The sequence below is a fragment of the Anabrus simplex genome, chromosome 2 (genome assembly GCF_040414725.1).
Source record: "Anabrus simplex isolate iqAnaSimp1 chromosome 2, ASM4041472v1, whole genome shotgun sequence".
In the NCBI taxonomy this organism is placed as follows: Eukaryota; Metazoa; Arthropoda; class Insecta; order Orthoptera; family Tettigoniidae; genus Anabrus; species Anabrus simplex.
Window position 1 is genome coordinate 178,866,711 of NC_090266.1, and position 288,358 is coordinate 179,155,068.

General features: G+C 39.2%; 1 protein-coding gene across 1 annotated transcript; it reads right to left on the minus strand.

Moving 5' to 3' along the window:
• Window positions 1–7,722: 7,722 nt before the first annotated feature.
• On the minus strand, window positions 7,723–150,449 carry LOC136863981 (protein Asterix). Its single transcript, XM_067140449.2, has 4 exons — window positions 150,320–150,449; window positions 135,063–135,171; window positions 55,330–55,427; window positions 7,723–10,234 (listed from the first exon to the last, which is right to left on the minus strand). Exons 1-4 carry the CDS (start codon window positions 150,412–150,414, stop codon window positions 10,153–10,155), a joined length of 384 nt encoding a protein of 127 aa, XP_066996550.2. The 5' UTR covers window positions 150,415–150,449; the 3' UTR covers window positions 7,723–10,152.
• Window positions 150,450–288,358: the final 137,909 nt, after the last annotated feature.

A 288,358-nucleotide genomic window follows, 5' to 3' on the forward strand; every position in this document is an offset into this window, starting at 1 on the left:
GTGATTCTCAGATTAATTTAGGAGATCATCTACCCAATTAGAAGACTGTACTGGGTGAGTTGGCCGTGCGGTTAGGGGGGCACAGCTGTGAGCTTGCATCCGGGAGATAGAGGGTTCGAACCCCACTGTCGGCAGGCCTGAAGATGGTTTTCCGTGGTTTCCCATCTTCACGCCAGGCAAATGCTGGGGCTGTACTTTAATTAAGGCCACGGCCGCTTCCTTCCCAGTCCTAGCCCTTTCCCATCCCATCATCGTCATAAGACCTCCTGTGTCTGCGTGACGTAAAACAAACAGCAAAATAAAATAAAAAAATAAAAAAATAATGCATCCACATCTCATCTATATAAATAAAAATGAATCGCTAAATGTGTTGCTAAGCGCAAAACTCAGGAGCGGCTGGTGGACCAATTTGGCTAATTCTGTTTTTCAAATATTCTTCGAAGTCCGAGTAAGGTTTTTATGAAGAGAAAAATTGGATAAAATGCCAGGAAAAACATAAAAGCACCATTTCTCTTTATCCATTCAAACTGTTCATCTCTCTTTCCTTCTCCCACGTTTGCGCTTAGCGCTGTCCTCCTCTAATCCAGCGTGTTTGCCAAATGTCCATAAATCTCAATGTTATCGGTTAAAACGGGTGAATAACGGACTGTGTACAAAATTTCAAGCCGCATTTGATACCGTTAACAAAAAAAAGTTTACAAAATAACAGTGTGAAAATGTCAATATAATGGAATGTTACCTCAAATGCAAAATCTTCATTGCATAGAACTTATCATGTCATAACTCCTATTTTATATTCACTATATTTGTAATTTTTTCACTGCTGGTAAAGGAACATTTCAGCTCGACGTAGATAAGTTTGTTTTTAAATTTAAATGATAAGAACATACACTATTTGTGTTTCTTTTCAGTCATGTTCAGAGATTTTTATGTGCAGGCACGAGAAAGTCAGTCGCTGGCCAACTTCTTTGCTATTGAATTTGCATGGGGGGTCAAAACGAGGCAAGTGGTCTTCAGATATGGAAGTTACTTTAAAAACAAACCCCAAGTTCTTATCTCGCTTAGTTCTCAGTTTGTGACAGGAAGAATGTCTCCTTGGGTTTTGGTTTCGCGCGGGCTGGATGGCTGTCTGGCTGCCATGACTGCCGGTACGGATCTCCCAAACATACGCTTTCCAGTGTTATGTTTTGTTAAAGTTGGAGACCTTTAACTACCCTGATTGTTTTTAAATCTTCACTTCTCAACAAACAAGTTCATTGATTTCTTTGGTTCATTGGTTTATTTTGTATGTGCTTCCATATAGAGTATACTCATTTCAAGACTCATGCCACCTATAAGATGCGGGAGGAGCAACTTCGGTCGAAGAACTCTAAATGCTACAAGCCAAGCTAATTTTCAGTCTAATCGGACTGGACAACAATGTGAAGAGCGAAATGAAACTGAAAAGATTTGAATATCACAAACCCGTGCAGCGTGTCGTTCAGCTAACAATCTTGCAAGTTTGAATCGAGCTGCTTTCAGTTACGATGTTCCAATTGACTACAGTGCCTACCAATGCGTTGCTATTGGATCTATGAACTCAGTTCGCCAAAATTGTAAGGCACTGAAATAGATTGTGTTGTGCAAATGGCAAAGTGAAATTAGTGCCATTGATTCCACCACCAGATCCATTGTATTCATTGGTTTCAGGAACAGGAACAGATTCCATACATATCCTTACAAATATTTTTCATTGTAAAGTTTTAGGTACACGATATTTCTTGTTTGATTACCTGGCGCGTAAACAAAGTTGATGGTTTTCCATTTTCACACCAGGCAAATGCTGGGGCTGTATCTTTATTAAGGCCACGGCTGCTTCCTTCCCATTCCTAGGCCTTTACTATCCCATCGTCGCCATAAGAGCTACCTGTGTCAGTGCGACGTGAAGCAAATAGGTCTTTGATTTGGTTGCGAGTGTTAAGTAGCTCACTGTGTTTGAGTGTGTGAATTACCGGACTGTCTCTGGAATCGAACCAAAGAACAGTCATTGTCTGTTGTGGGGGGGAAGGTCCGCCCTGTGTTCAGACCTCTGCGTGCAGCTCTGTGTGTACGGGGTGGCTGATTTGTGAATGCAAGTGAAAGTAAGGCAAGTCTGTCAGTTAGGATTATAACAGTCTCAGGTAATACCAATGATCTGGACTCCCTGCATGGGAACTATTCTAACGGGGAAGAATAAAGGAGAAGACGTTTTGATACCACGCATCCCTATGATTCCGACTGACATACCATTTGAATTTAAACGACTGCAGTTTCCAGTGCGGCTCACTTTTGCTATGACCATAAATAAATCCCAGGGGCAGTCATTGAGTGTTTTCCCGGCACTAAAAGTCATACACCATTTCCATTTCATTTTGCGGCATTAATCTTGAAAACCCATGTTTCTCGCATGGCCAATTGTATGTTGCCTGTTCCCGTGTTGGGTGAAGGGGATAAAGACTTGAGTGCGCTCATTCATGATTGAATAGAATTGTGTGTGTGCACGCATACGCATGCGCATGCGTGACTGCATGTGCGTGCTCATTTACTGGGTCATCCTGAAATAAATTAGAACGATAAGACAGACTGTGTATTATTCATAAAAATATACTTGACTTCCTGATCTTCACTACTAGATATTGGAGCTCAAGAGTTGGATAATGACTGTCTAATAGTAATATATTGCCATCATCCTGTGATTCATTACCATTACATCCTTCAGACTGGCTGTAGTTCCTTTTGTCCAACAGGACTGCTACACCTCCTTGGACTTTGACACTTCCAGAGTACATCACTCTGTATTCATTACTTTGAAATTCCCCTTGATCAAGTCATCTTGTTTTGCACAATCCTATACACTAATACTGTAATCCTTTGCCTCCATTTTGACGTTTTCTGATTTACCTGGACTCAGTATTGTACAAATATTCCACGTGGCACCTTGCCTCCTCCCCTGCTGGGCCCAACTACTGGTTGTTGTCGGTTTCCAGAGTTGCCAGTTACTATATCTTTCCATGTACATTTCATGGCATTTTCTTCAGAAATAAAGTGAGGTGGTTTCCCCTTGCCTTCCTCACTAGCAATAGCCCATCATGGGATATTTTGCACCAGCCATTGCCCCACACGTATAGGATCTTCTACCTGCCGTGGTGGTGATACCAACCACTGACATGTTCTTCTGCCAAGTATCTCCATCAGGAAATAATGTTGCTGACCCATCTCCTTAGTCTGATTGATTTTAGTGACATTTCCTTCACTAAAGGCCATCACCATCTTACGTGAGCTCATCCACCCAAAGCCGTTGGCTCCCTTAGGGTGTCAGGTTATTTTACACCGCCCAACACTCAGTGTTGAGTCGCTGGCAGTAAGGTCTACTCCATTACCGTAGCATGGTAACCTGGCCAGATAATTAATAAACAATTAATTACAGTCAATGGGGAAAGGAATTGCAAATGCATGAACTTCCTTGCCCTAATTATCACACACTCATGGAGAGCCTTGTCCCACTGCTCTCCTGAACAACCAAACCAATCATAAAATGACAAGTTGGAATATTTAAGCTCTTAAATCTTCCTCTCCTGAATGGTGCAGAGATATGTGATGATGATGCTACTACCTCTATAATGTTGCTTTTCTGCAATAGTGGCTGGTTAGTAGCCACCCTCAAGTTCCTCATAGTAAGATACATAGTGAATCAACTACCAGATTATGTCTGAACTAGCCTGAAAAACACAATCCACTATTCCCAAGGCATCACTGTTCAGTGCACTAGTCTAGAAAGACTCTTCTCTAACGATGAAGCAGTGGCCTTTGTAAAGATCAGGAACAGGACTAGTGTATAATTTGGTTCTTTTTCCGAGTTGAACTATGTTTTTGTTTTCTGTTCATTACGTACAGTTTGCTGACATTTCGAATACATTACACTGCTGCCTGGGAGACTGATTACCTTTGGATCGAGTAGGGGTATTTCAAAAATGTCAAAAACATATCAGATGTAAGGCTATTCAGTCGCCTCGACAAAGAATACTGCAATGTATTCGAAACGTCGGCAAACTACATGTAATGTGCAAAAAACAACAACACGGTTCAACACGGAAAAAGAACTAAATTCTACACACCGTGGAAGTTTCACTTCTAGGACTATTTACATTTCTATTAACGTCCATCCAATGTAGACACACCCTATAGTCTTATCACTAGAGTTTGTGATTTTTAGCATTTGCGATAAATGCGAAATACGTCGAAACTTTGTCAGTGTATGTGCCTTCATCTTATATGACCCGTGCAAGTGGTTTTTAGCGATTTTGAATTGGCGATAAAATGCTAAATTGGTTCAAACTGCGAAATTATGCAATTTATGCAAAATAGATGCAAAACTCTCGATTTTATATGAAATAAACATATATCTTTTTAAAAACGATGCATTTTTCTTAAAAATAAGATATATGTTGTTATTTATTTCAGGAGAAAGAATTATTACGGCGCCCATTGCGATCGTAAGGCGGTAACATACTTTGACGGACACTTCCATCAAATACAGTAGAGACAATACACGACACTTACGGATTTCGCCTTGCTAAAATGGGAGACAATTCGACGGTGGCGCTCCTAGTGACTTGACCTGAACAAATCGCGCTAAATTCAAATATCAATGGAAATGTATAAACGGAAATGGATAAATAAATTACGTCTAGAAAGACAGTGGTATTGAGATATTAACTTCGAAGTTGCTAAAGCAATTCTGGATAAATGAATGAAGAATTATTTAAAAGGTTATTATTCAAAGACTGAAATTAGACATATAAACAAGGTGTGAAATGGACTGCTGTGAAATGGCTTGATCTTTCATTTATGCATTACTTTTTTAGCTATAGCATACCTGCCTGAAATCTTACGGTTTTTGTCTTTTTTCCTCATTTAAAAACAATGTATTATCGCATTAAGACATTTGTCAATAAAAATATCGGCACATTCCTTACACATATGACGCAATAAATTAACATTTAATAGCTGGATAATTTTCCTCTTAACATGAAGCCTACTAACAGAAAGAAAATATATAAAATCCCGACTTTAATCTGAGAAGAGGGATAAAAGAAAGAAAAGTTTGAAAATGTTGTCGATAGTGATGCTTTGAGGAATATTTACGTACAATTAGAGTAAAAATGTAACATACCCTTGGCTGTATAGTCGAGGATTTTTAAAGTCCCTGGCCTGGAAATGATCTGAACAGATCTTATAATTCTTATACAAGCGTAACGTCCCTTCTTTCTTGTACACTTTATCCAAATCGCTTCTGTGACATTTCAAAACCCACAGATCACACCTACAACAACACATCGGTATTGAAGGTTAACTGTTGCACTATACAATAAAATATGCGTATTATATTTTAAGCCCGTTAAAACATGGGTCGAGCAGGTCAGAAGATTATGAAGTACTATAAAAATCTCTGTCACTGGAAGAATATATATGCAAACACATTATTACTTACATGTTCTTGTCACGAGGGAACCTGAAGAACGAGCGCGCATTTTTCTCTACAGTACTTCGTAATTACTGCAGCCAAACACAGCACATACCTTTCCCCTCATGTTGAGAGGAGATATCAAGGAATGACACACGCTACTATTTAATTATGTCAACTCACTGAAAACGCATAAATAACACCAAAAACTTCACACAAAAATACACGTACTCTTATGACAGAATCAGTACCGTTCAGGTCTATCCGCTAGAGTGAGCTCCAATAGCTGTCCCTCGATATCTCGCTCAGTGTCGTGTATTGTCTCTACTGTATTTGCTTCCATCCTGGTGCACGGAACATTTATAAGTTCATTATCGCGGTTAGCTGGTCAGAGAGATTTATTGTCTGTTTTGCAGCCCACCCGATTGATGTCAGATGATACCTGAAGCTATTTTCTCCGTGTACATAGTAACTCTGAGCTGAAGTACGGAAAATAAAAAGCACCTCAGTTTGCCGCTCGTTGTAAACAATCATGGCGGCATCCAAGCGCGGCATGGATGAGGTTATTCGTAACTGGCTTGAAAATAGTGATGTTGAAAGTGGAAATGATTCTCTGGAGAGTGAAAATACTTCTCCTTCAACTGACAGTGATGAAAGTGATTCTGATTTGTTCCGAGATGATAGTGCCAATTGAAACTACGTAACAAAACCAGAATGCAACAAGAGCGGGGGAAAATTCTAGTAAAACGACACTTGCAATTATGATCTTGTTGACAAGTCTATTTCTGTAACATGCAAACCAGTTTCTGAAATTCACTGTATAGTGAGGAGGGGGTTGGGAAATAATCCGAAAGAAATGGACGTAGGGAATGAATTTGTAACCCCACAGCTCTGGAATCACGATACTAAGGAAACCAATGCCTATGCCTCTATATTTCTTGCTAATTTATCTGCTTCCCTTGAAGCTACAAAATGCTAAATCTTTGATTTTTGAATGCTATAAACCACGAACTCTACTTATCACATATAAAATACTCTCAATTTCTTATGTTAACTTCTATTGCAACAATAATCTGACATCAGATACTACCGTACTACAGTAAAAATGTTTTGTTTTACATCCAACGTATGTTTTTTCAGAAACACCAGACATTAATAAGAGTACCAAGGTGCTACAATTTTGTCCTGCAGGAGTTCTTTTATGTGCCAGTAAATTTACCAACATGAGTCTTAGAATATTTGAGCACTTTCAGATACTATCACACTGAGGCAGGATTGAATCCACCAACTTGGGTTCACAATGTCATCCCTCTACCATCTGAGCCACTCAGCCTGCTGATGCTGCTACCACCACGAAATAATTTGATCCTGGGTCTACAAGTATGCCTGGGATAAAAATGATCTGTCAGCCTCTGAATACTTATATAATTGTTGCAAGACACCAAAGCTGAAAATGTATAACTGTTAGGTTCTTCAGTCTGGTGTAACTAACTTTTTAGTAGTAAAAATAATAGAGTTTGACGTCAACCTCGCATTGTATACATGTTAAGCCTCCATAAAAAATAGATTAATCTGATGAATGAATGCATGTTAATTTCATGGCATTATTCCCTCAATTCCTTATTGATCATGATAGGCAACTTGTGTTTGAGTGATGGTACACTTTGCTTCTCATAGATCATATACAAGAATTTTTTATCTTATATAACTAAGGACATTAATTACATTAGATCTTCAAGGACATTATTATCTGTGCACTACTGTTTATAATTACGTTTAATTTTTAACAAGAATCTTACAAGGTTGACACATTTTGAGGATACATAAGAGGTTTTATACTGGAAATTAAAAATGTTAATGTCCCATTTTATCAAATATAGTTAAAGTATGTAATTTTCGGATCCTAATATATTCAGACTTGTTAACCAATATTAATACGGCAGTGATAAATTATTAATTCTGTTCATTTTTAACATGTTTGTTTTACCTATTATCTTCGTCTAAATTATTCAGCTCAAGAAGGCCCGATTAGGGTTGAAACATGTATTGATTGTGAATGTCATATATACTGTACTGACTAGGTGGACAAGTTTCTGCAATTTCCTTATCAGAAATTTTGCATATCTATACTGTGATAGTTGCCGATCCAATAAGATTAGTACTTTTAAAATTTGTACTTGTCAGACAACTTACGTGACATGAAAGGAAATATTCAAAAAGAAAGGTTGGAAACACACATGAAAACTGCATAAATTTAATTAAAAAATATTTCAAACTGCAGTACAATATATTTATACATTTATTACAGTCAATTACAACTTATGGGATCTAGAATAATCAGCTTTAGAAAATTTCTTGTACCAGACACCTGGTGTAAAATATTCTCATTGTATGTTTTCACAGGCATTAATGGAAAACAAATAATAGAATATGTGCAAGCAATATATAAAAATTTCCACAGCAGTGTCCAGACACATGTGGGGAGAACAGAGCAGTTTTGGAAGGAAACTGGAGTATGACAAGGAAGTGTACTGTCACTACTGTTATTCATAATGGTTGAAAACAAAAATTGTGAAAGAGAGGCAAAGGAAAAATATGGGGATATAGAGCTGAAGATAATGCTGTTTGCAGATGAATGTACTACTGTCCAATACTAACATTTGCAGCAGAGACCTGGATACTGACAAAATGACAGAAAAATATAATCCAGGCCAGTGAAATAAAACTTTAAGAAGTATGATAGGAAAGACAAGAAAGGACAAAGTAAGCAATGAGGATGTCTGGAAGGAAATCTGAGTGGAAAAGCTTTGAGACAGAATGGAGAGGGATCAACTTAAATGATTTGGACATGTTAAGAGGATGAAAGGAAGAATATCAAAGCAGAAAATGGAGACCCAGACTAAGGTGGTTGAAAATGATCAAGAACAGTATAATTTGAAGAAACCTGGATTATATCACAGTTACAGAGGAACAATGGTGGTTGGATAGAGGAAGATGGAAAGGTGCCATAAACATTCCAACCTGGCAGGAGCTGGACAAGGAAAATTAATGCTGATGATGATGATGGTGGTGGTGGTGGTGACGACGACTACTTCTTCTGAACATAAGATGAGATCAGACCCCACATTTTTAAAATCATTTTCATAATGAATCTGTGTTTGTGTATTTTTAATTTCATTTTTAATTTTACTTGACTTCACACGATGTCTGCATCCTTTCAGATTTATAATCATATCTCAGAAACGATATGATCTAGAAGGCTGTGGTTTTGCCTGCTACTCTTTGGATTTGTTTATTACTGACTGGCAGCACTGATTGTGATTATTCTTTTCTTATATGCCAGTAAAACATAAACAAAGCAAAATATTTTGATATTTGATAGCTTACTATGTTTATAGCAAAATTATTGTGTGTTATATAGCTCTCACTTTACTATGACCAAACCCAAAGGTATCTTCAAGAGACATCAAAACAAAGGAAATAGGTATTATAGAACTGCACCCGTTGTGGTTAGTAGTGAAATAGTGCAAAATGATAGTTGTGGTGGTGAGAAGACTGTTGACACTTCTCCCAGTGCATCAAAAAAGAAAATTGCTATCTCAGTGCATACGAGATACATTACCTATCCATGAAGGCAGTGGTATAAATATAATTACAGATCTTAATGTTTAAATATCAGTGTTGAAGGAGACTATAGCATGTAGGTTATGTGGTGGAGATATAGTGCTTTCTGAAGATGTAAATGCTAGGAATGAACTAGTCTGTAAAACTAAAAATTATGTGCACAAACTGTGATGTTTATAGGTCATTTCTAACTTCTGCCAAATGCTCTAATAATGAACTGTATGAAACCAATGTGAGGTTATTGCATAGATTTAGGTGTATTGGGAAAGGTAGTAGTAGTAGTAGTAGTAGTAGTAGTAGTAGTAGTAGTGGTGATAAACTACTTTGTGCTCTCCTAAATCTACCAAACCCACCAACACAATATGAGAAGTACACTGAAATTATTAGCAAATGCATAGAATTTGTCACAACAAAACCTATGAAAACTGCAGCTACAGAAGCAGTAAATGAGAATAGTGGTGTAAAAGACATTAGTGTAGCATTTGATGGGCCATAGCAGAAAAGGGGCCACACTTCCAAAAATGGATTTGCTACTGTAACAAGTGTTGACACTGGTAAAGTGTTAGATTTTGAAATTCTTACCAATTACTGCCAGGGATGCACCTTAGTAAGTGATAATGAAGAGAAAAAGAGTCTCCATAGGCCTTTATGTGCAAAGAACTATGGAGGGTCAAGTGGCGGTATGGAGGTTGCAGCTGCTATGGCTATTTTTCATCGCTCACAGTCAGATCAGTGAACTAAATGCATCCAGACCTACAATTGGTAAACATTTGGTAGTGATATCTTCAATAGTTTCAGACATAATGGGTCAAAAAATGTCAGAATTTAGCATTGTTGGTACAGGGGGTCTGATCTCAACTTAAATAATGGGAACAAAGTAAGTATTACAGTTTTGAAAGATCTAAAAATATACATTTCTTGCCAACATGAATAACATTTAGGGGGGACAACTTGCATTCAGTAATTGGTTATCATTGCAATAAATATAAAAGATTAATAATAATAATAATAATAATAATAATAACAACATTATTATTATCTAGCTACTATTGAAGCACTGATGCCCATGGAGGACTCATCGGTTGAGGATTTTGAAGATAAGACATCACAACTGCAGAGATCGACAACCTAAAGAAAAAAAACATGGAATTACTTTCACAATAAAAAACAAAGACTGATCATAATTGTGCTGTTTTCTAGCATGCAGTGTGCAAAATCTTGGAGATCTGATCTACTCAGCATCTCAACCAAATGCAACTCAAAACTGTGGGACTCAAGACTCTTATCAATCGAGTCTATTACTGTTTTAGTTAGCTAACCTTCGATCAGCCAGTTACTTCATTTCGTCCATGTATTCAATGCTTATTTGGTCCTTACATCTTCACTGAGATGCTTTAGTGTTGCTATTACCTCCAATATCATCAACTTAGCTTTCGTCTAATAATAATTACATACATACATACCAGTAGCATGCATTGTGGGTATGCAGGCTAAGCCGGGCTTACCCGTTGGAGTTGAGAAGCAAAAAGTAAACACTAATGTAATTGTAAGTGCAATAATTCATTTTATCTTGTCAGTTGGCAATACTATTTTTTTTTAATTACTCATTTGCTGCAATGTGGTTTTCTGCGGTATGTAGACAAATTTTGCAGTGCGAATTTCTGCAGTAGCGAGGGTACGCGACACACCTACCGCTTCGCTCACCCAGCGTAGAATTCAAGGTGACGCATGCGTAGTACACGCGCCAGTAAGCGAACTTGGTAAGCCGAAAACTCAACGCTGCCCGGCTTGATCGCACGGTGTAGCTGTGTGAAGCAGCTCTGAGTTTATGATACGTTTATTTACTGTGATTTGGCTTATTGCTGAAACAGCTCTTGCGAGTAACAACTGACATCAGTGAAAAACTTTTTAAAAGTACGAGTATCCAGTTCCTTTTAGAACTGAAAATCAGTTTTTTCTTAAATCTAACAGTGTGAGAAAAACTTGCCTACTAGTAGGTACCAGCGTTGTAGTGGACCATGTGACGTGCTTCTATAGGAGCGTACGTTCTAATGATTTCCATAATAATAACATGCAACGTGGGCAGTGCTTATAATTAGCCTGTATCGTACGTGCGTAATTGTGTATTTATGTAGAAGTATTTAGTGAAATGTAATTTCTTCTTAGTTTCATTTATCATAATATTTGCGATGGCTGACTCAATTTGTGTGATTGAAGAACTGTTGGACAAACCATTTCGTTTTAGGAGCTTATATGAGAAACTATAAATTTTCCAATCTGGAAAACCTTCAGATATGCCCAACCTTAAAGGGACACATAAAAACGAAAATCAAGAGTACGTTCGTCATTTCAACCTTCACAGTACAGTAAAACAGAATGGATTTCTGGACGTTCCAAATTTAATAAACTATTTTGCTGGCCATGTTTACTCTTTGCAAAAGAACGAAATGTTTGGTCCGACACTGGTTTTGATAATCTGAGTAACTTGCACAATGCCATTCAAAAGCATGAGAAATCGCAGTCACACATTTCTGCATTGAGAACGTTTCGAAAATCTAGAATTGATATTCAGCTTAATGCTCAATTGCGTGCAAGCACTGTACAATATAATGAGACAGTTCGGAAAAACAGAGAGGTGCTCAAGCGATTGACTGATGTTGTGTGTTTTTTAGCCTCTCATGAATTTACCATTCCTAGACATTCTGAAGGTGAAGATTCTTTGACAGGGGTGCTTATTTGGGTGCATTGAACTTACTCGCCATTTACGATGCGTCGTTATGTACCCACCAAGAAACATCCACCGTGTTTCGCGAAACTTCAAACAGGATACAAAATGAATTATTAAAGGCTGTCAGTGATGTAGTTTTGAAAAATGTGAAGTCAGAAATAAAACACGCTATCTTTGTTGCCTTTTTTCTTGACGAGACTTCAGACATGAATTCGTCTCCACTATCAACTACTCTGAGATACGTTGAATCTGAAAGTGGCAAAGCTCACGAAAGGTTCATTTCTTTCACTGATGTCAACGCAGATCGAACAGCCAGTGGTTTGCTTGAACATGTGAAAAACATTGTTACCGAGTTTGACTTAAACTACACGTTAGCTGCTGAAACGTTTGATGGGGCAGCTGTGATGGCCGGCCACACAAATCGACTAAGAACCAAAGTGCAAGAACTCTTTCCGAAGGACATATTTATCCATTGCTTTAGTCGCAAGCTTAATCTGATTTTGTCACAGTCAGTTTCCTGTATCAAGGAATGATTTTTTTTTTTTTTTTTTTTTTTTTTTGCTATTGGCTTTACGTCGCACCGACACAGATAGGTCTAATGGCGACGATGGGACAGGAAAGGGCTAGGAGTGTCTGGTGTTTTCAGACCTTAACGTGATTAGGACAAGCCCTCTAAACGATCTCATGAACTGAAAGAATTTACAGCTAAGAGGATGCCTAGAAATGCTCCAGCACGGTAGAATTTTTCATCTCGTCTTGTTCACTCAGTGAAAGAACATAGCACTACATTCCTTGAATTCTTTCGGAGTGTTTTAGATGAAAGCTCAAACTGGGACAGTGAACAGTAGTAGCGGCACAAGGTTTCATGAAATTTATAACTAGTTTTGAAACTTCCTTTTCGTTACTGATTTTTAGCAACATCTTTACCTCCACTGATATCATTTTCAATGTCCTTCAATCCAAGCATTCATACGTCCTATATTGCTCCGAGAAAGTTCAGGAAATCAAAAGAGAATAAACCTCAGGAATAAGTGCGGCGTAACTTGGGCCGAGACTCTGGTCATTCATGGTGTCGAAGACTCTCCACCAACTAAATGATAATGTCTGGAAGAAGATCCAATAATTTCAAGGAAATGCCTTTACCGCTCTATTTTGACAACATTATTGTACAATTAGACGAACGTTTTGGATCATTAAACCAATTACAACTTACATCCTTGTTGGATCCTCTGAAGTATGAAGCGCACAGAGCTACTTTTCCTCATTCTGCTTGTGAAAATCTTGAACTGTCTTGTAAATACTTGTTTGATTCTATCCGATTGAAGAATGAACTTACCGTGCTGTATTCGTTTGATGAATTTTATGGTCAACACCCTCATCAGTTAGTGTGTTCTCTGAAAAGCAAACAATTAGATGCAGCTCTGTCTGAAGTGTACAAGTTGGGTGTACTTATAGTAACTGTTCCAAGCACAATAGCGTCAGTTGAAAGATCGTTTTAAGCTCTCAGGAGGATTATGAGGACACCACAGAGTCAAGAGCGACTTTTGGGCTTGGCAGTTCTGTTCATAGAAAAGGAAGGTCTGCACGAACTGAAAAGCATAGACACATTTTATGATGTCATCACAACATTCACATACAGAAGAGAGACGACTAAATTTCACCTTCAAGTAGACTCAAAGCAACAAAAAATGTTGTGGAGGGACTTACTGCATAGTTTTGTTAGTAGTGGAGCATACAGTGGACAATAGAAGAACGTCTGCAAAAATGTAGCAAATAAGTTACTAATAATTTTGAGATAAGCCTATGTGTCAATGTAATATGCACGATGCTGTTGCATCAGTGTCAGAGGTATTTGAAGTCGGCTTCGTGGTTGTAAGAGGACAGAAAATATTCTGATACATAAATAAGAGATCAAGAAGTTTTTTTAACAGAAGTGACAGGTAATTAATTAAATAAACGTGATTTCTACTAATCTATGAATTTTGAAGTAGGAAACTTGAATAAAATAATTTTCAGACAAAAACGCAACAATGGCACGCTTGTCTTCCTTTTTCTTATGGATTATGCACTGTCATTGTGAATAAATAAACTATTTCTATACATCTTAATAAGTTAATTGCAGCTTTAAAAATTATATCGATTTTTTAAATCTAGAGATGTGATGTCACTAATTATTTTGTATTTCTTGAAACGCCAAGAAATTGACATGATACCGTACGTTCTGGTTAGAAGTCCTTCAATTTTCATAAGATTACACTTAACTTTATATGGTTAGAGGTTGGTTACATTCTTTATATAATGATGTACGTTAAATTGTACTTCCTACATCCGGTAATTAGTACGTCCTATTTTGGACAGCATACCCACTTTTCGAAACCACCGCATGCCACTGATACATACATTATAGACTTATGGCTTTTACCATTCAGTATACAAGGCTCTGTGAATAAACTAAGTGCCTCAACAATCTTTTATTTGCAACTATCTCTGAGGCCTCAATTAGTTGCACACCTATGACTATAAACTGAATGACACCATCATCTTATGCCTCTTTTTAGATCTACGAAACATCTCATTTCTCTGGTAGCATTTATCTATCACGCGACATATACAGAAAACTTGGTCTGATGGTCTGAAAGTGAACTGTCTTCCATCTAATTTACTCTCTTCCATTGATTGCACCCCCTTTTCTGGAATGTCTGAATATCTTGGCTGTTATACTGATTAATGCAATATCTTAATAGTTGTTGCAGTCCTTTCTGTTTCATTGCTTATAATTAGATGCAATTACTGCTTTCTTCCAATAAGAAAGTGCCTAACTGAAATTCCATCTGAATCTTATTAACTAAAAAGTCATTTTGTCCCTGCCTTTCCTATTAGATTCCACCATTTCGGAAGTTTCTTCTATTCCTACTCCTTTATGACCCAGTGGTTTTTTATTTACCATCCCTCTTCACTTCCTTGAGCATAAATTCACTGCCATCATTGTTCTCCCTCCCGTGAACTTGACTGTTTGGTACTTCAACAGAACGAGTTCCTTTTACACTGAGAAGATATTCCTTCCATCTGTCCAGTGATTACTTAGAATCTAAAACAAGTTCACCTGATATAACCACAATGTTATTAATTACACTTTTAACATTCCTTTGTAAGGTAAATTTATTATAGTTCAGAAAGATGATGATGCTTGTTGTTTTAAGGGGCCTAAGATCGAAGGTCATCGGCCCCTAATGGAACGAGATGGACAACATGATACATGATATTTAAAATTTTAAAATGTATCCACTGACAAGAGTTTAAAAAAAAAATGATGAGAAAATGAGTATGAGATTAAAACAGCAGTGGATCTAATTCGCAATGCCATATTTTCTAATAAAATAAGAGAAAATACAGGGAAAAAAGGAATAAGGCATTGCCTGTTAGTGCAGATATATATATACATACATAATTTACATTAGACGTTAAAATAACACATTAAAATACACAACACAAACTAAAATGAAGTCAATGGGATAAAAGCGCAATTGACACAAATACACGAGGACAAAGGACATCAATAGACACGACAAAACAGACCATTATCCCTCATAAAGCGGATGACGAGGTCTGCTGACTGCTCGTCATCTCGCAAGATAAGGGAGATGGTACCCGGGAGGTTAAGACTACAGCGAAGATCAACCAGGTCCATACACTCCGTAAGGATGTGTACCACGGTAAGATGGTCGCCGCAGGTACACACCGGAGGGGTTCTCCTTTCAAAAGATGCGAGTGAGTCACGATACTGTGGCCGATCCGAAGACGACATAATACCACGGCTTCCCTCTGCGAAGCCCAAAGGGAAGTCCTCCATACCTTTGTTGTTCCTTTTATCGCTCTCAGCTTATTGGGAAGTGGAATGGCCTGCCACTCCATCTCCCAATGGGACATAACCAGATGTCTCAGCTGAGAGCGAATATCACTTGCTGGAACCTTGAAAGGCAACGGGGGCAGTGTAACTGCCTCCTTGGCAGCCTGATCTGCTAACTCGTTTCCCTCTATGCCCATGTGGTTTGGGAGCCACAGAAACATGATTCTGGTGCCGGCATCCGAACACCCGGCTAGCAGGTCCTGGATCCGCCGCACCAGAGGGTGCCGAGGGAAACAGGTATCAATAGACTGGAGCGAACTCAAGGAGTCAGTACACACAAGAAAGTGTCGGCACTCATTGTACAGTGCGTACCGCAGAGCTCCACAGGCTCTGCTGTGTACACACTACAGGTTTCCGGGAGAGCAAAAAGAAACCTATCATTGTCGACAACGAACGCACAGCCCACCTTCGCATCTGTCCTTGAACCATCCGTGTAGACGACGACTGAACCTGGATAGCGGCCAACAACGGACAGGAAGAGCCTCCGATAAATCGAAGGGTCCGTATTTTCCTTCGGGCCAGTGTGCAGATCCAGGATCATTTCAGGTCGTCGAACGACCCACGGAGGTACCCCACTTGGTTGTCCGACAAGGCAAGGAACCGAAGGTACGTCAAACAATCTGTAACTGCTATCCAAGCGTATTCCAACCGGCCGCGCTGCTCGAGGACAAGCAGCGTACAGCAAACAGTTGCCACTGTTGAACACGCAAGGATAGCTTGGATGAAGTGGCATCTGTCGCAAATTAGCAGCAGAGGAAAGAAGCATTTGCTGGCGCCTCAGATGTAAAGGCGGCACAACAGACTCAGCGAGCAGGCTAGCTATGGGGCTTGTTCGAAAGACTCCCGTCGCCAACCGAACCCCGCTGTGGTGGATGCTGTTCAGCTTTGAAAGGACACTTGGTCTTGCTGAACCATATGCTGCACTGCCGTAGTCTAACCGGGATAAAATATGTGCCCTATAGAATCGTAGGAGCACCGTGCGATCCGCTCCCCAATTAGTGCTGCTAAGAAACTTCAAGAGATTAAGCCTCTTGGTGCATTGCACTTTTTGCTGCCGCACGTGTGGCTCCCACGATAATTTACTGTCAAAAAGGAGCCCAAGAAATCGGTGTCAACAAATGGAAGAACGACATTTTCTAAATAAAGCTCAGGATGGGGGTGAAGAGTAAGTTGACGACAAAAGTGGACAACAGAGGTCTTTGCGGCAGAAAACCGAAAGCCATGTTCTAAGATCCACTGCTCCACCCTCCTAATAGCTTGCTGTAATTGTCGCTCTGCGACTGCCATACTGCATGACCTATAGTGCAGAGCAAAATCGTCCACATATGGCGACGGTATTACTGGACCAGCAGCAGCAACAATACCGTTTATGGCAATCCCGAACAGAGTGACACTAAGGACCGATCCCTGTGGGACTCCATATTCTTGAACGTGGTATTGCGAATATGCCCTCCCTACTCGGACACGGAATAGACGAAGGGACAAAAAATTTGCAATAAATGCCGCCAAGTTACCCCGGAATCTCCATTGATGCAGGACTGAAAGAATACCATATCGCCATGTGGTGTCATAGGCCTTCTCTAAGTCAAAGAAAACAGCTACAAAGTGCTATTTGCGGAGAAACGCATCCTGGATAGAGCTCTCCAGGCGTACCAAGTGGTCAGTGGTGGATGGAGCAGCTTGAAAATCACATTGGTACTCGGACAAGAGTCCTTGTTTCTTCAGACACCACACGAGTCGGCGATTTACCATCCTCTCAAATAGCTTACACAGGCAGTTTGTAAGACAAATCGGTCTGTAACTTCCTGCATACTTAGGATAGGAATGACTATGCCCTCTCGCCACTGAGACGGATAATCACCCTCTATCCAGATTCGGTTGAACACACGAAGGAAATATAGTAGACTATCATCACTAAGGTGTTTCAACATCTGGTTATGGATGTTGTCCGGTCCAGGAGACGTGTCCTTGCAAAGCGCTAAGGCGCAGCGGAGTTCCCACTCCAAAAAGGGCACGTTGTAGTCCTCTGAAGCTTGGGTGGCAAAACTAAGGTAATGACGTTCTGCCTCCTGCTTCAGAGTGAGGAAATCAGGATGGTAATTCCCGGAGCCAGATACATCCGCGAAATGACTAGCTAGATGGTTAGCAATCGTGAGAGGGTCAGTGGCGACACTGCCTGCAATGGAAATTCCCGGTACAGGAGATGATCCTTGGATATCCGAACTCCGTCAAAGCTTAGTCCACAGTTGAGATGATGGAGTATGTGACATCAAAGACGACACGTATCTCTCCCATGAAGCCTTCTTACTTTGGCGAATAAGAACTCGCACCTTAGCGCGGAGTTTCTTAAATGTTGCCAAGTTGGCCGCAGTAGGCTGTCTATGGTAACATTCGTGAGAGCGACGGCATTCTTTGACAGCTGCTGCTATTTCTTCATTCCACCAAGGAACAAGTTTTCGGCGAGTAGTCCCCGAGAAGAATGGAATAGACTCCTCAGCAGCAGCAAGAATAACTTGGGTGATGCAAGTTATTTCCTCGCCGACGGTCCGCCTGATATCATCATTAAGGACAGCTAGTGATGTGTATTTGGCCATTCAGCATGTTTAAAAATCCATCGAGGAGGAGCCTCGACAGATTTTTGTTTCATCAAAGTAAGAATGATGGGAAAATGGTCACTGTCACAAAGATCGTCGTGTGTGTTCCACCGAAATAGCAGAACCAACGTTCAGCTGCATAGACTTACGTCTATGCGAGAATATGTGCCGTAACGTACACTGAAATGTGTTCGTTTCCCTGTGTTCAAAATACATAAATCCAGCTCTGTTACTAATGTTTCCAGCTCTCTTCCCCGGGGGCAAGGCGTCTCAGATCCCCAGATGGGGTGATGGGCGTTTAAGTCGCCCAACAAGAGGAAGGGAGGTGGAAGCTGATCTAGAAGATCAGTGACATTGATGTTAAGACCTTGGCCTAGTGGAAAATAAACATTACACACTGTTGTTATGACAGGCAGCAGAACGCGAACAGCTACGGCCTCCAGCGGGGTTCTTATTGGAACCTCCTCGCTGCAGGTATCAGAACGGACAAAAATGCCAACGCCACCGGAAGCCCGGTAAGCATATGTCGTTCTGTCGAGTATAGTCGAAAATTTCTCAATACCGTATGATGACCTGGTCGGAAATTTGTTTCCTGAATACAGACTATACTCGCCGAATACTCGCTAATGAGCTGGCGCAGCCTATCATAACCGTTACAATTCCATTGTAACAGTGCCATATTGTAAGTGTGGACTTCTGAGGTTTAGGATAGGAGCAGCGTAATGCTACCTAACCTAACCTACACCCACATCCCCATCCAAAGATGGAGATTCATGCTCCATGTGCAGCGCCTCGTCACTAGACGAGGTGATGCAGGCCTTCAATTTCTTCGACGTAGTCCAAGGGAGGGGTTTCTGCCTACGAGGGGAGTGCGCAGATTTCCCAGAAGGAAGATCTGCTGGCGCAGAATCAGGCCCTCCAGGTGGAGGGCATGAGGCCCCATTTGTAGGAGATGTGGAAGAAAGCCTGGTAAGGGCGCTTTTCTTCCCCGCCGTCAATTCTTGTTTAGACAGGCTGGGAGGGGATTTCCCAGCCCTGGTCGATGATGCCGCCTCCGCCGGCTTAGGCGCGGCTTTCGCCGACCTCATAGGGGAAGGAGACATTGTCTTCTTCCCCTTCTGTGCCGGCATAGGTTTCTTAGCCGGCACAGGCTTATTGGTGGTCGAAGGCCGGGATGGATCCGCCTTCAAGCTTGTTCTCTTTGCCTTGGGCACAGCGATCTTCTGGAAAGGTTTCCAGTTGAAAATGAGGAACCTGGCAGGGACTGTGCTATCAAGCTGAAGTCTAGTATCTTGGTCGGTGCATTCAGAGATTTAAACTTACGGCGCGCTTCCTGGTAGGAAAGACCATCCAGGGTCTTGATCTCCTGGATCTTCTTCTCGCTCAGATAGGTCGGACAGTTCCGATCCCGAGGCGAATGAAGACCAGAGCAGTTAGTGCACTTGTACGGAGGTGTGCACTCCTCTGCGCCATGAGCTACTTTCCCACATGTACCACACACTGACTGATTCGAACAATGAGATACCATGTGTCAATCTCTGGCATTGATAGCATCGCATAGGAGGCAGGTTGTACGGCCTCACATCGCAACGATAGGTTGTTACCTTGACTTTCTCGGGCAACACCGACAATCTGAAGACTATGAACGTACCTGTGGCAACGTCTTCACCATTGACTTTGCGTGTGATACGCCGGACGTGGGTCGCGCCACGGAGCTTCATGTCTCCCATCAATTCATCGTTAGTGTTCAGGACGAGATCACGGTGGAAAATAACTCCACGATCCAGATTCAAGGTTTTGTGCTCTTACACTTTGACGGGGATGTCGCCAAAGTGTTTGCACTTAAGCAATTGATCGGCTTGGAGCGCAGTGCTCGTCTTCAGAAGCAAACAACCATTGCACATTTTCTTCAGGGCCTCAAGTTCACCATATACACCTTCGATGTACCGACTGAAAGGGATCGATTTAACCAGCTTGAAATTCTGCCCATCGGTTCTGGTAGCAACCAGACTCATTCACTGTGCTTGTTCCCAAGGGATTGCCCCCCTTAGGGAATCAGAAGTTAAAGACTTGGGTAGCGAACTACTCGAGGTGGCAGGCGGAAGTTGTTTCAACGCCATGCCCAAAATCATCCTCCCCGAATGCCACCCACTCCGATCAGGGGTCTCTGTATCCGAACCAAGCAGCCAAGGTCGTAGCAGGTACTGCCCGCAGTCTGATGTTGGATGATGCCTAATACGGGGTGACTGAGGCAATGAGCACTAGGACTCCCTTCCTCCAGTCACCCGCAATAGCATGTAACACATAGCGTGTACAGAGCACTAAATATAGGAAAAAATAAATAAAAATAATTTACAAGAATATGTCCTTCTGGCATTCGGCTGTGCGGGGACCTGTGTTGTCAGGCGGATACTACTGCCCGGGTACATGACATTCCCACCCGCCGCTTCCTGGGTGGTTGCTGGCACGGGCTTTCGAGCGTAGTCGCACACGTAGGAGCTCCATCGCCGAGCAGCACACACATCAAAAAATTTAGAATGGTCTACATCTAACCCTCAAAAAACAATAAAAAATAAAGACGGGACCATGGCCACATTGACCCTTTAAGTCGCCTTCTATGACAGGCAGGGATTACCTATGAATGTATTCAACCCCTCTCATCCACAGGAGGTCCAACACATTTACCAAACCGGAATCCATGTCCGTGCCTAGGTCGCCCCTTTTTGTCGCCTCATACTACAGGCAGGGGATACTGCGGGTGTATTCTACATGTGCGTCCCCCACCCGCAGGGGGTAGTGTGTTAGGTCCGCGAGAGGTATTTTATTTCCCTCAAGTCCGCCGGCAAGCTGGTTAGGACCCCCCTATCCGCCACCTGGGACGCGCCATGTGGGAGTATCACCTCTCCCCCTGCTACGCCAGCATAGTAGGTTCGTGGAGTTCAGAAAGTTTTCCCTGACGAATGTTCCAACCTTTCCACATTACAGTCGAACCTCAATAAGCCAAACCTCCATTACCCGAATCTTCAATGTCTCAAAGTAACATCAATTTCCTGGCCGTCTGTTCTATTCTCCACATGTTATTTCTCTATTATTTGAATTTGGTTACACAAATTTCTCTATTTCTCAAAGCAACTTCTTTCCCTAGAAGCAAAAAATATTCTGTAACTCAAATTTTGTACAACATTAACTCTGCAATACATCATTTATGGTTTGCGAGTTAATTGTTCCCAAACATACTAACATATATCTTCCTGGCCGACCTCCATAAGTTTACAAAGCGGTCTATCTGTCCACCCCTGGTGTACTGACCTTAGGCAGCTGAGACAGGAAGTGAAAGTACGATAGGACTCAACATATATACAAAATTTCAACTTGTAAACTTGAGAAGTCCCACCTTTCCACCACTTAAAAACCTTGTGATTTTTCTTAGATTAAAATAACATTAATTTATTTCAAAATTGAATGGATGAAAACCATAACAGAATAAGTAGCATTTTGGTCATTCAGAGAAAAAGGCATTTAAACATCTTAACACTCATATAAAACATGCTATTTGTAGTTATACCACCCATCGCTAGACCGCAGAATATTACCGCTATCACTTTTATCTCTTTGCTGGTGAAAAGATACATCCTCCCGGAAATACATACTGCACTTAACTCATTTTTTAAAAATATGTCACTTATAACGTTATGGTTTTCATCCATTCAATTGTTCCATTTATCACAGAAAACATCTTCAGCCGTGATCTTGATTTACAGTTAAAATATGCACAAAAACACACGATACATAAGTAGATAGGCTATCACCACTATTATTTAATTGTGCTCTAGAAATGGTAATGAGCGAATGGTTTAGAAAATGTCCCCCAAAATAAAGATTGGCCGAAAAATCAAAGCAAATTGCCTGGGTTTCGCTGACGATTTAGCATTACTAGCAGTGGACATAAAAGAAGCAAAAACCCAGATATCAGAACTTCAAAACATTGCGAATAAAACTGGCCTCAAAATATCATTTGAAAAAACAAAAATTATGCCCCAAAAACCAACACAACTAAAAGATGTTACCATAAATGGTAATAAAATCAAAATAGTAACTCAATTTAAATATCTTGGAGAAGTAATAACACATAACCTAAATGAAAAAAATCTCAATCCAAACAAGAACAAATAGATTAGCTAAAGCACAAAAATTAACATGGGATATCTATAAAAAGAAATGTCTATCAATAAATGCAAAAATAAAACACTACAACACAGTTATAAAACCGGAAGCTACATATGCAGCAGAACCACTTTATCATCTGAATAAACAATCAAAGACTGACAGACTTCAGAAAATTGAAAGGAGGTTTGGAAGAACCTGCATCAACAAAAAATACCAGAAAGATGGACAGTGGCAGTTAATACCTAACAAAGTCATGTACAAAGAGCTAGAACTCATTACAGATACTATGAGTAAGAAGAGACTGGGATTCTTTGGACATACCATGAGGATGCAGAAGTCGAGACTTCTGAAACAAAGAGTACAACACAATCTCGTCTCAAAAAATACCACAACAGGATGTAAATGGATCAGAGAAGTAAGAGAGGATCGGAAGGAAATAGGCCTTACAACAGAAGACACCACAAATAAGATAAAATTGAACACAAAACTCAAGAATACAAACCTCCGCTTTACCCTTACACAAAACAAACCAACAACATGCATATTTTCAACTGAGGAAAGGGCACGAAGATCGGAGCGTCTGAAGAAGTACTAGGAGGACCGCAAAGCCCGAACAAGTAATGAGGACATAATTACCACAATAGCCAAAGGTTTTTTTCAAAATGGCGCCCGGTAATGACGACGTAGTGTTTTATTCTCCGAGTAAATTAACCGTAAAATGTGACGAAAAGTGCGGAAAATGTCGAAGATTAGTGAAAAATGGAATGTTGTGTGATTCATGTGACCGATGGTGGCATTATAAGTGCGGAAATTGCCCTAGAGACGTAAAAAATAATGAAAATGTAGACTGGATTTGTGAGCAGTGTGTTCGGACTGTTGTTGTTGGGGACGGCGTTGACGAAGCACCGAAAACAGTCGATGAGGAATATAAAAGTGCATTAGAAATTATAAACATTCTAAAAAAGGACAATGAGACTCTTAAAGTTGAAAATCAAGAATTAAAAGAAAGACTGCGATCGCTAGAATTTCTCAAAACAACTTTCCCTAGAAGCAAAAAATATTCTGTAACTCAAATTTTGTACAACATTAACTCTGCAATACATCATTTATGGTTTGCGAGTTAATTGTACTCAGGATAGTAAGGAATTTCAAGTTACCCAATTGCAACAGTCAAGTTTTAGGGAGGAAGGGGGTCTGAGATTGCTCTTGGTAAAGAGTGATATACCGGTACAAGTAACAAACTCGAGCACGTGGTGTCAAGTAGTTCGTGGATGGCCGGCTAAGAAGAAATCTACAACTGAATTTCCGGAAATAAACATCAGAAATAGGTTTTCTGCCCTAAATAATTTAATTCTGGAAGAAAATGATCGCGCGCATCAAACCAAATCATCGCGATCCGCTGTCGTTGCCTTGCCGAGTTTAAAATTTAGGCCTAGAATTCAGATTCAAGACCCAGTTAGGCCTAAATCAGCGAAGGTAGCTGTGTTTGGTGATAGCCAAGGAAGGGGAATTGCGGGAGTGATTAACGACGAGAATATAGCAGCAACCGGAGAAATATATCCAGGAGCTTCTATCAGCAGTGTTCTGGAAAACGTAGAAGCAGCAACTAGGAACTTCGGGAGCGGCGATGCAGTGCTTATCAACGGTGGGACGAACGACGTAGCTCACGACGACGCCAAGAATGTAAGATCACAACTTAAACATACACTAGGGAAGCTGACCCACACTAATGTTTTTGTAGTGAACGTGCCCCACAGGCATGATTTGAGTAGAGACTCGTGTGTGAACATTGAAGTGGACAAGGTCAATACAGATACTGTTAAAATTTGTAAACATTTTCGGAATACTCAGGTTATTGAATGCAGCAGTTTTGAGAGATACTGTTATACAAAACATGGCCTCTATCTAAACAATTCAGGTAAACGAAAGATAGCAAATATTGTTCTAGATTTTATTAATCTTAAGATATGTACTGTAAAACAGGCAACTCCCTTGAGTTATAATACTGACCAGGAAAACTAGTAGAAAGAGCCAGCTGTACTTCAAGCTGGCTCAGTCAACTAGAAAAAGAAACTCAGGATAGTAAGGAATTTCAAGTTACCCAATTGCAACAGTCAAGTTTTAGGGAGGAAGGGGGTCTGAGATTGCTCTTGGTAAACTGTCAAAGTGTAGTAAATAAACAATTAAGATTCGGTACATTGATGGAATCTTATGAGACTGATGTGGTGATAGGAGTGGAATCGTGGTTGAAAGAAGGGGTGGGTAATAGAGAAGTATTTCCAGAAGGGTACACAGTCTATCGTAGAGACCGAGGAGATAAAAAGGGAGGGGGGGGGGTGTTTATTCTGGTGAAGGAAACTTACTGTTCACATGAATGGTTTACCGATGAAAGGGATGAAATATTAGGGATAAAATTAGTTTGTGATAATATGAAAGAGGTGGGAATTATAGGAACATACAGGCCTGGAAGAGAGGAAAGAGACATGGAAATCTTTGAGAAAATAATAGATTATACTCGTAAAAACAATAATAATGATATGGTAATAATTGGGGGAGATCTAAATTTGCCTAAAGTAGAATGGAATGGAGCTGCAAGTGAAGCCCATGAACAGAAACTGGCAAATAGGTTAATTTGGGAGGGAGGATTTACACAAGTAGTACAAGAACCGACTCGTCTCAATAACTTCCTAGATGTATTCTTGGTTAAACCATGGGAAATTGTTGATAAAACTGAGGTAATTGAAGGAATAGGAGACCATAAGGCTGTAATAATGGATGTAGGACTCGTACCAAAAAGGCTTAATAAGAGGGTTACACAAGACAAGAAATTGTACAGAGAAACTAAAGTTGATCAATTTGGGACTTACCTTAAATCACAATTCAGTTGTTGGATAAGTGAAGGGAGTAACGTGGATACACTTTGGGCTAAATTTAAAGGAATCATTTGGGAAGGAGAGAAGAGATTTGTACCTGTTAAGAAGGGTAAAATGACCTCAGACCCTGTTTATTATACAAGGGAAATAAGAAAATTAAAAAGAAAATGTAGAATAGTAAACAGGAAAATCAAAGAGGGTAGGGAGAGTAGAGAAACTAGAAAACAGCTAATGAGGGAACTGAATAGAGTGAAAAAGGAAGCAAAAGAGAATTATATGAATGGCATACTTCAAGAGGGTAATGACCACAAAGGGAAATGGAAAAAGCTGTATTCATATATCAGGAATCAAAAAGGAAAAGGAATCCAAATTCCTACAATGGTGGGAGAAGGGGGTGAACACTATTTAACAGATACTGAGAAAGCAAACCTATTTAGTAGGGAATTTAGAGATTCAGTAGATGATTGTCAAGAGTTGGAAACCGAAACAGAAGATAGAGAGGGAGAGAGACAGCGGGAAACAAGAAGCTTCTCATTCACAAACGAAGATATTTTCAGAGAAATCGAACTGCTTCAGCAAGGAAAAGCAGCAGGAAGTGATCAAATTACTGGGGAGGTATTAAAGACAATGGGGTGGTACATAGTGCCTTATTTAAAATTTCTCTTTGACTATGTCATAAATAATAGTGTAATACCAAAGGAATGGAAGGAATCTATAATAATACCAATTTATAAAGGAAAGGGTGATAAAAGGAAACCTGAGAACTACAGACCAATCAGCCTGACCAGTATAGTTTGTAAAATACTGGAGAGTTTAATATCGAAGTACATCAGAGGGATATGTGATGATAAAAATTGGTTCATGAGGAGCCAGTATGGATTTAGAAAGAAATTTTCTTGTGAGGCACAACTGGTGGGATTTCAGCAGGACATATCAGATCAGTTGGATTCAGGAGGTCAGTTAGATTGCATAGCCATAGATCTTTCCAAAGCCTTTGATAGAGTGGAATATGGAATATTATTAAAGAAATTGGAGGGAATAGGATTGGACGTAAGGGTTACACGTTGGATAAAAACATTTCTAAATTCAAGGGTTCAGAAAGTCAAAGTAGGAAATAATGTATCTCAGGAAGAAAAAGTTTGGAAGGGAATTGCACAGGGTAGTATAATCGGTCCGTTACTTTTCTTAATATAAGCAAATGTTTTAAGGAACAATATAACATAAAAAATAAGATTGTATGCAGATGACATAATTGTTTATAGGGAAATAAACAACATTGAGGATTGTTCAGAATTACAAAGGGACCTTGAAAGTATCCAACAATGGGTTGAAGAAAAGAATATAAAGGTTAATGGAGGCAAATCAACTGTTACAACTTTTACAAACAGGAGCTTTAAAACTGAATTAGTATATACTTTGGATGAGGTAGTTATCCCAAAAGATGGCAAGTGCAAATACTTAAGTGTGAGATTTGAAAGTAATTTGCACTGGAAGGGTCATATTGATAACATTGTTGGGAAAGGATACAGATCGTTACATGTCATAATGAGGCTACTTAAAGGATGCAACAAAGAATTAAAAGAAAAAAGTTACTTGAGTATGGTTCGTCCATTATTGGAATATGCAAACAGTGTTAGGAATATGCAAACAGTGTTTGGGATCCTCACCAAGAGTACCTAATAAAAGAAATAGATAGAGTGCAGAGGAAAGCAGCAAGATTTGTAACAGGGGATTTCAGGAGAAAGAGTAGTGTATCAGAAATGTTAAAGGAACTTGGGTGGGAAACTTTAAGTAAGAGAAGGGAGAAAACTAGACTTATAGGATTATATAGAGCCTATACAGGCGAAGAAGCATGGGGAGATATCCGTGAGAGGCTTCAGCTGGAAAATAATTATATCGGCAGGACTGACCACAAATATAAAATTAGAAGGAATTTTAGCAGAAGCGATTGGGGTAAATTTTCATTCATTGGGAAGGGTGTGAAGGAGTGGAACAGTTTACCAGGGGTAGTGTTTGATTCTTTTCCAAAATCTGTACAGATATTCAAGAAGAGAATAAACAACAACAGAGAAAATAAATGAAGTGTTAGAGGGCATTCGACCAGTGCAGGTTATTGTAAATAAAAAAATGTGTGTGAATAAATTAATTCCATCCCCTGGTCTAAGGAGTTTGGACAGCCCAAGTAGGGGACTGCCTGTAGGGGTGAAGTACGGTGGGGACTTCGAGGGCCCTGGGACCGCTACGGTAGCTGTGAAGGCCCTTCAGGAACTCTGAAAAGTGGTGGCAAAAGGGGCTCTGGTTAAGATGCAGCAGGTCGTTATGCTACTTAGGATCCAGAACGGGTAAAAAAAAAAAGTAAATAAATAAATACAATGTAAATATTAATCTTATACCAGTTGTATAGTATCATTTGAAGTAATTCCACATACTGTATATCAGTTGACTATATTTGTAAGTAGTACAGGAGATATTATAAGTAGAATTTTGTAAACAATATAAATTTATTAAGGATGAGCTGTGTGTTTAATAGAAAACATTGTTAGCGTAAATTGTATAATATTGTATTATAGGAAAATTTTCTTCTCTTGTTAATTTAATATTTAGTGCTTGACAATAATGTATTTTAGTGTACCATTTGCCACCGAGGTAAACACCTCATTTGCAAATAAAGAGATTTTGATTTGATTTGAATCCAACATAAATAAACAAATTCCCTTCGACAGACAAAATGACGTGAGATGAGATAAAAAAGAAATTACCCACCCTTGTAAAAGAAGTTTCCAATATCAATAATTTCACCGTTCTCAAACAAACCCACGAATTAAGAAAAAAGGTAGACTCCAATAATGTTATAGTAACGAAAGCCGACAAAGGCAATACCGTAGTCCTAATGAATAAACACGACTACATCCAAAAAACGGAGGATTTCTTTTCCGATAATTCTTACTCAATAATTTCAAAAGATCCTATCTTAAAAACTCAACGCATTTTAAAAACACTCCTAAAAAATTCACCCTTTTTATTTAATGAACACGAACATCAAAAACTCATCAACATGAATCCCAAATTACCCACCGTCAGAACACTGCCAAAAATACATAAAAATGACGTTCCCATTCGACCCATCATAAATAGCCGAAACAACCCAACGTACAAAACTTCTCAGTTTCTCCAAAAATTCCTTAGGAAACATTTTACGTTTCACAATAAACACCCTATAAAAAACTCAACAGAATTATGCGAAACTTTAAAATTAATTTGCAGCCTAACCACATAATGTGCTCATTTGACATTACAAATATGTTCTCAAACATTCCCGCCAAAAAAACTATCGAAATCATACGAACTAATCTTTCTAAACACAGCACCTTAAGTCAGTTAGAAGAATGCTTAAAATTACTAACCTCCGTCCTTCATAACAATTATTTTACGTTCAATAATAAGATATTTCGGGAATACTCGCCAAAATTTATATGGACAACCTCGAAAATAGTAAAATAACAAACAGCACTAATGGTTTGTGTCTTTGGCTACGCTATGTCAATGACACATTAGCAATAATAGACAAAAGCTGCAACAATAGTGAAGACATACTAACATACTTAAACAGCCTTGATAATTGCATCAAGTTTACTAAAGAAGATGAGGACAATAATTTTATCAATTTTTTAGACATTACAATCACCAGGACTTTAAACAATTTCAATTTCCAGATCCACAGAAAACCTTCATTCACTCCAACAAACATAAAACAAAATTCTCTTCACCCACAATCGCACTAACAAGCCTCGTTTTACAGTTTAGTGTACAGAGCGTTAAAAATTCCCATGTCAACCATCAATTTAAAAAAAGAAATAAATACCATAAAAGAAATAGCTGTTTTCAATGGATACAATCCCTCAATCATACAGAAAATAATCAATAAAGTGAAATTGAAATTGGCCACGAACCTCTCCCCAATAAAAATTAATAAGCCTAAATATGCATCTTTCACCTACATTAACCCCATTATACATCAAATCGCTACCCCTTTAAAAAACATGATATTAAGGTAGCCTATAAGACCCATAATTCTAATCAAAAGCTATTTTTCAACCACAATAAGACAAACTCTGACAATAAATTTTCGGGCTCTGGCATTTATAGACTGAAATGTGCTGAATGTAACAGTTCATATATCGGTCAAACTGGTAGAAGCTTTGCAATTAGATATGCAGAACATTTCAATGCCCAAAAGCACAATAAACACTCAGCCATGAGCATCCATATGAAAGACACCGGACATAGTTTTACCACAATGGAACAGGATCTCCAAATTTTGAAAAGACTAGATAAAGGCAGGCTCATGACCGAGTTCGAAAATTTATACATTTTTTTGGACCAAAAATATAATAAAAATAAAAGTTAAATGATCCAATAGACAACAGAAGCCCTCTTTACGAACAATTAATATTTTTGCTCAATAGTTTAAATCTGAAAGACAAAAGACTTGTTAACGTCCTCAAAACAAGCTCTCCAAGCACCTCCACTAAGCCGCTCAACTCATCGCACCCCTATTCTCCCTCCAATACACACAACTCCTCCTCAAGCGCCAATCACATACCCACAGCTCCGCCTTCTCAAATCCACTCCCCTCCTCTAAGGCTCATTCTCCACGAGCAGGTAAAACGCCGCTGTTCGCCCGCTACAAACCCGCTTGTGGAACAGAACTATGGGGTATTTGTAGAGCTGTCTACACAGGCGGTTTGCATGCCGCGGGTGGACGCGTCAATGAGCGGGCAGGCGGGTCTAACACCAGCAGAGGCGTTATTCCCGCTAGCGGTAGAACAGCAAATCAAACTCCACGTGGCGGCACTGAGCAGTTCACCCACCTCTGTCGCACGATAGGAATTGCCTGAAGTGTAGTATATTCTTTACTAGCTGATGTACCTGTGCTTCGCTACGTAATTCTACATTGTATACAGAATTCTAGGTTGGGTAGTATATATGTTGTGAGCAAGATTGTATTAAGTTCCATAGCTCTTAACGTTACCCTAGAAACGCGACGGAAAAGTCACCGAACGTCTTTTCTAATATGAAGACTGTATTAGGGAATATCCATTGTAACAATAGGCCCGCTTGCCTACCGTCAGTCAAAATCAAGTTGGGGAGCATTATAATGGCAGACACTCAATCTCCACCTGCCTTTTTTACATCCTCAGAAAGACTGTCTTAGTCATTTTCCCAACTGAAATTAACATAGGTCATTACAATGATGTCAGTAGGAATGACACGATTAAAAGCAATCTTTTGATATGAAACACTCAATCAAATTAAAAACCACGTATTTTCTCACTTTTAATGAACAGTACTACGCTGGCGATCTAACAATCCAAATTTTCAGAGCTGGAGTGACCAAGCCGCAGAAAATCGTGATCCGTGAACACTCTTAGTCTTTTTTTTCGGGGGGGGGGGGGTTGAATAGTGGAGAGTCCCAGGGCAAAAACTATGCCCTTTTACTGCTCTGTTTCCTAGCAATACACAATGAATCGGAAAATCTCAATTCACTACACTGGCGGGGGAAGAAACTATCTGACTTGGAGGTAAATTCTTCCTCAAAGCCAGAGGAGAAAGCCCCTCTTCATGGCTAATTTGGAATAAAACGAATATAGATTTAATAAAAGTGAAGCGGAAGAAGCTTTTCTTAAGAAACGGCTCTTTTCAGAGTTGAATTTTGAATTATTTAGTGAATTGTGGTGCTACAATTTGGAGTAGACCTAAATTGTAATTCTAGACCAGGTCATACTACTAAGTGAGCCTCTGCCTTAAATGTGCACACTGCTCTTTCAAAACAGCGCGTCAGAGTAGGGATAGAATAGCTGGAATATTATGATGAACCAGTGTGTTACGTACCAGCAGTATCAGGAAATGTATGAACCAGAGGAATGGAATGCTAAAGATGAACATTTTCTAACTCCCCAGCTATTTCCCGCCAATATTCAGTCAGGCTGTTACACACTGTACGCAGCAGTAATTCCATCTATCGGAGCTGAGTGGCAGCATAAGAGACAAAGAACATCACAACAAACAATGGTCAATATAATGTTATTGTTGATGAATGTTATGCGCTTTCGATATAGTAGGCCTTCACATTTAGTTTTCTTCCGACTCTGAAATACCACTCATCATAGTCGGTGTGGTGAAACTGAATAAAACATAAAGGTAAGTGTGTATTCTGCTCGAAGGCAGGTTCGAACCTCCGCAGAGGTGTGCCTGAGCCGGAGTTTACGTGCGGTGGAGTGGCCAGTTCTTTTCCGCTCCTCCATTCCCTTACCCCCACCAACAGCATGTGGCAACCTATCCCAAGCTTGACCACGCCCAATGTTGCTTAACTTCGGAGATCTCACGGGATCCGGTGTGGCAACCCATCCTAATCTTGACCACGCCCAATGTTGCTTAACTTCGGAGATCTCACAGGATCCGGTGTTTCAAGACGGCTACGGTCTTTGGCAATAAAACATAAATGATTGGAAATTGCATTATCTCTACCTTTTGTTATGGAGTACTTTTCGATAGGACCAATAACTTATTGTAGGTATTAAAAATACATTTTAGGTGCCTTTTCCTAAACTGCATTTTCATCCAGGGTGAATAAAATTGTTTATAGCTTAGACTGTAGTTTCTTATTCCCCGACTCTATGTACCGATTTTCATCATATTCTGTTCACTCATTTTCTCCTGGTTCGGTGTTGATATGGACTTAGCAACAAAAATATAAATTCATGAATGTCTCTGTTATCATAGCCGGTACGGTAAACATGTAAGAGACATAAATGATCGGAAATTTAATTCTATATAACTTGATTTATGTAATATTTATTGATAAGACCACTAAAAATATAAATACTTGAGAATTAAATTTCAGGACTTCCCCTAAACTACCACTTCACTAGTTTAGTAATACGCAACTTAATAAGTTCAAAAAGCTCATCGAATGAAGCAACTGACATTATATAATATTGGAAAAACATTTCCGGATAGTTCCTGTGTTCGCACAACTTTAAATGAAATTGTCCAGTGGTGAGTCGACTCGATAACGCAGGGTGAGTCCACCAACGTCTTTTCTTACCAGGTTTACTTTTTAATATTGCTAATAACTGTAGTTTAACAGCTCCGACAACACAACCTATTTGTACGACATCCATCATTACAGTATGGCGGGTTTATCGCTGGTGGAGAATGGCTGCGCGTGTCGCCGGCGTTTTTGGCGCTGTTTACAGGCGTCAATTCAACCGCTCGTGTAGAATAGGCAAAAAGTTTGAGCGTTCAGGCGGGCGAACAGCGGCGTTTTACCTGCTCGTGGAGAATCAGCCTAAGACGTCACACGTACAACACGAGGAGCAGGACATTAGCGACAGCCAGTGCTCCACAAACCTCCTAGCAATTAGGTAACAGCTCAACAGCTTCCAAGGTAAGCTTTAACTTTCACATTTTTCATTTCTCAATGATTCCCCCCCCCCCCCCCTTTTTTTTTCTCTTTTTCCGTCATGAAATGACGTTAGCACTTAACTAATTAAGACAAATCCTCCATTTTCAGATTCCCTCACATGTAGGACAGCTCAAATACCGATTGCACTGCACAACATTTTCGACCGTTGCCCATTCAACCAACAACTGACTTTCCCACACTTCAACAACAAAATATACGCAAACCTCTAGTCAACTAGGAAGAATCTAATGATGTTTTAACTATCTTCATTTGAAGCCGGTGTTGTTTTAACTCTGTCTTAGCACAGCCTCATTTTATAATTAACAAAAGCTGTTCACTTGCACTGTGCACTCCATTCATATAGAGAGTGACCAACGGAGTTGACTACCTCATGAATCCTAGGGCGAATTATTTTGGTTGGAGCCAAATCACAAATAGACAAATTGGAATGTTTTACCTCATCAATTTTAACAATTATAAATAAGTGTACAGTAATTGTAAATTGTATTTTATTTTGCCAACATTTGTATATACTACGTAGAACTACCTTTGAACTCAATATCATATAGACTTTGATTAATTTCATTGTTATACTGTACATAGGATGGCCTCATTTTAATATTAAGAAACCACTAGCGTATTTTACTATGTGTAACTAGTCTATTGTTATTTCATTTAAGATAGGACCTTGTATGTGTTTTTTAATGTATTCTTTCTTACATATTATGTTCATAATTTCCAACCAGACGTCTGGTTTAATTTTGAGGTGCTTTGATATGACTGATGATGCCCCACATGGGGGGCGAAACATGTCTCCATTTTAACGATGTTTAACTAAAAATGTTAACATCCTTTAATGTACTGAATAGGTTGGAGTCCAATAAATTCTCTTATATTATTATTAAGCCCGAACAATCCCTTCAAAGAGACCTGAAAGACAGACAGTGATCCTATGTGGTCATAAAAGAAGAAAACATCATTAACCACTCATATTAAAAATAGCAGTTGAACTAACAGCAGACATGATTAAGGCATCTCGAATCCCTGCAATACAGTGGCTACATTGTTAACACTGGGAGTTATATGGAAAGAGAACAAGTTGCCAGACGACTGGAAAAAAGAATTACAATACCATTGTTTAAAAAAGGAAGTAGAAAGAAGTACACCAGTTATAGAGGCATCACCCTTTTGTCACATTGCCTTAAGATAATGGAAGATCAATTTGAAGAGGAACAACATGGATTTAGAAGAAATAGAGGAACCACAGACCTAATTTTTTTCACTCAGGCAGCTAATGGAAAAAAATTGGGAAAAAGGGAAAGGACTTGATAATAGTGGTTTTGGATTTGGAAAAAGCATATGACAGGGTGGAGAGAGGAAAAAGATGTCCGTAGTAGACAATGTTGTCAATTTATTCTCAAGATGTAATGTATGTCCGAATGTATCTGCAGCGTTAGTCTGTTTGAAGTTCCTACATCTTGAGAATAAATTGACAACATTGTCTATTACGGACATCCACGTCTTCTGTTACACGAATTTGTCATCAAAATATTCGATATTTTAGCAGCGTTTTACGGCAAACACTTCGATGTTTTTCAGCACTTCACGACATATCACTATTTTAATCCAATTTTCCAAGACGTCATAAACTACACTGCCTTCAATGCAACTACATCTTTTCATCCTTATTTTAAAAAATTGGCCTCAAATATGAACTTTTACTGCATCTTTTAACCGTTTTGTTCTTATCCTGTTGACGCCTTATTTTTTATATTCTGTTTTCCTAGTGTAATATATATTGCTTAAACTTCTCATCAAGAAGATCCATTTCAGTGTCGTCAGACATGGACTATTTTTTAAAAACAATATATGACTATTACTTTTAGATGAACACATCATTTTTTCAAAGTGATGTTAGTATAAGTTCTGTTTTAATACTTTTTTTTTTACTGTAAACATTTTGCATCCACAGTATTAACACTTGTAAATATTCATCAATTTTTTACATAAGTTATTATGACTCCTTAGACCATGTGTGTTTTAAGATTGATTGAAGCTGATGATGCCCAATAAATAGTGGGCGAAACATGTACTTCAAATTTCTGATAATTTCCATGTGTATTTAACCACACTATAGTGGAATAAATTTGTATTGAATAGGTGGTATTAAAATTACTCCTTGTATAAACTTTGTGATCAGCTATTTTTCAATACGGAATAATGACGAGAATAATGGTTTGTAAGTGGTATGTTCCGAGCTGTCAGCGGAGAGATGGCGCGGAATGACATTAGTAGACGAATAAGTTTGAGTGGCGTTTATAAAAGTAGGAAAGATCACAATATGAAGATAAAGTTGGAATTCAAGAGGACAAACTGGGGCAAATATTCATTTATAGGAAGGGGAGTTAGGGATTGGAATAACTTACCAAGGGAGATGTTCAATAAATTTCCAATTTCTTTGAAATCATTTAGGAAAAGGCTAGGAAAACAACAGATAGGGAATCTGCCACCTGGGCGACTGCCCTAAATGCAGATCAGTGTTGATTGATTGATTGATTCATTCATTCATTCATTTCACTCATGGAAACATAAAGGAACTGAAAGAAATCGATAAGGAAGATCTTGATGCATTTGTTTTTGCTGATGATGATGCCATTTGGGGAGAAAATGAGACAGATGTTCAGAAGAGACTGGATCATTAGGACACCAAGTTTAAAGAAGTTAACTGTGAGCAAAAGCAAAACAGTGGTAATGAAATTTAGCAGGACAAATACACCTTGTAACCTCACCCTCAAGGGGGAGAAGAATGAATGTGTGAATACCTTTAAATATCTTGAGAGTACAATATCAAATGATGGAAGTGCCAAGAACGAAGTGTTGAACAGGGTGCAAAAATGATCCAACTTCTTCCATCAAGTATGGAACATAGTATTGAACAAGGGAGTTTCTCAGATGGCTAAACAGACCCTGTTTAAGACTTATCTCCTGCCCATCATGACATGTAGTCTGAGAATTGCATCATACAGAAAAGAGAAATAAGTCAAATGCAAGCTGTTGAAAGTTCCATAGATCAAACCAAACCAAACCCAACCCAACCCAGTGGCTTAACAGCCCCGAAGGGCCATGGCCTACCAAGCGACCGCTGCTCAGCCCGAAGGCCCGTAGATTACGAGGTGTCATGAGGTCAGCATGACGGATTCTCTCGGCCATTATTCTTGGCTTTCTGTACCGTGGCCACCATCTCACCATCAGATAGCTCCTCAATTCTAATCACGTAGGCCGAGTGGACCTCAAACCAGCCCTCAGATGCAGGTAAAAATCTCTGACCTGGCCAGGAATCGAACCTGGAGCCTCCGGGTTATAAGCAGACACGCTACCCCTACACCGCGGAGCCGGCGTTCCTTAGATCAGCTGTATAGAAAACAAGGAAGGACAGAATTAGGAATGAACAGATACGAAGAGACATGCAGGTCAACCTGACCATGAAAGAAAGGCTGAGTGTTGCAGTCACAGGATATAAACTTCATGATTTTGATCCGTATTGAATTGTAATCACAATAATAATTATTAAATTAATGTCGTAATGGTCCACCTTTTCAATACTATAATATGCAATATTTTTTGAATTACATTACTAAACTAGGGACTAGTTTCGGCCTTGGCTAGCCATCTTCAGCCTTAATATAATACATCTAATAACTAAACAAATGTACAAACACACAATTGACATAAAAATCTGGGATGAAGTATGTGTAAAATTTTTAAAATAAATTAGGCTCTAAATTCTTAGCATCTGGAGTATGCTCATCATCCAGACTCACTCTTGTATTAATATTCATAGAACTGTTATTTCCATCAGTGCTAATCATTACAATTTCAATTGCAAAACGAGAACTGGTAAGGTTGATTCTGTAGTCAGATCATCAATCACCCAATCCACTCTAGTGCTGTTAGCAGTATGCAAGCCACTGGACGCCACTGTAAATAACCACCAGCTGACGCAGAACTGCTAGATGGTGTTTCCACATCAACCAACGTAAATAAAATAAAATAAAGTAAAATAAAATGTTCCCGTAGTGCTTGTTATAATCATGCTGAAATGATGTTGGACATTGTCAGGACGGCACATGAAGATATGGTTAAAACTGACACATTCTTAATTTGTGGCTGGTATAAATTCACAATTCATTGCGGTGTTCATGAAGTTAACCTGAATAAATGATAGATAAAATCAATGAATTGAAGGAGAGTGTGTGTTAGTCAAATGGCATAGGTTATATGAGACTTGCCTCTCGTTGTGGCATGTGGTGCGTGGCCTATTATCGTGTGCCTGATAAAAACGGTTGAGAGATTCAAAGGAAAAGGAAGGGGCGGGGCAAGGAGAGAGGAGTGGGGCAAGGGGAGAGGTCATGGAAATGCTTGGGGGGGGGGGGGGGGCGGAGGGGTATGGGGGTGAATTAAGGCGGTGCTGAAGGATGTGGGAAAAGAGATGGATGCTAAGGAAAGGTTCTGTGAATATTATGACATGTTGGTCTGACGTTTCTAAAAATGGGAATTAGAAGGTCAAATAGGATATTTGGTTTTTCTGAAATGTCATTAAGATTATGATTCGGGTTAAGATATTGATTTGTATGTATGAAGCAGCTTTCAGTAATGTTAAGCAGGGGTCCTTTGTTGATGACTTTGAGAATTTCCATATCTTGTTTTATGTCTGTGAATTTGTTATTTGTTATTATATTATATAACTTACCAAGGGAGATGTTCAATAAATTTCCAATTTCTTTGCAATCATTTAAGAAAAGGCTAGGAAAACAACAGATAGGGAATCTGCCACCTAGGCAACTGCTCTAAAAGCAGATCAGTAGTGATTGATTGATTGGATTGACTGATTGAATGTCCAACAGCATTTCAGCATGATTTTAACAAGCACTACGGGAACATTTTATTTTATTTTATTTACATTGGTTGATGTGGAAACACCATCTAGCAGTTCTGCGTCAGCTGGTGTTTATTTGCATTGGCGTCCAGTGGCTTGCATACTGCTAAAACCACTGGAGTAGATTTGGTGATTGATGATCTGACTACAGAATTAACATTTACCAGTTCCCGTTTTGCAATTGAAATTGTAATAATTAGCAGTTCTATGAATATTAATGCAAGAAAGAGTCTGGATGAATGAGCATACTCCAGATGCTAAGAATTTAGAGCCTAATTTATTTTTTAAAATTTTACACATAGTTCATCCCAGATTTTAATGTCAATTATGTGTTTGTACATTTGTCTTTATGCCAATTGTGTGTTTGTACATTTGTTTAGTTATTAGATGTATTACATTAAGGCTGAAGATGGCCAGCCAAGGCCGAAACTAGTCCCTAGTTTAGTAATGTAATTCAAAAATATTGCATATTATAGTATTGAAAAGGTGGAACATTACGACATTAATTTAATAATTATTATTGTGAGTGTTGCAAGGCTGAAATGGCCAGGACACATTAAGCAGATGCAGGTGACTCAAACACCAAGGATGTATTTTGAAGAGATCATTCCGGGACAAAGACCAATTGGATGCCCTAGAAAAAGGTGATTAGATCAAATAAGAGAAGACCTGGAGAAGAGAGGAGAAACATGGGATGCCCAGGAGAGAAAAGAAGCACACCAGGACCGTAATAAATGGAGGCACATCGTTCTTAAACAACCTACCCAGCTCGCTGGAAGGAATTCATGATGATTAAAAACAACTTGTCCTTGACAAGATCTTCATTGGGGTAATCACATTTGGGCTGGGAAGACTCGGGAGAAAGGAGGCGAGCTGCTCGATTAAGTGGTTTTGTTCCTAGTTGTCAGTGAAGAGATGGTGTGGAATGGCTATTAGTTGACAAATAAGTTTGAGTGGTGTCTTTAAAAGTTGTAACATGCTCCCCTACGTCAAGATTTCTACCTTACCTTCAGCTCAACTTCTCCGCCCTGCTCTCACTACAGCGTATGCTTCGTCCGCTTACCCAGCCCACTATGCACTCAACTACTGCTCGACCTCCGTCCCCTCCCCTCTGCCGCTGCTTGTGTACGTCGCGTCTGGTTCTCGTACTTTCTGGACTCTGCTCTTACGCTATAAATGCTCGCCCTGGCCTCGAACTAGCAGTCAGACATTCAGTGACGATCTGTGTGGAGGGAGGCGTTCATACTTGCATTACGGCTGGTCCGCATGCGATATCTTATCTTATGTACAACTTAACATCTGAACCTTCGACGGCTGGCTGGGTGTCAGATCAAAAATTAGATGGATGGCTTTTCCGGCGTTTGCTCTATTAACCAGCGTTTCGTCTTAGGTGAGCGAAAATTAATCTTATTGTGTTTTCAATTTCTAATTCAGGAAACTATTATTCTCTTCTAATATGCCCTTCTGGCTGAATATGCAGTGTTGCATTTGGTGTGGCTACTAAAAGTTTATCAACTAGTATGTTCATTTTGAATTTCTCATGAATATTTCCAAAACATTATTAAAAAAAAAAAGAAAAAAGAAAACTAACTGTGAACACACGCTAGAAGTGACAATCATACCTGTGATTTTCTGTATTTTGGAACTGTGTTTATGACTGCATGTGTGCGTGACCCTACTACTTTCTCAAAACTTATTTGCAGGCTGAACGTTTTTCCTTTTCCTTCGCCAGCCCTTGGATTTCATTTTCTCCCTTATTGTTCCTTTATTCTCCTTTTTAGCTGACCTTGGTGGTTTTCGCATTGTACATAAGAGGTAAGCGATCTTAGAATCTCATTTTGAACACCCTATTTTCAAGGCCCGAGTACATCTTTTTCTTTTTCCATTTTTCAGACTTCAGTTCCAGCAATTTGCATCTTATTCCATTTTGGTCTTGAACTCCCAGTAAAAATGAAAAGACACCCGACTCACGTATCCATTCAAGATTGGGATTTAATTAATTTCTTCATTCAAAAGAATATAATCATCACTTTTTGTTATGTATGAACATTCTTATTAACTGACTGGTAGCAATGAGTTTGATTATTACACAGCCAGCTCTGTGTTATACCTTATGTTTTTAACCTCTGGCAACACGATTACGTGTTTTGTTTTTTTTTTTCACTTAGCCATGATGAACACTGTTGCATATTTTTCACTCTTTTATGTTTGAACATTCTGATTGACTGACTGGTAGCAATGTTATCCTAATGATTTTAATTATTTCACTACCAGCTCTGTATTGTACTTTCTGTGTTTAACCTCTGTTTCAACATGACAGTGTTGTTTTTTCTCTTAGCCATGTTGTAACATTCTAAGCCTATTTGATTTTCTAAATGTAAATCCTTAGGGTGCTATATATTTTAAGGACACTAGGTTCGGGGCCATGACCTAACTTTCGGCTAAGATTTATTTCGGCTGATGATGCTTACAACAGTTAAGCAAAATGTGTCCCAAACGCCTGTTGTAATGTTCATATCCTAAATATAAGGAAAGATAAGTATTGGAAAGGTGGTGTTAACTATTATTTTAATGTACATACCACTTAATCGAGCAGCTCGTCTCCTTTCTCCCAAGTCTTCCCAACCCAAACTTTGCAACATTTCTGTAACGCTACTCTTTTGTCGGAAATCACGCAGAACAAATCGACCTGCTTTTCTTTGGATTTTTTCCAGTTCTTGAATCAAGTAATCCCGGTGAGGGTCCCATACACTGGAACCATACTCTAGTTGGGGTCTTACCAGAGACTTATATGCTCTCTCATTTACATCCTTACTACAACCTGTAAATACCCTCATAACCATGTGCAGAGATCTGTACTCTTTATTAACAATCATATTTATGTGATTACCCCAATGAAGGTCTTTTCTTATATTAATACCTAGGTACTTACAATGATCCCCAAAGAGAACATTCACCCCATCAACACAGTAATTAAAACTGAGAGGACTTTTCCTATTTGTGAAACTCACAACCTGACTTTTAACCCCATTTATCATCATACCATTGCCCATCGTCCATCTTGCAACACTATCGAGGTCACCCTGCAGCCGCTCACAATCTTGTGACTTATTTATTACTCTGTACAAAATAACATCATCTGCAAACAGCCTTGTCTCTGATTCCACTTCTTTACACGTATCATTGATATATATAAGAAAACAAAGGTCCAATAATACTGCCTTGAGGAATTCCCCTCTTAATTATTACAGGGTCAGATAAAGCTTCGCCTACTTTAATTCTCTGATTTCTATTTTCTAGAAATATAGCCACCCATTCAGTCACCCTTTTTTCTGGTCCAATAGCACTTCATCTTTGCCAGTAGTCTTCCATGATTTACCCTATCAAATGCCTTAGATAGGTCAATCACAATACAGTCCATTTGGCCTGCTGAATCCAGGATATCTGCTCTATCTTGCTGAAATCCTACAAGCTGAGCTTCAGTGGAATAACATTTCCTAAACCCAAACTGCCTTCTATCAAACCAGTTATTAATTTTGCCAACATGTCTAATATAATCAGAAAGAATGCTTTCTCAAAGCTTACATGCAATGTATATCAAACTGACTGGTCTGTAATTTTCAGCTTTATGTCTATCACCCTTTCCTTTATACACAGGGGCTACTACAGCAACTCTGCATTCATTTGGTATAGCTCCTTCAACCAAACAATAATCAAATAAGTATTTCAGATATGGTACTATATCCCAACCCATTGCCTTTAGTATATCCCCAGAAATCTTATCAATTCCAGCTGCTTTCCTAGTTTTCAACTTTTGTATCTTACTGAAAATGTCATTGTTATCATAGGTAAATTTTAATACTTCTTTAGTATTACTCACTTCCCCTATCTTGACATTATCCTTGTAACCAACAATCTTTACATACTGCTGACTGAATACTTCCGCCTTTTGAAGATCCTCGCATACACACTCCCCTTGTTCACTAATGATTCCTGGAATGTCCTTCTTTGAACCTGTTTCTACCTTAAAGTACCTATACATACCCTTCCATTTTTCACTAAAATTTGTATGACCACCAATTATGCTTGCCATCATGTTATCCTTAGCTGACTTCTTTCCTAGATTCAATTTCCTGTAAGTTCCTTCAATTTCTCCTTACTTCCATAACCATTTCTAACTCTATTTCATTCCAACCTGCACCTCCTTCTTAGTCTCTTTACTTCTCTGTTATAATATAGTGGATCTTTACCATTCCTTACCACCTTCAAAGGTACAAACCTATTTTCACATTCCCCAACAACTGCTTTAAACCCATCCCAGAGTCTGTTTACATTTTTATTTACCATTTTCTAGCGATCATAGTTACTTTTTAAAAATTCCCTCATACCTGTTTTATCAGTCATATGGTACTGCGTAAGAGTCCTAATTTTAATACCTTCCTTTCTTTCACATTTATTTTTAACTATGACAAAAACAGCTCCGTGATCACTAATACCATCTATTACTTTGGTTTCTCTGTAGAGCTCATCTGGTTTTACCAGCAGCATATCCAGAATATTCTTCCCTCTAGTTGGTTCCATCACTTTCTGAATCAGCTACCCTTCTCATATTAACTTATTTGCCATTTGCTGTTCATGCTTCCTGTCGTTTGCATTACCTTCCCAATTGGCATTTGGTAAATTGAGATCACCCGCTACAATCACGTTCCTTTTCTTATCGTTTCCCACATAGCTGATTATCTTATCAAATAATTCTGAATCAGCGTCAGCACTACCCTTTCCTGGTCTGTACACTCCAGACACATCAAGTTGCCTATTATCTTTAGAGATGAGCCTTACACCCAGAATTTCATGTTTTTCATCCTGAACTTTTCGTAGCTTACAAATTCTTCTTTCACCAGAATTAATACTCACCCTCCCACCATTCCTATCCTATCTCGACAATACACACTTCAGTTTCATGAGAATATTTCTGCATCCATTATATAATTTCTCAGCCATGATTCAACTCCTATTACAATATATGGTAAGTATATATCTATTAAATTACTTAATTCGATTCCTTTGTTTACAATGCTTCTACAATTGGGCACTAACATTTTTATGTCATCCCTACTTGATTTCCAGTTCCCTGTTTGCTTAACACCGCTCCCTAGGCCACCCCGTTTCCCTGAATGTACCTGCCTATAACCCTTCTAAACAAGTTTCCTAACTTATGTGTACCACTGCGGTTTAAGTGAAGGCCATCTGAGTGCAGATCCCTGTCTCCTACCCACCCATTAGGATCTAGAAATCTCACTCCCAGTTTCCCACATACCCACTCCATAGTCTCACTTAAATCCCCAATCACCTTCCAGTCAGTATCCCTCCTACACAGTATTCCACCGATAACAATCTCCGCTTCCTTAAACTTCATCCATGCTGCATTTACCAGATCCCATACATGCCCAACTATGTTGGTACTTATACCTGCTTGCCTTACGTTGTTAGTACCAAAGTGAAACACTACCACCTTCTCCTTTCCCTTGACGCCGAGTAGGCTTAATAAGGTAGGCATTGAATCAAATAAAGTATTCCTATTTTCTATGTTATCATTCAGATTATGTTTACAGTAATATTAGGCCTACAGAACCTGTCAGGGAAAATATATAGGTTCTCCGTTGTATTCATGAGGCACCCTTTCTTCACTCTTTTTATTGTTGGTTCAACCATGCATGCAAACCTTGCTGGCACACACAGATACAACACTAGGAGGAAAGCAGCTTTTAGCGCAGTAGGAAGCTTGGTGTGAGTCAGCCGTGAGAGGTGTCAGGTGGTGAGTAAACTCAGTCTTATTACACAAGACAGCCAGATTACTTTTGTTATTGAGCTTCAAAATTTCAGTGTCCTTTCCAGATTTGGATGCAACAACATCATAGGTAGTTGCTTCCAATCTTGAACACAATCAGTCCATTTCATCTGACAAGAAAATTCCATACCTGCCAACTTTCACAAAGAGAAATCCAGAAGATCCTAAAGCAGACAAATTTTAACAACACCATACACTAAGTTACATCTTGATGAGTGCTCATCTGTTTTCACTTAACAACAGTACACAAACAGTGTTTTTCTACACTTTAAACTCGCGGGTCACAATACGAATGTCTGATGTAAAACAAGCACTGCCTTGCTGGAGGAAGCAGGCAGGCCATGTAACAAAGGAGTGGGTAGGGGAACACGCACAAGTATCATACCATGACAAGAAGACCATAAACATTATTTTGTTAATGTAATTTAACGTTATAATTATTCTTCGTCTCTCATACCTATGTTTTAGTTATCACATAATATGTTTAATTTTTATTTGGCTGAAGATGGCCACTAAGTGGCTGAAACTAGTCCCAAGACTGATGTAATATCACTTACTTGATATATTGTATTGAAAAGGTGGATCCTCTTGTCAATTTATTTCTTATAACAATCACGTTCCAATTAATTGAAGGAACAAGAATCCACCTGATCGATACTTTCACTTTTATTTAGCCTTAGGCTATTTCAATAGACATTAAATTAAAAGTTCAGAACATGTTTCGAATGCATTGCATTCATCATCAGCTGCTTACATTTGGCAAAAGTAAAATTAGCTAAGAACAGTCTCACAATTTTCTGAAAACCTTAAAAACAAGTGTTAGTAGTGTATGTGTGAATGAATGTGTGTGGGGGGGGGGGGGGGTAGAGGGGGGGGGGGGGGGGATGCATTGAAGGCGATTGTTAGTTAAACTATGACTTGTTATTAAAAATCTTAATGTTAAAAACACTGATGGACTAAAATATAGTTCACTATAAGTCTTGTGAATTTTCCATAAGTTTGTTGATTACTGAAGAACTTGTATGCACTATGTGAAGTATTTCTGTTGAGCTATTGGTAAAAAGTTTCCTTAAGAAGGCATCCGGTGTTTTCACGTCTCTTATCTCCTGTTGGGTGGAGAGGTGTGGGTTGTTTCGAATATGAAGTTTGCTATTTGTAGTTTGAATTGAAAAAAGTTGGATTGTCTTTATCACGACCCTTGTCTTGCGTGTTTGTTTAACTTCCCGTACTACGGGAGTGGGTTTAATCCGGCTGAACAAACACGCAAGACAAGGGTCGTGATACAGACGATCCAACTTTTTTCAATTCAAACTACAAATAGCAAACTTTATCGAAACAAGCCACACCTCTCCACTCAACAGGAGATAAGAGACGTGAAAACACCGGATGCCTTCTTAAGGAAACTTTTTACCAATAGCTCAACAGAAATACTTCACATAGTGCATACAAGTTCTTCAGTAATCAACAAACTTATGGAAAATTCACAAGACTTATAGTGAACTATATTTTAGTCCATCAGTGTTTTTAACATTAAGATTTTTAATAATAAGTCATAGTTTAACTAACAATCGCCTTCAATGCAACCCCCCCCCCCCCCCCTCTACCCCCCCCACAACCATTCACACATACTCTACTAACACTTGTTTTTAAGGTTTTAAGAAAACTGTGAGACTGATCTTAGCTAATTTTACTTTTGCCAAATGTAAGCAGCTGATGATGAATGCAATGCATTCGAAACATGTTCTGAACTTTTAATTTAATGTCTATTGAAATAGCCTAAGGCTAAATAAAAGTGAAAGTATCGATCAGGTGGATTCTTGTTCCTTCAATTAATTGGATCATATAGTCGATACGGATATGAAGTGGATAGCATGTAACAACAATCACGTTGTCGATGTGAGCCCAGTTTTCGTCAATGCCAGGAGCATTCTTCCGTTTGGAAGTTTTCCTCCATGTGCGACTTCTTATGTTACGGAAATTATACCAACATTTATGCTCAGTGTGTAAATATTTCATTAGTGTAGTGCTTTCCGACATTCTGCATTGACATGGAAGAAGAAAACGCAAGATTTGGAGACTGTTGGTCAGTGTAGAATGTGAGGAGCAGCAAGAACTGCTAAATGCAAATAAGGAAGGTCCATTTGGAAGACAGTTCTTCACTAAAGTGGCAGAAGAGACGCCAATTGATGATGATGCCAATGTGTTGGAAGACTACTCACATTCCAAAATTTACAAATTTATATTGCTGAATTACAGGAACTAGGTAAACTAGATGAAGTAAATGCAATAAACCAACCTGTGTGATACCGGAAGAGGTGGAGCAACACACTGGAACGTTCACACACTGTCTAAAAATGATAGGACTCTTGCTCGCAATAAAATACAAACCCATTTACCTCAAGTATGGAGACAAGTCGTTGAAAGGTGCTCTCCACTAGATGTGTGGAAACTTCCTCACTGGCGATGTGATGAGTGACATAACCAAATTTACAAACATATGGATAGAGAAAAATGAAAGTACCGTAATTACTCGCGGGAAAGAGACGTGAACATGACTGCAGAAATTTATGTCGTCTTTGGTCTTTTGTGTATGTCAGAAATTCTGCAAGCTGCTCACCTGAATTTGGAAGATCTTTGGGCATCAGATAGCACTGGTGCAGAATTCTTTCAAAAGTTGTATGACTCCCAAGCGTTTCAGGTTCTTACTACGAGTTCTTAAATACGAGGATATAAATAGCAGAGAGGAACGTAAATCGCTTGATACACTTGCGCCAATCCGAGAAATGTTCAAGAAATTTGTGGAAAACTGCCAATGTAATTATGTAATTAGTTATGTCACGCATTGTTAAAGCAGGCAATTATTGTGTTTTCTTGGTGTTTTAATGACTCCTTATACTTCTGTAAAATATAACGTAGCTTTATAAAAATTATGTTACTGTTAGAATAAACTTGATTAATTCTAGATTTAATTTTTGAACAAAAGGTATGAAAAAATATTTTAACACAGATGTATGACGCCTATCAGTATTTATTTATGTTATTGTAATATTCCACGAATAAAGAAATATCTTTTGTGACACAAATATATCATAAGTGAAGCTATCTTAGTCTTTATCATAATCACGGAGGAAAACTCCGTGAGCGACTACTGATGTTCGAACATTCTATGCGGCCTCTCACGGGTTAAATGCAATCATCATATAGGGTCGATGCATAAGTTTGTGCAGTATTCTTTTGGGATTGCTTATCGTTATTCTGTTATTTTAACTGAGTTTGGAGTTTGTGCATTGTAAAACACAGGTTTTCTTGATTGTGAAGTATTATTTGTGTATATTTCGGATATGGAATGTCAAGTTGAGTAAAGTGAGCATTTCTGACACATTTTACTCTTTGAGTTTAACCGAGGATCCAGTACAGCAGGAGCTGCGAGAACAATTTCTGAAGTGTACGGGAATGAAGCAATTGCTGAAAGAACAGCACAAAAATGGTTTTCCCACTTTCGAGCAGGACGGTTTGACTTGTCTGATGATCCACGTTCTGGAAGACAATCAGATTTTGACGAAAATCGCTCAAATGAGTTGCTTCATGAAAATCCTCATCAAACAACGCGGGAAATTGCGCAAGTTTTTTAATGTGATCAGTCAACTATTGTACGCCATTTGCATTCAATGGGTAAGGTACAGAAATTGGGTATATGGGTATCACATGTGCTAAGTGACAGTAACAAAAATCAACGAGTAAACATGTTTGTCATTGCTTGCCCGGCACCGGTTGGCTTGTGATAGGCACGAAGCATTCCTTTCGAACATTGTCACTGGTGACAAGAAATTATGCCTGTATGTCAACATGAAGAAAAGGAAAGAGTGGCTCAGCCCATCAAAAAAAGCAACTCCCCGTGACAAGGATAGTGTCCATCCACAGAAAATCATGTGTGTTTGGTGGAACAAAGATGGCAATCTTTACCATGAACTTCTTCCAAAAAACATAACAATTACCTCTGCTGTGTGTAGTGACCAGCGAAGACGGCTTGCTGTTGCTATTGACAACAAAAGACAAAGACAACAACCAGTCTTATTGCTCCATAATAACACTCGTCCACATACAGCACAACTGACGAAACGTGCGATTGCTGAACTTGGCTGGGAACCTCTTCCTCAACCTCCATATTTCCCTGACCTTGCCCTCTCAGATTTCCATCTTTTCCGCTCTCTTTCTAACCACATTCAGGGGCAAGTGTTTCCTGACGAAGCTTCTCTTGACCAATGGCTAACAGATTTCTTCCAGTCAAAATCAAAACAGTTCTACAGGCGAGGCATTCAACTGCTACCTGAACGTTGGCAGAAGGTCATAGAAAGTGAAGGTGAATACATCACTGAGTGATTGTGATTTACAGTGCGTGACAGTGACAGTAAAATAAAATAAAATATAAGAACTTATGCATCGACCCACAAGCATATGGATCTATCCCAGTTTGAAATTCCCCACCTGAAATTCATCTGTGAATCGACTTCCTCCTTGCCTAGTATTCTGGATGCTTCCATTGTCATTTTCCCCATAACTGCCAGAATGCACTCTAAATATGTGAAATTAAATTAGAGGATGCTGGTTATTCCATAATCCTGTGCAACTTCCCAAGTGGAACTCATAACTTTCCACATCCCTTAAATTTATGAACTGTTCTACATATCATTCTGGGCAAATTAGCTAAATTATTAACAACCTATCAATATATTACTGACATTATCTGCCAGCAAAGGGTAAACCAATAAGTTACTTTAAACTCAGTAAACCACCAATGTTCGTATCTCTGAGTTTTAGTTATTTTTAGTAACACAATTATATCACAGAACAATTCATACAAACAAAATTATGCTTAAAGCTAAGTTCTCATTCCTAAAATGAAACATGAACAATGACATAGTTTACATGACTTTTTTCAATGTACAGTACACTGCAGTGAACACACCCAAATTGTCCACTAATACCTTTCAATATAGGATCAATACAGAAACTATGAGAATGAACTTCGGAAGTGGGAGCCAGGAACAAGAATTTCTTATGAACATCTCTGGAAATGCACAGTAAACTTAAAATAGGTCCATCACAGTCAATACATGAAATGATCACCCTGAGTCAAGTCCAAGGCACATAGTGGCAAACACTCTACAAGATTCTAGGGGTTAATTTCAAACAGAATTACAGGTGGCATGCACATACCACTCCACAATCTCTTATGTCCAGAACCAGCTCAGCATACACTACATTCTTAAGACGTCCTTGAAGTAAAAATAGAGAGAATTTAAATCTAGAGACAATGTAAGCTATGCTGGAGGTTTTTCTCAAACAATCCATCATCCGAGGAACGTGCACTATCGACAGTGGTATACAAGATGATCAAAGAGGACCTGAGCACATCATGCACAAAACACATGCACTGTCCTACCATCAATGCCAGCTCCTCGAGTAACTTACACAGCATGTGCCTTCGGAACTGATACTACTGCACTCCAGTAAGCAATCGTGAAATAATATAAGAAACCAAGAATCCCAATACAAAATTTCTTTCCAAATTGCTTTTGACGCCTGGATACAACCCTGCTAAAGGGACTCTCGTCTGCTCAAATGTGGAAATGCTGACAGTTGACGACACCATCCTTCCATCCACATCATTGTTAATAAACTATGCATTCATTACATTGGTAGCCATGCAACACCATCGGTCTTCAGCGCACTGAGCGCAGAACAGCGGAATGTGAAGAAAGTGCGAGGGAAGATGGCATGACGTCAGTGTTGTTAAGATGGTTCTCAGAAAAACCTGCTTATTATAACATGATTAGCAGAGTATTTAGCATACCAATCAAAAGTTATAATGAACAGAGAGAAATTAAAAATAACTCATCAAAGTGTATTCAAGGAAAGTTTTTACTCAAATTTCATCATTGTGTGTCCAACCCTTACCCCCATTTCTCTAAAACGCTGGGTGTGAAGTAAGGTGAATCTTCGGGGCAAGTTTTTACGACCTCATCAGGGGATGATAAAGATGTTGATTCCCATAGGGAACCTGAAATACTTGTTCCGAATGAGTAAATTTATAATACCAATATAGTTGGTCCGTTATTGGACAGTATAAATTTTCCAGCTGGTTGCCAGCGTTTCGCCCCAGCGTGCCAAGTTGGGTTCCTCAGTTGGTAAATGGCATACCCACCAAGATGCATGGCTAGTGCTAGTGCATAAGTTCCGAATGAGTAAATTTATAATACCAATTATACTCCTCAGAGGAGTGACTGAGATGAAATGAATGACGCGATATATGATAACAGGAAGGGAAAGGGTGAAACCCAGTGCTGGCACATAGCCTACCCCTGAAATGAAATGTCGTATGGCTTTTAGTGCCGGGATATCCCAGGACGGGTTCGGCTCACCAGTTGCAGGTCTTTCTATTCAACGCCAGTAGGCGACCTGCGCGTCATGAGGAGGATGAAATGATGAAGACAACACACACACCCAGCCCCCGTGCCGTAGGAATTAACCAATTAAGGTTAAAATCCCCGACCCGGCCGGGAATCGAACCCGGGACCCTCTGAACCGAAGGCCAGTACGCTGACTGTTCAGCCAACGAGTCGGACAGCCTACCCCTGTTGAGTAGCTTCAAGGGGTCTACTCAAGGCTGAACGTCTCCATCCGACAGATGAACCCGGGACCCCTGTGACCAAAGGCCAGCACGCTAACCATTTAGCTATGGAGCCGGACGTCATAGACAGAGTCAGGCCATGATACATCTACACCATCTTTTGAAAGGGAAAAGAAGGGAGGAAGGTGCGACTCGTATGCATGGTGTTCGGTTTGCTGTAAAGACACGACTGGTAAACGCCCCCCTCCCCAACCAATCAGCGAATGGCTTATGACTCTCCATATACTACTCACAGAGGAATTTTCATCACTCTCATCTCCTCGTGTGCCCCCAATCTAGATGCTGATGAAGATGTTAAAACAAGTTTTATCACTAGCTGAGCGCACTCATTTGCAAAGTACCACCTAAGGACAAACTGTTATTGCTTGGTGATTTCAATGTCAGAATTGGGAGCGAATCAGCTATGAAAAAAAAATATGATCGTATAGGTGGTAGTCAAAAATTCAACACCATGTATTACTGCCTCTCGGCCTATGTCCTGAGCATGAACTGTTACCAATACTCAGTTCCAGTTACCTAACTGTTTCAAGACCTTGTGGATGCACCCACGCTCTAAGCACCAGCATATTCTTGACTATGTCATTACCCGGCAATGTGAAAAGAATGACAAATACCGTATTTACGCGAATAATCCCCGCACCCTAATTTTAGGAAGAACCATTTTGAAAAAATAAAATGAACTAAAATTCCTTCCATTGAAAGAGTAACATAGGCATAACCAAACAAAGAGTTGTGATCTTACGTTTTGTGTTTATCATTCGTGTTTTAGGCCTACTCTGCTTTTCTGTAATTTCTTAAATGTTACATTTGTAATAAGTGTATTATAAATGATCCATAAACAATAACAGTATCTACTTAGTGCAAGCAGCTTAGTTTTTGAGGTTGGAATTTGTGAGGTTGTGTTATTATCAGTGTACATAATGGGCAGAAGAATTGAGACTTGTAGTCGCCGGAAGAAACGACCTAGTAAAGTGTTGGATAAAGTGAAACAATGACATTTCTAACAGGAATAAGAATGTAAGTACTATTTTACAAGATCAAGTAGGGGAAGTTAAAATCCCCACACCAAATATTGTGCCCGGGGAATGCATAATGTAATTTGGGCTAAGTATCCGAAGGTGGGCAGAAGAATTGAGACTTGTAGTCGCCGGAAGAAACGACCTAGTAAAGTGTTGGATAGAGTGAAACAATGACATTTCTAATGGGAATAAGAATGTAAGTACTATTTTACAAGATCACGTAGGGGACGTTAAAATCCCCACACCAAATATTGTTCCCGGGGAATGCATAATGTAATTTGGGCTAAGTATCCGAAGGAAGTGTTTATGTCAAATGAAGAACTGGAGATTGCTGTACCATCTGTAAGACCTGTTTCTGCAAGCAATTAACACCGATTCACAGTTTAAACCTTTCAAATACCATGGAAAAAGACTATTTCCAAAATGTATCCAACAAGGTCAATTTACGTTATTCAAATAAAGCACTTGGATAAATCACTGGCAAACATAACCTCATGCAACGAAAGAAAAAAAACTCTATTCAAAGACGAGGGCAAATTATGCTGGCTTCCCTGTGCAAGTGCCTTATTTTTTGGATTACGATAATGTTTGAATTTTTAGAGGCCATGTACTTGCACCGAAACATCGTAGCTTATTGAATTTTCCTATGACGAGGGGAGGATGTCTTTCGCTTCCGTCTGCATTGCAATACAGTACACTGTCCCCATCTCCAGAGTTCAATGTCTTTGTCTCATATGTCATTCTAGAACAGATAGATCACTTCTCGTATCTTGGAAGAATCTAGTCTAAATGATGCACCCCAAAAAATGATGTGGAAAACACACTCCGCTCATTTGGCATTTGGTTGGTTATCCGAGCAGGTCTTTAGCAATAAAGACCTAAACGTTCATATCAAACTTATGGTGTAAAAAGCAGTCATCATCACATCGGTACTCTATGGATGTGAAACATGGACACTGTACTGCTGTGACATCAAGGAACTTGAATGTTTTCATCAGCAGAAAGTTTGTTTAACCCTATCACTCCGGTCGACTACTCTACCAGTCAGGAGGGAGTTGTGCTGCACAGCTGGTGGACTGCTGCAGCAGTCGTGCTTGAGCTGTGCCTCATAGCCAGTCGACTGCTGTAGAAGTCTTGTGTCTTTCGGCTGTTTTCCGGTTCACTACGATAGACTGCTGGGGAAGTTCGTCCTTGGAGGTCTATCTTGGCTGTGTTGGGAGTCCATAGTTATGGCTAAGATCACCAGATGAAAGGAGCAACGAGCTCAAAGACGAAAGCAATTTGTCCGGTATGCTACTCACTTCGCACCTAGTTGCTCCCCTGTGCTGATGTGCTTGTGCTTCTTGACTTAGCTCTCAATCGCTTTTAAATTGTGAAAGGCCTGATGACGGAGGAAAGATACACTGCAAAGGAAGCTCTTGCCATCATATTGGGTAGTGACTTTGAAGAAGATGACGATAGTAGTTTATCACCTGAATCTGGTGACAGAACAACTTCAATCACACCTACTTCAGGCACGTTTTCTACTTCAGTTACCGCTTCATCGTCTAAAAGGTTGGCCTACTTTGATGTTTCGACTGAAGATGAAGATAGTGAGGATGAAGACCAGGTGCCTGAATCATAGAGCAGAAAACTAAATTGAAAAAAGAAGTACCTGAATCCGAAGAAACATAATTTTGACACAGCTAATTCCGGACTGAAAAGTTTATTGGACAATGCTAGGATGTTAAGATTCCTTCAGCTGTTGATTAACACGAGTATTGTAACTGTTCTGTGCGAAGAGACTAATAGACACTTTTCTCAGAAGGTGGCTGCAGGTGGAGTTCTGCATTAAAAATAAAATACATTTAACCTCTTTCTGTTCTCTCCTCACGTCGCAAGCTGTATGCGAACGGGAGAGCGGAGAGAGACAAGTATCCTGTACAGCGGACTCGGTAAGCCACTCGCTGCTCATGTCCAGAGGGCCACGCCACCATACTCGTTACACCGGAGTGAAAGGGTTAATCTTAAATATCAAATAGAAGAATCATGTCTCCAATCCTGCCGTTCTTGAGAAAGCATGCACGAACAGTGAAGAAACGTCTATCAATGGGCAACTGCTTCGGTGGACTGGGCATGTGTGCCATGTGAGCAACATCAGGCTTCCTCGCCAATTCCTTTATGGTGAAATTCTCTCAGGCACAAGACCCCGTGCTGCCCGTTTGAAGTATTATAAAGACAAGCTTAAACAAACCATGAAGATTACAAACATCAACCGGATATACTTGCCAATGATCACTTGCTTTGGCACCAAACCACTTCTAATGCTGTTGAACTATTTGAGCAAGAGCCTCACAGGCATAAAGAGGTCAAATGACAGTTACACATACCCTGTCAGGTGCAGCCTCGTCCTCCTCAATCCATCAAGTGCAATCTGTGTGGATGCACGTTTCACACTAGAATTAGCTTGCTCAGTCATCAGAAGTGTAAGCCCAAATAACATTGAGTCTAGTGGATTGTACACAGGAGAATTTGTATACTCTGAAACGAGTAGTAGACAACAATGATTATGACAAGCTATACACTGATTAAAAGAACCTTCTATGACAGCAGAGCATTAGTAATACATTAAATTAACATAATGTGGACTGGTCGCGAGAAAACTCGTGTTTGCTTGGCCGAGCGTTGCGGACCGGTCCCGAGTTATCTCGTGTTAGCAGCGGACCCAGCAGACTGAAGTTTAGTGCTATCTTTTGAGATATACCAGAACTATTTGGAGGTCAAGGGTGATAGAACCCTGTTATGTATGCTTCTACACAATCGATAGTCGTATTTCTTTTTGATTATTCCTCATATCATAGATTTTCTTTGCATTTCCTGACAACATGTTTACAAAGTTCGAAGAGCTATGTAAGATGGCAGCGCTCAGGGATTGCACGTGTTTAGACAAGGATGAAGTTATTCGCCAATTATGTGCTGAATATCCAAGTGATACTGAATATTTAGAGTTCAATGATGAAATATCTTCTAACAGAAATGTTTCAAGTGATGACAAGGATATAGCCTTATCTTCAAGGTGTGGAACTCACGTAGCGCAGAACGAGTCTGATAATTGTGTTACGGGTGTAAATATTCTAAATATTGTAAATAATGTAGTGTTTACTGACAACTGGGTTATGGACAACAGTGAACCTAGGCTAGAGGATTTTGAAGGTGCTCCTGGTATAAAGGCCTAAGGAATCTGGAAACATAGGACAAGCAGCAGGACTTATGTTTTGTGAGGAATTCTTTCCGTATGAAGCTGAAAAGGCAAACTTATACTATGAGCAGAATTCACATTCTCACAGTGTATCCCCTATAACATTGAAGTGGATTAATGTTACTAGCAGGGAAATTTTTAAAAAAAAACATTGCTCTGTGTATAAAGATAGGGCAGGTGAAGAAATCATGTCTGAAAGATGACTGGCCAACTGACCCCCCCAGAAAAGCCCATATTTCCGAAAACTATGAGCCGAAATAGATTTCAACAAATGCTTACCTACCTACATTTCAACAACTATTCAGGAAGGCCACCAGGAAAAAACACAGTAATCCTTCAAAAGCTAGTGAAGTTCTGACAGTATACTTGAATGCTTACACTCCAGCTTGGAGGTAGTTAGAAAGTGGCCAGGAACGGGGCTGTGCATGGGGTGAAGGGCACCCAATCTGCAATGTGTTAACATGAGAAGTATTGGCTGGCTAAATAATTTTAGTACCTTTTGAAATGTGCCTAGTGCGAAAATGAGAAGGCAAAGAAATCCAACTTCAGGACTGCCAAAGATAGAGTTTGAACCCACAATCTCCCAAATGCAAGCTTACTGCTTTGAGACAAGTGTAGGCAACTCAGTGTTCTATCAATGTGAAAGTTAACTCGTCCTTTCAAGTTGTCTGCATGAAGAAAGTATTTAGAAAATTCTGAAGAGATAATATATCAATTAACAAGTCTTAATCATAATAAAATGATATATACATACATGAAACTACTCAGGATTTGCTTGGTATCATCATTAACTCTTGAGTTGGCAAAGCTGATGCAAGAACAATACAGTGCAACCCAAGCACACCACTTCAGCTGGAAAAAAAAAAAGTACATAATTATGAAGTGACAACACAATAAGTTTGAAAATATATTTAAATACTAGCCAAATGCACAAGCTAATGTTGATTGCACTCGAGTAATCAAGGTAAGGACCATATCAGGTAAACTTATTTTCATTCATCCTAGTATTCCTAGTTTAGAAATCTGAATTGGATAACATGAAAGATGAGCCAAGTTATCAATCTGGTGTCAACAAACAAAACATATACGTAACACATCAGCCTACATCCAGCTAAGATTGATGAAATTTCCCTTTTTTTTTTGTCTTAGTTACAAAAACACCAAAATAAAACATATGGATTAAATAACATTACAGGTGAAACTCTAAACAGAGTTTTACAACTAGTATATCTGAAGTACAGATTTTATTAAAGTTCATACCCACACTTAAATAGAGCATTAGCATATATTTAGAGGCATGATTTTTTTGCATTAACGATAAACGCGACAAAAAATATTTTGAAGCAATTTTGCAATATCTTTACAAATCATATATTTCTGGTTAAGAAAATATGGATATTATGTTTGCAAATTAAAGCAATAAGGCCATTTTAAAGTGAAATTCAATTATTTTGCGATAAAATTAACAAAGTGATCACAGACAGTAGCGAAGATGGGTCGCTCGACAAGTGTTACGGTGCACAGCAGAGCTAAACAGTTTGCGAGTGAAGGTTTATACGTTTCGGAAAGCAATATTTTAATGTGTAAATTTTGTAATGTTCGTATCGCGAAAAGATACTGTCTCAAAACATTGTTTTAAAAATAAGGAATATTTAGCACTCGAACAGTGAAACAGCAGGCAGCAATAGAACTCTCATTAGATATGCAAAAGAAAGCCAAGAGTGAAAAAAAAAATTTATTCATGAAAAAACAGCGATGCTACTCAAAGCCAACATCCTGCTGGAGAAGGTAGAAGACCCTGCAGTCCAGAAATGGCTTCAAAAGTATGTACCAGGTATGTACAGTCTATCAATTAAACGTCCACAATCAACGATCAGTGATAGTAACGAAACCTTTAATGATTAATTTTAGAATTTCATTAAAGTGAAATTAAAGCGATACGGCAATATCTATTTCGCAAAATAACGCGAAAATTAGTATCCTTCTCGCAAAATCGTTCAAAAATTAATGCGAAAAAATCATGCCTCTACATATATTCAATGTGTAGTAATATATTTTTAATGGCGTATGTCCTCCGGAGAAGCCTGGTGCAGGTCTTTTAGAGTTTATGCTCGATGGGCAACCTACGCATCTGTGAGAATGGGGCCATAACCATGGTGAATTCTAATGAATACGATCCACACACCCAGCCCCAAAAACAATTGGAATTAACCAATGAAGGTAAAAAATCTCCGACTTGGCCGGTAATCAAACCCGTGAGCCCTAGGGCCACAGGCCAGCACCCCAACCATTTAGCCACAGAGCAGGATAATATATTTTATTGATATGATCTGATGAATCTGAGGATGTCCAAATGATCAGGAAGAAAAAAAATAATTCTGTACTTAATGACGTCTTTTTTCTATTTGTCATACGTCGCTCTGATATTGCCAAGTCTTACAGTGAAGATGGGAGAGGGAAGGGCAAGGATTCAGAAGGAAGCAACCATGTCCTTACTCAAGGTACAGCCCCTGCATTTGCCTAGTGTGAAAATGGGAAACCACAGGAAGGCATCATAAGAGTTGCTGACAGTGAGGTTCGAACGCACCATCTGCCAAAAATGCAGCCTCACAACTACGTGACCCAAACCACACAGCCAACCTGCTTGGTAATAACTTCCTATGTTGGAGTTATTTTTTAATGTATCGTTACTGACCAAATGCAAAATTTTAAAACAACACTAGCAAGTTGATACCGAAGAAACACGGCTTCTAGCCAATCAATAATATTGGATGGGAGAAGTATAATTGGGCAATGTAAAACCAGAAACAGAGTATGCTGCCAGAGTAAAAACCAGTAATCAGGCAAGGGATAACACAATGGGTTAATGAAACAGAATGTAAGCTTACAACATAGTTTTCAGTAGTATGTTCATGACCATAACACTGAAAGCAAGCGTGCCAAATGAGCTGACAGCTGATATAATTTGTTAGTTTCATCTACGGGTTAATGATTTACAATGACAATGGAAACTAAAAAGATTGTTTCTCCTAATCAACACTGTAATAATTTTGTGATGATAATAATAAATAAAATCATGAATAAAAATATATATAAATAAAATTACTCAAAAACTTAATAAACTTAATAAGCATAATTAACCGAAATGTCCGTAATATGGGCGCCAGAGTTCACCAGAATGGATCCCTCGAATTTAGATAAGAACATGATAAACTTTATATCCCAGGGCGTGTACATAATGCTGCGTACTGGTACATCTGCTGCAGGCCTTACCTAACCTCCTGAAAACGACTAATTAGGTAGGAACTGCACCTAGGTTCATCAATAACACTGATTCTAAAATAGCTAACTATATTCTTAACAAATTCCGTGCATGTGCACCTCATCAACATACAACATTATACATATAATACACACATAAAATATTGCTGGAAGACTCCATATTTGCAACAACAACAACAATAATAATGACAATCGTGGGAAAACGAAAGCGAGAACTAAGCTACCATTTGTAGATGGTCCGATGAACAATGTACATGTATGAAGATAAATACCCTTCACTGTCTCTATATCAATTCGACTTACCGATTCTCATAATCGGCAGTTATCACATCACACAGATACTGTACCTTGTACTACTGTGTTCACATATTTTAACACTTGTTGTAAAGATATACACACACGTCTGTCGATCCTCAACATAAATTTATGGAAAGTCTGAAGCTTTCACCAACATATAATGCTAGGCCGCCACAAGTGCTACCATACTTAATGCGCAAGCACTCTCCACAATCAGCCACTTTTCACGAACATAACAAGATTACGCTCCACGAACGTTTGAAGTCCAATCCATTGCTGCCGTGTCACTCCAGTACCGTGTATCAGCACCACTTCCTTCCCGTACCGTGCGTCAGTTGTAGTTGTAGTTATCTTCCTTCTCGTTCCTTTACAATCACCTCTACAATCACCCTTACAATGTTACTGGTTGCCGCCGTATGATCAACCTTTATAGACATCAACATCCCCCTCCTCTCAGATGATACGTCTGGATTGGTGCTAGCTAGCCAATCATGAGTAAACCTCTTCTTTCTCCCAAGTTATAAACAAACACTCGGGAGTTTTACATGAATCATCAAATTTCCCTGGTACAACAACAAGCTCATCTCATCAGGCTGGGATATATACATGACTAATGGAATTTCCTGACACAAGTACATCACAACACACACTGGGGTAGCCAGATGACTCATTCAAATTACCAGAGTTATTAAAGCAATGTTTTCCCACTCATGCAAAACAAATTACTCATACCTACATATGTGGATATCTTCCAGCTTACCAATATGAATGGCAAAATATACAAATGAAATACTGATAATAATAATAATACTAATAATAATAATAATAATAATAAATCGAATACTGACAATAATATCTCTACCTTCTACATATAATTCGGGGGTGTGATATTGCACCCGTCCACCTCCCGAGTCCCAGACTAGCATTTATCTCAGGGGTGTCGGTTCATTTATTTCTCACAGAATTATCAACTGACTTATTTATTCATTTCTGACATCGTACGACCTTTTATTATCTGACTGCAGATTCTTTCACATTTTTCTATCTCATTTGGATCTACGCCTTAGTTCATTCTCCACAAATAATCGTAACATCTTGAAATTATATTTACCAAAATTTGACAATCATGGTCTCGTAATATTAGCCCTACGTTTTCCGGCTAATAAATCGCAACTTCAAAACGCGACATTTATACGTAAAAAACAATTATTGGACCGTAATTTAAACCACACGTTCATAACATGTACGGATTATTAGCACCGATCTACATTTCAATATTATTAATTGATCAAATTAAATTACCACGCACTTTAATTCCGAATTAAAAAAACGACCTCCCGTCATTAGATGATTCCCAATAAACTCAACACTTGATCACATGAAGTATTATTATCTCCAAATCATATTAAAAAAAACAATATCTTCTTAAAAGAAAATAGTTATATTATTTATTTATTATTATTATTAATATTTAAAAAAAATATTAATTTCGCCTGTTATACGGTAGTCCACCCGTAATGTTTAACGCATAACCCCTTTTACAAAGTCGATTTATTCTGGCACTAAACACTCCAGACATGATTTACTTGGAAATATTATATTAATCGCATCTCACAAATTTAACAACTTCACTTTGAAAATATGACCATATTAATTACAACAAAACACACTTGGTATGGCGAAGCTGGATTTTCCTTCCATGTCATTAAATGGCTCGTTAAAATTGACAAAACATAAAAGCACATATCGGGTCTTATTTAACTAGCATAATCAAAATCAAAATGTAAAGAAAATTATTGACTACAAAGAAAATATGAATGCATGCATGACTTAACGTACTACACTATATATACAAATTTACATCTCCAACAAACTGAATACATAAAAGACCCGATTATTTACATTATTATGATTTACTACTGTCCGTGCTACAAATTTAGGATGGGGTCGTTAAGCGACCCATCTTGTTACAGAAGGTAACCAAGTATAATCAAATTATCCCCATTTTTCCCATCACGATAACATTTCCCAAATATTATTTACAGTTTAGTACTCATCTTAGTTATCGGTATTCCATTGCAGCTTTGCAGACGAGAGGCTCCATTCGGCCCCTCTCTGCGTTTTACTCCTCCATTCTTGATGGCGTAGTTTCACAAAAGATTTCCTGGCACATTACCATTTTACACTCCTATCTTGATTACCACAAACCTTCACCATCTACAACTTTAACACTGTATACTTTAAATTGGATACAACAAATTACTATCCTAGACCCAAGAATTTAATATATTTACACTATTTAATCTTCGTCCACCTACCGCACAATGGACCTGGACACGTACGACGAGGTGTCAACTATTACGCCCGTCGCGATACGCCCGATTTATACGGCATTCTTGACGTGTTCATGACATCGGTTCGGTATAGCTAAGTACAGGCTACTACTTCCTTAAAGTACTGTTCGTCACACAGTCTATTATGTACGTACTTATGGTGATATATTTTATACTACTCTCTTGCAGGGTAATTACTTTACGTCACTGATATTCATAAATAACAAACACTATCCTACGTTAACTATTTCCAGATTTAACATGTTGCTTGAGCGCGATCACACTTTACAAACACTGGCGGATGCTCGCGCCATTAAATGACTGTACGTCCGTAGAATTCTAAGTTACCGGCGACCAACAGTTCAGCTCCCGATATTCAATTCACGTGTGCTGGCGACCGTCAATTCAGCTCCAACGATTCAAGACAAGTGTGCTGCGAGGATCCCTTGCCCCGTATATATGGATGAAGCCTTTTTCCCGCGGATTCATTGACGTCATACCCCTGAGGGAGGGGGTGGATTTTTAATATCGGTACTTGCACTCCGAATTGGAAGTTAAAATTTACATCAAATTAATCCACTCCGCTAGCATATCTGCTGGATAAAATATGAACTCCTGGTGATCATAGATTTAGGAGATATGGACGGATTTAGCTCCTCACATTTCGCGCCTTTGTAAGCGTCCCTGACAACGTGGTCTTCTTTCAGCCAATGAGATTCAAGCTGTCCGGTTTCCAAGAAATCCAGCCTTCAATTTAATTAATTTGCCAATAAGTGTTGATTATTTTTCCATGCGTGACATCTAATAAATTCAGTACATTCATCCGCGTACTCATAATAATTTATTACTGAATACTTTTGTAGTTACGAAAATATCTCATCCATCATTCCTTAAGATGGTATCCCTGAGTCTCCCATCAAATTTTTACTATTGGCCGGCAAGCGGTCACGTGATTTAAATCTCCACCTGCTCGAACTTAGGCTAGCGAACGTACACTCAGCCGCTGTAATTTTCCATGAGGTCACGGACTTTCCGTCCTGCCAAAAATATCCCAAGGTATTACTCATGTGGTGAGTTTCCTTTGTATGACTCTCCCCCTTCCTCTTACTGACCAAGACTTATTTGTGGACTCTGTATTTCCTTGTACGCCAACTAATGATATTCCCTGCTGTGAAGTAGCTAAAAGTTGTCGTGTTGAGCTAATCCGTCAGGCTCCAGTCTGTCGTCCTTCCTTCGCTCTGATTTCGACATTACCTAAACGAAATATTTTCAACGTCCCTTCTGCATTTCAATAAATGTACCATATATTATTTTACCGATCAAATCATGACTGACTATGGGCCTAAGTCACTCGGGTTCAATATATGTACTATCACAACACAATATTTTTTAAAGAATTATCTTTTAATAAGAAATAGTTTACTATACAGCTGAAGATGGCCCAATGATAAGGCCCAAAACTAATTCTGATTAAAATATAATTCTCTTAAAAATATTATGAGCTGTCAGCTGTCAGGCAGGTCATTTATTTCATAGCAACCTAAGTTAGTGCAGTGCCAAACCACTAGTAAAAAATCGTCTATGCTAGCACGATAGGTAGCTGTGAAAGAGCTGTTTATAGTGGAAACAAATATTACAGCTGTACGTACGATGGAATTGTGAATGAACATCCGATTTCTCTACCCACAGTACAATGATTAATGAATGATTAATAAAGCAAGTGCTCAAAATTGCTACCTGCTTCATTAATGCACATTTCAGCAGTTTGTGCAATGTTCTAGGCTACATCAGCTTCCTCATTATCATCAGCCCTTCCAATGGACATTTTGTGCAAGCATTTTTCAACCCCTCGAAACATAATCCACATTTGATAGTCTTCGATCAGGATACGGTTTTTGGTACGAGTGTCGTGCTTCTAACAAATCATATCTTGCTTCTCCATACAGGAATATCATATTCACCTACTCTCACCTGTATATATAGCAATTGCCTGTAAAAGAATTACGACTTGCCTTACTGCAAAGACCACCGTGTGTTGAACCATACCCCTCTTTATCCCAATGAGTTGCTTTGATGAATGAGTTCAGCACAACGCTGACAATGGTATGCACAATGTGTTTGTACTTAGTGAATGTCTATGTCCCTTTTTTATTTATTTTATCTTTGTCATTAGGATATCCGAGACTTTAGGAACATCACACCTTCATAAAGGAAGCCTTCCTGACTACAAAATGAAAAAGGAAAAAAAAGAGGCACACATCCATCTAGTAGAAGTGCAATAGTTTATGCATTATTAACTAGAGATTGGAAATTCATTCCCTAAACACTGTATACGTATGTATGCACTTACGCTCTAAAAAGTAACTAAATATGCAACGAAATAAGCATCATCAATTTGAGCTCATTTCCATAGAATAAAATTATCTGTAACTTACGTCATTATTCCATGGATTTTGAAGTGCCAGCCTCATCACCGGTGAATTTTTCACTAATGCAGTTAACAACTAGTCAGTGACGGATGCTTTCCATGTTCAATCTTTGTTTTCCCTCAGCAAAGCTTCGTAGCACAAAAAACTACAATCTACATCACACGAAGTGACCGGGGCGTTCACAAATGCAGATAACTGTTCTGTGGATAATGATTGTTCTATTGGTGTTGTCGGTACTTTGCCTTCTAGAACATCTACAATTTCACGCAATACATTATACTCCAGATTTTTTGAGAGAACGCTCGTTACCTTCTGTTTCACTGTTTTTCTTACAACCCCTGGAACTGTTTTGAAAGTGGACACTGTTCTGTCAAATTTTGCAAATGACTGTTGTAAAGGAATCCTAACTGATTCCAATGATGTAATAGCTTTAGGAATACAATGAAAATGAGCTGCTACAATCATGACATTACTTTCTAATTCTTTGCTTGACAATGTTGGCTGAGCCAGTTCAATGGATGCTGCTTCATTAGAACCTAATGCTTTTACAACTTCTCTAATTTTTGGTAAATGTTCAGAATTATAGAGCACGGACTCAAGCCATGAACCACAATATGTTAAAATAGGCTGTGGTGGTAAGGGAGTATCAGGTGCTGTTGTTCTGAATATCTGAATCCGTGATGGAACTTCTACAAATATTTTCTTAACAGACGACACTAACTTGTCCATTTCTTCTTCTTCTTCTTCTTCTTATTATTATTTTATGACCCCATAGAATCACTTTAGTCAGTCCGTCGTTCAGGTCTCGTTGAAGGGATTGTTCGGGCTTTGCGGTCCTCCCAGTACTTCTTCAGATGCTCCGATCTTCGTGCCCTTTCCTCAGTTGAAAATATGTGTGTTGTTGGTTTGGTTTGTGTAAGGGTAAAGCAGAGGTTTGTATTCAATTTTATCTTATTTGTGGTGTCTTCTGTTGTAAGGCCTATTTCCTTCAGATCCTCTCTTATTTCTCTGATCCATTTACATCCTGTTGTGGTATTTTTTGAGACGAGATCGTATTGTACTAGTTGTTTCAGAAGTCTTGAATCCTGCACCCTCATGACATGTCCAAAGAATCCCAGTCTCCTCTTAGGCATAGTATCTGTAATGGGTTCTAGCTTTTTGTACACGACTTTGTTAGGTATTAACTGCCACTGTCCATCTTTCTGGTATTATTTGTTGATGTAGGTTCTTCCAATCCTCCTTTCAATTTTCTGAAGTCTGTCAGTCTTTGATTGTTTATTCAGATGAAAAACTGTTTCTGCTGCATACGTACCTTCCAGTTTTATAACTGTGTTGAATTATTGCAATTACTGATAGACATTTCTTTTTGTAGATATCCCATGTTAATTTTTGTGCGTTACCTAATCTATTTGTTCTTGTTTGGATTGAGATTTTTTCATTTAGATTATGTGTTATTACTTCTGCAAGATATTTAAATTTAGTTACTATTTTGATTTTATTACCTTTTATGGTAACTTCTTTTAGTTGTGTTGGTTTTTGGGGCATAATTTCTGTTTTTTCAAATGATATTTTAAGGCCAATTTTATTTGCAATGTTTTGAAGTTCTGATATCTGGATTTTTGCTTCTTTTATGTCCACTGCTAGTAATGCTAAATCATCAGCGAAACCCAGGCAATTTGTTTAGATCTTTCAGCCAATCTTTATTTTGGGGGGACATTTCCTAACCATTCACTCATTACCATTTCTAGAGCACAATTAAATAATAGTGGTGAGAGCCCATCTCCCTGTCGTGTTCCAGTTTTAATTTCAAATGTCTCTGATGTTTCACCCCTAAACTTCACTTTTGATTTGGTGTTGGTGGGAGTCAATTTTATCATGTATATTAATTTGGGGTGTAGTCCAAGGTGTCTTAAAATTTTAAACGAAGATTCTCTATGGATGCAATCATAAGCTTTCTTTAAATCTACAAATGTTATCAGCATATCTCTTTCTTCTCTGGTTATAGTCCACAAAAGCAAAACTTATTTTTTTCAGTTGCTTTCTGGTAATTTTTGTTGTTGATTAGCTGGGTAGGATCTATTTTTCTTTTAGTTTTAAGGGCTTGCTTTGCTTGGGGAGTGAGTTTAATTTTAACTACGTAGTGATCTGAACCTGTGTCTATTCTTCAGAGGACTTTGACATTATAGATCTCTTTGTGGTGGTATTTTGTGTACGCCGGACCGTGCGATTAACAGCAGGCCGGGTGGTGAAATCGGGCGCAGTGTTGCCGCGTTCAGTAGTAGTCACGCGCGCAACGAACACAGCTTTTTGTTTACTTTCATTCGTTTACTTTCAACCTTTAATTTCATTTCCTCTTATAAATTCCACTTCCCATCACCTTTTCTCACAAGGGCTTTGGACCTTCAACGACAGGTATAAAAATGGTTAACTTCCTAATTTAGAAATATCACACTGTACAATTTTGCAAGAGTTATTTGTATTATTTACATATATTTACGGTATTTAATTCTATAAATTTTCTTCGTCTGAAAAATCACTGTGTTCCGAAGAATCGGTGCTGCTGTCATTCATGTTGATTATGACTGACTCGAAATAAGGGATATTTGCAGACAGTCCATCTTTTTCCCAGTAGTGGTGTTCAATTTTCTCCGCGTGTTTAATACATTGTTTCCAGAGTTCAGGGGTGACAGTACGTAAGGCTTCTTGGCATAAAGCGTAAATTGCTTCCATACTTCTACCATTTTCTAATGTGTTAGCCATATTTGTTTTTGCTATTTTCCCTTTTACGTAAGCCCAAATGAGCTCGATTGGATTAAGCTCGCAATGGGCCACTGGTAACCAAATAATCTGTACATCTGGTCGAAGTCGTTTAGTCAGTTGTTCCAGCTTCTTTACCGGCGTTTGCAACTAAGGCCTGGCAAGGACAATCAGCTCTGATTTAGTTAATTTGTTATAATCGTCAACTCCAAGTGGTAGTGAAATATTCTTTGACGTTATCCAATGTATAATTTCACGTTTCAGCCATGACATGTTCGGCTTTTTAGATGAAGGATCGACCCTTGTATGATATGGAGCTTGATCTTTAACGACAGCCGAACTTTGAGGCAATAAACTCAGGACTTTCATGAACCATTCTTCATAATGAGTCGAGTTCATCTCATTCTGGTAATCACCACTACTTTTCTTGCCATTAAAACAAAGTTCTGCACCGTCAAGAAATCGTTCTTCACTTCCGATGTGTAAAATTATGACCTGGATGACGTATTTCCATCATTCTCCTTTGAAGCGGCTCCTACTCTCTTCACTGACGACAGCGATAATCCAAGACAATTTGCCACCTTCTGGTACACAGGGAACCTCTTGTCCCCTACTTTTTTCCCCTCACATTGAAAGGAAAAATAGCACTCAAAATCATTGCAAGCCGGGCGAGTTGGCCATGCGGTTACGAACGCGCAGCTGTGAGCTCGCATCCGGGAGATAGTGGGTTCGAACCCCACTGAGGGCAGCCCTGAAGATGGTTTTCCGTGGTTTCCCATTTTCACACCAGGCAAATGCTGGGGCTGTACCTTAATTAAGGCCACGGCTGCTTCCTTCCCATTCCTCGGCGTTTCCTCTCCCATCGTCGCCATAAGACCTATCTATGTCGGTGCGACGTAAAGCAAATAACAAAAACAAAAAACAAAAAAACAAAAAAAAATCATTGCAAGTTCACCCTCTGATAACGGCGGTCTCAGAGGCATCTTGAAGTGACGTGTTCAAACTGCAGAACATAGGAAAACTGAAAATAGCTTCCGGGCAAACCAAGGTCACAGGCATTCCGTTTCACAACTGCCCGGGGCGAGTGTACTGTGTTCGTTGTGCGCGTGATTACTACTGAACGCGGCAACACTGCGCCCGATTTCACCACCCGGCCTGCTGTTAATCGCACGGTCCGGCATACACAAAACCTCCCTTCAATATTACTCTTCATAAATTCGGTACCACACTGTACGGTTACAGTTGTTTAGTTTCTGATAACCATGACTGAGTGCTTCAAAACAAGCCCAAGTTTGCTGGTGTACGTTTATCCTGGGCTGAGAAAGAGTTGCTTTAGAAAAATGATAAGAACGTTTTTCGGGGTGGTTGAAAAAAATTGTAACTTGAGTATTAAACTACAAATACATGTGGTTATTATTTATAAAAATTGCATTACCATCAGACAAGTCGTTTTCCTTGTATATATTCCTAAGTGAGCGCTTCCTAGAGAAGAAGCCAAAAACCCGGGCAATATTTATTAAACCACAAATAAAAAATATTTAATGAACGTCGAAAACAATGCGTCTTATATACGCTAATGTAGAATTAAACAAGGAAAATATTGGTATAACTCGAATTTCAATAGGCCTATTGGTTCGTTTGTAATTAAAGCCTAAACTCGAGTGTCCATAATAAAAAATCCGACAGTAGTTTTTGGCATGATGTACACTATGTGAATATTAACCAAAAATGTGTACACCCACTTAACACTTAGTCACATTTCTCAACTCATACGTAACGCACTCAGCACTGTCAAGACGACTGCACTAAACAAAATATCCAAGCTGCCAAAGCCACGCCACTACAACTGTGAAAGACTTATTTGCCACATAGAGCCCTCACACTGTGAATTCCAACAGTGTTGCCAACTTCCATAAAGAGGAAGTCGCTGCTCAGCCATGGAAAAATGACTAAATCCCTATACAAGCAGTAATGAATTTACAATTTCATGTTGCTAAACAATAACTCAGCACCGCTTGGTTTAATGTAAAATAGCAAGACTGGCAACACTGATTCCCAAGCATGTGTGGGGAAACACCCAGATTGTATCATAGACGCGACATCCAACTTCGAGTATCGTTGGTGATTTGTAATAACAAAGTTTTATTATAATCCACCTGTTCAATACATTATAATGTTGTCACATTTAAAATATCTTCATTAATTAAAAAGTTATTTGTGGGACATGTTTTGCTCCTTTATAGAGCATCATCAGCCAATTCTGAATCTCTAAGAATGGTTATGTTCGTAAAGAATGACTTAAGAACTATTAAAACATTTTTTCACAAACTTTAACTTACTCTACTAGAATATCATAAAATACATAATCTTTGGTGATGTGCCCTAACTCATTGCGGACCGTGGACGGCGTAAGACGTTTAATGTTCCGCGCGAAGCAATGCTGTTTATATTCGTCGTCATATGCATTCCAACACCTTAGTCAGCGTTACTGGTTGTAGCAGGAAGTTGGTTGACCTTGTTGAGATAACCCTCGCGTTGAGTGGGCTCATGTTTATCTCAGCAGTTTTAGCTGGAAAATCTCAGAACTTCCTCGCGCGTCAAGTCGGTACTTGAGATTCCAATGCAGTGCGTGTCGTTCTTACCGAGTGTAGTATAATGGCTTATAATACAAAGTTTTATACGGAAGATTAATTATTAGATATTGCTCACAATGATTATTCTGGTGATGAACTTATTCCTGAAATAGACTCAGATAGTGAAAGTGAGAGTGATGAAGAAATACCGATTCCCGAATCCGATATGCTTATAGAGAAAAGTGAAGTGCATGATACATATCATCCTAGTTATTGTTCACCCGTTCCACCATTTACAGAGAATTCAGGTATAAAAGTTCAAATAGAAAATAAGCAGGATATTTTGAGGTACGTGAGTATTTTCATGAATGACGTATTTTATCAGTATGTGTGTGTACAGACCAATCTATACGCGAGTCAAGTGATAAGTGCGGCGCCCCGGTCTTTCCGAAAGAATTCGATCATCCAATCGTGGATACCGATTAGTCCAAAATCCTGATATAAAAATGTACTGGACCGAAGACCCTGTTATTCATACTCCGATATTTTTTGTAAAACAATGCTCCGAATACGCTTCCTTCATATTCTTTCATTTCTTCACTTCGGTGACTGTAATCATTATGCCGAAAATACAGATAGGCTGTATAAAATTAGACGTATTTTGAAACCTGTCACACCAGATATCACACCTTAAATATTCACAAGAAGTAAGCACAAAGTATCTTTTTTCTAACATTTATAGTTTAGGAGTAATTGTAAATTGTATGAAATTGCGTGAAAATGGCCGGTCCAGGCATTCAAGTGTCCCGCTCAGAAGTAGGTACTGAACGTGTTAATAACTTGGGCTTGGTAGGAGAGATACATTAAAATTGTGGTAGAAGGAGTTGTTCTAAAATAATTAAAACAAGTAGCATGTCTAACATCTTTGAAAGAGGTGAAATTCAATCTTAAGAACTAAATTTGAAAATTTCATTGCAATGAGATCTGTTAAAATTTTTTTACATCCTTTAAGGATAAGAGTCTATAAAGATTCAAAATCTCGTTGATTTGACAATTGAACTTGTGACAGGATAATATTGGTCCTCATGAAATTTAAAAGGTTGTTGTCATTTGTCCTCGACGAATGCTGTTGAATAAATATGCTCCTTGTTGACGTCAGTGACCATATGTTGAACTAACAGATTTAATAAGGTACGCTTGAAAGGGACGTAATCGAAGATCATGGTTGAAAGTCGTTAAGTAATTTGTCTTGTTGTATGTCTGTAACAAGAAAAGGAATACTGTAAGTAATCAGAAGATGTGTTGATAGTTAATTGCGTGCTTCTCAAACTTTACTTACCCCTCCAACCGCCGTTTGTCTGTCTGGTGTTAACTAAGATTGTGTGGCGACTGCTTGCTGTTCCACGACTACTCCTTGTGTTGTATGAGTGTGGTGGGAGGAAGAGTGGGGGTAGGAGGAATTTTTTTTTTTTTACAATTTGCTTTACGTCGCACCAACACAGATAGGTCTTACGGCGATGATGGGACAAGAATGGGCTAGGAGCCGGAAGGAAGCAGCCGTGGGCTTAATTAAGGTAACTCAAGAATAGAGCTAAAATTTATAAAAGATTTGGCCTCAATTAACAGATACAAAATAAATATGATCAACCAGATCATCAATGAAGTAAAACAAAACTTAGCAACTAATCTTACCCCCGAAAAAACTAAGAAGTCTAAAATCACAATATTTACATTCACTAATCCAGCCATTTTTCAAATAACCAATCCTATTAAAAAACGAGAAGTTAATATAGCATTCAAGGCACAAAATACAAACAAACATTTTTTTCAACCACAATAGTATAAATTCTAACAATAACCCCTATCTAAATCTGGCATCTATAGATCAATCAATACCGATCTGCATTTAGGGCAGTCGCCCACGTGGTAGATTCCCTATCTGTTGTTTTCCTAGCCTTTTCTTAAATGATTTCAAAGAAATTGGAAATTTATTGAACATCTCCCTTGTTAAGTTATTCCAATCCCTAACTCCCCTTCCTATGAATGAATATTTGCCCCAATTTGCCCTCTTGAATTCCAACTTTATCTTCATATTGTGATCTTTCCTACTTTTATAAACGCCATTCAAACTTATTCGTCTACTAATGTCATTCCACGCTATCTCCCCGCTGACAGCTCGGAACATACTACTTATGTCTCAAGTATTTTTACAATATTATAAGTCCACCTGTTCAATACAATATGATCCACTATTTCATATGGTCAAATATTTTTTTTTATACATAATACATAAAAGTCAAAGGTACATGTTTCACCCTCCTTACGGGCATCATCAGCCTATATCAATCTTAAAAATAATACATATACTTATAAATTATAGGTTAAAATGTTGAAAAATGATTTCGTAAAACATTATACAATAACATCTAAAACGATAATGCACCAAAGTATGTTAAAAGAGAGTGAATTAACAGTTTGAAGATAAAAACGTGATTAAACATGAAATTTTGAGAGTTTAAAACTAAAATGGATCCATATTTTTATAATATCATTAAGACTGTGATGGCCTTGAGTGTAAACACAATCATCAAAGGGGGATGTTTCTTCAATTCCCAAGTTGAATCCAAGGTGGTAAAATCACTGTCAGTTATTTAAAATGGAAGTGTGAATGTAATAAACAAGTTAAAATGTATATGTTTGGGATATCTGAAAGTCGAGAAGAAAATGGAACTTCTGTAGAGGCGTTGCTTATGATAAAACGTATGTCAAAGCTAGCGGAGTTCGGAAATTATGTGGTAGTCGAATGGATCTAAAAGATAGTCAAGTTGATGTTATAATTCCGTTAGCTGTAACAACCTGACGTACTTAATACGCTCCGTACGAAAAATCCTGAACATTTCTTCCAACAAATGTTTCAACGGAATTATAACATCAACTTGACTATCTTTTAGATCCATTCGACTACCACATAATTTCCGAACTCCGCTAGCTTTGACATACGTTTTATCATAAGCAACGCCTCTACAGAAGTTCCATTTTCTTCTCGACTTTCAGATATCCCAAACATACACATTTTAACTTGTTTATTACATTCATACTTCCATTTTAAATAACTGACAGTGATTTTACCACCTTGGATTCAACTTGGGAATTGAAGAAACATCCCCCTTTGATGATCGTGTTTACACTGAAGGCCATCACAGTCTTAATGATATTATAAAAATATGGATCCATTTTAGTTTTAAACTCTCAAAATTTCATGTTTAATCACGTTTTAATCTTCAAACTGTTAATTCACTCTCTTTTAACATACTTTGGTGCATTATCGTTTTAGATGTTATTGTATAATGTTTTACGAAATCATTTTTCAACGTTTTAACCTATAATTTATATGTATTATTTTTAAGATTGATATAGGCTGATGATGCCCGTAAGGAGGGTGAAACATGTACCTTTGACTTTTATGTATTATGTATTAAAAAAATATTTGACCATATGAAATAGTGGATCATATTGTATTGTTTTGAACAGGTGGACTTATAATATTGTAATAATACTTGAGACATACGTCAACTTCAATACGGAACCAAAATGAGAATAGTTACTTGTAACATACTACTTAGTCGAGCAGCTCGTCTTCTTTCTCCCAGTTCCTCCCAGCCCAAACTTTGCAAAATTTTTGTAACGCTACTCTTTTGTTGGAAATCACCCAGAACAAATCTAACTGCTTTTCATTGGATTTTTTCCAGTTCTTGAATCAGGTAATCCTGGTGAGGGTCCCATGCACTGGAACCATACTCTAGTTGGGGTCTTACCAGAGACTTATATGCCCTCTCCTTTACATCCTTGTTTTTTTTTGTTAGTTGTTTTACGTCGCACCGACGCAGATAGGTCTTACGGCGACGATGGGACAGGAAAGGGCTAGGAGTGGGAAGGAAGCGGCCGTGGCCTTAATTAAGGTACAGCCCAAGCATTTGCCTGGTGTGAAAATGGGAAACCACGGAGAAAAACATTTTCAGGGCTGCCGACAGTGGGGTTCGAACCTACTATCTCCCGAATACTGGATACTGACCGCACTTAAGCGACTGCAGCTATCGAGCTCGGTCCTTTACATCCTTACTACAACCCATAAACACCCTCATAACCATGTGCACATCTGTACCCTTTATTTACAATCCCATTTATGTTATTACCCCAATGAAGTCTTTCCTTATATTAACACCTAGATACTTACAATGATCCCCAAAAGGAACTTTCACACCATCAACGCAGTAATTAAAACTGAGAGGACTTTTCCTATTTGTGAAACTCATAATCTGACTTTAAACCCCGTTTATCAACATACCATTGACTGCTGTCCATCTCACAACATTATCGAGGCCACGATGCAGTTGCTCACAATCTTCTAACTTATTTATTACTCTATACAGAATAACATCATCCGCAAAAAGCCCTACGTCTGATTCCACTTGTTTACTCATATCATTTACATATATAAGAAAACAAAGGTCCAATACTACTGCCTTGAGGAACTCCCCTATTAATTATTACAGGGTCAGATAAAGCTTCGCCTACTCTGATTCTCTGAGATCTATTTTCTAGAAATATAGCCACCCATTCAGTCACTCTTTTGTCTAGCCCAATTGCACTCATTTTTGCCAGTAGTCTCCCACGATCCACCCTATCAAATGCTTTAGACAGGTCAATCGTGATACAGTCCATTTGACCTCCTGAATCCAAGATATCTGCTATAACTTGCTGGAATCCTACAAGTTGAGCTTCAGTGGAATAACCTTTCCTAGAACTTCTATCGAACCAGTTATTAATTTCGCAAACATGTCTAATATAATCAGAAAGAATGCCTTCCCAAAGCTTACATGCAATTCATGTCAAACTTACTGGCCTGTAATTTTCAGCTTTATGTCTATCACCCTTTCCTTTATACACAGGGGCTACTATAGCAACTCTCCATTCATCTGGTATAGCTCCTCCGACCAAACAATAATCAAATAAGTACTTCAGATATGGTACTATATCCCAACCCATTGTCTTTAGTATATCCCAAGAAATCTTATAAATTCCAACTGCTTTTCTAGTTTTCAACTTTTGTATCTTAGTGTATATGTCATTGTTATCATATGTAAATGTTAATACTTCTTTAGCATTAGTCTCCTCCTCTATCTGGACATTATTTTTGTAACCAACAATCTTTACATACTGCTGACTGAATACTTCTGTACCCTTGAAAATTGGTTATTGGTCTGTATGGAAAGAATATTTTATTACTGGGGTGGAACAATGCATAAAATTATCATTTAGGAAGGAGAGATCAACTCCGCACTGTCTCTGCTAGCCAGCAGCAGAACAGGTTTTCCCCCGCCCTGCAAGCAAGTATGGGTTTTTTTTGTGCCTTGTTGTAGACCTCAGCTGAGTAGCACGTGGACACGAATTTTACCAGACCAAAAGCGATCAATACTTTGAGATTTTGACGTCATGATATTTAACCAATTGGACCGCAAGGTTAGCCCGATCGCTAAATCTCAGCCAATAAAATTCAACTGACAAACACACCTACGTCTTGAAGAAATAAATACCCATGTATCTGGGGAAATTTGCGCTCTTTTGTCTTCGGCTTTCTACGTGAATAATTGCTTCGTACAAGTACTCGTCGTCGTGTTATAAGAGCACATGTATAATTGGAGACGGCATATACGATATTAAAAATTATAAGCGTTCATTTGATGAAGGATGATATTATTTCTGCTTCTGAGGAAATTTTGAGATACGGAAAATATTGGAAACGCCGCAGTTCAGATTTCCTTAATTTTACAAACCTGAGGAACTTTTAAAGTACGTAAAAACTGTGCCAACTTGGAGAATCAAGTGTGTGTTGGGAACTATTACTAAAACAAACTTTAGTTTCAGCTTTCACCAGAAGACGGAAGATCACTAGCAGTCCTGAATTATTTCGGAAGAATGGAACTTCAACATTACGACGGAGTTTGTAACTGTCCTAAGTCTTCGCCTGCTGCAGCCATGTGTAATTAAAATGTGAGGCATAATTCAGCCCAGGGGAGAATAATATCCGAGATGAAGTCCGGTTAAATATTCACTGATCATCAACCGAGTCCAGAAGCCAAGTCTACTACAGCTAAGATTTTAAATTATATTTTTCTCTATTTTCTGTTGTAATAATTCAAAGTAATTTAATTAAATAATTTGAAGCATAAATTATTCATCAGAATAATATTTAATTAATAGAAATGATTATTTGATCTTTCATGAGAGGTGAAAGTTTGCTTGAATATTTGAGATCATTTCTAATAGTCTTTGTAGTTAGAAATTTCACTCTTCTTTCTATGGTGTTGGTCGGTTTGATGTGTGTGAGAGTGTATTTGGGACCTGTATTTCATTCTATTTGAGTGAGTGCTTCGTGACATGTTCTCACTGTCCCATAATAAGTCGAGGAAAGTGTTAAAAGTATTTGACCCACGCGATAACATTTATTAATTTATTAAATAATTTTGGAATAATTTTTGAATTATTTGGGACAGAATATCAACGTGTTCTGTGAATTTAGGATTTTTCCTTGATGTTTTTGTGGTTTATCATAGATTCGAGATAGGATAGAGTCATCTATGATTTCATTAAACCCTAGCCTACGATGGCGCGACCGCGCGCGTATAATAATAATAATAATAATAATAATAATAATAATAATAATAATAATAATAATAATAATAATAATAATAATAATAATAATAGTAATAATAATAATAATTAACATTATTACGGTCTAATAGAATGTTTAAAGGTCATGAGTGTAATTATTACTGTGCTTATAAGTGATTAATGTGTGCTATATTGAAGTAGATGTAGGCCTGGAATATTGGTCGTGACTTGAATGTTCACAAATTTTGCATTTACTGTCGTGTGGTATTTTTGAGACTTGTAAATGGATCTTGAGATAGGATTTTATTTGTGTGTCCATTACATGAGTCATTTAAGGAAGAGTGTATGTCTTTGAACATAACTTCTTCTTATGCAGCACATATTGATCGGTAATTTGAGAAAATAGGAGATTAAAATAACGAAGGCGTGACTCGTAGACCGTATGCGCGAATGCTTATTTATCTATGACTGTAGGCAATTCTATGGAATTTTAATGATGATTTCTACTGAAAAATTATCCTGGAACATCGTTGTGGAATCTATTTCGTTGAAAAAGTGATAATCCTGTTACAATCACACACCAGACGATCGCAATGGTAGCCCTTATCTGATATCGTCATCGGGAAAACTCTCATATTTCAAATAATTTTTAAAAATAAAAATCAAGAGATAGGTTTCGATAAATCTATCTGATAATACTACCGGGAACCTAAGCTTGAATGTGAGATGGATGAATGATTGATATTTTGTAAATGTGATTTTTCATGGTGATATTTCGTCATGATATGTGTACGCAGTGCGCGTAATGTTTTTCGATTTCTTGTTGTTTTGTGGCGAGCATATTTGGCTCAGTTATAAATCTTTAAGCGATTTTATGATAAAATAAGACAGATTAGGATCTTTGCTTCGAAGAAAATACTTAAGCAAGGATCACGTCAATGAACCAAGCTCACGAAATGTAAAACGTTTAACCTTACACAGTGAGAATTTTTAGTCTTTATTGTGAGTTGTGCACAACACTAGGTCAAATAACAACAGATTGAAAATATAAGGAGTTGAATATAGGACTTCAAAGTAATTTAATTAAATAATTTGAAGCATAAATAATTCATCAGAATAATATTTAATTAATAGAAATGATTATTTGATTTTTCATGAGAGGTGAAAGTTTGATTCATTTAAGAGTAAATACCAGAATATTGTTCATTTAAATAATGATATGAAAAATCAGATTTTTGATATTTTGAGATAGGATTTTCTCAGATAATAAGTTAATTAATTTTCTAATACGATTTAATAAAACTCAGTTTCGTGTCTTTGCAGAATGCAATTTAATGAAGAATTGTGGGTGAATTCCAACAGGGAAGAATTAAATATTTTTATTCAAGATTTTGGAAATATTAATTGAATTTTGGAAAGTGCTAATAATTTTTAATAAATGTTAAAACCCATTTTTAGTGTTTTCATTTGTCGTCAGTCCTTAGGTTGTCCCTGTCCTCAATAATTTTTGCGTTGCCTGTAAGTGAACGTTCCGCCTCTGGGACTCTTGCTTACTGGCTGAGCTGCCCGGTAAAACGGGGGCACTTACTGGCCTGTAATTTTCAGCTTTATGTCTATCACCCTTTCCTTTACACACAGGGGCTACTATAGCAACTCTCCATTCATCTGGTATAGCTCCTCCGACCAAACAATAATCAAATAAGTACTTCAGATATGGTACTATATCCCAACCCATTGTCTTTAGTATATCCCAAGAAATCTGATCAATCCCAGCCGCTTTTCTAGTTTTCAACTTGTGTATCTTATTGTATATTGAACCCATGACCTTTGTGCCCTAAGAACATTATGTATAAATCGACAATCATTTAAAAGTTGGATTCTTGATAGCATGGATTTGACACGTGACGAGGAGGTGATTACCTTCGGTCCCACGCTCTGGGGTACGTGACGTCAGCCACACGTGTCAACGGCGGAAGAATCTCAAGTCATTTTTGTGAACTATTTCAAAGCGCGTGTACATGGCGATCCAAGTCAAAAAAATATAGTGCCTATCAAAGGGGGTCAATCATCTCACAGATCGAACCCGTAAAAGTTTTAAATGTCCATGAACACTACCGCCAGAAATGTAGCAAGCATGTAGTCACTTTCAAAACTCTTGAAATTACAGTTTAGGTAAGTCAGAAAATTTACAGAAATTTTCTTGGCGGCAAAGGGAGAGATCCGAAGAGAGGGGGTAACTGCTATAAATATGAAGGGACGCCATGACGAAGTCCCTTCTCCGGGATTTGTGATACAAAGCGGACGAAAAATTGTTGAGCTGCTCTGCGAAATCAAACGAAAGTAGACTGAGTTCAACTGCAGATTTCAGCCAGTGTGGCTAAGTCTTGACTCCGTGAGGAGTGAACTAATTGTACCAGATAGGACGGTCAAAGTACTGAATAAATTCTAATGTGATTAAGAATTCGTGTGCGGAAATAATTATAGTCCATCGTGTGCACTCAGCAAACAAGTGAAGGGTATTTTCTTTTTTTTAATGCTTTATTCCAGGAAACCTGAAGATATTAAAAAATGGTTTGTAAAGCCTTGAATGTAAAAATGGCTAAATAAAATGCCAGGGTCGCAGGTGAGCCCTATGACGAACACTGGCGTGACGACATCAGGTAGGTGACTTTCCATCTTACTACCTCTTATATCTTGTCTCGTGATCTCTAAAGGTGTATTTGAATGGGGATATACGACGCAGTGGTCACCCCTACTAAGTTTTGTAAATGTGAGAGTACGACTAAAAGTCATTTGTTTTATTTTCCACTTGGAAAAAATTTTGAAGTCTTGCGAGTGCCGTATAATGTTGTAAAAAGTTATTGAATAGGGTTCCGAAGTGATATCACGTCCAATGTAGATCGTCATTCGTGTGAGTGTACTGCCTATATTTTGTGATGTCAAATTAAGATGTTCATTCGACGTAAATTTTTCCTGTCTGCAATTTGACGTTAATAATAATAATCCATGGTCACTCATTTTCAATCGAGTGGAAGCGCGCTGTCGGGTGAGAACCTAGGGTGATGAATTTGGTCACGGAGAGAAACGTTTTTCTATGCCCGTTTTAAACTGTGTCTGACTGACAATAAAAAGATCTAGTAGAATGTTTCAGTCATTTCTCGTAAAAATCAAGTTATTAAATACGATATCATTTATGCGAAGTTATTCATGAGTAATGCATTGTGCCATATTAGACGTCGAGATTTCTAGTAAGGATTTTATTCCAGTTCTTTGTCGATATTGTGGAGCTGGGAAACAGGGATTAGTTTTGTTGTTATGAGATTTGTGAATCAGGTTGGACCTGTCATTGAAGCCGGGACATGGAAGCCCGAGGAATGTTTTATATGAGTTGAGATGAGATGTGCGAATCAGGTTAGAGTCCTGTCATTGAAGCCGGGACATGATAGCCCGAGGAATATTTTATAATGTTGAGAATGGAAAGAAATTCATAGAAATCCATAGCGGTATCAATTGGCGACGCGTATAATTAGTGTGGGCATCTTGAAGCATAATCTGTGCATTTTGTTGGTTAGAATATCGTATTTGTTTAATTATGTCGGCAGAGTTTAAAGGGAGCATTTTGAGAAGTCAGTCAGGTAGAACGAACCGGGTGTTTCATGTAACTGCCAAGCGAACTTGGGGGATGAGAGGCCTCAGCTATGATAACGGGACAGGCGTGGAATTGAGATTGTACTGTATTCTCGGCCAGGGAAACGTTAAAATGCTGGATTTAATTGAAATTCATAGCCGGTAATGATCTGAGTATTGTGAAATACTGTAATTGGGGACGTATTGAACATCTGAAACCATGAACTTCGAGTATAAGGAACAGAGTAACCAAATTCAGGGTTGTCCAAAATATAGAGCGATGGTCGTGATGATCGGTTTGTCTGTGAGGGGTGTGCAAAATTTCATAAATGGTAATGACGAGATATGACATCGTAATTATATGGCGAGTTCTTTGGTTTGTACGTAGATTATTAGGATATCTAAGTGTTAATAACGGTTAGGACTAGATTAGATTTTAAAAGTGCGAGATCAGGAGACAAGATATATAACCGGACATGAATTATGTAACAATTCTTTTCCAGCCAGATAAACATCGCAATATTGAATTTACATCACAGCTGCGTAGGAATTTGTGAAGAAACCAGAGTCCGCGGAGATAAATTTTACTGATCTTTAACATTTCGTTAAATCATTTAAATTTATTTAATTATTAAATTCAGTGAAACCGCACTTTGAAATAACTTTAATCAAGCGAATAACTTGGAGATGTACTCTGGAAATTTTAGTTTGTTTTTCTGGGGAATATTAAAATATAAAGTAACGATTAAAGGGATATATCCTAAGGAAATGGATTTTACTGCCACAAAGTTTGTGAGCATTGCTATTGTTGTAATTATTGAACTTTGATTGATTGAGCAGTGAATGTGCTGGGGATAGTAAAGTGGAACTTTGGTCATCAACCGATGTAACTTAATTGTGTTTAGCCTTCAGCCTAGAAACTTGGATGGTCAGGGGGTCATCAACCTCAGTGACTTAGATTAGGGCCATATGCCATTGCAGCATCATTTCCTTGCGGTCATCATCCACAATGACTTTAAAGTAACTTAGAAGATTAGATGTCGGTCCATGACATAGACGCAGGTCACATCGATTCAATTAAGGGTCCATGCCGTAGAACCACTGTGTGGCACACACCGATTGGACGGCCTTAATTATACCCAGAGTCCAGAGTTCGTATTACGAGGGCTGGACCATAACGAATCACTATGATGGTACTTGTGGTCTCACGTGGAAGCCGAATTTAAGGATTTCCAGACTTTCCTTTCTTAAATGATTAATAATTGAGACAATGGTTTCTAGTAAGAATGCCCGTCAGGCAGTTACGTTAAAGTCTCACACCAGTGTTCTGACGTTTATGTAAAAATGATTGTGGTGTCCAGTGATCACAATTGACTTCTATGATACCATTGACATAAAAGATGGCTTCAGAATTTTCCTGAATAAATAGGAATCTTTTAAACAGACCTTTCATTACAGTAGATAGATTACAATTACTGAACCCTACCATTACCTCAGCAAGTGACGAAGAACCCGACACGACCCAAGAGACAGATCTCATGAACTTTGCTGATAGGTAAGAAAGGTAGGTATCCCTCAATATGGACCTAAAGGGTTCAATATGTCATTGTTATCATATGTAAATTTTAATACTTCTTTAGCATTAGTCTCCTCCTCTATCTGGACATTATTCTTGTAACCAACAATCTTTACATACTGCTGACTGAATACTTCTGCCTTTTGAAGATCCTCGCATACACACTCCCCTTTTTAATTAATTATTCCTGGAATGTTCTTCTTGGAACCTGTTTCTGCCTTAAAATACCTATACATACCCTTCCATTTTTCACTCAAATTTGTATGACTGCCAATTATGCTTGCCATCATGTTATCCTTAGCTGACTTCTTTGCTAGATTCAATTTCCTAGTAAGTTCCTTCAATTTCTCCTTACTTCCACAGCCATTTCCAACTATTTCTTTCCAATCTGCACCTCCTTCTTAATCTCTTTATTTCTCTATTATAATAAGGTAGGTCCTTACCATTCCTTACTAACTTTAAAGGTACAAACCTGTTTTCACATACCTCAACAATTGCTTTAAACCCATCCCAGAGTCTGTTTACATTTTCATTTACCGTTATCCACCGGTCAGTTACTTTTCAGAAACTGCCTCATGCCTGCTTTATCACCATATGGTATTGCCTAATACTCCTACTTTTAAGACTTTCCTTTCTATCACTTTTTTTTTTTTTTACTATGACAAAAACAGCTTCATGATCACTGACACCATCTATTACTTCTGTTTCTCTATACAGCTCATCTGGTTTTACCAGCACAACATCCAGAATATTCTTCCCTCTAGGTGGTTCCATCACTTTCTGAATTAGCTGTCCCTCCCATATTAACTTATTTGCCACTTGTTGGTCATGCTTCCTGTTGTTCGCATTTCCTTCCCAATTGACACCTGGTAAATTGAGATCTCCCGCTACAATCACATTCCTCTCCATGTCGTTTCCCACACAGCTGATTATCTTATCAAATAATTCTGAATCCGTGTCAGCGCTACCCTTTCCCCGTCTGTACAATCCAAAGTTGCCTATTATCTTTAGAAATGGCCCTAGCACCTTAAATTTCATGTTTTACATCTTTAACTTTTTTGTAGCTTACAAATTCTTTATTCACCAGAATGAATACCCCACCCACCATTTCTATCCTATCCCTACGATACACACTCCAGTTCCGTGAGAAAATTTCTGCATCCATTATACCATTTCTCAGCCATGATTCAACTCCTATTACAATATCTGGTAAATATATATCTATTAAATTACTTAATTCTATTCCTTTCTTTACAATACTTCTACAATTCAACACTAACATTTTTATGTAATCCCTACTTGATTTCCAGTTTCATGTTCCCTTATAACCGCTCCCTAGGCCACCCCATTTCCCTGAATGTACCTCCCTATAACGCTTCCAAACAAATTTCCTAACTTATATGTGCCACTGCGGTTTAAGTGAAGGCCATCTGAGCGCAGATCCCTATCTCCTATCCACCCATTAGGATCTAGAAATTTCACTCCCAATTTCCCACAGACCCACTCCATAGTCTCATTTAAATCCCCAATCACCCCCCAGTCAGTATCCCTCCTACACAGTATTCCACTGATAACAATCGCCGCTTCCTTAAACTTCATCTGTGCTGCATTTACCAGATTCCACACATCCCCAACTATGTTGGTACTTATATCAGCTTGCCTTACATTGTTGGTACCAATGTGGAACACTACCACCTTCTCCTTCCCCTCCTCTCTCTCTTCTACTTTCCTCAACATCTGCCTCAACCTAATTCCTGGATAACACTCTACCCTGGTGCCCTTTCCTCCACACACTTTCCCCACGTGTCTAACGATGGAATCCCCCATGACCAGAGCCTCAACCCTACCCACCTCATGTGATCCCCTCCCCTCCTGGTCACCCCTATCTTTCCTGATAGCTACAGAAGCTACTTCCTCCTCCCTTTTCTCCTTCTCATGACCCTGTTCCACCTGTCTTTTCCTATCCTCTACTCTACATTTCCCTTTCCTACCTTTTCCCTTCCTCCTACTTCCACACATCTCAGCAACAGTTCCCTGTTCCTCATCTTCCCTCTGTTGTTCTACCTGGCGTGACTCGTACCGATTTCCGACAAAAGAGTAGCGTTACAAAAATGTTGCAAAGTTTGGGTTGGGAAGAACTGAGAGAAAGAAGGAGAGCTGCTCGACTAAGTGGTATGTAATTTAAAGATAAAAATTTCATTGTTCCGTATTGAAAGTATTAACGTTAAAAATTAAATAATTAAATATTGAATAGGTTGAACCTCTTTTTCAATTATTTAATTTTTAACGTTAAGTGGTATGTTCTGAGCTGTCAGCGGAGAGATGGCGTGGAATGACGTTAGTAGACGAATAAGTTTGAGTGGCGTTTATGAAAGTAGGAAAGATCACAATATGAAGATAAAGTTGGAATTCAAGAGAACAAACTGGGGCAAATATTCATTTATAGGAAGAGGAGTTAGGGATTGGAATAACTTACCAAGGGAGACGTTCAATAAATTTCCAATTTCTTTGAAATCATTTAGGAAAAGGCTAGGAAAACAACAGATAGGGAATCTGCCACCTGGGCGACTGCCCTAAATGCAGATCAGTATTGATTGTTCGATTGATTGATTTTCGCACAGACACCTGTCCTGAATTCTGATCCTGAATAGAGCCCTTAGCCTGCAATCTCCTTCCCCTTAGAACATTAGACCACCTGTCTTCTACAACTCCCCTTTTTCCTTCCCCTCCCTCTTGTACATCTACTGTAACCTGTACTTTGTTTCAGGGAGGCCTATCTTCCTTCCCGTCTACTGTGAGAATCCTAATTATCTCCCTCAAACTCTCCAACTCCTCCCTCATACCCCTCAATGCCTCGCCACACCCACAGTTCCTGCACTTGCCTCCTTAGCCATTTTTTACGGAAAAAATGAAAATAAAAATAAATTAACTTATGTGCAAAAAAAAATGAACGGAGAGATATACTGTCTGGGATAGTACTCAAAGATCACACAATAATAAGGTAATTAATATACCACTACAATACAATATTACTTAGTCTTACTCTATTTTTATCCTACAACACCCTAACAGGATAAAAACTGCTGTTAATTACTGAATACCATAAGCAATACACAAGAATTACCCAATTCTAAACTGCAATTAAGCCTATCCTAATTACAACAGAAATTTTTTAAAGAGAGTTTCTACGGATACCTCTACTTTCTCACTTAGTTTACAAAAGGAGTATATTTATTACCCCACCTATTCAATGCAATTAGTACCACGTTATGTGGTTAATTAAACAGAGAAAATCTACATATTATGGCGACATGTTTCGCCCTTCTTTTTATCTTAAAACAAACATTGTTTAGAGGACAATGACATTTATAATTTGCAAAAATTGAACTGTGATTTCTTATGATATGATTTACAAATTATATATGTCATTGTCCTCTAAATAATGTTCGTTTTAAGATCAAATTAATATGGCTGATGATGCCCACTAAAAGAAGGCTAAACATGTCCCCATAATATTTAGATTTTCTATGTTTAATTAACCACATAACATGGTACTAATTGTATTGAATAGGTGGGGTAATAAATATACTCCTTTTGTAAACTACGTGAGATCGCTGTTTCCAATACGGAACAAAAATGAGAATGATGGTTTGTAATGTAGTAGCCAACCAGGCAAGATTGATTGATTTATTTATTTATTTACTTTATTGTGAACATAACAGGTCACGAGTCCCAATTACAATGTTCACGACAATTGTTACTTACACGTTAAAAATACAAATTAATAACAAAAACAATACATAGCCAGAGTAATCTTAAAACTTAATTCCTCTGACACAAGTCGCATTACAAAAAAAAAAGAAATTACGGTTACTATAACTAATATTACATTACAGTACTAATACATTCTATTTAAAATTAGTATAATATTTAAAACAATTATTTTAACAGGATTTCCACTTGGAATGTAATACATTTAAAAACATGGTTTACAACACTTATAATAGTTTATACTAGTTTTCCTTTTTTTTTTTTAATCTTCATAATCTATTAAATTATGTTCAGAAGTACAGTGTTATATGTCAATATGAATGTAGCTTCGGTCATACTAAATATATCAACAGAGGGATCATTATTATTGTAGAGTCTCATTGCTCTGTTAATTGGGGAGTTCTTATGCATTTCAGTCTTAGCCTTTGATAGAAAGAATATATTTCTAGGACGACTTAGTTTGTGTGGCACATAAAATGTTATTGACTTCAATATGTTTGAGTCATCAATTATATAATTATTTTATACAGGAAAGTCAAATCTTTGCAACTTTGTCTGTGGCGCAAGCTATTCACACCATGTTCCTTCAGTATACCTGAATAATTTATGAAGGTTGGATAATTTCCTGTGATTTTATAAGTCATGAATTTTAAAAACCTGTTTTGAGTACTCTCGATAAAATTGATATTTTTGTGCTCATTGGGTTCCAAACAATTGAGCCATACTCAAGTCTGGACCTTACAAGTGAGTTAAACAAGGTTAATAGTGTCTTTGGATGAAATGATAATGAATTCCGTATAATGAAGACTAACATTTTAAGAGCATTATTTGTAATTTTTTTAATATGGTCGTTGAATCTTAAATCTTCACTGAATGTTATTCCTAAATACATTTTCATCTTGACACGAGTTAATATGTCAGTATCCATTGCATAGTTAATATTTAATCTTCTGTTTCTTGCGAATAAATGTCATGGCTACACATTTACCTATATTAAAAATTAACTTATTCTGTTTGCTCCGGTACTACACAAATATTTTACAATAATAAAATAAGCACGCTAAATTCTGATAAGATATTACTTGTATACTACTGTTCAGTCCACTAGAATAATTTTAAACTACATTCAGACGTATCCTAATTACAATACCGGTAGCCTACTGTATGTCACTACTAAACACAAACAGAAATGAAAATTGCAAGTTTGAAATTTGCAAGACCTACTGTACCACGGCCAACTCAAAGTTCCGGCCTGCTACACATGACAGTTCCATAGTGATGACGTCAGTTTTTTAGTGCAGCGATATATAGGCACGAGTCTTGTTTACATGGTGGTTTCGTAGCCCATTGTTGTTATTTCAACGTTATTAGAAGTGTTTGTTCGTGTTTAAAAGTCATAACTGTATGAAAATGCATCAGTAAAGGATGTATTTTCAGCAATAGTATATGTTAAATACTATAGCATTCTAATTTGAGCAGCCTGATGTTAGGAAGTATTGCTAGGTTATGTGATAGGTTAAGTGTACCCACTGAGCTATTATGAATTGTCTAAAGTACTCTAAAGTTTATCATTTAATTATGATTATTACTATAATGTGTTAGTGTAGTGTATGCTCCTCTTTGTAAAATGGGACGAACGTGTAGAGTGCCTGGATGTAGGCCTAAATCCAATTACCGTTCAAATAAGGAGGTGGCTATCTCAACATTTGCGTTTCCTAGCTGTGCCAACTATATTTCCTGGGCAGCCATCATATATGTCTCAACCAACACCTGCCAAACGAAAATCACCAGAAGAAGGAGACAAGATATCAAATTATGAGGACTTGTTGGGTAAGTTAACAACCCTAAATGTACTTGAATTTTCTACCAAAATTGATTCATTTTAGAGACAACAGCTCGCCTATTGAGCATTAAATGATTTGTTATGGAGGGCTACATGTTAATTCCGGCCTTGATATCTGATTCAAAGATGTATGTTTAAACAGTGGACATCGTAGGGATCTTTCTTTCAATGATTTGATAATGGAAGTTGAAAAACCTGGTAATTTCTGTGACAAGTGTGGGTGTGAGCTGAAGAGTTAATGAGTGTTGTGTCGAAGATCTATCATATCATGGCCAATATTTTTCCTAACTGTCATTCATAAATAATTAATAGCATTATGTGCTCAAATAAGTGTAATACAAGGGCATTTCTGAGACAGCAACAGTTTGCTGAGTGACCATCATACTACTTTTTCTCCGTCCCGTGGAGTAGGGAAAATAATAGTAATCCACCAGCTGTAATAATCACATAACCACATTTCAGTAGAATTATAGTGAAGATAAGGTATAATATATTAGATAGTATCTTGCCAGTTATATTCGTGTTTTTCTTCGTGTACGGCAATCCTTTTGATACTTAAGCATTTAACCAAACGCAGTATAGTGTAGTGTAGATACATTGTAGTATAGATACAGTACGGTACATTTAGATAGTGCCGTATCTTGCCTGCTATATTCGTGTGTTATCTTTCGTGTGTACCTAATAGACCCTAATACTAATAATAATTTGTCTAAGCATTTAGCTTCGTTGGTAATCTTTGAGTACAGTAGTTCTTGCAAATTTCATTTCTGTTGTGCTTAGTAGTGACATACGGTACGGTACCGGTATCGTAATTAGGATACGTCTGAAAGTAGTTTAAAAATTACTGTAGTGTACTGTACAGTAGTATACGAGTAATATCCTATTAGAATTTAGTGTGCTTATTTTATTATTGTAAAATATTTGTGTAGTACTGGTGTAGTAGAGGTATCCGTAGAAACTCTTACTAAAATATTGTTGAAATTAGGATAGGCTTAATTGCAGTTTGGAATTGTGTAGTTCTTGTGTATTACTTTCGATATTCAGTAATTAACAGCAGTTTTATCCTGTTAGGGGTTGTAGGATTAAAAAAAAAAATAGAGCACGACTAAGTAGTATTGTAGTGTAGTCGTATATTAATTACCTTATTGTTGTGTACTATCCCAGACAATATATCCCTCCGTTCATTTATTTTTGTGCAAATAAGTTACTTTATTTTTTTAATTTATAATTTTCCCCCCGTAAAGAATGGCTATGGAGCGCGAGTGTACTTATTGTGGGTGTGGTGAGGCGTTGAGGGGTATGAGGGAGGAGTTGGAAAGTTTGAGGGAGATAATTAGGATTCTCACAGAAGACAGGAAGGAAGATAGGACTCCCTCAAACAATGTACAGGTTACAGTAGGTGTACAAGAGGGAGGGGAAGGAAAGGGAGGAGTTGTAGAAGACAGGTGGTCTAATGTTCTAAGGGGAAGGAGATTGCAGGCCAAGGGCTCTATTCAGGATCAGAATTCAGGACAGGTGTCTGTGCGAAATCGGTACGAGTCACTCCAGGTAGAACAACAGAGGGAAGATGAGCGACAGGGAACTGTTGCTGAGATGCATGGAAGTAGGAGGAAGGGAAAAGGTAGGAAAGGGAAATGTAGAGTAGAGGATAGGAAAAGACAGGTGGAACAGGGTTATGGGAAGGAGAAAAGGGAGGAGGAAGTAGCTTCTGCAGCTATCAGGAAAGATAGGGCTGACCAGGAGGGGAGGGGATCAAATGAGGTGGGTAGGGTTGAGGCTCTGGTCATGGGGGATTCCATCGTTAGACACGTGGGGAAAGTGTGTGGAGGAAAGGGAACCAGGGTAGAATGTTATCCAGGAATTAGGTTGAGGCAGATGTTGAGAAAAGTAGAAGAGAGGGAGGAGGGGAAGGAGAAGGTGGTAGTGTTTCACGTTGGTACCAACAACGTAAGGCAAGCTGATATAAGTACCAACATAGTTGGAGATGTGTGGGATCTGGTAAATGCAGCACGGGTGAAGTTTAAGAAAGCGGAGATTGTTATTAGTGGAATACTGTGTAGGAGGGATACTGACTGGAGGGTGATTGGGGATTTAAATGAGACTATGGAGTGGGTATGTGGGAAACTGGGAGTGAAATTTCTAGATCCTAATGGGTGGGTAGGAGATAGGGATCTGCGCTCGGATGGCCTTCATTTAAACCGCAGTGGTACGTATAAGTTAGGAAATTTGTTTGGAAGGGTAATAGGGAGGTACATTCAGGGAAACGGGATGGCCTAGGGAGCGGTGATGAGAGAACAAGGAACTGGAAATCAAGTAGGGATGACATAAAATTGTTAGTGCTGAACTGTACAAGTATTGTAAAGAAAGGAATAGAATTAAGTAATTTAATAGATATATATTTACCAGATATTGTAATAGGAGTTGAATCATGGCTGAGAAATGATATAATGGATGCAGAAATTTTCTCACGGCACTGGAGTGTGTATCGTAGAGATAGGATAGGAAAGGTGGGAGGGGGAGTTTTCATTCTGGTGAAAGAAGAATTTGTAAGCTACGAAAGAGTTAAAGATGAGACACATGAAATTCTAGGTGTAAGGCTCATTTCTAAAGATAATAGGCAACTTGATATATTTGGAGTGTACAGATCGGGAAAGGGTAGCACTGATGCGGATTCGGAATTATTTGATAGGATAGTAAGCTATGTGGGAAACGACATGGAAAGAAATGTGATTGTAGCGGGAGATCTGAATTTGCCAGATGTAAATTGGGAAGGAAATGCGAACGACAGGAAGCATGATCAACAAATGGCAAATAAGTTAATATGGGAAGGACAGCTGATTCAGAAAGTGATGGAACCAACCAGAGGGAAAAATATCCTGGATGTGGTGCTGATAAAACCAGATGAGCTCTATAGGGAAACTGAAGTAATAGATGGTATTAGTGATCATGAAGCTGTTTTTGTGGTAGTTAAAAATAAATGCGATAGAAAGGAAGGTCTTAAAAGTAGGACTGTTAGGCAGTACCATATGGCTGATAAAGCAGGTATGAGGCAGTTTCTAAAAAGTAACTATGATCGGTGGAAAACGGTAAATAAAAATGTAAACAGACTCTGGGATGGGTTTAAAGAAATTGTTGAGGAATGCGAAAACAGGTTTGTACCTTTAAGGGTGGTAAGGAATGGTAAAGACCCACCTTATTATAATAGAGAAATAAAGAGACTAAGAAGGAGGTGCAGACTGGAAAGAAATAGAGTTAGAAATGGCTGTGGAAGTAAGGAGAAATTGAAGGAACTTACTAGAAAATTGAATCTAGCAAAGAAGGCAGCTAAGGATAACATGATGGCAAGCATAATTGGCAGTCATACAAATTTTAGTGAAAAATGGAAGGGTATGTATAGGTATTTTAAGGCAGAAACAGGTTCCAAGAAGGACATTCCAGGAATAATTAATGAACAAGGGGAGTGTGTATGTGAGGATCTTCAAAAGGCAGAAGTATTCAGTCAGCAGTATGTAAAGATTGTTGGTTACAAGGATAATGTCGAGATAGAGGAAGAGACTAAGGCCAAAGAAGTAATAAAATTTACATATGATAACAATGACATTTACAATAAGATACAAAAGTTGAAAACTAGAAAAGCGGCCGGAATTGATCAGATTTCTGGGGATATACTAAAGACAATGGGTTGGGATATAGTATCATATCTGAAGTACTTATTTGATTATTGTTTGGTCGAAGGAGCTATACCAGATGAATGGAGAGTTGCTATAGTAGCCCCTGTGTATAAAGGAAAGGGTGATAGACATAAAGCTGAAAATTACAGGCCAGTAAGTTTGACATGCATTGTATGTAAGCTTTGGGAAGGCATTCTTTCTGATTATATTAGACATGTTTGTGAAATTAATAACTGGTTCGATAGAAGGCAATTCGGTTTTAGGAAAGGTTATTCCACTGAAGCTCAACTTGTAGGATTCCAGCAAGATATAGCAGATATCTTGGATTCTGGAGGTCAAATGGACTGTATCGCGATTGACATGTCTAAAGCATTTGATAGGGTGGATCATGGGAGACTACTGGCAAAAATGAGTGCAATTGGACTAGACAAAAGAGTGACTGTATGGGTTGCTATATTTCTAGAAAATAGGTCTCAGAGAGTTAGAGTAGGTGAAGCTTTGTCTGACCCTGTAATAGTTGAGAGGGGAGTTCCTCAGGGCAGTGTTATCGGACCTTTATGTTTTCTTATATATATAAATGATATGAGTAAAGGAGTGGAATCGGAGGTAAGGCTTTTTGCGGATGATGTTATTCTCTATAGAGTGATAAATAAGTTACAAGATTGTGAGCAACTGCAACGTGACCTCGAAAATGTTGTGAGATGGACAGCAGGCAATGGTATGTTGATAAACGGGGCTAAAAGTCAGGTTGTGAGTTTCACAAATAGGAAAAGTCCTCTGAGTTTTAATTACTGTGTTGATGGGGTGAAAGTTCCTTTTGGGGATCATTGTAAGTATCTAGGTGTTAATATAAGGAAAGATCTTCACTGGGGTAATCACATAAATGGGATTGTAAATAAAGGGTACCGATCTCTACACATGGTTATGAGGGTGTTTAGGGGTTGTAGTAAGGATGTAAAGGAGAGTGCATATAAGTCTCTGGTAAGACCCCAACTAGAGTATGGTTCCAGTGTATGGGACCCTCACCAGGATTACCTGATTCAAGAACTGGAAAAAATCCAAAGAAAAGCAGCTCGATTTGTTCTGGGTGATTTCCGACAAAAGAGTAGCGTTACAAAAATGTTGCAATGTTTGGGTTGGGAAGAATTGAGAGAAAGAAGAAGAGCTGCTAGACTAAGTGGTATGTTCCGAGCTGTCAGCGGAGAGATGGCGTGGAATGACATTAGTAGACGAATAGGTTTGAATGGCGTTTATGAAAGTAGGAAAGATCACGATATGAAGATAAAGTTGGAATTCAAGAGGACAAACTGGGGCAAATATTCATTTATAGGAAGGGGAGTTAGGGATTGGAGTAACTTACCAAGGGAGATGTTCAATAAATTTCCAATTTCTTTGAAATCATTTAGGAAAAGGCTAGGAAAGCAACAGATAGGGAATCTGCCACCTGGGCGACTGCCCTAAATGCAGATCAGTATTGATTGATTGATTGATACTTTTCAAATTGTGAAAAACTACACATTAACTCAGACCTTGATATCTCATTCAGTGGTAATTGTAGGGATGTTTCTTTCAATGTTTTGATTATGAAAGTTGAAATATCTGGTAATTTCTGTGACAAGTGTGGGTGTGTGCTGCAGAGTTAATGAGTGTCCAAGATCTATCATACCCTGGCACATATTTTTGCTAACTGTCATTCATAAATAATTAATAATACTATATGCTCAAATAAGTGTAATGTGTAATATAAGGGCATTTTAGAGAGAGCAACAGCTTGCCGAGTGACCATCATACTACTTTTCAAATTGTGGAAAGGTACACGTTAACTCAGACCTTGATACCTCATTCAGTAGTAATTGTAGGGATGTTTCTTTCAATGTTTTTATAATGAAAGTTGAAAAACCTGGTAATTTCTGTGACAAGTGTGGGTGTGAGCTGCAGCTGCAGAGTTAATGAGCGTTGTGTCCAAGATCTATCATATCAAATATTTTCCTGTCATTCATAAATAATTAATTAATAACACTATGTGCTCAAGTAAGTGTAATATAATGGCATTTTAGAAACAGCAACAGTTTGCCTAGTGACCATCATACTACTTTTTAAATTGTGGAAAGCTACACATTAAATCATACCTTGATATCTGATTCAAAGGTATATTTTTAGACAGTGGAAATTCTAGGGATGTTTCTTTCAATGTTTTCAATGTTTTGATAATGAAAGTTGAAAAACCCGTGACAAGTGTGGGTGTGCGCTGCTGAGTTAATGAGTATTGTGACCAAGATCTGTCATATTTTGGAAAATACGTTTCTTAATTTATTCATGTGCCCAGACAAGCATAAAAGAATTGCATTGTTTTGAGAGAAAACCATTCACATATTCACCTCATCGTACAGTCCAGGTGAGTAGCCTTCAGTCGAACATTTTACAATATGTAATATATTACCTTGAGTGCATATATTTGTGTATTCGTATGTATACTTTTGATAGTGTTTCTTCGGTGTTTTGTGTTTATAAGCTTATTATTGCATTTTCTTTGTCAAATTATGATAAAAAGTATCGTATCAGCAATATAGGAATTAAACGCGACGATGGAGAGTGAACACTATACGCGTGACGTCACAACTGTTGGTAGCAGGCCTCTATATATCAAGATGGCCGTGACTGTACTCAAAGATTACCAACAAAGCTAAATGATTAGACAGATTATTATTAGTACTATGCTCTAATAGATACACACGAATATAGCAGGCAAGATACGGTACGTATCTACACTACAATTCTCAGCTGAAATGTGGTTATATGAATGTTTACCGCTGGTGGATTGCTATTACTTTCCCTACTACGTGGGACAGAGAAAAAAAAGTGTCCTTAAATACTGAAAAATAAGAGGTTGTCTACAATAATTTCTGTCAAAACTACGCCCGGGGCTTGAACTGCAATATTATTGGGATAGAGTAATTTGATTATTTGATTATGAGCTCGATGAATAAACAAAGGTGGAAAGTACAAAGTATGCAGGGAACTAAGACCACTACTGATTAACATGCATAGAGTGTAAATGTTCATATGTTGGCCAAACTGGCCATAGCTTTCTCACAAGATACTCAGAAGACGTTAACACTGCAAACACAACAAACATTCTGCAATGAGTGCTCACATGAGAGAATCAGGCCACCATTTTACAACTATAGAAAAAGACCTAAAAATTATCAAAAAGATAGAAAAGGGAAAATTAATGACAGAATTAGAAAATATCTATATCCATTTAGACCAGTATTTCAATAAGGAAACAAATTTAAATGACGAAACTGAAATAAGAAATCCTTTACACGAACAATTACCTAAACTTTTACAAACGGTTAATCTAGAAAAAAGCAGTTTTGCCGAAGTTTTCATCCCCAAAACAAATAATAATCATGGAACATTAAAGAACACAACCCCTCCCTGCGTCCCTACTAGACATACCCCATCCAAAACCACATGTACTAACAGTTTTCCTCCTACCCCTACTTCCTCCCCTCAACTCCTACCACCTCACTCATACAACACAAGAAGTAGACGCGGAACAGCAAGCAGTTGCCATACAACCTTAGTTAACACCAAACAGACAAACGGTGGTTGGAGGGGTAAGTAAAGTTCGAGAAGCACGCAATTAACTAGATAGACTCTTAACTTTAAGGGATATAAAACGTTTTTTTACCAGATCTCACTGCAAAGAAATTTTCAATTTAGTTCTTAAGACTGAATTTCACGTCTTTCTAAGATATTAGATATGCTACTTGTTTTAAATACAGTATTTTAGAACAACTCATTCTACCACAATTTTAATGTATCTCTCCTACTAAGCCCAAGTTATTAAGGCATGTCACCAAAGATTATGTATTTTATGATATTCTAGTAGAGTAAATTTAAGTTTGTGTAAGGCCCTCTACACACGGAGCTACTCATTAGAAACGTGACTGGTTTGTGACTGGTGTCACAAACTGGTTAGTAACTGAATATTAACTCGGCTCCACACACGAAGCTACTGTACGGTAACGGACACAGCGCTCGTCCGTCCTGTTGACACGTATTACCACTACAGTCTAAAATGGTCATAACTTCTGAACCATTCATGCAAATAATGTCCTGATAAGGTTATTGTAATCCTTATAAAATACTGGAGGAGGTCAAACAAGTTATTTTGATGAGGAACTCGAGGATAATATCGAAATATTTATTTAATTTTAAGGAGTTATATTTTTTACCGCGGACTATAGCATAAAATCGCTTCTAGAGGGCAGCCGGTCGGAAATAGATATGTGCCATCGCGGACTTTTTTGTAGAAGTTTCTATGCTCTACATTTCGTCCACTTACACTTGGGGTCTATCGTTGATGGTTCACGCAGCGTAAGCCAAGAAAGCAAGTGACTTACCGACCGACCGACATTTTTGTCTCTTTCTACGTATTAACTGTATATCGGATCACGGATACATAATATTTTTATAGTGGTTCACTACGTGAACAGTGTTCGTGTTGTCAGTATCTGAAGTAGAACCACTGTACTGATTAAAATGCAGTCAACATATGGAAACGTGTGTGGCACTATAAATTGTTGGCACATGAAAGAACTCCCGTGGGACAAAATTACGGCACCTCGAGTGTGAAAATGGTAAACCAAGGAAAACCATCTTCAGGATTACAGACAGTGGGATTCAAACCCACTATCTCCCGGATGCAAGCTCACAGCTGCGCGACTCTAACCGCATGGCCAACTCGCCCGGTGGTGCCATTCGACAGCGAAATACAAATGTGAGAGAATGTGTGAGTGCTGAGGAAAGTGTGCTAATAACTCTCAGGTAAGAAAAGTGAACTTCATTTTTACAAACAAAGAAAAATTTAAAAGCTTAGAAAATAATTCTATGCTTTCTCCATAATGTCCTTCCTTGCGTAATCCTTCAGCGTACAATTGTACAGTACGGGGTGTTTTTCATACTCCCACTAACTTTACATTGAAAACTTGTTCGCTCGCCATCGTAAAAAGGCACTTGATCACTGGGAACTGAGAAACTATACTCGCTGGTGACTGGCTCCGCGAGTCACCTGGAACTGATTACAAACTAGTTACTAACTGGTGGCTTTCCAGGAAATACACAGGAAGTGTCACTCAAGTACGCGGCCGGAAACTTCAGTTACCAATCAGTTACTAATGAGTAGCTCCGAGTGTAGATGGCCTAAAACGGTTTAATAGTTCTTAAGTCATTATTTACAATCGTAACCATTCTTTCGAGATTCAGATTTGGCTGATGATGCTCTGTAAGGGAGCGGAACATGTCCCACAAATAACTTTTTAATTAATGAAGATATTTTAAATGTGACAACATTATAATGTATTGAACAGGTGGATTATAATAAAATTTGTTATTGCAAATAACAGATTTCAATACGGATTAAAACATGAGATTAGTCACTTGCAATATCGTTGGTGAGTCATGCTTCCCTGCTTGCTATCCCGTGGTTCCGGCTGAAGCATATTTCCCACACCTTCATACTGCGCAGCTAAAGGCTCATTTCTTACCTGACTGAGCGCTCTCTTATCTATGAGTCATCATTGTCATCAATCACATAACTTGCACTCATGGAACATATTACACATTAGTAGAAAATGCCAGGGAATGCATTTATAAACATAATAGGAAAGGTAATATCCTTTAAATATGCCATTTTAGGGCATAAACCCCAAAATATTGATGCAACTATTAAACAAGGTGACATATACATTTTTATGCACAATATAAGTGGTCGAATTCTGTTCAGATATTAGTGATTTGCATAAATAATTTACCAGCATGTTCATACAATGGTGGAAAAAATCTACACAAATGCATGAACATCTGATCTCTAATTATAACTCTGCATTCACAGGAGAAGTTTTCACTTTGAAAAACTGCTGATGTGTTATAGCTAGAGGCACCTGTTTGTGTTGAAATTTTTTGCCTAATTTTGTCATTTTTTAACAGTTATTTTGGAATATTTTTAGCTATTTTTATTTTTTTCATCAATAATTTTGCTAAATTTTATTTCCACTTTTCAGCTATAAAAGGTAAACCAATAACGTAGTTGATAGCATATTTGCAGTATAACAACGTATTTTTGCATAAGTATATAAATACATGAGTTACGTTTATGCTTAAAACACATACATTATCACACATATCAAGGCATGGAATTTTGAAAACATTGTATCAGCTGTCACTCTAACAAGTATTGCCTAGCCTAAGTATATAATTTACATATCAGTCTGAAAAAGAGATACCATGAGTTCCATATCACTGGGAGTCAAGAGCTGTTCTCCTGTCAGACATTACATTACAATACGTTGAGAATGCCCTCTCACTATCAACATTACTGACTGGGATCCATAAAGCCTTCACTGCAGCTTCCACAAAATGCTCATATTCTGCTTTCAGGAAAAGAAGAATGGCAATCACATCAATATCTCTACCTGCTTTACATGAACTAGTAACTAGATCCCTAAACACAGTGTATGGTTCAAGGTATTCTGACATTGAAATTTCTCGTAAGATGGGAATTTGCTTTATTAGACGAGAGTTCATCATTTTCTAAATCCCCTTCCATTATCCTTCTTGCATCAAACAGTCTACCAAGAGAAGAAATGATAAACTTTCCTGTGTCAAACTCTATTAATTGGTTCAGCTTTTTCAGGATTGCTCTACCTACAGATTGAAACAAAGATGTTAATTGCATCTGCATTTGTTTTGGTAGTTTGGAAAGTTTATCGGAAGTTGTCTCAAAAAATTAGTAATTTAAAGACCTTTGAAAGGTCACTAAGCTCAGACTTAAGTACATGAATTAACAGCATGGTGGAACTCTCTAATGTGAGTAGCAAGTTACAACATTTTGAGCGATGTTCAACAAGAAAAATAGCTAGGTAATAAATTTTTGCTACTTCATTTGGGCTCAAGGCTTTGAAATAGTTCACAGTAACACTCTCGTCTTCAATAGTTTCAACAAAGTCTACTAGATCATGAAGATATTCTTCAAGGTACTCAACACTTTTAAACCATGAGTTCCACCTGCTGATCACAGGAATAGAGAAGAGTTTAGCTTTAGTAGGTTCGCCTTCATATTTCTGCTTCAGGAATTGAATGTATACATGCTTTCTCTTTCGTGTATTAAAGATGATTTGTTTTTCCTGTACAACACATTGGTTCCAAGCACTAAGTTCCACGGCCCATACACTGCCCACCAAATTCAGTTTATGAACCCAGCACTGTGTGTGTACCAACCCTTCTGAAACTAGAACCCTAATTGTGTTTATACACTTGCCCATGTAATGTGCTGAATCTGAAGTTATAGACACTACATTCTGGTACCGAATTTCAAGTTTGTGAATTACACTCATAATTGCTTGTGAATGGTATGCCTTGTGAACTTTCTGTAGCATTAGCATTTGCAATAACTTTCACTCCCCCTACAAATGACTTCTGAACTGTACTATCGCCACAACAGAACCTCACATCTCTTCCTCAGAAAAAATTTGTAATATTGCACAAACCTGGTATATATTTCTCCATCCACTCTCTCAGCTTCGGATGATCAACTTTTTCCAGTGGAATATTTGCCTCCATTAAAGCTTGAGTTGTAGATAAAATGAATGCGTCTTTATCGTATTTCGCTCATTTTGCCGCTTAACTAGTGTCTGTGAGACTAGCTTGTCTTCTGATGCCTGTCATCATTAGCGCCTTTTCCTTGTTCTTCTTATGTGAAACTCTGTTATTAATATGTTTCAGGCATGTGTCCTTTCTCTGCCACTCAATTCGTGCATTGCAGTATTTGCACATCAGTATCTTTCTAGTTTTGTCAAACACGTAAAATCCTTCCGATGCAAATTCTTTTTCTCGATCAAAAACTGTCACAACCATTTTAATAAACTGAGCACAAAAAGGAAATTAAAAGCTCCCGTCAGCAGCAATTTTCAACAGGCAAGAGGAAATACACCGGCACGTTATACGTAATTATGAACACTATAAATTTTCCGCTTCACAGGAAGATAATTTAGCGATAATCGATATACTATACCTTAGCTTTCGATTGTATATTTAAAGGGTATAAAGTCGATTGTGGCATCAATTATTGGATTTTATTACCACAACTCACCTCGAATCTCCGTCGTAAACTTCAAATGATGCAATTCCAAATAATTTAGTAAATTATTTTGCATGTTTGCTTAAACGTAAATAGTTTTGTGTTTTTGAGCCAAATTTGTAAAATTTTGCCAAAATTTTGCGATCTCTGTAATTGGTTGTTACCTATCAAGTCTTCTGCAATACTGCTCCACCCTCTTGTCTCAAACAAGTAAGTTGTGGCCACTTGGGCAGCCTGAGGGTAGGATATAGTATATACATTAGAGAACAGTTCAGTAACATTTCGTAAAAATTATTAAAAAAGAGAACTCCGCACTACATAATAAAATATAAAGTTTTAAGATGGGACTCATCATTGTCTCCTGTGTGGTTTTTGCACAGTACAGGGAAGGCTGCATCAGACTAGACTGTACATAGAATTGCTGTAAGATACAACTTAGAGATATTTCATTCCTAGCAGGCTGGATTTTTTCAAGAAAAAATTAGGTGCAGCTGATTTATACAGTATAGCTGATAATGTTTTTTGTTTATAGGGGCCTAAAATCCAGGTCATCGGCCCTTTAGCCAGTATATTTATGATGTAAACAGCAGGGTATTTGCTTGTGCATACAATAAGGAACATGTTATTGGGCCAGATGCCTTTCTGGGTTTTAGATAATTGAGAGCTGCACTGAATTCTTGGAGGAACTGCCATCCATGGTTGTTCTGGTTGTTAAACCACATCACGAAGAAAGTCTTCATCAGCAGTGGAAGGACAACTTGAAAGGGTGTAGAAATGCTACTTCCAACACTCCAGGATTTTATGGCTGTCAGAAAGAGTGGTAGAATTGTCAGCAGTTTTCAGTCTACCCGTTGAAGAGCGAAATGGAACATACAACTCTTTTATTCCTATATAAAAGTTCCTCAGGTCCCAAGCATCAGATAGTCACTTAAGTTCCTGAGCTTTTTGTTGCCACCAAGTATATACTCCTGAGCACCTAAGCCCATACACTAAGGGTGCAACCTTACTCTTTCTCCTCTGTTAATGCTGAAGGTAGTGAGTTATAGTTATATTTATAACTGTTGGGTTCGATTCAGTGTCGCTAACCATACAGTTCAGGGACCGTACTTGCCGATACGACGTCTTACATTTACTGTTAATCTGGCACACTGGCAACGGAGTCATGGTTTTTGCCAGAATTACGTATTGCCACTGCAATACTGTTAAAGTCAGTAGTGATACATTTGTGGGTATATTTAAAGCATATTTTCTTTTTCTGTGAGATTGTAAATCTGTTTGGCTAATTCCAGGTAAGCAGAATTGTGGCATGTTTGAATAATGCATTTAATAACATAGTTTGTGTTAAATGATGAACACAGCATTTTATCAATTACGGCCCTATTTCGTCCAATACTTACGTACAGAAATCAATCGGGATCTCTAGAAGCAAGAAAAATCTGCAAGAACTCCTCCAAAAAGGAAAGCAACGTTACGTCCTTTACAAAAATCAGGTCAAGAGATGATTATACATTGCTACGAGCAACTGAAACACGAAGAGGATGAAGAAGGTATCAGTCGTAGTGATATGGACTTAATGACAAGAGTTTCAAAATTAACTGAGGTACCGTAAGTGTTTATTTTGATCGTGTTTCTATGATAAGTTTCTGATATATCTGACAATCAGTTCAAATGGAAGAATATTTCATTATGAACCTAACTTAACCTAACATAATCATGTCTTCTCTAGACTTTGTAACGGTTTACAGACTTAACTTTTGTGTATTCATATTGACTTACGGCATATGTGTATGTAACATATTTGCTTGTGTGTATTATTACAGTGTGGTTTCAATTCAGTCCAAGAAGTAACAGGAAATTTCAAGAAGGGAGTTGAATTTCCTACCCCAGGTAAACACAGGAAGCGTGAACATCCAGTGACCGGCTTTTAAGGAAGCAATAGCAAGGTTTATTTATGATACATTACATAAAGGTAGGGTAACTTCACAAGGAATCTATTGCACCATTATTCACAGAAAATGGCACGCAGGTGAGATAACCTCCCAGAAATGTTTTTTGCATGTATCGACATACAGCACTTTTGAACCTCTTGTAACACTCTTTTCTCCCCCACCCCCACGGGAACTCGTAACTGTAAGAAAGGTTTTCGACCACATGAAAGCAAATTATGACACTTATTTGTACAAGAGATCAGAAACATTATGAAGAATTTTAAAGACTATGGGATTTGTATGGAGTAAAGGGGATCCCTATGCATTGTGTTAGAGAAAATGAAGACGTTTGTTTTAAGAGATCCTGTTTTCTGAGGGAATATATGCGAAATAGGGACAGCGAGAAGCCAAAACTTGTTTTTTCTTGGGTGAGACTTGGATTTTTATGAATGGTGAATATACAGGATTATTCACCTAACATGTTACACGGAAATAACTTCTAAACCATTAAAGATATCAGCATTCTGTTTTCATATTCGTAAATGGTATGCAGGGTCTTGTAAAATAACGTGCTACTTAGTCTCATGGGGTGATTAACAACCGAGATATTGATACTAACTCTATATTTTTAAATGGAACAGCACAAATTCATACAGCTGATTTAAAAGTTAATCTGCGTACAAGTTCAAATATGTAAGTATTTTCAAAATCGGACAATTACTTTTTGAAATATAAATAAGAACAGCATGTGCCGTTTTGCATGCCGCATTAGACGGCGTGAAGTCGGGCAAGGACATATTGAGGCGCAAGCAGTTTCCTGGGAGTGAGTTCAGCCAGAGAATGGATACCAGGCATGTAAGCGCCTCGTATACATGTGATGGGTTTGCAAAGTGTGTATGAAAGACTAACACATGACAGGACAGAAAGGGTGGATGTGTTTAAAAGGAATATAATATGTACTTTGCCTTGAAAGGAAAATAACGAAAGCTGTAATTGTCACTGGTTTTAGTGTACAGTTCATACTACTCTATGAGTTGAGAAATAAACATAACACAAAACACCGGAAGACCTCCTTCTAGAAAATTAAATGGTCAGAGCTGATCGTGGTGAGATGGCAGCAACACTTTTATTCATATTTTATTTTACACGCATTAATCTCCGCAGAGCTCCAGTGTGACTGAAGTAGCATGCATTCGGGAGAGCGTAGGTTCGAGTCCTGTCTCGCCCAACCTGAAAGTGATTATCATGGTGTCCCATGTTCAACACCAGGCAAATACCGGATAGGTACCTTTGTGATAGGCCACGGCCGACTTCCTTTCCAAATCCTTCCCACTCCCATCCGTGAGAAAAAACGCTAAACTGAGCGCAACCTATTACATGTCAAAACAAAACAATACAACTTTAATCTCCCTTCCCCGTTGTGTGTTCACCATTCATACAATAACGTTGCACACCCAGGGTATGTTACGGTACATCACATTATGTTTACTGTACATGTCTGGTATCCGTTCTGTGGCTGTAATCAATGCCAGGAAGCAGCTTGCGCCTCAATATATCCTTGCCCGACTTCAAGCCGTCTAATGCGGCAGCAAAACCGCGCATGCTGTTCTTATTTATATCTCAAAAAGTAATTGTCCGATTTTGAAAATACTTACATATCTGAACTTGTACGCAGTTGATCTTTTAGGCCAGCTGTATGAATTTGTGCCTTTCCATTTAAAAATATGGAGTTAGTATCAATATCTCGGTTATTAATCGCCCCACGAGACTAAGTAGCACGTTATTGTACAAGGCCCTGGGTACCATTTATGAATATGAAAACAGAATGCCGGTATCTTTAATGGTTTAGAAGTTATTTCTGTGTAACATGTTAGGTGAATAACCCTGTATGTAAGTTATATATTATGATATTTTATATAAAAATCATAGAAATATTTATCTCCATCAGGTATGTCTGGTTTCAAATGTGCATTTCTCTTTCAGGGTCACCCACATACTCCTGGAATAAACCACACAAATATGGCCATGATATTCAATGAGTAATTTGTCAACCTATATCTGAGGGAGGAAGACGTTATTGTTCATGCTGGAACGAAAGATGTCTTTGTACCTGGTATGTTCTTACTTTATTTTACTTCATTTTCTTATTATAGTGAGCTGATCTCTCTTCATATGGTTATGAGGGTATTTAGGGGTTGTAGTAAGGATGTAAAAGGGAGGGCACATCTGGAAAGACCCCAACTAGAGTATACTGTATTTCCAGTGTATGGGACCCTCACCTGGATTACGTGATTCAAGAACTGGAAAAAAATTCAAAGGAAACCAGCATGATTAGTTCTGGGTGGTTTCTGACAAAAGAGTAGTGTTACAAAAATGTTGCAGAGTTTGGGCTGGGAAGACTTGGGAGAAAGGAGGCGAGCTGCTTGACTAAGTGGTATGTTCCAAGCTGTCGGTGGAGAGGTGGAGTGGAATGACACTGGTAGATGAATAAGTTTGAGGGGTGTTTTAAAAGTAGGTAAGATCATAGTACAATGATAAAGTTGGAATTTAAGTGTACAAATTGGGGCAAATACTTGTTTTTTAAGAACAGGAGTTGGGGACTGGAATAATTCACCAAAGGAGATGTTCAATAAATTTCCAAATTCTTTGCAATTATTGAAGAACAGACTAGGTAAACAACATCTGCCACCTGGACGACTGTTCTAAGTGCAGATCAGTGGTGATTGATTGATTGACTGATTGAAATTGACGGGCACGATATAGGAAGTGGCATTATAACATACCACTTCAATGGCTTCTATCTGTGGTTCTTGATTTTGACTTCTCCACTGTTAAGGGATCTCTTAGTTATTAAAAAGACCTGCAGGTATTCACTTTAGGCCAATGATTAACTTTAGAGAGGTACTTCAATTAAAACCTCTCCAGTGTATTTTCATATATTACTAGATATTGGTATCAGTAAATTACTTGTACTGTAGGCCTATTTATTAGGTTTGTTCTGTATTCAACAATCTCCACGTGAATCAGCGCATGATAGCTGACTGTTTGACACTTTCTATGCTTCTTATTTCTTAGTTCCTGATATAGGTTCAGTGTTTATAGCAATTACATTTGTTCTAAGTTATTAAAATCAGTGTTTATAGTTACATCATTAATACAAGTGATCATGGACTTATCTAGATATACTAATGGAAAAACATTCATGACAGATATTAGAATTAAGTAGTGTAAATACGAGGATAATGCCAAAAATAAGGTCTCCTATTTGTTTATAAATACTGAACTCTGTTCGTGTGGCTGTTGGTCACAATATTGTGAAGAGTGTTTCCCGCCCTCGTATATAAACATAAGCACATCCAATCCATAGAACCTATCATTTCTCACCATATTGCTGTCATTGAGGAAACCCACAATAACCACCTAATCATTACCCCCTTGTACAACAAATCCACTCAAACCATTCTCAATAAACTCAAACACGCCAATATCCCTCCACCTATCATCATCAACCCAACCGACAACTCTTCATCTCAACCTGACTCTACAGTTCAGCCTACCTGTGAAACCTGCTCTCACTCCGAAACTTTCACCCAGCCTTCTACTCCCCCATCTACCCAGTCCACTGAAGCCCAAACCAACCCTCCACCTACACTAACAGACAAAAACACGCAGACTGGAAGGAGGCGTAAAAAACCTGCTCCCAGGCTCACTACACACACCAACACACCTACTCTACCCAGTACACTCAGGACACCTTCTCCTTCTCTGGTCATACAATGCTTTAACTGCCTAAAGCTACACCACACCGCTGCATCATGCACGGAAGGCACTCGCTGCAATAGGTGTGGTGGTCCTCACCGCCATACCAGTTGCACAATACCGAGGGACCAGGCGAGGTGCGCGAACTGTGAAGGCAGCCACGCAGCCTCATATCCTGGTTGCCCCTACATCAAGCAGGCAGTTAAAGAACACTACAAGCGCTCCCGACACTTACACACTACCAAACCCCCACCTCACTCAAACATCCCTCCCTCCTACCATAGTACCATCCCTGCTTCCTACCATGGTACCATCCCCCAGCCCAGCCAAGAAACTAACCATCTCCTCCGTCTCTTGATCAATTTACTCTCCCCCCAAGCTCCTCCAGTACTACCCTCCATGCCAAGCAGACAACCTAATAGTATATTAGTCCAGTTCAACCATCTCCCATCAAGTTCCGTGGTTATCCCCTACCAAGTAGCCCTCACCAGCGAAACCCTCCCCCAAGACCCAGATATAGACTTCCTTCCTCTCCTTCTTCTTCTAATATTATTGTCACTATGTGTTAAGCAACATTGGGCGTGGCGTCCACCTGGATGGGTGACCCACGTCATATCAGCTTATTCTGAGCAAATTACCATCAACATCGAATTCAGAACCCCCGGGTCAAACCCAGGGCCCCCAAGTGCATCGCCCTTTCCTCTAAAAGGGGCGCAGGTCATATTCTGACCAGCTCAGATCTCTCCACACAGGATCCCCTCCACCCAATTCCGTTCTGTTCTTCACAACCGTTCATCTGAGGAAATAGCACTCAAGACCTAATCATCGGTCGGCGGGCTAAAATCCTCATCGGAACCGGTCTCCGGTTACTCCGTTGAGATTGGGGCATGGCACTCAGTCTTGGCTTGGCAGCCGTTGAGAATGGAGCTCCCGTTGGATGCTACCGCCAAGTGTGAAGTGCACGCAGTTATTCGGTTTTTGAATGCAAAAGGTACTGAACTGATTGAAATCCTTCGCCAATTGATGGAAGTGTATGGTGAATCGGGCATGGATGTCAAAAATGTTCATAAGTGTTTGCAGCCGATCGGACTTAAGTTCACGACGAACACAGGAGCGCCAATTTTCGTCGTGAAGGTTGAGCAAATCATGCGTGAAGATCGACGGATTACCCTGGATGATCTCCGCATTTTTGTTCCTGAGGTTTCCCGAAGCACCGCTCACAGAATTTTAACGGAAAAGTTGAAATACTGGAAGGTGTGCGCAAGATGGGTGCCACGTATGCTGATTGAAGACCACATGCGGCAACGAGTTGATTCTTCCCACACATTACTTCAATGCTTTGCAGCCGAACAGGACAACTTTTTGGACTAAATTGTCACGGGTGACGAAGCCTGGGCGTTCCACTTTACACCTACCTTTACTACCAGAATGTTAGAGGGCTAAATACAAAAACCACCAAAATATATACTGGTACTCATGCAACAGATTTTAACATAATAGTATTAACTGAAACTTGGCTCCACCCAGGGGTGTATGATAATGAAGTGATTAGTGAAAAATATAACATAGTTCAATGCGATGAGAAAGATAGAAAAGGGGGCGGTGCTTTAGTAGCAGTTTGCAAGGATATTTCAGCAGTCAGCATTGACATTGGAATAGACCATCTTGAAACACTTTGTATAGAAATCAGGTTAATCCAAATGCAAAAGAAGTATTATATATTAGTAACCTATTTTCCACCTAGTTCCAATATTGAACTTTACAATGATTTTTGTGAAATATTCTATAAAAATGACTTTCTGCAGAGAGGTAACACAATAATATTAGGAGACTTTAAAATTTCCTTAATTACAGGAAAGAACTTCAGAGTCCTTTCACATTTCTTACAGTTATACAGAATGACATCAATAAATAACATTAAAAATTCTCACAATGTAACATTAGATTTAATTCTGACAAGTTTAAAAGATAGTGTTAAACCGATAAGAGAATCAGAACATCTTGTACTTGAAGATCCTTACCAGCCTTCTTTGTCTGTTGAATTAGATGTGAAACAAAATGCAAAACCAATTAAAACTCAGAGAGTTAATAGTTTTTTTTGCTATTTGCTTTACGTCGCACCGACACAGATAGGTCTTATGGCGACGTTGGGATAGGAAAGGCCTACGAATGGGAAGGAAGCGACCGTGGCCTTCAGGTACAGCCCCAGCATTTGCCTGGTATGAAAATGTGAAACCACGGAAAACCATCTTCAGGGCTGCCGACAGTGGGGCGCGAACCCACTATCACCCAGATGCAAGCTCACGGCTGCGCGACTCTATTACCAACCATCACTCTCATTTTTGTTCCGTATTGAAAACAGTGATCTTACTTAGTTTACAAAAGGAGTATATTTATTACCCCACTTATTCAATACAATTAGTACCCAATAAAAGAAGGGTGAAACATGTCCCCATAATATTCAGATTTTCTATGTTTAATTAACCACATAACATGGTACTAATTGTATTGAATAGGTGGGGTAATAAATATACTCCTTTTGTAAACTAAGGAAGTGCGCGACTCTAACCGCATGGCCAATCAATCAATCAATCAATCAATACTGATCGGCATTTAGGGCAGTCGCCCAGGTGGCAGATTTCCTATCTGTTGTTTTCCTAGCCTTTTCCTAAATGATTTCAAAGAAATTGGAAATTTATTGAACATCTCCCTTGGTAAGTTATTCCAATCACTAACTCCCCTTCCTATAAATAAATATTTGCCCCAGCTTGTCCTCTTGAATACCAACTTTATCTTCATATTGTGATCTTTCCTACTTTTATAAACGCCACCCAAATTTATTCATTTACTAATGTCATTCCACGCCACCTCTCCGCTGACAGCTCGGAACATACCACTTAGTCGAGCAGCCCTCCTTCTTTCTCTCAATTCTACCCAGCCCAAACTTTGCAACATTTTTGTAACGCTACTCTTTTGTCGGAAATAACCCAGAATAAATCGAGCTGCTTTTCTTTGGATTTTTTCCAGTTCTTGAATCAGGTAATCCTGGTGAGGGTCCCATACACTGGAACCATAATCTAGTTGGGGTCTTACCAGAGACTTATATGCCATCTCCTTTACATCCTTACTACAACCCCTAAACACCCTCATAACCGTGTGCAGAGATCTGTACCCTTTATTTACAATCCCATTTATGTGATTACCCCAATGAGATCTTTTCTTATACTAACACCTAGATACTTACAATGATCCACGAAAGGAACTTTCACCCCATCAACGCAGTAATTAAAAGTGAGAGGACTTTCCCTATTTGTGAAACTCACAACCTGCTTTTTAACCCCGTTTATCAACATACCATTGCCTGCTGTCCATCTCACAACATTTTCGAGGTCACATTGCAGTTGCTCACAATCTTGTAACTTATTTATTACTCTATAGAGAATAACATCATCCGCAAAAACCCTTACCTCTGATTCCACTCCTTTACCGGTACTCATATCATTTATATATATAAGAAAACATAAAGGTCCGATAGTACTGCCTTGATGAATTCCCCACTTAATTATTACAGGGTCAGATAAAGCTTCACCTACTGTAATTCTCTGAGATCTATTTTCTAGAAATATAGCAACCCATTCAGTCACTCATTTGTCTAGTCCAATTGCACTTATTTTTGCCAGTAGTCTCCCATGATCCACCCTATCAAATGCTTTAGACAGGTCAATCGCGATACAGTCCATTTGACCACCTGAATCCAAGATATCTGCTATATCTTGCTGGAATCCTACAAGTTGAGCTTCAGTGGAATAACCTTTCCTAAAACCGAACTGCTTTCTATCGAACCAGTTATTAATTTCACAAACATGCCTAATATAATCAGAAAGAATGCCTTCCCAAAGCTTACATCCAATGTATATCAAACTTACTGGCCTGTAATTTTCAGCTTTATGTCTATCACCCTTTCCTTTATACATAGGGGCTACTATAGCAACTCTCCATTCATCTGGTATAGCTCCTCCGACCAAACAATAATCAAATAAGTACTTCAGATATGGTACTATATCCCAACCCATTGTCTTTAGTATATCCCCAGGAATCTTATCAATTCCAGCCGCTTTTCTAGTTTTCAACTTTTGTATCTTATTGTATATGTTTTATTATCATATGTAAATGTTAATACTTCTTTAGCCTTAGCCTCCACCTCTATCTGGACATTATCCTTGTAACCAACAATCTTTACATACTGCTGACTGAATACTTCTGCCTTTTGAAGATCCTCACATACACACTCCCCTTGTTCACTAATTATTCCTGGAATGTCCTCCTTGGAACCTGTTTCTGCCTTAAAATACCTATACATACCCTTCCATTTTTCACTAAAATTTGTCTGACTGCCAATTATACTTGCCATCATGTTATCCTTAGCTGCCTTCTTTGCTAGATTCAGTTTTCTAGTAAGTTCCTTCAATTTCTCCTTACTTCCACAGCCATTTCTAACTCTATTTCTTTCCAGTCTGCACCTCCTTCTTAGTCTCTTTATTTCTCTATTATAATAAGGTGGGTCTTTACCATTCCTTACCACCCTTAAAGGTACAAACCTGTTTTCGCATTCCCCAACAATTTCTTTAAACCCATCCCAGAGTCTGTTTACATTTTTATTTACCGTTTTCCACCGATCATAGTTACTATTTAGAAACTGCCTCATGCCTGCTTTATCAGCCATATGGTACTGCCTAATAGTCCGACTTTTAAGACCTTCCTTTCTATCACATTTATTTTTAACAACGACAAAAACAGCTTCATGATCACTAATACCATCTATTACTTCAGTTTATCTATAGAGCTCATCTGGTTTTATCAGCACTAGTACGATGAGTTAATAGTTATAATTTTCATAAGGCTAACTTTCATGAACTTTACAGTCAGTTATGTGATGAAGACTGGCGTGAATTGGAAAGTTTCAAAGATCCTAATGAGGCACTGGTTTGTTTTTATAGGATATTTGATTCAATAATACAGAGAACTGTTCCTAAACGAAAATATTTGAAGAAAACTATGCATCCATGTTGGTTAACTAAAGAAATTATTTCCTTAATTAAAAATAAAGTCTAAGTATCATAGGAAATGCTCAAAATTTTCTGAATTTTATCTAAATACAAAATATATTAGAAGAGAAACTAAAGCATTAATTAGTAAGGCTTATAAATCCTATGTGTTAGAATCAAAATCAAGTATTTGCAGTAATCCTAAAACCTTTTGGAACTTTATTAAATGTAGAAAGAAAACCAATGAACTTTCAAATCCAATGATGTTCAATGGAGCTATTTTGAATAATAGTAAAGAGACTGCGGACAGCTTTGCTTCATGTTTTAAAGGAGTGTATTCTCAACAGGAACCTTCTTACCTTATTACAGAATCGGATATATTACAGACACCTCATGTTTTGCCAGTTTTTAACATTGATGAAAATGAATATATTTGTCACCAATAAATAAAATAAAATAAGCAGTAAAGAAACTGAAGCCTAGTAAATCAAGTGGCCCTGATGGTATACCACCATATGTACGGAAGGGTTGTGCTGAAGTACTAATGAAACCTTTATGTATCATCTATAATTATAAAATCTCAAATTTTTCCGGACATTTGGAAACTACGCAGGGTTTGTCTGGTCCTCAAGTCAGGAGATAACATCAAAGTGGAGAATTATAGACCAATTTCTATAATTAACACTCCAGCTAAGGTTTTTGAGCAAATAATATTCTGTAGGTTTTTCAGACAGGTTAAAAACTACATTTTCCCTCATCATCATGGATTTTATCCAGGATGGTCCACTGTAACTAACCTTACAAACTTTACCCAAGATATTTGTAATGCACTGGACAGTCAAAGGCAGGTAGATGCGATCTATACAGATTTTTCAAAAGACTTTGTCAGATTGGATCATAATACATTGTTATACAAGCTGTCAAATTATGGGTCATCATATTCCTTTTTGACTCTAGATTCTTCTTACCTGTCTGGCAGACATCAGTTTGTAACGTACTTTCAAACCAAATCCTTTGTGTATGCGGTTAATTCCGGTGTACCACAGGGTTCTTTAGGACCTTTTGTTTTATGATCTTCATTTAATGACCCCCCCACGGGTTATTAAACATTCAAATTGTCTCTTATATGCTGATGATTTAAAATTATACAAAACTATTACTACTTACGAAGATTCATTTGAACTGCAAAAAGACATTAACAATATGTATGTTTGGAGCATCAACAATAAAATGAAGCTTAATATTAATAAAGGCTTAAGTATAACATTTTCAAGGAAAAGCACTGAAATTTTATTTAATTATAAAATGAATAATCTAACCCTCAGAAGACAAATTCAGTAAGGGATCTAGGACTCGTAATGCTCAGTACAAAGTCTTTCAAATCGCACATTGAAGAGGTTGTTAATGAAGGATACAAGTCCTAAGGTTTCGTAATTAGAAACTCTAGAGAGCTGAAAAACATATGTACTTTGCCCAAACTTTATAATACTTTTGTTCGAAGAAAACTTGAATATGGATGCATCGTGTCGATTCCAAGTTACGAATCCTACAAAAATGATATTGAAAAGGTTCAGAAGAAATTTCTTAGAATTGTCTACAATAAAAGTCATAAAATTTTGGCTCTAAAGGAAAGTGTATCTTATAAAGACTTACTCCAGGAATATAAATTCTCCACTCTTATTGAACGAAGAGAAGTTAGTCAGTAAGTATTTTTGTATAAAATAATAAATGGTATAATAGATGATAGTGATTTACTTGCTAGGGTGAACTTAAGTGTAAAGTTAACTAATATGAGGGCACAGCAACCATTCTACTGTGGACGTTCCAAGTCAGTTAGTCGAAGAAATTTGCCATTGGTTAGAATATGTGAACAGTTTAGTCAAATAGCCTTGAATGTTAATAATATTGATTTTGCAATGGCAATTAACTAATTTCTGCTTCACATTGGTTTACACATATCTGATTCATGAAGTTTCTATATGGTTAGTATTAAGCTACCGTTACTAAATATTACCAATATATTTCCAATATTGTACATCACTTCATTGTAAATTTTGTGTTATGAACAGAATATCTCCTAATACTGTAGTTCTTTTCACTGATAATATTAACTAATGTACTTATTATAACTTAAAAACTATATACTGTACATCATCTCATTGTAAATTTTGTATTATTGGAGGAGTATCTCCTATTAATGTAGTTCTTTTTCACTGACAATGTTAATCAATTATGTCTTACGAGCAGAATATTTCCAATTACTGTAGTTTTTTTCACGTATAATATTAATTAATGCACTTGCTATAATTTAAAAAAAATTATGATTGTACATGAAGCTGCTCTGTTTGTCAGCGAGACAGAATCATTTTGTTTACTTTGTTTTGTTCTGTTCTCTTTTATTTTATTTTTCTTCAATAATTGTGAACTTTTTATGTTTTTAAATGTTCTGTGTATGTACTATGTACTGCCTTTTGCAATTGGAGGCAACCTATAAATAAATAAATAAATAAATAAATAAATAAATAAATAAATAAATAAATAAATAAATAAATAAATAAATAAATAAATAAATAAATAAATAAATAAATAAATAAATAAATAAATAAATAATCATTATAGACTCTTATGCCTTTCAGCGTTCAGTCTGCAAGCCTCTGAGAATTTACTAAATATCGCCACAATCCTCGATTTGTAACTAGTGTTGTGGCCTAATTTAGTTCTATACCTCTTATCTTTAAATCGTTAGAAACCGAGTCTAACCATCGTCGCCTTGGTCTCCCTCTACTTCTCTTACCCTCCATAGCAGAATCCATTATTCTTCTAGGTAACCTTTCCTCCTCCATTCGCCTCACATGACCCCACCACCGAAGCCGGTTTATGCGTACAGCTTCATCCATCGAGTTCATTCCTAAATGAGGGAACCATCAACCTACGTACAGGGGCTCATCCGCCCAAAGCCGTTGACCCCTTTAGGGAGTCGAGTTATTTACCGCCGCCTGGCACTCGGCGTTGAGTCGCTGGCTGTACGGACTTAGTCCATTACTGTAGCAGAATATCCGGCCATACAATATCGTGGCCCTATTAAACATACTGTAAAACGCTCCTTTCTTTCTGTTGTCCTGGATGATTTGAACTGTTACTAATTATTGTATCTGTTTGTGTGGACGTCCTATATATTTGATACTGAAAACGATTCTTATGTCTAGTGATTGTTAAGCCTAGGTAATTCAAACTTTTGTTGCCTTCTGATCCTAATGAGAAATGAATATGCTTATCCAAAGCGTTTAAATATTTCAAGACTTCGTCAGGTTTTATCTCCTGTTCATTGATGATCACAAAAAATATCATCTACAAATCTAAACCATTTATCTAGACCCTTTATTTTATTTATTATTTTGTTGTGTTATAAATAGTCCATATAGATATTTGCTAAAATTACATATGTCGGTAAACCCATTGCCAGTCCCTTACACTATTTATAGATATTATTAATCTAACATAATAATTGTATTCATTCATATAAACATAATACACTAATTGTTTTTGAACAAAAAGTCATTATAGTAATAAATTCTTCATTTTCTACCTTATTTAATCTACTGTAATGTGTTTCATTAATTGGTATGTTCATATACACTGCTTTAATATCGAAACTATGAATTGTATTTGTATCCAGTAAATTAATATTTTTCATTTTATTACCAAAAAGTACAGTTTTATCCAAACCTGATGAGCTATTAAACTTAAAGTGTTATTTTAAAAAGGTTTGTACAAATTTAGCCAGTTTGTAAATTAGACTTTCCTGAAATTTACTGTGGGTCTGATCAGAATATCCTGTTTATGGATCTTAGGTAGTGCTCTTAATTTAGGTAACCCTAAATTCATACTAATTAAATGATTTTTTTGCCCTTAGAACTTAATAAAAAGCTTGTATTATCAAGAACTCATTTAAATTTATTTTGTATTGATGTGGTAGGATTTTTAACTGTTTTTAATTATTATTGGACAAGAATTATATCGTTTTGTTGATATACTCATTTTTTTTTCTGTTAATACTATAGTATTACCTTACCTGCATTTGTAACTGTAATATCATTATCTTTTATTTTCTTCGTAAGCTGCTTAACATTACCGTTCATCTTAATCGGGTTTTCAATATAATATTCTATTATTTTACATACTGTTCTACTCATTTCATGTCTTAAAGTGTTTTTCTCATCATATTTTGCTTTGGATAAGCATAATATTCATTTCACATTAGAATCAAAAGACAACAAAAGTTTTAATTACCTAGATTTAATAGTCACTAGACATTAAAATCTTCAGTATCAAATATATAGGAAGCCCACTCAAACAGATACAATAATTACTAATAGTTTGAATCATCCAAGACAACAGAAAAAAGAGGCAGCACTTTACAGTATGATGAGAATTCCTCTATCTTAAAGAAAACTTTAATAAAGATGTGAATATAATTATCAAATTGCACATAATATTAGTTACTCCAACAGATTCGTTAACAAAATCAAGAATAAAATTTGTAGTAAACCAAGAACAACTTTAATGGTAGACCAAAAATAAGATTAAAAGAAGTACATGGTTTTGGTGTTTAGAAATAAGCAATCAATAATGTTTATTTCACATTATAATCAAAAGACAACAAAAGTTTTTAATTACCTAGATTTAATAGTCACTAGACATTAAATTCTTCAGTATCAAATATATAGGAAGCCCGCTCAAACAGATACAATAATTACTAATACTAATTTGTTTTGACGTTTAGAAATAAGCAATCATATCAATTAGCAAGTATATTTAAAAGACGGAATACTGATATCGCATACACGACTAAAAAAACATTAAATTCTAATAGCAAAGAGACCAACAATAAATACAATAAATTCGGAATGTGTAAATTTACATGTCATACTGTGAATAACAAGACATTGGGCAGCCAGGGAGGAGTTTGGCAGTCCTGTATAAAGAACACCTCAATGTGGTTAAACATAAAAGATATTCAGCAATGGGGGAACATATGAAGGATAACGATCATGATTTCACAGACATAGAACATGATATGAGACTCATTCGGCCCAGAAAGGTAACATTTATGGATGTCCTGGAAGGTATTGAAATTTATTTGGCACAAAGGAATAGCAGTGAACGCAGTATGAATGAAAACGGGATATCGGTGTCAGGTTATTATCCCCTCCCCGCTCCTTGTTTCCCACTTTGCTTCACTCAGCTGTTCTAACCATGCTGGTAAACAAGGCTGTATGTTACTCAGTGCCTATCCAGTCCGCTTGACACTCAGTCATTACGCATAGCTACTCTTCTGACACTAATTTTTTTTTTAAATTTTCTTCTTTTAAAGCTATCCTTTCTCTATTATATTATATTTTATGGGATTTTTAATGTTAGGTTTTTCATTGTAGGATAAGAAGACTCTTTGGGCCTGGAAAAACATAGCATTCAACTTCACCGTATCGGTTTAATAATATTAAGAAATGTGCCTATCCAGTCCGCTTGACACTCAGTCATTACGCATAGCTACTCTTCTGACACTAATTTTTTTTTTAATTTTCTTCTTTTAAAGCTATCCTTTCTCTATTATATTATATTTTATGGGATTTTTAATGTTAGGTTTTTCATTGTAGGATAAGAAGACTCTTTGGGCCTGGAAAAACATAGCATTCAACTTCACCGTATCGGTTTAATAATATTAAGAAATGTTCCGTGTGTCAAGCAAAATACAGGCACTTCTTATTTGCTTTTTCTCAGCCAATACTTTAAGAATAACAAATTCATTACATTTCAAGAATTAGAACATTATCCTCAAGAGATTGCATTCTGTTTCCACAATGTAACAAGACTTTAATATTTTTCATCCAGAGAGAATATAAGATAGGTTTTAGATAGTGACATGAAATAGAATTGTTGTAGATTTTAATGTGTTTTTTAGTTTGGATATTTTACAGTGAGGTCTTATGTATAGTAATTTTAAACATCTCCTTGGAGATTTTGAGAGATTTTTACTATTAACGCTGAAGAAGAGAAATGATTATTTTCTTGAAACATGTACGATGACGAATGATGAATTAAATTAGTAATCACCATATACTAATTGCGTAAATCAATTTGTATTGACAAGCAGACCCTTATTAGCCCTGTTTTCTCACAGGTGGTTAAATTATTAGTAGTCAATACAGATCTTAGCAGAAACCTAAAATGGTCAAGTTCATTAATAAGGGTTCATTATCGGTGTAACCAGAGAGAGAAATTATTGGGAGGTATCAATTCTTTCCGCACTATGAAGAAAGGAAACTATCAAAATGAAGACATAAAAAATTCTGTTGTAGGTAAGAAGAGCAAGAGACAACAACAATCATGATTTGATGCAGTCAAAAGCACATGAAATTACAAGAAGTTTTTGTATTGCAGGTAAGGATCTTAAAGCAAATAAAGGATGATCAGAACACTTATGCACCGAGATGTACTAAGTTTGTGAAGATCATCACTGTGCCAGTGACTTCCATCAGCTTATAGTAACAATGTGATAGAATTCCACCGCTTTGTCGCAAGACTTTGGACACTGCAATGCTGCACATCCTTGAACTCTGCTTTAATGGTAGACCAAAAAGAAGATTAAAAGAAGTACATGGTTTTGGTGTTCAGAAATAAGCAATCAATAATATTCATTTCACATTATAATCAAAAGACAACAGAAGTTTTAATTACCTAGATTTAATAGTCACTAGACATTCAGGACATGAAAGTAGCCAGAATGATTGTTGATACAAGCAGGTGATAACAGTGGCAGGAGGGTCTTGGCGTTTAGTCAAGTGACCAGTCAGCTGTGGTAATGAAGGAGGAGGCTGATATGAATCTGTTTAAATGTGCCCATATAACTTTCAGCACAAACAGATTTACATACATACACACACACATATATATGTATTATTGACTATTATGTCTTTCAGCATTCAGTCTGCAAGCCCCTATGAATTTATTAAATGCCACCACAATTCTCTGTTTGTAACTAGGTCTGTGGCCTTGTTTATTTCTATAAGTCTTATCTTTAGATCATTAGAAAACAAGTCTAGCCATCATTGTCTTGGTCTCCCAGTACTTCTCTTACCATCCATAACTGAGTCTATTATTCTCCTAGGTAACCTTTCCTCCTCCATCCACATCACATGACTCCACCACAGAAGCTAGTTTAGGTGTACAGCTTCATCCATCAAGTCCACTCCTAACTTAGTCCTTATCTCCACATTCAAAGACCCTCCTGCCACTATTATCACCTGCTTGTATCAACAATCATTCTGGCTACTTTCATGTCCTGAATCCACCCAGTTTTCACTCCCCTAAAGCAAAGTTGGGTTGAAAGCAGATTGATGTAAAGATAGTTCCATCTGGGAGCTGACTTTCTTCTTACAAAATACTGTTGATCGCCACCATGACCTCTCTGCATTAGGTTTGTTGCACCTGAATTCAATTTCACTTACTGGGCGAATACACATACTAAACACTTGAAATTAACTACCTATTCCAGCTTTGTACTCCCAATCTGAAATGCAGTTCTCTTAGGTTTGTTACCTATCAACATCACTTTAGTCTTGGAAAGACTAATTTTCAATTCCTGCTCATTGCAAGTTCAAAGATATTAGACTGGAGGTATTTAGCATAATCTGCCATTATGACCAAGTCATTGCAATAGGCCAAAGTGCCTACTAAATTTTCACCTAACTAAATCTCTCACTGCCACTTTATACCTTCCAGTAAATGATCCATGTACACTCTGAACAACAAAGGTGAAAGATTGTTCTGCCGTCACCGAGAGAACCGAACCTGATGTAAACAAAGAACATTGTGTATCCGTATGTATTCATCCGCGGTCTGAACGCTGATTGGAGGATCACTGGGCTTCTTCCAAGCACATGGCAAGAATCACGTGGGCTGTCTTTGAACTGTCGTTACTTCGCCTGGTTGCGGCGATTACATCAGAGTTAAAATAAACTGTATATAGGATAATATTTTTTGTTTATTTCCAACTATTCAATACATTACAAGATGTTGGCATTTACTTTAAAACATTATTCAGATGAGACATGTTTCGCCTCCTACTGTGAGGCATCCTCAGTCATTATCAAAAACCTTATTATTTTACCAGGCATCTAGTTAAAGATATTCAAAAATGTGTTTGATGATTATAAGAGAGGTAAGATTTACGTTTGTTATAAACATGTTCATGAAGTAACTAAAAATCTAATATATTGATAAAAACATATGTAGTTCTTTGTTGAATAGGACTTGTTTGATTGTACTATAGTAAAAGAAGGTGGCTTGAAGCTGTAGTCATTAATAGATGTCTAATACATAGTGGAAGGCATAAAATATCAGTTCTATGAGAATATACATTACATTCAATTGATACTAAAAACTAGTGGATTCATAGGTAGTACATATAAAATGTTCAATGAAATAACTAAAGATCTAATAAAATGATAAACACATATGTAGTTCTTTGTTGATTAGGACGTCGTATGATTGTACGGCTTAAAGCCGTAGTCATTAATAGATGTCTAATACATAGTGGAAGGCATATGAAATCAGTTCAATGAGAATATATAATACAATCAATTGATACATAAAAACTGGTAGATTCATAAGCAGTACATTTAAAAATGAAGGCGTCATGTGACTATAAATGACAGTTGATGGCTTAAAGCCGTAGTCAAAGTTTAAAGTATAGGTCAATAACTGCTAATATATGGTAAAAAGATATAAGTCAAAATATAAAGCTTAGTATAAAAAATATGAAGGGAAAACATTCCAATTGTTTGACAAAAGTTACTTGACGTTGGCATGCATTTGTCCGTGATATTTATTGGTCAACAGTTCGTAGGTTATTTTAGATTTATTCGGCAAGATTGCGTTGACAAGAAGTTCACCAGATGTTTATAGTTGGCCTAATTTGTATTAGGTCATCAAGAAAGTTGCAGAGATGATGATGGGTGGAAATTCTCAACGTTGATTTGGTTTTTTGACGTGAAGGTTGGAGAGCTGTTGTGTTCTTCTTCGATGACAATATATTTTATAAAACGTTGATTTTAATAATTTATACTATTGAAGAGTATTATGGAAGTTTGAAGAGGCTGTTGAATTATTGTTGTTATAGATTGGTTCTGAAATGAAGAAAAAACTGTAGTTAATTTTGACGAGAATGAAAGAAAACACGGGAAGGTTTTGTTTAAGTGTTGTTAGTGAGAAAATGTTGGTGCTTACCTATGGCGTTGTAGGCCCGTTTGACAAGCTGTGTGAGGCGCTATTAGGATAATAAAACAGAGGAGTTCTTCTCTAATGAGACCTACACAATAATCTCAAAGGATCCCACTACAAAAACTCAACGTAATCTAAAAACACTTTTAAAAAACTCTTCATTTTTATTTAATGAACATGAATACCAAAGTCTCATTAATATGAACCCCAAACTACCCACCGTCAGATCACTACCGAAGGTACATAAAAAGGACGTTCCCATTCGACCAATCATAAACAGCCAAAATAGCCCGACATATAAAACCTCACAATTCCTCCAGAAATTTCTCAAAAAACATTTCAAATTCCATAACAAACACCCCAAAAATTCAATAGAACTATGTGAAACTCTCAAAAAATTTAACTTAAAACCTAATCACACACTGTGCTCTTTCGACGTCATTAACATGTATTCAAACATTCCCGCTAAAAAAAACTATAGAAATAATAAAAAACAATCTTTCCAAACATAGCAATTTAAGCAAAATAGAAATAGAAGAATTCTTAAAAGTACTAAACTTCGTCTTACAAAACAACTTTTTCACTTTCAACAATAAAATAGACAAACAGGAAGGCCTAGCCATGGGAGACCCTTTATCCGGAATACTTGCTGAAATTTATATGGAAAACCTCGAAAACAGCAAAATAATAAATAACATCAATGGATTAAATCTCTGGCTACGTTATGTTGATGACACGCTAGTGATAATTGACAAAAATCTCAACAATAGTGAAAACATATTAACTTATTTAAATAATCTGGATAACAATATTAAATTCACTAAAGAGGACGAGAACCACAAATCAATTAATTTTCTTGACATCACAATAACAAGAACTTCCAATAAGTTTGATTTCCAAATTTACAGAAAACCCTCATTCACACCTTTAACTATTAAACAAAGTTCCCTTCATCCACAATCACACACAGTCCTCATTTTATAGTATGGTGTAAAGAGCTCTAAAAATTCCCCTTTCAGCAACCAATTTTAAAAAAGAAATGAATACAATAAAAGAAATAGCCACTTTTAATGTATATAATCCCTCTATCATAGACAAACTAATTAATAAAGTTAAATTGAAACTATCCACAAACCTCTCCCCAATAAAAAATGAAAAATAAAAGTTCGCAACCTTTACATACACCAACCCAATCATAGACAAAGTAACCAACACCTTAAAAAATCAAGAGATCAAAATAGCTTTCAAAACTCAAAATTCAAACCAAAAAATGTTCTTCAACCATAATACAATAAATTCAGAAAATAATAAATACTCAGGCTCCGGTATCTATAGATTAAAATGTAATGAGTGCCTCAGCTCATACATCAGACAAACAGGAAGAAGCTTCATAACTAGGTACACAGAACATTTCAATGCTCAGAAACATAATAAACACTCAGCAATGAGCAATCACATGAAAGAAACGGGGCACAACTTTACCACAATTGAACAGGACCTTCAAATTTTAAAAACAATAAAAAAAGGTAGACTTATGACCGAATTCGAAAATTTATACATATTTTTGGACCAAAAATTCAATGCTAATAAGAATTTAAATGATCCAATAGACAATAGAAGCCCTTTATATGACCAAATAGTAACATTATTCAATAATGTAAACCTTCAGGAGAAAAAGTTTTTTAATATTTTCAAAACAATATCAACAAACACCCCTCCGTCAACAAATACATCATACCCCCCTCCCCCTCCCATCTTACGTAATTCCCCTCCACGCGCCATTCATAAACCAATAAATGATACACGCCCCTCCGCTTCCCCTACTATTCACAACTCCCTCCCGTTCGCGAATCACAAGCCTACAACTCCGCCCCCTCCTACCCATCCCCCTCTGGCCAGACGACATACGTACAACACAAGGAGTAAAAACCGTTAGTGACCATTATTATCCTAATAGCGCCTCACACAGCTTGTCAAACGGGCCTACAACGCCATAGGTAAGCACCAACATTTTCTCACTAACAACACTTAAACAAAACCTTCCCGTGTTTTCTTTCATTCTCGCCAAAATTAACTACAGTTTTTTCTTCATTTCAGAACCAATCTATAACAACAATAATTCAACAGCCTCTTCAAACTTCCATAATACTCTTCAATAGTATAAATTATTAAAATCAACGTTTTATAAAATATATTGTCATAGAAGAAGAACACAACAGCTCTCCAACCTTCACGTCAAAAAACCAAATCAACGTTGAGAATTTCCACCCATCATCATCTCTGCAACTTTCTTGATGACCTAATACAAATTAGGCCAACTATAAACATCTGGTGAACTTCTTGTCAACGCAATCTTGCCGAATAAATCTAAAATAACCTACGAACTGTTGACCAATAAATATCACGGACAAATGCATGCCAATGTCAAGTAACTTTTGTCAAACAATTGGAATGTTTTCCCTTCATATTTTTTATACTAAGCTTTATATTTTGACTTATATCTTTTTACCATATATTAGCAGTTATTGACCTATACTTTAAACTTTGACTACGGCTTTAAGCCATCAACTGTCATTTATAGTCACATGACGCCTTCATTTTTAAATGTACTGCTTATGAATCTACCAGTTTTTATGTATCAATTGACTGTATTATATATTCTCATTGAACTGATTTCATATGCCTTCCACTATGTATTAGACATCTATTAATGACTACGGCTTTAAGCCGTACAATCATACGACGTCCTAATCAACAAAGAACTACATATGTGTTTATCATTTTATTAGATCTTTAGTTATTTCATTGAACATTTTATATGTACTACCTATGAATCCACTAGTTTTTAGTATCAATTGAATGTAATGTATATTCTCATAGAACTGATATTTTGTGCCTTCCACTATGTATTAGACATCTATTAATGACTACGGCTTCAAGCCACCTTCTTTTACTATAGTACAATCAAACAAGTCCTATTCAACAAAGAACTACATATGTTTTTATCAATATATTAGATTTTTAGTTACTTCATGAACATGTTTATAACAAACGTAAATCTTACCTCTCTTATAATCATCAAACACATTTTTGAATATCTTTAACCAGATGCCTGGTAAAATAATAAGGTTTTTGATAATGACTGAGGATGCCTCACAGTAGGAGGCGAAACATGTCTCATCTGAATAATGTTTTAAAGTAAATGCCAACATCTTGTAATGTATTGAATAGGTGGAAATAAACAAAAAATATTATCCTATATACAGTTTATGAAACTTTCAATACGGACGAAAAATGATTTTCATCACTTGTAATACATCAGAGTTAGTTCTACATAGACTTGCCGGATACCACTGATTGACACGCAATTGTGATGCGGATTACAAGACAAATTATACTCACTGTACGCGAGAAATAAACAAAAATCGAATGGCAAATGACATCTGGATATTTAACATATCAGAAAAGAAAGGTAGATCTGAATTTATGGCCGAAACGTAAATACACAATCAATCAATCAATCAATCAATCAATCAATCAATCAATCAATCACAACAGCGCATATAAGTAAAACTTCACACATTTAATACTTCAATAAAATAAAATTCTACAGAAGAACATACAGCATAGACAAGGCAATATTAAAACAATAAAAAAAGTGCAGTACTTTACCTAATCAGAATCTGATAAAGGACGAACTCCTTCCAAGTCGGATTCCTCTCTCGCCTTTCGCTCAGATTGCTTAAATGCACGAATTTTCCTCAAATAATACCTCCGCCAAAGCAGTATGTCTTTGCGATCAAAAACAAGGGTTTTCCTATTTCTTTTAACAAATTCGAAACCTATTTCCCGAAGAAGCATGTAAAATGTTCTTCTTTTAAAATTGGGTAGTTCGGGATCATCATTCACAAAATCCATTATTTTTTCCATTGGCTGCTCATTTCTCTCGAAGAACTGATGTACTTTACGCCGCACAGCACTTCTAACAAATTCATCGCACTGAATCTCTAACACAGGTTTCTGGCGCTTCTTCAATTTCTCAGGGGTTTTTACCAATCCTTGGTGCAGTCGTTCGCTGCGCGCGGAATTAATGCTCCACTCTGAAACACCAGTGAACTCGGATGACAACTTCACAATATCCTTTAAAGCTAAAGTGTGATATTTTTCAAAACATTTCTGAAACACATTCAATACAAATTGTCTTCTCGCCACTTTTCAAAGGCTTCCCTTTGCGATGCTTAACGGACTCAACTCGGTGATCCATATTGCAAAAGAACAAGTAATGTTACACTCACTCACTGTATCTACTTGCTTCCATGCTCACAGCTTAACAAAATGGCGGGTCAAGCACGAGAGCATGCGTTCCTGGCGCTCTCCAATTTGAAATGCTTGTTTATATTAAATAACAATGAATATAGATCGTTTTTTCTATATTTTTCTGATTTAAATGATTTGAGGAATTATATTTCGGACATTTTGCATGAATGCACACATTCGCCGTGATGTAGCTAACGAACTATTTTCATGTCTCCGCGCAGGTGCCCCCTGGAAGCACTAACGAATAAACGTTAACCCAACCACGTGCAAACCTATCTCCGAGGGCACGTGCTCATGTTTACATGACGACTGGTTCTCTGGGTGATATCTGTATACAACCTTGTCTAACTGCTAAGTACCTTTAACCAAAAACTAATTTAATCACCAATTTTCATTGAAGCTCAATTGCCAACATAAATGCCACTTATTGATTTGAATAATCTAGAGTGCGTTCACTTCCGGGTGGGGCCGGGAGAAACCTTGCTTGCCTGGCACTAGCCACGTGCAGGCTTGAGACATGACAGTCAACGTCGAAGCATCGCTTGCCGGGCACTAGCTACACTGTCGGGCGGAATCAGCTATCTGTATGCTTCCACTGTCTATATTACAGTGGTACCAAGACACATTAATTAATTAGTCTATGCAGTACTTATCTTGTTATAGGCGATGTTGGAAGTGATGTCCGTCTACTGCCACACAGTTCTGACATTGTTTAATAAAAATACGGTTCACACGGGTAAGTTCTTGTTCGGTAATTCTCCCAATTAATGTTGTATATTCTCCTTCAATTCGTATACGTTGTGCAGATTATTTCTATAAACATTATTTTTTAATGTTCCCCGCATATAAATCACACACTGTGAGGTCAGGGAAACGTGGCGGCCATAAACCCTGAGAAATGATCCTTTCCCCAAACATGTCAATTAATTCGTTCGTGGATTCATGAGCTGTACGGGCTGTTGCTGAATCTTGTAGGAAATACACATAAAATTTCTCATAATCTGATAACATTTGGAAAAATGGCGTTAGTATAAGAGGGCAATATCTTTGTGCATTTATTGTGTCCTGAAAAAATGGGCCCAATATTTCGCTTCACTATAACGCCGCACCAAACACTAATTTCCTCGTGCAATGGAACCTCATGAATTAAATGGGGATTATGTGTACTCCAATACCGATTGTTCTGCGAGGCAACATGTCCTTGTAGATAAAACCATGCCTCATCAGAAAAAATTATTTAATGAGGATCCACACTACTGTCCACAATACTTTGGAACATCCAATTCCAAAACCAAACTCGCTTTTCATTGTCTCTACGCCGTAATTCATGCACAGTATACACTCTATATGGTTTTAATTTTAGAAGTCTAATGGCAGCAGAATGGGATGTTTTTGAAACACTAACTTCCTGTGAAACACGTCTTAGAGATTTGTAGAGCGTGTGAATGATGCACTGATATCACCAATTTTGTTCTCCGTCAATATTCTTCTTTTTTGCTTAGGAATTGAAGCATTTAGCGATCCTCTTGTCCTTAGCTTACTAACAGGTTGTCTAACAGTTTCTCTACCCGGAATTGGAACACATGGACATTTCAATGAAAATTTTCTAAACACCTCTCTACATGACTCTGTTTTTACATATGTATCGTACATAAAAACTCTCTGTTCAAGCGGGTATTTAGCCTATTGCATTTCTAACCACTGCGTTACACACGCACTGCACATCTGGCTGGCTTACAACTGTCGCCTTCTCGACCTTGACTGGCGCTTCTCAAGCCTGCCGATGGCTAGGGAGGTTTCTCCCGGCCCCACCCGTAAACAAACACACTGCACCTTAATAATCAATCCCATAGTCCCCCAGTACAGTGAACATCTTTTCCCTCGGTACTCTGTCATATGCCTTCTCTAGATCTGCAAAACATAACTGTCAATTCTTCTGATAGCATTATTCAATTACCTGGTACATACTGAATATCTGAACCTGACAGCCCCACTGTAGTCTGAAACCACACTGGTTTTCACCCAACTTACTCTCAACCAATGATTGCACCCTCCCTTCCAAGATGCCAGTGAACACCTTGTCTGGTATACTGATCAATGAAATACATCCTGTTCCCTGTGCAATTACTGCTTTTGTCCAATCAGAAGGCACCTTGCCTAACATTCCATGCTAATCTTATTACACCATGAAGCCATTTCATCCCTGCATTCCCATTACATTTCAGATCTAATTTCATCTATTCCTGCTGCTTTATAATAATGGAGTTCGTTTACCATTCTTTCCATTTCCTCAGGTGTAATTTCACCACCATCACGTCCTCTCAATGAATGCAGTTCTTCATGCCATCAGCAGAAGTATTTCAATCTACACTGAGAAGTTTTTCAAAATATTCCTTCCACCTGTCCATTCATTCCCTGGGATCTATTATGAATTCACCTGATTTAACCAAAACACTATTCATTTCCTTTTTCCCTCCCTCCCTCCCTAAGATTCTTTATTACGGTTCAGAAAGGTTTCCCTGATGCTTGACCTTGCCTTTCCAGGTTATTACCAGATCTTCCATGGCACCTTTTTGGATTCAGCAACTATTTGGTTTGCTCTGTTTCTTTCATGTACGTAAAATTCTCTGTCTGCATCCGTCCTTGTTTGGAGCCATTTCTGGTAGCTTTTTTTACGTTTACAAGCTGCTCTCACTTCATTATTCCACCTAGACAATCGCTTTTTCCCATTTTTACCCACAGTTGTTCCTAGGCATTCCCTTGCTGTTTCTACTACAGAATCCCTGTATGCCACCCATTCACTTTCTATATCCTGAACCTGCTTACTGTCTACTGTTCGAAACTTCTCACTAATCATATCCATGTACTTCTGTCTAATTTCCTCGTCCTGGAGATTTTCTACCCTTATTCGTTTGCAGACAGATTTCACTTTCTCTTCCCTAGGCCTAGAGATACTTAGTTCACTACAGATGAGATAGTGGTCTGTATTATCGAAAAACTATATGATTTCTCATTTGTTTAGACCATGTCTTGTTACCGTCGTGGTGAGTGAACATTCTTCAAGGTTAACTCTGGAATTCTTCACAAGACGAGCTTCGAATGAACGAAATTTTATAAAGACGAGAAGAAAATCTATAATTGGGTTTTAACTGATCCCACCTTCTGGACTGTAATGTAATAAAAGCTGTGAGTAATTGACACCTGTTCTCTTAATCTTATCAAGTTCTTACTCTTAATCTGAGCTGACTCTACTCTAAGAGATATTCTCTGCACAACTTATAGCATATTTCTCCACAAGGTGGCAAGCGAGCTTCTAACTGTAATTTGCAATGTGGACTAGACACTTTCAACGCCCGGAAATTGAACGTGAAAATCTTTTCCCTCGGTACTCTGTCATATGCCTTCGCTTGATCTTTAAAATATAACTGCCTATTCTTCTCATAGCATTTTTCAGTTACCTGGCACATATTGAAAATCTGAACTATTATATTCGTCTTCTGCCAGATGCATTTATTAAACTGCTCATTTTAAATATGTGTGATGGAAACAGTGAAAATTTAGCTCCAAGTATTATTGATGACGACTGATATTAAAGTAACTTTGCTTGGAACACATTTTAATGTGGAATTTTAGTTTCAGAGTGAGAAGAAATCTCCAATTTTGTGTGTATCTACACAAGGATAGCAGAATCGACATGCTGCTTAGAACAGTAACCTCTAGAATCTTCTTGGTACACCCAACATGGAAATTCTCCACAATGATGTGCCAGCATCATGCTGCCAGATTCTAAGGGGAATACATCATGAGCTGTTTCCAGGTCGACTGCAATCAACTTCCATCACTATAAATATAAGTACTGTCTGTACATATTATTTCCAATTTCAGTAGAACTTAATATGATCTTCTTCCTTGCATTAGTATTTTCTGTTAATTTAGTGTAGAGTGAGAATCTTTTCGCTTATAATCTTATTATGGTGTTGATAGATTTTGTGTATGACTGAAGTAGTTCTATCCATTGAAATTGTGTGGATATTGTGCATCTTCTATTATTTAATAATATTTCAGCATTGTGCAGTAATAATAATAATAATAATAATAATAATAATAATAATAATAATAATAATAATAATAATAACAATAATAATAATCGCATATGAAAAATCACAGACCAATTCATTAAAACTTGGATAATTAGAGTTGAATTGGGATGTGTAAGATTTATTTCTTATTTGGATTTATGTGGATTATGACCCCTCATCTTACTTTATTTCATTGTAGGACAGATTGTCATCTTTATATTATTCTCATGAATTAGGGCTAAAGTATAACATAAAAATAAATGATAAAAATAATAACCATAATGTGTTAAATATAAAAATAAAGGGATTGTGAGTTTAATAATTTGCTGCTGTTAAGCTAAGATACTTTTAGGAAGTGAAAAGTGCGCAAGGCAAAGGACCTAGTTTTAGATAGCATGATAAACGGGTGTTCACCCGGTGGTGGTGGTTCAAGTTACAGAATTCGAGTCATAATATAGGCTTTTGGAGAGGATATTAATGAGCACGAGTGAGTTGCGATGAAGTGACCTGTGCAATTTTACATAATAATCATTCCCAAAGAACACTCAATTAAAAATTTAATAACCCAAGCAAGATTTATGCAATGTAATTATTTATGAATTATGTGTAATTTAAGTCGTTGATAATCTTCGATAACACTGGTCGACAATGAATTTGTTACAGAACAACTTCCGGTGTTTCTAATGTATTTTCATTTGCTGATTCTGAAAATGAAGTCAGAAATTTTCCATCACCCACCATTTTTTTGTAATTTTGAAAATAATGCTGATTAGAAGGAGTATTTTATATTCAAATTTAATTTCATTTTGTCAACAGTGGACAATAAAGTTTGGTGACTGTCGCCTTGAATTCACGAGTTACAACAATTATATTCTCCTGCAAAACAATGATTTTAAGGTAAAGTTTGCAGATGAGTCAGTGTGCCCAACTGTAGTGGAATGTGTTGTTGCAATGTAACTTTAAATTGCTAACTAGCATATTCTAAATGGGTCTAGTATGCCAAGGGATAGGTTAATTCTATCTAACCTCATTAACTTCAGACAACTTATAGTGAACGATCGGAAACATGGAGCACAATAAGAACTTGAAAAGGTTTTCATGTTGTCCACAAATTGAAAACAAGACCACTTCGAAGAAGTTAGAAAATAGTAAAATAGTAAAATTTGCAATTGTATTTCCAACATTTTTGCAAATTGGAAGAAAGCTTGTTAGAATTTATCTTCCGACACTGAGTGGTGGAGTGTAGCGGAATTTCAGAGAACCCATAGTGACTTTTGCTATGGACACACTACGAGTTGGAGCTTTCTTAAAAGGAAGAAGCTAATTCTGTGCTCTTTTCCATTGTCAATTGGATTGTGATAGAAATGTGTAATACGATCCATTGTAGTGCATTAAGTTATAAGGTGTAGTGTAAAGTGTATTGAGTGTGTAGTGTGTATAAGAAATAAGTCTCAAAAGTGCATAAATGATAAAAACAACTTCTGTTACGTGTGCGGTGGGCTGACTTTCAAAGCACAGAGACGGAAGTTTACTCCTCTTATAAGAACGGCTTATCACTTTTATTTGAACAACAAAATAGACCAGAATAAGACATGGGCCCCAGAAATATGTTGTACGAAATGCGGAACACTATTAACTGGCTGGTTAAAAGAATCCCGCCATATGCCTTTTGCAATACCTATGATATGGCGCGAACCTAAGGATCATTTGACAGACTGCTACTTCTGCTTGACAAATGCATCTGGAATAAGTTCGAAGTCCAGACATACTGTTAAATATCCATCTTTGGATTCAGCAATTCGACCAGTGCCTCATGGGCCAGGACTTCCCATACCAACTCCACAACCAGATGACAAGACCGAAGAATTTTTCGAACAGCAGGATAATTTACAGAAGAATACAGATTTTGCGGAAGATGATACTATAAATGAACCTCACTTTGTAACACAGGAGGATTTAAATGATTTGGTTCATGATCTTGGTTTAAGTAAAAGCAAGGCAGAATTACTCGCCTCAAGATTGAAAGGATGGAAGCTACTACAGGGCGATGCCAAAGTAAGTTTTTCCGCAAAGACCAAAAGGAATTGGAGCATTTGTTTTCTAAAGAAGAGGACCTAGTTTTCTGCAATGATGTTAGGAATTTATTCTAGTCACTCTGTGTTGAGCATAAAGTTGAGGATTGGCGTTTGTTCATAGACTCTTCGAAAACAAGTTTGAAATGAATATTACTACATAATGGAAACATATATCCATCCATTCCTTTAGCCCATGCAGTTGGTTTGAAGGAAAATTACGATAATATGAAGCTCTTACTTTCTGTTATCATGTATGACCAATATTCTTGGCAGACATGTGGGGATTTCAAAGTTATAGCCATATTACTAGGGTTACAGCTTGGCTATACCAAATTATGCTGCTTCTTGTGCAAGTGGAATAGCAGAGATAAAGTAAATCATTATATTCAAAGTAACTGGCCAAAAAGAGTCACTTAATCCAGGACATGGAAATGTTCTTCACTTGCCACTTCTACAACCTGAAAAAATCTTATTGTCTCCACTGCATATCTAACTAGGCTTGTTTAAGAATTCTGTTACCTTCCTAAAAAATAAGTTCCCAATGATCAGCGATGCTAAAATTAAAGAGGGAATATTTGCTGGCCCTCAAATAAGAGAACTGATGAATGATATGCAATTTGAAAACCACTTACATATGCAAGGAGCAGCTGCATGGCAATCTTTCAAAAAATTTGTAAAAAACTTTCTAGGATACTTCAAGATTCATAACTACAGAGAACTTGTCAGTGAGATGACTGACAACTACAAGATAATGGGATGTAATATGTCTCTAAAAATACACTTCCTGCACTCCCATCTCGATTTCTTCCCTGAAAACCTAGGGGCTGTGAGCGACGAACATGGGGAGCGTTTCCACAAGGACATCGCGGAAATGGAAAGGCGCTACCAGGGTAAATGGTCCCCAAACGTGTTGGCAGATTACTGTTAAACACTGATAAGAGATGTTCCTCAAGCGAAATACAGTAGAAACTCAAACTGACATATGTTTTAGGTGAGTAAATGTAATTTCAGCTAAAATATCATAATACTGTAATGTATACACACCAAAAATGGTTTTTATGTTCATCATCATCATCATCACCATAATCATCATCAATGTCCCACTCCAATCGCCCGGGTGTGGTTAACAAGCATCCTCCACTCCTTGCTGTCCTTCCACTTTTCCTGCTCCATTACTTCTACCACATCCAATCCAGCTTCTCTAATGTCCTTCCAAATCTGATCCATCCACCTTCTTCTCGGTCTTCCAACTGGTCTCTTTCCAATTCGCTTCTTGCTACCCGTTCCTTTCCCATTCTGTTTACATGTCCAAACCATCTCAGCCTTGCATTCTGTATGTTCTGTACTAACGGTTCTATATTTAGCTCTCCTCTGATTTTAATATTTTGAATTCTATCTCTTCTTATCTTTATAACCGATGTTCTGAAAAATTTCATTTCTACTGCTTGTCTCTTATTAGTTACCAGTGTTTCTATTCTGTATGTTACAATTGGTATGAAATACTGTTTATATAATGTTAATTTTGTTCTCTTGAGTATTTTGTCATCCCATAAAAGCTTTCCGACTTGATAAAATGTTGTACCTTTACTTAGTCTGTTATTCATTTCAGGATTGATTTCATTACTTTCATTAATAATGCTACCCAGATATGTAAACTGTTCTACATTCTCTAACCATTCTCCTTCTATGTTCATTTGGCTTCTCTTTTTCTCTTTTCCACAGTGCATGACTACAGTTTTCTTTTTACCAATTACCATTCCAAACTCCTTCAGATTTTCATTCCAAATATCCAGACTCCTTTGTACTTCCTTTTCTCCCTTTCCCCAAATCACCACATCATCTGCAAATACCAAAGCATTCACGTCATCACTACTGATACTCTGTTTTACACGTGATTTCATCCATCAATATAATAAACAATAATGATGACAGTGCACTTCCTTGCTTGAGACCTTCTTTTCTATAAAATGTTTCAGAGTCACCACTCCCACTTGCACACTGCTGTTACTCCCATGATACAACATTTTTATCTTGTTAATTAATGATTTTGGTACATTCCTTTTCAGTAGGCATTCCCATACATTTTTTCTCTTAACTGTATCATAAGGTTTTTCCAAATCCAAAAACACGAATATGATTTCCTTGTTCCTTTCCAGATGTTTTTCCATTATCGTTCGCACTGTAAATATCAAGTCTACTGTTGATCTATTTGGTCTAAAGCCATATTGTTCTTCCTCTAACTGTTTTTCTATTATATCCCTCATTCTTTTGTCTATGACTTTCTCCATTATTTTTAGCTCATATGATAATAGGGTTATACCTCTATAATTTTCACATTTCTTCCTATTTCCTTTTTTGAACAGTGGTACAATGCTTCCTTGTTGCCAATCTTCAGGTATCCTTTCATCCTTCCATATGGCATTGAGGCCTCTGTATAGCCACTGTAGTCTATTGCTTCCTGTTCCCTTAATCATATCATTGAATTTGTCTTTTCCACTTGCTTTACCTTTGGTCATTGCTTTCACTGCCCTCTCAAGTTCCAACCATGTTATCGGGTTCCCTTCTTTTTCTCCATCTATTATTTCCATTTTCTTATCTCCTTCTTCCTCCGAGCAGTCATCCACATTATGAAGTTTTTCAAAATACTTTGCCATCACCTTCCGAAGACCTTTTTCGTCATGTACTATGGAACTATCTTCCCTCTCATGCCTTGAGTTTTCTTGATTTATTCTTTTCAATTTTATTACTCTGTATAATAGTTTCTGATTTCCTCGACTATCTTGCTCAATTTTGTTGGTAAGCTCTCCCCAACATTTCCCCTTTTCTTCCTTGATACTCCTCTTTACTTGTAGTTTCAATCTTTTGTATTTCACATGTAACCTTTCTATCTTATTCTCATTCCTCTGATATGTTTTTTGCTTTTCCTTATCCATTTCTTTCTTGACTCTGTTCCTTTCTTTCATTTCTTTTTTAATTTTGTCTGTCCACCCCCGTGTCTTCTTTCCCTTAACCTTTACTTTTGTTGTCCCGCATACCTCAAATGCTGCTTCCACAAATGTCTATCTTAAATTGTCCCACTCTTCTTCTCCACTTCGTATTTCCGTGTTAGGCAACTTCCTTTTCATACAATTTGGGTGCCATTCTTTTATCCTCCTCCTCCAATTCCCAAATCCTGATCTTTGGTTTCTTCTTTAATACAATTTTTGGGATTTTTACTTGTTTTAATTCCACAATCAATAATCTATGATCACCTTCCATACTTTCACTGGGGATTATTAATTATTTAAATCAGACAGTTTTCATACTTTTGAAGAAAGTGAGACATATAACTTAATATAATCAAGAATAGGGTCTTGACTTTAACAAGTGAGAATAGATGAATTAATCAATGATGGACTTGAGATAATTCTTTAATTCACTCAGAATTAACGATGATGTATAAAAGCACCTGTTTGTGGTGAAAATGTTTACCTGATTTTGTAATTCAAAAAACATAATTTCGGTATCCTTTTTGCTATATTTATTTCATTTCATCAATAACTTTGCTAAATATTATTTCCACTTTTCAGCAATAAAGTTAAACCAAACAGTAGTTGACAGCATATTTGCAGCAAAACAACATGTTTTGTTTTTACATATCTACAAGAAACATGAGAGTTATGTTGCTGAAAATATATATTACATATATCAAAAGCAAGAATGTTTGGAAAAAATCCTGCCACTTGAGCAAGTAGGACCTAGCCTACGTACTTTACACATTAGTCTTAAAAATACAGAGATACCATGAGTTCCATATTACTGGAGGTCAGAGCTATTCTCTAATCAGATTTTAATACAGTACATTGAAAAATTACCTCTTACTGTCAACATTATTGACTCAGATCCATAAAACCTTCACTGCAGCTTCCACAAAATGTCCGTATGCTCATTTCAAGGAAAGAAGAATGGCAGTCACATCAATACATTAACCTGCTCTACATACACTACCAATTATATACCTAGACACACATATTCTGATGCTGAAAGTTCTCGTAGGATGGATGAGAGACTTCATCATTTTTTAAATCACATTTAATTATGCTTCTTGAATCCAAAAGTGATTCCACATAATTTTGTCAATTATTTTGTGACTTTGCTAGTCCGACCCCTTGGCTGAATGGTCAGCGTTGAGACCTTCGATTCAGAGTTTGCTGGGTTTGATTGCCGGCTGGGTCGGCGATTTTAATCGCATCTGATTAACCCTACAGTACTAACATTATTCGTTAGCTGCCCAGTACTAACATATGTAAAATTTACGTGCATGTCCATATGCACACTAAAAAAATAAGCGAACTCCACATAATATATTATTTAAGAATTACGAAGTACAGTTTGCATTATGTTGTTAGAAAAGAATAATTCAAAACTCCTAAGTGGATAAGCTTCTACGTTCGACATAGGTCCTGATCGGATATGAACTATGTTCATTCTTGGGTATTTTCCTGTGTTTGAATCAGTTGCTTTCCATATACGCCCATCCTTACTGAAGAGTTCATCCATTTCACAGTCAACAAAAAGCTGTTCCAGAGGTTTTGAGAGGTTGAAGCTGAGCTGTTTGAAGTAGTCGCTTCTGTTATTCTCTTCCTAGTTCCTTTTTGAGATTTCCCTTTCGATGGCCACTCAATTTACTGAATTTCAACGGAAGCTCGTGAATCTGGATCACAGTTGAGATTATCTTCATAACCATTGTCACTGGGCGAATAGTTTGGATCATCATTGGAGGGACTTTGTGCACAGATTCAGTTTCTAAACCGCTCTCATCTTCATCCAGCTCATCAAGAATACGGCAAATGAGTTCCTCCTATTTCACTCCTCGTTTACCCATTGTATCCTACCGTTCTATGTTGTGATTTTATTTTACGTAAATAAATATAACACAAGAACACGCTCACTTCCTTATATAATTTACTTTATTTACACTGTACGTCACAACACACAATTATACATAGTCACAAATGACACTATATATAAAACTCAATAGCGGAGTACCCTGAAGTCGATTCTAACCAGTACAGATATCAACAACACTGACTCGTGCACTCTCTTGCATTTCCCGCCTCACTCACTCACTCACTCGAGTCCAATGATCTGACTCCACCTCGGAGCCCAACAGTCAGTCCCAGTTCATCACTTGCCTGAGTCCCAAAAACTAAGAACTGCGAACTTAGAACTAAGAACTGACTTCACTGACTGACAGCTCGACATATATACTATTCGATCAACCATCTAGAATGATCATCTTCTGGAAGAGTTCTTACAACACTCTAATGAAACACATTCGAAATATCGATCGACCAGCTAGTCGAATGGGTACTCGAACCTTCCTTCAATATTTAAAAATGTACATGGAAATATCTACAACATTCGTATGTCTCTACATGTATCTGGATAATAAAACCTTACAGTAAGTTTCCAGAACCCTTCATACATACCAAATATAGTACAATAAGTCTAACATACGAACATTATGGAATTTTCTACCGCTTTCGACTCTATAGATTTTGAGGTTAAACAATACGTATTTGAGGTTATACAATTTTATACTACATATTTACAGAGAAACCATATACTAGTTATGCTTAACACTTAATAAAAGACAATTTAGCATTAAACAACTATGATTAAAATATATTAAACATAATAATTGAAGGTTTAACACCAATTACGATGTCGTACCTACGACAATCCTAGAAAGCCACATGCCCAATAACTATAAAGCAACCATCCGGAATTAGCAACCTACCTGCGTATGACAACATCCAAGTACCTGTTACATACTATTAATACATAAGTTTTACGTACCAATCATGATGCGTCAATACAAACAATATGCAAAAAAAAAGTGCAGTGACTTACAGAAAATGAACTCTCCCGGCATTCGTTCCACACTCGTGTATCTAAATACTATGGTGACATCATCCACATTGATCAGTGAAAGCACTACATGGAGGTGGTCTGTTGGGAGAAATGCAGGAAGGAGCAGTGCGCACTTATATCACGCATACATGTTAATTTTACGTATGTTAGTATTCTAGGGTTAATTCTTCTGGCTCGGGGGATGGCTGCGTTTGTCCCAACAACGTCCTCTTCACATTCACACAACATACTACCAAGCACCACAGAAACAGGCAATAATGATTACATCCCTCCACAAAGGGTTGGCATCAGGAAGGGCATCCAGCCATAAAACGGAGCCAAATCTACATGTGATACACATTTCGCACCCGCAACCCCAAAAGGTGTGGGAAAAACGATAGAAGAAGAAGAATTTGGTGATTTTACTTAAAGGTAATCAGTTTTGCATTTTGAGCCAAATTTTGCAAAGAAATTCATGATTTAGTGAAAAACACGTGCTAATGATGAAGTGATAAAATTTTCTAGGTGGAGAAATTGAGGAGAAATGTTAATGATTACCTAGAATTATACATAATCTCGACATTGACTCAGAAATTACAGAATTCTGTGAATGAGACTAGAAAATATTTGATCAGTGCAGATGCTGTAAATAATTTATTTAATGTATATAGGTTAACATCTGAAGCTTCAGTAAGCTCATTTAGGAGAGCTTTACAACTCGGTGGAACACCCATTAGCCTATCCTTGTTATTCATCACATAGAAGAATTAATGCGAGGTATATATATTACAGTTTATGCTAATTATTCCAAATCTGCAAGGAAAAAGATCACTTGTATGTTATATTTCTCCATGCATATTGAAGTGAGTGGATTTCAATTCCAAGGATTTTGAAAGTTTACCAACATCAAGAAAGACAACTTTTGTTAATTTGTGAATTATTTTTGAGATGCATGTTCTATAATAAATTTCAATTTTCTATGTATTTTGTGTCATTCTTCTTCAAGATCCCACCACATTCCTCGTGTTCACTGACTGGGTACTGGGTAGTTTTAATTTAATTAGTTCCATGACCAAATAAAATAGGATAATTAAAAGGTACAGTGAATAAATGACAATTATACAACTCACCCGCATCATTAATCCACACATACTGAATATCATACCCAAGATATTCATGAAGTCTGGAGTCAGGTCTTCACCCGGGCCGGCTTGGCTGGTAGGGGTTGGAACTTTGAACCTACAAACATAAGACAAGACAAAATTTAGAACAAAATGTTCACGTTATTACAGTACTAAAACTGGTTCATGGTTTTTTATTTTTTATAATCACCCCATCAACGCAGTAATTAAAATTGAGAGGACTTTTCCTATTTGTCCAATTACACTAATTTTTGCCAGTAGTCTCCCATGATCCACCCTATCAAATGCTTTAGACAAGTCAATAGCACTACAGTCCATTTGACCTCCTGAATCCAAGATGTCTGCTATATCTTGCTGGAATCCTACAAGTAGAGCTCCAGTGGAATAACCTTTCCTAAAACCGAACTGCCTTCTATCGAACTAGTTATTAATTTCGCAAACATTTCTAATATAATCAGAAAGAATGCTTTCCCAAAGCTTACATACAACGCTCATTTACAGGACAAGAAGTACGGGATTGGAATAAGAAATCAAGGAAAATGTTTGATAAATTTCCAATTTCTTTGAAAACACTGGGGGGAGGAGACCCAGCTTAACAAAGGGAAAAAATAGGCTAATATTCACTCGATTGTTAAATATGCTACAATTGTTGTTGACAATTGCTGCACATATCCCAGTATTGGCATGCTTCCTGGCAACCAGAAGGAACTTCAATAATGTCAGAATTTTAAAAATTTTAATAATTTAAAATAAAATGTTCAAAATCTCCCGCCTTTTTAACAATACATGACTGTTTCCCTTATAGTTTTCAAGTTTATAAGAATTTTCACACTTTTCCTTTTTTTAAAGTGTGTATCAAACTTCCAGCTAAAAAATGAACCTCAATCATTAACATAGACTGTGATTTGGATTTTTTGTCGGGTTTTTATTCCGAGCACCAAACAATATTAATATTTTAGTAAATAAATAGGTTATATAAAATCTAATTTAAATCCTATTGATCTGAATGAGGTACAGATTGTAGTACAACCCTATGGGAGGAAATTCCGAAAAAGTCATAATCATCCGTGAAACAGTAAGAGTTATGAACGAAACCGTGATATATTGTTTAAAAAAGCGGGAAATTTTGAACATTTTATTTTAAAATGTTATAATTAGAATTTTGGCATTATTGAAGTTGCTTCTGATTGCTCTGAAGCATGCCAATCCTGGGATATGTGCAGCATTTGTCAACAACGTTTGTAGCATATATAACAATCGAATGAATATTGGCCTATTTTCCCCGTGTTAAGCTAAGGCTCTCCCCCTTAAGAAAAGACTAGGTAAACTGTTGATTGGGAATCTGCCACCTGGGCAACAGTCCTAAATCCAGATCACTGATGAATGATTTGATTAGTTTTTATGCAGACTAATAATTTTTTAATATACCAAAACATGTTTTCAACAATTCACTTCATAACCTAACCTTACGAATGCTACTTTTTCAGATCAATAACAAACCACATTTATCCTTAAATATGAAGTTTCATTATTATCTTTTTTTTTTTTTTTTTTTTTTTACAAGTTGCTTTACTTTGCACCAACACAAATAGGTCTTATGGCAACAATGGGACAGGAAAGGGCTAGGAGTGGGAGTGGGAAGGAAGCGGCCATGGGTTTAATTAAGGAACAGCCCCAGCATTTGCCCGGTGTGGAAATAGGAAACCTCGGAAAACAATCTTCAGGGCTGCCGACAGTGGGGTTCGCACCCACTACCTCCCGAATACCGGATACTGGCCGCACTTCAGCAACTGCAGCTATCGAGCTTGGTATATTATTACTCTGTAGGGTTAACTTACATCATTACAGGTGCAAAAAGAAAGGCTGTTCTCAGGGTGCCAAGGACCCTAAAACAGCATGTGTGTGTTCATGTATGGAGGAGGGAGGGGGAGAGGGTGTTTGAGGTGGAAACTTATTTTTGTTGGCCAAGCAAAACAAACACCACCTAATTGACAAGCCTTTCTATTACAATAGCTTATCCAGCCCCACCCATTTACACATAACATCAAGACTCGCCGAGTGGAAAGGTTGTGGCTGAGGTTACTTTGCCATTTTGGCCAGAAAGACCGGTTCAAGCAGTAACTATTTGTTTTTTAGCTATACAAGTAGCGAGTGTGTCTGTCCATATCAAACAACACACCAATATTGCTACTAGCCATGAGGGTTGACTCTGATCATACGAGACAATGGTTAAGACTTTACATTTATTTCATTCTTTCAAGGTAGAAAGCAGAAAAAGTGGAAGTGGGCAAATGCTAACTGCAAATAAACAGACCACACACAGACCGGACAGCCCATGAATGCCCCTGAACGAGTGAAAGATGAAGACTTCCACTACCAATAACCTTGGCGCTAAGTGGGATAGAGTGGTTAGCACTATGCCTGGCACTCGTTTTTGGTGTAGGCAGTGTGTGCTTCATGGCCATGCATCCATCCAGGAGTGGAAATCTTGTTTTTAAATTGTTAAACTTCCTGATAGGGAATCAAACCCACAGTCTTCCAGATGAAAAGAGCGCTCCTTTACTGTCTCGACTAGGCAGCCCCTTTAATTCACTGGAACGAGTTTAATTATTTAATACTAAGACATAAAAATGAATATAATATTGTGCCAATAATTATGCAATCAACAAGAAATTCAGTTATTACCACAGTGTGTCTCAAAAATACCACTAAATTTAACTTCAACTTCCTCATTTTTCTTTCACAATTTTCAAATCCTCCATGTAGACACAGACATCAAACTTCCCAAACACAGTCACATTCCTCTTGCTATGTAACAAATAACCCACCCTGAGTTTCAAATGGGGTATTACTTTTATTTCACCTTGGAGATAATTACCACTACATCAAACAACCATATAGAGAGGGCAGCTCCATGTTCTGGGGAAAACAATGGCTGCAACTTTAGCCTGCTTTCAGTCTTACATGAACTACAGATCTATGTCATTCTGAATAACATGACATTTCTCTTTTCCAGACCATTGCCTTTGCAGCTACTCGAACTGATGCTGGCCGTTTCATTAACATATCCATAGATGGCCATTCAACATGGTTGGCTATCAGCTTTAATCACACATGCTGGTCTTCATTGTAGAGCTAAATCTCAGTCCTCACAAAGAAATAATACACACACACATTCAAGAGGACTATTTAATCCAGACAAGTAATTACACTGAAATGAACCATCCCACTTCTAACAAATTACAGCTCTGTCTGTTTTTATTCCTTATTCCAATCAATCAATATTGATCTGCATTTAGGGCAGTCGCCCAGGTGGCAGATTCCCTATCTGTTGCTTTCCTAGCCTTTTCCTAAATGATTTCAAAGAAATTGGAAATTTATTGAACGTCTCCCTTGGTAAGTTATTCCAATCCCTAACTCCCCTTCCTATAAATGAATATTTGCCCCAGTTTGTCCTCTTGAATTCCAACTTTATCTTCATATTGTGATCTTTCCTACTTTTATAAACGCCACTCGAACTTATTCGTCTACTGTCATTCCACGCCATCTCTCCGCTGACAGCTCGGAACATACCACTTACATGTTATAATTACATGTTATAAATCTCATATTATGTTCCGTATTGAAATGTACTTAAAATCAAATAATAATATTAGATTAAAAATTCCACCTGTTCAATAGATAAGTGTTTTTTATTTAAATTTAAGAATATAGTTCTTAAGATATTACATACAGGGACATGTTTCACCCATGTTGAGGGCATCATCAGCCTAAAAATCTCAAACCTAAAAGAAAGACAGATCAGGATCCTGATTGTTTTTATACTTAAGTAAGAGGTACAATTTGTATAGATTTTTGCAAATGTCTTGTTTTTTTTAAATGTGGTAACAAGTGGTTAGTTAGAAGTTTAAAAATAATACGTAAAATTGCTGCGCTGAATTAAAATTTGGTAAAATATGGTGCCTTATTCTGGAGATGGCATAAGTAACTTATAATAGCTTAATAAATTAGGAATAAAAAACATTCTTAGTGGTAGTAAGTTGTTCAAGTGCTTAGGAGCGAAGACAGGTTAGCTGGTAGATAAAATTGCTGCGCTGAAATAAAATTTGGTAAAATATGGTGCCTTATTCTGGAGATGGCAAAAGTAGCTTATAATAGCTTAATAAATTAGGGATAAAAGTCACTCTTAGTGGTAGTAAGCTTAGGAGCGATGACAGGTATTCGTCGGAAAACGTAGCTATATTTATAATAAAATTAGCTGGTAGATGTGGTTGTAGCTTCTTGCATTAAAAGTCAAAAGGAAACTATATGAGGTTGTGTAGAGCTTGAGGTGTTATGTCTGAAATAAGAGGAGAATGAAATGTTAAGGAATAATATTAAAGGAGGAGAGAAAAAAGAAAAAGATATGTGTGAAAATTACTTACCCCTTTGACAGTTGTGATGTTAATTTTGTGATGTGAGTTGAAGAAAATATGTAGTGTGTGAATTTCATTTATCTTTTAACTGTTGTAATGTTAAATAGTTGCCATGGTAGCATTTCAACTTCTATTTTATCTTGTTAACTATTGTAATGCTAATTAGTTGCCATGGTAGCATTTGAATGAGAAATATTTGTGCTTCTAGTGTTATACCGATGCGAGATTGGTGGGGGAGGGTGCGGAAGTGGGGGTGGGTTGGGAGTAGCGTCGAGTTTAAGTGCCATTGGATGTGGTTGACCCGTGGGGGCGGAAGGGGAGGGAACTGTGCCTCCTAAAGTGGTATGGGTCATGGAAGAAGATAATTTTAGATTGTTTATTAAGTTATTATGTTTAAAGTTTATAGATTGCAACAATTTTGGTAAAATTTCGTATAATGGGTATTTAACTTCAATAATATCGTTAAGGTTTGAATTTTTGTTGCAATATTGGTCTAAAAATATATAGATGTTTTCTAATTCGTTCATTAATTTTCCTTTACCTACTTTTTTAATGATAGTGAGGTCTTGATCTATAGTAGTGAAATGATGACCTGCTTCTTCCATATGAGAGCTCATAGCTGAAAATTTGTTGTGTTTGGAGGCACTTAGTCGAGCAGCTTTTCTTCTTTCTCTCAATTCTTCCCAACCCAAACTTTGCAACATTTTTGTAACGCTACTCTTTTGTCGGAAATCACCCAGGACAAATCGAGCTGCTTTTCTTTGGATTTTTTCCAGTTCTTGAATCAGGTAATCCTGGTGAGGGTCCCATACACTGGAACCATACTCTAGTTGGGGTCTTACCAGAGACTTATATGCCCTCTCCTTTATATCCTTACTACAACCCCTAAATACCCTCATAACCATGTGCAGAGATCTGTACCCTTTATTTACAATCCCATTTATGTGATTACCCCAATGAAGATCTTTCCTTATATTAACACCTAAATACTTACAATGATCCCCAAAAGGAACTTTCACCCGCTCAACGCAGTAATTAAAACTGAGAGGACGTTTCCTATTTGTGAAACTCACAACCTGACTTTTAACCCCGTTTATCAACATACTATTGCCTGCTGTCCATCTCACAACATTTTCGAGGTCACGTTGCAGTTGCTCACAGTCTTTTAACTTATTTATCACTCTATAGAGAATAACATCATCCGCAAAAAGCCTTCCCTCCGATTCCACTCCTTTACTCATATCATTTATATATATAAGAAAACACAAAGGTCCAATAATACTGCCTTGAGGAATTCCCCTCTTAATTATTACAGGGTCAGATAAATCTTCACCTACTCTAATTCTCTGAGATCTATTTTCTAGAAATATAGCAACCCATTCAGTCACTCTTTTGTCTAGTCCAATTGCACTCATCTTTGCCAGTAGTCTCCCATGATCCACCCTATCAAATGCTTTACACAGGTCTATCGCGATACAGTCCATTTGACCTCCAGAATCCAAGATATCTGCTATATCTTGCTGAAATCCTACAAGTTGAGCTACAGTGGAATAACCTTTCCTAAAACCGAATTGCCTTCTATCGAACCAGTTATTAATTTCACAAACATGTCTAATATAATCAGAAAGAATGCCTTCCCAAAGCTTACATACAAAGCATGTCAAACTTACTGGCCTGTAATTTTCAGCTTTATGTCTATCACCCTTTCCTTTATACACAGGGGCTACAATAGCAACTCTCCATTCATCTGGTATAGCTCCTCCGACCAAACAATAATCAAATAAGTACTTCAGATATGGTACTATATCCCAACCCATTCTCTTTAGTATATCTCCAGAAATCTGATCAATTCCAGCCGCTTTTCTAGTTTTCAACTTTTGTATCTTATTGAAAATGTTTTTTTTATCATATGTAAATAATATTACTTCTTTGGCCTTAGTCTCCTCCTCTATCTTGACATTATCCTTGTAACCAACAATCTTTACATACTGCTGACTGAATACTTCTGCCTTTTGAAGATCCACAAACACACTCCCCTTGTTCATTAATTATTCCTGGAATGTCCTTCTTGGAACCTGTTTCTGCCTTAAAATACCTATGCATACCCTTCCATTTTTCACTAAAATTTGTATGACTGCCAATTATGCTTGCCACCATGTTATCCTTAGCTGCCTTCTTTGCTAGATTCAATTTTCTAGTAAGTTCCTTCAATTTCTCCTTACTTCCACAGCCATTTCTAACTCTATTTATTTCCAGTCTGCATGTCCTTCTAAGTCTCTTTATTTCTCTATTATAATAAGGTGGGTCTTTACCATTCCTTACCACCCTTAAAGGTACTTTTTTTTTTTTTTGCTAGTTGCTTAACATCGCACCGACACAGATAGGTCTTATGGCGATGATGGGACAGGGAAGGGCTAGGAGTGGGAAGGAAGCGGCCGTGGCCTTAATTAAGGTACAGCCCCAGCATTTTCCTGGTGTGAAAATGGGAAACCACGGAAAACCATTTTCAGGGCTGCCGACAGTGGGGTTCGAACCTACTATCTCCCGAATACTGGCCGCACTTAAGCGACTGCAGCTATCGAGCTCGGTCTTAAAGGTACAAACTTGTTTTTGCACTCCTCAACAATTTCTTTATACCCATCCCAGAGTCTGTTTACATTTTTATTTACCGTTTTCCACCGATCATAGTTACTATTTAGAAACTGCCTCATGCCTGCTTTATCAGCCATATGGTACTGGCTAATAGTCCTACTTTTAAGACCTTCCTTTCTATCACATTTATTTTTAACTACCACAAAAACAGCTTCATGATCACTAATACACTAAAATTTACAGCATTAGAACTATAGGAATACAACATATATCCCAGTGTTAAGCAATACACAATGCAGTAGTAAGAGAACTATTTTAAAGTCAAATGGCCTTTGATTCCAATAAAAACTAGGCCTACAGCCAACAAGAAGAAACGTCATTCAGTAGCATGGTAGGAATTAGCATCGCATAAAACTCTCCGTAAGATTATTATTTTTTAAGTCAGGGTCCTCTGCGAACCATGTGACCTTGCCGCGGTGGGGAGGCTTGCGTGACCCAATGATGCAGATAGCCGAGCCGCAGGTGCAACCATATCGGATGGGTATCTGTTGAGAGACCAGACTAACGAATGGTTCATCGAAAGGGGGGTAGCAGCCTTTCGGTTGTTGCAAGGGCGGCAGTCTAGATGATTGACTGATACGGCCTTGTAATAATACTCAACATGGCTTAGCTGTGTTGATACTGCTACACGGCTGAAAGCAACGGGAAACTACAGCCGTAACCACCTCCCGAGGACATGCAGCTCTCTCTGTATGAAAGATGTACTGATGATGGCTTCCTCCCGGGTAAAATATTCCGGAGGTAAACTAGTCCCCCATTCGGATCTCCGGGTGGGGACTACACGAGAGGGGGCGATCATCAGGAAGATGGATACTGACATTCTGCGAGTCGGAGCGTGGAATGTTAGGAGTTTGAATCGTAGTGGTAGGTTAGAGAATCTGAAAAGGGAGATGGATAGGCTAAAGTTAGATGTAGTTGGTATAAGTGAAGTACGTTGGCAGGAAGAACAGGATTTTTGGTCAGGCGACTACCGAATTATCAACACGAAATCAAACAGGGGTAATGCAGGAGTTGGTTTAATAATGAATAAGAAAATAGGGCAGCGGATAAGGTACTACGACCAGCATAGTGAAAGAATTATTGTTGCCAAGATAGACACCAAACCAATGCCCACCACAATAGTGCAGGTCTATATGCCTACTAGTTCAGCGGATGATGAAGAAATTGAAAGAATATATGAGGAGATAGAAGATTTAATACAATATGTCAAAGGTGACGAGAATCTAATTGTGATGGGAGACTGGAACGCAGTGGTAGGCCAAGGAAGAGAAGGTAGCACAGTAGGAGAATTTGGATTGGGACAAAGGAACGAAAGAGGAAGTCGGCTGGTTGAATTCTGCACTGACCATAATTTAGTCCTCGCCAATACTTGGTTCAAACACCACAAACGACGGCTGTATACGTGGACGAGACCTGGAGACACTGGAAGGTATCAAATAGACTTCATTATGATTAGGCAGAGATTCAGAAACCAGGTGTTGGATTGCAAAACTTTCCCAGGAGCAGACGTGGACTCTGACCACAACTTGTTGGTCATGAAATGCCATCTGAAGTTGAAGAAATTGAAGAAAGGAAAGAATGCAAAAAGATGGGATCTAGACAAGTTGAAAGAAAAGAGTGTGATGGATCGTTTCAAGGAACATGTTGCACAAGGACTAAATGAAAAGGCCGAAAGAAACACAGTAGAGGAAGAGTGGAGAGTCATGAAAAATGAAGTCAGTAGGGCTGCTGAAGAAATGTTAGGAAGGAAGAAAAGATCAACTAAGAATCAGTGGATAACTCAGGAGATACTAGACCTGATTGATGAACGACGGAAATACAAGAATGCTAGAAATGAAGAGGGCAGAAAAGAATACAGGCGATTAAAGAATCAAGTGGATAGAAAGTGCAAGGTAGCTAAGGAAGAATGGCTGAAGGAGAAGTGCAAGGATGTCGAAGGCTGTATGGTCCTGGGAAAGGTAGATGCGGCATACAGGAAAATCAAGGAAACCCTTGGAGAAAGGAAATCTAGGTGCATGAATATTAAGAGCTCAGATGGAAAGCCACTTCTAGGGAAAGAAGACAAAGCAGAAAGATGGCAGGAGCATATCCAACAGTTGTATCAAGGTAACGATGTAGATAATTTCGTTCTGGAACATGAAGAGGCTGTTGATGCTGATGAAATGGGAGACCCAATTTTGAGGTCAGAGTTTCACAGAGCTGTGAGTGACCTAAATAGGAACAAGGCACCTGGAATTGATGATATTCCCTCTGAATTACTGACTGCCTTAGGAGAAACCAGCATGGTAAGGTTATTTCATTTAGTGTGCAAGATGTATGAGACAGGAGAAGTCCCATCCGATTTTCGGCAGAATGTTGTTATACCTATTCCCAAGAAAGCCGGTGCTGACAGGTGTGAAAACTACCGCACTATTAGTTTAGTATCTCATGCCTGCAAAATTTTAACACGTATTATTTACAGAAGAATGGAAAAACAAGTTGAAGCTGAGTTGGGGGAAGATCAATTTGGCTTCAGAAGAAATGTAGGAACACGTGAAGCAATCCTGACTTTACGTCTGATCTTAGAGGATTGAATCAAGAAGGACAAGCCCACGTACATGGCATTCGTAGATCTAGAAAAGGCATTCGATAATGTTGATTGGACCAGGCTATTTATGATTCTGAAGATGATAGGGATCAGATACCGAGAACGAAGAATTATCTACAACCTGTATAAAAATCAGTCTGCAGTGATAAGAATCGAGGGCTTTGAAAAATCAGCAGCAATCCAGAAAGGAGTGAGGCAAGGCTGCAGTTTGTCCCCTCTCCTTTTCAATGTTTACATAGAACAGGCAGTAAAGGAAATCAAAGAGAAATTTGGAAAGGGAATCACAGTCCAAGGAGAGGAAATCAAAACCTTGAGATTTGCCGATGATATTGTTATTTTATCTGAGACTGCAGAAGATCTCGAGAAGTTGCTGAATGGTATGGATGAAGTCTTAGGTAAGGAGTACAAGATGAAAATAAATAAGTCCAAAACAAAAGTAATGAAGTGCAGTCGAACGAAGGCAGGTGATATAGGAAATATTAGATTAGGAAACAAAGTCTTAAAGGAAGTAGATGAATATTGTTACTTGGGTAGTAAAATAACCAACGATGGCAGAAGTAAGGAGGACATAAAATGCAGACTAGCACAAGCAAGGAAGAGCTTTCTTAAGAAAAGAAATTTGCTCACTTCAAACATTGATATCGGAATTAGAAAGATGTTTTTGAAGACTTTTGTGTGGAGCGTGGCATTGCATGGAAGTGAAACATGGACGATAACTAGCTCAGAAAGAAAGAGAATAGAAGCTTTTGAAATGTGGTGTTATAGAAGAATGCTGAAGGTGAGATGGATAGATCGAATCACGAATGAAGAGATACTGAATCGAATTGGTGAGAGGAGATCGATTTGGCTAAATTTGACGAGAAGAAGAGATAGAATGATAGGACACATCTTAAGACACGCAGGACTTGTTCAGTTGGTTTTTGAAGGAAGTGTAGGTGGCAAGAACGGTAGGGGTAGACCAAGGTATGAATATGACAAACAGATTAGAGCAGATGTAGGATGCAATAGTTACGTAGAAATGAAAAGGTTAGCACAGGATAGGGTGGCATGGAGAGCTGCATCAAACCAGTCTATGGACTGATGACTCAAACAACAAGTCAGGGTCAAAAACGAGGATAGGATAGTGCTAATGGTTGATTTCAATGCGAGAGTTGGAAATAGAGCTGAAGGATACGAAAGGGCGATTGGTAAATGTGGGGAAGATGGGAATGGGAAGTGTTTGCTGGGCTTCTGTGCTAGTATGGGTTTAGCAGTTAGGAATACATTCTTCAAGCATAAGGCTATTCACCGCTACACATGGGAGGCTAGGGGCACCAGATCCATAATAGACTACATCTTAACAGACTTTGAAATCAGAAAGTCTGTCAGGAAAGTACGAGTTTTCCAGGGATTTTTCGATGATACAGACCACTATCTGATCTGTAGTGAACTAAGTATCTATAGGCCTAGTGAAATATGTCTGCAAACAAATAAGGGTAGAAAATCTACAGGACGAGGAAATTAGAAGTACATGGATATGATTAGTGAGAAGTTTCAAACAGTAGGCAGTAAGCATGTTCAGGATATAGAAAGAGAATGGGGGGACATACAGGGATGCTGTAGTAGAAATAGCAAGGGAATGCCTAGGAACAACTGTGTGTAAAGATGAGAAAATCGAACATCTTGGTGGAATGATGAAGTGAGAGCAGCTTGTAAATGTAAAAAGAAGACTTATCAGAAATGGTTCCAAACAGGGGCTGATCAGACAGGGAAATGAACGTAGATGAAAGAAACAGAGCGAAACAAATAGTTGTTGAATCCAAAAAGAAGTCATGGGAAGATTTTGGTAATAATCTGGAAAGGCTAGGTCAAGCAGCAGAGAAACCTTTCTGGACAGTAATAAAAAATCTCAGGAAGAGAGGGAAAACAGAAATTAACAGTGTTTTGGGTAATTCAGGTGAACTCATAACAGATCCCAGCAAATTACTGGAGAGGTGGAGGGAATATTTTGAACATCTTCTCAACGTAAAAGGAAATCTTCCTGGTGGTGTTGCAAACAGCCAGGCTCATGGTGAGGAGGAAAATTATGTTGGTGAAATTACGCTTAAGGAAGTGGAAAGAATGGTAAATAAACTCCACTGTCATAAAGCAGCAGGAATAGATGAAATTAGACCTGAAATGGTGAAGTATAGTGGGATGACAGGGATGAAATGGCTTCATAGAGTAGTAAGATTAGCATGGAGTGTTGGTAAGGTACCTTCAGATTGGACACCTATCTATAAGCAAGGGAACAGGTGATGATGATTGATTGATGTTTGTTGTTTAAAGGGGCCTAACATCGAGGTCATCGGCCCCTACTGGTACGAAACGAGAAAACACATTAAAAGTCCAAAATCCTCCACTGACGAGAATTCAAAGCGTGAGAATGAAGAATGAATGGATGGATATGAAGTGAAAACGATCAGTGGATCCGACCCACATTGCCTAACATGCACAGAAGCTGGCACAAAACAATAGTAGTACGGACCAAGGGACTGCTTCTAAAGCATGATGCTGAATCGATTAGAATATGCTCGTTGTCGAAACGGGTCCAAAATCCAGGTCATCAGCCCTCATAATGGTATTTATCGCTAAAAAGTAGAACCATGGTATTAGCCAGGTTGCGGTACTAATCAAGAGTAGTGTAGACTCGCGGTATTCCATACAGTATGGTACGACTCACAGGTAATGAAATTCGCACATGTATTACAGACCTAATGTGTTTCACACATTATGGCGCCCTTGACAGGCAATGCAAACCCTATGGTACGACTCACAGGTAATGAAATTCGCACATGTATTACAGACCTAATGTGTTTCGCACATTGCAGCGCCCTTGACAGGCAACGCAAACCCTATGGTGTTCATCACCTAGGCTACTGTAAGTGTTACTAACCACAGGGACTCTTACTATCCCATGGTGTTCCTCATATAGTGGGTACTAATCACAGGCAAGCCACAACCATGGGTTCCTTCATCCCATGGTGTCGCTCATATAGTGCTACTAATCACAGGTGCTGTAAAAGCTGCCGTGCCCTCGTCTGCTACTAATCACAAACCTATTTGGTACCCAACATAGTGGTACTACGTGCAAGTGATGGCGACCCATGGTGTTCCCCGCGTGGTGGTACTAATCACAAGAAGTTTCATGGTTCTAATATGATCATCCCTTGGTCGCCCCTTTTAGTCACCTCCTAGGACAGGCAGAGGATACTGTGGGTGTATTCTTCGTCTGCATCCCCCACCCACAGGGGGTAGATAAAGAGAAAAAAGAAGAAAAAGGTAGTGATCCGTCATTTCGAAAAATGAAGTAACGGACAAAGAAAGGCAAGGGCCACGAAGGGCGTGAAAACGAAAGACTCCCTAGGCCTCGAATGCTATAATACCGTCGAGGTCGGAAAAGAACAAGAGTTGACCAAGGGAGGTTGGACAGAAGACTAAAGTGAGGAGCCTGGCACAAGTAAGTGGAAGCAATGCCAGGACACAGCTAAGGGCCCCGTGATCGCCAATCCACACTCCCAAGTTGAGAGCCCCTTGGGCCCCTTTAAATTGCCTCTTACGACAGGCAGGGGATACCGTGGGTGTATTCTACATGTGCATTCTCCACCCGCAGTGCGTCAAGGGAACAGGAAGGATTGCAACAACTATCGAGGAATCTCGTTGATTAGTATACCAGGCAAAGTATTCACTGGCATCTTCGAAGGGTGGGTGAGATCAGTGGTTGAGAAGAAGTTGGATGGAAACCAGTGTGGTTTCAGACCACAGAGGGGCTGTCAGGGTCAGATTTTCAGTATGCGTCGGGTAACTGAAAAATGTTACAAAAGGAATAGACAGCTTGTTTATGTTTCGTAGACCTAGAGAAAGCATATGACAGGGTACCGAGGGAAAAGACGTTTGCCATACTGGGGTACTATGGAATCAAAAGGTAGATTATTAAAATCAATCAAAGGCATTTATATTGACAATTGACAATGAGTTCTTGGTTCAGGGTACTTACAGGAGTTAGAAAAGGCTGTAATCTTTCACCTTTGCTGTTCGTAGTTTACATGGATCACCTGCTGAAAGGTATAAAGTGGCAGGGAGGGATTCAGTTAGGTTGAAATATAGTAAGCAGTCTGGCCTATGCTGACGACTTGGTCATAATGGCAAATTGTGCCGAAGGCCTGCAGTCTAATATCCTGGAACCTGAAAATAGGGGCAATGAGTATGGTATGAAAATTAGCCTTTCGAAGACTAAACTGATGTCAGTAGGTAAAAAATTCAACAGAACTGAATGTCAGATTGGTGATACAAAGCTGGTACAGGTAGATAATTTCAAGCATTTGGGTTGTGTGTTCTCCCAAGGTGGTAATGTAATAAGTGAGATTGAATCAAGGTGTAGTAAAGCTAATGCAGTGAGCTCGCAATTGCTATCAACAGTATTCTGTAGGAAGGAAGTCAGCTCTCGGACGAAACTATCCTTATATCGGTCTGTTTTCAGACCAAATTTACTTTACGGGAACGAAAGCTGGGTGGACTCAGGATATCTTGTTCATATGTTAGAAGTAACAGACATGAAAGAATGATTGCTGGTACAAACAGGTGGGAACAACGGCAGGACGGTACTCGGAATGAGGAGATAAAGGCTAAGTTAGGAATGAACTTGATGGATGAAGCTGTACACATAAACCAGCTTTGGTGGTGGGGTCATGTGGGACGAATGGAGGATAGGTTACCTAAGAGAATAATGGACTCCGTTATGGAGGGTAAGAGAAGCAGAGGGAGGCCAAGACAACAATGGTTAGACTCAGTTTCTAATGATTTAAAGATAAGAGGTATAGAACTAAATGAGGCCACAGCAGTAGTTGCAAGTAGAGGATTGTGGTAACATTTAGTAAATTCACAGAGGTTTGCAGACTGAACGCTGAAAGGCATAACGGTCTATAATTATAATGTATGTTTGTACGTATGTATGGGTTTAACGTCGCACCAACACATCGAAGTTTTTTGTCCGACTCGTTTGCTGAACGGTCAGCGTACTGGCCTTCGGTTCCGAGGGTCCCCGGTTCGATTCCCGGCGGGGTCAGGGATTTTAACCTTAATTGGTTAATTCCAATGGCACGGTGGCTGGGTGTATGTGTTGTCATCATCATCTCATCCTCATCACGCCGCGCAGGTCGCCTACGGGGTCAAATAGAAAGACATGCACCTGGCGAGCCGAACCCGTCCTGGAATATCCCGGCACTAAAAGCCATACGACATTTCATCGCCCACTATTTGCCTGGTGTGAAAATGGGGAAACCACGGAAAGACATTTTAGGCCTGCTGGCTGTGGGATTCGAACCCACGTTGTTGAAGCGCTTCTGAAAATACTTTGGCAAATCGATGCCAAATTGCAAATACCCATATCGATACTGGCATCATCTTTGTAACGTTTTCAAAAGAAATTATTTCCGAAAATCACAAGTACACCAAACAGCCTTATGGACTGCATTCCAATATTCCAGCAACAAAACAAACCTGTAAATATTAAAAAATAGTAAACCTGTACAAACTTACATCGCGTAACCCCTTTTAATAATTTGCTGCCTCACCTATGCTCCTTATCGGGCCTTCGAGGATCAGACGAACTTCCACCACTTCCATGCATGTTTACAGAAAAACTACTCAAAATTCCATCCCAGTGCATTTCTTTTTCTTCTTTCTCAACTTGGCCAAGCCGTCTCGAGCTTCCAGGAAGGTCTGGTCACGCTTCCAGGGCGGTCTGGTCACGCTACCACAATGCTTTGCGGTGGCGGCCATATTGGGTCTGAAATATCGGGACCGTTGCCTACGTTATCTTTCTTTCTTTCTTTCTTGATATTTGGTTGGGCTCTGTATGTAACTAACACCCAGTTCCAATACTTTGTAAATGAAACACCGTCGAACACTCAGAAACATTTAGTTATGGTGACTAAGAAATACTTCATCTCACAGTACAAGGATCACTGGTATGGGTGAACATCGACATCTTGTGGGTGTAAGTGTAATAGACATAGGAGTAAGCACGGGGACACAAGGTACTATATCTTCACGCCGAAGTGGCTCATCTTGGCGTCTTCTACTTTGACATACGGAACGAGCCGACAATTGGGAAGTACAAAGGATAGCACACAACAACTAAAGGATCTAGTATTAAGGATGGAATAACACAAATGGAGGGGTAGAATGTATATATCGCGCAAAGTGTAATGAAAGCTTACCAAGGACATGTGATATGACTAACGTCGTGTTACCCTAAACCGTTTCTACCAAAGAGTATCTGACCTACCAAAGAGAATTTACCTACTGAATCTGGATCTTTCTACGTTATAATACAACGCCTGGAAATAGAGCCCGTAAAACGCTATGGAAGAGGCACCGCCGTCTCAATCTCTATATACTGCCTGCTCTGTGCCGCGAGGATTGCGTTTACAGCGGCATTGCAGATGGCAGCACTTACCGCACCCAGAGCACATGTTGGTTAAATGAGAGTTGGTCCGTAACACCAATATAAAATGAAAAATAATCCTTAATATGTTACTAATTGAGAAGATAATGCACATACAGAAACTAACATTTCACATTTGAGCTTGGCTTAAGATATAGAAACGTATAATATATACAATATTACCAGTTACAGTAGATATATTAGGATCATCCCATGCTACATGGTACATACAAAATTTCAGAATTTTCTCGTCACGAATAACGGAGCACCTTTTCAGTCCTTTCCTTACTTTTATTTCCCAGAAGTGGACGCGAAAATAATTCTACCACTATTTCGCTGACCCTTTGTTCATGACCAGATTTCAGGATACGTTTTATAGCACGTAATGCAGTGCGTGCGTTCGTCGTGTCATTACATCCACCACCCAATCTCACTTAACTAAATAGAGCTTCTATTGCTTCTCCAGAAAATCATCTAATGGGAAAATAAAATAACCGATTTTGTAACAGACAAGACACACATTCCACTATAGATTTCACAGTTAGCGAGACAGCATCTGCCGTCTCATCAGTCAGATACTTCATTTTTTCACGTTTTGATTCCAACTGAATTATTTTAACGTACTCAATCAAATCATCATTCAACCATTGTAAGTATTTTATCTGCTGTTGAATAGAAATGCACACAATTTAGATTGTTTTGCCGAAAGGCATTACAGTAATCATTTCTGAACCAAAAGGGATAGGTCGGAGACTTCTAAGCCTTTAACGAGGAAGTAGGCAGCAGGACTAGAGAACTTCTTTGAAAGTCGGATTACAAGAAAACACAACCGTTTATTCGCGAGAGCAGGAGATTTTACAATATCTGTGCTGCATACACCTTGAACATTGACCACGCAAACGAACTTGTCACTGGTTCGGTCGTAGAGGAGCCGTACCTAATCAGCCATTTAATCGGCGATTACTGTTACACTCCTCTCTGTTGGTCTGAGAGTTTTACATTCAACTCTAAGTCTTTCCTCCACTAATTGGGAAATCCCGACAAACACTATCAACATTTTCCATTTAGGCTACCTGTCCAGAGTACTTTGTGACGGAGCTGACACTAGACCAGTCCTCCTTCCATATTCGTAACCGTTTGGGATACTATTCCCCACGCCACATGGTACCGCGTGAGTGGTCTGACTGCCCGGAGTTTGTCTTGCGAAAATTATGGATTTGATTTTTAAAAACCGGCCTTTTCCTTTAAATTTGGCTGCTTCCTTTACTTTATTCAGACGATCAATTTCTGGGTTGTCTTCGAATTGTCTCTGTAGTATTTTAACATTATGGTTAGTCATTAGCTGTTATCGCAGCCTCAGAATTCTTGATCGGAGCCCGTAATGTCTGATTCCTCGCTGGAATATTGACTTGGATTGATGCATCGTTGTTCAAATGAATTTCGTACTCGTCATCCAATGCATTTCCTGGGGGTTGAAGAGCTTGTTTCATCATATATTTCTTCCGAAGAAATATTGTCGCTGTCTGGTCTTTCGTGGAGCAATTTTTCTGGTTTGAAGATAATGGGGATAATTTTAAGACCGTCTAGACACGCTCTCTGGCTTCAATATATTTTTCTTTTAGTTTTATCTTTTATTTCCACCTCTAAAGTTCAGGCTACAAACACGAGAATAATCGGATGGAATCCATTCATTACCCTTGGTTGATCCTTACCTTGATATAGCGTTAAGCCAATTTTCCCAAAGTTCTTTACTTGGGGGATAACAGGAATCCTCACACCTGAAGAATTTGGATTTCTTGCTTTGATATACAGAGAGGAACACAACAATTAATTATTTTACAACCAGAGACACACATAAATGCTCGATGAAAACGCACTGGAACACAATAACGTGGGTACGGAGATAAGTTGGGTGCGTTAGCTGGCGCCCCTAGCGGAGGTTCGTGACACTAAGAGCTCACGCTGAGAAGCATGTTAACCGCATGGTATAGAGCAGGCAGTATATAGGATTGAGACGGCGGTGGGAAGAGGTTACACTGAAGTTCAATGCCGGGCCGCTAGGATCGCTTTCTTGCCCCCTGTCGACCAGGCTCGCGCCTTTAAACGTGTTCATTAACTGAGTTGGTTGTGAATGTATTATGTATTTGTCAGATGTTAAGCATTCGCAGTTCCAGTCATGGTTTATTCACGAGAAATTAAAGGTAGCGGAATTTCGTTTCACAAGTTCCCAGTGAATGTTCCTAAGTTTTGATCCGAGTTACGTCATAAGAATCGGGCGATCCCAAAATTTGTCACTGGACGTTTTTAAAACTATGCTACCGTGACCGGCAATCATTTGAGAGGCATCTTCAAACTCAGAAATCATAAATTAGGAAACCAACGAGGAAAATAATTTTCCCAGCAAATTTCACGAAAATGAATGTAACAAGAGCTAAAAATATTGTATTTTCCCCTGAAACAATATCTGGTTTGTAAAGGATGGAGGTGGTTTTGTCCCGAGAGCATAAAATACAGTTTAAAATAAGCCATTTGTTTTATGGAGCATTTTATTAAATTGTTCAATACGCATAATGTATGCAGCACCTCACATGGGACATATTCAGGAACGAGAACAAACGAGCATCTTTCAACCGGGCGAGTTAGTCGTACGGTTAGGGGCGCGCGGCTGTGAGCTTGCATCCGGGAGATAGTGGGTTCGAATCCCACTGTCGGTAGCCCTGAAGATGGTTTTCTGTGGTTTCCCATTTTGACACCAGGCAAATGCTGGGGCTGTACCTTAATTAAGGCCACGGCCGCTTCCTTCCAACTCCTAGGCCTTTCCTATCCCATCGTCGCCATAATACCTTTCTGTGTCGGTGCGATGTAAATTCACTAGAAAAAAAAATGCAACTTTTAGTACCGTACTGAAGATAACTCCTCAGTTGGTTAGTTAATGATTTCCTGTCATGTATTAAGAAACTTAAAATGCATTCAGAGAAAGTAAAGAAGAATCATGTGAGAAATGTGTCGGGCATAGATCTTGACTACCCAGTCCACTGTGGCCTGCGTAAAATACCTCATAAGTATACATTTGCATTATGCATTGATGAGGGACCTAACAGCTATGACATCGAGCTCTTTTTCAGCTACCTAAGACGCCAAGAGGAATACAATGACATTATGGTTCGTATGGCAAAAGAAAAAACAGACTGTAAAGGCTGTTTAGAACATATATGTTCTCCAGCTACTCAAAGTCCAACATTGTGTCTTATTCGTTTTCAAGATCGAGGAGTCCTCAGATACCGAAAATCGTCTGTGGCACTTCTGCAGTGAACGACGGAATTTGTCACTTCCGCTACGCAGTACTTGTCCCGAAGAGAGTTACTAAAAGGTGTACATTTATTTTTTCGAAAGACATGTTCAACAGTGAAATTAAGTGTGGAAAATGTAAAGGCGACAAACCACCTCTTTTTCTACTATGAAAATTTCTGAGACCTCTGTTAGACAACATTGCTTTGAGCCACTCAAGTAGAAGAGAGAAAGTTTTGAAACTTGATAAGAAGCCCCTCAGAAGGAAAGTTTTGAAACTTCAAGGACATATCCAAGCCAATGCAGCACCGCTCTATAAATAAAGTACTGTCAATACTCGCAAAAACATTCAGTTCTTTTTATTTAGGATATACTTTACTTATTGACATATACGGCCATGCGAATACAAGGGGGCAAGTCCGCGATCCTAGCGGTTGAATGGTGAACTAGGAAGCGACCCGTTTCCACGAGTGCATTTCAAGGCCTTGTATTATAGCGTAGGCAACGATCGGGACAGACAAAAGAAGAGAGCGGACATCTTGCCCGAATTCTACGCAACAGATGCAGTGCTACACTGAAGAAAATGGAAATTGCAACACCCAGAAGGAGTGGTGCTACATTGCTGCAATTGAACATGCAGGACGAGTGTTCGGTTGTGCTTCGATGATTACATTTTCGGTCCCTCTGACCGCAAGTTTGGACTACAATCAATACAGGATGAGCCCACCACGAGCTGCAATCCATTGATGAATTCGTCGAGGCATGGAGTCAATAAGGCCCTGGATCGCTTCCTGAGGAATTGTGGCCCATGCTTGCTGCACTGCACGGGTCAGGTGTTCCAGAATTGTGGGTGGCTGAGGACGGTTGGCCAGTTGTCGACCCTTCATGTCCCACACATGCTCAATAGGACTGAGGTCCGGGGTTCTGGAGGGCCATTCTAAGGTTGTGATGTCGTGGAGAGCTTCTCTGGAGATGCGTGCAGTGTGAACCCGGGCATTGTCCTGCTGAAACATCCCATTAGTAATGTTCGCCATCATAGGGACAACCACTGGATTGAGTACCCTATCAACGTACTGTCGAGCAGTCATAGTGCCCTCAACCAGCACTAATTGTGATTTCACATTAAAGCCAAACGCTCCCCAGACCATAATACTTGGTGCTGGCCCTGTGTGCCTCTCGACAATAAGATCTGGGCGGGCCCTCTCCCCGGTACGTCGGTGCACACGATTCCGGCGATCACTGCGGGCAAGACAGAAGCGCGATTCATCACTAAAGACGACCCTATGCCAATCGTCGATCCACGTCGATCTTTCTCGACACCAGGCCAGCCTTACACATCGCTGTTGTGGGGTCAATGGAACACCTTCTGCAGGGACATGGGATCGTAAGCCAGCTGCACGCAAGCGATTACAAACTGTTTGTTATATAACGTGCGGTGCCACAGCTGCTCGAATTTGCGCTGCTGTTGCATGGGGTTCCATCCGGGCCACCCGAATGATGCGGCGATCCTCTCTCACAGTTGTCTGTCGCGCTGCGCCTGTGATAGGTCTACGAGTGTGGGTACCTTCATTTGACCACTGCTGCCACACACGTTGTACCGTAGATGCCTGTCGGCCAACACGTTCAGCGACAGTCCTTAGCGATAATCCAGCTTTACACAGCCCAATAATCCGAGCCTTCTCATACGGCAACAGTTGTTGATAGCGTGCTCTACTATGTTGTCGAGGCATGTTCGACGGGGAACACTTCACTGCACAGACTGCAAGTCAACTACGCTACACCAGAGTCCGTATACTGGAGTTGATTCCTCCGCGACCAATCACGTGGGGAGACCTTTAGCAACAATCCAATTGGTCTGAAACTTTGATCGTTTACATACCGTTATGACAGCGTTCCATATCTTTAAAATCAACACAAACGACCAATGCCTTCATGGTGTTGCAATTTACATTTTCTTAAGTGTAGATCGGAACTGCACGGGACCAAACAAGAACTTACGAAGCGCCATAAATAGGCTCGGGGTGCACGGTTTCCACCACAAGCTATGCACAGGAAAATATTTCCACGAACCCTCACCAGAGCAAAGAGAGTGTGTATGCAGCCTCTGCGGAAAGGCCAGTAAGCCCTACCATTTCAGCGAGTGCCACAAGCGCACTAAATCACTAATGGAATATAGCAAAGAACAATGAACCTTTACTGTCTGCACGTTTGTGGGATTTTCTTATTATTAACAATGTATGTATGTTTAGTCCTCATCCCGAAGGCTGGTTGGATCCTCACCAGCTCCGCCATCAGCTGTCACAGATGACCTAGGCATCACTGAAGAGGTGTACTAGGGAAATGAGGAGTGAGGTAGTTTCCCGTTGCTTTCCTCACTGAGCCAGAAGTTGCTACTACATATCAGTCTGCCAAGTCCACTGAAATGCATGCACCAACCGACCCTATAAGCAATATTTTCACACCATTTATAGCAGGGACTGGCTGCAGAAGGATTATATAGTGCCTATAGAGGAGAAGTTGCATGGGGAGATATCCGTGAGAAACTTCAGTTGGAAAATAATTATATCGGCAGGACTGACCACAAATATAAAATTAGAAGGAATTTTAGCAGAAGCGATTGGGGTAAATTCAACCAGTGCAGGTTAATGTAAATAAAAAATGTGTGTGAATAAATCAATTCAATCCCCTGGTCTAAGGAGTTCGGACAGCCATACTAGAGGACTGCTGTAGGGTTGAAGTACAGTGGGGAATTCGAGGGCCCTGGGACCGCTACGGTAGCTGTGAAGGCTCTTCAGGAACTCTGAAAAGTGGTGGCAAAAGGGGCTCTGGTTAAGACGCAGCAGGACGTTATGCTACTTAGGTTCCAGAATCGGTAAAAAAAAAGTAAGTAAATAAATGCAATGCAAATTTTAATCTTATACCAGTTGTATAGTATCATTTGAAGTAATTCCACATATTGTATATCAGTTGACTATATTTGTAAGTAGTACAGGAGATATTATAAATAGAATTTTGTAAACAATATAAATTTATTAAGGATGAGCTGTGTGTTTAATAGAAAAAATGTTAGCGTAAATTGTATAATATTGTATTATAAGAAAATTTCCTTCTCTTGTTAATTTAATATTTAGTGCTTGACAATAATGTATTTTAGTGTACCATTTTTGCCACCGAGGTTGACACCTCATTTGCAAATAAAGAGATTTTGATTTGATTTGATTTTGAATGGCATTACTAACATCACTCATACCTCAGTCACTTTCACTTTGTCAAAGCCAAGGATAAAGCTGAGACAGATCAATGAAAGTAACCAAAATTGCTCTAGCCCATATCAGAAGACACAGTGCACTGTAAACACTAGGTCTGCCAGCAAAGGCACAATAATAATAATAATAATAATAATAATAATAATAATAATAATAATAATAATAATAATAATAATAATAATAATAATAATAATAATAATAATAATAATAATAATAATAATAATAATAATAATAATAATACACATCTTTGTTATGTGGGCGCGCGCGATGTAATGATGTAATTATTACTTGTGTTTTGAAGGAAAATGGGATACTGTGCGGCACCAAATTGCCAAAATATGACAACTGACGAAATTAGAGGGTTTTGCTTCCCGTGAGATAAGCTAAGGAGAGCTCAGTGGATACAAAACTGTAGGCGTGACAAATGGCAACCTACAGATAATTCCGTCTTGTGCGAGGTTAGTGAAGTTATACACTGACTGACAGAGCAAATGCAACACCAAGAAGGAGTGGTTCGAAAGGGATGAAAGTTGGGGAAAAAACAGAGACGGCACGGACGAATAATTGATGTTTATTTCAAACCGATATGCAGGTTACACAATGCACACGGCATCGACTCAGTAGGATGTAGGACCACCGCGAGCGGCGATGCACGCAGAAACACGTCGAGGTACAGAGGCAATAAGAGTGCGGATGGTGTCCTGAGGGACGGTTCTCCATTCTCTGTCAACCATTTGCCACAGTTGGTCGTCCGTACGAGGCTGGGGCAGAGTTTGCAAACGGCGTCCAATGAGATCCCACACGTGTTCGATTGGTGAGAGATCCGGAGAGTACGCTGGCCACGGAAGCATCTGTACACCTCGTAGAGCCTGTTGGGAGATGCGAGCAGTGTGTGGGCGGGCATTATCCTGCTGAAACAGAGCATTGGGCAGCCCCTGAAGGTACGGGAGTGCCACCGGCCGCAGCACATGCTGCACGTAGCGGTGGACATTTAACGTGCCTTGAATACGCACTAGAGGTGACGTGGAATCATACGCAATAGCGCCCCAAACCATGATGCCGCGTTGTCTAGCGGTAGGGCGCTCCACAGTTACTGCCGGATTTGACCTTTCTCCACGCCGACGCCACACTCGTCTGGGGTGTCTATCACTGACAGAACAGAAGCGTGACTCATCGGAGAACACGACGTTCCGCCATTCCCTCATCCAAGTCGCTCTAGCCCGGCACCATGCCAGGCGTGCACGTCTATGCTGTGGAGTCAATGGTAGTCTTCTGAGCGGACGTCGGGAGTGCAGGCCTCCTTCAACCAATCGACGGGAAATTGTTCTGGTCGATATTGGAACAGCCAGGGTGTCTTGCACATGCTGAAGAATGGCGGTTAACGTGGCGTACGGGGCTGCCACCGCTTGGCGGCGGATGCGCCGATCCTCGCGTGCTGACGTCACTCGGGCTGCGCCTGGACCCCTCGCACGTGCCACATGTCCCTGCGCCAACCATCTTCGCCACAGGCGCTGCACCGTGGATACATCCCTATGGGTATCGGCTGCGATTTGACGAAGCGACCAACCTGCCCTTCTCAGCCCGATCACCACACCCCTCGTAAAGTCGTCTGTCTGCTGGAAATGCCTCCGTTGACGGCGGCCTGGCATTCTTAGCTATACACGTGTCCTGTGGCACACGACAACACGTTCTACAATGACTGTCGGCTGAGAAATCACGGTACGAAGTGGGCCATTCGCCAACGCCGTGTCCCATTTATCGTTCGCTACGTGCGCAGCACAGCGGCGCATTTCACATCATGAGCATACCTCAGTGACGTCAGTCTACCCTGCAATTGGCATAAAGTTCTGACCACTCCTTCTTGGTGTTGCATTTGCTCTGTCAGTCAGTGTACATTCGTATTATTCCTTAATAATAATATGCCTATATGAACGATGTTTTATATGTATGTATCTTATTATGTATTTTCTTCTAGCATCATTTTGAAGAATCGCAATTTGAGCTAAAGGGGGCAGATGGACGGAAACTACTTAAGTGGAATTCCATCCCAACAATTTTCAACGTACCTAATCCACCCAAGTCTTTGTCATATAATAGGAAACCTCCCAAAGAAAGAGAATTGTCTTTCAAAAGAAGCAAGAAATGTAAGAGGAAATGTGTAGTAGTAGTAGTATTGATGTTTATGAAAGTTTCCTTATCGTGTAAACTACAAACAGTGTCTTTCTAACTCTACATTCAGTTGTGCTCGTAGAAATGTTTCACAGATATTTGAAATGCATGTTCCTATTCATTTAACAATTACAACCATAACAAACAATACGCCTATAACTTCAACCATTACAACAATTGTTAATAGCAGTCTTATACAGTACTGTAAGATTATTATTTACAGCTATATTTATTTCATCTTAAATGCTCTCTAGAGTGCATTATACGGATGGACAAATACTCAATTGATCACAATACTCACTTCAATCGCACTAACCAACTACTGTATTTTAACGTACCGTAGCCTAACATAATGTCCTAAGGTAATCCCTAAAATAACCTAACCTAGGTTAACTCAACTTAATAGTGACTGAATTTCTATTTCTTTTGGAATCGTGTCTTCCAATGGCTTTAATTGTCTTAACTATTGTTATTATTATATGAATGAATAGCTATTATGATATTGTATTTGCTTTCAGAGGAGACTTCAGGAACACAGTTAAACCTAACTGAAGAATCTAGGCCTGACAGTATTGGGGAACCTCATAATGACTCTTCAGATAAAATGGCATTGCTAGAAGCAGAGAACATAAAACTTCAATGTTGAGTAGATATAAAGTAATAAATGCAAATCTTGACCCCTTTTTATTATGCTGGTGCAGAAGACATAATTTTGTTTCAACTTTTATATGAATTTACATTAGTTAGCACATGAAAATGAGGTTTAAATGCATATTTTCCTTTTAGATCAAATAACTCACAGAGCAACAAAATGCCATGGAGAGGAATGTCAACAACTTCCTAAACCCAGACGAGATTCAGTATCTACAGAGAGTCTCTGGAACAAACCCTTACAAACGGTCAAACCAGACAATAATGCATGCTTAGCAAGTTAAGTGTTCAGTTGGTAATAAGGGTTATGAGTTTTTGAGGAGTGTTTCATATCCTTTACCTTCCCTGAGGATACTAAGCAGAAGGATTGAACCTTGAAAGTTTACGCAAGGGAGTCAATATGATATAATTCAATGGTTGGGTATTAAATTGCAGTCTGTTGGTGGTGATGGTAAAATTTGTGTTTTGTCATTTGATGAAATGCAATTAAGCCCACATATTGAATACGATAAAGGTCTGAAAAGGTACGCTGGCTTTGTATGCAGTGAGTTTAGTTCTTCTGACGAGCCTAAAATTCCTAGGTATACCCTTGTTTTCATTGTCAGAGGTTTAACATTACACTGGAAACAAGTTGTAGTCTACCGGTATGTTTTCACAGGAAACTCTACAAATCCTGTCAAGTTGTGGGAATTTGTTAAAAATCTCATAATTAATTTATATTCACATGGTCTACTTGTAAAGTGTGTGTCTAGTGATATGGATTCGAATAACAGTGGTATGTGGGGGGTGGTTGAGGTCCATTCTATTAGGAAACAAATTAACTGCAAAATTTCACATCCGTGTAAGCCAGAGGAAAGCATTTATTTTGTAGCTGATGTCCCCATTTACTGAAAAACATCAGAAACTGTTTGTTAAAAAAAGACACCAACCTGCCTGAAAATATTGTAAGCAACTTAAAACTAAAATCTGGCACAGTGTCGCTTAAATATGTCACTAGTTTGGTTGAACACCAAGGTGGCCCTGTGTTGGTTCCAAACCTTACACTGAAGACTATAGATCCAAGTGCTTTGAAAAAATGAGGGTACCTTTAGCACGGACATTATTTTCCCATAATATTTCTTCTGCTTCTTTATTTTGTATATCTGTAGGATCATACCTGATGATACAGTAGCAACAAGTTGGTTCATACAACAAGTAGATAGGTGGTATGATATAATGTCAAGTATGCATAAAAGTGACGGTCTTAGCAGCAGCAATGCTGACAAATTAGATTTCTGAAAGATGTCTTAGGGTGGTTCCCATCTTTGCTTTTCAATAATAACAGATTATGGAAGCCTATACAGACTTGTTTGCAGTTATCTATTGCCAGTGTTATACAATTATTTGAGGAACTCACTTCATGAGGACTAATCGAGTATCTGTTAACTAGTAGATTATCAACAGGTTGTATTGAGAATTTTTTCACAAGTTTGTGGGACTGGTGACAGTCATCCCACTCCTGTAAAAATGAGACATCTCATTCAAATGATAAGTGTGACCCAATATTCACATATACCTAAGTCGTCTTCTTATGATGTTCATGATGATTTTCACACCAGGCAAATGCTGGGAATGTACCTTAATTAATGCCACGGCCGCTTCCTTCCCACTCCTAGCCCCTTCCTCCCTCATCGTCGCCATAAAACCTATCCGTGTCGGTGCGACGTAAAAGCAAAGGATCATACCTGATGATACAGTAGCAACAAGTTGGTTCATACAACAAGTAGAAAGGTGGTATGATATAATGTCAAGTAGGCATAAAAGTGACGGTCTTAGCAGCAGCAATGCTGACAAATTAGATTTCTGAAAGATGTCTTAGGGTGGTTCCCATCTTTCTTGCCAAAAGAAAGTTGAAGATTGTAACCCTGCATTTTATGATCCCCAATTTACATAATACAGATGTCCGGTTTGTACTATTTAGCTGGATAGGTTATCCATAAATTAGTTAGAGTAGCTAAGACCATCACTTGCGATATATATATATATTAAGAGTATTTGTGCCTCAGAATGGTCAGAGAATTTACCACATGAATGGGTACAACAGTTAATAAAGGGAATTTAATACACGTTACTGAGAAGGCATTCTATGTTTGTCATCCCGCCTAAGTAACCTTTCAGAAACACAGTAACTACTTTCTTAATAAAGGAAATGTTGGGGGTAATTTGCTACAACTGTCTTTAAGTATCTATACCAGCAAATTCAATATTTCATGTAATCACAATATAGCAGAGGCACTGATTTCGATGTTTCTGACAGTGAGGTTACATATTTTGGCAGATGATGTCAATAAAAAGCCTAGTAAGACAAAGTTGTATGGAAGCAAAAGTACATAATTCAGTTTCTGTTCATTAAATTTATTGTTATTCAAATAGCTGTAATATTTTAATGTAATTTAAGTGTTGTACATATATACACAAGAAAAAAATAGATCATCATCATGGAACTCCCTGCAGCGTGCTGGGTAGAGTGCTATTGAAGGGGTCTTTGCCATCGTTGTCTGTTCAGAAATGCCTTCTCTCTCACCACCGATTCCCAATTCCCTCCTGTTCTCTCCATATCCTCTCTCCTCTTCCTAGGTCGTCCAACTGGCGTTCTTCTTTCAACCCTTTTCTAGGCATGCATGTGGTGTTCTTGTTCCAGGCATTCAATTTACACGCCCATACCATGTTAGTCTCGAAGTCCTTAGCTTCTCTTCTATCGAGTCCACATCCTTTTCCATTCTGATGTCATCATTCCTTACAGGGTCCTTTGCTATTTTTGGAGGGTAGTTCGTAGAAACTTCATTTCACATGTTTGTAAGTTACTAACTGGCCCGACCCCGCCGTGTAGGGATCAACGCGTCCGCCTGTCAACCGGCGGCCCCGGGTTCGACTCCCGGTCGGGTCAGTGGTTTTTAATTGTAAATGATTAATGTCTCTGGCCTGGGGACTGGGTGTTTGTGTCGTCCTTAACGTTCTTTACCTCACATTCAACACTTTACAATTCCGCAATTACAATGACTTATACAGAGTCGGAATCCAATCTTCATTGTCAATGTTAATAATATGTGGATGCATTTTATGATATTTTCAGAATTCGCTATAACAATTCCTATAATGTAAAAAAAAGAAAGAACATTGGTAGGCAGGTTAGAATCATCGGAACTGAGCTACATTCAAGATAAGATGAAAGCAGTATATGAGATTTTTAAGTCAACCAATCCAGAATATCATTACAATGAGTACAAATTCCCTAGAGCTCACTATCGGGAGAGACTCTTACTAAATTAAAAGCTGATGTGTTACTAGAAAGCTAACAAATCCAGCAATGTGCATGGAAAGTTTTAAATAAAATAAGAAATGGAGATGAACTTTGCAATAACATCCCTAAAATATATCTATAAAAACGAATGATTCTACAATTACCCACCCACAAGAAGTATGCACTACTTTCAGTAAATTCTTTGGTAATATCACTTCTTCTTCTTCCACTGTTTTTCCCACACGTAGGGTCGTGGGTGCGAACTGTGTCACACATATGTGGCTTTGGCCCTGTTTTACGGTCGGATGCCCTTCTTGACGCAACCATATGTGGAGGGATATAATTCGTACTGTGTGTTTCTGTGGTGGTTGCTAGTGTAGTGTGTTGTCTGAATTTGAAGAGAAGAGTCTTGGGAAAACTGAAACATCCAGTCGCTGAACCAGGAGAATTAATCAGACGCGATCAAGATCCCCGACTCGGTCAAGAATCGAACCCTGGGACCTGTGAACCGAAGTCTTCAAAGCTGACCATTCAGCCAAGGAGTCGGACTCTTTGTTAATATCACTAATGGAATAATTACAGGAAATTGTCTTCATGAGGTTAATACCCTACCTAGATTAGGTAAATCAGTTGACTTACTCCCTGTGTCTACCCAAGAATTAGAATCAGTCATCGACAGCCTACGAAATCCTCCTTCAAATGGTTGGGATGGATTCTCTTCAAAATTATTGAAACGGTGCACGAATGAGCTTATTATTCTATTAATGTACCTTATAAATGAAACGCTAATGAATGGAATCTTCCCAGAATGTCTGAAAACTGCTATCATTAAACCTGTTCATAGGAAAGGAGCACCCAATAATATAAAGAATTACGCGCCAATAACTACCGTATAATTTCTGCTTTAGGTAAACTCTTCGAGAAAATTGTTTTCAATCACCATCTTGCATTTTTTGGAAAGCATTCTCTTCTTAGAAATTTTCAGCATGGATTCGGGAAAGGTTGGCCAGCTGTTACTGCTCTATCAACTTTAACTCATAATGTTTTAAATTGTTACCGTAGTTCAGTAGTTCAGTAGTTTTAGACTTATCTAAAGCCTTCGATAGTGAAACCCATGATTGCTAAAGAAACTAGAACACTGTGGTGACACTCTACACCTGATAACTTCCTACTTACAACAGCACAAGCAGTGCGTTTAAGTGAATTATGAAATAGATAACGAGGTAAAAAACATAGATCTCCCTTTGAAATTACAAATAGCAGTATTCTGCAAAATACTATTTTTTGGACCTTTTCTCTATCTCCTGTATGTTAATGAAATGCCAGAACTTGTAAACTCCACCATTGTATCTTATGCAGAGGATACATCTCCTACTACTTGGAGAAAAGATAGGAAATCAGTGGTACAAAATCTTAATCCATTTTTAAAACATGCTTCAGTGTCCTCTTTGCCCGATACCTTGCACAAAGGATAAAATCTGCTACATGCCACTCCGAGTGCATTGGAAATTGCAAAATACTGAGCATGTGAAATATGATCTCACATGTTATATTTTGTGTACTTCAAACTGCCTTGTACATTAACTGTACTTGAGTATAAGAATACAGTGGAACCTCGATTCTTCGTTTTTGGAGGGACCTCGGAAAAAACGTACAACACGGGAAAATGGAAAACGAATCAACAATTTGGCTAAACATTACAAAAATTGAAATATCATGTATAATTATAATCTTACAAACACCCCTAAACTAAACCAAACCAAACTACAGCCCCAATGGGCCGTCCGCCAACCAAGCGACCGCTGCTCGATCCGAAGGCCTGCAAGTTACGGGATGACTCATGGTCAGTGTAACGAATCCTCTCGGCCGTTATTCCTGGCTTTCTAGACCGGGGTTGCCATCTCACCATTCGATAGCTCCTCAATTAAGGGTAATCGTAAAATGAGTGAACCTGGAACCAGCCCTCATATCCAGGTAAAAATGTCTGGTCTGGCCGGGAATCGAACCCGGGCCCTACGAGTGAGAAGCAGGCAAGTTAGACCTCGGGGCCGGATTCAAACATTAATTACCGGTAAGCGAATTAAAAATCTCGAAATTTTACATTCAATGTTACCGGGGAAACTTCGTCGGTATCCTCTGAAAACTTATTTCAGTTCAGCAACTTTCATCAGCCAAAGTCTTCGATAAATGTAATACTCGCAACGCCAAGCCAAACTACATTCGACCACAAGTAGTTCTGAATTCTCTAATCTAATAAAATAAAGCACCTTAGACACAAAAGCGCCCAACATGATGGCGAAATCTCATTTTTATTTTATTTTTATCTTCCATTGTAATTTGGTCACCGGTGTACTGTTCGTAGTCAGTTTATGGAAATCTTATACCGCATAAATTAGGCCTACATCGACTTTTAAAGGTTCTGTTGAACTCGAGAATATGGTTTCCTATGTAAGTATCGATCCTCAAGTTCTCGAGTGCGTTATATTCAATTCTGCCCGTCACTAATCACAATCAAGTTGGAAAGTGAAGAAATAAAATCAAAACTTCAGAGATTAAGGTTATTCGTGTCCTTGAGCTAAGCTGGAAAGCGCGCTCGCTGTACAAGTCGGTACCAGTGCGAAATTATACAAACGTGTAAAATGTAAGGTTTGCAAATAAAACGACCGCAGTTTTTATAACATTTTAACACAAAAACGTAAAATTCCCAGTCTTATATTAAGACCAAGACAGTAATAGGCAATCCCACAACCTCCGATGGCTTTATGTATGTAACGTGCAACATCTGTTGTGGTTTCGATAACATAATCGTATACGACAATATTAAAATACTAAATTTGTGTTAGTTAAGAAGGAGTAGTTTCAATTCCTGCTTAAAAGCCCTGTTATACAGTGCCCTAAGGGAAATGCCGAAAACCTGTTCGGCGATACACTTGAAAAAAAAAATAAACATCTAACTGCGGACGGAATGTAGACTTTAGCGAGTACGGACATTTGACGAAACTCGTTCCGACTTCAAGTAGAACTGTCGAAATGTGCTCTGTCTCCTTCCAATTGTTGTGGATACTCTCTGCTTTATGATTTCCGAGGATTCTCTAAACAATAGCACCCGAATGCGATGCTAAGATGGTCCTTTGTGCAAGTTCATATCCAATCACTTTTCCAGTACCGTATCGTACTTCCTCTAATTACCGTAATGACGGAACGTTAACACCAAGGACCGTAAGTATGCCGTAGCCGTCCTTTCATGAGATACAGTTTCTTGAAAAACATGTGATCGAGTATTTAGCGTTGATTGGACTGACATTTCCGGACGGTTGATCCAGGAAATCGTTTCTTCGAGGAACAGGCAATGCGGGATTTTTACAACGTGGTTTGATTAGGATGTTCGCGAGACCACGTAATTTGAACGAATAATACAGGAAAGCGTAGTTTCCGGGAACGTATAACCGAAATTCTACTGTAATAATATATTTTCCACTTCCAATTTCCTTATGGTGAATCCTGTCAAATCTAATGTCGTGAACTTTTATTTTAAAAGGGGTTGCAATGATATAAGTATTCATCAGAATGGCACATGTCTTCAAGCAAAAAAAATACTAAATTTTTAAGCATTGTTCTAGATAGTCATGTTTTGGAATACTCATGTTAACTACATCTGTAAAAAGTTAACATCTAAAATATTTTATTTACGTAGGCTATTGTAGATACAAATGTATTACTAAATGTTTACTATGGACTAATGTACCCTCACTTGATCTATGGGATAGTTGCCTGCGCTTGTGCAGCAAGCGAATATTTTGAAAAACTTTTTATTCTACAACACAATGCTCTAGGGATCATCTTTCACATCTTGCACTCATTCTCCTCACCTCAGGTAATCTACTACCGACTTATACCTACCATCCCAGCTGAACCGTTTTATTTTATGACATTATTTCTTCTGAAACCATGTATTTATCAGCAAGTTATTCTTCAAGTACAAATCAAGTAGAAGTTCCCCTTCCGTGTTCCTTGTCTCATATCTGAAAGGCTCCCAAATCCCTTCATATCCAGTTGTATTTACTCCTACCTGGGCATTACAGTAACCCATTAGTATTTATTAGGTTCTCCTCATTTATACTGACTTCTAGTTGTTGGAGGAAGTCAGCTTTTTTTCTTCACCGCAACCTTGCTGAGGGGCGTAGACTTTCACAATCCATTCTGGTGGTTGTGGTGGTGGTGTTGGTGGTGGTGGTGGTGGGGGTGGTGTTGGTGGTGATTTTTGTTTTAGGAGGAAGTACAACTGGGCAACCATCCTCTATTAACACTATTCAGAGAAAAAGTACTAATTTTGTATTGTACTGATTAAGTGGATTACCTCATTCGTCTACAAGAATTAAAAGAGTAGCATTAGATATTTTTTCCAAATTTTGGGCTGGAAAAACTTGAGAGAACGGAGACGAGCTGCTCAAGTATGTGGTGACCGGGCGAGTTGGCCGTGCGCGTAGAGGCGCGCGGCTGTGAGCTTGCATCCGGGAGATAGTAGGTTCGAATCCCACTATCGGCAGCCCTGAAAATGGTTTTCCGTGGTTTCCCATTTACACACCAGGCAAATGCTGGGGCTGTACCTTAATTAAGGCCACGGCCGCTTCCTTCCAACTCCTAGGCCTTTCCTCTCCCATCGTCGCCATAAGACCTATCTGTGTCGGTGCGACGTAAAGCCCCTAGCAAAAAAAAAAAAAAAAAAAAAAAAAAGTATGTGGTGCGTTCTGAGCTGTCAGTGGAGAGATGGCTTGGAATGACATTATTTTCTTGCTATTGGCTTTAATTTGCACCGACACAGATAGGTTTTCGGTGACGATGGGACAGGAAAGGGCTAGGACTGGGAAGGAAGCGGCCGTGGCCTTAATTAAGATACAGTACCAGCATTTTCCTGGCGTGAAAATGGGAAACCACGGAAAACCATCTCCAGCGCTGTCGACAGTGGGGTTCGAACCCACTATCTTCCGAATGTTGAATACTGGCCGCACTTAAACCACTGCAGCTATCGAGCTCGGTGGAATGACATTAGTAGACGAACAAGTTTGAGTGGTGTTTTTAAAAGTAGGAAAGATCACAATATGGATATAAATTTGAAATTCAAGAGACCAAATTGGGGTGAATATTTGTTTATAGGAAGAGCAGTTATAATTTCCAAATTATTTGCAATTATTTAAGAAAAGAGTAGGTAATAAAAAGATAGGGAATCTGTCACCTGGGCGACTGCCCTAAATGCAGATCAGTGATGATTGATTGATTGATTGATTGATTGATTGATTGATTGATTGATTGATTGATTGATTGATTGATTGATTGATTGATTGATTGATTGATTGATTGATTGATTGATTGATTGATTGATTGCGAACAAAAGTTGACCAAGGGATGTCGGATAGGATACATGAAAGTGGAGCCTGACATAAGTAGGTAGAAACAATTTTAGGACTCAGCTAAGAACTCTGTGGTCGCCAACCCACGCTCCCAACTTAGGAGATCCTTAGGCCCCTTTCAGTGGCCTCTTATGACAGGCAGGGATACCGTGAGTGATATTCTACTGCCCACAGGGGGAAATCAATTCTGGGTTGTGACCACGACGCCCTCAATATCAATCAATCAATACTGATCTGCATTTAGGGCAGTCGCCCAGGTGGCAGATTCCCTATCTGTTGCTTTCCTAGACTTTTCCGAAATGATTTCAAAGAGATTGGAAATTTATTGAACATCTCCCTTGGTAAGTTATTCCAATCCCTAACTCCCCTTCCTATAAATGAATATTTGCCCCAGTTTGTCCTCTTGAATTCCAACTTTATCTTCATATTGTGATCTTTCCTACTTTTATAAACGCCATTCAAACTTATTCGTCTACTAATGTCATTCCACGCCATCTCTCCGCTGACAGCTTAACTGAGTCTTGGCATTGCTTCCACTTACTTGTGTCAGGCTCTCGCTTTTTCTGATCCCAACCGACCTACCCTGGTCAACACTTGTTCTTTTCCGACCGCGACGGCATTAGTGCATTCGAAGCCCAGGAAATTTTTCATTTCCACGAACTTTGTGGCCTTTATCATTCTTTGGCCGATACCTTCAATTTTCGAAGTGTTGGATCCCTTCCATTCGTTTTCTTCTGATTAGTGTTAATGGAGAATGGTTGCCCAGTTGCACTTCCACTTAAATCAATAATCACCGAGGTCCATAGCTGCAGTCGCTTAAGTGCGGCCAGTGTCCAGTATTCGGGAGATAGTAGGTTCGAACCCCACTGTCGACAGCCCTGAAAATGTTTTTCCGTGAATTCCCATATTCACACCAGGCAAATGCTGGGGCTGTACCTTAAATAAGGCCACGGCCGCTTCCTTCCCACTCCTAGCCCTTCTCTGTCCCATCGTCGCCATAAGACCTATCTGTGTCGGTGCGACGTACAACAACTAGCAAAAAAAAATCAATAATCACTACCATCAGTTTGCACTATATAGCTTAATTGGTTATCAATAAACTAGTTAAGAGTAGCTAAGAACATCACTCTTGTTGCATATGTGCAGAGTATTTTTGCCTTAGAACCCAAAGAAATTACCACATGAATGTATAACAATAGTTACCATACATAATTTAATGCACTCAACTCAAGGGGCATTCAGTGTTTTTCAACATACTGGGGTAACCTTTTAGAAACGCAGTATCGGTGATTACTTTCTTAATAAATAAAACGCTGAAGGTAATTTACTACGACTTTCTTTTAGCACATTAAGTACAGTACTTAAAGTTCAGTATTTCATGTACCGGTAGTCATAATATGACAGAGGTACTGTACAGATTTCTAAGTTTCTGTCATATATTATTACCTATTTGACAGATGATATTAATAAGAAACGCATTAAGATCAAGTCGTAAGGAAGTAAAAGAGTAGGACATGAACTTTTCTGTTGATTCTTGTTTCAAAAAAAAAATGAAATTCAGGCTCTTTTAATTATCTTCCTCTTCAAATACCTGTGAATGCATTCATGTCATTTAAGTTTTTACAGTTATATATTCATGAACAGTAGATGCCTATTTAAATTCTGTTTGAAAAATAGGTGGTATTTTGCTTTTATTTCAATGTACGGTACCGAAATCCCCACTAAATTCGAATACACTTACCTTTGGTTACGCTCGCTTAAAGACCCAATACTTCGATGTTAGGCCCCTTTAAACAATAAGCATCATTATCACAAGCAAAGAACCAATATGGCAGCTCCATAAGTAGCATTCGTGACTTGACCTCCCAAGACAGACCTTGATGGAAGAAATGCACTGCCACGCTGCGGGTGACGAACAGTGTAAGTTAATGCGTTTCACCAAATATAGTAGAGACAATACGCAACACTTACGGATCTAACCTTGTTAAAATGGGAGACAATTCGACGGTGGCGCTCCTAGTGACTTGGCCTGAAAAGATACGCTAAATTCAAACATCAATGGAAATGCATATACGAAAATGGATAAATAAATTACGGCTAGAAAGAAAGTATTATTGAGATATCAACTTCGAAGTTGCTAGAGCAATTCTGGATAAATGAATGAAGAATTATTTAAAATGTTATTTTTTAAAGACTGAAATTAGACATATAAATAAGATGTGAAATGGACAGCTGTGAAATGGCTTGATCTTTCATTTATGCATTACTTTCTTGCTTTAGCATTCCTGCCTGAACTTTTACGGATAGATTTGTCTTTTTTTCTCATTTAAAAACATTGTATCATCACATTAAGACACTTGTCAATAAAAATATCGGCACATTGCTTACACACATGATGAAATGAGTTAACATTTAAAAGCTTGCCAATTTTCCTCTTAACATGAAGCCTACTAACAGAAAGAAAATCTATAAAACCCCGGCTTTAATCTGAGAAGAGGGAAAAAAGAAAGAAACGTATGAAAATGTTGTCGATAGTGATGCTTTGAGAAGTATTCACGTACAATTAGAGTAAAAATGTAACATACCCTTAGTTGTATAGTCGAGGATTTCTAAAGTCGCTGGCCTGGAAATGATCTGAACAGATCTTATAATTCTTATATAAGCGTAACGTCCCTTCCTTCTTGTACACCTTATCCAAATCACTTCCGTGACATTTCAAAACCCGCAGATCACACCTACAACAACACATCTGTATTGAAGGTTAACTGCTGCACTATACAATAAAATATGCGTATTACATTTTAAGCCAGTTAAAATGTGGGTCGAGCAGGTCAGAAGATTATGAAGTACTATAAAAATATCTTTGTCACTGGAAGAATATATATGCAAACACAATATTACTTACATTTTCTTGTCAAGAGAGAACCAGAAGAAAGACCGCGCATTCTTCTCTTCTTCATAGTTACTGCAGCCAAACACAGCACATACCTTTCCCCTCATGTTGAGAGGAGATATCAAGGAATGACACACGCTACTATTTAATTATGTCAGCTCACTGAAAACGCATAAATAACACCAAAAACATCACACTCAAATACACGTGCTTTTATGACCGAATCAGTAGTTCTCAGGTCAATCCGCTAGAGAGAGCTCCAATAGCTGACCCTCGATATCTCGCTGAGTGTCGCGTATTGTCTCTACTGTATTTGGTTTTACCGAGGACATATCCACTGTCGTCTCACCCTGTGCTGCCATGGCCGACTAAATAATAACAGTGGGATTTCAGAGTATTTTATGCAAGAACAATTTGCCACATTATTTCAAACTTGCAGAAAGTGCTCATGTAATAAATTTAAAAGCAAAACAGTTCGCAGGAAATGGCAACAGAGTAATAACTGCAAATGTGATCAGAAAGGAACATTGGTTCCCTAGATATCCTATCATTTCACGATAGAGGCAACGTAGTAATTTATGTATTAGTAGTGGCGATAACGAGATTAGTGTTCATATACACGTTAATCAACTCTGCCTTCAGAAAATTGGAAATTGTTACTAACCTTACACCACCAGATAAAGTGGAGATGCATAAGGAAGAAAAAGGAGATCACAACGTTTCTTTTCCATCGGAGCTTTTTCATTCTACTTTATTTTCTAACCCAGCAACATGTTCTGTAGCTGTGCAAACATTTCAAGAAGAGAAGCAAGATGCATCAGTAGAAGAAAAAGAAGAAGATTTAACCGCGTCCTTTCAATTAAACCGTATTAACTTTTTATCTGCTGATAACATTGCAGAAGCACATACCGCATCAAAGCAAGTTCTTCCCTTTTTACACATCAACTGTCTACACGTATTAGCTAAACTCTGTTACCCTATGCACATGTAAGATACTGGAATGACCCAAACTTACTCGTTGAACGATTACCAACTCCTAAGAGCTTATCAACATGCTGGATACACAGTGTATGTACGAGAGATTCAAGAATTGGAGGAGACGAATTACGCCGTAAGCGTATTATTGTGTAACATAATCCCTTCCCGACACAATTTTTTAAAAATTGTATCAGCCGTTGAGATAACAGCCTCTTCCTCCTCCGACCGGACATAGCCGTGTGCCTTCTCCTCCGCCTCACAGGACAGCTACGTTCCTCCTCCTCGTCCACCTCCTCGCAGTTACTGAGGTTAGCTCAATCCCTCCTCCTACGGAATAGTCCTTTATCATCAACATTAGTGTGTGCTTCGACATCGTACACTATGGAGCAGAAAGAGTACAACAAACAAAACTGTCAATGTGCATGCTCATACGCAACATCTTGTTTATGTTACACAAGTAAGTAAGGCTATTAAGATGTTCTATAAACATGGAACCTTATCTCAGATGCCGAAACATCTGATTCAATGTTTACCACCAGGATTTTTATCTACGTACGCTGCTCCTTTCGTAAATAATTTTCGAGACATCCTTCCTCCCCATAGTAAGATGTCAATCTATGTAGCTTTATGCAGAACTTGTCAACGTCATTACAAGCATCGAGGATTAAAAATGGTGATGATGATTGGGATGGACCAAATCCGAAGATTGAACACTGTACACAGTGTATGGATGAACTTTTTCTAGTACATGATAACGATTCAGAAAAGGAACAAACCACATGAATAACAACAAGGTAAGAACTCCATTATCTTCTTCGTAAATCATAACATACTTAGTATACTGTAATATATTTCTAAATGTTTTGTTTAATTTGAATGTTGCAGGAGGCATTACAATTTCAGAAGCATGCTACCTCTTCGCAGAAAGCTGTTAAGAAGCATACTAACCTTGTCAGCAGCAAAACGAAAACAGTTGTAGTACATTATAAATAAATATTTTATTGCATTCAAAATGTTGTACTTATTCCATTCCTTTGCCTCCGTACACCTACTCATTTTGTCTATAAAGGCTTGAGAAAACGAACAAGTCTAAACATGCACAACTATGATGACGTCATCGCTGCAGGTTAAAAAACAGAATAATAGCTCGTACTCACTCTAGCCTTAAGCATAAGATCGAGTTTTTACAGTAATGCATGTTTAAACGTGTTCGATAGAGACATAAAGCTATGCCTTGACAGAAGAGGAGGAAGTCATAACAACCTATGTATAGCCGCCATCTTGTGTTGTAGCCTCTAAGCTAGCTTTCTTCATAACAGCCTATTGTATAGCCGCCATCTTGTGCAGTAGCTTCTAAGCTAGCTTTCTTCGTAAGAGACTGTGTATAGCCGCCATCTTGTGCAGTAGGCCCCCTCAGCCAGCTTTCTCCATCCATCTTGTGCAGTAGGCCCCCTCAGCCAGCTTTCTCCATAAGAGCAGTCGCCATCTTGCGCAGTAGCCTCTAAGCTAGCTTTCTCCATAAGAGCCTGTGTATAGACGCCTCCGTCTCATAAGAGCCCATGTATAGCCGCCATCTTATGCAATCGCCCATGGCCGGCATCTCTCTCCATAAGAGCCTATGTATAGCCGCCGTCTTGCGCAATCGTCCATAGCCGCCATCTCTGTCCATAAGAGTCTATGTATAGCCACCATCTTGCGCAATCGCCCATAGCAGTCTCATAATAGCCCATGTATAGCCGCCATTTTGTGCAATCGCCCATGGCTGTCTCATAAGAGCCTATGTATAGCAGCCATCTTGTGCAAAGAGATAGCCGACATCTTTCTCTATAAGAGCCTATGTATAACCGCCATCTTGCTCAAGCGCCCATAACCGTAATCATTCTCCATAAGAAGCCGTGTATATCCACCATCATGCGCAAGCGTCCCTAGGGAGTCTCTTAAGAGCCTATGTATAGCAACTATCTTGCGCAAGCTCCCCCAGTCCGTCTAAAAAGAAGCTATGCATAGTCGCCTTCTTGTGCAATTAGATAGCTGCCATCTTGCGCAAGCGCCCCTAGGCCGTCTCATAAGAAGCTATGTATAGCAGCCATCTTGTGCAATTAGATAGCAGCCAACTTGCGCAAGCGCCCTTAGGCCGTCTCATAAGAGCAGCCGCCATCGTGTAGAATTAGCTAGCCGCCATCTTGCGCAAACCCGCTTGGCCGTCTCCTAAGAGCAGCATCCATCTTGTGCAAGCACCCTTAAGCCGTCACATAAGGAGCTGTGTATAAACGACATCTTGTGCAATTGGAGACGGGAAGGGCATCCAGCTGTAAAACTAAGGTTAGGCTCCTCCATGTGGTTAGGTGTAGTCTCTTACGCTAATCTCCATTGTCCTACTAAATTAGATAGCAGCTATCTTGCGCAAGCGCCTTTAAGCCGTCTCATAAGAGCAGCCGCCATCTTGTAGAATTAGGTAGCCGCCATCTTGCGCAAGCGCCCTTGGCTGTCTCCTAAGAGCAGCAGCCATCCTGCGCAAGCGCCCTTAAGCCGTCTCATAAGAGCCTATGTTTAGCCGGCATCTTGTGCAATTGGCGTCGGGAAGGGCATCCATCTGTAAAACTGAGATTAGGCTCCTCCATGTGGTTAGGTGAGCTCTCTTATGCTAATCTCCATTGCCCTACTAAATTACATAGCAGCCATCTTGCGTGAGCGCCCTTAAGCCGTATCATAAGAGGAGCCGCCATCTTGTAGAATTAGATAGCCGCCATCTTGCGCAAGCGCCCTTAGCTGTCTCCTAAGAGCAGCAGCCATCTTGCGCAAGCGCCCTTAAACCCACTCATAAGGAGCTACGTATAGCCGCCGTCTTGTGCAATTGGCGTCGGGAAAGGCATCCGGCCGTAAAACGGAAGTTAGGCTCCTCTATGTGGCTAGATGTGCTCTCTTATGCTAATCCCCATTGCCCTGCTATTCAAAATAAAGTCTCGAGAATACCCATTGCCCTACTACTCAAGATAGCGCCGGGAAGGGCATCCGGCCGTAAAACTGAATTTAGGCCCCTCCAAGATAGCGGCTCTGAGGTTAGGCTTGCTGTCTTACGTGTAAAAAGGAAGGTTAAGGCCCTCCAAGATAGCGTCTGTGAGGTTAAGCTCGATCTCTTAGGCGTCAGGAAGGGCATCTAGCCGTAAACTGAGGTTAGGTCCCTCCATGAGGTTAGGCTTGCTCTCTTATGCGTAAAAAGTAAGGTTATGCCTCTCCAAGATGGCGGATGTGAGGTTAAGCATGTAGTCTTAGCCAGCATAGCAATGACCTTGCCAGAGGTCAATGCGGTGGAGGCCTCTGCCGAGAGCCAGCGGTGGCGCTGGCAGCCGAACCCCTGCAAAACAGCTACTTGTATACGTCATCAAAATCCACTTCCGAGAATTTCATTTTCATCTTATTTGTAATTATATCCACCCCTTTCAGCACTCATTCCACTTTCGATTATTTTCTCTCGTCAGGTACTCCGTAAACAAACACATTCTTCCTTGATGATTCCTGCATCACCAACCTTGCTTCTTTTTTCATTACTGCCAGTCCCTCTTCAAATGTCTCTCAAGCTCCCTACTATCTTCTCTAACTCAGCTATCTTATCGTTCACCCCACAAATTTCTTCTTTTATAAAAATGTTTAAGCCCTTCATCTCCCTCATTTGTGTTGATCGTTGTTCCTGCAACATTTCTTTAATTTCTTCTCCCTTGCTTGCTTCCTTTACCACTCTCTTTATTTTTTCCCATTCCTCCCACCCGAATGGTCCCTGATTTGGACCTGTGCTCTTTTCTACTCCTCCTTCCACCAACAGCGTCGCTATCACCATTGCACATAACATCATTTCTAGCAGCCCCTTAGAGCTGCATTTATCTCCCTTTCCTTCTACTACAGCGTCCGGCTCCATGGCTAAATGGTTAGCGTGCTGGCCTTTGGTCACAGGGGACACAGGTTCGATTCCCGGCAAGGTCGGGAATTTTAACCATCATTGGTTAATTTCGCTGGCACTGGGGCTGGGAGTATGTGTTGTCCTCTTCATCATTTCATCCTCATCACTACGCGCAGGTCACCTACGGGAGTCACATCAAAAGACCTGCACCTGGCGAGCCGAACATGTCTTCGGACACTCCCGGCACTAAAAGCCATACGCCATTTCATTTCTACTCCAGCCTTCTTCCAACACCATCTTGCTCCAAACCAACACCATATTCTTACCCTGTGTTGTTGCAGCGTCATTCCTATCACTCGCTCACACTTGTATTAAGGCAGCATAAGGCCCCATAGAAATGTTACAACAAAGACAAATCATCATTGAACACTTACCAAAATTAGAAAATGAATACTTCTGCATCTCCATCTTCGTTTTTGAAATATCTGTTAAAGCTCCTGAAGATGTTGCCTTGTAGGCTTGTACTGACCCAATTTGTTTTAACACATGTTGGGGCAGTGCCAAATCATGGCAACATTTCCTAAGCCGACTTAGTCCAGCTCTAACACTGAAGATTGTCTGCAATAGCTCAGTCCCTACCCTATTTTTAATTTTGGTTTTTACTACGTTAATTTGACCTAAAAAACCGTTTCAACTCTGCATTTTACCAGGGCAAAGATAACACTGATTACGCAAACACTGCTAGTTCCTTAAATGGTTTTATGTTTGATGCATCTCTATAACTAATGACTTCACAACAAAACCTTTTAAAACTGCTGACACTCTGCCATTTTATTAATTTTACTGCACCCCACTGTGTCTCTGTTCTTCCTTTTATTTCTGGTGGGATGCTAAACATCTCCATTAATGAAATCAGAGATTACTTAACTTGTCGAAGAGCATTACTAGGACTTAGTCGAGCAACAGTTGCTAATATTTCTATATTTTCAGGAAATCTTTTCTGTAGTTCCTTGATCAAAGAAACGAAAAAACATTAACTATTCATTTTCTGCCGTGAGGCTTTGTTCCGTCTTCATCTTTCAAATTTTGCTTTCACATAGGTTGCCCAGGTATTGTTTACGGTTAAGATGGTTGTCAAAGTCACTACTGGTACAATAAAATTTAACATAGGCAATGCAGCATTTTTTTCCAATTATCCAATCAACTGTAAGTCAGTTAAGAGTTTAGCTGGGTCATGGTGAAAGGCTCATTTCTAAAGATAACAGGCAACATGATGTCTTTGGAGTGTACAGACCGGGAAAGGGGAGCGCTGACTCTGATTCAGAATTATTTGATAAGATAATCAGCTATGCTGGAAACGATATGGAAAGGAATGTGATTGCAACGGGAGATCTTAATTTACCAAATGTCAATCGGAAATATAATGCGAACGACAAGAAGTGAGACCAACGAATTGCAAATTATTTTTTATGGGAAGGAGAGCTTATTCGGAAAATGATGGAACCAACTAGAGCGAAGAATATTCTGGACTTGGTGCTGGTGAAACCGGATGAGATCTATAGAGAAACCGAAGTAATAGGTGGCCACGAAGCTGCGTTTGTCGTAGTTAAAAATAAATGTGATAGAAAGAAAGTCTTAAAAGTTGGACTATTAGGCAATACCATATGGCTGATAAAACAGACATGAGCGAGAATTTAAAACGTAACCTTGATGGGTGGAAAATGTAAATAAAAATGTAAACAGACTCAGAGATGGATTTAAAGTAGTTGTTGAGAAATGTAAAAACAGGTTTTTACCTTTAAAGTGGTAAGGAATGGTTAAGACTCACAATATTATAACATAGAAGTAAAGAGACTAAGAAGGAGGTGCAGATTGGAAAGAAATGGAGTTAGAAATGACTGTGGAAGTAAGGAGAAATTGAAGGAACGTACTAGGAAATTGAATCTAGCAAATAAGTCAGCTAAGGATAACATTATGACAAGCATAATTAGCAGTCATACAGATTTTAGTGAAAAACGCAGGGGTACGTATTGGTACTTTAAGGCAGAAACAGGTGCCAAGAAGAACATTCAAGGAACAAGGGGAGTGTGTATGTGAGTATCTTCAAAAGGCAGAAGTATTCAGTCAGCAGTATGTAAGAAATGAAATGCATATGGCGTTTTGTGGTGGGAGTGTCCGAGGAGAAGTTCGGCTCGCCAGATGCAGGACTTTTGACTTGACTCCCGTAGGCGACCTGCGCGTCGTGATGAGGGTGAAATGATGATGAAGACGACATATTCACTCAGCCCCCATACCAGCGAAATTAAAAATTATGGTTAAAATTCCCGACCCTTCCGGTAATCGAACCCGGGACCCCAGTGACTAAAGGCCAGCACGTTAATCATTTAGCCACGGAGCCCGACAGTATGTAAGGATTTTTGGTTACAAGGATAATGTCCAGATAGAGGAGATAGAAAAGTATTAATATTTACCTCTGATAACAACGACATTTACAATAAGGTACAAAAGTTGAACACTAGAGAAGTAGCTGTAATTGATAAGATTTCTGGGGATATATTAAAGACAATGGGTTGGGATATAGTGATGATGTCATCCGTTCAGTCGAATCCGACCATCGGCGATCCTATGAATTAGCGTTCTCCAAGTTTTCCTGTTCCACACTGCCTCCTTTAGTTCTTCCAGTGCGTGGGTTGTGTCTGTTTTAAAGGTGTCTAACCAACGAGTCCTCTGGCGACCTGTTCTTCTTGTACCGCTGATCATTCCTATCTTGATAGCTTTTTACAATGCATCTGATCGCATAACGTGGCCGAAGTAAGCTAGACTCAGCTTCATACTCTTACCAAAGAATGACATACGAAGAGTGATGCGCTCTAAAGCTGCCTTATTGGAGATTTTTGCAGTCCATGGTATTCGTAAGATTCTTCGCCAATACTAGAGCTTTCGTCTGCCTGTTTCAGCGTCCAGCTCTCACATCCATACATTAACAGCGGAATATAATCGCATTGACTAATTTGTACTTGTAGCCAAACTGATATCTCAGCTCTTCCAGATCGGGGACATGGTCATCATAGCGATACGTCCAAGTGAAACCTGTCTTTTGATATCAGGACCGCATTCGCCACTTTGACTTATTTAGGCTCCTAAGAAGATAAAATCCTGCACACTCTCTATCTCTTCCCCATTTATCTTTAGACTAACTGTACCACGCTCATCCGTGGTCATAACTTTGCTCTTTTAATATTGAGATAGAGGCCCATCTTTCACTTTCATCTCTGAGGCGGGAAATTAAAAGCTTTAGATCTTCTTCTGTTTCTGCCAGAAAGGTTGTATCATCAGCATATCTCAAGTTGTTTATAGTTCTTCCTTTAATCTTCACACCAATGTCGAGTTCCTCTAAATTTAACTTCCGCATAGTTATATCTGCATACAGATTGAAAAGGAATGGAAAATAATGCAGCCTTGACGGACAACCTTTTAAATTTTAAACCACTCAGTGTCGCCATATGGTGTGCGAACTGCTGCCTCTTGTTCTGTATAAAGCGAACGTATCAAATGAGTCAGATATAAATGTACCTCCAATTCCAGCATGGCTTCACACAGTCTGTCATGCTAGACACAGTCAAAGTCTTTTCTGTAATCAATAAAACACATGTAGACGGGTTTCTGGTATTCACGTGCTTTCTCCATTATCCACCGCAGATTAGCAATATGATCGCGGGTGCCACGACCTCGACGGACCCCAGTTTGAACATCAGGTAACAGCTTCAAGGGTGGATGCGAGACGTTTCTGTATGATTTCAGACGACCTTTGCTAGCGTGTGGAATCAAAGCTATAGTACGATAATTAGAACAGTCACTGATCTGTCCTTTTTTATTCAATGGGATAAAGATTGATCTTTTCCATCTCCTTGGCCAGGTGGTAGCCTGCCATATCTTTTGGCGCAAAGCAGTGATAGGTGCCAAAGGGACAGGCTTCAGGAGTTCAGGTGGGATACAATCGAAACCAGAGGCTTTATTATCTGGTAACTGTTTCAGTGACCATTCCACTTCCTCCTGCAGGATATCTGGTTCTAATTCATATGTTTCAAAGCTACATAGTGGAAGAGATTTACCATTGTGGGAATAAAGCTGTTCAGTATACTCTTGCTATCTGTTCTCAATACTTTGTTGTGCAGTCAAGGTTTTCCCATCCTTGCATCTTATTGCTCCTTTACGGGCACTAAAAGGAGTTCGAACTTTCTTTACCTGCATGAAAAGGTTCCGGGTGTGACCGTTCTTGGAGTCCTCTTCTAATTGGTGATACTGCTGACTCCAGTGTTTTTCCTTGTCTTTCCTTGCTGCTCGTGGAAAATCCACATTCAGCTGTCTAACGAGATCTCTATTACCATTAGCCTTGGCTGATCCCATTTGATCTGCGATCTGTATCGTATGTGCAGAGAGCCAATTGTGACGCTTCTCTGATTTCTTGTACGGTACGTGTTCTTGTGCTGTTGAAGTAATAATGGACTTTATTTCTTGCCATAGCTCATCAGGATGCTTTTCGTCAGTCTCAAGCAATTCAGATCTGTTCTTAAGCTCAATGGAGTATGAAGTTTGGACCTTAGAGACATCATACCTTTTTGGAGGAGAAACTTCTCAATTTTGCAAAATTTCACTCTAATTTTTGCTGCAAGTAGTTGATGATCTGAGACACAGTCTGCACCAGGAAAGGTTTTTGCAGAATGGATGGAACTACTCCAGCGTTGGCTACATAAAATGTAATCAATCTGGTTGCGATATACACCATCAGATGATGTTGTAACCGGTTTCCAGTGGTTACTCGGTACACAGTTAAGAAAAGGGGAAAAAATCAAATTACACGGCACTTTAAAACCTTAGCACACAATAAAACGTCAGATGAACTGCGCCAATACAAAGAAATAAACAGCAGGTTGGACAACGTGACGACTATAATAAGGAATGTAGAGCGGGTCTGGGAAACCTACCAGGGCCATTGGGATACGAAGGTTGCGGGTTTCCAGAAAAATCAACGGTGATACCTTGATTCAATATTATTTTCCAAAATGCACATTACAAAGAAATTCGGAACAAAATCAACCTAAAAACAGAGAGAATATTGTGACACGCCAACATGAGACAAGGGGAAGTTAGCAAGAGATGTAGAGATGTATCATAACGGAAAGCACGTACAAAGCATCTAGAGAAAGGAATTAAAGGAAGGGTGAATACGTTGTATACATTTAGGTTGTCGGATACAACTTGAAGACGTTGATGATGGCAATAGGATAGGAATATATGATTATTGGCGCGATTCATAATGAAATATGTATATATGTTCATTCTATATGGGGTGAACATAATTTAAATGGGTTTTGAGTTGGTTTTAAAAAATCTGGATCTCCTTATGACTTTAAAATGTGTTGATGCGGCTGAGTTACGGTAATCCTGGGTAATCATTCCCAGTTAACACAAAAGAAAGTTTAAGGAAAGAAATTTAAGTATAGGGTTAAGGCCAGTATATAAGTGGTAGTTTAATTTAGAGAGTTGATTTTTGGAGACTGTAAGAAATTGAGTGAAATATAGATTATTTATGGCAATGAACAGAATAGAAATCAACATAAAAATGTCCAACTTAAATCAATTAAGAACACAATTTGAGGAATATCAGAAAGAGATTGAGGAGTAATCGCAGAAGGGAGATGAAGCAATACGAATTAACTAGGAAGAAATAAAGAAAACGTAGGAATAGCAAATAGGAAACTTAGAGGTGTTGAAAAAAAGTAGTGAAGAAACAGGGGGAGAAACTTCAGGGAATGATTAACAGGCATAATGAGGAAATGAAAAGAGAAAGACAGGAAGGAGCAAGAAGGCAAAACGAGAAGCAGCAGGAGATAATTGAAAAAATGAGAAGGGTGGAGGAAAGACAGAGAGTAGCTCTTAAGACGAAAGTTGAGAAGATTGGAATTGAAATAATACAAATCAAGGCCAACATCGTACGTACGGAAATGACGGGAATATGTAAAATAAGAGTGGATAAATTTACGAAGAGATAAATAAGGTCAGAGAGGAACTGTCAGAGAACAGAAACGTCTTCCAGAATTTGTAGGGAGGAAAAAAACAAGGAATTAGCAGAAAACCAAGGGGGATTGCGAGCAAATTCCATGGAGACATGAGGCAATGCCAAAAAAGGATTAGTCAATTAAATGAAGGAATCGAAGTTATAAATAGATCGATTTAAGTAAATTTTATTGTGGTCAGAAGACAAATAGCAGATATACTGGGTATAATAATAGAAGAAGTAGAGCATAAGAAGAAAGAAACTAATGGGAAAATGACAAAGCGGAAGGAGAACTACGAATAATTCGTAAGGAAATACAAGAACTAAGAGCAGAGAATCAGGCAACGAAATCTAGTCTGTTGGAAACGATGTAATTTCAAGTCAATGAGAGAGAAGCAACACCCACAGTAACTACTGAATCAAATCAAATTACCAACGACATCATAGTAGGAAATGGGAGTAATAAAATGGAAACCCTGCATTAATAAATATTATTAAAGATTTTGACGATAGGCCCAAACATTTTAATAATACTGCAAGTATATCCCCCAAGCAATTCTTGAGGGAAATGGAGGATCACATTAGAGAAAACCGAATTCCTGACGAGAAAAGACTACGAGTAATTGAAAAACATCTTGATTCCAATCCTAACGTATGGTATCAATCATTTAAGTATAGCTTCCATTTTTAAGAAGGTATTGGAATTCTGAAGTCCAACAACAATATAGGATGGAGTTATATTCAAGAAAATATGCTTCCACGGGCAGACGCTATTTAGCGATTATTTCACATACCAGTTTCACCGTTTTCAAGATTCGGACGCTGTACGAATCGAATCAGAAGCAGTTAAAACCATCCAAAAGCAATTCCCACCTGACGTACACATATTATTATCAGCCGCAAATGTAAAGCCAGCCATCGATATGGAAAACATTTTGAGGGAGCCTGATATGACGACGATGCATCAGTAGTATAATTGGGTGGTTCTGCCGCCTCCTCCTCCGCCCGCGGCGCGGGAAATTTGAATTCTGGCGGGAAATTTGAATTTTGCCGGGAAATTTGAATTTTGGCGGGAGATTTGAATTTGTAAACAAAGCCACGTGCTTTTTGACAGCTGTCATCGACAACAACGCATCGCTAACCTCACTGCTGCCATCTTGACGGGCCTAAACCTCACTAGTGCCAACTTAACCTAACTAGCATGAGGTAAACAAACCCACGTGTTTCTTGACAGCCACGTGCTTTTTGACAGACAACAACGCATCGCTAACCTCAGTACTGCCATCTTGACGGGCCTAAACCTCAGTAGTGCCAACTTAACCTAACTAGCATGAGGTAAACAAAGCCACGTGTTTTTTTGACAGCCACATGCTTTTTGACAGATTTGTAAACAAAGCCACGTGCTTTTTGACAGACAACAACGCATCGCTAACCTCAGTACTGCCATCTTGACGGGCCTAAACCTTAGTGGTACCAACTTAACTTAACTAGCATGAGGTAAACAAAGCCACGTGCTTTTTGACAGCTGTCATCCGCCATCTTTAATCCAGAGAGAACAGTGCTGCCCTCTTTAGCTACTTACCTTTGACAACTGTCATCCGCCATCTTTAATCTAGAGTGAACAATACTGCCCTCTATGTAGTGGCGGCAAATTCCACGTGCTCTTGTTTGGAAACAAAGCCACGTGCAGCTGTCATCCGCCATCTTTGAGCACCGTGCTGCCCTCTTTAGCTACTTTCCTTTGAAATGTGGTACGTCATCCGCCATCTTGCATCGCAAACCTCAGTGCTGCACTCTATGTAGTGACGACAAATTCCACGTGCTCTTGTTTGGAAACAAACCTATGCGCTTTTTTGTCAGCTATCATCCGCCATCTTTAATCTAGAGAGCACCGTGCTGCCCTGTATGTGGTGGTGGTAAATTCTACACGCTTTACAAACCCATGTGCTTTTCTGACAGCTGTCATCCGCCATCTTTAATCACAGTGCTACCCGGTAGCGGCAAATTCCACGTGCTCTTGTTTGGAAACAAAGCCATGTGCTTTTTTGACAGCAGCCATCTTTAATCACCGTGCTGCCCTCTTTGTGGTGGCGGTAAATTCCACGTGCTTTACAAACCCATGTGATTTTCTGACAGCTGTCATCCGCCATCTTTAATCCAGAGAGAACAGTGCTGCCCTCTTTATGGCTACTACCTTAAGCACGTAGTAGCGGGCAATTTGAAAAGTTCTGTTAGCTATCATCCGCCATCTTTGAGCACCGTGCTGCCATCTTTAGTTGAAATGTGGTGGCGGATAATTTGAAAAATGCTTTTTGACAGCAGCTATCTTTGAGCACCGTGCTACCCTCTTTGTGGTGGCGGTAAATTCCACGTGCTTTACAAACCCATGTGATTTTCTGACAGCTGTCATCCGCCATCTTTAATCCAGAGAGAACAGTGCTGCCCTCTTTATGGCTACTACCTTAAGCATGTAGTAGCGGGCAATTTGAAAAGTTCTGTTAGCTATCATCCGTCATCTTTGAGCGCAGTGCTGCCATCTTTAGTTGAAATGTGGTGGCGGATAATTTGAAAAAATGCTTTTTGACAGCAGCTATCTTTGAGCACCGTGCTACCCTCTATGTGGTGGCGGCAAATTCTACATGCTTTACAAACCCACGCGCTTTTTTGACAGCCATCTTTAAGCAACAGAGTACAGTGCTGCCCTCTTTGTTGTGGCGGCAAATTCCACGTGCTCTACAAAGCTACATGCTCTTTTGACAGCTGTCACCCGCCATCTTTAACCAACAGAGCACTATGCTGCGGGCAATTTCGTTAGCTGTCATCCGACATCTTTAATGAACAGAGCGCCGTGCTGCCCTCATGCGGGGTAATTTCGTTAGCTGTCATCCGCCATCTTTTAATGAACAGAGCACCGTGCTGCTCTCTGTAGTAGCGGGTAATTTGAAAAGTTCTGTTAGCTGTCATCCGCCATTTTTGAGCACCGTGCTGCCCGGTGGCGGCAAATTCCACGTGCTACGCGCAGCTGTCATCCGCCATCTTACATCGCAAACCTCAGTGCTACACTCTATATGGTGGCGGATAATTTTAAAAAGAAAAATTCTACAGCAGCCATCTCTCGACGCTAATTGCGCAAGATGGTGGCTATACATGACTCCTTAAAGGTGCTTATGCAAGATGATCGCTATACATAGACGCCCTTGGGATGCTTGCGCAAGATGGCGGTTATACAAGGCTCCTTGTGAGGGATGCTTGCGCGAGATGGTGGTTGCTCTTATGAGGCGGCTTAAGGATCCATGGCTAGAGACGCCCTAAGGATGCTTGCGCAAGATGGCGGATGCAAGATGACGGCTATACATAGCTCCTTATGAGACAGCCAGTACTCGATACAACATGTGATCAGAACATTGATGTGTTCAGAACACAAAATAAGTAGAATCGAACACTGTACTCGATACAACATGTGATTAAAACATTGTGTGGTGTGTTCAGAACACTACATAAGTAGAATCGAACGCTGTATTAGGGGATACCTTTGTTTAGATTGAAACATAACAAGACTAGAATTGAACACTGCACATTGATTGATGTGTTCAGAACACAAAATAAGTAGAATCGAACACTGTACTCGATGTCGTTAACTTCAACATGTGATTAAAACATTGGCTGGTGTGTTCAGAACACTACATAAGTAGAATCGAACGCTGTACAACATGTTAGGGGATACCTTTGTTTAGATTGAAACATAACAAGACTAGAATTGAACACTGCACTCGATGTCGGAAGATCAGATTGAAACATAACAAGACTAGAATTGAACACTGCACATTGATTGATGTGTTCAGAACACAAAATAAGTAGAATCGAACACTGTACTCGATGTCGTTAACTTCAACATGTGATTAAAACATTGTCTGGTGTGTTCAGAACACTACATAAGTAGAATCGAACGCTGTACAACATGTTAGGGGATACCTTTGTTCTAAGAAGATCAGATTGAAACATAACAAGACTAGAATTGAACACTGCACTCGATGTCGTTACATGCGATCAGAACAATGATTGATGTGTTCAGATCACTAAACAAGTAGAACCGAACACTGTACAACATGTTAGGGGATACCTTTGTTCTAAGAAGATCAGCTTGAAACATAACAAGACTAGAATTGAACACTGCACTCGATACAACATGTAATCAGAACATTGATTGATGTGTTCAGATCACGAAACAAGTAGAACCGAACACTGTACAACATGTTAGGGGATACCTTTGTTTAGATTGAAACTAACAAGACTAGAATCGAACACTGCACTCGATGTCGTTACATGTGATCCGATACAACATGTTAGGGGATACCTTTATCCTAAGAGCCGAACACTGTACAACATGTTAGGGGATACCTTTGTTTAGATTGAAACTAACAAGACTAGAATCGAACACTGCACTCGATGTCTTTACATGTGATCCGATACAACATGTTAGGGGATACCTTTGTTTAGATTGAAACATAGCAAGCCTAGAATCGAACATTGTTTGTTGTGTTCAGTACAACTTCAATGATTAACACACACTGTACACATATTGCATAGCTAAAAACACACTGTGCACATATCGCATACCTAACACTTCAAATGATTTGCTTAGTACGAAAATAAAAAAATCTATACCGCGTAGCTAACTCGTTCATCACACTGCTAAGACGCTTAGTAATTGTGAATACACTCATACGAAAATCAAGAAAGCACACTGCGTAGCCAACTCGCTCGGCTCACTCGCTTAGTAATTGCAACACACACGGATAAGAATGTTCCGAGATACTAAATACTTACATGTTTTTTAAGGGGGAGGTGAAAGATCATAAATTATATGTACACATGTTGTCTCCTCCAAGTTGTAAGATGAAATAGACGCAGTACTGCGAGTTTCCGCTCTAGCTGGCGAACGGAAGTAGCATGATATCTCAGCAAAAAATAATACGCGTGAGCTTGCAAGTCAGACACAATGATGGATACCGCTATTCAAATCCTGGCAACTTATGCCGTCGGGAAGGGTATCCGGCGAGCATCTAGCTGTAAATCCCCGATTCTCGACAGATTCTTAATCCCAGTTCTTTGACGTCAGGAAGGGCAACCGGTCGAAAACAATAGCGTATGATGTAAGAGCTCAGATACTACCAGTTTTGTGTCAGGAAGGACAACTAGTCTTAAAACAAAACAGATTCTTAATCCCAGTTCTTTGACGTCAGGAAGGGCAACCGGTCGAAAACTATAGTGTATGATGTAAGAGGCTAGATACTGCCAGTTTTGCGTCAGGAAGGGCAACTCAACAAATTCTTGCGATTTAAAATCTTAGTCAGGAAGGGCATCCGGCAGTAGTGATACAGCGATTTAAAATCTAGCTGTAAAACCCCCGATTCTCGACAGATTCTTAATCCGAGTTCTTTGACGTCAGGAAGGGCAACCGGTTGAAAACAATTATCGAACACGCATCGTGAAGGCAAGAGTGTGCAGCGATATGCTTGTTTAGACTTGCAGATTACGAAAGAAACATAACAAGACTTGAGTCTTAAAACAAATTCTTGCGATTTAAAATCTTAGTCAGGGAGGGGATCCGGCAGTAAAACAATAGTTCGTGATACAGCGATTTAAAATCTAGCTGTAAAACCCCTGATTCTCGACAGATTCTTAATCCGAGTTCTTTGACGTCAGGAAGGGCAACCGGTTGAAAACCATAGTGTAAGAGGCTAGATATTCCCAGTTTTGCATCAGGAAGGGCAACTCAACAAATTCTTGCGATTTAAAATCTTAGTCAGGAAGGGCATCCGGCAGTAAAACAATAGTTCGTGATAAAGCGATTTAAAATCTAGCTGTAAAACCCCCGATTCTCGACAGATTCTTAATCCGAGTTGTCAGGAAAGGCAACTAGTCGAAAACAATAGCGTATGATGTAAGAGCTTAGATACTGCCAATTTTGCATCAGGAAGGACAACTAGTCTTAAAACAAAACAGATTCTTAATCCTAGTTCTTTGTCGTCAGGAAGGGCAACCGGTTGAAAACTATAGTGTAAGAGGTTAGATACTGCTAATTTTGTGTCAGGAAGGACAACTCAACAAATTCTTGCGATTTAAACACATTTTTATTCCCAAGAGAATCGAACCCGAGACTACCGGGTGAGAGGCATGCATACTGTAGGCTATGGGTTTGTTCTACTGTCCTTGAAGTCGTATCAGCGCAGAGCGAGCAGCGGAATGCATGTGTTGGCTGAAATTGTACACGTATCTTCCGGCTGTAGTAGTAACCTTGGACGAAGACACGGTGTGCTGATAAGCGACTTGTAACTCACGAACGTCTTCTTAGCTGAGTAAAATTCAGCCCATGTAAGCTCTTAAAACACAGTACTAATTAAGGTTGTAAAATATTCTGAAATAGTCCTCCTCTGTGGTGTAGTAGTTAGTGTGATTAGCTGCTACCCCCGGAGGTCCGAGTTCGATTCCCGGCTCTGCCACGGAATGTGTAGCATTTAGCCTATGTAAGTTCCTAACGTAAACTATCATGATTGTACGGAGAGGTTAAAACACACACACAGTGCGAGCATATAGCATACCCCTATCGAAAGAGCCTGCGCAAGGCTTATTGCCTCCATCCGACAAATGAATCACCCTCAACGTCTTGTACTCAAAAAATCATTTTCGAAGGAGTCTGCACAAGGTTTAACGCCCCCATCAACAGCCCTTACTTATTGCTAGCTTTTTTGCACACCCCGCCTCACACCATAGTTTTACGACCGGTTGCCCTTCCTGACTAGGATTTTAAATCGATGTTCCGACATAGCCTACTCCTACTGAAGAAGCCAGCAATGCATACTTGGTTGAGAACATGACAGGAACATATAAAGGGACTCACAACGCTGCGAACCAAAAATTATTTTAAAGAAAATGAAGAGCAGATGTCAAATAATCTATTGGAAGTCTGTGAAGGAGAAGAGTACTCCGACATAGAATACCAGATGGATAGTGGTAGTGAACCTTCTTAAACAAAGGGAAGAAATTAACACGAAATGAATAAGCTAAAAATATTGTTCATTTAAGTTCGAAAAAATTGCAAAACGGAAGTCAGGAGGAAGAAGAAGATTAACTTACAGGTCCATTAAACGAAAGACCGGATGAACATTATAAATATATCGTAAACAATATGTTTAAAAGTAACTGGGAGGTGAAATGTACCATTACGTTACAGTCCTGATGTAAATACGAAGGAAAAAGGGACAGGCAAGATGGCTTCATGCAGAATAAATACATGAAAAATGTCACCGAAACTCAGATCAGCTTAAGTTTAGAAGGAATGGAATTGCAGCGGCCATGTATAAGAACGTTGAAATGGAACACATATTGTTTTAAAAGTAATTGAAACCTAATTCATTCTTTACGGAAAGGAAAAAATTGTTGCTTTACGAGAAGATCATCGAAGAAGAACGAAGACTGAATTTGTCGTCACTGCGGATCGAGAGAGCTATTTAAATATAAAATTGAAGAAGAAGTGTGTGCTATATAGCATATAATAAGAAATATAAATACGAAAAAGAACCGATATCATCAAATTTAAGCACCGGCTGAAGGTGTTATTGAGACCGCTGTAGGGAGGAAGCGAGAGAGCAAAATTCCGTAATTCAGGCAATATAGTACATACAAGAGAAGTTGGATTAGCAATTGAAAATCATATTAGCCTGTGAGAGATATATTTATTAATAGGAACATGTATCCAGATAGTAATAGATACGAAATTTTTAGTAGCATCAATAATAATATATTAAGAGGCTAAATGAGTACGGTATTTTAAATATGTATTCTGCCAATCCAATGTTGATTTCTACTTTCATGAACAAGTGTAATATCATGGAATCCGCTTAAGCTGAGCGAGAAGATTACCTAGGATGCCATAACGAAGCAGGGACCAGGGCCCTGTTTCATAATACTAACTAATAATATCACCTAATAATATTATAACTCATGAAAATAAAATTATTTCATAAAGATTTACACATGACTAATAAAATACCTTCACTCATAATATTAGTTATTAGTCAGCTGATAAAAATGGAGGTTAGAATCGATCTGATGCATATGTTCTTGGTTGTGTTTGTTCCTAGCAGTAGGCTAGTGCTTGACTACAACCGGCTATTAATTCATATGTTCTATAGGCTCACTTGATATTTTCGTTGTTGTGACGTTGATGCATATGAGAATGGAAACAAGAAGTGGAAATAATGTGAGAAGAATGTTTGTTTGCTGTTAAAGTGATCTGATTTAAAGCGTCAATTATTCGTAGCCTTTTGCACACTATAACCCTTCTCGTTCATTTTACTTCTTTTTGTGTGCTCTTAAAAATCTCTATTGAGATGGGCTAGCGAAATCTTGGTTTACTACACCCTGTGGGAGGGGGCGGTGGATAAACACCCACGGTGTTACCTAAGAGGCAACTAGAAAGGCCCCAGGGGCTCTTTATTTGGGAGAGCGTGTTGGCGACCACGGGCCCTGAGCTGATTCCTGCCATTGCTTCCACTTACTGTGCCACGCTCTTCACATTAATGTATCCTATGCGACCTCCCTTGTTCACCTCTTGTTCTTTTCCGTCCCTGACAGTATTAGGTTGTAAAACCTAGAGAGTCCCATGTCCACACCCTTCGTGGCCCATCTCTTTCTTTGGCTGATATCTTCATTTTTCGAAGAGTCGGATACCTGTCCATTCTTCTATCTGATTGCGGGATTAGTGTTATAGGGCCTATAGAGGATGGTTACCTAGTTGTACTTCCTCTTAAAACAATAATCATTACCACGACAATCTTGGTTTACTGGTGGTATAAGTCAAGATTTTAAAGGATAGCTGGTGTCTCCGAATAGAACTGCACTAGGCAAACACAATGATACTGTGTATCACTACCAACCCTTGGAGTACAATGTCAAACTGCTGTTTTGAGGTTATGGTTCATTCCTTACAGTGAAACATTCTATTACAATCCTATCAAGCAAATGTTCAAAAGGTCTGTAATTTAGCCTAAATCTCTCTTGTGTTCATATGTTTGTTACATACTAATAAAGGCTGTTCTTGGCCTAACATTTATTGAACGGTGAATACCTACACTAGTTCCTCATCACTGTTTCTATCCGAGTCGACCATTTCACTAATCTTAACGATTTAATGCCAAAATATTAAAATACCAGTCACTTGTGTTTCACTAATAATATGGATTATGAGTCAAAATACACTCACGGAAATAATCCCAATAATATGTGTAACTGTTATTAGTCATGTTGTCTATGAAACAATTTACTCATATTATTAGAATATCTACTAATAATTTTGACCCGTAAACTAATTCCTAACATTATTAGCTAATAACTGTATGAAACATCACACTAATATTATTAATTAATATTATTGGTTTCTTACTAATAATATTAGTGAAAAATGTTTTATGAAACAGGGCCCAGAGATGACGTCCGGAGAGGCGGTAACCGGCCGCATGGAGCACATGTAACATCCGACAAGAAGGAGGCAGTTCCAGAGGAGTGACTAGATACGAGATTAGTTTCTTGTTTAAAGGTATTTATATCATTAGGTAGAAATATTTTCTTTCAACAAAATTCTCAGTTAGATTTATTCTATGTGCCAAATTCTAACCATCAATAGCAGATCTCGGTCATAAAAACCGCGAATATTATTTATTTTAATTGATGTGTATACTGACATGTGAAGTAATAGGGTTGTGTTGATGCTTTTAATGAGTATATTACGTATCGATACTTCATACCAATCTACTTGAAAAGGTTATTCAGTTATGATTCAGAAAACCATCGAAAGAATGCATGTTAAATAAGACGTAGATGAGCTCTGTTAGGTAATTATATTGACAAATATGACCGCGCATCTAAAAATCAAAAGAAGAGATGGATCCTACCTGAATTATATGGATATTGCTGAAGTAATATCGTCGAGGGTGATTATTATCGTAAGAAATGAGATATTATAAGAAGAAATAATGAAATGAGAAGAATGATGGCCAAGAGGAGATAGGTTTGAATTGTGTATTAGTGTAAATATTGAGATTTAAGTGTTTATATTTCGAGAGGTTATATGTAAGGATAAGATATTACGAAGTTGTATGATATATATCGATAGAGGATCGTATTGGATAACTATTATAGGGTTAGGTTCATGTTGAGAAGAGTGTATTAGCAAGAGACCAGCTGATTTTATGTCAATTTGAAATACATAGTGACATATTATGAGTAGTTGTTAGCCTCCGCATGCATAATGGTGAAGATGTAAGGATATATAATACGAGTAATTGACGTATTTATGGTCTGTCTCTCCCAAACGATCTGTAGATTGAGATATTGAGCTAATTCAAATAAATGGCACGGCGGAATATGAAATGAGGTTAGACTATGATTGATGGTGGAATAATAATATGACTGTTGTCACATACATTATTTACTATACCAGTTAATGATTAATGAAAAGTAGATATAGCTTGTTTATATTTGCTAATATCACTGGTGAATTTTAATGTATAGGAGAAATATAGGAGTATTACATTTCTATTAACATTTTTGATGGTATGGCAAGAAATTTTGGCCAAATGAAGGAAACTTATCAATCAATCAATCAATCAATCAATCAATCAATCAATCAATCAATCAATCAATCAATCAATCAATCAATCAACCAATCAATCAATCAATCAATCAATCAATCAATCAATCAATCAATCAATCAATATTGATCTGCATTTAGGGCAGTCGCCCGGGTGGCAGATTCCCTATCTGTTGTATTCCTTAGCCATTTCTTAAATGATTTCAAAGACATTGGAAATTTATTGAACATCTCGCTTGGTAAGTAATTCCAACCCTAACTCCCCTTCCTATAAAAGAATATTTGCCCCAGTTTGTCCTCTTGAATTCCAACTTTATCTTCATATTGTGATCTATCCTACTTTTAAAGACGCCACTCAAACTCATTCGTCTACTAATGTCATTCCACGCCATCTCCCTGCTGACAGCTCGGAACATACTACTTAGTCGAGCAGCTCGTCTTCTTTCTCCAAATTCTTCCCAGCCCAAACTTTGCAACATTTTTGTAACGCTACTCCTTTGACGGAAATCACCCAGAACAAATTGACCTGCTTTTCTTTGGATTTTTCAGTTCTTGAATCAGGTAATCCCGGTGAGGGTCCCATACACTGGAACCATACTCTAGTTGGGGTCTTACCAGAGACTTGTATGCCCTCTCATTTACATCCTTACTACAGCCCCTAAATACTCTCATAACCATGTGCAGAGATCTGTACCCTTTATTAAAATCCCATTTATGTGATTACCCCAATGAGATCTTCTCTTATATTAACACCCAGATACTTACAATGATCCCCAAAGGAACTTTCACCCCATCAACGCAGTAATTAAAACTGAGAGGACTTTTCCTATTTGTGAAGCTCACAACCTGACTTTTGGCCCTCATTTATCAACATACCGTTGCCCGTTGTCCATCTCACAACATTATCGAGGTCCCGTTGCAGTTGCGCACATTCTTGTAACATTGTCTGCCAAAGCCTTACCTCTGATTCCACTTATTTACTCATATCATTTATAGATATAAGAAAACACAAAGGTCCAATAATACTGCCCTGAGGAATTCCCCTCTTAATTATTACAGGGTCAGATAAAGCTTTGCCTACTCTAATTCTCGGAGATCTATTTTCTAGAAATATCGCAACTCATTCAATCAATCTCGTCAAGTCCAATTGCACTCATTTATGCCAGTAGTCTCCCATGATCCACCCTATCAAATGCTTTAGACAGGTCAATCGCAATACAGTCCATTTGACCTCCTGAATCCAAGATATCTGCTATATCTTGCTGGAACCCTGTAAGTTGAGCAACAGTGGAATAACCTTTCCTAAAATGTACTTTATTAGGAAATTTCTCAGACCCAGATTATTTATCTTGCATAGAGGAATGTCGGTGCAAAAAATGCTCTGCACATATCTAAATAATACTGGGAATATTTAGATGGGCCTGCATTTTAAGTAGCTGGTTCAGCTATTACTAATTTTCGCGAACGCACACGCGAAGCAGCCGCAGTATGCTTCTTTCCAGAAAAGTACTGGATTACTTGAGAACGTTGATCTGCCCTTACTGTTTTACCACACGTTTGGCAAAATTACACTTTTCCATCGGTAGTTAAAATGCTTTTAAAATTCCACTACATACTGTTGAAGACGCGACCTTGTACTCGACTTCTCTTTGGCACCATGTTGCAGCTTACGACATTCGCATTTACGGTGAAGCACTCTTTCAATAAAAGGAACAGCAGCGGAAACTGAAGGAACTATTTCTTAGAAATCCATACAAAATCACACGACCACTGGAATGATATATGGACCCGAACAGCTAACCTTACTCTTAGGAGTGATGAAATCCCACTACCTAATGTTGGGGCAGTATTCTTCCCAGTCTCCCATGTCGTAACGGTTTTACGTCACCTTATATCTTCGTGATTGCCTTCCACTGATATTCTATAAACAAAACCCGAGCGTGCTGACTCATAAAAACGCGTTGGAATGACATCATGCAAGGAAACATCTTGTGCAGCTAATCAATTCGCTGTCTAAATATAACGACGTAGCTAGTGACCAGCAAGTTTTAGAATTTCTGGAGGGAAGTTTATAAATAGCCGAAACATTCAGATACATGATGTTAAATACACTATTAAAAACAATACCGTAATCGTAAAAGGAAATATGAGCATTATTTTATAACATAGAAGCATTTTAAATTTTATTGATTAACAAATATTGCCGTCCGCCCCTGTGTTGTAGTGGTTAGTGTGACTAGCTGCCACCCCCGGAGGCCCGGGTTCGATTCCTGCCTCTGCCACAAAATTTGAAAAGTGGTACGAGGGCTGGAACGGGGTCCACTCAGTCTCTGGAGGTCAACTGAGTAGAGGTGGGTTCCATTCCCACCTCAGCCATCCTGGAAGTGGTTTTCCGTGGTTTCCCATTTCTCCTCAAGGCAAATGCCGGGATGGTACCTAACTTAAGGCCACGGCCGCTTCCTTCCACCTTTCTTGTCTATCTCTTCCAGTCTTCCCATCCTCCCGCAAGGCCCCTGATCAGCATAGCAGGTGAGGCAACCTGGGAGCGTTACTGGCCATCCTCCCCAGTTGTATCCCCCGACCCAGAGTCTGAAGCACCAGGACACTGCCCTTGATGCGGTAGAGGTGGGATCCCTCACTGAGTCCCAGGGAAAAACCAACCCTGGAGGATAAACAGATTAAGAAAGGAGAAGAACAAATATTGCCGATGTATGTGCTTATTATATATTGTCTCAAAATATCAATTTACATTTCAAAAATGTGAAAATATATGTTTTTATGTGAAATAAGATTTTCTTACACTTGGGGTTGCATAATAGGAATAATGTACTTCGTAACTTGCGTCAAAACTTACACAAAAATGTAATTACATAAAAATCCGCTCCTTAATTATAATATAAAAGTCAGGTTGTGATTTTCACTAATAGGAAAAGTCCTCTCAGTTTTAATTACTGCGTTGATGGGGTGAAAGTTCCTTTTGGGTATCATTGTAAGTATCTAGGTGTTAATATAAGGAAAGATCATCATTGGGGTAATCACATAAATGGGATTGTAAATAAAGGGTACAGACCTCTGCACATGGTTATGGGGGTGTTTATGGGTTGTAGCAAGGATGTGAAGGAGAGGGCATATAAGTCTCTGGTAAGACCCCAACTAGAGTATGGTTCCAGTGTGGGACCCTCACCAGGATTACCTGATTCAAGGACTGGAAAAATCCAAAGAAAAGCAGCTCGATTTGTTCTGGGTGTTTTCCGACAAAAGAGAAGCGTTACAAAAATTTTGCAAAGTTTGGGCTGGGTAGAATTGAGAGAAAGAAGGAGAGCTGCTCGACTAAGTGGTATGTTCCGAGCTGTCAGCGGAGAGATGGCGTGGAATGACATTAGTAGACGAATAAGTTTGAGTGGCGTTTATAATAGTAGGAAAGATCACAATATGAAGACAAAGTTGGAATTCAAGAGGACAAACTGGGGCAAATATTCATTTATAGTAAGGGGAGTTAGGAATTGGAATATTTTACCAAGGAAGATGTTCAATAAATTTCCAATTTCTTTGAAATCATTTAGGAAAAGACTAGGAAAACAAGAGATAGGGAATCTGCCCCTGGGCGACTGCTCTAAATGCAGATCAGTATTGATTGATTGATGGAAAAAGCTGTATTCATATATTAGGAATCAAAAAGGAAAAGGAATCAAAATTCCTAGAATGGTGGGAGAAGGGTGTGAACAATATTTAACGGATACTGAGAAAGCAAATCTATTTAGTAGGGAAGTCAGAGATTCAGTAGAAGCTTGTGAGGAGTTGGAAACAGTAACAGAAGATAGAGAGGGAGAGACACATAGTGAAACAAGAAGCTTCTTATGCACAAATGAAGATATTTTCAGAGAAATACAACTGTTTCAGCAAGGAAAAGCAGCAGGAAGTGATCAAATTACTGGGGAGGTATTAGAGACAATGGGGTGGTACATAGTGCCTTATTTAAAATTTCTCTTTGACTATGTCATAAATAATAATGTAATACAAAAAGAATGGAAGGAATCTATAATAATACCAATTTATAAAGGGAAGGATGATAAAAGGAAACCAGAGAACTACAGACCAAACAGCCTGACCAGTTTAGTTTGTAAAATACGGGAGAGTTTAATAGCAAAGTACATCAGAGGGATATGTGATGATAAAAATTGGTTCATGAGGAGCCAGAATGGATTTAGAAAGACATTTTCTTGTGAGGCACAACTGGTGGGTTTTCAGCAGGATATATCAGGTCAGTTGAATTCAGGAGGCCAGTTAGATTGCATAGCCATAGATCTTTCCAAAGCCTTTCATAGAGTGGAACATGGAATATTATTAAAGAAATTGGAGGGAATAGGATTGGACGTAAGGGTTACACGTTGGATAAAACATTTCTAAATTCAAGGGTTCAGAAAGTCAAAGTAGGAAATAATGTATCGTAGGAAGAGAAAGTTTGGAAGGGAATTGCACAGGGTAGTATAATCGGTCCGTTACTTTTCTTAATATACGCAAATGATTTAGGGAACAATATAACATAAAAAAAAGATTGTATGCAGATTACATAATTGTTTATAGGGAAATAAATAACATTGAGGATTGTTCAGAATTACAAAGGGACCTTGAGAGTATCCAACAATGGGTTGAAGAATATAAGGTTAATGGAGGCAAATCAACTGTTACAACATTTACAAACGGGAGCTTTAAAACTGAATTTAAATATACTTTGGATGAGGTAGTTATCCCAAAAGATGGCAAGTGAAGTGCAAATACTTAGGAGTGAGATTTGAAAGTAATTTGCACTGGAAGGGTCATGTGGAATACATTGTTGGGAAAGCACACAGATCATTACATGTCATAGAGGCTACTTAAAGGATGCAACAAAGAATTAAAAGGGAAAAGTTACTTAAGCATGGTTCGTGCATTATTGGAATATGCAAACAGTGTTTGGGATCCTCACCAAGAATACCTAACAAAAGAAATAGGTAGTGTGCAGAGGAAATCAGCAAGATTTGTAACAAGGGATTTCAGGAGAAAAAGTAGTGTATCAGAAATGTTAGAGGAACTTGGGTGGGAACCTTTAAGTAAGAGAAGGGAGAAAACTGGACTTATAGGATTATATAGAGCCTATACATGAGAAGAAGCATGGGGAGAAATCCGTGAGAGGCTTCAGTTTGAAAATAATTATATCGCAGAACTGACCGCAAGTATAAAATTAGAAGGAATTTTAGCAGAAGCGATTGGGGTGAATTTTCCTTCATTGGTAAGGGTGTGAAGGAGTGGAACAGTTTACCAGGGGTAGTGTTTGATCCTTTCCCAAAATCTGTACAGTTATTCAAGAAGAGGATAAACAGCAACAGGGAAAATAAATGAAATATTAGGGGGTATTCGACCAGTGCAGGCTATTGTAAATAAAAAATGTGTGTGAAAAAATTAATTCATCCCCTGGTCCATGGAGTTTGGACAGCCAAACTAGGGGGCTGCATGTAGGGGTGAAGTACAGTGGGGACTTCGAGGGCCCTGGGACCACTACGGTAGCTGTGAAGGCCCTTCAGGAACTCTGAAAAGTGGTGGCAAAAAGGGCTCTGGTTAAGACGCAGCAGGTCGTTACGCTACTTAGTTTCCAAAATGGGTAACAAAAAGTAAATAAATGCAATGTAAAATTTAATCTTATACCAGTTGCAGAGTATTATTTGAAGTATTCCACATATTGTATATGAGTTGCCTATGATTGTAAGTATAGGAGATATTAAAAGTAGAATTTTGTAAACAATATCAATTTATTAAGGATGATCTGTTTGTTTAATAGAAAAGAATTGTTAGCGTAAATTGTATATTGTTGTATTCTTAAAAAACGTCCTTCTTCTTTTGTTAATTTAAAATTTAGTGCTTGACAATAATGTATTTTAGTGTACCATTTGCCACCGAGGTAGACAACTCATTTGCAAATAAAGAGATTTTGATTTGATTTGATTTGATTTTGAATTGTCAATCAAGGGAAACTAGATGTGGTACATGTGCGCTTAATCATAATCCACAAGAATGCTATCAGCAAATCCTTAATTAGTCCATTCTGCGTTTAACCACCACGCGGGAGCCGAACGTTGTGAGGTCCAAAAACAACAAAAGGAAATTAAAATGATTATGAGTATCGAAAAAAATCATACTTAGAAGTCAAAAACTAATTAGCCCCATTAGATTCCGTAACAAATCCACTCGTGATGCCTCATCACTTCCCCCTCTACCTAATAGAAATTCTCAGCTGTCAGATGAATCCTTTCCTTTAAAGCGAAAATTTTCAGTGAGGGTCAGTAGCCCATCCATCAAACTAGGTTAGGACACGGCAATATATTTCAATATTTGAAGTAATCCGAAGGTAGCTAAAAATATTCAAGAAATCCGCTAGTAAGACTGATCAATGCTATTATCAATGAGGCTGCATCTACCTCACAGAAGCCCAGTCTACAAGGACAAACGGTTGGTCAGGGTGTCCAAACTTCTGCACACACTTTCTCTGCGGAGGCGATGAATTTAAGTAAAAATATTAATTCAAGTAACAAATGTCAAATCGTCTCTAAGTAATTTGAGTTACTAATGGCTCAAGTGGGGCAAAACGTTCAATGGAAACACTTAGTAATGTCCCTTGATGAGGAGATTCTTCTTTTATTGGGAAATTCCACCATCTCAAAACTTAAAAATGCGTCTATTGCAATGGAACTGTCGGAGTAATCTGAACAAGAAACATGAATTAGTGAGTCTGTTAAACTCATTCGATCGACAACTACTTTGAATTAGTGAAACTTGATTGAAACACCATTTTCATTTTCATACGAATGGTTTTTCTTCGATACGGCATGATGCAAACACATCCGGAGGAACTTAGATTTTAATCTAATAAGATATCCATTTTCAGGAAATTCCCTCAAATTATATTGTACCGGGAACTCAAGCCATTGCAATTCAAATTAGAGATTTGTATCTTGTGTCTATGGCAGAGCCTCCGTGGCTCAGACGGCAGCGCGTCGGCCTCTCACCGCTGGATACCGTGGTTCAAATCCCGGTCAATCCATGTGAGATTTGTGCTGGGCAATGCGGAGGCGGGACAGGTTTTTCTCAGGGTACTCCAGTTTCCCTGTCATCTTTCATTCCAGCAACACTCTCTACTCTCATTTTATAGCATCTATCAGTCATTAATAAATCATTTTGGGAGTGGCGACCCCATCGTACTAATAGCCTACATATGCTTCATTCATTCCATCTCTGACCCGGTCAATGACTGGAAAACAGGTTGTAGTTTTTTTTTATCTTGTGTCTATATACTGTCCACCGTTGGAAAAGGGAAATTATACACAATGGTACATCATTCTTTTGAAGTTTTCAAAGCAGACCATTATAGCTGAAGATTGGAATGCCCACAAACCTATTTTGGGAAGCATATTCTGTTGCCCAAAATGGAGGAACATAGAAAAATTACCATAAAACGAACTGGTCGCTTTAAATGTTGGCTCTCCTACCCTACTATCAGCTCCAAGCATTAATAAAAGAGCTGTAGATTTAAATATTTGCACTATTGATCTAGCATATAAAAACTGGAGAGCATTACATGACATACAATCAATCAATCAATACTGATCTGCATTTAGGGCAGTCGCCCAGGTGGCAGATTCCCTATCTGTTGCTTTCCTAGCCTTTTCCGAAATAATTTCAAAGAAATTGGAAATTTATTGAACATCTCCCTTGGTAAGTTATTCCAATCCCTAACTCCCCTCCCTATAAATGAATATTTGCCCCAGTTTGTCCTCTTGAATTCCAACTTTATCTTCATATTGTGATCTTTCCTACTTTTATAGACGCCATTCAAACCTATTCGTCTACTAATGTCATTCCACGCCATCTCTCCGCTGACAGCTCGAAACATACCACTTAGTCGAGCAGCTCTTCTTCTTTCTCTCAATTCTTCCCAACCCAAACATTGCAACATTTTTGTAACGCTACTCTTTTGTCGGAAGTCACCCAGAACAAATCGAGCTGCTTTTCTTTGGATTCTTTCCAGTTCTTGAATCAGGTAATCCTGGTTAGGGTCCCATACACTGGAACCATACTCTAGTTGGGGTCTTACCAGAGACTTATATGCACTCTCCTTTACATCCTTACTACAACCCCTAAACACTCTCATAACCATGTGCAGAGATAAACTAAAGCAACCTTATTTTCCGAACTGTCTGTGGGTAGATGGCGTGGAATGACACCAGTAGACGAATAAGTTTGAGTGGTGTCTTTAAAAGTAGAGAAGATCACAATATGAAGATAAAGTTGAAATTCAAGAGGACAAATTGGGGCAACTATCCGTTTGTAGGAAGGGGAGTTAGAAATTGGTATAACTTACAAACCGAGATGTTCAATAAATTTCCGATTTCTTTGCAATCATTAAAAAAGGCCAGGAAAACAACAGGTAAGGAATCTTCCACTTGGGTGACTGCTCTAAATGCAGATCAGTGGTGATTTATTGATTATTTTATTCTTGATTCATTTATATTTAGAAAGCTATAATCGCATCGAAAACAAAAGTGTAGTTAAAAAGCAGATGTCCATCTCACAACATTTTCGACGTCACGTTGCAGTTGCTCACAATCTTGAAACTTATTTATTACTCTGTACAGTACAACATCATCTGCAAACAGCCTTATCTCTAATTCCACTTTTTTACACATATCGTTGATATATATATGAAAATATAAAGGTCCAATAATAATTCATTGAAGAATTCCCCTCTTAATTATGACAGGGTCAGATAATGCTTCACCTACTCACCTATTCTAATTCTATTTTCTAGAAATATAGCAACCCCTTCAGTCACTCTTTTGTCTAGTCCAATTGCACTCATTTTTGCCAGTAGTCTCCCATGATCCACCCTATCAAATGCTTTAGACAGGTCAATCGCGATACAGTCCATTTGACCTCCTGAATCCAAGATATCTGCTATATCTTGCTGGAATCCTACAAGTTGGGTTTCAGTGGAATAACCATTCCTAAACCCAAACTGCCTTCTATCAAACCAGTTATTAATTTTGCAAACACGTCTTATGTCATCAGAAAGAATGCTTTCCCAATGCTTCCATGCAATGCATGTCAAACTGACCGGCCTGTAATTTTTAGCTTTATGTTTATCACCCTTTCATTTATATACAGAGGCTACTACAGCAACTCTCCATTCATTTGGTAAAGTTCCTTCATGCAAACAATAATCAAATATGTACTTCAGATATGGTACTATATCCCAACACATTGTCTTTAGTATATACCCCGAAACCTTATCAATTCCAGCTGCTTTTATACTTTTCAAATTTTGTCTCTTACTGTAAATGTCATTGCTGCCATAGGTAAATTTTAATACTTCTTTAGTATTAGTCACCTCCTCTATCTGGACATTATCCTTGTAACCAAAAATCTTTACATACCGCTGACTGAATACTTCTGCCTTTTGAGGATCCTCGCATACACACTCCCCTTGTTCATTAATGATTCCTGGAATGTCCTTGTTGGAACCTGTTTCTGCCTTAATGTACCTATACATACTCTTCAGTTTTTCACGAAAATTTGTATGACCACCAATTGTGTTTGTCATCATGTTATCCTTAGCTGCCTTCTTTGCTAGATTCAGTTTTCTAGTAAGTTCCTTCAATTTCTCCTTACTTCCACAGCCATTTCTAAGCCTATTTCTTTCCAAGCTGCACCTCCTTCTCACTTCTCTGTTATAATATAATGGATCTTTACCATTCCTTACCACCTTCAAAGGTACAAACCTATTTTCACATCCTTCTACAATTGCATTAAACACCTCCCACAGTCTGCTTACATATTTATTTACCGTTTCCCACCGATCATAGTAACTTTTTAAAAACTCCCTCATGCCTGTTTTATCAGTCATATGGTACTGCCTAATAATCCTAATTTCAATATCCTCCTTTCTTTCACATTTATTCTTAATTACCACAAAAACAGCTTCGTGATCACTAGTATCATCTATTACTTCGGTTTCTCTATAGAGCTCATCTGGTTTTACCAGCAACAGATCCTGAATATTCTTCCCTCTTGTTGGTTCCATCACTTTATGAGTCAGCTGCCCTTCCCATATTAACTTATTTGCCACTAGATGGTCATGCCTCCTGTCGTTCGCATTACCTACCCAATTGACATTTTTTAAATTGAGATCACCCGCTACAATCACGTTAATTCCTTATCGTTTTCCACATAGCTGATTATCTTATCAAATAATTCTGAATCAGTATCTGCGCTACCCTTTCCTGGTCTGTACACTCCAAAGGTATCAAGTTCCCTATTATCTTTAGAGATGAGCCTTACCCCTAGAATTTCGTGTTTGTCATCTTTAGCTTTTTCGTAGCTTACAAATTCTTCTTTCAGCAGAATGAATACTCCCCCTCCTACCATTCCTATCCTATCTCTATGATACACCCTCCAGTTCCGTGAGAAAAATTCTGCATCCATTATATCATTTCTCAGCCATGATTCAACTCCTGTTACAATATCTGGTAAGTACATAACTATTAAATTACTAAATTCGATTCCTTTGTTTACAGTACTTCTACAGTCGAGCACTAACATTTTTATGTCATCCCTATTTGATTTCCAGTTCTCTGTTCCCTTAACTCCGCTCCCAAGGCCACCCCGTTTCCCTGAATGTATCTCCCCATAACCCTTCTAAACAAATTTCCTAACTTATATGTACCACTGCGGTTTATGTGAAGGCCATCTGAGCGCCGATCCCTATCACCTACCCATCCATTAGAATCTAGAATTCTCACTCCCAGTTTCCCACATCCCCACTCCATAGTCTCTTTTAAATCCCCTATCACCTTCCATTCAGTATCCCTCCTACACAGTATTCCACTGATAACAATCTCCGCTTCCTAAAACTGCACCCGTGCTGCATTTACCAGGTCTCACACATTTCTAACTATTTTGGTACTTATACCTGCTTGTCTTACGTTGTTAGTATCAACGTGAAAAACTACCACCTTGTTTTTTCCCTCCCGCTTCTCTTCTACTTTACTCAACATCTGCCTTAACCTAATCCCTGGATAACACTCTAGCCTTGTACACTTTCCTCCACACACTTTCCCGAGATGTCTAACGATGGAATCCCCCATGATCAGAGCCTCAACCCTACCCACCTCATTTGATTCCCTCCCCTCGTGGTCAGTCCTATCTTTCCTGGCAGCTGCAGAAGCTACTTCCTCCTCCCTTTTCTCCATACCATGACCCTGTTCCGCCTGTCTTTTCCTATCCACTGCTCCACATTTCCCCTTCCTACCTCTTCCCTTTCTCCTACTTCCACACTTCTCGGCACCAATTCCTTGTTCTTCATCTTCCCTTGGTTGTTCTACCTGCAGTGACTCGTACCTATTTCTCACCGACACCTGTCCTGAATTCTGATCCTGAATGGAGTTCTTAACCTGCATTCTCCTTTCCCTTGAAACATTAGACCACCTGTCTTCTACAGTGCCCCCTTTCCTCCACATCCTCTGTCACACCCACTCTATCCTTTACATTGTTTGAGGGAGGCCTACTTTCCTTCCTGTCATCTGAGAGAATCCTGATAATATCCCTCAAGCTCTCCAACTCATCCCTCATACTCCTGAATGCCTGGCTACACCCACAGTTCCTACACTCGCACTCCTTAGTCATTCTTGACTAAATAATGAAAAGGAAAGGAAAAATAAGATAATTTATTCTGTGCAAAATACAAATGAAAGGAATGAAATATTGCCTAGGTTAGTTCACAAAGATCACACGACAGTAAGTTAATTAATATAGGCTACTACTACACTACAAAACTACTTAGTTGTACGATTTTTTATTCCTACAACCCGCTAACAGGAAGAAAATTGCTGTTAATTACTGGAAACAGAGAATAATACACAAGAATTACACAATTTATTCTTAAATGCAGTTAAGTCTACCGTAATTACAACAACGGGATTCTAGTAAGAGAGTTACTACAGATACCACAGAAACGGTACTATACTACACAATATTTCACAGTAATAAAATAAACACATTAATACTATGATACACTACAATAATTTTAAACTACGTTCAGACTAAGTACAGATACTAAAATACACTACAATAATTTTAACTACATTCAGACGTATTCTAATTACAACAGGTTATTACCAAGCGCAAACAGGAAATAAAATTACCATTGAATTCGAAATTCTCAAAACTAGTCAGAAATTATAGAATAGACACTCTAATTTCTAATAAGTTACTATACTACACTACAATGATGTTTATACTACGTTCAGACGTATCCTAGGTTATTGATAAGCACAAATAGAAATGAAAATTCCAATTAGGCCTAAATTAGATATTCGCAAGAACTACCGGAAGGTACTCAAAGATTACCGGCAAAGTTAAACACGTAGACAGATTAATATTAGTACTACTTCATCTTACTAAGCTGTAATAGAAATTAAACCTGACGTTTGCACAAAAATACACACGAATATAACAGGCAAGGTACTATATAATATACCGTATCTACACTACAATTCTCAACTGAAATATGGTTATGTGATTATTACAGATGGTGGATTAATATTATTTTCCCTACTCCGCGGGACGGAGAATAAAGTGTCCTCAAATACTGAAAAATATGAGGTTGTTTACAATAATTTCTCAAAAATATCTCCGTCTAAACTACGCCAGGGACTTGAATTGCAATTATTGGAATGTAGGAACTTGATTATTAGCTAACCGCTCATAAATACTGAAATATCGAGGGTGTGAAATATAAATTGCGGATACTTTAACTGCCTACTCAGGACTACAAATGATCCGAATACAAGAATCAGCTGATTTTTATTTATATTTTCTTGATACACTACACCCTTTGTTCACGACTGTAGCCAACAGTGCCAATATTTGAATACGATGAGCGACAATAATCAATAATAGTTACGACTGTTAACTATTTCTATTCTGTTGAAATCCTTTCTCTAAACAAAATTTACCAACAGTATCGCGTTATTTAAAGAAGTTATTACCTTCGTGATAGGTGGGACCGTTGAACTGATATTTGAAATTCCCTGTCAAATGCCTGCACTAATAGACTATTACCGCTGCCGAAGTTACGACTCTTTAATATCCCGTCTTTGTAAGTATTTTATCAACAAACCTATTGCTTTTTAAATAATACTATTAAAAAGAAGAGATTTTTCTTCTTTCGCGCAACCCTAAATTACAGGTTGTAATCTAGCGAACACCTACGGAACTACTCACTGTGAAAACTGTAAATAAATACCACTAATCGCAGATTACTACAAACAAACAAACATTAAACACAATTATGTGTGGAGGTAAATGTAACATTTACGCACAAAATTTTGTAAATTTCTACAATTATTAACTACTTTATCACTGAGATAACACAGAGCTCTTGGAACAGCCAACCACTCGCTAGCGCATCCAAAAAGATATCTGATTCCGAAAGGGTCGTATGGATCTCCCATACTCCCCCTAATCTACGAATATTCGAGTAGGAATGAAAGCTTTCAGGTGTTTTTCCACAAGGACGTGGTGATTAAGAAAGGCTTTTGCAGCCTTACTAGACTGAAAGGTAATCTGAATCCTATTTCTAACCTTCCTGTATATATCCTTTACTTAAGCAAATTATCTTTCATAGAACAACCTGTTCAGAGCCATAGGTTAAAAATGTCGTAGTTTATCGTTAGAAACATTCTATTCCACGTGTAGGATGTATGGATCAAGATAGTAACAGGGTATTTGTGGAATGGAACTTGTTGATTTTGCTCCTTGTTTTGTACCAGATAGCGTGTAATATCTCCTTGAGAATCAACAGTATGATCGTCCATTAAAGAGTCCTCAATATTCAAATAAATTTTTCCGTATACATTATCGTGAGGTCTCCCTAAAGTACCTCCTCCACTATCTAGAGAATTTATTCACGGAAAAGTAAGTACACTATCCGATAGTCTGTACAAGTAGAAAGGGCGGTCTACAAAATCACACACGCAAAACAAAATACACTACTCATTTACAGGCGAAAAGACCAAATGTCGCTGCAGCAGTGACCAGGTAGACACAATACAATACAATGGATTTATTTTGTCTGGTAAGATTAAGGCCATTAGGCCCTCTCTTACATCTAACCAGAAAATAAGGTATCGATATGTGCAAAATTAAAATAAATACACATACAATTGAAAAAACTTGCAAATACTAAACAATACAATATTATGATAAAAATAAAAAATAAAAATAGTAAAAAATAGGAGAATGATGATGATGATTATTATTATTATTATTAACACAATTATGACATGATTAGCTAATTTCTATTAACCTTGGTAATAACAGTGAGATTATATAAAGTCTATAGCTTGAGGAAGGCTAAATCTACAATATAATACAATAATAATTTCGTGTGGCTATTTCTAGGCGAGTGCAGCCCTTGTAAGGCAGACCCTCCGATGAGGGTGGGAGACATATGCCATGTGTAGGTAACTGCGTGTTATTGTGGTAGAGAATAGTGTTATGTGTGGTGTGTTAGTTGCAGGGATGTTGGGAACAGCACAGACACCCAGTCCCCGTGCCATTGGAATTAACCAATGAAGGTTAAAATCCCCGACCAGTCCGGGAATTGAACCCGGGACCCTCTGAACCGAAGGCCAGTACGCTGTCCATTCAGGCAATGAGTCGGACTAAATCTACAATATTTCCATAACATTAGTTAGTAGATAGCGGTGACAAAGTTGCCTAAAACTAACAGGTGAGCCTCCTCCGACAGAGACGGGTAGTGTATTCCATTGTCGTGCCGAAGAAATGAGTTTGTGTATCGTGTGGTGCGGTGAGGTGGATTAGATAAAAGTGTATCAGATTTTGACCGTGTTCCGAAACTGTGATTGGATGAGAGGTGGTGAAATTGACTGTACAAGTAGGAAGGTGAGCATGAGGATAGTATTCGTTGAAGAAGGCATAAAGCATGAAGATTACGGCGCTGTTTGAATTTTAGCCAACCGAGTTCATCGTAGGCAGGTGTAACATTGTCAAAGTAACGTTGGTCACATTCATGGGCGCCCGCAGGATCTTTTTCAGGGGGGTGGGGAGCACATTAACAATTTTCTTGAATAAAACCAATATAACGTCAGCAACATTAAATTGTTTACAGAAATTTCCAGTTATAACAGATGCTAGATGACTGTCAGTAAGTTCAGTTTATGAAATAATCTGGTATGATATTAAACAATTGAACATCAACATTTTTAGAATTCCAGGGGGGGCAAGTGCCCCCCCCCCCCTTGCGGGCGCCCATGGTCATATTTATAGCGAACACAGGCGTTTTGCGCGCGTTGTTGCTTTTCGTTAAGTGTAGCAGTCGGGTCGTTGTAGACGGCGTCACAGTAGTCGAAATGAGGTAATACCAGAGTGCAAATGAGGCGCTCCTTTAATACTCGAGAAAATATGTTGCGGAATCTTCTAAGTGAGTTAAGTGTCGCAAATACTTTCCTGGAGATGCTGGTAACCTGCTGCTTCCGAGAAAGATGTTCGTCTATCACAACACCGAGATCTTTGACAGATTCACTGAAATCAATGGGTGTAAATGGGTGAATTCTGTAGGTAGAGTTTTGGTAAAGTAAAGTTGCTTATGGTTTTGAAACAAAGCCGAGGATGTGAAGTTATTTTAACTTGAGATTTTACGTTATTTAATCTAAGTCCATGCATGTCAGTCCAGTCTTGTAAGTCTCTATTGAAATTTTTAATTTCATCGGTTAGTCTTTCCGGTTCACAGTGCAAGTATAATTGTATATCGTCAGCGTACATATGATGTCTGCAGCTGTTTACCGACGACGTAATATCATTGATATAGACAGAAAATAGAAGCGATCCTAGGACAGACCCCTGTGGAACACCAACCTCTACGGATCGCCAGGATGAATATTCATTATTGTTATTTCTTACACACTGCAGGCGACCGCGGAGGTATGAATTCCTCCACTGAAGACTCTTTGTCGAGAACTGGAGTTTAAAATGATTTGGAAAGTAGTATGTCTATGTCAACTGAGTCAAGAGCTTTAGAGAAGTCAAGAAGAGCTAGGATGGTAACTTGTCTTTTGTCCATTGCATTACGAATGTCGCCTGTAACCTTAATTAGTGCAGTACTAGTGCTGGGGTTACGTCGAAAACCAGACTGGTGTTCGTCAAGAATATTGTGTGTTTGCAAGTAGTTGGAGACGTGCTGGTGTACAATGAATTCTAGGGCTTTTGAAAGGACAGATAATATGCTCATAGGTCTATAGTCAGTTACGTCTTCAGGCGGTGATTTTTAGCGAGCGGGACGACAACGGCAGCTTTCCTTAAGGAAGGATACGCGCCAGTCATTAGTGAATGGTTAAAGATGAGAGTTATAGCAGGTAAAATTATGTCAATTATTGTCTTAGTAAGTTATATTTCTATGTTGTATATCCCTTGGACTTCGATTTTATTCTAAATATGGCTTGTTTAACTTGCGAGGGTGTCACATGTGAGAAGTAGAAATTTTCTCTGTCAGGTGCAGGGGAGTTGTAATTGCTGTATAGTGTTCTATTTCATTTCTCTGTCAATGGTATGTCCGAGAGTGGTAAAATATGTATTGAGGGAGTCCAAGGATATCTCACTAGGATGATCGTCTCTTTGTTTACCTATTCCCATGTGTCTTAGTTCTTTCCAAGCCATAGGAGGTGTAGTATTTTGTTTTAGCAGGGTATGTGCATGTCTAATTCTAGCGTTGCGTACTGCCTGCGACGTTATATTTCGTAGCCGTTTAAATGCGTCAAAATTGTCTTGTGTCGGTTGTCGCTTAAACTTTCTATGTGCACCATCCCGTCTTGCCATGAGCTCCTTTAGCCCCAGGCTTAGCCATGGTGCTGGGGCTCTTGTTACCCGTACTGTTTTCGGCGGGGCATATCTGTCGTAGAGCGCTGTCAGATATTCGTTAAATATGTTTACTTTAATGTCAATGTCGTCAACTATCAGTATATGATGCCATGGAACATTTTGTGCGTCTTCAGTGAACATAATGTTGTCAATTTTAGAGAGATCTCTGAATGTAATAGTCCTTGGGTTTGTCTTTCGGTTCTTTAAGGCGTACGATATGTATATTAGGTCATGAGCTGAAATTCCCGGTACAGATCTCGGTCCGTGTTGTAATACTTTGCCTGTATTCTTGACAATCATTAAGTCGATTGTCGTGTGTGACGTGGCAGTGTGGTGAGTAGGGAGTGTTTGCAAAATGCTCATATGGAAAGACGTAGTCATGCTTATAAGCTGCCGACATTCGGCATTGTTGTTTCCGGTGTCTGTGTTAAAGCCGCCCATGACAATTACATGTTGATATTACGGGAGTACGCGTAACAATGCTTTCTCTACGTCCTCCAAATGTCCATTCGCAGGTGGCTTGTACACCATGCAGACAGCACGTTTCTGATGGGCTACGATTATTTCCAAGAGCAGGAACTCGGGTCGTCTATTGTATTCGCTATCTGAACATGCGATTATCCTAGGCTTTAAACTGGTTTTGACTATCACTGCCACACCTCCTCCCCTCTTTCCTGCTCTGTCGTTCCGAAGTAAACAGTAGCCAGGTATGTTGAAAGTCAGGTTTCAGTGAGAAGGCAAACGTCAAATACGTCCGGGACAAGTTCTTTAAGTTCGTGGAAATGGGCAGACAATGAATGTATATTTAGATGAGCTATATGGAGACCTTTAGGAAAAAAGGAAACTTTAGCTACGAGCAGGTCTCTAGTTGAGAGAGAAGGAAGGGCGTAATTCCAGGAGTGGTCAATGGACAGCTGTCACCAGGTCGTGTTCTGTTTGTGGAGAGAAAGGCCTTGAAAGGGATTTCTCGTAGCCACCTTATGAACTATTAATAATTATGTGAATAAAATAATCTAACTACAGTGAGCTAATCTAATTAAATTACGCTAAGGTGGTATTTAAATAAAATATAGTAAATGGAGATTAGAATAGTCAAGTGATTTGTCCGTTTAGTTGTCATCTCTACCCTCCGGTATGTCACACAGCCGGTTAATGCGCACTTTGCCCCCATCGGGTTTCTTAATGATGGTATCACCGTCTTCAGTCCAACAGTTGATTACATGGAAACGGTGAATGGCGGCCTTCAGTATGGAGAGTCTAGCGGACGTGAGATCTTCGCGGATGGTACCGGTAATATATTAGTGCCCTTTAGTCTCCCTTTGTTACGGAATACCACTTCTCGTGTACGATAGGAAGTAAACTTGACAATGATAGGCTGAGTTTTCCCTACTGATTTAGGCCCAACACTGTCACTTCTTTCAATATCATTGATATTTATATTCACGCCTATATCTCTGAAAACGTTTACGGCAAGTTCGTCAGTATTTTCTTGTGAGCTCTCCTGCACTCCAAAGATTGTAAAGTTATTTCTCTCCTCTCTCGCTTCTAGCTTCGAATTCTGACCTAAGTGCCTCGATTTCCTTGTCCCGACACTAAAGTTTGTTCTTTAAATCCTCTGCAAGTTCAGCGTTGGACTGGAGAAAATTATCTAGTTCCTTTACGACAAGTGTGGTCACTCGCTCCGATATTGCCACTATAATTCTGTCCAGAAACTTACCCGAGCTGAGAGTGTCATTCAGGATCCTCGTGACGGTCTCTTCCACGAAGTTGGCACTACCGTTCGCTTCCTTGGTGTTGCGCTTGTTGCTCCTGGTCATCTTGTTTCTTAATGGAATATTTTAATGAACTGATGAAAATACGGCCACGACAGGGAGACACTTTCACTTTAAACACTTTCAGGCTAGGTTTGCACACTTTAACACAACGTGTGATATATATTACTAGGAAATAACAGCTGGTAATTCACTTTGACTGAGGAGCTGATCTCACGCACGTCCGTCAGCAATGAAAGGCTCTTTGTCATTTCACTTCACAACGGCCGGACACCGAAATGTCCCTGCTCAACTGTTCTAATTCCATGCATTCCTAACCAGTGTAACCGGATAATTCGAGTTGAAATTCCCATCACATTGCTGAAATTTCCATCGTCTACCGAATTCTCCCCACAACTTTACCATTTCATACTCCTAATGGTTCTACATGGTTACGGTACATTGAAATAAGGTATAGTGATACGACAGACCAATACAATTAACATAAAAATAGTTGGTGTTCCTTCAGGATAAAAAATATTTTAGCAATGACATTAATAATAATATTAATATATAAATGGACTCACCACTAATTGTATAAAATATCTGAGCTGTGGAGACAGATGGGCACTGCTGACTTGGAAGGAACTGCTGCTGAGCTCTTTCGCCTGGAAAGCTGTCGTCACCACTGCAAGTGTATTAAGAGCATCGTTGCCAATCTTCATTCCCTTTTTAGTTTTGACATTGAAGTGGGTGGTGGTGATTGTGGTGAAAGCTCACTGCTGTGTACTGGAACCAACACATCACTTTGCCCTACGTAGCCTGAACGAGCCGGGGGTCGGGAACGGGGCGAACCAAACCTAGGGGGAACCCATGGCTGTGAACGGAGTCATGGTAATGCAAAGTGGGAACCACGTGAGTAAGTCTACTGAAGGTGGAACTAACCTGGTCGGGTTCGGGCCAGGGGCGGACTGCTGGATGGACGGCCGAGGGGCGTGGCGCCTGCTACGGAGAGCCTGAGTTGCGGGAGGACAATGTCTGGCGGAATGCCTCATTACGGATGCTGAGAACGCTGCTCAGGACACCAGAAGGGGCAAAAACACTACGTCGTATGGAAATATGGACATTCCAAAAGAACCACCTAAACAAATACCAAAAGAAGCTATGGAAGCTCCAGAAGAGTAGGTTCAGCGGCAGACCCAAGAGAAGAATATGGAGTCAGAAGTCCCAGTAGGGCAGGCTGAATTCAAGAAGCAACAGCAAAGCAGTCTTCTGGACAAAAGGAAACAGGAGATTTAACTAAGAAAGACCTGAAGATATCGGCAACGAAACTACATAGGGTGCACATAGATAGACCACCTCGCACACGTGCCTACTACAAGGAAAATAAGAAGACGAGCAAAGAAGCCAAGATAGTAGGGGAGCAAAGACAGTTGCAAATTCTTAGTCAGCATGTTTTTGCTGAGTCAGGACCCGAGGTCTAGTTGTGTAGCTATGCGGCTTCTGGCCGGAAGTCTTTGACCCCTAGTATAGTAGGTGTACAATGACGATTTTGTGGATTTGCATAAGAGAGTAAGCCTAACTTTACAGTAGCAATCTTGATGGGCCTAACTTTACTTTAACGGCTAGATTCCCTTCCCGACGCGTAAGAGAGCGAGCCTAAATTTAAGGCCGCCATCTTGAAGGGAATATACTTAGTTTTACGACAAGATGCCCTTCCCGACGTCAATTGCTATACAAAGCTCCATTTGAGACAGCCTAGTGGCGCTTGCGCAAGATGGCGGCTGCTCTTATGAGAAGGCCGAAGGGCGCTTGAGCAAGATGGCGGCTATGTAAAGACGACCTAAGGACGCTTGGGCAAAATGGCGGCTATACATAGGCTCTTGTGAGACGTCCTAGGGGCGCTTGCTGCGCAAGTGGCGGCTATACAAAAACGGCATAAGGGCGCTTGCCAAAGATGGCGGCTATACAAAGACAGCATAAGGGCGCTTGCACAAGATAGCGGCTATACTTACGAGCTGCTCTTATGGGGCTGCGTAGGGGTGCTTACGCAAGATGGCGGCTATACATAGGCTGTTATGAGACGGACTAGGGGCACTTGCGCAAGATGGCGTTTATACATATGCTATTTTGAGGCCGACTAGGGGCGCTTGCGCAAGATGGCGGCTATACACAGGCTCATATGAGACGGCCCAGGGGCGCTTGCGTAAGATGGCGGCTATACATACGCTCTCCCCAGGGGCCTACTGCGCAAGATGGAGGCTATACACAGGCTCTTATGGAGAAAGCTGGCCCAGGGGCCTACAGCGCAAGATGGCGCCTATACATAGGCTCTTATGAGACAGCCTGAGGGCACTAGCGCAAGATGGCGGCTATACACAAGCTCTTATGGAGAAAGCTAGCCGAGGGGCCTACTGCGCAAAATGGCGGCTCGGCCTACGGGCGCTTGCGCAAGATGGCAGCTATAGACAGTCTCATATGGAGAAAGATGCCGGCCATGGGCGATTGCACAAAATGTCGGCTATACATTGACTCTTATGGAGAAATATGACGGCGATGGGCGATTGCGCAAGATGATGGCTATACATGGACTCTTATAGAGAAAGGTGACGGTTTTGCGCGATTGCACAAGATGGAAGCTATACACGGGCACTTATGGAGAAAAATGACGGGGATGGGTGATTGCACAAGATGGCTGCTATACACAGAGTCTTATAGGACTAACTCCTAAAACCTGCGTCAGAGTTACTGTGCATGATGGCGCGGCTATACATAAGCTCTTAGGAGACAACCTACGGGCGCTTGCGCAATATGGCGGCTTTACACAAGCTCTTATGAAGAAAGCTGGCCCAGGGGCTACTGCGCAAGATGGCGGCTACACACAGATTCTTATAGAGAACTCTGGTCTAGAGGAGACATAGGATTTAAGAAGACGGCTTAAGGGCGATTGCGCAAGATAGCGGCTATACACAGACTCTTATGGAGAAAGCTAGCCCAGGGACTACTGCGCAATATGGTGGCTATATATAGGCTTTAATGGCCTATTCCTCGTCCGACGACACAGCCGCCCTCCTCCTCATGCGTATAGCAAATGGGAAAAAGGGCTCCTCCTCCTCCTCCTGGCAAATGGGCAAAAAGAACACCTCCTCCTTATCTGTAGTGCAAAAGGTCAAAGGGCTTTTTTTCCTGGCAAAAGGGCAAAGGGCTCCTCCTTATCCGTTTGGCAAAAGGGCACCTCCTACTAGCAAAAGGGCAAAAGGGCTCTTCCTTATCCGTACGGCAAAAGGGCTCTTTCTCCAGGCAAAATGGCAAACATGCTCCTCTTCCTGGCAAAAGGGCTTCTCCTCCTGGCAAAAGGTCTCCTCGTGGCAAGAGGGCAAAATAACTCCTCCTTAAAGATACTGAGGTTAGCTCAATCCCTCCTCCTACGGACAGATGCCTTCCTGAATTGAACGTGACATTACAAACAAATATACTTACGTTATGTTGCGTTGTCCTCGTCGCATAAGTTTTTCGATTGAGGAGGGAGCGGTAGGAGGAGGAGGAGGAGGAGGAGGAGGAGGCGGTTAGGAGAATGTAATACATTTTTCAGCATGCAAAAATATTGTAGGATAAGCAAATATACGACAAGACAAAACAGGTTCAATTTACTTACAGAATGCAATTGCAAAAATATAGAATTGACATGCAGTACCTATGTCTTTATCCGACAAGGCAGACATGTTGACTTTTAAGCAGAAAATATTTTCGGTACTGTGTTGTATGTCTCTATTCGACAAGACAAAACGGTTCAACCTTGTTACAATTAGCACACAGTATAATTGATTGTAGAATAAGCTAATGCTGTATGTCTTTATCCGACAACACAAAACATGTTGATTATTAGTGTTTAGAACAGAAAAGCTTTTAACGATACTTTGCTGTATGTCTCTATTCGTCAAGACAAATTACAATTAGTACACACTAGAATTGATTGTAGAACAAGACAAAACATGTTGGCTAGTAGTGTTGAGAACAGAAAAACTTATAACACAAAACAATATAAAGTAAATCTCTGTTGATACAATCGCAAGGTAAGTTAACAATATATATTTCCGATCCCTCTTACAGCACATTTCATCTGTATAATAGTAGTGATTATTGATTTAAGAGGAAGTGCACTTCTAGTCCTCTCCCTTGTAAACCAAGTTTCAATCATATGATTTTTTATTGTGTTAGAACAGGGTTTGAGTCCATGATTTTTCTCCTTACCACAATATGATGTAGAACAAAGGTATCCCCTGCTAAGTAGTAAAATAATTTTATCTGCACAGCAGTATGATTTTTCATTATGTTACGGTAACTAAACAGATTTTTCTGTTGCATGTGTTCGAATCCCCCAAAATCCATCTCCTTAAGACGAAGGTATCCTCTGGTAAGTAGTAACTAAAAACATTTCATCCGCAGTGATTAGGAAGAAGTATATCGGATAGAGATATACAACATTTGTCATTCTATGTGTCCGCCGTGATTGCATAGAAGTGCGATTGTATCAACAGAGAGATTAATCTTATAATGTTTTGTGTTATAAGTTTGTCAGTTCTCAACACTAATAGCCAACATGCTTTGTCTTGTTCTACGATCAATTCTAGTGGGTGGTAATTGTAACTTGCCTTGACGAATAGAGACATACAGCAAGGTATTGTTAAAAGTTTTTCTGTTCTAAACACTAATAATCAACATGTTTTGTCTTGTCGGATAAAGACATACATGGGCCAGACGCTATGCCTATGGCCGTGCCCAAAATGCTAAGGTCGGATGAAAACACGCCATCAAGCTCGGCTACAAAATCACCCTCCAAGAAACAGAAGGATGAAAAAGTCTTGTCCTTTTCGGAAAGACTATCCACAGTTAAGGTCGCAATAATACCTAAGACCTTTCCTGATGGAAAAGTCAAGGAGGAAGACGTAACTGAATTGTCATCTGCTCTGATAGCACAAATGAAGCCGCTGTCAGACGGATGTCTGCCAGGCTTCCTTGAGTCACCGAGGCTGGAAAGTGGAGCTATTGTAATGATCCAAAAATCCAGAAACGAATAGTTGGCTGGAACAGAGAGTATCAAATTGTAACCCATGGAAATGGGAGACCCTGGACATGGCGGACTTAAAAACGGTATTGAACACGATCAAGGTCATCACCAAGTTCCCACCTCCTTCTGACAAGGTGAAAGTGGATGATGTTCTTGTCAGAATCAATCAGCACGATACCAAACTTCCAACACAAGAGTGGAGAGTACTGAAAGCCACTTCAGTCGACAAGACGGGAAGGTCAGTCGTTTTAGCCCTTGGTGAAAGAGACTTTGAAGAGTTCAAAAAGAGAAGACTTAAGGCTAAGCTCTGACTTGGGCAGATCAAGTTTCAGGTCATCAGGGGAAAAACGAAACCTAATGTTGATAAAGATGGAGCTGAAACTCCTTCGGACCAATCTTCACCATAAAAAACAGGCCAATTTCTCCAGGAAGGTCAAGTCCGTGTCTATTGTCGTGGCCCTTATTCAAGATCCATGGGTAGTCGAGTGCATAGTAGCAGGACTGGCGGAATCTGAACGTGAGCTGATCTACGATACAGCATCAGACATACCCAGAACACGTCTTCTTGTAAACAAGAAATTAAAATATCTTACGTTGCAGGAACACTGTTCACGGGACTTAACCGTGGCCCAGATTAAACTTGGAAATTGGGAGGGAGCCAGAAAAATAAACCATAGGCTCTTCATACCTCCCATATGACTCAACTAATCTGACCCCATCATAAGAAGTTGAGAACCTAATTTGCAACGCAAAGATGAAAGGCGAACACCTAGTCCTTGAAGCAGATATAAATTCACACCACACGGCATGGGGCAGCACGATCTGCAATGCAAGAAGCGAGTCTGTACGAGAGTTTATTATTGGAACTGAGCGGACGACACTAAACCTAGGAAACAAGCCTACATTTATAAATAAAAATCGTAGTGAGGTAATTAGACATTAAACTAAGATTTTCGCATATTGCAAACTTTATTAAAGACTGGAAGGTGCAGGAGGAACAATCATTGGCAGACCACCAGCATATCCACTTTGCAATAGATGCGAATCTATGTGGGAATGAGATGTACAGAGGCCCAAAATAACTAACTGGGACAGATACAGAGAAGTTCTAGGGAAGGCTGTACAAAAAAATTCCAACTAACGTGCGAGGACAGAAAGAATTGGATGAGGCAGTGGATCTATTAGAGGAGGACATTATAGACTAATTCCATAAAACTGTGCCCTCGAAGAAAGGAAAAAACACTAAAAAATTAGGGTGGTGGAATACCAAACTAGCCAAAATGAAAAAGAGGTCAGGACGTTCTATAGAGTATCATCTACAAATGGTACGTGGGACGTATATAATCGGAAATTCACTTAGTATAACCTAGAGATACGGAAAGCAAAAATAAAATCTTGGACACTGTTCTGTGAGAATGTGGAATCACACACTAAAATGCCAAGGCTCCAGAAGGTTCTGAAAGCAAGTGTGGACACTGAAGAAACCAGATGGGTCATTTACTCAGGCAGGGAGGGAGACACTGGAGATACTAGTGGCGTGTTACTTTCCTGAGGCTGAGGGGATGACAGACGAAGAAACGGTTGGAACAGAGACCGCAGCTCGAAGAGCAGACTGGAACTGTTCAACAGAATATTAAAACATACATACCAATGGCGGACAGTGCATAGACGCAGAATTCGAGGCTCGTGGCGAACGTGAATTTAGCAGGTGAATATTCGTAGTGTGAGAGCTCAGAGTTTATCACACTATCTCTACCAGTGCAGTAGTTCCGTGTGAGTGTTAGTGAAGTGATTGGTGAAAGCGTAAGGCAAAAATTCAATAATTAATAATGCCACGCAAGGTGAAACAAGTGCCAATGGAAGCCATAGTTAAGCAGGCAGTACAAGAAGCGCTGAGCAGCAAGGAGACACTTGGCACGCTTGCCAACCTTATCCAGGACCAGGTAACAATGTCAGTTGTTGATCAATTAAAGGAGACTATTAATTTTAATACGTGTGTAATTGAAGAACTTAGGAGGGCTCTGGAGGAGCGGGACAAAACTATCAGTGTTCTAAAAACTGAACTGCAGGATAAAACTGACTGACTGGAACAATATCAAAGAAGGCAGTGCCTTCTGTGTGTTCGGTATACCGGAAACTGCGGACGAGAACAATGACAACTTAGTTCTAGACATTGCGAAGGAAATCGGGGTCAGTCTTTCCGCGGATGACATTGATAGATCTCACAGGGTTGGGAAAATCCAGAACGGGCGTCCGCGACCTATAATTGTCAAGTTTGTATCATACCGTAAGAGAAACGCTATGTTCACGAACAAGAAGAAACTTAAGGGCTCGAATAAAACCATCCGTGAGGACCTAACCCCAGCAAGATACCGGCTTCTTCAGGACGCAGTCGCAAAATTTACCGTCCAAAACGTATGGTCTGGAGATGGGATCATATATGTAAAACATGGGAAGCGAAAAATAGCCATTACTAATCGTTCAAATTTGAACAGGTGGAAGCAGATTTTTAAGACCCTCCTGTATATTTTCTCTTCCTCTCCAATCTTCCTAATAAGTAATATGATGATGTTGTAGAGAAAGAAGAAGAAGAATAAGAAGAGAAAACGGCAAGGAGGAAGGAACGTTTTAAGACCCTCCTGTTTATTTTCTCTTCTTGTTCTCCTATCTTCCTTAAGAAGACGTTAACGGAGAAGAAGAGAAAGACAAGGTGGAAGCAGAATTTTAAGACACTCCTGTATATTTTCTCTTCTTCTTCAAACTTCCTAAAAAGTAGTATGATGATGTTAAGGAAAATGTAGAAGAAGAAGAAGAAGAAGAAGAAGAGAAAATAGCCATGAGCAGACTCCTGCAATATAAGGACCGTCATAGTTATTTTAGTTCACTTACGTTAATTTTCCACATAGTTGTAGTGTTGATTTAGGTGCTAATCTTATAGTTGTAGTAGGTACTTCTTACTATCAGTTGTCATAATATAACTTTCAAGTTGGCAGCATTTAGCAACCAGGAAACAAATGTCTCTAATTTCAGCCTCCTTTCACCACTGTCCCAGGCAGGTGAGTACCCCGTCGTGCCAGCCCCCTCGAAAAATACCGCTAACCGTCTCAAAGACGTTCTTGCGCCCTACCCTACTTCTCTACAAATAGCACATGTCAATGCACAGAACATTGTCCCACATTTCTCAGAATTCTCCGAAATATTTTCAACCTGTAATCTGCATGCTATAATGATTTCAGAATCATGGCTGCGTCAGTCTATCCCTTCGGCACTGGTTAAAATGAGTGGATACACTTTAATTAGGAACGATGGAGAAGGAAAGCCTGGAGGCGGAGTCGGAATGTTCATACGTGACGATTTGAAATACAAGGTAATATACAAATCGCCAAGTGAATATTCTCACAGACCGGAGTTCTTATTCGTGGAAATTGAAATTCGTGGTACGAAGTGTTTACTCTGTGTAGTGTATCGCCCACCGAAGACCGATAACACAACTGATCTAGAGGATGCCCTACAGGATTTAATATCCAGGTATGAACACATGGTTTTAATGGGAGATTTTAACGCTGACCTGACAAATGCAACTACTGAAACTAGGCGACTAACATGCATGTTTGAATCCATTAATATGACAATTCTGCCCTTACAACCCACACACCATGTTGCAACATCGCACACACTCCTTGACCTAATCGTTGTAAACAATAAAGACCGTATATTGTCACATGGACAGATGCCTGTGCCAGGCCTTTCCCGCCATGATATGATTTACGATGCATACTCTTTGAAGTGTCCAAAATACAAGCCTAAGATAATCACATACAGAGATTTCAAAAATTTGAACGAAGAAGCCCTCATTGAGGACGCTCTGAGCACACCATGGCACACACTTCAGTACATAAAGGACATTGACGACAAAGTATCTCATTTTAACGAACTTCTCCTAACTTTATACGACAGACATGCCCCATTACGTACTGCTCGAGTAAAGGGACCATCTAACCCTTGGCTCAATCAAGAAATTCGTGATCAAATGAAAGACAGAGACGTAGCCTATAGCTACTATGTGAAATATCAAACACAGGACAATTTTGAGAAATATAAAAGACTCCGAAATAAAACAACGCAGATGATGAGAAACGCTAAAATACGCTACTCGTACGAAGTTTTAAATACACATAACTCTGCAGCTGTATGGAAAACTCTCCGCGATATGGGTCTAAATAAAACAAAGACAAAGGATAGTAACTGTAATGTACCTTTGGACGATCTGAATAATTATTTTAGCTCAAGAAACGACCAGACGAACAGAAATACCAAGAGAGCCACTATTGACAAAATATCTTCAAAGAGAAAGCATGATGGAGAAACATTCTACTTCTCTCATGTGACTCCAGGTGATGTAAAGAACGCCCTCAATGACATAAAATCAGGGTCTACCGGACACGACGGAATAAACCTGTCCCTTTTAAGAAAAATTCTAGACATCATTCTTCCTACAATAACGCACATTATTAACACCTCTCTTATGACGGGAATCTTTCCTGAGAAATGGAAAAATGCCATCATCAGACCCTTGCCGAAAAATAGTACCCCTATAACCTTTGACGATTACCGGCCTGTTAGTATCCTCCCTGTACTAGGAAAAGTACTGGAAAAACTAGTACACAAACAAATGACAGACTATCTCTTACATCATAACTTACTCGACAGATATCAATCAGGTTTCAGATCGAATTGCAGTACCAACACAGCATTGGTAGAAGTAACTAACGACATTCAGCTAGCAATGGATAACGGACAAATGACAATTCTAATTCTTCTCGACCTTACAAAAGCATTTGACTGCGTAGACAAAGACATTTTACTAGCCAAATTAGAAACGATGAAATTTTCTAATAATGTATTATGCTGGGTACGTTCCTATCTCAGCGGACGTAAACAATGTGTGTCAGTGGGAGACAATATGTCTAGATGGCTAAATACTGAGATGGGGGTAGCACAGGGTGGAGTGTTATCACCGCTTCTGTTCTCCCTATACATGAATGACCTATCAGAACAACTGACGAACTGTAAATATCACTTTTATGCTGACGATATCCAATTGTATATTCATACCAAGCCGAATGACATACAAGAAGCAACCATGAAATTAAACGAAGACCTATTTAACATTAACGAATGGACTAGCAGCCACTGCCTGAAGGTAAACACATTAAAATCGCAAGCCATCATACTAGGATCTAAAAAGGCGCATGCCAAGTTAGAAAGTATCTATATACCGGTTATCAAGATCAATGAAACACCTATAACACTGAGAGACTCCGTTAAGAACCTTGGAATAATTTTTGATAAGTATTTAAGTTGGACAGAGCACGTAACAAAAATTTGTCAACGTGTATTCGGCTCATTACACTCACTGCACAAACTGAGGGACTTTCTTCCTGTCAAAACCAGGAAACTGCTCGTTCAAGGATTAATTCTACCAATATTTGATTATGGTGACGTAGTCTATAATAACATAAGTTATTCACTTGGTTCCAAACTTCAACGGGCGCATAATGCCTGCATTCGATTCATTCTAAATGTTCCGCTCCATTCCCACATCAGCCCATTCCTCCATCAGCTGTCCTGGTTAAGATTATGCGATAGACGCAAGCACCATGCTGTTTCTCTTCTGCACAAAATACTGCGAACAGGTAAACCAGACTACCTGAGAATAGATTTCAGCTACCTCTCTCCCTCAGGCAGAACACCCGCAAGGTCATCAACACGATCCCTGTTGTCCATCCCCATTCACCACAGTAGGATGTATAACAACTCATTTGTACCGGGGACCATACGTTCCTGGAATTCCCTCCCGGCTGAAATTAGAGTCATAAGCAACCCAAAGGTATTCAAAAGAATGTGCTGGAACTTTTATCTACAATCAGAATAATTTATTCCAAGAAGTACCCTCAAATGTTAGATTAAGTCAAATGAATAAAATGTAAATGTATGATTAGTAACATTGACAATTTTCGAGGTATAGTTTTAATAATAGTAAATACTATAAATTCATTTTAAAATGTTAAAAACAAATTATTAAATCACATTTCACGTTAATTTTAAATTATATTAAACTTATTTTTAATTTTAAGTAGTTATAATGCTCTGTTTACACAGGTGTACAATTATATGGTTTGGCATAATAGCAGGCTTCATAGCCTGAGCCCCGCCATGTACAGAAAGACATAAATAAATAAATAAATAAATAAATAAATAAATAAATAAATAAATAAATAAATAAATAAATAAATAAATAAATAAAAATAACCATGGAAAATGGGCAATCGACACGTTTCATACTATAAAGGCTCCGGGGCAAGATGAGATACTTCCCATACTCCTACAGGATGGACAGGAGATACTCGTCAAAGCCTTGACGGGCCTTTTAAGAGCTAGTCTAGCTTTAGGGCATGTACCGAAGTCATGGTCTGAAGCTAAAGCGGTATTCATACCTAAGCCTGGAAGGCCAAATTATGCCCAAGCCAAAGCATACAGACCATTACGTTCAACCTCCTTCATGCTGAAAGCAATGGAGAAAATTCTGGATAAATGTATCAGAAGAACGGTGCTACTGAACTCAATGATATATGAAAACCAGTTTGCATATAGACCTGGCACATCCACTGAAGTAGCATACCACCAGTTTGTCTGTAAACTAGAGGAAAGCCTAGAGTATAAAGAAATAGCACTGGCGGCATTTTTAGATATAGATGGATCCTTCAGCAATACAACCTATGACTCGATGATCAAAGCATTGGAAAAGAGCAAGGCGAGTAAAACCGTCGTCACATGGATTAAAAACATGTTAGACGGAAGGAAGACAAAAGCAACCCTGTTTGCAGAAATGCTGACGGTTAGGGCCACCCGAGGCTGTGCTCAGGAAGGAGTTCTTTCTCCTCTGCCGTGGAACCTCGTGGTGAACAAAATCATAGCTATGCTCAACGAATAGGGTTTTTATACACAAGGATACGCAGATGACCTAGTGATTGCGGTACGAGGTAACGTGATGAGTGTTATACAGAAACTCATGCAAAGATAACTTAAGCTTGTGGAGAACTGGTGGCAGAAAGTAAGCCAAGGAAAAGTCAATAGTAGATTGGATAGCCTACAGCGAATGGTATGCATAGCCATACCTGTGGCTATGACAACTATCAGTCAACCCGAACAAGATAACTGTGGTCCCTTTTACAAGAGGGAGGAAATTAGAGGGAGAGAGATCACCGAAGCCCTTTGGGCAAGATATATATATGGGAGAACAGACACTGCACCTAGTTGTAGTGATAGATAAAAATCTAACCTGGAATCTACATACAGAAAAGAACATAACCCGGGCCAAGAACTTGCTGTATGCATGTAAAAGGGCCGTCGGGAAGTCATGGGGCCTAAGGCCATCATTGGAAACGTGGATATATACAATGATCATTAGACTGTTGATGGCCTATGCTGCAATCATCTGGTGGCAGAAAGTTAGCCAAGGAAAAGTCAGTAGTATATTGGATTGCTCACAGAGAAAGGTATGCATAGCCATAGCTGTGGCTATGATAACTACTCCGACAGAAGCCTTGAATACTTTACAAGACCTCCCATCACTAGGCAATTTCATCAAAATTCCGGGTAGAATGAGTTCATATAGATTGGCACAATTAAAGTGCTGGAATGCAAAAAGACCCAATCTAGGACACTGTAAAATTAACAGAATAATAACAGAGGAAGTTCTACACATGCCTTCTGATCATATGATGCCAATGTACAACTTTGAAAAACCGTTTGAGACCCAGATAATAAAAAAAGAATACTGGGGTATCAACAAATGGAATGCTGAAAAAGAAGACATAGTGTGGTGGACTGATGGCTCAAAGACTGGGGATGGCACAGGAGGAGGGATCAAGAGGGGAAGACCTGAGAGATCAATCCAGATGAGCTTGGGCAGACACACTACAGTCTTTGAAGCTTGAAATGATAGCTATCACAACATGCCTTGAAGAAAATCTGAAAATGAACTATAGGAATATGAACATTTTCATTTTTATGGACAGCCAAGCGGCCATTAAGGCACTAGATGAAATCCAGATAATATCCAGAATTGTCTGGTATTGATACTCACTTCTCCTGAAGCTCTCAAAGTACAACATTGTCAAAATAATATGGGTATCAGAGCATGCAGGTATAGAAGGAAAAGAAAAAGCAGATAAACTGGCCAGGAAAGGGGCAGAAACACATTTTGTAGGCCCAGAACCTGTATATAGGATTGCCTATGGACAAGCCCGACACTACATAGGAAAATGGGTACGTAAGAAACAAATGGAAAACTGGAAAAATACTCCAGGATGCAGGCTTGCAAAGGAACTGATAAAAGGACCAAACAAGAAGCATACAAAAGAACTGTTGAAACTCAGCAGAGAAAATATAAGATGGGTAGTAGGACTGTTGACAAGACACTGCTATCTGAAAAAACACCTACACATAATTGGAGTAATAAGAGACAATAAATGTAGGAAATGCAATGAAGCAGAGGAATCAGCTGAACAAATACTTTTCGAATGTGAGGCGCTGGGTAGAATCAGACTCACCACTCTAGGACTACAAGGTGAAGAGAGAGAAAAAATCCAAGAAGACCCAATAAGAAACAATCTGCAGCTTTGTGAAGGGAGCTGGTATGTATAGGTGGGAATGAATAAAACATGGTAGCTAAAGATCTTAGAAGTCGACGCTAATTAGGAGCTAATATTTAGAGACCCCATCAAGATAAGAAGAAGAATAAGATGAAGAGCTGACTTCTTTCTTGCAGAATACTGTTGATCTCAACTGCGAACTCACTGCTTTAGCTTTAGTACACCTTGATTCAAACTCACTTAATATATTACGTAGTACCATCCTGGGAGATCTGAAAGTACACAAATCCTAAGTACTTGAAATTATCTACTTGTTCCAGCTTTGTATCACCAATCTCACATTCAATTCTGTTGAATTTCTTACCTACTGACATCTTTTTAATCCTTGAAGGCTAATTTTCATATCATAAATGGGGGTAGCTGCCTTTCGGGAGTTGCAAGGGCAGCAGTCTAGATGATTGACGGATGTAGCCTTGTAATAATACTCAACATGGCTTAGCTGTGTTGATACTGCTACACGGCTGAAAGCAACGGGAAACTAGAGGCGTAACTAACTCCCGAGGACATGCAGCTCTCTCTGTATGAATGATGTACTGATGATGGGTTCCTCCCGGTTAAAATATTCCGGAGGTAAACTAGTCCCCCATTCGGATCTCCGGGTGGGGAATACACGAGAGGGGGCGATCATCAGGAAGATAGAAGTTTGAATCGTTGTGGTAGATTCGAGAATCTGAAAAGAGAGATGGATAGACCAAAGTTAGATGTAGTTGGTAAAGTGAAGTACGTTGGCAGGAAGAACAGGATGTTTGGTGAGACGACTACCGAATTATTAACACAAAATCAAACAGGGGAAATGCAGGAGTTGGTTTAATAATGAATAAGAAAATAGGGCAACGGGTAAGCTACTACGACCAGCATAGTGAAAGAATTATTGTCGTCAAGATAGACACCAAACTAATGCCCACAATAATAGTGCAGGTCTATATGCCTACTAGCTCAGCGGATGATGAGGAAATCGAAAGAACATATGAAGAGATAGAAGATCTAATACAATATGTAAATGGTGACGAGAATCTAATTGTGATGGGAGAATGGAATGCAGTGGTAGGCCAAGGAAGAGAAGGTAGTACAGTAGGAGAGTTCGGATTGGTACAAAGGAAAGAAAGAGGAAGTCGGCTGGTTGAATTCTGCACTGATCATAATTTAGTCCTTGCCAATACTTGGTTCAAACTCCACAAACGACGGCTTTATACATGGACGAGACCTGGGGAAACTGGAAGGTATCAAATTGACTTCATTATGATTAGGCAGAGATTCAGAAACCGGTGTTGGATTGCAAAACTTTCCCAGGATCAGGCGTGGAATCGGACCACAACTTGTTGGTCATGAAATGCTATCTGAAGCTGAAGAAATTGAAGAAAGAAAAGAATGCAAAAAGATGGGATCTAGACAAGTTGAAAGAAAAGAGCGGGAGGGATTGTTTCAAGGAACATGCTGCAAAAGGACTAAATGAAAAGGCTGAAGGAAACACAATAGAGGAAGAGTGGATTGTCATGTAAAATGAAGTCAGCAGGGCTGCTGAAGAAATGTTATGAAGGAAGAAAAGATCAACTAAGAATCAGTGGAAAACTCAGGAGATATTAGACCTGATTGATGAACGACGAAAATACAGGAATGCCAGAAATGAAGAGGGCAGAAAAGAATACAGGAGATTAAAGAATGAAGTGGATAGAAAGTGCAAAATAACTAAGGAAGACTGGCTGAAGGAGAAGTGCAAGGATGTCGAAGGTTGTATGGTCCTGGGAAAGGTAGATGCTGCATACAGGAAAATCAAGGAAACCTTTAGAGAAAGTAAATCTAGGTGTATGAATATTAAGAGCTCAGATGGAAAGCCACTTCTAGGGAAAGAAGACAAAGCAGAAAGATGGCAGGAACATATCCAACATTTATATGAAGGTGAAGATATAGATTATTTGGTTCTGGAACAAGAAGAGGCTGTTGATGCTGATGAAATGGGAGTCCCAATTTTGAAGTTCGAGTTTGACAGAGCTGTGAGGGACCCAAATAGGAACAAGGCACCTGAAATTGATGACATTTCCTCTGAATTACTGACTGCCTTAGGAAAAACCAGCATGGCAAAGCTATTCCATTTAGTGTGTAAGATGTATGAGACAGGAGAAGTGCCATCCGATTTTCGGCACAATATTGTTATACCTATTCCCAAGAAAGCCGGTGCTGACAGGTGTGAAAACTAACGCACCCTTGGTTTAGTATCTCATGCCTGCAAAATTTTAACACGTATTAATTACAGGAGAATGGAAAACAAGTTGAAGCTGACTTGGGAGAAGATTAATTTGGCTTCAGAAGAAATGTAGGAACACGTGAAACAATCCTGACTTTACGTGTGATCTTAGAGGATCGAATCAAGAAAGACAAGCACACGTACATGGCATTTGTAGATCTAGAATCTAGAATCTAGTGGCATTCGATTATGTTGATTGGACCAAGCTATTTAAGATTCTGAAGATGATTGGGATCAGATACCGAGAACGAAGAATAACCTATAAATCTGTATAAAAATCAGTCTGCAGTGATAAGAATCGAGGGCTTTGAAAAAGAAGCAGCAATCCAGAAAGGAGTGACGCAAGGCTACAGTTTCCCCCTCCTTTTCAATGTTTACACAGAACAGGCAGTAGAGGAAATCAAAGAGGAATTTGGATAGGGAATCACAATCCAAGGAGAGAAATCAAAACTTTGAGATTTGCCTATGATATTGTTATTTTATCTGAGACTGCAGAAAATCTCGAGAAGCTGCTAAATGGTATGGACGAAGTCTTGGGTAAGGAGTGTAAGATGAAAACAAATAAGTCGAAAACAAAAGTAATGGGGTGCAGTCGAACGAAGGCAGGTGATGAAGGAATTATTAAATGAGGAAATTAACTCTTAAAAGAAGTAGATGAATATTGTTACTTGGGTAGTAAAATAAGTAACGATGGCAGAAGTAAGGAGGACATAAAAGGCGGATTAGCACAAGAAATGAAAAGCTGGCTTAAGAAAAGAAATTTGCTCACTTCAAACATTGATATAGGAATTAGAAAGATGAAGATTTTCGTGTGGAGCGTGGCATTGTATGGAACTAGCTCAGACAGAAAGAGAATAGAAACTTTTGAAATGTGGTGTTACAGAAGAATGCTGAAGGTGAGATTGATAGATCGAATCACAAAAGAAGGGATACTGAATCGAATTAGCGAGAGAAGATCGATTTGGCTAAATTTGGTGAGAAGAAGAGATAAAATGATAGGACAAATCTTGAGACACCCAGGACTTGTTCAGTTGGTTTTTGAAGGAAGTGTAGGTGGTAAGAACGGTAGGGGTAGACCAAGGTATGAATATGGCAAGCAGATTAGAGCAGATATAGGATGCAGTAGTTACTTAGAAATGAAGAGGTTAGCACAGGATAGGGTGGCATGTAGGGCTGCATCAAACCAGTCTATTGACTGAGGACTCAAACAACAACAACTCATTGCACCTATTTTCAAGTTCCATGATATTAGACTGTAGGCATTCGGCACAATCTGCTATTATGACAAAGTCGTCAGCATAAACCAGACTGGTCACCACATTTCCACACAATTGAATCACTCCCTGCCACTTTATACCTTTCAGCAGGTCATCCGTGTAAACTACGAACAGCAAAGGTGAAAGATTACAGCCTTGTCTAATCCCTGTAAGTACCCTGAACCAAGAACTCATTAGGCCTATACCATCAATTCTCACTGAAGCCCATTTGTCAACATAAACGCCTTTGATTGATTTTAATAATCTACCCTTTTCCATAGTCCCCCGGTATGGTGATCATCTTTATCCTAGGGACCCTGTCATATGCTTTCTCTAGATCTACAAATCAGAAACACATCTGTGTATTCCTCTCGTAACATTTTTCAATTACCTGAAGCGTACTGAAAATCTGTTTCTGTGCTCTGAAACCACACTGGTTTTCGTCCAACTTCTTCTCAACCACTGATCGCACCCTCCCTTCCAAGATGCCAGTGAATACTTTGCCTGGTATACTAATCAATGGGATACCACGATAGTTGTTGCAATCCTTCCTGTTCCATTGCTTATAGATAGGTGCATTTAATGCTTTTGTCCAATCTGAAGGCATCTTTCCTACACTCCATGCTAATCTTACTACTCTATGAAGCCATCTCATCCCTGCCTTCCCAATATACTTCACCATTTCAGGTATAGTTTCATCTATTCCTGCTGCTTTATGACAATGGATTTTATGTACCATTCTTTCCACTTCCTCAAGCGTAATTTCTACAACATAATTTTGCTCCTCCCCATGAACGTGGCAGTTCGCAACACCACAAGGAGGATTTCCTTTTACGTTGAAGATGTTCAAAATACCCCCTGCACCTCTCCAGTGACAACCTGTGATCTATTATGTGTTGACTTGAATTTCTCAAAACACTGTTCATTTCCTTTTCCCCTCCCTCCCTTCCTAAGATTCTTTATTACTGTCCAGAAAGGTTTCCCTGCTGCTTGACCAAGCCTTTCCAGATTATTACCAAAATTTTCCCACGACTTTGTTTTGAATTCAACAACTGTTTGTTTCGCTCAATTTCTTTCATCTACGTACAATTCCCTGTCTGCGTGAGCCCTTGTTTTGAGCCATTTCTGATAATCCTTCTTTTTACGTTTACAAGCTGCTCTCACTTCATCATTCCACCAAGATATTCGCTTTTCCTTATCTCTACACACAGTTGTTCCTAGGCATTACCTTGCTGTTTCTATTACAGCATCCCTGTATACCACCCATTCTCTTTCGATATCCTGAACCTGCTTACTGTCTACTGTTCGAAACTTCTCACTAATCATATCCATGTACTTCTTTCTAATTCCCTCGTCCTGGAGAATCTTCCATTATTCGTTTGCAGACAGATTTCGCTTTCTCTATCCTAGCCCAAGGGATACTTAATTCACTACAGATCAGATAGTGGTCTCGATCATCGAAAAATCCCCGGAAAACTCGTACATTCCCAACAGACTTCCTGAATTCAATGTCGATTAAGATATAGTCTATTATGGATATGGTATCCCTAGCCTGCCAGGTGTAGCGGTGGATAGCCTTACGCTTCAACAATGCATTCGTGACTGCTAGACCCATACTAGTAAAGAAGTCCCATTAGCTTCTACATCTTCCATACATTTAGCAATCACCCTTTCGTATCTTTCAGTTCTATTTCCAACTCTCGCATTGAAATCGCCCATTAGCACTATCCTCTGCTTGCTGTTGACTCTGACTACAATGTCACTCAATGCTTCATAAGACTTGTCAACTTCGTCCTCATCTGCACCCTCACATGGTGAATACACTGAGACAGTTCTCGTCCTAATCCCTCCAAATGCCAAATCTACTCACATCATTCGCTCATTTACGGGCCTAACTGAAACTATGTTGCGTGCAATTGTATTCCTGATAAACAGCCCTACCCGATATTCTGCCCTTCCCTTTTTAACATCTATCTAGTACACTTTATGATCAATCTCTTCCTCGTTTTCTCTCCTTATCCGAGTATCACTTACACTTAGCACATCCAGATGCATCCAAATTGCTGACTCAGCCGGTTCTACTTTCATTCATCCATAAGCCCCATTAATATTGATAGCTCCCCATCAAATTCCATTTCGTTCACCAAGTTGTTTCCAAGGAATCCTCACCTGTCAAGTGGGATTGGGACTCCGTTACTGTCATAGGTCCGAGGCTTGCATAAAACTTTCAGAGCTCGGCAAATTAATGAAGCTGGATGCTACCCTATTTTCACATAGTCCAAGTGATGATCTCTCCTCTGACGCGTTAGGGACCACTGGTGGATTATATAGTCCTAGACGTCTGAGCACAAAGTGGGCCATAACTCAGAATATGACCGAGATGCCCACTACCATTCCATAGCAACTGGTATACCGACACTCAGGACCACTTTCTAGGCCACTCAGTCGTTGACCATGGTTCACGAACTAGAACGTGACTACAGTAATGCACACCATGACCATAAATGACATATATATATATATACCATGATATATTTTTAAAATACCTTCATAAGCTTTAATAGGCGCCGTGACGTTAAAATAGACTGCGCGACGTTAAAATATCCCACGTTCTTCAGTTGACAGCTGTCATCTTTAACCACGTGCCCTTGTTTTGAACGCGTGGCTAACCTCACAGCTGTTTTCTTGACAGGTCCTAACCGCATGCATTTGATTTTCAGTTAGAGGATTGTAGGTCAGCTTAATCCCTCTTTCTCCTTACAGCGGAGGTAAGCTTAATCCCTCATCCTCCTTCTCCTCCTTACAGTTACAGAGTATAGCTCAATCACTCCTCCTCCTTACAGTTTTACGAACAGATGCCCTTCCGCTCGGAGGAAGCATAACTACACCAGTAGTATAATTGGATGGTTCTGCGGCCTCCTCCCGCGGGAAATTTGAATTCTGGCGGGAAATTTGAATTTTGGCGGGAAATTTGAATTTTGGCGGGAGATTTGAATTTGTAAACAAAGCCACGTGCTTTTTGACAGCTGTCATCTACAACAACGCATCGCTAACCTCACTGCTGCCATCTTGACGGGCCTAAACATCAGTAGTGCCAACTTAACCTAACTAGCGCGAGGTAAACAAAGCCACGTGTTTTTTGACAGCCACGTGCTTTTTGACAAACAACAACGCATCGCTAACCTCACTGCTGCCATCTTGACGGGTCTAAACCTCAGTGGTACCAACTTAACCTAACTAGCGCGAGGTAAACAAAGCCACGTGCTTTTTGACAGCCACGTGCTTTTTTGACAGCTGTCATCCGCCATCTTTAAACCACAGAGCACTGTGCTGCCCTCTTTATCGTAGTAGATGTAAAATTCGTCACCTGTCATCGGCAGTGCTGCCATCTTGGCGGGCCTAAACCTTAGTGCTACCAACTTAACCTCACTAGCGTGAGATAAGCAAATCCACGTGCAGCTGTCATCCGCCATCTTTAATCCAGAGAGCATCGTGCTGCCCTCTTTAGCTACTTACCTTTGAAATGTGGTACGTCACAGCAGTCATCCGCCATCTTGCATCGCAAACCTCAGTGCTGCACTCTTTAGCTGAAATGTAGTGGCGGCAAATTCCACGTGCTCTTGTTTGGAAACAAAGCCACCTGCAGCTGTCATCCGCCAGAGAGCACCGTGCTGCCCTCTTAACTACTTACCTTTGAAATGTGGTACGTCACAGCTGTCATCCGCCATCTTGCATCGCAAACCTCAGTGCTGCACTCTTTAGCTGAAATGTAGTGACGACAAATTCCACGTGCTCTTGTTTGGAAACAAAGCCACGTGCAGCTGTCAACCACCATTATTAATCCAGAGAGCACCGTGCTGCCCTCTTTAGCTACTTACCTTTGAAATGTGGTACGTCACAGCTGTCATCCGCCATCTTGCATCGCAAACCTCAGTGCTGCACTCTTTAGTTTGAAATGTGGTGGCGGCAAATTCCACGTGCTCTTGTTTGGAAACAAAGCCACGTGCAGCTGTCATCCGCCATCTTTAATCCAGAGAGCACCGTGCTGCCCTCTATGTGGTGGTGGTAAATTCTACACGCTCTTGTTTGGAAACAAACCCATGTGCTTTTCTGACTGCTGTCAATCACTAGGGAGCACCGTGCTGCCCTCTTTATGCCGGTGGCAAATTCCACGTGCTTTTTGACAGCTGTCATCCGCAAGAGAGCACCGTGCTGCCATCTTTAGCTAGATACCTTTGAAATGTGGTGGCGGCAAATTCCACGTGCTCTTGTTTAGTAAACAAAGCCACGTGCTTTTTTGACAGCTATCATCCGCCATATTTAATCAATAGAACACTGTGCTGCTATCATGCGGGTAATTTCGTCAGCTGTCATCCACCATCTTTAATCTACAGAGCGTCGTGCTGCTCTCTGTAGTAGCGGGCAATTTGAAAAGTTTTGTTACTTGTCATCCGTCATCTTTAATCAACAAAGCTTCGTACTGCTATCTTTAGCTACATACATTTAACATGTGGTGGCGGATAATTTGAAACCTTCCGTTAGCTATCATCCGCCATCTTTATTCAACAGAGCATCGTGCTGCTATCTCTAGCTACATACATTTAACATGTGGTGACGGCAATTTGAAATTCTATCTAGATGCCATCTTTAATCAACAGAGCACCGTGCTGCTATCCCTTTGAATTGTGGTGACGGATAATTTGAAATTCCGTTAGCTATCATCATTAAACATTAGTGCATTCGCTAACCTAACCTCTCATCTACTATCTTGAAGGAGATTATACGACACCTCCTCTACCTCCTGCTCTTCCTCCTCCTCTTCCTCCTCCTCCTCTGTCAAGGCATAACTTTATCGAACACGCATCGCGAAGGCAAGAGTGTGCAGCGATATGCATGTTTAGACTTGCGGATTACGAAAGAAACATAACAAGACTTGAATCGAACCCTGCACTCGATGTCGTTAACTTCAACATGTGATTAAAACATTGTCTGGTGTGTTCAGAACACTACATAAGTAGAATCGAACGCTGTACAACATGTTAGGGGATACCTTTGTTCTAAGAAGATCAGATTGAAACATAACAAGACTAGAATCGAACACTGCACTCGATGTCGTTAACCTTAACATGTGATCAGAACATTGATTGATGTGTTCAGATCACTAAACAAGTAGAACCGAACACTGTACAACATGTTAGGCGATACCTTTGATCTAAGAAAATTAGATTGCAAAATAACAAGACTAGAAGCGAACACTACACTCGATGCCGATAACCTTAACATGTGATCAGAACATTGGTCGATGTGTTCAGATCACTAAACAAGTAGAACCGAACACTGTACAACATGTCAGGGGATACCTTTGTTCTAAGAAAATTAGATTGAAATATAACAAGACTAGAACCGAACACTGTACAACATGTTAGGGGATACCTTTGTTCTAAGAAGATCAGATTGAAACATAACAAGACTAGAATTGAACACTGCACTCCATACAACATGTGATCAGAACATTGACTGATGTGTTCAGATCACTAAACAAGTAGAACCGAACACTGTACAACATGTTAGGGGACACCTTTGTTCTAAGAAAATTAGATTGAAACATAACAAGACTAGAATCGAACACTGCACTCGATGTCGTTAACCTTAACATGTGATCCGATACAACATGTTAGGGGATACCTTTGTTCTAAGAAAATTAGATTGAAACATAGCAAGACTAGAATCGAACACTGTAAGAACATTGTTTGATGTGTTCAGAGCAAAAGTACAACTTCAATGATTTACCTAGTGTAAAAATCAAAAACACACACTGTGCGCATATCGCATAGCTATCTCGCCTATCACTTGCCTAGTATGAGAATCAAAAACACACTGTACACATATCGCATAGCTAACTCGACAACACTTCAAATGATTTGCTTAAAAAATCTATACCGCGTAGCTAACTCGTTCATCACACTGCTAAGACGCTTAGTAATTGCAAATACACTGATATATGTCATACGAAAATCAAGAAAGCACACTGCGTAGCCAACTCGCTCGGGTCACTTTAATGATGATAGCTAACGGAATTTGAATTTATCCGTCACCACAATTCAAAGGGATAGCAGCACGGTGCTCTGTTGATTAAAGATGGCATCTAGATAGAATTTCAAATTGCCGTCACCACATGTTAAATGTATGTAGCTAGAGATAGCAGCACGATGCTCCGTTGAATAAAGATGGCGGATGATAGCTAACGGAAGTTTCAAATTACAACACGACTAGAACACTGCTACACGTTACTCTTTTTTTCTCGAAACACATACACACACGGATAAGAATGTATCGAGATACTACATACTTAAATTTTTAAAAAATAGGGGGATGAAAGATCATAAATTATATGTACACATGTTGTCTCCTCCAAGTTGTATGACGAAATAGACGCAGTACTGCGAGTTTCCGCTCTAGCTGGCGAACGGAAGTAGCATGATATCTCAAAAAAAGAAAAATATGCGTGAGCTTGCATACACGCAAGTCAGACACAATGATGGACACCGCGATTCAAATCCTGGCAACTTATGCCGTCAGGAAGGGCATCCGGTGAGCATCTAGCTGTAAATCCCCGATTCTCGTGTTAAAAAGATCATCTAGTTGTAAAACAGATTCTTAATCCTAGTTCTTTGACGTCAGGAAGGGCAACCGGTCGAAAACAATAGTGTATGATGTAAGAGGCTAGATACTGCCAGTTTTGCGTCAGAAAGGGCTACTTAAACAAATTCTTGCCATTTAAAATCTTACTTTTGCGTCAGGAAGGGCATCCGGCTGTAAAACAATAGTTCGTGATACAGCGATTTAAAATCTAAGAAGAGCATCTAGCTGTAAAACCCCGATTCTCGTGTTAGAAGTTGTAAAACAGATTCTTAATCCCAGTTCTTTGACGTCAGGAAAGGCAACCGGTCGAAAACAATAGTGTATGATGTAAGAGGCTAGATACTGCTAGTTTTGCGTCAGGAAGGGCAACTAGTCTTAAAACAAAACAGATTCTCAATCCTAGTTCTTTGACGTCAGGAAGGGCAACCGGTCGAAAACAATAGTGTATGATGTAAGAGGCTAGATACTGCCAGTTTTACGTCAGGAAGGGCAACTAGTCTTAAAACAAATTCTTGCGATTTAAAATCTTAGTTTTGCGTCAGGAAGGGCATCCGGCTGTAAAGCAATAGTTCGTGATACAGCGATTTAAAATCTAAGAAGAGCATCTAGCTGTAAATCCCCGATTCTCGTGTTAGAAGTTGTAAAACAGATTCTTAATCCGAGTTCTTTGACGTCAGGAAGGGCAACCGGTCGAAAACAATAGTGTATGATGTAAGAGGCTAGATACTACCAGTTTTGCGTCAGGAAGGGCAACTAGTCTTAAAACAAAACAGATTCTTAATCCAATTCTTTGACGTCAGGAAGGGCAACCGGTCGAAAACAATAGTGTATGATTTAAGAGGCTAGATACTGCCAGTTTTGCGTCAGAAAGGGCAACTTAAACAAATTCTTGCGATTTAAAATCTTAGTTTTGCGTCAGGAAGGGCATCCGGCTGTAAAACAATAGTTCGTGATACAGCGATTTAAAATCTAAGAAGAGCATCTTGCTGTAAAACCCCGATTCTCGTGTTAGAAGTTGTAAAACAGATTCTTAATCCCAGTTCTTTGACGTCAGGAAAGGCAACCGGTCGAAAACAATAGTGTATGATGTAAGAGGCTAGATACTGCTAGTTTTGCGTCAGGAAGGGCAACTAGTCTTAAAACAAAACAGATTCTCAATCCTAGTTCTTTGACGTCAGGAAGGGCAACCGGTCGAAAACAATAGTGTATGATGTAAGAGGCTAGATACTGCTTTTTAAAATCCTAGAAGGGCATCCTGTTGTAAAACGGATTCTTGTGATTTAAAATCTAGCGTCAGGAAGGGCAACCGGTCGTAAAACGAATTCTTGCGATTTAAACTCATGCGTCAGGAGGAGGCACTCGGCTTTAAAACATATTTTTAATCCCGGCCCTGCTACGTTAGGAACCACATCTAGCTGTAAAAACAGGAGCTTCAAACATTTACAGTTTTAAGCTTTAGGAACGGGTTATGGGTTACATTTCTTGTTCTACTGCATAGAACACTATCTTTGAAGTTGTATCGGCGCAGACATTCAGAGCGAGGTATGGAATGCATGTGTTGGCTGAAATAGTACACTCGGCTTCCGGCTGTAGTAACCTTGAACGAAGACACTGCGTGGTGATAAACTACTTGTAACTCACCGTGTAAGCTCCTAACATAAAATATCATGATTGTACGGAGAGGTTAAAACACACAGTTCCAGCATATAGCCCCCTCCTATCGAAAGAGCCTGCACGCCGCCGGCATGTAGGCTACTCCTGTTGAAGGAGCCTGCACAAGGTTTAACACCTTCCATCAACAGCCCTTACTTAACGCTGGCTTTTTGCACGCCCTCGAAACTACCTAAGAATGTAATATACAATAGTAGGGAGAGGGTAAAACCCGGTGCCGGCACATAGCCTACTCCTACCGAAGAAGCCTGCACACAGCTTAACGCCTCCATCCGACAAATGAATCACTCTCAACACTCTTGTACTTACAATCATTTTCGAAGGAGTCTGCATAAGGTTTAACGCCCCCTATCAACAGCCCTTACTTAATGCTGGCTTTTTTGCACACCCCGCCTCTTAGATAATACACCATAGTTTTACGACCGGTTACCCTTCCTGACTAGGATTTTAAATCGCAGTATACGCGATAAATTTGTTATAGCGGGTTTTATAACTAGATATCCTGGTACCGACACATAGCCTACTCCTACCGAAGAAGCCTGCACAAGGCTTATTGTCTCCATCCGACAGATGAATCACCATCAACGTCTTGTACTCGAAATCATTTTCGAAGGAGTCTACACAAGGTTTAACTCCCCCTATCAACAGCCCTTACTTAATGCTGGCTTTTTTGCACACCCCGCCTCTTAGATCATACACCATAGTTTTACGACCGGTTACCCTTCCTGACTAGGATTTTAAATCACAGTATACGCGATAAATTTGTTGTAGCGGGTTTTATAACTAGATGTACCGGTACCGGCACATAGCCTACTCCTACCGAAGAAGCCTGCACACAGCTTAACGCCTCCATCCGACAAATGAATCACCCTCACCACTCTTCAATCATTCTCGCTACTTCGGGAGATAGCAGGTTCGAACTCCTACTGTCGGAAGCCGAAAAAAATAGCAAATGCTAGGCGAGGGATCTGCGCGATCGTCATAACATGATCTAGCCGGATGCCCTTCCTGACGGCATAAGTGGCCAGGAATTGAATCGCGGTATCCATAATTGTGTCTGACTTGCATGTGTGCAAGCTCACCCGTATTTTTTTGCTGAGATATCATGCTACTTCCGTTCGCCAGCTAGAGCGGAAACTCGCAGTACTGCGTCTACTTCGTCTTACAACTTGGAGGAGACAACATGTGTACGTATAATTTATGATCTTTCATCCCCCTATTTTTTAAACATGTAAGTATGTAGTATCTCGCAACATTCTTATCCGTGTGTGTATGTGTTTCGAGAAAAAAAGAGTAACGTGTAACAGTGTTCTAGTCGTGTTGCAATTACTAAGCGAGTGGCCCGAGCGAGTTGGCTACGCAGTATGCTTTCTTGATTTTCGTATGACATATATCAGTGTATTTGCAATTACTAAGCGTCTTAGCAGTGTGATGAACGAGTTAGCTACGCGGTATAGATTTTTAAGCAAATCACTAAAGTGTTGCCGAGTTAGCTATGCGATATGTGCACAGTGTGTTTTTGATTTTCATACTAGGCAAGTGATAGGCGAGATAGCTATGCTATATGTGCACAGTGTGTGTTTTTGATTTTTACACTAGGTAAATCATTGAAGTTGTACTTTTGCTCTGAACACATCAAACAATGTTCTTACAGTGTTCGATTCTAGTCTTGCTATGTTTCAAACTAATTTTCTTAGAACAAAGTTATCCCCTAACATATTGTATCGGATCACATGTTAAGGTTAACGACATCGAGTGCAGTGTTCGATTCTAGTCTTGTTATGTTTCAATCTGATCTTCTTAGAACAAAGGTATCCCCTAACATGTTGCACAGTGTTCGGTTCTACTTGTTTAGTGATCTGAACACATCAATCAATGTTCTGATCACATGTTGTATCGAGTGCAGTGTTCAATTCTAGTCGTGTTATGTTTCAATCTGATCTTCTTAGAACAAAGGTATCCCCTAACATGTTGTGCAGTGTTCGGTTCTAGTCTTGTTATGTTTCAATCTAATTTTCTTAGAACAAAGGTATCCCCTGACATGTTGTACAGTGTTCGGTTCTACTTGTTTAGTGATCTGAACACATCAATCAATGTTCTGATCACATGTTAAGGTTAACGACATCGAGTGTAGTGTTCGATTCTAGTCTTGTTATTTTGCAATCTAATTTTCTTAGAACAAAGGTATCGCCTAACATGTTGTACAGTGTTCGGTTCTACTTGTTTAGTGATCTGAACACATCAATCAATGTTCTGATCACATGTTAAGGTTAACGACATCGAGTGCAGTGTTCGATTCTAGTCTTGTTATGTTTCAATCTGATCTTCTTAGAACAAAGGTATCCCCTAACATGTTGTACAGCGTTCGATTCTACTTATGTAGTGTTCTGAACACACCAGACAATGTTTTAATCACATGTTGAAGTTAACGACATCGAGTGCAGGGTTCGATTCAAGTCTTGTTATGTTTCTCTCGAAAGATGACGGATGACAAAGTAACAGAACTTTTCAAATTGCCCGCTACTACAGAGAGCAGCACGGCGCTCTGTAGATTAAAGATGGTGGATGACAGCTGACGAAATTACCCGCATGATAGCAGCACAGTGCTCTATTGATTAAAGATGGCGGATGATAGCTGTCAAAAAAGCACGTGGCTTTGTTTACTAAACAAGAGCACTTGGAATTTGCCGCCACCACATTTCAAAGGTATCTAGCTAAAGATGGCAGCACGGTGCTCTCTTGCGGATGACAGCTGTCAAAAAGCACGTGGAATTTGCCACCGGCATAAAGAGGGCAGCACGGTGCTCTCTAGCGATAGACAGCTGTCAGAAAAGCACATGGGTTTGTTTCCAAACAAGAGCGTGTAGAATTTACCACCACCACATAGAGGGCAGCACGATGCTCTCTGGATTAAAGATGGCGGATGACAGCTGCACGTGGCTTTGTTTCCAAACAAGAGCACGTGGAATTTGCCGCCACCACATTTCAAACTAAAGAGTGCAGCACTGAGGTTTGCGATGCAAGATGGCGGATGACAGCTGTGACGTACCACATTTCAAGGGTAAGTAGCTAAAGAGGGCAGCACGGTGCTCTCTGGATTAAAGATGGTGGTTGACAGCTGCACGTGGCTTTGTTTCCAAACAAGAGCACGTGGAATTTGTCGTCACTACATTTCAGCTAAAGAGTGCGGCACTGAGGTTTGCGATGCAAGATGGCGGATGACAGCTGTGACGTACCACATTTCAAAGGTAAGTAGCTAAAGAGGGCAGCACGGTGCTCTCTGGCGGATGACAGCTGCACGTGGCCTTGTTTAGAAACAAGAGCACGTGGAATTTGCCGCCACTACATTTCAGCTAAAGAGTGCAGCACTGAGGTTTGCGATGCAAGATGGCGGATGACAGCTGTGACGTACCACATTTCAAAGGTAAGTAGCTAAAGAGGGCAGCACGGTGCTCTATGGATTAAAGATGGCGGATGACAGCTGCACGTAACTTTGTTTCCAAACAAGAGCATAAAGAATTTGCCACCACTACATTTCAAAGGTATCTAGCTAAAGAGTGCAGCACTGAGGTTTCGGAAGCAAGATGGCGGATGACAGCTGTGACGTACCACATTTCAAAGGTAAGTAGCTAAAGAGGGCAGCACGGTGCTCTCTGGATTAAAGATGGCGGATGACAGCTGTCAAAAAGAACGTGGATTTGTTTATCTCTGTCAAAAAACACGTGGCTTTGTTTACCTCGCACTAGTTAGGTTAAGTTGGCACTACTGAGGTTTAGGCCCGTCAAGATCGCAGTACTGAGGTTAGCGATGCGTTGTTGTCTGTCAAAAAGCACGTGGCTGTCAAAAAACACGTGGCTTTGTTTACCTCGCGCTAGTTAGGTTAAGTTAGCACTACTGAGGTTTAGGCCTGTCAAGATAGCGGCACTGCGGATGACAGGTGACGAATTTGCAGCTACTGCGATAAAGAGGGCAGCATGGTGCTCTCTGGATTAAAGATGGCGGATGACAGCTGTCAAAAAAGCACGTGGCTGTCAAAAAGCACGTGGATTTGTTTACCTCACGCTAGTTATGTTAAGTTGGTACCACTGAGGTTTAGGCCCGTCAAGATGGCAGTACTGAGGTTAGCGATGCGTTGTTGTCTGTCAAAAAGCACGTGGCTGTCAAAAATACGTGGATTTGTTTACCTCACGCTAGTTAGGTTAAGTTGGTACCACTGAGGTTTAGGCCCGTCAAGATGGCAGCAGTGAGGTTAGCGATGCGTTGTTGTCTGTCAAAAAGCGCGTGGCTGTCAAAAAACACGTGGCTTTGTTTACCTCGCGCTAGTTAGGTTAAGTTGGCACTACTGAGGTTTAGGCCCGTCAAGATGGCAGCAGTGATGTTAACGATGCGTTGTTGTCAATGACAGCTGTCAAAAAGCACGTGGCTTTGTTTACAAATTCAAATCTCCCCCAAAATTCAAATTTCCCGCCAAAATTCAAATTTCCCGCCAGAATTCAAATTTCGCGCCGGAGGAGGCCACAGAACCATCCAATTATACTACTTACACCGTTGCTAAGGCTTTACGTATCTGTCCGACGCGTGACTTCCCTTCCTAAACAAGTTAAAACATGTTGTTAATCGGAGGAAACGCAAAAATTCACCATTGCTAAGGCTTTACATCTCCATCTGACGAGTGACCTCCACTCCTGAACAAGAAAAAAACATGTTATTATAGACGACCGGAAGGGATGAGACCACTACTAAGAGCATCAATTTTTGTGTGTGTTTAGAACATATTCCGTTGTTATCTCACAGTAAAGATTGGAATACTCAGCATACATTCCTACCGTGTTCTAAACAAAAAACTTACCTTGATAGGAGGAAGCGAGCGAAGGGAAATTGACACGCAAGCAGATGATGGTGATTTCATGGAATGGAACTAGCTGTCTCTCCTATATAACATCAGCTTTTTATGATGCAAACAGAATAAAATAATGATTCTAACACTGATCTTCCTTTGTTTAGCACTAGAATAATACATGCAACACATGGATTTCGAACCCTGTTCACTCAGTTTATCGTCAGAATAAAAATCTCTTAATACATGGAATCTCACTGAATTAATGCAAGAATAAAAATACCTCACCCCTTATTTTGTATGCTGTCTACACAGTTACCCTAAACAAATTACATACATGGAGTAGAACACTGAAACTCTCTGACGTGTAAGATAACAATAGTCTATAACAAACGCACTACTTTATTAATGATATACGCACACAACACTATCTACCGTAAAACTGAACACACACAAAAAATGAAATTGATGGTAGGACAAGCAAATCCTGTGAAGTAGCCCCTTACACACACATCACTACGCGCAAACACACACATTCTGTTTACGTGAGATAATTCTATCTAATAGCATTGTGAGGTTAGCATAAGGCTTTATACCCCCATCCGACAAACAAATAACTATGATCGGCCTACTCTCGCTGCGGAGAGGACTTTTTACACGCACATAGAATTATATATACTTACGCTGAATGGATTGAACGACGCTGGCCTTCATGATGATGATACTTACTATCTTCTAACGCAAGAGAATAAATAATAATATGATCTCCTGTCGTTATAGTAAGCACCTTTCACCTAAAGCCTCAATTTCTATGAACATGAACTCAGGCCTTGCGCAGTTTTCACTAATTTTTTGTAGATTATTTTATATTTTAAGATGTTCCTAATATACTTAGCTACTCCACCGCCGGCTTTACCTGTGCGAACATTTCCAATCAAAGTATAATTTTCGAGGCGGACGAGAGAGTCTGGCAACCAAGGTTTCATCCAGGTTTCCCCTTTCACGACGATGTGAGGGTTGACATTAGCAATTATATTACGGAGTTCGTGGAAGTGAGGAATTAGACTTTGAACGTTAGTATGTACTACCTGTAAGGTATTTGGGAAGTTGTTAAAAGCATTTGTAAGGGGATTAGTATTAAGGGGCTGGGTAGGTATGGGAGCGGAGATTCCGCTCAGCTGACTACCAGTAACGTGGCCGAAAATAGACGCATGTGCAGCACTCTCACTTTGAGTTCCCAACCTGTACGCAATCTTGCCCAGTTATGATATGTAAATCTAATGAAGATATAATCTAAAAGTAATAGTTGGAATATTAATTATAGTCTAGTAATTAAAGTCTAGTGTCTTAGTTAGTTAAAACTGTAAGATGTATAACGCTATGTTAGTTTCGGTCTGTCGGCTTATTTAATCTCGTCCAATTCCGCTCGGCTCGACACACGATATTTCACACCATTGTGTTTCACAATAATTGTACCGTCTATTGTCCAACAATTGGACACAGAACATATAGTGATCGCTTCTTGCAACAGTTCCATCCTGATTGACGTGAGGTCTTCTCTGATAGTTTTGCCCATTCCTTTCAGCTTCTTTTTTTGATTTGAATAGTTCGTTCCGTTTTCGGTACGACACGAACAACAATATTATCGGACGCGACTTATCTGTACTATTCAACCTTTGCATTAATAGGAAGAGCGTCTTTGCTTTATAAATTCACACTTAGGAATCTACACTGACTGACAGAGCAAATGCAACACCAAGAAGGAGTGGTTCGAAAGGGATGAAAGTTGGGGAAAAAACAGAGACGGCACGGACGAATAATTGATGTTTATTTCAAACCGATATGCAGGTTACACAATGCGCACGGCATCGACTCAGTAGGATGTAGGACCACCGCGAGCGGCGATGCACGCAGAAACACGTCGAGGTACAGAGGCAATAAGAGTGCGGATGGTGTCCTGAGGGATGGTTCTCCATTCTCTGTCAACCATTTGCCACAGTTGGTCGTCCGTACGAGGCTGGGGCAGAGTTTGCAAACGGCGTCCAATGAGATCCCACACGTGTTCGATTGGTGAGAGATCCGGAGAGTACGCTGGCCACGGAAGCATCTGTACACCTCATAGAGCCTGTTGGGAGATGCGAGCAGTGTGTGGGCGGGCATTATCCTGCTGAAACAGAGCATTGGGCAGCCCCTGAAGGTACGGGAGTGCCACCGGCCGCAGCACATGCTGCACGTAGCGGTGGGCATTTAACGTGCCTTGAATACGCACTAGAGGTGACGTGGAATCATACGCAATAGCGCCCCAAACCATGATGCCGCGTTGTCTAGCGGTAGGGCGCTCCACAGTTACTGCCGGATTTGACCTTTCTCCACGCCGACGCCACACTCGTCTGCGGTGACTATCACTGACAGAACAGAAGCGTGACTCATCGGAGAACACGACGTTCCGCCATTCCCTCATCCAAGTCGCTCTAGCCCGGCACCATGCCAGGCGTGCACGTCTATGCTGTGGAGTCAATGGTAGTCTTCTGAGCGGACGTCGGGAGTGCAGGCCTCCTTCAACCAATCGACGGGAAATTGTTCTGGTCGATATTGGAACAGCCAGGGTGTCTTGCACATGCTGAAGAATGGCGGTTGACGTGGCGTGCGGGGCTGCCACCGCTTGGTGGCGGATGCGCCGATCCTCGCGTGCTAACGTCACTCGGGCTGCGCCTGGACCCCTCGCACGTGCCGCATGTCCCTGCGCCAACCATCTTCGCCACAGGCGCTGCACCGTGGACACATCCCTATGGGTATCGACTGCGATTTGACGAAGCGACCAACCTGCCCTTCTCAGCCCGATCACCATACCCCTCGTTAAGTCGTCTGTCTGCTGGAAATGCCTCCGTTGACGGCGGCCTGGCATTCTTAGCTATACACGTGTCCTGTGGCACACGACAACACGTTCTACAATGACTGTCGGCTGAGAAATCACGGTACGAAGTGGGCCATTCGCCAACGCCGTGTCCCATTTATCGTTCGCTACGTGCGCAGCACAGCGGCGAATTTCACATCAAGAGCATACCTCAGTGACGTCAGTCTACCCTGCAATTGGCATAAAGTTCTGACCACCCCTTCTTGGTGTTGCATTTGCTCTGTCAGTCAGTGTATTTTTAAAATTTCACGTCTTCCAGGCCTATCACAGGTACAAACTACAATTATCAAAATCCAACAGTAGTCACTGCCTTAAATGCTCATAACATGCATATAACATGTTTAACATGAGAAGAATTAACTTTACAAGGGTAACAAGTACCCATTCTACAAGGCCTTCGGTAAAAACAAAAGGTTAATGTTACTGGCCCCTAAATCAAAATTTATTTCCTCCTTTACAAACCATTTCTTTTGTTTTCTTGATATTTGTTTTCAAATTCTATGTACTGAAGTATTCGGCCGTTTTCTTAAGACTATTTTGCATACCGACTGTCGTTAGTGAGAGCAGAAGGATGTTGTTTGGGAAGACTAGACCAGGAATTTCTTTGTTGTTTAAGCAAAGGCTAATCCTATCTTCCTTCCCCTTACAGTCGAATACATCATTAATAAAAGGTATAAACGAAACTGGTGATAGTTTACATCCCTGCTTAAGTCCAATATTCGAGTGTATCCTGCCTACCATTAGATTTTCCTTAAATTTAATCGAGCACATCACTTCTGCATATAATTCTTCTACGGCTTTAATCATTTTATTTGACATCCCTATTCCAGACAGTAGGCTACCGCAACGACAGCCCGTCTGCTAACCGAATCAAAAGCTTTTTGTAGGTCTATTTCTGCAATATACAACCTACCTCCTTCCCTCCTTATGTATTTATCTATTCAAGTCTTAATTATAAATATATTATCTGTAGTTCTCATTACTATCCTAAATCCTGACTGGTACACTGAGAACATAGAGTAATGTTCTGCCCATTTCATAATTCTTTTTGCTAAAATACCGGTGTAAATCTTACTGAGTGAATCCAGCGAGGTATTACCCCTATAGTTATTCGTGTTCGATCTTTCGCCCTTTCTTTTATCTTTCGGGCATATTACTCCTTCTTGCCAACATCCCGGAATTTTTCTGCCATCAAATATTTTGTTAAATATTTTAGTTAATATTTCTAGCATCTGGCTGTTGTTCCCTATCTCTTTCCAAAATTCATACGTAATTCCATTGGCAGCACCTGATTTTCTTCCCTTCCCTTTTTTGAATGTATCTAGGACCTCATCTGTGGTTATTATGTCGTCTAGAACAGGGAGAGAAAACTCCACATGTCCAAGTATACAAGTCTCATTTTTCTTCCCTTCCTATGTGTCTCTACCCCCTAATAATCCCTTAAAATACGCTAAACAATCCTCATTGCATATGCTTACTTGATTACCGCTTTTATAATCTTTACATATTGTGCTAATTCTTTTCCGTACTTTGTAGTTTCATTTTCTTTACAGTACTTATGTAAAAATTTGCCTCTTTGGCCTGCCAGTTCCTTTTGTTTCCCTCATTAAATCTTTGTATTCCTTCCTTATTTTACAAAAGTCTGCTCGTAAATCCTGAGATCCCTCATTTCGATACATTTTCAATGCCTTCGTCACTTGATGTTTCTTTTCTTTACACTCATGATTATTCCATTCGTTTTGTTTATATTGCCTTCGCTTACTCACAACCATTTTTTTTTTTACCAGCTACTTCTAATGATCTTTCAAGCATTCATATTGCTTCATCTATGTTATTATCCTCTATCATATACTCAATACGTATCTTCAAATTTCAGAAGTTTTACCCCTTTAGTAGTCCGTAAGCTCGTCTCTCCGGTCCTCAATACACCTGTATCTTACCAATTTTCTCTGTTCGTAGTTAAAATGTTGTTTTACTTCTTGTTTAGCTTCGTCTCTCGGTAATCGAATAGTAACTGAGAAATGATGAGACGCTGTCCAATTTTTTGCCTGAATGTCCTTAACCTAAGTTAAAGCCTCCCTAGATGCCAACACGAAGTCTGTAACACTCCTTCCTGACTCGACTATGTATATTAAGTTACCCGATACGTCCCCCGACCGGCCCCCATTCAAAATGTACAATTCCTCTATTGCACACATTTCCAGTAATTTCTCTCCATTTTTGTTACACTCTTTGTCGTTGCTTCTCCTTCTTTCTATTAATATTTCATCAATTTCTTTATCGTATAATGGATTATTTACGCCAACCCTTGTGTTGAAATCACCCATCATAATTATTCCCACTTTGTCATTTCCTAATTTAATCTCGTTTTCAACATCAGTAAGCTCCTCAAGAAGTTTTTCTTTTCAAACGGAGACCCCAATTGATGGTTGTAACCAAAACCAAGGAAAATCTCTCTCTCACTCTGATTTCCTTTCTTTACATTTACCCAAATCATTTTCTCACATCCCGAATTCCATAGCTCTACCTGCTTGCATATTTCGTCTTTTACGATCACTGACATCCGTCTCGAGTAACGCCCTTTCAGACTCCTTTTATGTTTCGTTCAACTCCAGACCTTATAACCCTGTATTTGTACATTGTGGCCAGACGGCAACCAAGTCTCTACTATCCCAATCATATCACTATCTCGCATTAGATCTATAAATTCATAATTTCCCTGTTTGCTCAATATACCCTCGATATTTATTAATCCCACGACCCAGTCTAGTTATTTGTTCGTGGGTATATCTGATGTCGCCAAGGCCTTATTTCTCGTCATTCGTGCTTTTTCTAACTGTATAATGGATCCACTTTGGGAGCTAACTATTTCCTCTTCCAACCCATTAGCCTCCTCAGACCTTGTCAACCCTTCTTTAGCCCAAATGTCTTTCAAATTTAACGCTGGCTTACGTTCCTTTTCTTCTCTTCTCCCTGGGTTGTCTTGCCTCGTAGGGACCATCTCTCCGTCTTGAGTTTATTTCCTTGGTTGGTGATGCCTGATTTCGAACGCCGCGTCATCCAGTTCTCTGTCCGTGTTTTGTTGATGGCCACACACAGCTGCTGACTCGGATCTACTGTCGTCACTCGCTAGACCACTGGCCTTCCTTATAGCTGACACATCAGGGCATTGCTCCAGCTCGCTGAGCTGACTAACAGTCCATAACCTGCTCCAAGAATCGCCCGCTGTTATAAGCCTGTTTCCACGGATAAATGCTATTAGCCCCGAATGCCGCGCCTTCCTTTGATGAAAACGTAATATTCGCATATTTTCTATTTCTCTCTTATCCAATCCTTTTAATCCATATTTTGTGCCCTTCAAACTATTCGCGCTTTCCAAAATATTTCGAGCGAAGCTTTATCTGACCCTGTAATAATTTAGAGGGGAATTTCTCAAGGCAGTATTATTGGACCTTTATGTTTTCTTATGTATATATATATATATATACCGGGCGAGTTGGCCGTGCGCGTAGAGGCGCGCGGCTGTGAGCTTGCATCCGGGAGATAGTAGGTTCGAATCCCACTATCGGCAGCCCTGAAAATGGTTTTCCGTGGTTTCCCATTTTCACACCAGGCAAATGCTGGGGCTGTACCTTAATTAAGGCCACGTCCGCTTCCTTCCAACTCCTAGGCCTTTCCTACCCCATCGTCGCCATAAGACCTATCTGTGTCGGTGTGACGTAAAGCCCCTAGCAAAAAAAAATTCTTATATAATATATAAATGATGTGAGTAAAGGAGTGGAATCAGAGGTAAGACTTTTTGCGGATGATGTTTTCCTCTATAGAGTAATAAACACGTTACATGATTGTTAGCAACTGCAAAAGGACCTCGATAATGTTGTGACATGGACAGTAGACAATGTTATTATGAGAAACGGGGTTAAAAGTCAGGTTGTGAGTTTCTCAAGTAGGAAAAGCCCTCTGAGTTTTAATTACTGCGTTGATGGGGTGAAAGTTGCTTTTGGGGATCATTGCAAGTGTCTGGGTGTTGTCCATTGTTGGATGCGCTAGCGAGTGGTTGACTGTTCCAAGAGCTCTGTGTTATATCAGTGATAAAGCAGTTAATGATTGTAGAAATTTACCTAATTTTGTGTGTGTGTATGATAACTTTAGCTGACCAAATAATTGTGTTTAGTGTTTGTTTGCTAGTTTGTTTGTTTGTTTGTAGTAACCTGCGATTAGTGGCATTTATTTACAGTTTTCACACTGAGTAGTTCCTTAGGCTTTCTCTAGATTACAAACTATAATTTAGGTCTGGGTGAAAGAAGAAATATATATCTTTCTTTTTAATAGTATTATTAAAATATCAATAGGTTTGTTGATAAATTACTTACAAAGACGGGATATTATAAAGTGTCGTAACTTCGGCAGCGGTTATAGTCTGTTAGTGCAAGCATTTGACAGTGTATTTCAAATAGCAATTCAACGGTCCCACCTATCACAAAGGTAATAACTTCCTCAAATAACGCGATTCTGTTGTAAATTTAGTTTAACGAAGGGATTTCAACAGAATAGACAGTATTTCACAGGCGAAATAGTTAACAGTCGTAATTGTTATTGATTATTGTCGCTCTTCGTATTCGGATATTGGCATTGTTGGCAACAGTCGTGAACAAAGTGTGTAGTGACCCAAGAAAATATAAATAAAAATCAGCTGATCCTTGTATTCGGTTCATTTGTACTTCTGAGTAGGCAGTTAAAGTATCCGTAATTTATATTTCACACCCTCGATATTTCAGTATTTATGAGCGGTTACCTAATAATCAAGTTCCTACATTCCAATAATTGCAATTTAAATCCCATTCGTAGTTTGGACAGAAATACATTTTAGAAATTATTGTAAACAACCTCGTATTTTTCAGCATTTAAGGACACTTTTATTCTCCGTTCGCGGAGTAGTGACATACGGTACGGTACCGGTATCGTAATTAGGATACGTCTGAAAGTAGTTTAAAATTACTGTAGTGTACTGTACAGTAGTATACGAGTAATATCCTATTAGAATTTAGTGTGATTATTTTATTATTGAAAAATATTTGTGTAGTACTTGTGTAGTAGAGGTATCCGTAGAAACTCTAACTAAAATACTGTTGTTGTAATTAGGATAGGCTTAATTGCAGTTTGGAATTGTGTAGTTCTTGTGAATTACTTTCGATATTCAGTAATTAACAGCAGTTTTATCCTGTTAGGGGTTGTACGAGAAAAAAAATAGAGCACGACTAAGTAGTATTGTAGTGTAGTCGTATATTAATTAACTTATTGTTGTGTACTATCCCAGATAATATATCCCTCCGTTCATTTATTTTTTGCAAATAAGGTATTTTATTTTTAATTTCATTTTTTTCCGCAAAGAATGACTAAGGAGCGCGAGTGTGCTTACTGTGGGTGTGGCGAGGCATTGAGGGGTATGAGGGAGGAGTTGGAAAGTTTGAGGGAGATAATTAGGATTCTCACAGAATACAGGAAGGAAGATAGGACTCCCTCAAACAATGTACAGGTTACAGTAGATGTACAAGAGAGAGGGGAATTAAAGGTAGGAGTTGTAGAAGACAGGTGGTCTAATGTTCTAAGGGGAAGGAGATTGCAGGCCAAGGGCTCTATTCAGGATCAGAATTCAGGACAGGTGTCTGAGTGAAATCGGTACGAGTCACTCCAGGTAGAACAACAGAGGGAAGATGAGGGACAGGGAACTGTTGCTGAAATGTGTGGAAGTAGGAGGAACGGAAAAGGTAGGAAAGGGAAATGAAGAGTAGAGGATAGGAAAAGACAGGTGGAACAGGGTCATGGGAAGGAGAAAAGGGAGGATGAAGTAGCTTCTGCAGCTATCAGGAAAGATAGGGCTGACCAGGAGGGGAGGGGATCAAATGAGGTGGATAGGATTGAGGCTCTGGTCATGGGGGATTCCATCGTTAGACACGTGGGGAAAGTGTGTGGAGGAAAGGGAACCAGGGTAGAATGTTATCCAGGAATTAGGTTGAGGCAGATGTTGAGAAAGTAGAAGAGAAGGAGGAGGGGAAGGAGAAGGTGGTAGTTTTTCACGTTGGTACCAACAACGTAAGGCAAGATGATATAAGTACCAACATAGTTGGAGATGTGTGGGATCTGGTAAGTGCAGCACGAGTGAAGTTTAAGAAAGCGGAGATTGTTATTAGTGGAATATTGTGTAGGAGGGATACTGACTGGAGGGTGATTGGGGATTTAAATGAGACTATGGAGTGGGTATGTGGGAAACTGGGAGTGAAATTTCTAGATCCTAATGGGTGGGTAGGAGATAGGGATCTGCGCCCGGATGGCCTTCATTTAAACCGCAGTGGTACGTATAAGTTAGGAAATTTGTTTGGAAGGGTAATAGATAGGTACGTTCAGGGAAACGGGATGGCCTAGAGAGCGGTGATAAGGGAACAGGGAACTGGAAATCAAGTAAGGATGACATAAAATTGTTAGTGTTGAACTTTAGAAGTATTGTAAGGAAAGGAATAGAATTGAGTAATTTAATATATATCTATTTACCAGATATTGTAATAGGAGTTGAATCATGGCTGAGAAATGACATAATGGGTACAGAAATTTTCTCAAGGCACTGGAGTGTGTATCGTAGTGATATGATAGGAATGGTGGGAGGGGGAGTGTTCATTCTGGTGAAAGAAGAATTTGTAAGCTACGAAAAAGTTAAAGATGAGACACATGAAATTCTAGTGTAAGGCTCATTTTTAAGATTTGATATATTTGGAGTGTAGAGATCGGGAAAGGGTAGCACTGACATGGATTCGGAATTATTTGATAGGATAGTCAGCTATGTGGGAAACGACATGGAAAGAAATGTGATTGTAGCGGGAGATCTGAATTTGCCAGATGTCAATTGGGAAGGAAATGCGAACGACATGAAGCATGAACAACAAATGGCAAATAAGTTAATATGGGAAGGACAGCTGATTCAGAAAGTGATGCAACCAACCAGAGGGAAAAATATCCTGGATGTCGTGCTGATAAAACCAGATGAGCTCTATAGGGAAACTTAAGTAATAGATGGTATTAGTGAACATGAAGCTGTTTTGTCGTAGGTCAAAATAAATGTGATAGAAAGGAAGGTCTTCAAAGAAGGACTGTTAGGCAGTACCATATGGCTGATAAAGCAGGCATGAGGCAGTTTCTAAAAAGTAACTATGATCGGTGGAAAACGGTAAATAAAAATGTAAACAGACTCTGGGATGGGTTTAAAGAAATTGTTGAGGAATGCGAAAACAGGTTTGTATCTTTAAGGGTGGTAAGGAATGGTAAATACCCACCTCATTATAATAGAAAAATAAAGAGACTAAGAAGGAGGTGCAGACTGGAAAGAAATAGAGTTAGAAATGGCTGTGGAAGTAAGGAGAAATTGAAGGAAATTACTAGAAAATTGAATCTAGCAAAGAAGGCAGCTAAGGATAACATGATGGCAAGCATAATTGGCAGTCATACAAATTTTAGTGAAAAATGGAAGGGTATGTATAGGTATTTTAAGGCAGAAACAGGTTCCAAGAAGGACGTTCCAGGAATAATTAATGAACAAGGGGAGTGTGTATGTGAGGATCTTCAAAAGGCAGAAGTATTCAGTCAGCAGTATGTAAAGATTGTTGGTTACAAGGATGATGTCGAGATAGAGGAGAAGACTAAGGCCAAAGAAGTAATATTATTTACATATGATAATATTACATTTACAATAAGATACAAAAGTTGAAAACTATAAAAGCGGCTGGAATTGACAAGATTTCTGGGGATATACCAAAGACAATGGGTTGGGATATAGTACCATATCTAAAGTACTTATTTGACTATTGTTTAGTCGGAGGAGCTGTACCAGATGAATGGAGAGTTGCTATAGTAGCCCCTGTGTATAAGGGAAAGGGTGATAGACATAAAGCTAAAAATTGCAGGCCAGTAAGTTTTGACATGCATTGTATGTAAGCTTTGGGAAGGCATTCTATCTGATTATATTAGACATGTTTGTGAAATTAATAACTGGTTCGATAGAAGGCAGTTCGGTTTTAGGAAAGGTTATTCCACTGAAGCTCAACTTGTAGGATTCCAGCAAGATAAGCTGATATCTTGGATTCTGGCGGTCAAATGGACTGTATCGCGATTGAGCTGTCAAAAGCATTTGATAGGGCGGATCATGGGAGTGCAATTGGACTAAACAAAGGAGTGACTGAATGGGTTGCTATATTTCTCGAAAATAGATCTCAGAGAATTAGAGTAGGTGAAGCTTTATCTGACCCTGTAATAGTTAAGAGGGGAATTCCTCAAGGCAGTATTATCGGACCTTTATGTTTTCTTATATATATAAATGATATGAGTAAAGGAGTGGAATCGGAGGGAAGGCTTTTTGCGGATGATGTTATTCTCTATAGAGTGATAAATAAGTTACAAGACTGTGAGCAACTGCAACGTGACCTCGAAAATATTGTGAGATGGACAGCAGGCATTGGTATGTTGATAAACGGGGTTAAAAGTCAGGTTGTGAGTTTCACAAATAGGAAACGTCCTCTCAGTTTTAATTACTGCGTTGAGCGGGTGAAAGTTCCTTTTGGGGATCATTGTAAGTACCTAGGTGTTATTATAAGAAAAGACCTTCATTGGGTTAAATACATAAATATGATTGTTAATAAAGGGTACAGATCTCTGCACATGGTTATGAGGGTATTTAGGGGTTGTAGTAAGGATGTAAAGGAGAGGGCATATAAGTCTCTGGTAAGACCCCAACTAGAGTATGGTTCCAGTGTACGGGACCCTGACCAGCATTACTTGATACAAGAACTGGAAAAATCCAAAAAAACAGCTCGATTTCTTCTGGGTGATTTCCGACAAAAGCGTAGCGTTACAAAAATGTTGCAAAGTTTGGGCTGGGAAGATTTGGGAGAAAAGAGACGAGCTGCTCGATTAAATGTTATATTCCGGGCTGTCAGAGGAGAGATGGCGTGGGACGACATCAGTTGACGAATAAGTTTGAGTGGTGTCTTTAAAAGTAGGATTGATCACAATATTAAGATAAAGTTGGAATTCAAGAGGACAAATTGGGGCAAATATTCGTTTATAGCAAGGGGAGTTAGGGATTGGAATAACTTACCAAGAGAGATGTTCAATAAATTTTCAATTTCTTTGAAATCATTTAGGAAAAGTCTAGGAAAACAACTTATAGGGAATCTGCCACCTGGGCGACTGCCCTAAATGCAGATCAGTAGTGATTGATTGATTGATTGATTGATTGATTGATTGATTGATTGATTTATAATATTTGTCTTGCCTTTTTGTTCGCGGCCGTTGTTTGCCTAGGAGGCCTCCATTTTCTTTTCTTTTTCAAACCATGGGCATGCCTGTGATGCGCCTTGAGTTTATACTTTACTTCCATGGTCCAAAAATGTTTGGCTATTAGTAGATAAAGTCACGGGTTCGGGCGCCTCCCCCTCCTCAGGCCATCGGCAGAGGCCTCCTCCTCGCGCGGGAAATTTGGCCTTTGGCGGGAGATTTGAATTTTGGCGCGTGATTTGAATTTGTAAACAAAGCCTCGTGCTTTTTGACAGCTGTAATCCGATAACAACGCATAGCTAAACTCAGTGCTGCCATCTTGACGGGACTAAACCTCAGTGCTGCCAACTAAACCTCACTAGCGCGAGATTTGAATTGGTAAAGTAAGCCACTTGTTTTTTGACAGCCACGTGCGTTTTGACAGCTGCCATCCGCCATCTTGCATCGCTAACATCAGTGCTGCTATCTTGACGGGTCTAAACCTCAGTGCTAACAACAAAACCTCACTATCGCGAGATTTGAATTTGTAAACAAAGCAGGGTTTTTTCTTGTCAGCTGTCATCCGCCATCTTGCATCGCTAACCTCAGTGCTGCTATCTTAACGGCACAAAACCTCAACAACAACGCATCGCTAACCTCAGTGCTGCCCTCTTTATGGTGCTAAACGTTATCGTCGTGGTGGTTGTGGTGGGAAATTTAAAATCCATGTGAAGAAGCAGACTCTGGGGTACTAGCGTCGATGTGTAAGTCCCTCCCGAGCAAGAAAAATATCGGGGATGTGTTTTACTAAAACGTTGTATTAGAGTGAGCTTAAAAGCAAGCACACAAGCTGCATCAAGTCGGCCAGCGCACGGACACTGCTGGAATGTGGGGCTTCAGCGAGTTTCGCCCAGTACAAAGATCACTACTCGCTTACACGCCGCGTCAAAATTTACAGCAGCGACCTGCTCTCTCTTGCTGGGCTAAGTAGCTTAGAAGCGCCTGCATTATAACATAACAGGTTCGATTCTGGCTTAGTCTAGTAGTGCTAGGCAGAACTCTTGAGGGACTAAAGTCTTACACCTTGGCATTTCTGGGTTCGGTCCTGGCTTATTCTGAAAGTGCTCGGAATAAATTCTAAGGAATTAAATGACTGGCACTTTTCCGTCTCCGGGTTCGATCCTAGCTCAGTCTGACGGTGCTTGGTAGAACTTTTGAGGGACTAAATTCCGGCACCTTGACGTCTCTAGGTTAGATCCTGTAGCATAGTCTGAAGGTGCTTAGTAGAACTTCTGAGGGAATAAATTCTATCACTTCAGCGTTTCCGGGTTCGATCCTGGTTTAGTCTAGTCGTGCACGCCAGGACTTCTGAGGTTCTAAATTCCGGCACTTCGGCGTCTCCGGGTTCGATCCTGACTCAGTTTGAAGGTGCTTAGTAGAATTTCAAAGGGATGAAATTCTAGTACCGCGGAGCTTCATGTAGTTAACATATCAGGTTCGATCCTGCAGCTCAGTCTAAAGGTGCTCGGAAAACTTTTGGAGGAATAAATTCCGGCACCTCGGAGTCTCCAGGTTCGATCCCGGCTTAGTTTGAATGTGCTCGGTAGAACTTTTTAAGGCCTAAATTCCGGCATTTCGGCGTCTCCGGGTTCTATCCTTGTTCAGTCTGAAGGTGCTCGGGAAATTAAATTCTAACACCTAGGGGTTTAAGGGTTCGATCCTAGCTCAGTCCGGTAGTTCAGCCTTATGTCGGTAGATTTACTAGCAGAACTCTTGAGGGACTAAATTCTAACACTTCAGCGTCTCTTGAGGGACTAAATTCCGGCACTTTGGCGTTTCCAGGTTCGATCCTGTAGCATAGTCTGAAGATGCTTGATAGAACTCTTTAGGGGCTAAATTACGACTCCTCGGCGTCTCTAGCAAGTTCGATCCGGTAGGGGATACCGTAGACGATTCTCCCTTTTTTACGGTGCGTTGTTGTTATCTTAGAGTCGCTTCCAGCTAAAACTATTTTTGGGATACTAACTCGCGAAGGAAGAAGTGCTTTAGTCTACTGCTTACTTTAAAGGCCTGTGTGTTTTCCCCCGACAGCTTAAAAAGTCTGTGCATAAACTTTTGATACAGACGTTACAAATGTAGTGCGGGCGTTTGCATATTGCATAGCCGCCTAATAACAAGTAGCATTCTACGGATGTAGTATGTTTGAATCGCACGCAGTTCTCCGTGTGTGTTAAGTGTGTGTGCGTATACAATTCCTGTACTTATCGTCTACCATCTAGTACTAAAACAAAAAGTAAAATTAATTCCTTAATTATTATTCTTATTCTCCTTCTTCTTCTTCTTCTTATTATTATTATTATACACAATTTCTTTATTCTTTGTTTTTAGGAAATCACAGTCTGTTGTTAACATTCCAGTGAGCATTATTTATCTGCACATTTTAATTAAGCCTAAACTGTTGGTTAGTGTTTGCATTTTTTTCGAAAGCAACTTCTACGCTAGCTAATAAAGATCTGCGAGCTGCAAGTATCTTAGCTTAGTAAAGATAGCTAGGCTAGCTCTTGACGAACCGACTTGCCCTTTTCTATCCTATCATCACTATGTGCCATGCAAGTGCGTTGTGTGTGAACATAACAATGTGCTAACGCTACTTTCAGACAGTTAGACAATATTTATAACAGGTTAGCTGTTAACAAACCAAGTAACTTTTGTAGCCCTTTCTTATCCCATCATCACAATGTGCGACGCAAGTGCTTCCACACTAGGCAATACAAATCTTCAAGTTGCATGTATTTTTAATTTAGTAAAAAGGCTAGGCTAGCTGTTAACAAACCAACTTACCCTTTCATATCCCATCATCACTATGTGCGATGCAAGTGCTTCTACGCTAGGTAATATCTTCGAGTTGCATGTTTGTAACTTAGTAAAGAAGGCTAGGCTGGCTGTTAACGAACCGACTTAAACTTTCATATCCTATCATCACTATGTAGGATGCAAGTGCTGTATGTAAACATGAGAATGTGCTAACGCTACTTTCAGACAGTTAGACGATATTTATAACAGGTTAGCTGTTAACAAACCAAGTAACTTTTGTAGCCCTTTCCTATCCTATCATCACTATAAGCGACGTAAGTGCTGTGTAAACATAAGTATGTGCTAACGCTGCTTTCAGGCAGTTAGACGATATTCATAATAGGCTAGCTGTTGATGAACCGACTTGCCCTTTCATATCCTATCATCACTATATGCGATGCAAGTGCTAACGCTACATTCATATTTTTTCTAGGTACATCAAGAATTATTGTCGACATTTATTCCAGTCTCAGTTTGAAAGGCTTGAACGTGCATATTTTAAGAATTATCGTTATTTATCCGAGTACATTTTGCAGTCTGCAACGTGTACATTTTAAGGTATATTTCGATCTTTTTTATCGATCTTATATGTTTTAATTGTTTTTCAAAACTCTAAAAAGTAGTATTCTGCTTTATTGTAGAAAACTATGGAGAAGATCAATTAGATAGGCGATATTTCAACTCCAACTACCAAGCCGCTAACAAGTCTACCGCTAAATGAGCAATTTAAAGTGATTGCGCTACGAAGATTAAAAACGAAATTTGGAGAAATAATTTTATGCGTCTGTAAGGACTTTCAAGTTTTTCTACCCAATAGATTTAGTGTGCTAACTGATGTAGAAATAGAAGAACTAAATCAACATTCTATTTACATTATATATCGCGGAATAGAGAACAAATCTTGTGTTACTAGTTTTGTTGATGCGTAATAAATTAGGAAACTATACATACATGTTTTATCGCGTTAGATCGAAATTCTTTGCCCTTATGTTTCTGTACAAAAATTTTCTGTTTATGCATATAGCGCTTAATCTAAACCTAAATAACAAATTAGTCGCTTTTGTGTGCAGCTTGAATGTAAGTTTCTTATCGATTGGTTTCTTCGATATGGCTTTTTTATATACATAGAAACAAAATATTTGATGAAAGAATTTTGTGCGTCCGTCAAGGTCTTCGAAGTATTTCTATCCAGTGTGTTATACGAAATTCAGTTTTTCTTATTAGTCAGCTCAAAACAACTAGATGCCCTTGTTGACGACCCCCATCCGACAGAACTAGTTATTAGCGAGTATTGTTTTTTGAATATTCACTATCAAACATTCTAAGTTTTGTATCGGTTGGTTCTCGATATGGCATTGTTCGCTGCAGCATGTATTGTACTGCCGGAATTTTGTCCTGCAAGTGTTGTTTTTTATTATTTACTATCAATCATTCTAAGTTTTGTATTAGTCGGATTTTGATATAGCATTGTTCGCCGCAGCATGTATTGTACTGCCGGAATTTTGTCCTGCAAATGCAGCAGATACAAACTTAACATAGTTTGATTGAAACTGCTGCCTGAGAGTTATAGTCGCAAGTAGATACCTGATGTACTTCTACTAAGTGAGCCTAGTATTGTTCCACATTAGCGAAATACACTCCACAAACTTTATATAAAGCGGATGTTATGCTAGGGTGTTTTGTTTTTATATAACGCGCAAGGTTATCCTGTCTTGCGAACGTTGCCTTACACTGCTCGCATGGGAACATAGTAGGGTTATAGTCGCAAGTTCCTGTCAAAGAAGCCTGCACAAGGCTTAACGTCCCCATCCGACAGATGAATCACCATCAACATCTTGTACCCGCAATCATTCTATCATGTCTGTGAATAAAATATCGAGATAGAGGGTTCGAACCCCTACTGTCATCAGCCCAGAAAATAGCAAATTCTAGGGGAGGCTAGCTGCACCTAGCCCTTTCCTGCGCGATCGCCAGTCTTCCTGGCAACGTGTAATTACATGAAAGATCAGGATCTGGCCTGATGCCCTTTCTGACGGCAAAAGGTAATAAGTTGCCAGGATTTGAATCGCGGTATCCATCATTTTATTTTTGTAAGTGTATGACTTGGCGTGTATGCAGGAACAAGGTCATGCGTATTTTTTGCTGAGATAACATGCCACTTCCGTTCACGTTCTAAGCAAGCTGTAGCAGAAACTCACAGTACTGCTTCCATTTGCTCTTACAACTTGGAGGAGACAACATGCACACAAATAATTTATGATTTTTCATCCTCCCATTTTTAACATGTAAGTACGTCAGGTGTAGTACCTAGCAACATTCTTGTCCGTGTGTTTCGAAAAAAAGAGTAACGTGTATGCGAATATCAGTGTTCTAGTCGTGTTATAATGTATTTGCTATTACTGAGAGTGACGGTATGGTTGTGTTCTAGTCGATTACCCGTGCATTTACAATTACTGAGCGTCTTAGCAGTGCGGTGAGCGAGTTAGCTACGCAGTATGGTTTTTGATTTTCGCACAATACAAGGCAAATCATTTGAAGTGTTGCTATATCGTTTACTGAGCGAGTTAGCTACGCAGTATATGCACAGTGTGTTTTTTGATTTTCGCAGTAGGTAAATCATTGAAATTATATATCGTTTACTGAGCGAGTTAGCTACGCGACATGTGCATAGTGTGTTTTTGATTTTCATACTAGGCAAATCATTGAATTTGTACTTTTGCTCTGAACACATCAATCAATGTTCCGATCACATGATGAGGTTAACATCATCGAGTGCAGTGTTCGATTCTAGTCTTGCTATGTTTTAATCTAATCTCCTTAAAACAAAGGTATCCCCTAACATGTTCTAAACACATGTTGTATCGAGTACGGTGTTTGATTCTAGTCTTGATCACTTATTTAGTGATCTAAACACATCAATCAATGTTCTGATCACGTGTTGAGTTTAACAACGCCGAGTGAAGTGTTCCATTCTAGTCTTAATCAATTCTTTTGTAATCTGATTTTCTTAGAACAAAGTACCGTGTTATATTCTAGCCTTGATCACTTATTTAGTGTTTTGAACACATCAATCAATGTTCTAATCAGATGCTGAAGTTAACGACATCGATCCCAATATTCGATTCTAGTCTTGTTACGTTTTAATCTAATCTTCTTAGAACAAAGGTATTCCCTGACATGTTCTAAACACATGGTGTACAGTGTTCTATTTCAGTCTTAATTACTTATTTAGTATTCTTAACACATCAATCAGTGTTCTAATCACATGTTGAAGTTAACGACATCGAGTACAGTGTTCGATTCTAGTCTTGTTATGTTTTAATCTGATCTCCTTAAAACAAAGGTATCCCCTAACATGTTCTAAACACATGTTGTATCGAGTACGGTGTTTGATTCTAGTCTTGATCACTTATTTAGTGATCTAAACACATCAATCAATGTTCTGATCACGTGTTGAGTTTAACAACGCCGAGTGAAGTGTTCCATTCTAGTCTTAATCAATTCTTTTGTAATCTGATTTTCTTAGAACAAAGTACCGTGTTATATTCTAGCCTTGATCACTTATTTAGTGTTTTGAACACATCAATCAATGTTCTAATCAAATGCTGAAGTTAACGACATCGATCCCAATGTTCGATTCTAGTCTTGTTACGTTTTAATCTAATCTTCTTAGAACAAAGGTATTCCCTGACATGTTCTAAACACATGGTGTACAGTGTTCTATTTCAGTCTTAATTACTTATTTAGTATTCTTAACACATCAATCAGTGTTCTAATCACATGTTGAAGTTAACGACATCGAGTACAGTGTTCGATTCTAGTCTTGTTATGTTTTAATCTAATCTTCTTAAAACAAAGGTATCCCCTAACATGTTCTAAACACATGTTGTATCGAGTACAGTGTTCGTAGTCTTGATCACTTGTTTAGTGATCTGAACACATCAATCAATGTTCTGATCACATGTTGAGGTTAACGACATCGCGTGCAGTGTTCGATTCTAGTCTTGTTATGTTTCAATCTAATCATCTTAGAACAAAGGTATCCCCTGACATGTTCAGTACCGGGTTCGATTCTAGTCTTGATCGCTTATTTAGTGTTTTGAACACATCAATCAATGTTCTAATCACATGTTGAAGTTAACAACATCGAGTGCAGTGTTCGATTATAGTCTTCTTATGTTTCTTTTGTAATCCACAAGTCTAAAGATGCACAATGATGTTATCGCTGCACACTCTTGCCTTGGCGATGCATGTTCGATAAAGCTATGCCTTGATAGAGGATGAGGAAGAGGTATAGGAGGCGGAGGAGGTAGAGAAGGAGGAGGTGGAGGTGGAGGAGGTGGAGCTGGAGCTGGAGGAAGTAGCCATAACTGCCGCCGCTATATTGTGTAGTAGGCTCTAAGCGCTAATTAGCGTCGGAAAGGCCATCTTGTCGTAAACTAAGGATAGTTTCCTTCAAGGTAGTAGATGCGAGGTTAGGTTCGCGAATGCACTAATGTTTAGTGATGATAGCAAACGGATTTTTTTAAAATTAACTGCCACCACATTTCAAAAATAGTAGCTAAAAATAGCAGCACGGTACTCAGTTGATTAAGGATGGCAGCTGGATAAAATTTCAAATTGCCACCATGATATTTAAAATGTATGTAGCTAAAGATTGCAGCACGATGCTTTTTTTGATTAAAGATTGCGCATGGCAGCTGACGGATATTTTAAAATTACCCGCAGTGCTGTAAAGATAGCAGCACTAAGGTAAGCGATCCAAGATGGCGGATAACATTTACCGCCACCACATTTCAAAGGAATGTAGCTAAAGATAGCAGCACGGTGCTCTGTTGATTAAAGATGGCAGCTTGTCAAAAAAGCATGTACAATTTTTCAAATTGTCCGCCACCACATTTGTAAGGTAAGTAGCTAAAGAGGGCAGAACGACACTCTATTTATAAAAGATGGCTGCTTGTTAAAAAATCACGTGGGTTTGTTAAGCACGTTTAATTTTTCAAATTGCCGCCACCACATTTCAAATGTAAGTAGCTAAAGAGTGCAGCACAGTGGTTTGCGATGCAAAATGTTGGATAACAGCTGTCAAAAAAGCACGTGGATTTTAAATTACCAGCAGTGCCGTAAAGAGGGCAGCACTAAGGGTAGCGATGCAAGATGGAGTATGTCAGCTGTCAAAACAGCACGTGGCTTTGTTTACCGATTCAAATCTCGCGCTAGTAGGGTTTTGTTGGCAGCACTGAGTTTTAGGCCCATCAAGATAGCAGCACTGCTGTTAGCGGTGCGTTGTTGTTTAAAGATAGCTGTCAAAAAGCTCGTGGCTGTCAAAAAAGCACGTGGCTTTGTTTACAAATTCAAATCTCGCCCTAGTGAGGTTTAGTTGGCAGCACTGAGAGTTAGGCCCGTCAAGATGGCAGCACTGAGGTTACCGATGCGTTGTTGTCGGATGACAGCTGTCAAAAAGCACGTATCCTTGTTTACAAATTCAAATCTCGCGCCAAAATTCAAATTTTCCGTGGGAGGTGGAAGCCCCTCCCGAGAGCCGGAGGCGGAGGTGGCGGCCGAACTGTCCACTTATACTACTGCTATTTTTATGTCGCGATCTCTCGCATTTTTTCTGTACTTTTGCCCTCCATGCTGCGTGGAAGCTTTGTTCTGTGTTGTAATTGTTGTGGATCTGGAAGTTAAATAGATGGATTCATAAAGAATTTTAACAATCTCGCGGAAAGAATGACTGAAATAAGCCGTACGTATTGTATTTGCATTACCAGATTATGCTGTGAGATTGAGAATATAACGGCGAAACCGTGTTATGAATAATTTGAGGTTGATATTTGATAAGCTTGTGCTCACGCATAGCGTCATGACTTCAATTGGATGGGCTGTGTACATGTACGTATCATTTATTTATTTTATTTTATTGCTAGCTTCAATTCTTGTTTCCTCTTGATTTTATTGTTATAATAAAGCCTCATTTAAATTTTCTTGGCATTTTATTGCTAGTAGCTTTGTGTTTTTCCTGTTATGATTTTGATATGAGCACCGTTTCCAGTTCAGGGCTATGTTAGTCCTTTCCTAGTCGAGGTCCACGCCTCGAATCTCCGACGCGTGCGTTTTATGCGTAGGTGTATTGTCGGTAAGGGTGTGGGTGTGGCTCAGGAGTTAGCTACGTTAGCTACGTCGTACATGCTCCAAGCTTCGTAGACCACAGGTAGGGCGAAGTGTGTCCCATTGGAACGATAACAACATGTAGCTGCGCGAACTTCCTTCCTTCGAAGCAATTCACTACACAAAGTTTATTCACTGCATAGAGATGTATTCCAGCGGCGAGTTTGTGGATATGTTACTCATCTATGGAGAAGCTTGGCAAAGTGCATACCAGGCAGAACGCCTGTACCAAGAACGCTATCCGGATATACGACACCTGACTGGCGTGGCATTTCGGTGTGTGGAAAGACCCCTGCGGGATACTGCATTCTTGGGAAGGACACGGAGTGTTCGAGATCATTCCGTGACGTCTGCTGACAATGAAGAGGTCGTGTTTGACGCTATCTGGCGTAACCCTCATACTAGCACACGGGCCATTGCACAGGAGACGAACATCAGCCGAGCGTCTGTTATGCGGATATTGCATACCAACCGGTTTCTCCCGTACCATCTGCACTTACACCAGGAGCATAATGGTCATGATTTCGATTCCCGGGTTGCATTCTGGCAATGGATCCTACAGCAAGTGGACACAGATCCTGCTTTTCTAGCGACTCTTTTATTTACGGACGAAGCACGATTCCACAACAATGGAACCGTTAATCGCCACAATAATCGTTACTGGAGCTTGGATAATCCCCATTGAGTGCGAAAGACAGCTTTTCAGGCACAGTGGGGCTGAATGTATGGTGTGGAATCAAGGGTGATCACTTCATCGGTCCCCATTTCTTTGAGGGCCATCTGACCAGCCAACGTTATCTGTGGTTTTTCCAAGATGAACTACCACCGTTTTTGGAACGTGTATAACTTCTTGACCGCTACAGGATATGGTTTCAACATGACGGATCTGCACCGCACGCGGCGGTTGTCGTTCGAAACTATCTCCATGCGACGTATCCTGATAAATGGATAGGAATGGGAGGACCTGTCCCCTGGCCCGCCAGACCGCCCGAATTTACGGCCCTGGATTTTTCTTTGGGGCCATGTATTACAACTGGTGTATGCATAGGAATCGGCAAGTCCTTGTCACCTTATATAGCTCATCACCGAGGCATGCAAATCCGTTCCATCAGAGATGATGAAACGGGCCAGGCGGTTCTGACAACATCGCGGGCAGCTCTGTATCGACCACGGAGGTCGTCAGTTCGAGCTGGTGCTGCGTTAAACCACGCGGATAACTGAAATCCTGTCGCTTGTTTCCTAGCCGCTGTCAACCCAGCTCCATACCAACGGCCCTTTTCAGGGCCAAATAAACAAATCAATCTGTGTAAAATACCGGTATTAAATATAAAACATTGACAGATCCCAGACAACTGGCTTAAAAAATACTTGCATCGGACTTGAACCTTCTAACCATCGAGCACTGTCAACTATCCCCAGCCTATGCTGGCCATAGACCATCATCTCCACATCCTCGTTCAGCCCAGCACCATGCCCAACGTGAGTATACAAACGGCCTTTTACAGGGTCAAATTAACAAATCAGTCCTGGGAAGCTACCAAGTATGCAACCTTACAAGATCCCAGGCATTTGGCTGTTAAAAAATTCTTATATGGAATTCGAACCTCCTACCTCTAGCACTGTCCACTACGGCAGATCTCTCTGCCCGCTTTCCATGTGTGCTACTGCGTCACTCGACCTACGCCGCCCAGTTCCCAGCCACTTCCCAGCATATACAGTAGCGTGCTCCCGGTCTGTGCGTCCACCTCCTGTTTTTAAGTACGTGTTCTCCGTATCCGTATACGTTTTACGGGCTCATTCCAGGTACCCATATTGAACTAATAGTGGCGCTCACGATTCCTGCTGTCTTCTAGCCCGTAAACACAAATCTCGTAATATTACCCTGGTTTAGAAGAGGGACCGATGTCTTTCAAAATTGTAGTAAATGTGAAGGGATGCTGAAAACTGGATGGCAAGGGGCTGGCGGACCACCCGGTATATTTCCATGTTTCCTTTGCAAGATAAGGTCGGCGGATGCAGAGTCGGCTTCGGCCGAGCCCGTGGCCATGGCTGGAGCGGGGCTCGATAGCGTTGCATTTCTATCGACCAACCGAGCAGAGTAGGTCGAAGTTCGTGTCATTTAATAACGGCATAGCCATCTGGGATGATACCATACGATAAAATCCGTTTTTAAAACTCAGTGTAAGATTTTACATATAATGAACGATTCATATAAATTAAAGAATAACATGCAAACAAGTATTTGAGGTGCCTAATATCAAACCCGGCATGCGCCACCTATATCAAAATTGAGTTTTAAGGATTGATCCTTATAGCATTTTTAATGCTCTCTCTGAATTAATGGTCCGTGTCTTTCATAAACGAATATTTATACGTAATTTTTACATAGAAATATGCAGTTTCTTTCATAGTTGGACACCTCCAAACGTAGTTTATATTAAAAACGGACATGACTGTTTCACCCAATCATATTGCTACAAGTGACATCAAACTGTCATGGCGACCAGAGAATTCTTATCGACATCTTAAGGAAAAAAGAGGAGGACTGTTTTTTAATGTCGTACGATTGCCAAAAGAACCTCGTTTTGCCAAAATTACGTGAACTTTCGGCTTATTATTCCAGACAACTCTACTGTTACAATCTGTCTGTTGTAATAAGGCGCATCTCAAAGCAAACTGCGCCTTGACAATGTGTCTGTTTATACGTGGCTGGAGAATGAGGGAAATGAATCATCAAACGAAATAGCATCAGCGGTTGTCAATGAGTTACGATCTAGTGATTTACATGGCTTCACTTCAGTCAAGTTGATTGCTGATGGCTGCGCCGCCCAAAATATAAACATTAGTATGTTGGCGATGTGTGCACAGTGGCTTACAACGTATGCACCATCCTCTGTTGACAAATTAAAACTGGTAATTCCAGTTACTGGACACTCATATTTGCCTCCAGATAGGATTTTTTGACACATTGAGAAAGACCTTAAGAAGATGACGACCTTAGTAAGTCCTGATGAATAGATGAATATCTTGAGGTGTTCAAAATGTACGGCACAGTGAAAGTGATTGAACAAACCTTGGAACCACTGAATTGGAAAGAACAGGCACAGATTTATCTGAAATCTACTAGTCAAGTTCATTTCAAGATTTCACAGTGTAAAAGAATTGTACTCAGTAGTACGAAAAGAGGCAGAGGTAGGTTACTATTTGGAAACAGGTATTGAGCGTAAGATCACGAAAACATGACAGGTAAGTCCAATGTTAATGAATCATTTACCTACTGATATTGGCATGAATGTAAACCCACGGAAACTTAAAGATGAGGACAAATTACTAGGAAAGCACTTCGGAAAAGATTGGAAATTAATGCCTCTCTTAAGTGATATGTCGAAGTCATCAATAAGAACATTTGTAGTGAAAATGAACAAGCTGTAAATGATTATTTATGAATGTGATTGTTCTGAAGACCCTTGCGATGAACCAGAGGTTATTTGCCAAGAAACACAGTGAAGCAAGAACTGAAATGAATGTTAAAAATGATAACAAAGTATAAGAATAGCCTTATTTCTTTCATATTTTAATTATATTTCTTTTAAAATGGAAGTTTACTTCCGTGGCTTCCTGCAAATTTTTTCTGAATATTGGGATAGTTCGTTTCAAAAGTGGACAATTATATGGATGTTTGTATCAAAAATGCCAAAAGCCAATCTCGGTTTCAGAAATGGACATCGTCATATTTGAACGTGTTTTACATTGACTTAGACTGAAATTCCTAAGTGTCGACCATGATTTTCTTGTTCATAGGGCTGGAAATACGACACACACAAAATTTTACACATGTAACGGGGATTTAACATAGAGAAGCAAAAATGTGGCTCTACTGAAAAATAAACAAAATGGCTTTTGTCCATTTTTGATACTAGGCACCTCATTTAATAATCTAACAATATTAATATTTACATCTCAGGATCGTTATGACATAGTTATGTAGGTCTATGTCTGTGACAATTGTGACAGTTTTCATAGCGGCCAGACTGATTACAGCTGCAATACAAGGAATAAAATTTCATTAAAATATAATATGCACACACTTTCGCTCGATGAAAAGTGCCCATATTATATGCATCTACGTTGAATCATCAGCCCGAGGGTGGTTCCAACCTCCACTGATCCACCATTAGCTATCATAAGTATTATTTATCCCTAAAGAGGTGTACAAGGAAAATGAGGAGTGAGGTAGTTTTGGGTTGCTTTCCTCATTGGGCCAGAAGGTTTTGTTTGCCTGCCAAGGGCACTGAAATTCATACACCAAACAACTTTACGATGAACACTACACACAATTCATCACAGAGACAGGCTGCATAAGGAATGCTATTGCTGGAATCGCTCATATTACAGACACTTTCATATCGTCAAAGCCAAGGATGAAACTGAAACACTCCTGAGATGAGAAGCTCAGTCGGTAGAGCGCTGGCCTTCTGCGTTCAAGTTGGTTGGGTTGATTGCGGCTCAGGTTGGTGGTATTTGGAGGTGCTCGTATACATCAGCCTCCTGCACCTCGGCGTCTCCGAACATCGTAAATGTAGTTAGTAAGGGTGTATGATGACTGAAGGCAGGTCCGAACCTCCGCAGAGGTGTGTCTGGGCCGTAATTTACGTACGGTAGGGTGGCCAGTTCCTTTCGTTACCCTCCACCAACAGCGCGTGGCTTTACGTCTCAATCCCATGTATAAGTAACGTGACGTCACAGTCATATCCTTGCATACGAGAGCGAGCCTAAACACACAGACGCAATTTTGAAGTGTCCTATAATTACAGGCACTTTCTTGTTGTGGTCTGGCCCAGTTTTACTCAGCTTAAGGCCTTACGAATCTATCCGACGGACAAATACCGTGACGTTATAGCGTGAGTGATTTTAAAAGAGGTCAGCTCATGGCTTTATGTCTCCATCCGACAGTGAAGAACATGTCAAAACATGCATAACCATGACGACGTGATCTTTTGCTTAAGGCTTTACGCCCTATCCGACAGACTGTCTCCGACGGGATTGAGCACGTGCCATACTAAGATCATTCTGTTTTAACATGCAGCGATGACGACGATATGGTAATGCATGTTTAGACTTGTTCGTTATCAAGGTTACTCTCTAGTAAACTCAAGCCATTATAGATGGTATGATTATGAATATTTCTTTGGTCTCTGAGATACTTTGATAGAGAGTAGAGCTCTTTATTCTATCATGACAAGAACATTAATAGTTGATGTACAAGGATTTAAAGTAAATGGCAACAAATTTGTGTTCAAAGATTTGGCTGTGTGGGATGTTACTGTGTTGTGGGCGCCAAAACACGTCAGTTTAGTATTTAGCCCAACTTTGCCTTACTGTTTGGAAACAGATTAACACAAAAAGCAGACTCAATGGATTGAAAAATTTTAGGTCTGCAGTGGGAAGAAAGAGGAACACATTATCTCTTTCTATCTTTGATCATGAACGCTCATTTGTCAAGAACACATCTTGTTTTTAAAGGGTTGTGAAAACAAGGAATGGTTGCATGAGTTCTACCATCAACGTGTGAAATTATCGAAATGCATGAATTAGCATGTTCATCATTTAAAAGCTTTACAACGAGCATAGTGGAGAAACAATTAAACAGTCTTTACGACAGGTGTGCATGATCTTTGGTTGTGTTGCAGTAGAGGTCGGGAGGTGAGGAACATATGTAAATTGCGGAGTCGAAATGACGTCAGTGTGAAAGAAACATTTGTTGAGTAAAGGCATCATGTCATTTATATACGATACTAAGTGTAACGCAGTTCAAAAGGCAATCGTAAAGTTCTATTCATGCAAAAAAGAGTAAACAGTTTTACTGAAGAAGAGCTGAATGCATTACCAAAGGCATTTTTGGTTAATGTAGCTGCGAATGCTGTAAAGATGATCTGGGTTAAGGTGCCTCGTCAGTGGACTCAAGATCCTGTTTTGTGAGAGCTTCAAACGTGTAGATTTTATCATGAACGAGTGAGTTTAGTAAAGAGACCTTCAGTGAGACAGTGTCGTACATGTCAACTCATTAAACTGTATCACGGACCTAAATATAACCAGTTGTTTTCGCTTATAAACATTTATGATGCTTGCGAAAAGATTACACAAGTTGTCGCAGAAAAAGTGAAGAAACGTGCTGGGAGAAAGGTGAGGAAGCATGTAGGGCATGGAGTCATCAATAAGGTTATTGATCTTCTTCCCTTTGAGCTTCATTTCCTAGTTGCCCGTACTGCGGACATGGAACTCGACTTGACGTCCGTTTGGCACGTGGTGGTCCAGGTATTAATACGTTAGATGCTCCCTGCAAAGAGCATGACATTGCTTATCGTCAAAACACTTCTGAACTAATATGTATCGTAAAGCTATGCAGTGTGTGTCGTCACCTAATGCTACAGTTGATGAGAAGATAGCAGCACTTATCGTTGCCGGTGCAATGAATGGAAAACTGTTACTTGGTGGTGGCATTAAACAGCGAAGGACAGAACAGATTTACCTGAAGAAAGAAAAATGCATATATTCTAAAAATAAATACGAATTGTTCAACATATCTGCAAGTGCTGTTTAAATTTTTAAATATTAATCCTACAGCATGTCTGAAGTTAACCAGTAGGAATAATGTGGACTTGCATGCTTAATCCTTTCTTATGGCATAGAAGAAAGGAGAGGTAGAGGTTCGAGAATAAAAAACTCAAGTTTTAAAGTACATCCTCTTTATTAATCCATGAATTGAAGTTCTTATAAAAACCAAGCCATTTGACATATAGTTTATTTTCACAACGACGAATAACACGTTCGATTTAATATTGATTAGGGTATTTTGTTTTATGCAGTTCTTCGATGTAGAATCCTCCTTTAATAGGTTTTCCTCTGAGATCGCGAAGTAAATATGTAACTGGATTAGTAAACTTAACCCTCCTGATTTGAAAAATATCTGTGCTCCAGGTAGGGATGTATCCTTTTGCAAACATAGACTTGTGTTAGCTGATGAGTACGAAATCACCTTATTTAAAGCTATGGTGGCGTGGATCAGTCATTTTGATTACAGGTAAATAGCATCTAAGCGTGGTGTATTCTATGTGACAACTCTTGGTTTTGTCCCGATAGTGCGATGGGGTCTATCGTTGTAGGTAGACACGAGGCTAGGTAGCAATTCAATCCAACGATATGAACCTTGAGCTTTAAATCCCTCCTCATCATTGTTATGAGTGTACGATTCTAGAACACTTGCCTTGAGATTGCTGTACGTAGATTACTGATGAATGCCAAGTAACTTGAGGTAAGAAGGAAAATCATTGTTGTAAAACTCTTTACCTTGATCGGTTTGAAGAAGACTTCGGCAGCGTTTCGACTGTTCCACAATATGTTTAAATGCGTCTCTGACTTGATCTGCTGTCTTACAGCGCACAGGTTGTGCAAAAGCAAACTTAGAGTACACATCGTGGACAGTAAGTAGATACTTATACCCCATATTGCTAGAGGCATACGGAATCATTTCTACTAAGTCTGCTTGCCAGAGATCATCTTTCCCGCGTGTAATAACGCGTCTGCGATAGTAGTGGCGATGTATTGGTTTATGTAACTCGTGTGCGATGCTCATCTTTACAGGTGAGGTCTTACCTTGAAGAGCCACTACTGAATAATACCCGCATGTCGTAATTCCCTCTCTTTTTCTAGAATTTGACATGGTGGTAGTTATTGATCAAGTGGTGACTGTAACGCTGTGTTAATGCACATAAAGTGATCAAAACCCATGCGATATCGTCCATACTAAGCATCACTTTCTTTATCAACAACTAAAAAGCCCTAACGATGTGATGACCAACATGTAGCACACATACGTTTAAAGTCATTAAATGTCATATCAATGTTAACATGATCATCATACACATGGCGCATGTTGCGCTCATCCTTCGGAAAAGCACAATAATATTTGCGTTGTCGCGTATCAACTGCTTAGGCACACGAGAATAAGTCTGATATAAATTGATGCAATCTACATATTTATGTCGCCCCATACTAAAGTATGCACGACAAACGTTTTGATGTTCTGTTGCGACACCGTCAAAGATCATAAGAGAATTGGGAAGCACATCATCCCGTGATGGTACTTGCTCATGTGAATTAAATCGAAAATATTTCAATCTATCTTTAACCAGATCGCGCATTACAATTTGTAGAAGAGTGCATAGCAGTTGATAGAGTGACTAGGCGAAAACACAAATATTCTCGAAGCGTATGCCATTTAAAGAGGTAATGAGAGTAAGTAAAAGATTTATCTTTCCACATCCCTACGCGCCAGATATAATATACCGAATTGTAAAAAGAAACAGCGTTCCATGACGCCTTTTGTAGTTGTACTAGAACTAGATAGGAGATGTGCCACGATGTCACTAACCGGTAGTGGGTCTGGTTGTTTTATAATCTTCATGGTAACTGAATAATATAGTAGGCAAGAGTAATATATATATCAAACGAAGCATCAAGTAACTGTCAGTTCATAATTTACTCTTCGTGAGTAAAGTCGTGTACAGAATGGTGAAACAACGATATTCAAACGAAATCAAGAAGAAAACTAAAAATGTTGGATGGAAAGATTTTGTAAAGGCTGCACGAAAAGCTACCCGTGGGGAACACAATCCACGTGTAGCTATTACTAAGGCCAAATACAGTAGAGACAATACTCGACACTTCCGGATTTAGCCTTGTTAAACTGGGAGACAAGTCGCAAGTGGCACTCCTATTGGCTTGACCTGAAAATTCGCGCTAAATTCAAATATCAATGGAAATGTATATGCGGAAATATATAAATAAATTACGTCTAGAAAGAGTTACTAGGATATTAACTTCAAAGTTGCTAAAGCAATTCTGGATAAATGAATGAAGAATTATTTAACAGGTTATTATTTAAAGACTGAAATTAGACATATAATCAAGATGTGAAATGTACTGCTGTGAAAGGACTTGATCTTTCATTTATGCATTACTTTATTAGCTTTAGAATTCCTGCCTGAACTTTTACGGCTAGATTTGTCTTTTTTCTCATTTAAAAGCACTTCATCATCATTTTAAAACACTTGTCAACAAAAATATCGGCACATTCCTTACACACACATGATTCAATTTACATTTAAGAGCTGTACAATTTTCCTTTTAACTTGAAGCCTACTAACAGAGAGAAAATCTATAAATTTAGCCTCAAAAACATTCAAACATTCCCTATAAGCAATACTTGCCATAATGTCATTACATTAGGGTAAAGCAAAGTTGCATCATCATATTGTTTATCAAAATATGTACATTTCTTAAATCACCCATATTTTCTTCAGTGCTTGACAACGCATTACGGTATTCCAAATGGGGTAACTTGGAACACAACCAGCCACACTCATATGCATATGCATTTTCCTGAATTAAATCAAACCCACAGATCACACCTACAAAAACACATCGGTATTGAAAGTTACCTGCTGCACTATACAAAACATATGCGTATTATATTATAAACCAGTTAAAATATGGGTCGAGCAGGTCAGAAGATTATGAAGTACTATAAAAGTCTCTTTGTCACTGGAATAATATATATGCAAACACAATATTACTTACATTTTCTTGTCACGAGGGAAACGGAAGAAAGACCGCGCATTCTTCTCTACTTCATAGTTACTGGAGCCAAACACAGCACATACCTTTCCCCTCATGTTGAGAGGAGATATCAAGGAATGACACATGCTACTATTTAATTATGTCAACTCACTGAAAACGCATAAATAACACCAAAAACTTCACACACAAATACACGTGCGCTTATGACAGAATCAGTAGTTCTCAAGTCAATCCTCTAGAGAGAGCTCTAATAGCTGTCCCTCGATATCTCACCGAGTGTCGCGTATTGGCTCTACTGTATTTGCTAAGGCACTTCTCGCAGCAAAAGCGAAAGTTTCTCCAAAGTGCAGAGCAATGTTTTGTAAACGTGCACGAATTATTACTGTACCAAAATGAGGAGGAGTTCTTCCTGCGCTGTTTGCTGGACTAGAAGCTTTAATGTCTTTGCTGGTTGGTGCTAGTGCTGTAGCAAGAACAGTTAAGGCAGTAGAAGAGGCGAAGGAACAGCTAAAAGAGAGTGAACGTCATAACAATAGTATGAAGGAAATTTCATTACGTGACCAAGGCGTACAGATAAAGCTTACGCCATACAAAAAAGGGGTTGGCATCTGCATATCTCCAAAAAAAAGTGTACTGAATGCACTGCCACATCAAGCTGTATTGCACGAAGAATTTTTTACGTTTGCTAAACGACTAGGAATTCATTATTTTCTAGGTGTGTATATTCGCGATCAACTACCAGCATGGCCAAGTGAACGTGAGGGTGCTGTAATTTACTAACACAACAGTCGCGGAACTGAAACTCGTTACGTTGCCTCCGTAAAACGTAAATCTAAATTATGGTATTTCGCTAGCTATGGTGACTTAACCTCCTCCATTTGAGCGCATATTTCGGAAACAGTGCAGACATTGTTTACAATAAAAACCGTATGCAAAAATTCAATACACGCTTTTGCGGACTATTATGCCTTATGTTCTTATATAACCCAGGCAGTCGACAAAGAGCAACGGTGTACACGTGATGACCAACGGTGAAGGAACGTTCGCTGAACGCGGAGAAGGGCCTGAAAGAACCGTCTACTTTAATTCACCGATCGAACTCGGTTATCAGCCAAAAAGTCTTGGACGTTTGTCGTTTGAAAGCCACAATAAAACCTATAATGTGCATGGTGGTGTAAACAAGTTCTATTACGATGAGTATGTGCTAACGCTACCATCAGGCAGTTATTAAGTGGACGATATTCATGACTACATTAAAAGTATTAATGGAACAGTTTACTGAAGAGCGTTTTAGTAATAATAATTACAAGTTCTCAATTACTGTAAGCAACTTCACACATAAATGTTTTATTGAGTCAACATTTAAGATTGAGTTCAAATCACAACCTGATTCGATTGGACCATTGTTTGGAGTTTCAACAGGGGAGCTCATACCGAACGCACGTTACGAGTCTGGTCAACATATAACACACTTCGATGATAATCATGTGAACATTATTTGTAATATTATTGCAGACTTTTATAGTAATCAACAATCTTCACTCTTCCTACACGACTTATTATTACAGAGGAAAGTCGTTATATTATTCGTGAGAGACAGTCAGTAGTCCTTTATCATCCTGTGTCTTTAAAACACATTAGTAACATCACTCTTAGGCTTGTAAGTAAACATATTCAGATTATTAATTTAGATAGGCACACCTACGTAGCTTATAAACTTTATCTTAAACCAGTATGAAAAATCTATAAAACACGGTGTACGTTCCGAAGACATACTACATGTTTGCGAAGACTGCCCATCAGCAGATACTCCAAGATTTAGGTTATACGCTACTACAAGAAAATGGAAAATGCTGGACATTATAAACACAGTAGAAGCTCATGAAGGTGTAGTACGAAGCGAGCTTCATTCTTATCAACCTTATACATTTGGACTTAATAACAATGATGAAATTCGCTTTATCATTAATTAACAAGGTGTATACACACAACCACACGAAAGCTACCCCTATACTGAAGGACGACTAGATAAGTCAGATGGAAGTGGACCAAACACATCTCAACTAAACAACCATGGTCTAGCATTTCTCTTTCCTGAAGCCCGATATGTAGTAAATTGTGTGGAAACAGATAGATCGGAGAATGTTGGTATTACAAGCGCATTGAAACTCTATCTTTCTTTTAGTGACGAAGAAAGAAATATTTTACGGATGGCAGGATGGTGACCAAAAGCTACTAACAACTGGATGATTAATGAGGACGGATCTTCTACAGGTACGTTACCATTGAAACATATTATTGGCTTTGCAGACGACTTTAGACGTATTATAATAAACGCAAAACCAGAGGTAATTCTGATCCGTGATCGAAGTGATTACAACTCTCTTAAAGGAGCAGAAACGCCAGTAGACTCGAAAATTACACTTGATCGTATATTGTGGCGGATTCCACATGTAACATTATCTGATCGAGGAAAACTTCGATTGCTCAATATTGTAGAAAATGATACACCATTACCTATACGTTTACGAAGTTGGGAGATGCGTGAATATCCAGTGTTACCACCTACAAACAAGCATAGCTGGGCTATTGGAACGTCACGTTTTACTGAAAAGCCATTGTATACTTTTTGTGGATTTCAAACCCATCGTAAATTCAACCATGAAGAAAATGTAAATTAAGAAATATTAGACTATATCATAATGGAATTACGAATCCATACGATAACATGGATATTAAGTTTGAGAAAAATTAATTTGCGTTGCTCTACGACAGGTTTTGTAAATTCCAATAATCGTATTATCAGAAAGACGATCGTCCGCTATTTTCGCCAGAAGAATTTAAATATAAAGCACCGATTGTAGTTATAGACTGCTCTTATCATGAAGAATCTATAAAAGAATCACCTGTCGACATTCGTTTAACATTTGAAACATCTGAAAATATTCCTCCTAACACAACAGCCTATTGTCTTGTTATTCATATGAGTTATGTCACTTACCATCCGCTAACGAATATTGTTACAAGACTATAAATAAGGATAGCCCTTTATCAGTGTGTAGAGATTGTTGGTTACAAGGATAATGTCCAGATAGAGGAGGTGACTAATACTAAAGAAGTATTAAAATTTACCTATGATAACAACAATATCTACAGAAGATACAGAAGTCTAAGACTAGAAAAGCGGATGGAAATGATAAGATTTCATTTTTACAAATTGTTTACGTCGCACCGACACAGGTAGGTCTTATGGTGACGATGGGACAGGAAGGGGCCAGGAGTTGGAAGGAAGCGGCCTTGGCTTTAACTTAGGTACAGCCCCAGCATTTGTCTGGTGGGAAGAAAGGAAACCACGGAAAACCATCTTCAGGGCTGCAGACAGTGGGGTTCGAACCCACTATCTCCCGAATACTGGACAGGGGCCTCACTTAAGCGACTGCACCTATCGAGCTCGGTGCATGGGACTCTCACCAGGAATATCTGATTCTAGAACTGGAAAAAATCCAAAGAAAAGCAGCTAGATTTGTTCTGGGTGATTTCAGACAAAATAATAGCGTTGCAAAAATGTTGCAAAGTTTGGGCGGGGAAAAATTGGGAGAAAGAAGACGAGCTGCTCGACTAAGTGGTATGTTCCAAGCTGTCAGCGGAAAGATGGCGTGGAATGACATTAGTAGACGAATACATTTGAGTGACGTCTTTAAAAGTAGGAAAGATCACATTATGAAGATAAAGTTGGAATTCAAGAGGACAAACTGGGACAAATATTTATTTATAAGAAGGAGAGTTACGGATTGGTATAACTTTCCAAGGGAGTGTTCAATAAATTTCCAATTTCTTTGAAATTATTTAAGAAAGGGCTAGAAAAAAACAGGTAGGGAAACTGCCACCTGGGCGACTGCCCTAAATGCAGAACAGTATTGATTGATTGAGTGATTGATTGATTGATTGATTGATTGATTGATTGATTGATTGATTGATTGATTGATTGATTGATTGATTGATTGATTGATTGATAGACAGATAGATAGATAGATTGATTGATTGATTGATTGATTGATTGATTGATTGATTGATTGATTGATTGATTGATTGATTGATTGATTGATTGATGGATGCTAAGTAAATGACTGCGAATTGAAATCGTGCGTTTAATTCATGTGAACTTGTGTTCGAATTAGGATGCCCTCCTCCTTTATCCAGGCTTGAGTCTGGAGTTGACACCCTGAAGGGTTTACTAAATCGTTTGTAAGATTTTTGTTTACTATATGTTACAGAAAGGAAGACTAGGATTAGAGGATATACGAGTAATATATAGAGAGGTGTTTAGTGCTGTACTGTAAAGGGATCTAGCTTAAAGATGACGCCATCGCTTTGAAGATCTATTACTTAATAATATCCGCACGACGTAATTCTTGCCCTATTTCTGAAATGTCTGCTTTGTACTGTGTGTAACTATCATCGTGATAGGATCTTAGCAGTTGCAAACGTCTTACTAGTAGGTTGGGGTCTTTACAGTATCTTACATCTATATAGGGTAACAGAGATTTGTTGTTTACGTTGCGTTTACATGCAGAGTGTTGATGTGTATAAAACGGTAGAACTTCTTCTGATGTAGTAAGTGCTTCTGCGATGGCATTTTTAGGTAAATACTGAACATGGCTTGAAGGCAAAAATGCGTTGAAATATTCTTCTTCTTCATTATTATTATTATTATTATTATTATTATTATTATTATTATTATTATTATTATTATTATTATCTTGCTTATCTTCTTCTAGATCATCATCCTTTGTTCTTCTTGATACGTTTGCACGGCTACAGAACATGTAGTGGGCTTAGGGAATGAAGTAAAATTTAAAACCTCAAGGGACAGAATCGTTCTGCACTTCTGCACTTTTGCTCCTTTACACTTTAACCATTTAGTCCTTTTGCCCTCAAAACTCGCAACTTGTTTGAAGATGAAAGTCGTGTCAAGACGAGTTTAGGACGGAGAAAGGATGAATAATTATTCGAAACTCCCGTTCTGATATCTGCTAATCATAAGCTAGTTCACACGATGATCATGTAGAGACATCTGGAATTGTCTCATAATGGAGTACTTTGGGACAGCGGATTAGGATTGTTAATGGTAGAAGAACCATATAAGAGGTGATTTCTGGCGGTATCAAGTATAGAAGATAGCAAGTGAAGATTCACTTGCGCCGTTTTCAGAGCTGTACATTTTGAGCTCGTCAGGACTTTGTCTGTTCCAGAGTTCCTTCAAGCAACACGAAGATTCATTGCTCGGAGAGGGCGACCGAATGTTTTTAAGAAATTTCATGGGAGCTAAAAACGCTATCCATGATACTGACTATACCATAGTGAGTGTAGAGGCTAGTTTAATGAGAATTGTTTGGTAGTTCGATCTTCTCACTGCTGTATGGAGGAGAGGCTTTAGGGAGCGTAATATTCAGATGTTAAAGAAGTTGCTGTAAAAACTACTAGGCCATTCCTCCTTATATTACAAGGAGCTATTGACTATTGTCTATTCAGTACTGTTGGACACTGAAGCAGTTATTAAGGGCAGGAGGGCAGAAGGGCAAAAGGGAATCAACAATAGTCTAGAGCTTAGAGCTGAACTTGGAACGAGATGGTGACACTGAAATTGGAAGACGGTGTAAGGTTTAAAAGATGTGCTTTATTCATAGGGACATAACTTTAGAAATCAAAGCTACTTCAAGGTCTTAAAGCTGAGTGGCTGCAGAGTTAATGACGCTAGCAACTGAGCTGATGCGTAATGCGCTGTTGGTTTTTAGTGTTTGGAACACTGAATTTTTTATTTTAATATTTTCAAGTTATAGACTTGAATCTAGACACATATAGCATCTTTATCATAAACATCATCATCATGGTCATCATTATGAATATCATCCTGCTTTTCTTTACCTTGAGATGTGTGCTTAGTAACAGAACTTGTACCAGGCGTAGAGGTTGAATTAAAAATCTCTCCCAGTGATGTACTATTTAAAAAATCAGTATCTGCATAAATACGTTCGAGCTCTTTAAGTTTGTTTCTTGATGAAACTACACTACACGCGTTTTCATGACGTTGCCTATTGTAAGCGTTCTTGAATTGTCTTCTACAATGTTTTGCATTGAAAAGTAGTCTTATACAACATCTCATGGCGTCTTTTGTGACAACACCGGAAAAATGTCTTTCCACACTATTTACAACTATAGATAGGAATCGGTTGTTCCATGATAGACGAATTTCTAATAACACAACTCTCACATTACTCAAAAGATGAATCTCTGCCTGAGGGCTCCTTCCCTCTTGGAGTGCAGACTATCATGCTAACTAAATTATAATCCATTAAAAGCATGCATTTACTTCAAACACCCGGCCTCCTAGCTCGTAAAATTAGTTTTCTGCTGAGATGTGCGCACTCTCAGGACACCGTTCTGCAATACATTTCATATAATAGCGTTAGCTGCTGGTCTATCGATAAATACGACACAACGATTGCTGTAGAAAGTTACATTTCTAAACCTTTTGTCCGAATATGTTTTTCTGTACAGGTTATAATAATAAACGTAGGCTTTTGCTGACTTGCGATAATTTTTTGAACAGAATGTAGTTTTCACGCTAGAACGACATAGATACATCGACCCGATGTGAAAATGTGAAGTCACTTAAAACCATATTCAGAGTGGGGGTTCATACGTACTCTCTCTTGTGTACAAGTTCACGGCCAAGAGGATTTTTAAACTTAGGGTCTGTACGGTTAACGCCCTTAGGCCTGCGATGTCTGTAAGGTTAAGCCTGGACACGTAGCGCGCGCAAGGTTATGCCATGCACTTTATTAGGCCTGCATTCGAAACCGGGGTCTCTAGGGTTAAGCCTGGACACGTAACCGGCGTAAGTTCGTGTCATATGAGGTTAAGAGCGTGCACATACGCTGAAAAAGCAGTAGAAGTAGAAGAAGTATCATTTTTGTTTTATGTATTTTTTAATTTCCATCATGTAATTAATCTAAGAAAGTAATACTTTTTTGACAACTAAATGTTAAACCTAATGTGATCTATACACTATTATTTTACAATATTCGAATTTATTTACACCGTTTTGTGTCGAGGAAAGCGGAAGAAATGCTTCGATAGATCAACAAGTTCAAAGATTTTGCAGCCAGAAACAGCACAAACTTTACGAAACATGGTTCAATACTTGTATGATTGTAATTCGTAACACTTTTGCCACCGGAAAAATTAAATTTTCACCAAAATTGTTTTCTTGACGCAAATCCAAGAACAAAATTTCACACCACATCATCTGATTAGTATTACTACTACACTCAGATTCAAGCCTGTCCCGCTGACTGCTCTGGCAATCAATGTCTTGTGGTATCACGTATTCTCTATAATGTATTTGGTATTATTGCCCCTTATATTGACTAAGAAATCTACTGATCAACATAAAACTAAACATCAGGTGAAATGGTATACTGCTGAGCATGAAGTTTTGAAATTAAAGGTTATGCTATTCTATACATCACATAAAATCCAGGACACTTTAAATACTAAATCTCATATGTTTGCATTGGAATCAATATAAAATGCACTTAGAGAAGCTACAATTTCTACAAATATTAACTCCATACAAAATTCGAAGAATTCGTGTAAAGCAGCTTGGACAGTAACCAGTGTAAGTTCATGTCATATGAGGTTAAGAGCACGCACTTACGCTGAAAAAAGAGGTAGACGTAGAAGTAGACTCATTTTTGTTTTATGTATTTTGTTTCACTTTCCTTCATGTAATTAATCTAAGAAAAGAATACTTGTAAAACCTGTGGCTATTCATGACCCTAATGTCTCTAATAATTACTTCATCCTTTTAGTCGAAGGCATACGTTCTAAATTTCAACTATCAAGTAGTATGGCTATTGGAAAGCTGACAAGCTTAAATTTCAAACTGATCAGATGTAACGTACATTTAAAATGGAGAATGGTTAAATCTGAAGAAGTGGAAAAAGTTGCTGGTAATATGAAACCTTCAAATGGCAAAGATCACTATGGTTTTACCAACATTTTAAAATCCCTCATTAGTTCCTCTGACAAAGATAATATATGAATGCCTTCAAACTGGTTAGTTTCGGTGTACAAAAGGAAAGTTGATAGACCATTATGCAGCAGCTAATCTATCGTTTAGTCTCTGTTGTTCCGATTCTCTAAAATATGAATATATGACTCTAGTACAAGTTTAGCAATACTTTGTGTCTCAAAACTTTTTGCCAAAATCTGAGAATGTCTTTATACCAGGAAATTCGACAATAAATTCACTGGATGATTATGGAAATTATGTTTAGATATTCCCTATGTGAATTTAGTAGAGCTTTTGACTGTGTCCCGAATATTCTGCTTATAAATGAGCATTTGTATTTGTATTTCTTGCAATGAACGTAAAAACTTTCGATAATACATGTATGGTCGAGCTCAGTATGTGGTTGAAAATAGGATGTCCTTCATAGCATCTGGCCTGAAATGTGGGGTGCATCATGGGTCTATCCTTGGTCCCTTTCTCTTTCTGGTCATGATAAATGACTTAGATGAGAACGTATAAATAAATACTGCCTTATATGCAGACGACACTACTTTTCTGAGCTCAAACAAAAATCTTGATGAACTACTTTTGTTGTCCGAATACACATTTGATTGATCTATCTGCTGAACAATACAGGCTTCCGCCCAAATATATGTTCCCATACAAACCAAATAAAAAATGTAAAATTGAAAATCTAGATCTACTATGTGGGCACTCACATGGGCGAGAGACCGAAACACATGTGAAAGCCACCCCTATACTATGTGGACACTCACATGGGCGGAAACCCGTGCCTTATGTAAACGCCACCTATAACTCTAAATATCTTAACTTAATCTTGTGACCCCTCACACATGCGGTAACCAATCCACATGTGAGGCGCCACACCTATAACTACTGACCGGCGTGCTGTCCCACCCTGGTGAGGAAAAAATGAACCACCCTCCCTGGAGCAACACGTCCGGCCCTCTACACTGTTGACAAAGTTAGATCCTCGCCATTCCGTTTGGCGGCAGGCCACACGAGTGCTGAAGTCCAGCTCTACATGTACCCTGCCTCCCTCTATCCTCTTTCGATCAATATCTATTAATATTTGCCAACCACAAAAGGGATAGGACCGCCTTATTCCTCCCTCTTACGACGTTCCCTCCCCCTACCCTTCTTACAAAACAACAATTACAAATTTAATAAATAAAAAATATAATAAGTCTACTGTGTGGTCACTCACATGGGCGGAAAAACCAAACCTTGTGTGAGTTCCATCCCTATGACTAACTTACTTTAAACTCCTAGCTTATTTAGTGACACCTCACATCGGCGGAGACCTGACCACATGTGAGGTGCGACCCCTAAAACTACCGGCCGTCCGGGCCGTCCCCTCTTGGTGAGGCACAACACGTCCGGCCCTTCATTATTGTAACACTACCCATTCATCTCTCTCATATACATCTACCTTAACTCTTACACACGCTTATTTCAACAGAAAACTGGTTTCCATATCAGCTGACTTAACATTTCGTCATCCTCAGCGCATGTGCCTACCTGATCACCTACTGACTTAGCAGTTCCTAATTTTATGTATGCACTGACCTATTTCCAGATAAATTCCAGTTCAATTGTGCGTAAACAGTTGCGGCACGACTTTCATTATCTAACTTGCTTACCACTACTATTTCAATTTTACGTCCATGTCTTGACATATCAATAATAACATGCCCTATCATTATCACTTAAACCTTCCAAAATTACAATATCTTACCACTTCCACATCTTAATTACACTTCACGCACCTACCAATTTTACAATGTATATTCTCACGGAACTGGAGTGTGTATCGTAGAGATAGGATAGGAATGGTAGGAGGGGGAGTATTCATTCTGGTGAAAGAAGAATTTGTAACCTACGAAAAAGTAAAGGATGAAAAACATGAAACAGTTATTCCGACCGTGTCCATCCAAAGTGTCGTTAACACCTCAGCGTCGCAGCCGTTTAAAGAGCTTCCTATCCCGCGGCCGGATGAGATTTCAACTACGCGCGACTGAAATACATTGATTCACTTAAAGCGTTACTACTAGTATAAGAGTGGCCCGATATTCACGAAATTTGGAATTCCTTATGGTAGAACTATGTACATGAAGATAATTACATAATTGTTTCACATTTCCTTAGTAATTTAGTTCCGTGTGATAGAGTTCGAAGCACTCTTCGAGACAGAGACCCAAGGCACACTCCTGGCAGCAGTACACCGATGTCTTCTTTTCACCGTGTTTTGAACACGCGATACAACGTCTCTGAGGTTTGGATTTCTCACTCTTGGGTGCTAATTTCCTGATAAAACGTATTTCCTGCAACCTTGGAACTGTATTATCTGATGCGCGCCGGCCTTGAATATTTCGTTTCCCGCCCGAGAAGCGTTTTTTGTACTACGTAAACAAACCTTCCATCAGCTGAAACTGATAAGATAACTGCTCAATGTTTGTCCTTGTGACTTGTCTAAATATTATTGGAGAATCTAGGAATCATAATTCACTGTTGAAAGCTTCCCTTTGACCTGTATGCGTATCTATAGCCTCCTACACGAAATTTCCAAGTACTGGTTCCTCCTCATCGTCACTCTCATCATTTACCACTGCTACATCATCTATTTCATTATCACTACTGCTAATACTGCCACTACTACTTCCGACTAAACTTTCATTTGAATTATACAATATTTCAAGCACCCTACACTCAGCAGGAGCTAGCCATTGAGCGCGGTGCGTCACACAAGCTGATGAAGCTGCAGCGGGACCGAAAGCGACAGGACGAAACTGAATGAGGGGAATAACATTTATGACGAATCAAAACAACTCGATACATATTTCAGATTAAAAGGTCGATACATCATCTTTCAAACGAGATATATACCATGCACAACTGCTTCTCGTGTCGTATGACAGAAAGCAGCACTAACAGATGCCTATACAGAGTACTCGTAGAGAGTTACGAAAAGACTACAAGTTGAGAAATAAAGACAAATATAATAAATAAACCGCACTCTTAATACAAAATTAGAGCAAAGAACATCACACGAAAAGACAAACTTCTCAGATCATCATTTCTTTATTTTATTCTGTGGGAAAGAATGAAGCAAACGGACTATTAAAAAAGCAGGGATTGGTGCTCAGACATAATTGACATATACTTATCCTTGCAAAAGCAGCTACACTTTAACGATTTTCAATACTTATTTAGAACACTGATAAACCCGAAAATGTCTTCTTGGAAACAAAACAATTTGCATATCCATAACACCAAAACTCTTCGCGCTATAGCCGTAAATGCGAAACCATGTATGGGTCTATACCACGTATAGAGGTCGGCGGCTACGGAAGAAAAGGGGGTCTAAACCACGTATAGAGGTCGGCGCTGATGGGTTAATGAATAATATAAATAATATCGGGGATAATTTGCAACCTTTTTTTAAACGCACCTTACACTCTTTTGGTCTACTTAACCTGTTTTACTCCAAATTAACACAGCACCTGACCTCCTTATATACTGCCTCCACTGCACGTATCATCTTCCCAGAAACTCCCAACTTACCCAATTTTTTCACTAACGCACTTCCGTTTACTGTATCAAACGCTTTTTCAAAATCAATAGCCGCTACATACATTTGCCTCTTTCCATACTCATGTATTTATCTGAAATCATCTTCGCTATCATTATATTGCCTATCGTGTTTTTCCTCTTCTAAATCCCCCTTGGAACTCTGACAGAACCGAATTCTCTTCAGCTCAACCTCTTAACCTGTTTGCCAAAACACCTGTATAAATTTTACTTAGAGAATCTAACAGCGTTATACCCCTACAATTGTTCGTGAGTTTTTATTACCTTTTTTCTTGTATATTGGACATACAATTCCTGTTTCCCATTACTTTTGAAACTTTCTCCCCTCATAAATCTTATCAAATAACTTCACTATGCCCTCTATCATCTGCCCAATTTTGATCAATTCTTTCCCAAACCTATGGCTGATACCACTGCATCCTCCCGCAGACCTACCCTTGAATTTACCTATCATTTCGATAACTTATTCTTTTGAAATTTCTTTGTCCAGTCCATATATCGCTACCACCTTACCTCTCCAAATAACTTCTTCCCCATTCTCTCTATAAAATTCCGCCCCCTCCGCAAAATAGTTCACTAAAATAATTCATCCACTGCTCATCCTCAATACTTGGTTTCTCAAATCTCCTTATACCTTTTTAATTCGGTTTATTCTCTCCCAATTTGTTTTCATTTTATTCGTCCTACATCTTTATTTGTCGCTTCCGTTTGTTGTTTCATCCATAACTGTTTTCTCTCACTCATTTCCCTTTTGTAGTCTTTCCTAAAATTACAGAAAACTTCTCTTTCTGTACTCCAACCTTTTTTCTATACTCTCTTAGTGCATTCATAACGCTAATTCGCAAATCCTCACTCTCCTTACTGTACCAGGCTCCCCCCCCCCCTCTGTCCTCTTTTTCCTCCTACCTCTGTCTCTCTGAGCCACCCTTCTGATTGGGTATATCATTAGTTGCAAAGATATATCTATCATGTTTTCCTCCAACGCAACCTCACACCCATACGTTACTAATTGTAACTCTTCCTTTATTATCGTATTAAAATCCCGTTTTACTTTCTCTGTCCATTTATATTTAATGTACGCTCTCTCCAGTTTATTCCTCTCCTTTAACTCTTTCTTTTTGTCCCTACCTACCTTCCTTTTTATCAACACCCACATTGGAAAATGATGTGCTTCGACCCAATTTCCTACCTCCAACCTTTCGATTTCTTCTAACATATCTTCTGAGCTTATTACTATGTCAATCACGCCTCCTCCCTGTTCTGTAACATACGTCAGCTTCTCCTTCCTGTCGCCCTATTTCCAACCAATTAGAATATATAAATTTCCTGCTGCACACATTTCTAAAAGTTTATCTCCATAACTGTTTATGACTGTATCTTCACTTCTTCCACTTTCCCTCATTTCCCTTCCGTCTGCTATACTATACACTGGGCTCTGCTCCCCTATTCTCGCATTCAAGTTCTCAAATAACAACATACCATCTTCTTCTTCAAAACTCCCTCTTTTCATAATAATTTCCAGCAATAACTCCTCAAAATTTTTATGTGTGTATAGCGAACTTCTAGGGTGACAATATGTAAATGCTAAACTTACCTTATTAGCCCTCCTTTCTTCCCTCCCCATATTACATCTGATCCAGATCACTTCTTACATCTCTGTCTCAATATCCTCTACTAATCCACTAATTTCTTCCTTTAATAGAAACACCTTCCTCCTGGTGTTCTTCCCTTATTCCGCTCCTTGCTCTTGTATTTATACTTTACCAAAAACCCTTCCCACGTTATCTCCTTTCCTATTTCAAGCCATGTCTCCAAGAGTGCCACAATATCGTAACTTCCCACAAATTCTTTAACATTATTATTACGTAATTTGCCTAACAGCCCCTCAATATTCACAAACCCGATTTCCCAATTTTGTTATAACTTACCGCCTCCTCCATCCAGGTTTCCTTCCCTAATCTTGCTACTTGTTACTATATCTCTCCCACTTTCTGGCTCCATTTCTCCCTTCCTTAACATTTTTTGTCGCTCTCCTTCTTTATCCTCGAAACTTTTATACCTTTTACCCCACAAGTCTTTTAGACTCATACTTCTTCCTTTGCTCATAGCTCCTTTTCCTTTCTGTTCGTCACGCCTATCACCACCTTTATTGTTCACTTGTCCACTGCACTCTGCTCCTGCCCATTCTTGAGACTCTCCCTCGCTCACCAATTCCCGACTCCCTTTTCCCATATCCGCCCTGCACTGCCAACTTCCTCCTGGGTTGCTCTCTTCACTTGCCTCCACACGTTCCATAACTCGCTGTGCGTCTTTCCTTCCATGTTGCCTTGCCATCACGACCTCTTCCGTTCTGTCATAATTATCCATCGCTTTCAGTTTTGACACCGGCCACACTCGAAACCATTTTCCATTTGACACCACCAGCCGCTGCCCCTTTATGTGTACCTTCATCCCTTGGTGTCTCACCCTCCATAGAAGTTGCTTCAGAGTTTCCATATTTTCACTTCCTTCTTTACCCGCATCTCTCTTTACACAGATTTTGTGTCCTTGTAAATTACTGGCATACCTTAATACTATTTCTGCCATTAAAGAAGATAGTAGCTATACTCTACTTGGTCTACGACCTTTAGCTTTACTCACGCTTTCCACATTGTCTATATCCACTTCAGTAAAATTTATTTTCATCTTATTCTGAATAACCTCCACCACTTTGAAAATTACGTCCACCTTGCCTTCCTTCTCACCTCCTGGACGCCATAAACAAATATGGATTTCTTCATCCTCTCCTAGTTGCAATCTTCTGCTTCTTTCTTCAAATTCAGCACCTCCCCTCCTAGATGTTTTACTTTTCCCATCAACAGCTCTACTTCTTTCTCGTTGCTACACGGTTTGTTCATCGTCTCGCCTGTCTTTGC

Excerpts from the sequence above, each read along its gene's own strand:
- LOC136863981 (XM_067140449.2), bottom strand. The coding sequence starts at position 150,414 with ATGCACTGGGATGGAATTTTGAGTAGTTTTTCTGTAAACATGCATGGA. Across the intron at positions 135,172-150,319 it reads AGGCCCGATAAGGAGCATAG|GTTCAAAGTTCCAACCCCTA; the intron begins GTGAGGCAGCAA and ends TTATGTTTGTAG. Across the intron at positions 55,428-135,062 it reads TGTGTGGATTAATGATGCGG|CTGAAGTGGTGTGCTTGGGT; the intron begins GTGAGTTGTATA and ends TTTTTTTTCCAG.